Source organism: Bos indicus, chromosome 5 (assembly GCF_029378745.1).
Source record: "Bos indicus isolate NIAB-ARS_2022 breed Sahiwal x Tharparkar chromosome 5, NIAB-ARS_B.indTharparkar_mat_pri_1.0, whole genome shotgun sequence".
NCBI classification, from domain to species: domain Eukaryota; kingdom Metazoa; phylum Chordata; class Mammalia; order Artiodactyla; family Bovidae; genus Bos; species Bos indicus.
Genome location: NC_091764.1, coordinates 43,959,182 through 44,177,301, shown reverse-complemented (window position 1 = coordinate 44,177,301; position 218,120 = coordinate 43,959,182). Strand labels below are relative to the sequence as shown.

Sequence of the window (218,120 nt, the reverse complement as noted above, 5' to 3'; positions counted from 1 at the left end):
AAATTAAAAATGTGTCCCAAACTTTGCCACTGCTTCTCCTCCTTCACTCCTTGGTGATGTCACACAAAATCCCCAGTTCCCTGAGGTCTCCCTTCCAGAATGTCTGCTGGAGAGCTTGTTTCATGGGACTGGCCCCGTCCTGCTGGAAGGCAAAAATGTGTTCTCGAAGTGTACACACAGAGTCACTGATTTTTCTCCTTACAGTTTTGTTAGAGTCTTTTTACCAAACAGCTGGTTCATTCTTGATTCCAATGCAAAAGTTACACTGAAAGACAATCTAGGATAATTTCTGTCACCTTGCCAAGTCACAAAGTGCTTCTAAATTATAAATTACTATACACACATGTATATGTACATATACATATATACACATTTAAAAATATATATTTATATTATACATATATTTATAGATATATTTTATGTGTATTACACACACACATATATGTATGTCAATTATACTTCCTATGTATCTGGTATTGTACTAAGTGATTTGCATATTTCAACACATTTTATCCTTACAACAATTTCAGGCTGTATTAGTATTTAATAGTCCAGAAAATAAAAGCACAAAGAGGTTAAATAAGTTTCCCAGGCCCATACGGCTGGTACTAATGCTAGGACTTGACCCACACAGACTGGTTTCAGAGTTCACGCCCTTAACTACTATACTTTGTAGCCAAATTGATAAGCCATAGTCTCAGCTATAAGAAACTGCTAGTGTATTTATTGGGGCAAATGATGAGCAAGAGGCATAGGAAGATTGGAATCAGAAAATTATTTTAGGAAACACATCATTTTGAATGAACCATCTCTCAGCCTACTATTTCTATATAGACTCTGATGGCCATGTAGTAACTGCCAGTCCCAGAAGTAAACACAACTTGCCTTGGAATAAGATGATATCAGTGAAGGGCTCTGTGTGTTAACTTTATCTGTTTCTGGACAGTGGGCCATAAACCATCTGGTATATGTGGAGAGAGGCATAAAGTCTTTCTCATCACAGTCTGTGTGTCCTGAGTAAAAAGTTGGTTGCTCTAAAGTCTTATCCCCAGGGCAGAAAGGAAAGAAGATTGTGCTCCTTCCCATAGCTCATACTAATCAAGTGCCCCTGTGTGCTCCAACAAGAGGTTCTTCTTAGTTGGATGAATGGATGTGTAGAGAGGCAGGAGGCCAGGACTTATGGGCTCAAGAATGTGTAAGATTTATTGGAGCTGCTGGTTAGAACACTGCTGTTTTCGTGAACTGGACCAAAAATGCTCTCACACCAAGCTTTCACCAATAAAATAAATAGCCTCAGGTGTCTATCGACCTAAGAGGACCTGCTTGTAGTTGATATAATTGCCAAACCACTCTCTGGGAACTTGACAGATGAGTCCTTTAGCTTTCAATCCAGGATGAGAATTTGCACCAAAAAACAAGACTAATGTTTTTTTGAAAGAAATATAAATACCCATTTTCTTAATCTTTCATTCATTCATTCAGCAAATATTTATCGAATACCTACTGTGTGATAAGCACTGTTCTTGGAGATTGAAATACATCAGTGAGCAAAACAAAGATTCATGCCTGCATGGGACTTGTACTCTAGTGTGGGGAGATAGATGAAAGCAGTAGACTTATTTATTAATAAGTAAATAATATGGTGTGGATGAAGAGGCTTTCAGTGTTATAGAAAAAGAAAGAAGAGCAGAATAAGAAGGATTGAAAGTGCAGAGGGATGGTTGCAATCTTAAATAGAATGGTTAAGGTAGACCATCTTAAGAAGGTAACATTTGAGCAGACTTGAAGGACTTGAAAGGAGTAGCCTTATGGACATCTGGGGAAAGAGCATAGCAGGCAAAGGGAACAGCAAAGCAGGAGTGTGCCCAGTATGTTTGAAGAATAGTAGGAAGCTAGGATGGTAGAGCAGTTGGTGAGGGGTGGTGTGGAGCAGGGGGGATGGACTGTGGAAGATGGAGAAAAGTAACAAGGACCTGATCATGTGACGGTGTGTAGGCCACTGTCAGGATACTTTTACACTGTAGGATTTTACTCTGAATGAGATGGAACTCTATTAGAAGAGTTTTGAGCAAAGAAGTGACATGCTCTCTCTTATGTTATAACCAGATCACTTTGACTGCTATGTTGCAAGTTGATTGTAAGAGTAGAAATTGGAAAACCAGGTAGAATGCAATTCAGTTATCAAGAAGAAAGGATGCTGGCAGGGACCAGATTGTAAGAGTGGAGGTGGTGAGAAATAGTAATATTTGGGGTAGAATTTAAGGGTAGAGACAGTTGGAATTGCTATGGATTAGATGTGGTAGAATGAAAAAGTTGGCCTAAAGCTCAACATTCAGACAATGAAGATCATGGCATCCGGTCCCATCACTTCATGGGAAATAGATGGGGAAACAGTGGAAACAGTGTCAGACTTTATTTTTCTGGGCTCCAAAATCACTGCAGATGGTGACTGCAGCCATGAAATTAAAAGACGCTTACTCCTTGGAAGGAAAGTTATGACCAACCTAGATAGCATATTCAAAAGCAGAGACATTACTTTGCCAACAAAGGTTCGTCTAGTCAAGGCTATGGTTTTTCCTGTGGTCATGTATGGATGTGAGAGTTGGACTGTGAAGAAGGCTGAGCACCGAAGAATTGATGCTTTTGAACTGTGGTGTTGGAGAAGACTCTTGAGAGTCCCTTGGACTGCAAGGAGTTCCAACCAGTCCATTCTGAAGAAGATCAGCCCTGGGATTTCTTTGGAAGGAATGATGCTAAAACTGAAACTCCAGTACTTTGGCCACCTCATGTGAAGAGTTGACTCATTGGAAAAGACTCTGATGCTGGCGGGGGGATTAGGGGCAGGAGGAGAAGGGGACGACAGAGGATGAGATGGCTGGATGGCATCACTGAGTTGATGGACGTGAGTCTGGGTGAACTCTGGGAGTTGGTGATGGACAGGGAGGCCTGGTGTGCTGTGATTCATGGGGTCGCAAAGAGTCGGACATGACTGAGCAACTGAACTGAACTGAAGATGTGGTATGTAAGAAAGAAAGAAAAAGACAAGTCAGATGACTGCAACCATTAAGATGGAGAAGACTGCATATGGGGCAGGTTGTTGGATATATAATTGTGGAGGTCACAGGAAAAATGCTGGAGATAAATGGAAATAGATGTGGAGTTGCTAATCCACAGACATATTTAAAGTCAAAGGCTGGATTAGATCACAAAGGAAATGATATGTATAGAGAAGAGGTCCAAGGAGTAGGCCTTTACGCTTAATACTCCAACATTAAGGGATTGGGAGAAAAAGAGGGTTCAAAAAAGGAGAGCAAGATGGAATAACCAAGAGGTAGGAGGGTAACCTAAATGCGAAATTCTGGAAATCAAGTGAAGAAAGTATGTCATGGAGTTGTCATGACATGAAGTATGTATGTCATAGCTGACATCAACTGTGTCAAATGCTGTTGAAAAGTCAAGTAAGATGAGGACTGGGAATGATCACTGGATTTACCAATATGGAGATCATTGGTGATTTTGCTAACAAACGTTTTACTGGAGTGATGAGAAAAATCTGGATTGGAATATGTGTACAAATAAATGGGTACATTTTATTATGTATAAATTATACCTCGATAAATTTGATTTAAAAGCTCAAGAACAGCCACTTCTTTCAGTGGCTAAGACTCTGAGTTCCCAATGCAGGGTGCCAGGGTTCGATCCCTGATCAGTGAAACCAGATCCTACAGGCCACAACTAAGAGTTCAGATGCCACAACTAAAAGATCTGATGTGCAGCAACTAAGATCTGGTGCAACCAAATAAATAATAAATATTTTAATTAAAAAATAAAAGCATAAAAAAATTAAAAATAAAAGCACAAGAAGAGAGGAAGTATGAAATAGGATAACCAAAACTTGGAATTACCACAAACATCCATCAAGATTAGAATGAGTAGATAAATTACAGCATAGTCATCCAAGGGAATATTATAGACTAAGAAGGGGTCTGCAAGCTACAGCCTGAGAGTCAAATCCAGCACAGGGTTTTTCTTTTTTTTTTTTTAATCAAGTTGCACTGAGACAGAGACACAACCATTTGTTTACATAATATCCATGGCTGCTTCAGTGGGCTGCAGCAGCAGAGTTGAGTAGTTGTGCTAAAGCCCTATATCCACAAAGCCTCAAATATTTACTATCTTGTCCTTTACAGAAGATGTTTGCAAATCTCTGGTCTACAGCAGTCAGAATGAGTGGACTATTGCTATTCATAACACCATGGACTAATTTCACAAATAAAATGTAGAGGGGAAAGAAGCCAGATACAAAGGAGTATAACATCATTTGTATAAAGTTCAAGAATGGGAAAATCAGTCTAGGATGCTAGAAGTAAGAATAGTGGTTACTTGGGGTTGGTGACTGGGAAGGATCAGGAGGTGAGCTTCAGGGGTGCTGATGACCATCTTCCTTTTTAAAAAATGTCTTTTGGCTGCACCATCTGGCACATGGGATCTTAATTCCCCAACCAAGGTTCAAACCCATGCCTCCTGCCTTGGACCACCAGGGAAGTCATTGGTGCTTATGATCTTCTAATTCTTGATCTGGTGCTGGTTACCAGGATTGTTCACTTGGTGAAAATTAACTGAGCGCTTAGGATTTTCTGCACACTTCTGAATGTCTAAAATAAAGTTTATTAAAAATTAAAAATGGTAAGAGAGGAACTAGAGACAGGGATTATAGCAACTCCTTCATGAAGTTTTGCTGCAAAGGGGAGGAAAGTTGTGAGGGGTAGTTCACAGAGGGAGTAGGGTTAAATAAAGTTGTTTTTGTTTTGTTTTTTAAGCTGGGAGAAATAATAGCATGTTGATGGGAGGAGAAAATTGAGGACTTTCGAAGAGAAAGGGAAAAATGCTAGACTGATGTCCTTGACTAGATGAGAGGGGATGCAGTCTGGTATGTACTGGCTTTGAACAGGAGCACAGGGAATTCATCTATGCTAACAGCATATTTTGGATAACTTAAGACACCTATGACCTGGTGGTAAAAAATAAGAATAAGTCTTGGTTACCAAGGAATTCCTTTATGATTTTCCCAAAGCACTTCCCTATTAGCCACTTGGTAAACAACAACTTTACTAACAGTCAGTACTTCACAGGTCACACACACCTCATTCAACACTCACTTTCTATTGCATACAGTCGAATTCCTGTCTTTCTGATGAGATAGCATGTCCTAGCCCAGAATAGCTAAAGTGATAGCCTGGTTCCTATGACTAAGCCAGGAACATAACCAGTCTCTGCATTCATTTCCTAGGGGCTACCATGATAAAATGGGCTTCTCCCATGGCTCAGTGGTAAAGAATCTGCCTGTGATGCAGGAGATGTAGGTTCAATCCCTGGGTCAGGAAGATACACTGAAGGAACGCACAACAACCCACTTCAGTATTCTTGCTTGGAGAACCCCATCGACAGAGGATCCTAGTGGGCTATGGTCCTACGGTCACAAAGAGTTGGACACGAACAAAGTGATTGAGTACACACACACCATAATAACGTACCACAAACGAATGCCTCAACAACAGAAATCTATTGTCTTACAGTTCTGGAAGCTAGAAGAATGAGATCAAGATATTGGCAGGGAGAGAGAATGTCCCCTTCTGTCTCCTTCTCTCCTAGCATTTGGTGGCAATCATTGGCTTTCCCTGACTTATAGGTACATTGCCCTGATCTCACGTGGTTGTTTTCTCTGTGTGCTTTGTCTGTTTTCTAAATTTCCCTTTTTTATAAAGACACCAGCAATATAGTGTTGGAAACCCACCTTACTTTGATATGACCTCCTTTTAACCAACCACATCTATAAAGACCTTATTTTTAAGTAAGTTCACAGTTTGAGGTCCTGGAGTGTTAGGGCTTCAAGATATAAATTTAGGGTTGAGAGGGACACAATTCAACCCATGACAGTCTTGTAATGTCACATTTAGTGTCAACCTTAATGACTGTCGGAGAAGGCAATGGCACCCCACTCCAGTACTCTTGCCTGGAAAATCCCATGGACGGAGGAGCCTGGTAGGCTGCAGTCCATGGGGTTGCAGGGAGTCGGACACGACTGAGAGACTTCACTTTCACTTTTCACCTTCATGCACTGGAGAAGTCAATGGCAACCCACTCCAGTGTTCTTGCCTGGAGAATCCCATGGACGGAGGAGCCTGGTAGGCTGCAGTCCATGGGGTCGAGAAGAGTCGGACACAACTGAGCGACTTCACTTCACTTAATGACTGTAGGGTAGGCAACTGCAGACCAGATAGGACTGAGATTCCGTGGGATTGAAAAGACCTTCTTTGTGTGTCTCATGCCTGCCAATCCCATCATTTGAACCTGCTGTTTTTGAAATGACTCTGATATGACTGTTTGACATGTTATAGAGGCAGAACCTTGAAAAATAAGAGATAATGACTGGAAAGGTGAGAGGTGAAGGGAATTGCAGAGGGAGGCGTTCTAATGCAGTGACTATTTGTATTGAATAAATGTTTGTCTTTTACAAAATAAAAGCTGCTTTCCCAGGCTTTACTTCTGAGATTCTTTTTTTAAAAATATTTACTTGCTTACTTATTTATTTGGCTGCACTTAGAATCTTAGCTGTGGCACTTGGAATCTTTGTTCTTAGCTGTGGCACTTGGAATCTTCGTTCCCTGACTGGGGATCAAACTCTTTTCCCTTGCATTGCAAGGCAGATTGTTAAATACTGGCCCCCCAGAGAAGTCCCACCCCTGAGGTTCTGATTCTGTAGGCCTAGAGCCCAGGAATCTGCATTTTTAGCCTGTTTTAAAGTGATTTGGATGCCATAGTCTGACAAAGAGTTCCTTAAAGAGCCAGTGGGGAAATTGAAGCAACAAGACACTGGGCCTTGCCAACTAGAGAGTGGACAGAACCATAGAACCCCTGAGGTCAGAGCTCCAAGTGCCCGACAAGACAGTCAAGATCACCTCCTCAGTTTCCAGATGAGAAAATAGAGCCAAGAGATGATGAAATCAGGAAATTTTGAGCATTTAAGAACAAAGAGAGACACAAAAATAGGACTTAAATATAAAAAGAGGATTACAATGGATAAAATGAAAAGAGAGACAAGAAATGTGAGGAGCTGTCCCTTAAGCCCATGTCTAGACTAGATAATGTCTCCTTTCTCTTTGTCATGTTGTAGAAGGTGTCAGGCTTCAGAGTGGGCCACCGCCATTCTTTTGAGGTAGGCCTGGGCTCCTAAAGAAGGTTATTTACCCACAGGATAAAGAATAAGTCTGTTTGAATATTTATTTGTTGGAGTTCATTGCTTTTCATGGCACTGCCTCATCCTTAGCAGGCAAAGATAGAGTAAGAACCCAAGAAAAATACTTGGAGTGTGGAATTAATCAATAATTTTCAATTAACTGCGATTAGATTTTGACAGATAGACTTCTGAGTATAATAATTCTAAATTCCAAATTCTGAGTATAATAATCTATACCTGAAGAGCTTGTTTACTGGTCTTTCAGCTTCTTGACTTCTTCTTAATATTCACAGTCACCCTGTAGTAGGTATTACTCTTGCTGGGCAGATATTTTAAAGATGAAAATCTTATCATACCCTTTCACTGTTAATAATCTTTCAGTGATTCCTCATTCTTCGACAATTGACTCATTAATCCTTCCTTGGGGAACTGTGTTATAAGCTTAACCTAATAGAAAAAAGGAGGGGCAATTTGGACAAGGATGTACATAATAGCTTTACTCATGATATTAAAAACCTGGAAACAAACCAAAACCCAACAATAAATGGCAGGGCTAAGCAAACCCTGCTGTATCAACACACTGGAATACTCTGTACCTCCTGTAAATGATAAGAATCTGGTCTGTACTGAGGCAGGAGGTGTATCTAAAGGTGGGAAATGTGAAATAAACTTTTATACCCTGCTTTTGTCTCTGTAAAAATATACATGTTCACACTGACAAAGACTAGACAGTAATAAAATATTTGGTATTGTATGTGAATTAGATTTTCTGTTTAACTATGACATAAAATTTTTAATGGGAGAAATAATGCCCTTGGAATTTTCTGCTGGGGGCACTCACATAGGATTTTTATCCTATGAAGAAAAAACTAGATGTGGAACTTAAAAACCCAAGACCTCAGTACAGGGAGTTCCTTAGTTGCCCAGTGGTTAGTACTCTACACTGCTGAGGATGTGGGTTCAGTCATTGGTTGGAGAACTAGGATCCTTAAAGCCATGTGACATGGCCCAAAAAAATAGATAAAAATTTTTAAAAATAAATTAAAAGGAGACAAGAGGAATTAGATGGTTTAAAAAAACAGAGACCTCAGTACAACAGGTTGGGCTAAGGACACAGTGAGAGTTTTATGTTGGGATGTTAGTGGTTGAGTCAATTCAAGTCAGAATGGGGTCAGGACAGACAGCCCACAGCCCATGGGGCTTAGTGTGCTCACAGATGCACATGCACGCTTGGGCCATGGTCACGTCAGGTACTGCTGCCATAGCAGCTCAAAGCCACTGGGAAGTTACAGAGCAGCAAAAGAACTGCCCTCCTAACCAAGAGAAAAACTGGTCAGACTTGATCAAGCAGAACATTAGTCTGTGATGTCAAACTGACCTTAAGCACAGTTTCCAAGAGGCTCCAGGAACAGTTCACCAAGTTCTCTTCTCTTTATTGGTATTTATCACTTAAAAGCATAGTTTTGAAAGCCCACTATTAATGCACACAAATTTCTGAAGCATCTGAACTTCAGTATCTTTTCAAATGTGTTCCTTAGGTCTCTTCCTAGTTCTCATCCAGGGTTCTTCCCCTGACCCTAAATCTTACAGTATTTACTGTATCTTTCATTAAACAATGTGATTGCTAATTGAATCCTAGTGGGTTGATGGTCAGAGATGTTGTTCTTCTAGATTCTCTGGGTTTTTTGTCTTTGTGAATCTGGATCCTCAATCTTGGCTTATCCTGGGTTGGCTGGGACCTAAGAAAAACTGGGTCATGCATCCCAAATTCATGTGAGTCTGGTTTGTATCAGAAAATCAATGTAATCATTTACAATGAGAAATGATTGGTAGCAGCCAAGTGGGGTGATATTTATGTTGCTCAGTTTGCAAGTTCTCTTCCCACGAAGGAAACAAAGACCAGAAGTCTATTGCTGTGAGAGCATAAGTTTTTGGTACAAGGAAAGGGGTCTCAGAGAGATTTATTTATAAATTGATCTGCTTAGAGTTCCCTGATTCCCTTTAACAGTGTCTACTCCTCTAAAGGTCTAGCTCACACTTTACCTATTCTGTGAAACTTCTTCTACCCCTGGGTCCTTGGGAAAAATGAGTCACTCACCCAACCAGGTAACCATAACTTTTATACCTATTATAGCACCAATCGCTTGTATTCTACTAGTTCTTGATGTACCTGTCTCCCTTGCTGTTTCAATAGTTGAGACAGTGACAGAGTCCCTGTCCACTTCTGTTTTCTCAATGCCTTCAGTTCAGTTCAGTCTCAATGCCTAGCACTTAATTATTCAGTGTAGAGCTGCTTAATAAATGAAGGAAAGAGTGAACAAATGAGATTTTCTCCATCTACCCCAATGACCTTCTTAAGTCAATTTGTATTACTTGGGTGTAGATAGATATTAAGAGCAATCTGGTGACTTCCCTGGTGGTCCAGTTGTTAAGACTTCGCCATCCAATGCAGAGGGTGCTGGATTGATCCCTGGTTGGGGAGCTAAGATCCCATATGCCTTGTGGCCAAAGAAACAAATCAAACAAAAAACAGAACCAATATTGTAACAAATTCAATAGAGACTTTAAAAATGATCCACATTAAAAAAAAAAAAAGACCAATTTGTGTGTATGTGTGAGAGAGAGAGAATGAATACTATTCCCAAATGGGGAGAGACCTAGCCAAATATTATACCATGGGGAACCTATAAAAGCCAGTCTTAGGCAATACTTAATGCTTTACATTTTCTTGCAGGTTAATCTCATTTGATCCTTCTGTGTTTTTCTCTGGCTACATCTTAGGCCCTAGCTTATGTATGCCTTAGCCTGCTCCCTTGTTTTATTGAACAATTTGACCCCTTCCACAAGCATATTGATTTGGATTCTCCTAGTTCACCTTTTATCCCTCCTGCTCTCCTCCATACCCACTCCAGTGTTCTTGCCTGGAGAATCCCAGGGACGGGGGAGCCTGGTGGGCTGCCGTCTCTGGGGTCGCACAGAGTTGGACACGACTGAAGTGACTTAGCAGCAGCAGCAGCCCTCCTCCATTAATCTTTTAGATCCCTACTTCTCAAAGGACCCACAGCATTAATGTCACCTGTGAACTTGTTGGAACTATGGCCCCTCAGGCACCAGAACCACTGAATCAGAATCTGAATTTTAACAAGACCCTTACAAATGATTTGTGTGCACATTTGAGTTGGAGAAGCTCTGCTTTAAATCATTATGATGACTGCTGCTCCTGGCTCACGGTTTTCCTTTCTAACTTGTCTCCTGCTATTCTTAAGTCATCAATATCCATTATATTAGTTATCTGTGACTACGTCTAAAATCAACCTGACTTACTGGCTTAAAATAACAGACATTCACCATCTCACAATTTCTGTGCATCAGGAATCTGGGCAAGACTTCTTTGGATCTTCTAGCTCAGGGTTTCTCACAGGACTGCAGTTGAGGTGTCAGCTGGGGAGGAGTACTCCAAACTCACTCGTGTGATTGATGGTGGGCCTCGTGTCCTCATGGGTTGTTCCTTGTCTGGTTGATCTCTCGACTGGGCAACTCACGATATGGCTTCATAGAGCAAACGAGCGAAAAAGTAAGAAAGGAGACGTGAGATGGAAGCCAGAGTCTTTCCATAATCTCAGGAATGACAGTCCATTATTTTTGCCTTATTTTATTTGTTAAAAGTAAATCACTAAGTCCAATCTATGCTCAAGGGGAAGGGTTACACGGGGTATGAATAACAGGAGGTGGGGATTTTGGGGGAGCAGTCTTAGAGGCTGCCTTACTATATCCCAGTGTGTGCATGCATGTTCAGTCATGACCCCATGGACTGAAGCCCACCAGGCTCCTCTGTCCATGGAATTTCCCAGCAAGAATACTGGAGTGGGTTGCCATTTCTTCCTCCAAGGGACCTTCCAGACACAAGAGATCGAACCTGCAGCCCCTGGCTAAGCAGGCGGATTGGCAGGTGGAGTCTTTGCCACTGAGCCACTTGAGAAGCACATCCAAGTGCATTTTCCTCTAATAACTTGACTGACTAGTTTCTACTTCAGTCATAATCTGTATAACCACACCTGGAACCTCAACACCACTTGGAATTTTATCTTCTCCAAACATTTACCCTCCGTGCTTTCTGTCATGACTACAACTTGTCATTCCCTTTACTTGTCCCACACCTTCACTCACAACAGACTTGACTTCCTAGACTTTTCATTCTTTCTGCTGCTACTGCTGCTGCTGCTAAGTCACTTCAGTTGTGTCCGACTCTGTGCGACCCCATAGACGGCAGCCCACCAGGCTCCCCCTGTCCCTGGGATTCTTCAGGCAAGAACACTGGAGTGGGTTGCCATTTCCTTCTCCAACGCAGAAAAGTGAAAAGTGAAACTGAAGTCGCTCAGTTGTGTCCGACTCTTAGCAACCCCATGGACTGCAGCCTACCAGGCTCCTCCGTCCATGGGATTTTCCAGGCAAGAGTACTGGAGTGGGCTGCCGTTGCCTTCTCCGTTCATTCTTTCTAGTTCTAGTCTATTAACATCTTTCCTGTCTTACTCAAAGCTCCACACAGGGCATTTGCTACGAGTGGCTAGTTATCTATGGGCTTATTAAAAACCTAGGAACACCTACTCTCACCTATTTGATTTGTAGGACTGTCACCATTCCTTCCCCCACTTTAGGAAAGATCTAGCATTCTCTGGTTTTTCTTCCATTTCCAGGTTGATAAGCACACCTGAAGGAAATCATAAAGACGTGCTGATTGGTTGCATTTCTTCAAATTCCCAAATCTACATTCATTATTCTTAGTCTACCTTTAGCCTTCCTCCACTGGAAAGCCATTCCCCAGTTTGGCTATTTCCTCTTGAGAATGTTCTTATCTCTTCGTTCATTATTTTTTGTCCCTCTTGTCTCAGAAGACTAGGTGCTGATACTTCTTTCTGGGTCTAAACTCTTCAAGTGTACTTTCATTCCATCCTGTCTCACTTGTCTGGCTTTGCTCCATCAGTTCCTGGCTCTGTGTATTGCCTTCTGCCTTTCAGCTTGCAAGCATTTCAACAGTAAAGGCAACCTTGACCCAGTTATAGATTCAAGCTACTTCTTCCTTTTTACCACTAACTGTGTTTTAAAATTTATTATAATTTTCAAATATACGGAAAGGTAGAGTACCATAATAGAGTACCAAAATAGATATCTACATTCTTGCAACTAGTCTTAATAGTTGACATATTTTCTTCATCTTTCTTTTCCTGAAGTATTAAATCAAATTATAGACATCTTGACATTTTACCCCTAAATACTTTCAGTTCAGTTCAGTTCAGTTGCTCAGTCATGTCCGACTCTTTGCGACCCCGTGAATCGCAGTACGCCAGGCCTCCCTGTCCATCACCAACTGCCGGAGTTCACTCAGACTCACGTCCATCGAGTCAGTGATGCCATCCAGCCATCTCATCCTCTGTCATCCCCTTCTCCTCCTGCCCCCAATCCCTCCCAGCATCAGAGTCTTTTCCAATGAGTCAACTCTTCGCATGAGGTGGCCAAAGTACTGGAGTTTCAAACGCACCTATTTAAAATGTCATTATCATAATTAGCAAAATTAATAATAATGCCTTCATTTTATGTAACAGACCATGTTTAAATTTTCCCAGTGGTCTAAAAAATGTATTTTAATACTAGCTTTTTTTTTTCTTTTTTAATGCTAGCTTTTTAAAATAGAGTTCAATTAAAGACCATGCATTGCCTTGGCTGCTATATGGCTTCTCTTTTGATTTCAACAGTGCTTTCCACCCTCTTTTTATGTCACTGAGTTGTTGAAGAGACTGGGCCCATTGTCCCTATTGAATGTTCCACTTTCTGGGTTTGTCTAATTGTTTATTTTTTAGTGTCACTAGGGATGCATCTCGGAGAAGGCAATGGCACCCCACTCCAGTACTCTTGCCTGGAAAATCCCACGGGTGGAGGAGCCAGGTAGGCCGCAGTCCATGGGGTCTCGAAGAGTCGGATACAACAGAGCGACTTGACCTTCACTTTTCACTTTTCTGCATTGGAGAAGGAAATGGCAACCCACTCCAGTGTTCTTGCCTGGAGAATCCCAGGGACGAGGGAGCCTGGTGGGCTGCCGTCTACGGGGTCGCACAGAGTCGGACACGACTGAAGCGACTTAGCAGCAGCAGCAGCAGCAGGGATTCATCTACCCCTGTATTTTCTGAAATCTGGAGATGAGATATAAAGGCTGATTTCAATTCAACTTAAACATTTTTATTGGGAATATTGGTAGTTGGTGCTATGTGCTTTATATTGCATTACATCTTAGGCACATAACTTTTTTCTTTTTCTTTATTATTTATGGCTACATCAGGCTCCAGAGCACACAGGCTCAATAGGTGCAGTGCATGGGCTTAGTTGCCCCAAAGCACGTAAGATATTAGTTTCCCAACCAGGGATTTAACCCACATCCCCTGCATTGGAAGGTGGATTCTTAATCAGTGGACCACCAGGGAAGTCTCTATGCATATAACTTCCGACTTTCTCACTTTTAGTGATGCTAACGTTAATCACTGAGTTAAGGAGGCAACAGCCAGATCTTCCCGCTGTTAAGTTACATTTGTTTTTCATTGCAAGCAGTAAATAATCAGTCCATGGAGTGATACTTTGGCCCCATGTAATACCAAGAAGCTTTTAAGACTCTCATATTGCTGCCTTTTACCCCATTCCCTAATTCTTCTTCCCTTCCCTTTCCTCTTCTGTAAAGGTCACTACTGACTTCCTTACCAGGAAAACCAAGAGCCTTTGGCTTTTCATGAAGATGAAAGCAAAGACTTTGAAGGCAAGGAAGGCAGTGATGAAAGGCATCCACAGCCACAATAAAAGAGAAGAAAGGAATGTCATCCACCTTCCAATGGCCTAAAACACTGCAACTCAGAAAGCACCCCAAATATCCTCAGGTGAGCTAGGAAAAACAAGCTTGGTCACTATGCCATCATCAAGGTAACTCTGACCACTGAGTCAGCCATGAAGATAGAGGACAACACTTTTGTGTTCATTGTAGATATCAAGGTCAACAAGCACCAGATTAAACAGCCTATGAAGAAGCTCTATGACACTGGTGTGGCCAAGGTCAGTACTCTCATCAGGCTGGATGAAGAGAAGAAGGCATGTGTTCCACTGTTTCCTGACTGATAAATTGAGATCCTCTAAACTGAGTCCAGCTCAGCAGCAAACTGAGTCCAGCTGGCTAATTTTAACTTGTATTTTTTTTTCACCCATATTTAAAAAATAAAGAATAAAAAGTAAAACCAAAAGAAGAGATTTTGTTCATCTTCCTTGAACTTACAGATATATTTTATATTATTAAACCTTTTTAAATAATATCTTTCCTCTTTCTTCCATAAAGTTTTGTATTTCAAGTACCTCTCCCTCTAACTGCTTGTTTACATCTAGACATAAAGAGGATCATAGTTCTATTCTTGGTCTTTGATTTGGTCTCTATACTGTCTACTTTATTAATCTTACCCATGTTCACAGTTTAAGCACATTGCTAAAAAAAGAAAAAATGTGTATCTCTACCTTGACATTCTGTAGCTTTTTGACATTTACACCTGGAATCCCATCAGGTATAACTTAAACTCAACCAGCATAAAAGAAAACTCATCTTTCTCTGTACCTCTATCCTCCCAATATTGGAGCTTTGATTGTTTCAATGTTTATGTTTATATTGTTATGGTCATGTAAACACTGTTCACTGCTGAGACATATAGTATATTTTAATCACACTTGTATATAATAATAACTACAATAAAAATTACCTTATTTTTTCTCTTTGCTATTTATTCTTTTCCTCTCCCCAGACCTGTAAAATTCCTATGTATTTAAATACATCAGGTGATTGATTAGTTTCAGGGTTTCCCCACCCACACCCCCCTTACAAATAATCTTTTCCAGGAATTCCCTGGCAGTCTAGTAGTTATTAACTGTACTTCCACTGTCGGGGACATGGATTCAATCCCTGGTTGGGGAACTAAGATCCCACAAGGTGAGCAACTTGGCGGAAAAAAGAAATAAACAAATAGCCATCCGAGGCTCCCATCCTCCTGTTCCAATCTCTGACAGGCTGCTTTCTAGGCCTGTTGCTCAGCTGGCCACCTGGGACTTGTGGTAACTTCCTTCTCCTCTCTCCTGTGTACCATCTTCCTTTTCCTGCTTTCCACCTATCCCTGTTTACTGCTTTCTATCATTTGTTTTGGTGGAATACTTTCTCCAATAGCTTCCTGAAAAAGGGTTCCTGGAGGTATATTTTCTGAGGTCTTGTATATCTGAAATGTTTTTATTCTACCCTTATATACGCTTGGCAGTCTGTGCAGAATTCTAGACTGGAAATTTACTTTGCTGACAATTTTGAAGTCACTCATTCATTATGTTACAACTTCCAGTATTGCTGTGAGAAGTCTAATGCCATTCTGTTTCTCCCTCCTGCACAATCTGTTTTTATTTCTCTACAGTATTTTAGGATTCCATATCAATTATTAGGTTGGTGCAAAAGTAATTGTGGTTTTACATTCTTGAGCTTTGCTGTTTGATATTGGGATACTTCCTTAAATAAATGCAGTTTTGTTACACATCATTTTAATACACATTTCTTGCTCTATGTTTTTTGCTAGTGACTTATTATTTGCTGTTTATTTTATATTTACTTTAGACTAGGGAAGTGATGTTAGACAAAAAGCAGATTCGAGTGATTTTCTTATTTGAGTTCAAAATGGGTTGTAAAGCAGTGGAGACAACTTGCGACATCAATGACACATTTGGCCAGGAGCTGCTAATGAACATACAGTGCAGTGGTAGTTCAAGAAGTTGTGCAAAGAAGACAAGAGCTTTGAAGATGAGGAGCAGAGTGGCTGGCCATCACAAGATGACAATGACCGACTGAGAGGATCAATGAAGCTGATCCTCTTACAACTACATGAGAAGCTGCTGAACTCAGCGTTGACCATTCTAAGGTTATTAGGCTATTAGTAAGCCTTGGTCCTTGCTAGCTGTTGACCAGAGATATCAGTTCCTTGTCACGTGGATTTCTCAGTAGTGATGCTCATGACCCCACAGCTAAAGATCCAAAAGAAAGTATGAGTGAGCTCCCAGACAGAAACCATAGTCTCTTTTATAAGCTAATCTTGGAGGTGTCAGCCCATCACTTCTATATTCTCTATTCATTAGAAATGAGTCACTACACAGTGAGATAATGATATAAACAACTTAAGTGAAGTGAAGTCGCTCAGTCGTGTCCGACTCTTTGCGACCCTGTGGACTGGAGCCTGCCAGGCTCCTCTGTCCATGGGATTCTCCAGGCAAGAATACTGGAGGGGGTTACCATTTCCTTCTCCAGGGGATCTTCCTGACCCAGGGATCGAACCCAGGTCTCCTGCATTGGAGGCAAAGGCTTTAACCTCTGAGCCACCAAGGAAGCCCATAAACAACTTAAGACAATGTTAAAATGTGCTTTGGCTGAAATCATCTATTTCAACTGTCCCTGTAACTCTCAAGGCAAAAAATGACAGAAGTGCAGCTCTATTTGGACAAATTTTTTTCAACTATTTTTTAATGTTCAGTTCCCTGGTAGCTCAGATGGTAAAGCTTCTGCCTGCAATGCAGGAGACTCGGGTTCAATCCCTGGGTTGGGGAGATCCTCTGGAGAAGGAAATGGCAACCCACTCCAGTATTCTTGCCTGGAAAATTCCATGGATGGAAGAGCCTGGTAGGCTACAGTACATGGGGTCATAAAGAGTCGGACATGACTGAGTGACTTCACTTCACTTCAATTGCTCAGTCATGTCTGACTCTTTGTGACCCCATGAACCGCAGCACACCAGGCTTCCCTGTCCATCACCAACTCCTGGAGTTTACCCAGACTCATGGCCATTGAGTGGGTGATGCCATCCAGCCATCTCATCCTCTGTCATCCACCTCTCCTCCTGCCCCCAATCCCTCCCAGCATCAGGGTCTTTTCCAATGAATCAGCTTTTCACATCAGGTGGCCAAAGTATTGGAGTTTCAGCTTTAGCATCAATCCTTCCAATGAACACCCAGGACTGATCTCTTTTGGGATAGACTGGTTGGATCTCTTTGCAGTCCAAGGGACTCTCAAGAGTCCTCTCCAACACCACAGTTCAAAAGCATCAATTCTTCAGCATTCAGCTTTCTTCACAGTCCAACTCTCACATCCATACATGACCACTGGAAAAACCATAGCCTTGACTAGATGGACCTTTGTTGACAAAGTAATGTCTCTGCTTTTTAATATGCTGTCTAGGTTGATCATAGCTTTCCTTCCAAGGAGTAATCATCTTAATTTCATGGCTGTAATCACCATCTGCAGTGATTTTGGACCCCCCAAAAAATAAAGTCAGCCACTGTTTCCACTGTTTCCTCATCTATTTGCCATGAAGTGATGGGACAGGATGCCATGATCTTAGTTTTCTGAATGTTGAGCTTTAAGCCAACTTTTTCACTCTCCTCTTTCACTTTCATCAAGAGGCTCTTTAGTTCTTCCTCACTTTCTGCCATAAGGGTGGTGTCATCTGCATATCTAAGGTTATTGATATTTCTCCTGGAAATCTTGATTACAGCTTGTGCTTCATCCAGCCCAGCATTTCTCATCAGTGTTTTCTACATTTTTTAATGTAATGAGGGATGATCTAGGCTATATGATATGCAAACAATAAAGGTTATCTATTAAAGGAAAAAAAGAAAAAGAAATGAGTCACTAAATCCAGCCCATTCTCAACAGGAGGATATTACACAGGACATGAATACCTGGAAGCAGAGATCATTGGGAGGCCACCTTAGAGTTGTCTACCATATCCATGCGTCAGTACTTTCCTCTGGTTGGAAAATCACTTTTTTCAGTATTTGCTTTTGACCTTTCTGAAGTAATACTCCTTTCTGGTACCACCCTAGATCAGATATACACTATCTCTTCCTTGGAGATGGATAGGATCTAATTGGCAGTATTATAATAGAGACCATGTAGGAGAGAGTTAAAGTACAGTATTTGGAGTAAAAGAGACCTGAATCTGAGGAATGACATACCATCTGCCTACTGAATGACTCTATCATCTCTCTGCTGAATGAATGAATGGTATATTGCCTCTGAACTTCAGTTTTCTATCCTAAAAAAATTAAGATCATAAGATGGTCTCACAGAGTTATTGTAAGGATTAAATGAAATGATGCATAGGAAGTATGGGGTTTTTGTTTTTGTTTTTTTGGCTGTGCTGTGCAACTTGCAAGATCTTAGTTCCCTGACTAGGGATGGAACGGGCACCCTCACCAGAGAAAGCTCTGAGTCCTAACTACTGGACCACCAGGGAACTCCCATGAAGTAGTTAACACAATCTCTTTTTTGTAATAAACATATTTGCTTCCAGACACACTTTTCCAAGCTAATCTGCATTACTATTGCCAGTTTCTTTTTCCATAGCATTTTGACCAGGTTATTTCTGTATCAGAACCTATTCATTGAAGTTAAAACTCCTTAGCACCCCTTTCACATTCTTCCATTCACAATTTCAACCTTCCTTTTTACCCTTCTCTTCCTGCTCTTTTGCACCTACTCCTCTGTCCTGTCTTTCAACCCACCTTTGCTCGATACCCTCTTCTGAACCTCGCTTGTGTTCTCTGCCATCATGTGCTCAATCATTCGGTTGTGTCCAACTCTTTGTGACCCCATGGACTGTAGCCAGGCTCCTCTGTCCATGAGATTTCCCAGATAATACTGGAGAGGGCTGCCATTTCCTACTCCATCTCTATCATCATGAATTAGTATTATTCATGAGCTTTTCCCCATGTGTGCTCTCAGGAACCTTAGCCATTTTCTAAAATATATTTGAAATTCAACTTTCTCCTGGAAACCTCCCTGTCTCACTCAGTCAGAAGCAATCTCTTTCCAGCCTAAGTTCCCAAGATACTTAGTAGATTACCTTATGATAACATTTTTTTAAATGAGCAAATGAATGGCACACTTCAGCATCAATAAGAATTATCTTGAAAACTAGATTCTTTGGTATTCCCTGATGATCCATTGTTTAGGAGTCCTCATTTTCACTGCCAAGGGTGTGGGTCAGGGAACTAAGATCCCGCAAGACACGAGGTGTGGCCAGGAAAAAAAAAAACAAGTAGGGTCTTGCCTGGTCATCCAGTAGCTAAGACTCCATGCTCCTAATGCAGGAGGCCTGAGTTTGATCCCTGGTCAAAGAACTAGTTTCTGTATGTTGCAATCAAGAGTTCATACACTACGACTAAAGATCCTTCATGCCACACCTAAGACCTGATGCAGCCTAATTAATTAATTATTTGAAAAAAAATAAACCCTGGATTCTAAACTCCTGGGGGGACAGAGTTTACATCTTATACTTCCTTCCATTTTCTATAGCTAATACCTAATGTACTATCTGATAAATGAAGGAGTGACTGATGGGGAGGTGGTGAATAGAGGGGGTTAAGAGTGAACAGGGAGAGGTACACCAGAATGACAAACTGGATAAACCAAAAATGATTCCAGGAACTCATTCTGGATTGCCTGGAAATGGGCTGAACTACATGCCCTTCTGTCTCACCAAGAAGAGCTGCACTCAAACCCAACTTTGTACGGGTGCCTGTTAATTTCCTGCTTGCTTTCAGAACCATCTCCCACCCTTTCCCTACTCTGTGCTGTATCACAGGGAACTATACCATCCAAGATCCCTTACACTTTGACTTTTTGTTTGGTTATTTCACATAGTTTTCATATTGTTGTCTGGCTATAGTTCACTCATTTTCATTGTTGTAAAACATTCCATTGTATGAAGGCACCAAATGTATATATTTATTCTACAATAAATGGACAATTGAGTTTCTAGTTTGGGGCTATTATTAATAATGCTGACATGAACATTCCCTTTCATGTCTCTTGTAAAAATACATGTTAGCACTTATTTCTTGGGTTTAGATCCAGGACTGGGATTGTGGGGTGAAGGGCAAGTCTGTATTTAGTATTTACTAGATTATTTCAAATATCCAAAGTTGTTCCTGCAGTGTGTGAGATGTACTGTTGCTCTACTCCTTGCAAAGGGTTGGTAGACTTCAAAATTTTTGCAAATCTGATGACTATGAAAAGAGAGCTCTGGGACTTCCTTGGTGGGTCAGTGGTTAAGACTCTGCACTTCCAATGCAGGGATGCAGAGGGCACAGGTTCAATCCCTGGTCTGGGAGCTAAGATTCCACATGCTGCAAGGTACAGCCACAAAAAGAAAAAGAAAGCATTCATTCTGCTTAATTCACTGATTACTAGTGAGGTAAAATCCTTTGTTAGGTTTATCGGTTATGTGTTTCTTCTTTGAAGTTATTAGTCATATCCTTGGCTAGTTTTTCAGGTATTTTTTGTATTTCTTTTGAGATGTAGTAGCACTTTACATATTCTGTATATTATGGTTTGTTAGTTATACTGATTCTCTCAACAAATATTTTTTGAGCACTTACTATGCTCAAAGGATACAACAGTGAACAATACAGATCAAAAAACTCCTCTTAGATCATGAAGTTGGCATTCCTATATAAGGAGAAAAACAATAAGCATAATAAATAAACAAAACTGAAGATGTATTAAAATTTATGTACTCCATGATCAGTGCAATAGTGAGAAATAAAGCAGGGAAGGGGGTTAGGGAATTCTGAGGGAAGGCTGAAACTTAAAGCTGGTCAAGGGGATTCCTTGATGGTTGTGGGACTTAGCATTTCCACTTCAGAGAAACTAAGATTCTGCAAGCTGCATGGTGCAGCCAAGAAATAAAATCAAGTGATCAAGGGAGATAACTTTTTTAAAAAATTTGGCTGTGTCAGGTTGGATCTGAGTTGCCCCAGGCCGTGCTCTTCGTTTGCTGCTCACAGGGTCAGTAGTTGCAACACCCAGGCTTAGCTGCCCCAAGGCATGTGGGATCTTGGTTCCCTGACCAGGAGTTTAACCTGCATCCCCTTCCTAACCACTGGACCACCAGGAAAGTCCCAGGAAGGCAACTGTTGAGTATAACTCTGAAGGAGGTCAGGAAACAAGCCACAGAGAAGTTTGGGGGAAGAGCATCTTAGAATAAGAAATGCAAAGTCCCTGCAGGTGGAACATAAGTGGTATGTTCAGAGAACAGCAAAGGGTCCAGTGTGACTAAAGCTGAATGAGGAAACTGAGTCATAAGACATGAGACTTGGATTTTTGTTTTTAGAGGGAATGTTTTTGGTAAGAACACAGTTTAAAAAAATTTCTATTGGAGTATAATTGACTTATAATATTGTGTTAGTTTCAGGTGTATGGCCAAGGGAATCAGTTATACATATACATATATCCCCTGTTTTTTAAAAAATATTGATTTATTTGGCTGCACCGGGTCTTAGTTAAGGAATGCTGGATCTTTAGTTGCTGCATGTGGGAATCTAGTTTCCTGACCAGGGATCGAACCTCAGCATCTTGCATTGGGAAAATGAAGTCTTAGCCACTGGGCAACCAGGGAAGTACCCACTCTTTTTTTTTAAAGATTCTTTTCCCATATAGACCATTACAGAGTACTGGGAGGATAGGTTCTTATTAGTTATCTATTTTATGTATATAGTAATGTGGATATGTCAATCCCAAACTGCCGATTTATCCCTCCTCCCTTGTCTCCTGGAAACCATAAGTTTATTTTCTACATCTCTGACTCTACTTCTGTTCTGTAAATAAGTTCATCTTACCTTTTTTAAATAGAAATTCCACTTATAAGCAATATTATATGATATTTCTCTTTCTGTGTCTGACTTACTTCACTCAGTATGGCAGTCTCTGGATTTATCCATGTTACCGCAAATTGGCAGTATTTTGATCTTTTTTTTGCCATCCAAGTATTAACCAGGCCTGACTCTGCTTAGCTTCTGAGATTAGATGAGATTCAACACATTCAGGGTGGTATGGCTGTAAACTATTTTGATCTTTTTAATGGCTAATATTCCATTGTATATATGCACTAATTCTTCTTTATCCATTCCTCCATCAATGGACATTTAGGTTGCTTCCACGTTCTGGCTGTTGTAAATAGTGCTGCAATGAACATTGGGGTACATGTGTCTTTTTGAATTATGATTTTCTCTGGGAATATGCCCAGCAGTGGGATTGCTGGATCATACAGTAGTCCTAGTTTTAGTTTTTTAAGGAACCCCCATACTGATCTTCTAGACATGAGATTTGAACAGTAAGATGGAGAAGGTATATGTGCAGAATGTAAAGGATGTTTGTAGACTATTATAAGGACTTGACTTCTTTATTCTTGGTGAAGTGGGAAGCCATTTGAGAAAAGGAAAGATGTGAGCAAAAGAGAAATGCAATCTGACTTACTATTTTAAAAGGCCCATTCTGGGGACAAGGGCAGGAGTAAACTGAGTGACTTTCAAAATAATCCAGGTGAAACATAATGGTGAGAGATAACGGTGGCTTGTGCTAAGGTGATACTGAGGTGGTAAAAGAGTGATTAGAGAAAATTGGTAGATAATGAATGAGTAACTATGACCTAGTTGAGGTTGAATAGCATTTGTTAGGTATTGATTAATTTTTGTTTTCTTATGCTGCTGCTGCTAAGTCGCTTCAGTCGTGTCCGACTCTGTGCGACCCCATAGACGGCAGCCCACCAGGCTCCGCCATCCCTGGGATTCTCCAGGCAAGAACACTGGAGTGGGTTGCCATTTCCTTCTCCAATGCATGAAAGTGAAGAGTGAAAGTGAAGTTGCTCATTTGTGTCCGACTCTTAGCGACCCCATGGACTGCAGGCTACCAGGCTCCTCTGTCCATGGGATTTTCCAGGCAAGAGTACTGGAGTGGGTTGCCGTTGCCTCCTCCGTTTCTTATGCTAGAAGAACTTTAATATGCTTAGTAACTGAAACTTTGGATGGAGAAGGCAAAAATAACCAAGCCCTTGGTGGGGATTAGTATAATTATAACAATAAATTGGCAAAAATGATAATGGCTTGGGCTAAGGTGGTACTAGTAAAGTTTGCAGAATCTGAATTTATTTCAAGTATAACTAAAGTGATTTGTTGATAAATTAGGCATGGAATATAAGCAAAAGTGAGAAATTAGGAGTGACTTTAGGTTTTGTTTTTTTTTTTTGTCCTGATGGTTAGAGTTTCCATAAGTTGAAAGTGATAAAACTTCAAGACCAGATTTGGTAGAGAAGGTCAGGAGCTCATTTTTGGACTATTGAATTTGAGTTGCCTTTCAGATATTCTGGCAACTGGATGTGTGAGCTCGGCATTCAGTAGAATTTAAAGGGAGTTTTATTAGTCACCATTTTTGATGTAATAAAAAACTCCAAAATCTAGTGGATTACAGCAACAAACATTTATTTCTTGCTCTTGTGACATATGGGTAACAGGTTGATTACTTTTCTGCTCGAGGCTGTGGGCCAGCTATGTGTTTTTTTCAAGTCTATTCTAATTTTGGGCCTAAACTGAATAAACAGCCACTGTTCAGGACACGCCATGCTGCTGCTGCTGCTAAGTTGCGTCAGTCGTGTCTGACTCTGTGCGACCCCATAGACGGCAGCCCACCAGGCTCCCCCGTCCCTGGGATTCTCCAGTCAAGAACACTGGAGTGGGTTGCCATTTCCTTCTCCAATGCATGAAAGTGAAAAGTGAAAGTGAAGTCGCTCAGTCGTGTCTGACTCTTTGTGACCCTATGGACTGCAGCCCACCAGGCTCCTCTGTCCATGGATTTTCCAGGCAAGAGTACTGGAGTGGGGTGCCATTGCCTTCAGGCCATGAGAGGGGGCTAAACAATGAAATTCAATTTGAAGCTTCTCTTTGCATGTGGCATCTATCACTTGATTCCATTCCATTCCATTACCCAAAGAAAGTCGCATGGCCCAGCCCTGCATGGGGCAAAGATGTATATTGTGCACGGAAGAGGCATTTCAAGACAAAATAAAAGGGTAGAGATGTACAGTTCTCATAGAAAGAAAATAGTTGTAAACCATAATTCAATCTACCGCAAAATGAGTACATTGAAGAGAAGAAATCCAAAGACTGAGATTTTTCAGTGTTCAGAGGTTGGAAAAATAAGGAAAAACCAACAAAGGAGACTGAGAAGGAGCAAACAGTGAGGGAGAGAGAAAACCAGATTGGAAGTCAAGTAAAGAAATTGTCTCAAGAAGTTAGGAGGGATTAACTATGTCTCGTGTTGCTAGTAGGTAAGCAAGGTGAGGACTGATATTGACGATTAGATTTAGCCGTGTGGCAATCTTCGATCATCTTGACAAGAGAATTAATGACATGGTGGGGCAAAAACCTGACCGATGTGGATTCAAGAGAGTGAGAGGAGAGAGGTTAGAGATAAGAGATAATGGCTACAAGCAGACTACTGCCTATAGCCATCTCAAGGACTTTGGCTAAAAGGAGAAGGAAGGAAACAGAGGAATAACTGAAGGGAAAAGTGAGGTCAATGGTAGTTTCTTAAAAATTGTTTTAAGATGGGAGAAATAAAACCATGGTTTCATAATGATAGGAAGGATCCAGGAGGCCCAGGGGTTAGGACTGCACTTCCACCGCTGGGGTATAGGTTCAATCCCACAAGTTGTGTGGCACAGTCAAAAAAGTAAAAGGAGGGACTTCCCTTGTAGTCCAGTGGCTAAGACCCCACATTGCCAATGCAGGGGGCCCAGATTCTATACCTGGTCAGGGAACTAGATCCAACATGCTTCCGCTAAGAGTTCACATGCTGCAACTAAAGATGCCACACACCACAAATGCGTGCTGCAGGAAAGATCCAAGATCCTGAGTGCTTCAACTGGCATAGCCAAATAGGTAATTTCTTAAAAAAGGAAAGATCCAGTAGAGAGGGAAAAACTAACAATGCCAGAAAGAAAGCAGAGGATTACTGTACTGAGGCTCTGGCTAAAGGGGATGGGCTCTAGAGCACTGGTCTTCTTTAGAAGTATAGACAGTCCAGTGAGAGTAATAGGTGAGAAGGCAAAGCGTACGGGCACAAGTGCAGGCCAATGAGGAGATATGATGATGGGAACATAGGAAAGTTCTCTTTTTATTGCTTCTATTTTTCAGCTAAGTAAGACACATATCATCGGATGAGAGTGAGGATAAGAAGTTATGAAAGGTTTGAAAATTAGGAAAATGTAGGAGTCATCTAGTGGAATGGGAGATTGACTGCACTAGGAAATAATATTCATTGATAGTGGCATTAAAGGCCAATTTGAGGTTAGTGATGATTGTGTGTCTTTTTTATCCCATCACAATCAACTGCACAGGTGTGGGTGCAGACTTAAATGGAGAATTGGATGTGTCCAGGTGATAAACCCTTCAGTTTAGATGGTAAAGCATCTGCCTGCAATGCGGGAGACCTGGGTTCGATCCCTGGGTCGGGAAGATCCCCTGGAGAAGGAAATGGCACCCCACTCCAGTATTCTTGCCTGGAGAATCCCATGGGTGGAGGAGCCTGGAAGAGTCGGACATGACTGAGTGACTTCACTCACTCACTCAGGGGATAAACAGGTGGAAATTTAGATTTAATCAGAATTTGTCAAGGTGAAAAAAAAAAGCAAGAGAGACATGTGTATGCAGGGGAAATTTCATCACAATGGTTGATGATGTAAGTCAGATAATAATGGAAGTAGAGTAGAGATAGTAAAATGACAGAAGAATCATGAATTACAAGTGTAGGTATATTTGACAAAATTTTGGAGTCAGGAATAAGCTTAAAAAGTAGGAAGACTTGGTCAGAATGTTATGCTTAATACTGACATTATAGAGGAGTTGCAGGAGAAGGCAATGGCACCCCACTCCAGTACTCTTGCCTGGAAAATCCCATGGACGGAGGAGCCTGATGGGCTGCAGTCCACGGGGTCGCAAAGAGTCGGACACGACTGAGTGACTTCACTTTCACTTTTCACTTTCATGCATTGGAGAAGGAAATGGCAACCCACTCCAGTGTTCTTGCCTGGAGAATCCCAGAGATGACGGAGCATGGTGGGCTGCCGTTTATGGAGTCGCACAGAGTTGAACACGACTGAATCGACTTAGCAGCAGCAGCAGAGGAGTTACAGCATGGGTAATGACAAGATCTAGAGCAGCACTGTTTAATGGAACTTCCTGTGATGATGGGCATGTTCCATATCCACTGTCTAATATTCCATTTGTGGCTGTTGGTCATTGGAAATGAGCTGACTAAGGAAATGAAATTTAAATTTTATTTAAGTTTAATAAATTTAAAATTAAAAGCAGCACGAAGCTAGTAGCTACCATATAAGATAGTGCAATTCTAGATATTATGACCATGTTAGTGAGGGGCTAAGATGGAAAACAACCTTACTAGAAAAGAGGAAGCCCAAAACTTGTAAGCCCAAAACTTAGAAGCTAATCTATTTGAAAGGTCACATCAGTAAGTGGATATTGAAATCTCCAGAAATTACAGCAAGAATAGTACTAAAGTGATGGTGAACCACCAGCTACAATCTTCAAGGAAAGATGAGTATCTCAAGATGAAAGGATAAGTAAAGAGTAAAGACAGTGGTAGATCAGATGCCACATTAATCAAAACTGAGTGTTTTAGGGAGAAAGGAAGGAGTAAAGGTTAGAACCAGCAATGCAAGGAGGACCCCTACCTCTTACCTAGGTTTAACAGTATAATAATATGCTTTGAAACTTATATTTTCCCACTGCAAAGAGAAGTTTGTGGATTATCTTACCACTTACTTATGATGGCTTTTGTTGATTAAAAGTTTTTCTTCTTAAATTTGAAAAGCTATTCACCATTTTTATTATTCCCATTTTTATATCTTAATTAAGAAATTCTTTCCCAAGGTCATAAATATATCATTTTATGTTTTCTTTTAAAAGTCATGTTTACTTTCCATATTTAAAATTTTAATTCCTCTTAAGTTTATTTTTTTATGTATGATATGCAATAGAAAACAAATTTTATTTATTTCTTTATTTGGCCCACTACTTGGCTTGTGGGATCTCAGTTGTCTGACTAGGAATTGAACCTGGGCTGGGACCAAATTCTAACTTCAAGAGTCCAGTTTGGTGGCCTTTGCTACCCAAAAGCTGACTCCCCAGCCCCCACACCTGAGAATCAGTGGACAAGAGCTTATATAGGCTGAGGGAGGGGGCTACATGCAGAAACAGCACAGGTGGCTCTGATAGTCATCTTGAAATTGGTCGTCAGTAATCTGACCAGCATCACCTTGATTGTTTTAGGTACAGTTAATCTTCAGTTCCAGAGTCAGTTTGTTCCCATTTCTTTGAGGCCAATCCTTGGAATTGTGGAAGCTTATGCCATGGCTAACCCCACTCCAGTACTCTTGCCTGGAAAACCCCATGGACGGAGGAGCCTGGTAGGCTGCAGTCCATGGGGTCGCTGAGCCAGACACGACTGAGTGACTTCACTTTCACTTTTCACTTTCATGCACTGGAGAAGGAAATGGCAACCCACTCCATTGTTCTTGCCTGGAGAATCCCAGGGACATGGGAGCCTGGTGGGCTGCCGTCTATGGGGTCGCACAGAGTCGGACATGACTGAAGTGACTTAGCAGCAGCAGCAGCAGCATGCCATGGCTAAAGCCTGGTCATCATGTAGTTAACTTCTACACCTGGTGGGGGTTTCAATATCTGTAAGACAGCTTACAAGATGTGGCTCAGAATATTATCTATAGCCCTTGAGAAGGAACTAAAGGTCCTTCAGTTCAGTTCAGTTCAGTCACTCAGTCGTGTCCGACTCTTTGCGACCCCATGAATCGCAGCATGCCAGGCCTCCCTGTCCATCACCAACTCCCGGAGTTCACTCAGATTCACGTCCACCGAATCAGTGGTGCCATCCAGCCATCTCATCCTCTGTCGTCCCCTTCTCCTCTTGCCCCCAATCCCTCCCAGCATCAGAGTCTTTTCCAATGGGTCAACTCTTCGCATGAGGTGGCCAAAGTATTGGAGTTTCAGCTTTAGCATCAGTCCTTCCAATGAACACCCAGGACTGAGCTCCTTTAGAATGGACTGGTTGGATCTCCTTGCAGTCCAAGGGACTCTCAAGAGTCTTCTCCAACACCACGGTTCAAAAGCATCAATTCTTTGGCGCTCAGCTTTCTTCACAGTCCAACTCTCATATCCATACTGGACCACTGGAAAAACCATAGCCTTGACTAGACGAACCTTTGTTGGCAAAGTAATGTCTCTGCTTTTGAATATGCTATCTAGGTTGGTCATAACTTTCCTTCCATGGAGTAAGCGTCTTTTAATTTCATGGCTGCAGTCCCCATCTGCAGTGATTTTGGAGCCCAGAAAAATAAAGTCTGACACTGTTCCCACTGTTTCCCCATCTATTTCCCATGAAATGATGGGACCAGATGCCATGATCTTAGTTTTCTGAATGGTGAATTTTAAGCCAACTTTTCACTCTCCTCTCACTTTCATCAAGAGGCTCTTTAGTTCTTCCTCACTTTCTGCCATAAGGGTGGTGTCATCTGCATATCTGAGGTTATTGATATCTCTCCCGGCAATCTTGATTCCATCTAGTACTTCTTCCAGTAGGTCACTATCATCCTGCCAACTTCCACCTAGATTGTTTCCGTAACCTCCTGACTCTTGGTTTTCTATCCCTGCCATATACTGCAGTCAGAATGACCTCTGTGCAACACAAAACCGCTCATGTTACTCCCTGCAGAAAATCTTCCAGTGACCATCTCATTCCCTTAAGGTGAAGTACAAACCATTATATCAGCGTACTTCTGCAGTTTTCATCTCTCACCATTCATCCTCCTCAGCCTCATCTCTACTCTCCACCCTAAGACCCTAAGGCATTTAGTTCCCTGAATGCGTCATAATCTACTTCATTTTCAGGCACATGCTGTTCCTTGCCTCTGCTCTACTATATCTCTCATATCTCCCACTACACTATATCTCCCAATCTACTTCCATAACCAACCTTGTCTATACTGCAGGATTTGCTACCATGTCACATCTTCCAATAAGCCTTTTGTGATCTTCCTTGAGCCCAGATTAGGGGCTTCCCTCCATTGTAATTTCCTTGTTTTAGTACTAATCATGCAGAATTGTAGTCTCTTATTTACCTTCCTATTGATCACTCTTTTATATTATAAGCCATTTGAGGGAATTTTGTGTTCTTCTGAATCCCTAACACCTAAAATCCCTAACACCTTAAGTACATTACTACATATATTTTTAAAATTCATCAGCTGCATGGTAGATAGTGGATATGGATACTGTACTAGGGTATGCAAATACAAAAGAAAACAGGAAAGACAAGTTACTCCCCTCACATAACTTATACTCTAGTGAGAGAAATAGACAGTGAACCAAACAAATAAACAAAAATACTGCTGCTTGTGTTAGGAAGAAAATAAACAGTTGACAGCAGTGAGGAAGAATAGGCCAAGAAATTCTGCTTTGAGGAATTGACATTGAAGCTAAGAACTAAAGAATGAGAAGGAGCCAAGCATGTGAAAACTGAAAGAAGGACATTGTAAGCAGAAAGAAGAGCAAATGCAAAATTCCTGAAATGGAGAAAAGCTTGTTGTGTTGCAGGAACTCTGGCTGCAGAGGACACTTGGACTGGAGAGTTCTGACTGGTGGGATAAGGTACATGGTATGGAGTTGGAGGCCTTAGGGAGGTGGCCAGATCATGCAGGGTCTTTTTGGCCATAGCCAGGCACTTGGATTTGTTCCAACAGGTTGGAAAATAATAGACAGGTTTTAAGAAGGAGAGAGGCATGCTCCAATTACATTTTAAGAGTTCACACTGGCTGTGTTGATAATGGAATGCAAGAAGATTACCAAGGAAGTTGAGGGACCGGTTAGAAAGCCACTGCAGTAATCCAGGAGAGGGAGAATAGTGCCTTACACTAGGATAGTCACAAGGGAAGATGGGGACAAGTGAATGACTTCAAGATAAACTTTGGAGGTAGAACCATTTGGACTTGTTGATGGATTAGTGAGTATGAAGGATAGGGGAAAAGGAGGAGATTAGGATGACTCCTGGTTATTTGAGTCTAGTGACTGAGTGAATATTTATATTTATATATATATATTTATAGAAATAGGGAAAATGGGGAAGAATGGTTTAGGGAGAACACAGGGAAGTCAAACATTCTATTTTGATTATTTTAAGTTTGAAATGCTTATGAGGCAATAAAGTAGAGCTGTCAAATTAGCATCTTGAATATATTCATCTGGGGCTTAGACAAAAGGTTTGAATGCATGCTCAGTCACTAAGTCGTGTCTGACTCTTTGCAACCCCATGGACTGTAGCCCACTAGGCTCCTCCATCCATGGGATTTTCCAGGCAAGAATACTGGAGTGGGTTGCCATTTCCTTCTCCAGGGGATCTTCCTGATCTAGGGATTGAACCTGTGTCTCTTAGGTCTCCATCACTGGCAGGCGGATTCTTTTCTACTGAGCCATCTGAGATGAAAGGTTTAGTTTTGACATATTAATGTTGGTTTCATCATGAAGCCTTAGGAAATGGACAAGCCCTCTAAAGACTAAAGTCTAGGTGGTGAAGAAGGTGTTATTTAGAAACCAAGACCTAGAATTCCCTGGAAATCCAGTGGTTAGGACTCAGTTGTCTCACCGCCAGGGCCCAGGTTCAATCCCTGGTTGGGCAACTAAGATCCCATAAGCAGCACAGCTGAAAAATAGAAACTACGCACTAGATCAGTTATTAAGAGTGTCTTTTCTAGGGTTTTTTACTGGACTGAGCTAGGAATATGCATATATTCACACATACATTTACATCTGTGTTTATTTCTGTATCTGTATGCTTGCGTGCTTAGTCGCTTTAGTCGTCTTTGACTCTCTGCGACCCTATGGACCATGGCCTTCCAGGCTCCTCTGTCCATGGGATTCTCCAGGCAAGAACACTGGAGTGGGTTGCCATTTCCTTCTCCAATTTCTGTATCTACCTGTATTGAAAACCATGAATTCATACTGACATGTTCCATTTCCATCCATACTACAGAGTTCATTCTAGCTTTCCTCCTTCCGTATTTATACCGGAAGGTATAAATTTTCTCACACAGTGAAAAACATTACTGTCATCATCCTCAATATTCTACTAATCGGCTTGGTCACTGTGTGTAGCCAATTTCCTGACACCTTTAGGCTGCCACCTTGCCAGAACACTCTTCTAGCGTAGGCCTGGCCCTCACATGGCTCTCCTGGTCAGGAAGAAAGGGAAGTTCATTTCCTTTATTGAGGTTCTGCATGTGTTTTATTATGTATATTCTTTGGTATTTCATTCGCTTTATGGATATTTTTAAAAGGCACTTTTAAAAAATTGCGTTTTCTGTTTATTGCTTATATTTGAAAAGGCTATGATATAGAGTTCCATTTTTTTATATTTGCCAATCTGAGGTAAGAATGTTTTTATTTCATAACTTTTATTGGTTACTCCCACTCCAGTGTTCTTGCCTGGAGAATCCCAGGGACGGGGGAGCCTGGTGGGCTGCCGTCTATGGGGTCACACAGAGTCGGACATGACTGAAGCAACTTAGCAGCAGCAGCAGCAGTAACAGTGAACATTTTTCAGATACTTATTAGTCATCTTAATTTATATTTCTGTGACTTGTATGCATCTTTTGTTTTTTTCTCTGAGAATTTTAATGTTTTTTTAAAAAGCAACTTTCTTGAGTTCTTTATAGATTCAGAATAAGAGCCTGTTTACTGCAAGATCTTTCCAGTTAATTGATTGGTTTAAATTTTCTTTTTTTCACATTTACAGAATTGAAAATTTTCATATGGCCTAATATTTTTATCTTTTGTTAGTTATTTTTAACTTCCAGGGATCAGATATTCACCTACACTTTATTTTTGTTAAAGATTTTCAGAAACTTTACATTTTAAGAAATGTTACACATTTTTGTTACACATTTTTAGAAATATGTTAAACATTTCCAAGTTCCATTTGGAACTTACTTATATTTTTATGTAATCTGTAGAAAATTCTAATATTAACAGTATTAATCCTTTCCTCATCACAGTTGTCACCAATATTTTCCCCAGCATTTTATTTGCCATTTAAATCTTATTTTGATTTTTAACATGTAGAATTTTTCGTTTTTTGTAGTTAAATTTACTAATCTTTTTACTCTTCCTCTTTTTTCTAAGCTTAGAAAGAGACCTCCCCTATTTACTAAATATAAATTTATATTTTCTTTTTTCTCTACCTCTCCTTCCTTCTTCTTCTCCCTCTCCTCCTCTTTTCTTCTCCTTTTTTTTTTTTTTTTTTTAGGGTTTGCCTCAAGGCAAGCTTTAAGTAAAACAAGTCACTAAACAAGCCCCAATCACTTTGGTCTCTTGGGGTTCTTGTAGACAGCACCCCCCAAAAAACTTGTAGGATTGGAATGGATTTCTCTATAACACAGCTCCCTCCCTTCTCCTCCTACATGAAAAACAGCTCAGTGTCAAGCTTTCCAATAAATGTACGTACATCTGACAATCCATAACTGCTGAAGTAAAAAGTGGCCTTTAGATATTCTGTATATAAATTTAGCCATTTATACAGAGAGAATGAAAAAAAAATATGGCCTGATTCTGATCAGATGCTGCTTGTTTCTCCTTACACCATGGGTTTCTGTTCTATGTCATTTCCTTTGAAGTCAGTGGGAGCTCTGTGCAGGACGGCAACTCGAACACCGGCCTCTATACATGAAGGTGAGAACTGCCATTACGATAAACTACTCGGCAATGTGGTGGAGGGAACATTGGTTTAACACACTTGGTGGCTACCCTGCAGATCCCACTGTCTGTGAGAGCTTTGTTCCACCGGAGCAAACAAGAACGTTTTGAATCTTGACATACAAGGGCTCATTCAGCAGAGCATCCCCTGTTATGAGAGGAGGCACAGTGCTGGGCAGACATTGCAGTTTTTAGCCAGTACACTGAGGGCATTTCTCTCAGATTCTCTCCATCTGTAAAGAGACTGTTTTCAAGACCCCAAAATGGTTTTCTATAGATTGGAGAGATGTATAAATATTTTCACATGTTTGTATTCACAAATAATGGGGGGCAAACCACAGTCATATGAAAGTAGCCAGACTTTTTCAATATGGAAAGAAAAAAATTCTTTGCAGATTTTAGCTGAGTGTGTTATTTGGTGAAAAGCAGAATTCTCCTGCAATGCAGGAGACTCCAGAGACACGGTTCAATCCCTGGGTCTGGAAGATCCCCTGGAGGAGGAAATGGTAACCCACTCTAGTGTTCTTGTGGGAAATCCCAAGGGCAGAGAAGCCTGGCAGGCTACAGTCCATGGGGTCAGAGAGAGTCGGACAAGACTGAGCACACACATATGTAAGTATCATTAGTGCCAAGATTGAAGAAACTTGTTGTAGAGCTTGAAATAGGAACAATGAGAGAAACTTTGACATGGAGAAGGTATTGGAAATGAAGAACCAAGTACATTTGCTTTCTGTCTCAGGAGCATTATTCTGGTCATTAACCCACAGAAACTTTCTGCCTTTCACAATGAGTTATGTTATCATTTTTAGGACTCCAAATCAAATAATGGTTTCAGGTTGTTATTCAACAAACATTGAAATGAATAAAGGTCAAAGAGCAAATTGCCTAAATTGATGGGGGAATTTTCCTACCATCCCATGCCTTGACTTTGAAAAGTGATGCCCCCTTACTGATTCCTTCATCATATGCTTCTGCTTCTGTCTCCAGGCCCTTGATTAAGCTGTTGCATCCACCGGTTTCAAGGCCCTTGACTTCTAAGGACCCCTCTCAGAGCAGAATACCAGCATTTTGTATTTGTAATTTCTCCAAGTGGATAGCATTGGAGTGGAGGAGCTATTTTTTACTTAGAGTTTCGGATTCGTTTTCATAAAACTTGTATCTACTTCTGTATATAGAATACCCTTTCTTTCCACAGGTGATTAGCATGTAGACAGTATTTAAATCTTTGGGACTGGATGAGATCATCAAGGGAAGAGATGGAAATGGAGGAGAAGAGAAAGGACTGAGTTCTGGAGCACTCCAAATCTAAGAAACTGTGAGAAGAGAAAATATATCTGGGAGTTTATCCTGAAATAATACACATGGAGCAGCATCGTTCTTTGAAATAAGAGTTATGTTGTAATATGATAGTTATAAACGATTCTAGTTTGTGAACATGCCTTTTTTGAATAGGCAGTCCTCAACCAAAGCTTCCTGACTATTACTCCTGCTCACAATTCATCCTTCTTCCAATCTATTCAACATACTGCTTAGATTAACCTTGGATTAACTTTAGTTATTTGTACCTGGATGAAAATGAAAAATTGGGTAAGTATAATATATTATATTTATATGATGAAATATAGTGTAGTTACAATTTTTAATAAGAAAATATTTGCAGGATAATGTTAATGAATTAAGCATACTCTCAGTTTACACACACACATACACACACAAATATATATACCAGAAAAACTGCTGTTGGTTTATCCATGAAAAGTATACTGTGTTTCTGAATGGTGAGTTTCCAGGTGACTTTGATTTTTATGCTTTTCTGTGTTTTCCAAATTTCCTCTTGGCCACAAGGCATGGAGGATCTTCATTCCCCTAGAGGGATGGAATCCTTGGCCTCTTCAATGGAAGCGTGATTCTTAATCATTGGACTGCCAGGGAAGTTCTGGTTTGACTTTTTTTTTTAATTGAATATATTTGATGTGTGTAAGTTTAAGATGTACAGCATGTTACTTTGATCCATTTATATATTGTAATATGATTGCTGATGTAGTGGTGTTTATCACATTACCTAATTATATTGCAATGTTATTGTCTGTATTCATTATTCTGTGTGTTAGATCTCAGCGGCTCATTCACTACTCATTGCAAATTTGTACCTTTAAACACCACGACTCTTATCCATCCCCCAAACCCCCTACCCCCGCTGCCCTGGCTCCTGGTACACATGATTTCAGTCTGTTTTTTTTACAGGTTTAACTTTTTAAGATTCCATTTATAAGTGATACCGTACTTATCTCGCTTAGCATAATGTGCTCAAGGTTTGTCCGTGTTATTGCAAATAGAAGGATATACTCCTTTCTCTTGGCTGAATAATATCCTATTATGTATATGTACCTCATCTTTTTTTAACATATTCATCCATCAGTGGGCATTTGTGAAATGAAAAGTGAAGTATTAGTGGCTCAGTTGTGTCCAACTCTTTGTGACCCTGTGAACTGTAGCCCACCAGGCTCCTCTGTCCATGGCATTCTCCAGGCAAGAATATCGGAGTGGGTTACTATCTCCCTTCACCAGTTCACCAGGGGATCTTCCTGACCCAGGGACTGAACACAGGTCTCTTGCATTGCAGGCAGATTCTTTACTGTCTGAGCCACCAGGGAAGCCAATAGGTGTGACATCATTTTTAAAAAATCCATTCATACTTCTATGGGTATTTGGGTGGGTTTTCATGTCTTGGCTATTGTGAGTAATACTCTGATAAACATGGGAGTATATTTAACATGTTGGATTCCTGTTTTCATTTTCTGTAGGTCTATTCTTAGAAGTGGAATTGCAGCTTTGATTCTTTACTACCTACAAAGATAATATTCAAATGTCTTAATTTAGTAGTCAGACCCTTCAGACTACAGGCCCAAGCTCCTTATCCAGCATCTTTGTTTCAGTTAAAAGGATCTGCTCAAGGTCTCTGGATGTGCTCTGTATTTTCCTACCTCCATGTGTTTCTGAAAGCTGAAATCCTTTTTATTTCCTTCCTTACCCTATAATTTCTACAAGTCCTTTAAGATACTATTCAAGTTCCACCTCTTACTTGGTCCCAAGAACATTAATGATGGAAGAGGTTTTAGAGATTAGGGCTCTATTATTTATTCAGCATTTACCACAGGATGCTTGGCATTATCGTGTCTCTAATTTATCTCCCCAACTGGCATTTTGATTCTTAGAGTACAGATTCTGGGACTTAGAGTTCTTGGTATTCCCTGACATCCTTGTGTCTTGTTCACTATAAATGTGTAATAAATATTTGCAATAGGTTAGACCCAAGGTTATTTCAAATATATGCATACATATATACATTAATATGTATACAAATATATACATATACTGGAGAAGGAAATGGCAACCCACTCCAGTAGTCTTGCCTGGAGAATCCCATGGACAAAGGAGTCTGGCAGGCTACAGTCCATGGGGTCGCAAAGAGTCAGACACGACTGAGGGACTCACACACACACACACACACACACACACACACACACTTTAAAATTTGAAATAACTCTGAATCTTTTTACATCTATGTTTATAACCTCAGATATGCAGATGACACCACCCTTATGGCAGAAAGTGAAGAGGAACTAAAAAGCCTCCTGATGAAAGTGAAAGAGGAGAGTGAAAAAGTTGGCTTAAAGCTCAACATTCAGAAAACGAAGATCATGGCATCCGGTCCCATCACTTCATGGGAAATAGATGGGGAAACAGTGGAAACAGTGTCAGACTTTATTTTTTCTGGGCTCCAAAATCACTGCAGATGGTGATTGCAGCCATGAAATTAAAAGATGCTTACTCCTTGGAAGGAAAGTTATGACCAATCTAGATAGCATATTCAAAAGCAGAGACATTACATTGCCAACAAAGGTCCGTATAGTCAAAGCTATGGTTTTTCCAGTGGTCATGTATGGATGTGAGAGTTGGACTGTGAAGAAAGCTGTGTGCTGAAGAATTGATGCTTTTGAACTGTGGTGTTGGAGAAGACTCTTGAGAGTCCTTTGGACTGCAAAGAGATCCAGCCAGTCCATTCTGAAGGAGATCAGCCCTGGGATTTCTTTGGAGGGAATGATGCTGAAGCTGAAACTCCAGTACTTTGGCCACCTCATGCGAAGAGTTGACTCATTGGAAAAGACCCTGATGCTGGGAGGGATTGGGGGCAGGAGGAAAAGGGGACGACAGAGGATGAGATGGCTGGATGGCATCACTGATTCGATGGACGTGAATCTGAGTGAACTCCGGGAGCTGGTGACGGACAGGGAGGCCTGGCGTGCTGTGATTCATGGGGTCGAAAAGAGTAGGACTCCACTGATCGACTGAACTGAACTGAACTTGTATCTTCAAAATGCATTAAGCTTATTCCACAGTTAATTTACTCTAAGGGAAACGTTTTAAATACATGTAGTTATAAACCATTGCTGAAGCATTCTTTCTTCCCTCACAGAAGGTCATCCGTCTTCTCTTCAGGCAATGTTCTCCTCTGACCGCGTAGTGAAATACAATGTAGCTTTACTTTTCTTCTTTATTTCCTGATCCCAAATACAATCTCCACACATGCACTATCTTTGTAGGTGAAATACTTCCTGCTTCAGTGAAATCCAGCTCCCAAATGAATTTCTGTTGGTTTAGAGAGCAACTTGAGGATTCTGCATTTGGCATCATTCAGTTTCCTTGGCATCTCTCCACAGTCACCATTTAGAAAACTCCAGGTCGGCAGGATTTCAATCCATCATACACTCTGTGGAGATTAAAAAAGGATTGCATTACATTGGCTTGAAAATGTGATGGAAAATGAAATTTGCTTTACCAAGAAAGGAAGCTTTTGAAACTCAAATTGTTCTAATAGGACCTTTATACAGAGATAGTTCTTCGAGTAAAATGACATAGACGATGAAAGTTCTTTCTTATTTATATTGTCACTATATAAGTACCACAATATGATTATATTTATGGTCTTAATTATAAAGCAAGCTTGGATTAAGATCTTAAGAAAAGTCCTAAGCACTGAAGAGATTATAATGCATATGAAATAATATCCTATTATTTACTTTAAGATTAAAACCATCTTAAAGTTAAATAAGTGTGAGGAAGTCCCAACAAGGTGCAATTATTTTATATCTATGCATTTGTAAAAATAGCAAATTCTTTACGAAAAATTTTTCTGGGGTTCTGGTTTGCTGGTGCCTTAAGTACATACTTCATCTGCCTCTTGGATAATTCTGCTAATATAAATGTAAATGCATTTAAAAAGGTCTGGAAAGGAGCATGCCAAATCATTGACAGTGGTTACACCTGAGAAGTGGGCTGAGGAATGGGGAGCATTTTATTTTTCCATTTTATTCTATTTTTTCCCCTAATCACCTATAGTCATTTTATTTCATGCACAGTCGTTAAAAACTAACATGCCAGTAGAGTAAAATACCTCATCCTTTTTTTCTATCAAAATTTCATATTAAAGTGCTTATATTTGATACATGTGAATGTAATATAGAGGGCCGCTGAAATCATCCTTCAAATTGCATTGATTTTTCTTTCTCTTTCATCCAATAACATGGTTAGACAGCTACTCACTATTAGTTTTTTTCCCCTATGTTACTGCTAATAAGCATCACCACTAACATCCATTGAGCTCTTTCAGTCTGCCAGGCACTGGTACAGAGCTCTGCGTGTATTTTTTTTTTTTTTAATATTTTAAAATTTTATTTGGATTTGCTAAGTCTTATAATTTGGCTTTCCTGATGGCTCAGCAGGTAAAGAATCCTCCTGCACTGCAGGAGACACAGAAGACTTGGGTTTGGTCCCTGGGTTGGGAAGATCCCCTGGAAGAGGACATGGCAACCAACTCCAGTATTCTTGCCTGGAGAATCCCGTGGACAGACTGGTCTGGAGGACTACAATCCAAAGGGTTTCAAAGAGTTGGACAAGACTGAGCGACTAAGCACAGGGTCCTAATCATGGCACACAGGATCCTCATGGGAGCACTGGGCTTTCTAGTTATGGCCCGTGGACTTAGTTGTCTGGGGCATGTTCCCTGACCAGGGTTTGAACCTGTGTCTGCTGCATTGCAAGGCAAATTCTTAACCACTGGACTCCAGGGAAGTCGCTCCATGTATTAATTTGTTGAACTCTCACAGCAAACCCTGTGAAATGGGTATTATTGTCATTTTACAATTGAAGAAATAGAGGCTGGGGAGATTTAACTCAATGTTGTACAAGCAAGGCCACACAGCTAGCAAGTGATGGAACTGAGCTATGTCTCCGGCCTTCTGACTTCAGATTCCATATAGGAAAGAGGGAGGGAGTGGAACTAGTTTGTGGTTTAAAGTTTTTTCTTTATTTCATAGCTGGCATATACACTTTTGTCTAATTGGGAGGTGACTAAAGGCATCTGGGTCTGGTTGATGTGTTGGCTGAAAATTACTATGATTATGAGGATGATTATTATAGTATTTAGTAATTATGCAGTGCTTTATACTTCAAAGAGCTGTGCTTTATAATCATTTATTAGCTATGTCTCACATCTCTACAATATAAAGACGCACTTATCATGCATTTTTGTAGATGGAGAAACTGAGGCAGAGTAAGATGGGTTACATCCATCTTCATAAGGAAGTGTGAAAGTAGTATGCAACTTGCTGAAACTTGCTAAACAACTCATTTTGGACAATACCTTAATTTTTTACACCTTTTAAAGGAAAATGTAAGTTCCAAATTTTTTCTCCATTTTTAATTACAAATTAAATGTAAAATGCTGAAGACATATTTGAATGTTGATGAAGAATGTTGATGACCATTCCTCTATTTTTAAGCTTTTATTGCATTTGTGTCAATGTGACTTTTTTGCTCAAATTCAACCTTGCTATCTCCCATTTCTCTACACAAGCGTAATTTGACTACAGATACTGGTTTCCAGTGTCAATATTATATCGCTTCAAATTGCTTCCATTGTCTTTAAAAGATGCCTATTTTTCACCACATGCATAGGACTAATTTGCAATAAAAACAAACTGTGTAAGAATTATATTGGAATTAAAGGAAATCTTGGACATCTGCAGTTTGTACACTTCAAAACTGAAGATTATAAACGTGTCAGTATGACTTGGGATAAAAGGGGGAGAGAGATGAGAAGGATCTGTATGGGTTTAATATAGCACCCTATAAAAGGCCTGGAAGAGATACATGGACTCTTCAATAAATCTAGTAGTCTCTTTCAGTTGGGAGGCAGTCATGGCCATAGCACATGGGAAAGGCTCAATAAATGTTAATTTAGTGGTTAAGACCATGTCTCTGGAGACAGACTGCCTGGGTTCTAATCATGGCTCCATTACTTGCATGTTACCTGAACTAGCTGTGCTTTTGTTTCTTCATCCAGGAAAAAAAATCACAACCCATTAAGTTAGTTTATCACGAAGTTTATTCAAGTATTTGTTATTATTTGTCATTTCTGTTTCCAAGGCACTTGACAAATAACATCAGCTACAATGCCTGTAAAATGTTGGTGGTAATCGTATTTATAATCTGATGCCTGCGCTTGCTTGGCTAGTTTAGAAATGGTACAACATGGTACCCCACAATTTTCTACCCCAGAAAAACAATTTAAAATTACCTCAAAATACATATTATATAAGGCAGAATTCTATTTTTGTTTCTCTAAGATTCCCATATGATTCCACGCACCAGTGGCTCCAACCTCAGTGTGTGCCATGAAGATTTCATGTGTGAGTGAAGCCAACTCATTGTACTACTGAATAAAGAGCTGCTCATGAGCTAAAGGCATTGACACTTTGTGGGATGCATGCCCAGTTTGCCATAGTGTCTAAATTTTTAAGAGACGCCAGAAATTGGGATTGTTATTTTACATGACATTACTCAATTTAAGATTTTTGACTCAATTTGTTTCTTGGTACAGAACTCTGTGGGTCAAACAACACAGTTGAGGCCATTTGTCAAATCTCTGCCAAATATACTAGTACATAGATATGAGTACGCTGTGCTGTTATTCAAACCGGTTTTTAAAGCACTTGTGCCAAGACATGAATAAAAGGTAAAGAAGATGAAATATGACAAAGCCTTCATGAAACTCACAAGTCTAGTGGAGCGGTAGGCAATAATGTCACAGAACAGAGTGAAAAATGGCATAGCAGAGTGTGGAACCCAGGACTTAAGCCTGGTGATTTAAGTATTTGATCATGCCTACTTAAAACAAACAAAAACCACAAAGAACCCCATTATTTCAAAAGTTGGCAAACTGGTGGACACCCAAGTAGATGGCTCTTTTGTTTAACAAAACACCTTAATGGGTTTTTGGGGTGGGAGCTATGCATAGACGGGGCGACAGCCTTGCACAGTTCCAGGGGGACCATTCCTATTGTGCCCTGTGCAATTGGCACCCCCTTGAGCACCATTTAGGTTGTATTCTTTGTGAATGGTACCTCCTGGAATTGTGCAAGTTGGCAACTCTGTCAACAAAGATAGGCCTAGAGTCTGGTCTGAGAGGAGGATTGAGAGCTAAATCCTTCTACATAATAAAGTGGGAGGAATTTTAAGTCTTTGCCTAGGGGGTGGAGGCAGGAGGGTGGAGGGATGCTTGTAATGTGGAAAAGAAAAGGGTTTGGAGAAAAGATGTCTAAGATGAGGATGGGCCAGTAATGTGACCCATTCATAGGCTCAACCTGGAGCCTATGAACCTGAGATTTCTTGTAATTTTTAAGAGAGATACGTATACGCCTTTGTTATCCTCTTTAACCTCCAGTAGATACTGATAAATGAAGTCAATGCTTTTTCTGTGGCATCAGCTACAATCTTTGAACTTCTTATGTACGAATCGGGAGATAACCAGGAAAGAGTCAGTGCTCAGGCTCACATAGCAACACTTGGCTAAACATATTAGCACTATAATAACTTGTCTTTTTATTGCTTTTCTTCAAAAAAGTTCAGAGCACTTATGCTTTTATTTCCTCATTTGTTCTAACATTCCAGTGTGGGAGGGGCAGATTTATGATAACATTATTTAGAGATGGAGAAATTGAAATAGAGATTAAATCGCTTACTCAATGTTGCATAGTTGGGGTGGTGAAGCCCACAGTGGAATTTGGTTCCACAAGCTCCTGCCACGAAGTAGAGAGATCATGAGTTTTGGAATTAGAGGGATCTTTGTTTGAACAACGCTGATTTCTCCCCCTTAATAAGAATGTGGCCTTTAAGTCAATTACTTCATCTAAACCTCAGTTTTTCTCTTCTGTACAATTAAGGCCATAAAACCTCATAGTGGGGTAGTGAAGATCAATTTAGAAAATGCAGGTTAAGCCCTTGCACAGAGTAGTTTGCAAATGAGATTAGTTCCACCTCCAACCCAGTAGTATCTGGTTAAATTTCAGTACAAATTGACAGTAATCAAAAAAGAATCCTATTAATTTTTTTTCTAGCCTCCTCTCCTACTGAAAGCAAAACATAAATACATAAATCACTTAATTTACTGGGAAGAACTTTTGCTTCAGTAGAGTTATTTCTGTTGGGGATAATTAGAAAAAAAAGGTGCGGGTGGGGATTTGTGGAAGACAAGGTAGTAGAGTACAGAGGTTCTAAAGCTTGAGAATATATCAGAACCACTGAGAAGGCCTGTCAGAACACAGACGGCTGGGCCCCACACCAGTTACAAGGTCTGGAGTGAGGCCTAATAATTTGCATTTGTAACAAGTTCAAAGATGATGTTGATGATAGGAGTCCAGGGACTACACTTCAGAGAAGCACTAGCATGGTTAAGTGAAATTCTGGGGGTGAGGTCCAGCCCTCTGTGTTTTGACATGACCATTCGGAGATTTCTGACGCATTCACAAGACTGAGAACCTCTGGCATAGTGAAAAGCAGCTGAGGAGAAAGACTCACATTCAAATGCGGGCTGCACCATTTACTAGTTAGATGACCAGATTCAATGACAAACCTGTGGTGCCACTGCATCCTGCAGGGAGCCTGACAATGTCTGCGATTCAGGCTTCCTCTCGCTATCCCTCTAAGCCCTCGGTGGAAAGCAGTGAGTCCTGCCAGCCCAGGCTCTGTTTTTCACTTCTTCACACTCCAAGGCACGAAAGGCTGATAAATTTGGCCATTAGAGAAGTATTTACAAACATTTCTGTGATCACAGAAATAAAATAAGGCAGCGCTGTTAAAAAAAAAAAAAAGCCAAAAGCAAAGGCAGTGTTTGCATCTTTCAATTCGTAATAACAAGTTGTGAACTATTTTCATTTCCCCTGACTTTCTTAGTAGAAAATTAAAAAAATCTTCCTCTTCCTCCCCCACAGTTTTAAGAGATGCTTGTAAATTTGTTTGGCAGATAGTATGCATGCTAAGCACTCCCTGCCAGCCCCTGACCCAGAATCTAGCCTCAAATACAGAAACTACCTCAGATGTTTGGTGCCTTTCTGATTTTGTGGCTGAGGAATCCTTCTCTTTTCCGCCTCCTTCTCCTGCCTGTCCTCTGACTCTGGGTCCTCGAACTGTCTCAGCTCAGTGTCACAAGTACCCAGGCTGGCCCCAGGACATTGTCTGGCTCACCTACCTTCATTTTTCCCATTGCAAAAACCTGTTGTTTAGTCCCTAAGCCACCACCAACTCTTCCGTGACCTATGGACTGCAGCCTGCCAGGCTCCTCTGCCCATGGTATTTGCCAGGCAAGAATACTGAAGTGGGTTGCTATTTCCTTCTCCAGGGGATCTTCCTGATCCAGGGATTAAACCCATGTCTCTGGCATTGCAGGCGGATTCTTTACCACCGGTCCTCTTGGGAAGCCCTCTACTCTTTTATTTCCTTATTTCCTTCACTAACCTTTTCAATCACCTATGAGTAATCTGTAGTTATCCAAATTACCTCCTTCTAGAGTCATTCCACTGGAGGAAAATTTGTTCCTATTAGTGACAAGGTATGAGAATGGTTGATTTTTACCCAGACCAGGTGGTGCTAGTGGTAAAGAATCTGGCTGCCAATGCAGGAGACACCGGTTCCATCCCTGGGTTGGCAAGATCCCCTAGAAGAGGGCATGGCAACCCACTCCAGTATTCTTGCCTTAAGAATGCCATGGACAGAGGAGCCTGGTGGGCTACCGTCCATAGCGTTGCAGAGAGTCGGACACAACTGAAGCAACTTAGCACATAGCACTTTCATTTTGAGTTCCTCTAACAATCCAGAGATGATTATACATGTATGTGTGCGTGTGTGCACATGCAAACACACATACACAGCAACTATATTAAACATATCACAAAGGAGGAAAACAGGCCTAGAGAGGTAAAGCAACTTGCCCAGGATGAAAAAATACAAGTATAAAATAATAGGACCCAGGCAGTAAGCTTCCAGTTTCCCAGTTCTTGGCCTCAAGTGATGGAATAAAGGAATATAATTTGATTCCTGTCCTCAAAGAACTTAAAACTCGTGTTAGGGATGGGTGAAATTTATACACACAACATGAGTTAAAATCAAGAACTAATGTTTGCGGTATCGGGTTTGGTCTCTTTTGACCGGTTTCCTCCTCTGCCAGAAATAAAGGATAGCACCAACCTCAAGGGATTTGATTACGATTAACTGAGCTAAGTGCCAAAACGCTTAATACAGTGTCTATCACGCAATAGGCGGTCAATAAATGTTAACTATTATTATTTTTAAAGGAGGCAAACTGCAGTGCTAAGAATACTGGAGAGGGTCGGAAGGCGGGTGAAGGCGCTGGACCTTGCACCTAAATCTTCTGAGCCTCAGTTTTCTCCTCTGTAAAATTAGGTGGCCTGAGTAGAACACGTCGAAGAGCTGTAAACGATTCACCCGGAGTTTGGGGAAAGGCGGAGCCGCGGGGCAGAAAGGGTTAGCAAGGAGCCCGGGGGCGGCTTTGCGGGCGCCAGCGGCAGAGGCCCCGCCCCGCCCCGCTTGGGAGGCCCTGGCAGCTCCAGCCCGCGAGCAGTTCCGGTGCCAAAACCCTTCCCTCCCCCGCTCCCCCGGAAGTGCTTTTCTAGGGTTCGGGCCGTAGAGAGGCCTTGTAGGCACAGCCGCTGAGGCTTGGTCGGCTCTGAGGAGGGGCGCCTACCCGTGTGGGAGCCCGGGGTTTAGCGCCGGTCGACCCGCGCCCTGGCCCCTCTCACCTCCCGGGCAGCCGGTGAGTGGCCGGGGGAGTGAACTGCGACGGCCGCGGGCCGCGTCGGGGTTGGCGCTCTCGGGCCCCCGCTACCAGCTCTGGGCTCCAGGCTGCGGGCTGGGCTGTCGGGGTTCGAGAAAGGGGGTTGTCGACCGCCGCGGTTTTCGCCGAGCCCGGGGGACTGGAAGGAGCGGGCGGTGGGGGCCGTGGGGTGGGCGGGGCGGAGCCAGGGAGTGGGTTCCCGGAGCTGTTGTTGCTGTTTGGAGAGTTAAGAATGGGCTGGGCCTCGGTCCATCCAGCCCCCTCATTTCTGCTCCCCTATATCCTCGCGCTGTCTCTGGGATTTGGTTTTTCTGTGTCCGACCCGGGGCTGGGAATCTGGACGTCAGACTCAATCGTGGGCTGTAGTTCCTGACTTTGGCGACCTCTAGGTCTGTCGTCCGGCTCGGTAATTAGCTGGGGTCCCAGGAGTGTCGTCTCTTCGGTCCCAGGGCGGGGCGATACGTGTGTAGACGCCAGAGATCTTCTGCAAGGCTTTCCGTCTAGACTGGTGTAGGGGTTGCTCAGGATCGGTTTGGACTGCGCTTGGGACCGCTGTTGGAGGCGTAGGGCAGTGTGGCACCAGCATGCCTCCCATGATCTTTACTCACTGGGAAGTTTACTCAAGCTGTTGTTGAAGTCACTTCTTAAACAACAAACTTGCTTGAGGAAAATCAGGAGTTCAGGTAAGTTCCCTTATTTTCTCCGCCGACGTTAGGAGATGATGCTACTCTCTAATCTGCACTCCTAATTTCTGTGGCTATCTGAAGTCACAGTGGTTTGGTGAGTTCAGTCTGCGGTTGTTGTAAGAATTGACTGCGTAGGGCTGGAGAGTTATTATACCCTCCCTTTCTCAAAGCTTGTTTACCTTCATGTTTGGAATTGCCATTTTTCTTAACTTTTAAAGAAAAATTGTGCCCTGTAACTCCAAGGAGATTCCTTAGACTGTTACAGCTGTTTTTGCAATGCAGAGGTTCACACAGGTGGCCAGAGGTGTTTTTGTTGTTGTTTTGTTTTGTTTTTTGCTATTGTTTTATAGTATTAGGTGTTTACTTCAGATAAATTGAGTCTTTCGTAGAGGAGAAAGTGATGTAGGTAGTTGTTTTTAGCGAACAGGTTTTAGGTAATAAACTACTCCTGAAAGCTTTGTAGGAAATAGGATTTCCCACATGTACTAGAGATTTTAAATTTATGATCATAAAGGAATACAGTTACTGTTGATTTTGACTGCCATTAGATAACCATTACTTCTGCATTGTGAAGTATATGCATGCCACCTTTGTGAAACCAGTGACACTTTCCTGTACTTCTCATCTTTTGCTTGTGTTAGGACTTATGCTCTAGTTTTTTGGGAGTACTTATTTCATTCTCCTTCCACCACGGGAAGGGAGTAATCTCATGAATTAGGGAAAATTAGACTTAAGTGACGATTCAGGGAGCTGTCTTATGCACAAGAAAATTTATTTCACCATTGTTGATCTTCTACAGGTAAAGGGTGGATGATTTTTAAAGTCCCTGCAAAAGATTGTGGAGCGAAGACTAGTTGCCCAACTTTTAGATTTAGATAGAAACTAGATTCTTAGCTATTTGAGGTGCTTGGGATATTGAAATTGAGAGGATCTGGAAAAGGAGTCAGGTTAGATACGGTTATGAATTCGTACTGAAGGTGTGATAGTGTGTTTTGAAGGGAAAGATTTCAAGAATTGTAAGAATAGAAAAAGGAAAAATCAGATGCCCAAAGTAAATTTAATTATGCTCACATTTGTTAAGCAGATACTGAACATTTGCATTGGAAATTATATTATTCAAGTCAGTTCAACAGATATTGCCATGTTAGGCATCAAACTTTGTTAGGCAACCATGTAGGAGCAAGAAAAGATACAGCCATAACAACTAAGCTTCATGTTTTGGCAGTAATTTTCTAAGGTGTGTCAGAAGTCATGAAGAGCGTATTAAATATTTAGGCATATTAAATTTTTTTTCTAACTGGAGGTGAGTGCTTTGTGCTTCATGAAAACCACTGCTAGGCATTAGAGGATGCAAACATTAAGTCTTGGGTCTTCAGGAATTTGAAATCTAGGAGATGTCAGATATTTGTATAATACTTTACAGCATATAAAAATAAATACTTCCTATGTGAGTGGTTTGACCTAAATTTGGAGTTGTACGAAAGGAAAATGGGTTCATTTTTATCTAAAGTAAAATGGAAGGTGGTAGTAATACTTTTAAAGTTAGCTCTGAAGCTATTATTTATTGAGCATTTCATGCATAGCAGGCTCTATGCTAGTTGCTTTACATACCTTTTCTAAGCTTCACAACAATATCTGAGCGTATTTCTTAATAATGAGGTCACTGATACTTAAGTGACTTATCTGGACTCTGTAGTAGCAGGTAACTGAGCCCTAGTTTGAATACAAGTCTGTCTCGTGCCAAAACTTGTGTGTTTTTGCTACAACATGCTAATCCCAATAAACCAGCAGCCTGAGTTCAACATTACAGAGGGTAAGACTTTTCTAAGACAAAAATTTAGGGGCTGGAAGTAGGTGGATGAAGAAGGCTTTTTAAATAAAGGGAATGATGTGAGCACAAGTATGGAGGTGGGAAAGTTCATTATGTACTCAGAGGAAAGTAAGTGGACCAGATTACCCAGAATATAGGGTTCATTTTGAGGAATAAGAGATGAGGTTTGAAACATAAATTGGGGCTAGACTGTAGAACATGTTTAAATGCTGTATTTTGGAGTATTGGGGAGGTAATGAGAAACTACCAAGGTTTAATAGTGTAGCATGTAGAATGATTTGTTGTAGAAAGCCGGTTTTCAAGAGAATATAAATAATAGGAAAAGGCAGTGGTGGTATCATGATTTAGGTAGGTGGGCGGGAGGAGGGATTGTTGGGAAAGATTTGGAGGAAGTGGAGGTTGAAGATTCACTCATTTTAATTGTAGGTGACTTAATTGTAGGTGACGGCGCTGGTGGTATTATTACTAAAAGTATGGGCAAGGAGGTGCATAATGGGATCAGTTTTTAATATAGTGAGTTTTTTATATACTTAACAAACACTGAAAATAGAATTTTTTGAAAATATGGGTGTGGAGTTCATGAGAGAGGTCAGTGCCAGGCATATATTAAACATTGGTGTAGAGAATAATATAAATAAGATGTATTCGTTGAATCTTTAAGAAGATGAAAGAGTCAAGGGAGAGTCTAGACAGAAAAAAAAAAAGAAGAACCCTTTATTTTAGATGGCATCTGTTTAAAACAGAAGGAAAAGACACTAAATACATAGTTTTATTCAGTGAGTAAAAATTTTGGTAGTCTGTGTACTGCTCCCTCGCATTGTAGACTCAAATGGCATAGAAAGAATCTGATCATTGAAAATCTGATCGGGAAACAACTTTCTTGCTGTACTACCAAGAATACTGTGCTATCATTACTCTATCTCAGGGAGGAGGGACTGTTTCAGACTCATTTGGTTCAGTGTTAGTCTTTGGTTACTTTAGGTCGTTTCTTTTGGACATTTGTTGGCAAGTGATATGTGAGGATTTGGAAAATTCTCTGTCATTGTATTCTCTTTATATGTATGACTTTCAATTTTGGTTTCAATATCAAGAATTTCTGATTATTCAAAGACAAAGTGCCTTTCATAGAAAATGGTATTTAATTGCATATTTTTCTTCCAACTCCCTTTTATAAGGACTTTTGATTAACTTGAGTAGTTTTGTCTCTAACGTTTGGATTATTTTAGAGAGAATGATAAGACACTTACCATATAATGATACATATATTAAAAACTATACATTTTAATTTTGAAAGTATTTAAGAACTATATAGATTTATAGAATTTCATGTGGTTTCCTGTTTAAATATTTAAGGGAACCTGTATATCAGTGTGTAAAAAAATGGTAGTTATTTGCAGAATGGGGCTTAGAGTTGTAACTTTTTGAGGGCAAGTTGAATATTTTTAAATTATTATGGAAGTGTGTATTTCCTTCTTGAGAATTAATATATGCCTGTTGTTTTTAGGCGTATGTTTTCACTCTTGTCACAGGCACTTGGGAACATCCCGAGTCCTGTGTCAGTGTTGTTGGAGGCAGTGGGGTTTGTGTGTGCTTTGTCTGGGCTGGTTAGCGTCGTTGCAGTGAGTCTGGTATTAATAAGGCAAAGGTCAGGAGTTCCATTTAGCTTCAGTCTGAGCGATGACCAGGGAGTACACCTCTCACTCCTGCCAGCTGTCTTGGAAATTCCTCGGTTGTCACTGGTCATAAAGGTGACTGGATTAGGATGGATTTTTTTTTTTTTTTAAACCACTGGAAGAATATTAGAGGAAATTTAGCATAGTGATTAGGAACTCTGACTCTGGAATAAGACAGACCTATGTCAATATAAGACAGACCTATGGCATGAGTTTGCGTAAACTCCGGGAGTTGGTGATGGACAGGGAGGCCTGGCATGCTGCAGTCCATGGGGTCGCAAAGAGTCGGACACGACTGAGCGACTGAACTGAACTGAACTGATGTCAGAATTCTTGGTCTGTGATCTTGGGAGAGCCTCTAAACCCCTCCAGTGGAGAACGCCTCGATTTCCTCATTATTGAATAGGTTAATATTTGGTTTGGGCATGTCCTACTGTTGCTCTCTTTTTCCAAATGGAGGTTAACTGCTTAGACCTGTGGTTCCCAAGTGCTGGACTGTGGAGTGGTGTCAGTCCACGACAGAGTTGTCACTTGTCTGAAGTGAAATGAGAATGAATGAACTTCTCATAAAGCTACATTTATTGAATTTAGAAGATAATATGTTTTTCTAAAATTATCTTTTACCATTTTTGGTATCAGCATATTAATTTTTTAAATGAAATAATGGAGATAATAATTGGTAGTTATTTTCTTTTTAAATGTCTTTGGCAGAATAAAAGTTACCAGCCCCCCCCCCCTTTATTTTTTTTTAAGATTATGGCTCTGTGAAATCTAAAATCTTGGTTAAACAAAACCAGGAGATTAGGGAAGAGTACTCATTCAACATATTTATGCATATTCAAGGTTTGGCTTACATTCTACCCTTCGATTACCCTATAGGGGCTGTATTGTGATTCTCACCTCATTGAATTTGAATTTGTCAAGTTTTACATGAATACCTACAGCATATTTCAAGGAGCAATTCAAATTTGTTTTCAGTTGAGTTCAAACAACTTGCTCCAAATTATTTGTTTAAAGCTATGTTTCTCAACCAGAGTCCCAGGAGGAAACTGGTGAACTGTGGGGGCTGCCTGGGGGTGCTGGTGTCAGTCATTCCTCTGTTGATTAGCCAAGAAGATAAATAAGTCACTCGCCTTTGACATAGTGAAGTAGTAGAAACTGGCTTTCCTTTTCACCTCTTCTGTAGAATTGTTGAAGCTAGAGTTAGAAAAGCTTTATTTAATGTAGCAAGTAAGCCTTTATTTAATGTAGCAAGTAAACCTTGTATGCATATCAGTATTCAAAATGCTTTCTAGAGAAAGAGAATAATTCAGTGCTTTGCATAATTGGTTATGTAAGTGGAGCCTCAGAAGTCCTCCTGGGGACACAAAACAATTATTAGCATAAGTGGTTATTGAAATTGCATTCAGTTGTTTAGATGAGAAGCTTATTGACCCCCTGGTTCACTTAGAGTTTAGGAGAAAACTTAAGTTGCAAACCTAGCTTGTTAAATTAAGGCTTAGCATTTGCTTCCGTTGAGTGTTTTTGGTTAGGTAATTTAAAAAATTGGGAGTGCTGTAGAAATACTTAATTTGTGTTAGAATGCCTAAAGCAAAATGTTCAGGTTAAGCTGAAATAGCTTAGGACCTCTGTATTTTAATTTTAAAGAAAATTGGATGTTTGCTCCTTTAGATATTAAGGATGCTATTGTTTTATAGTTTTGTTATGTATCTTTGATTCTGGTTAATGAAAAAAAATCACGTATATTCATTTATTTAATAATGCTTGCAATTTTCCTCTAAAGTGCTTCTAATGGCAGAAATGAATGGTATGCTCAGAAGTCTGGAGCTGTAGCCCAGAGTGCCCAGAGTGAAAATTTCATGATGTCTGTAGCATTTAATTTTAAAAATTCTTATGAATTTTGCATTGCTATTTTATATGTATGTAAACAGTGTTTTAAAGTGCTGCCAGCTAAAATTGGTGCCCCCAAGAAAGGTCATATGTTCATCCTGTGGATTTTTGTATTCGTTTTGACATAGCTTGTATTACAATTTAGTAGCACTATGCTTGACTATTTAATTTTGGCTCTTGAAAACAAAAATCTTGTGTTCTGATGGTTTTGGTGGAACATGAGAGATAGTGAAAAGGTCTTCACACTTTCTGTATTTTTCTCAACAAAGAGCAAACTATTTTAAACTGCTGAGGAGCTGTAGTTTCATAGAAATAACATGACTTTGAAAGGAAATTGAATAATTATAAAAGTAAGAACATCTGAAAAATTGAACATTGCTCAGTCATCAGTGTATTTCTAATGTTATAAAAAATATAGCAGCATTGTCTAATAGAACTTACTGCAATGATGGAAGTGTTCTCTATCTGTACTATTTAATATAGTGGCCCTCATATGGGCCACTGAGCACTTAAAGTGTGTCTAGTGTTACAGATGAAGTGATTTTTAAATTTTATTTAATTTTAATGAGTTTAAATGTGAACAGCTACTTTTGACTACTATATTAGACAGTGCTGCTCTCTAGGGTTAGGAAGACAAGACAAAGAAGAGAGGTTAGTAATCTTCATGCCACCTCTCAGCTCAGTTATAGGCACTCCACAAATAGTTCTTAAAGAAGATAATGAGTCTTTTTATTGTTTCAGTTTTGAATACCAAACTCTGGGGCATATTCTAGGTTTTTAGGGAATGATTGCTAGCCTTGTTTTTTTTTTTTCGTGTTGATTTTTAAAATTTACTTTTATTACAGAAGCATATAGGATAATACATGTACAGCTTAAATTGGCTTAAACAGTAGAACACTGCCTCTTTGAAGCCCCTCTGTACTTATCACCACTTGTGTTCTCTGACATGCTTCCTCAATCACCATGATCCGAATTTTGTGTTAATCATTCCCTTGCTTTTCTTTTTAATTTTGGTTAATGTATTTTTTAAAAATCCATTTTCCTCTTTCTTCATGTTTGGAAGTTTGTAGTTTCCCTTTATTTTAGTTCTCCCTGAATTCCAACAAATTATACATTCTTTTTGTTTTAAGCACTGTTGCTTTGATTTCCCTGTGTAATACACACATACACATACATACATACATACATATATACATACAAATGTCTTTGCTCATTTTCATTTGTGTCTTGAACTTCCTATTGGGATCTGAGATCATTTTCTCTCTCCCTGAACATCCTTTACAGGGTCTGTTATCTGAAAAACTTCTTATTTGTTTGAAAGTCTTATTCCCGAAGGTGACTTTCTTGTGTGTGCATTCAATGCTAGCAATTATTATTATTTTTATTATAGATCTTGCTCCATTCTCTTCTAGCTTTTATTGTTTTTGAAAAATCAGTAATCCATGTGATTTGCCATTGCTTTAAAGATACAGTTGGCCTTCCATATCTGCAGGTTTTGCCTTGTTGGATTTAACCACCCATGAACTGAAATATTTGAAAAATTATGGGAAGTTTAAAAAGCAGAACTTGAATTTGTTGCATGTTGGCAACTGTTTATATAGCATTTCCATTGTATTAGGTGTTTTGAGTAATCTGGAGTATACCTGAGGACATACCTGCTGCTGCTGCTAAGTCGCTTCAGTCATGTCCAACTCTGTGCGACCCCATAGACAGCAGCCCACATTCTCCAGGCAAAAACACTGGAGTGGGTTGCCATTTCCTTCTCCAGTGCGTGAAAGTGAAAAGTGAAAGTGAAGTCGCTCAGTCGTCTCTGACTCTTAGCAACCCCATGGACTGCAGCCCACCAGGCTCCTCCGTCCATGGGATTTTCCAGGCAAGAGTACTGGAGTGGGGTGCCAGTGCCTTCTCCGAGGACATACCTGGGTTATATGCAAATACTGCACTGTCTTGTAGAAGGGACTTGAACTTTGGAGGGTGTCCTCTGGGGTCTTGGAATCATACATTCCCCTTTGGAAAACTGAGGGATGACTGTCTCTGTTGTTTCATGAGAGCTAGTTTTGACATTGTTTTTTTTTTTACCCTTGGTGTTCTGCACTTTTATTTTGATATGTCTGAAAGATGGTTTCTTCTGTTTATCATGTTTGGTATTCAGTAGGCTTTGGAATCTAAAGATTGATGTCAATTTTGGAGATCTGTTGGCTATTTTCTCCTCAAATTTTATCTTCTTTATTTCATGTCTGGAACTTGTGTTTTGAAGTATGTTAGATCTTTTTACTCTACCCATTGGGCCTTTTAATTGGTCTTTTATATTTTCTATTTCTGTATCTGTTTGTATTGTGTTCTCAACAATTAGTGCCTTTTCTTCCAGTTAGCTAATTCTCACCTCAGTTTTGCTCACCTGTTTCATTTAGTTTTTTTCACTTTATTTTATCAATTATATCTTTTTTAAAAATTGTGGTAAAATACACATAAATAGAATTTACCATTTTAAAGCATACAGGTCATGACATTGAATATATTCACCTTATTGTGCAGCTATCACCACTGTCCATCTCCAGGACTTTTTTCATCATCATGAAATTTGTACCCATTCAACAGTAAGCCCCTATTCCCCCTTCACTGAGCCCCTGGCAACAACTATTTTACTTCTGTGAATTTATTCTGTATGATCATATAAGTGGCTCATACAGTGTTTGTCATTTTGTCTAGTTTATTTCACTCAGCATAATGTCTTCATCTGTGTTACCATGTTTATTGAGTTTTTGAAAATTTCATTTACTATCTTTTTTGGTCATTTCTAGAAGTTGTATTCAGTTCCTTTTAAAGATTATTCTTTTTTTAAAAAAATAGTTATTCTTTTTTTAGTCATGTTCTCAGGTACTTTATTTCTTGAACATCTACTTCATATGCTTATTTTTTACTGTGTGTGATAACCCCAGTGTTTGAAGTCTGCGAATGTGAGTCTGTTGTCCTGCTTGCTCTTGCTCGTAGTGCTGTGCTTTCCTAACTCATTTTGTGTTCTGACTGTGAAGTTCCTTAGAACGTTCTCTGTATTAATTTTGCAGAGTGATTTTTAAAAAGTAGGATTAATGTATAGCTTAGAGCTTATAAGTAAGCCCCTGGAGATTAGTATCCTGTGTTCTTAAACTTTTTAATTTGAAATGATTTCTAACTTACAGTAAAGTTGCAAGAATGATATAGTAGACTCATATATCCTTTACCCATGTTTATCCATTTTTAAACATTTTGCCATATTTGATTTATGGCATAAAGACACATTATTATTTGTTTTTGTGAACCACTGAAGAGTTTGTTGCATACCTTTTTACTTCTTAATAGCTCAGTGTGTATTTCCTAAGAATAAGGATATTCTTTTAGGTAATCACAGTACCATTATCAAATTCCAAGAATTTAACATTGGCAAATACTTTAGTCTCCATATTGGTAAATACTTTAGTCTCCATATTGGTAAATACTTTAGTCTGTTAAATTCCAGTCCTGTAGATTTGATCATATCTTGTATTTAGTTGTCATTTCTTTTTAGTCTCCTGCAAAATGAGCTTGTCTTTGTCTTTTATGCAATTAAAGAATATAGATAAGTTGTTTTATAGAAAAATGTTCAACTTGGATTTGTCTCATGGTTTCAGGTTATTAATTTATCATCAGTCAGACTACTACAAAAGGTATGTGCCCCTCTCAGAATATTACATCTGGATATACATTAAGTCCATTTGCCCCTCATTAGTGATTTTACTTTTGGTCAGAGTGTTGACTGGTTTATTCACTGTGTAGTTACTATTTTTCTCCTTACATTTAATAAGCAATCTGCAGGGAGGTCCTAGTGTTTTGTTCTTCTTGAAAAAATAAGTACAGTGGGACTTCCCTGGCAACCCAGTGCAATGCAGGGGGTGTAGGTTCGATCCCTGGTCAGGGAGCTAAGATCTCACATGCCTTGAGGCCAAAACACCAAAACGTAAAACAGAAGCAATATTGTAACAAATTCAATAAAGATTTAAAAAATGGTCCTCACCAAAATAAAAAAAAAGATAAGTACAGTAATAATATATCTTTCATTGGTATGAAAGATTTCTAGTTTGCCAGGCATTTTTATATATACCTTGTTTTATTGCTCTTTAAAAAAATTGCTTTTATTGTACTTGGCTCTATTACATTTTTTTACAAATCAAAGGTTTGTGGCAACCCTGTGTTGAGCAAGTCTATTGGTACTATTTCTCCAATAGCATTTGCTAGCTTCATGTCTTTTTTGTTACATTTTGGTAATTCTCACAATATTTCAAACTTTTTCATTATTCTTATTATATTTGTTATGGTGATGTGTAATCAGTGATCTCTGATGTTAACTGCTGTGGCTTGCTGAAGGCTCATTTGATAGCATTTTTTAGCAATAAAGTTTTTAAGACAACTTTTTATTGAAATATAGTTGGTTTAAAGTATTTTTAAATTAAGGTATGCACATTTCTTTTAGATATGCTGTTGTACACTTAATAGACTACAGGATCACATAAAACATAACTTTTATATGCACTGGGCAATGAGAAAAATTTGTGTGACTCATTTTATTGTGATACTCACTTTATTGTTGTGGTCTGGAACTGAACTTGCAGTATCTCTTAGGTATGCCTGTATTTTATGACCTTATTTTAATCTTTATGGCAGTAGTACATATTTTATAGTTCTGGAAACTAAGTACATATTTTATAGTTCTGGAAACTAAGACTCGGAAACATAGCTAATAAGAGGCAGCATTGGAATTCAAACCCTTAAAGTTTTCTTAAGATTATTTTTTTAAACTAGCTACAGTTGCCTTCTAAGTTGGTAGATTGACTGTTAACTTAGGGCATGGTCTGTGTCTTGTCTCCTGTGTTGTCAGTACCTGGGATGGTTGAGTGAATAAATAACATACAGACAGGAGTTGCTGTCTGACGTAAGGGTCTTACATGGTAATAGTTCTAAAGTAATTGTATTTGTTCACATTTTATACTTATATATATATAAGTGTAGGCAGATGGATAATGTGTATGTATGTTGTTGCTCAGTCACTAAGCTGTCTCTGACTCTTCGCTACCCCATGGACTGCAGCACATCAGGGTCCTCTGTCTTCCACTGTTTCCCAGAGTTTGCTCAAATTCATGTCCACTGAGTCAGTGATGCTATTTAACTATCTATCCTCTGGCATCCCCTTCTCCTGTAAGTATTATTATGTAGTTGCTTAGAGCTTAAAGCTTGTGTGAAAGGTTTTTCTGAAGCTTTGCATAACTCTAGGTAAGATTTTTTTTTTTTTTTTAGATTAAAAAGTAAATGGATTTGCCATTAATGAAGAAAATTTGGAGCTTTCTTTTTCTTGGCTGCACCACATGGCTTGTGGGATCTTAGTTCCCTGACTAGGGATTGAACCATGGCCCTCAGCAATGAGAGTGTGGAGTCCTAAACCATTTGGACTGCTAGGAAATTCCCCCGCATTTGGCTTTCTTGAAGGCATTAGATGATAAAGATAAGTGAGGCAGATTTTCTGATATCAGTTCAATTCTTTTTTTAATTGTTAAGCAAATCTTTAAGATTTGGGTGATTGGAGGAATGTAGTATATTACTAGAATGTAGTATTGGTTAAGTAATCTCTTGACCTGGTTAATTGGTGGATGCTGGGCCCTATCCACATTCACCTTTTCTCCCGTTTTACCTCTGACTTTCCACCTTCCATTCTTGGTTAAAGCCGAAGGGACTTGGGCATAGAACCTTGATTAAGACACAAGTTCACCCCTTGGCTTCAATTATTGGGACCCTACTAGGTATCAAGAACCATGCTGGGTATTGAGGTGAAAATGGTGAATCTAGATAGATGCAGTTGTCATGGAGCACAATTCAGAGGTGATGAACTATTATATCCCTTTGTCTGTGTTAGTCATTTATATATTTAAATTGAATATTTCTAAGAAAATCTTACTTATATCGGCTGAAATTTTCCTGGCCAGAGAGAAAATTCTTGAGACCCTTAATGGATTGTGTTAGTATAGAATTTGAGACTGAAAACTACTCAGTAAGTGTGTTCTGAAAATTGATAACTTTAATTTCAGTTGAAGTCTTTTATTAAAGCCTAACCTAAGTAAATTACAGATGCTATAAAGACTGCTATTTGCCTCCTATGGGGTTTTATGAATAGTTACTAGAAGTAGTGTCTTGGAAGTTATGTCAATGTATTACATGGTTCTTTGACATTCCCTTGTCTCCCCCTCACTCAGACAAACTTTAATGTTACACAAGCAAATGCATGTATTTTTTTAAAAAACTCTTATTTTGAGGTAGAGCCTTACAGAAAGTTGCAGAAATAGTGGGGCCCTGAATAGTACTCTTCACTCAGTTTCCCCAATATTGACATCTTGGATAATTGTCATACAATAGGAATATGAGGAAATTGATATTGAGACATTACGGTTAACTAGAGTTTCCCATATGTAATGTTAACCATATGTTAACATTACTGATAACATAGACTTTCCCTGATGGCTCAGGAGGTAAAGAATCCACCTGTAATGCAAGGGACACAGAAGACATGGGTTTGATCCTTGGGTTGGGAAGATCCCCTGGAGAAGGAAGTGGCAACCACTCCAGTATTCTTGCCTGGAGAATCCCACAGACAGAGGAGCCTGGTGGGCTACAAACAGTCCAGTGGGTTGCAAAGAGTCAGACATGACTGAGCGACTAAGCACAAGTACTGTTAACTAGAATACAGACCATGTACAGATACGATCTACGTTTCTTTGTGTGTGTGTAGTTCTGCACAGTGCTAGCCCATCTCTATATTTAACCACCACTGCAGTCACGATACAAAACTGTTCCGTCACCACAGAACTCCCTAGTGCTACCTCTTTGTGTTCACAGCCCATCCCCTCATCCCTCGTTTTGTCATTTTGAGAACGTTGTATGAGTGAAAGTATAGTGTGTAACCTTTTGAAATGCATGCTTTAAAAATACAATTTGTTTTAATTCTCAATGTAAAATTAACTTTTCTGAAAGGTGGTTAGATGGTAGGAAAAACAGATTTTGAATCTACCACCCTAATACAGTCATCATTCTGATTTTTTTAATACCCCATTTTATATGATGTTTTACATATTTATAGTGTATGCTCAATTTTGTTTGCTTTTTAAACATTTTTTGGCTGTGCTGTGTAGCATGTGGTATATTAGTTCCCAGGAACGAACCCATGCCCTGTGCGGTGGAAACGTAAAGTCTTAACCACTGGATTGCCAGAGAATTCCCTTCTATGATTTTTTAAAATTTAACATTATTTCTGTGTCATCATCATATATAATTTTTGCTGTTATAAGGAATGTTGTAGAAAACACTTAAAAGCATGTATTTTTCTTCATGTTTTTAGTCATTTTCTTACAGCAGATTCCCAGATATGTGATATGGTGCCACAGGATATGAGGGTTTATTAATCCTGAGAATTTGGTCAAATTGCTTTTCAAAAGCATGGTAATACTAGTACTGTTTCACTATATCTTTGTTAGATTGGATACTAGGGTTAACTTTTACCCCTTAAGGTGAAAAAGGTACTTCTTTGTTCTAATTTTAGAGTGCATTTCTTTATGTAACAGTTTTTCTATGAAGAGTACAATTGATTGTAACATCAAAATGCCATGAACTTTTAAAAATGTGATTTTCGTTTTAAGTAATTTGGAAAAGCTTTTTAGTATCTATGCCAGTGTTCAACAGTTCTGTGCAGGAGGTTGAGTCACCAGCTCCTTCTCTTTACTCTGCCTGTAACCTCTTCAGTTTATAGGTTTGTTACCTACAGAATGATTACCAGTTTCTGCTTTGCTTCCTCTGGCCTCTGCCATGATCTGGCTGGTCTCTTCAGTCTGAATCTTTGTCCTTTCCATCTGTCTGTTAACTCTTCACAGAGCACTGCTCCCTCCACTGGCACCACACCAGCACCTCATTCACTTTACCTGCTTGCTTGTCAGCCTTAGGTGCTGGGTCACGCCGATACATTAATACATTCCTGGGATTACCATAATAGTATCCTTACAGTGTAACCCTGGAGCCTGCAGTCTCAGGACTACTGGACATCTTCACTTTTTCGATGGCCACCACAGAAGTTACATGGTTAATCATGTGTGGAGTATGTAAAATATACCCAAATACAAAAATAGCAGAATAATGAGGAAATTATGTACCTTTTACATTTCTCTTTTGAAAGAAAGCATTGCTATATTCTTTGAGTACCAGTCAGACCATCAGAGTACTAACAAAACCCTTAAAACAGAAGTTTTAAGTAGAATGTCATTAATGCCAACACTTTGCTTTATTTTAGTTGTCACAGTATTCCTACATATTTTTGAGGTAGCTACATGTGAAGATCTCATAAGTGTTGTTGAGTAGGAGATTGGACATGTTGGTTAGCAAGGGATCATAAAAAATGATATGTATTTTTAATTTTTAACTCGAATAGACATTCTTTCACCACTTTGTTCCCCATAGGGTCAGGGTTTTTCTTTATGGATGGATCTTTCATTCGAGTTCTGGATTGTCTTTTTAGAATAATCCATGCCCATGAGGCATTTATCTATGAAGTATCCCTTTCTAATAAAACAGAATTTAAAGGCAGTTTTAATGTTTTACATAAAATCCTTCTACAGTTTTATGCTTTTTCCACCATTCTTTTAAAGCTGTTTTTACATACATCCAAATCCATAATAACTTCAGAAAATAATTAGCCTTTGAATCTTTTTGAACTTTTCAACATAATTTTCAGAGAAACAACCCCTTTCACGCTCATAATTCATCAGTTTACATAATCTTAAATTACATAATTACAATAACAAGTACAGTTGGCTTACGTGAATTTGGGAACAAACAGCTGGCTCTTGTTAAGCATCCAGCTCATTTGGTGAGTAGAAGGTTGAGGACACTGTAAGAAAGCGGTTGACTTAGAGGACTGCCAGGTGCCGGTAGTCGGCCTGTGAGGAACATCAGGAAGTGATTTATGGAGGAGTTTAAGTTCTTTATTTCTCTAAGTTGATAAAGTAGAGGTCTGTTAAATGAGTTTCTACTGAATTATTATTCTGATTTCTGTTATTTTAAAATAATTTTTATCTATTTTATTTTTGGCTGTGCTGGGTCTTCATTGCTTTGTGTGGTCTTTCTCTAGTTGCGGTGAGCAGGGGCTGCTATTCACTGCGGTGCACAGGCTTCTCATTGTGGTGGCTTCTCTCGTTGCGGAGCACAGGCGCTAGGGCACAAAGGCTTCAGTAGTTGTGACACACAGGCTCAATAGTTGTGGCGTACGGGCTTAGTTGTTCTGCAGCAAGTGGGATTTTCCTGGACCAGGGACTGAACCCGTGTCCCCGGTATTAACAGGAGGATTCTTAACCACTGTGCCGCCAGGGAAATCCTCATTTCTGTTTTATAGAGGAAAGCAGTGAGGCTTCAGAAGGTTAAGTAAGATTCCCTCGATCAGGTAGGTATTAAGTGATGGAGCCGTAGGACTAAGGAACAAATTGGAGTTACGAACACACTCTCAAAATGGAAGTCATTCGTATGGAGGGGACTTACTGTACAGTAATAGGTTTATAACACTTTTTCACACAAATAATACATGAAAAATAAACATAGAAAATAAAGAAAACATTTTAAAATTTACAATATAGTACCTTGAAAAGTACAGTACAACAGCTGGCGTCCGGGGGCCAGCATCGAGGGAACAGGCAAGGAGGTACTACTGCACTCTGTACGGTATTATACAGGGAAGTACACAAAAGCACAGCCACTTGTAGCGGATGCACACACCCGACCATGTGTGCCAGACACACGAACTAACTTACATTGTTGGACGTGTGAACACACATTTGCATCTTTGAAAGCTCACAACGTGAAGGTCTGTACCTAGGGTGCTTACTACATACTAGGGCTGCATGAAGCTCAAATATAGCATGTCCTTTACCTCCTGTGCAGGTGCTAGATGCTTTTCAGGTCATCTTGTTTACCCAGTCATTAAATATTCTTGAGTGGTCTTTGGGTATGTTTGGGGTAGTGTTTCTACAGTTATTCCACATCTTGGGCCCTTCTTTCATTTTTCTGCTTAGTGTTTCTTTTGTACTAATTAAAAAATGAAGGTGCATCCCAACGTGAAAATTAGGCTTATAATTGTTTGTTTTTATCTTATATTGGCTCTGTGTATGTGAGAACAAGACTAAAATCTTGCAGTGTTGTAACTGCTGAAGTATCTGTGAAATAAGAGAATGTAAAAGGGAAAAATGAAGTGGCAGCAGACATAAACTTTGCTCTTTCTTCTGCTAAATTTCATTCTTAGTTTGGAATCTAAACACTCATCTTTATCCCTATCATTACTTATTATTTCATGGAGCATCAGTAGAGCCATTAGAATTTAAAGAAAAGGATATATGTACACATATACATATATAATTAGTATAAAAAATTATATATTTCTGACAGTATGTGATAGGCTATTTAAATCTTGAAAATAGCTTAAAGAACTTTCAGTTTTACTCTAGGTGTTACTCGACTCAGGATTGAAAACCATTGATATGAATTTAAATGTTTATTTGTGTAGTTGTTAACTTGTAACTTTCATATGATTATAACTAATACTATGATAAGTAGTACTGTTGAGTTGTTTATTAAGTGCTTGGGCACTCTTTAGCCATAGTAAATAGTTTACTAGTAAATACAAAGTAATACAGAACAAAGATGAAAATTATCAGTTGATAACATTCTTTTCCATTTTTTTTGTAAATGTCAGTTCAGTTCAGTTCAGTCGCTCAGTCGTGACCGACTCTTCTCGACCCCATGAATCACAGCACGCCAGGCCTCCCTGTCCATCACCAACTCCCAGAGTTCACTCAAACTCACATCCATCGAGTCAGTGATGCTGTCCAGCCATCTCATCCTCTCTTGTCCCCTTCTCCTCCTGCCCCCAATCCCTCCCAGCATCAGAGTCTTTTCCAATGAGTCAACTCTTCGCATGAGGTAGCCAAAGTACTGGAGTTTCAGCTTCAGCATCATTCCCTCCAAAGAAATCCCAGGGCTGATCTCCTTCAGAATGGACTGTTTGGAACTCCTTGCAGTCCAAGGGACTCTCAAGAGTCTTCTCCAACACCACAGTTCAAAAGCATCAATTCTTTGGCGCTCAGCCTTCTTCACAGTCCAACTCTCACATCCATACATGACCACAGGAAAAACCATAGCCTTGACTAGACGAACCTTTGTTGGCAAAGTAATGTCTCTGCTTTTGAATATGCTATCTAGATTGGTCATACTTTCCTTCCAAGGAGTAAGCATCTTTTAATTTCATGGCTGCAGTCCCCATCTGCAGTGATTTTGGAGCCCAGAAAAATAAAGTCTGACACTGTTTCCACTGTTTCCCCATCTATTTCCCATGAAGTGATGGGACTGGATGCCATGATCTTCGTTTTCTGAATGTTGAGCTTTAAGCCAACTTTTTCACTCTCCTCTTTCACTTTCATCAAGAGGTTTTTGAGTTCCTCTTCACTTTCTGCCATAAGGGTGGTGTCATCTGCATATCTGAGGTTATTGATATTTCTCCCGGCAATCTTGATTCCAGCTTGTGTTTCTTCCAGTCCAGCATTTCTCATGATGTACTCTGCATATAAGTTAAATAAGCAGGGTGATAATATACAGCCTTGACGTAATCCTTTTCCTATTTGGAACCAGTCTGTTGTTCCATGTCCAGTTCTAACTGTTGCTTCCTGACCTGCATACAGATTTCTCAAGAGGCAGGTCAGGTGGTCTGGTATTCCCATCTCTTTCAGAATTTTCCACAGTTTATTGTTATCCACACAGTCAAAGGCTTTGGCATAGTCAATAAAGCAGAAATAGATGTTTTTCTGAAACTCTTTTGCTTTTTCCATGATCCAGCGGATGTTGGCAATTTGATCTCTGGTTCCTCTGCCTTTTCTAAAACCAGCTTGAATATCAGGAAGTTCACGGTTCACGTATTGCTGAAGCCTGGCTTGGAGAATTTTGAGCATTGTAAATGTCAAGATATGTAAACTCTACATATTAATTCTAAGGCACTTTTCCCTCCTCCCTTCTTAAGTGTAACTCTATTTTGTGATTTTTTTTTTTCTTTTTTGGCATTAGTCCGAATGTTTGAATCTAGCAAAGGAATATACTGAATTTTTTGATATGCCAGCTAGCATCTTTCACTTACTGAGATAATATATTTTAGAGTTTAGAAGAATAATTGGTTATGACAGCAAACCTTTGGGCTATATTATTTGATTTAAAAATATATTTATTTATTGGTTGTGCTGGATCTTTGTTGCTGCGTGGGTTTTTCTCTAGTTGCAGTAAGCAGGCTTCTCTTTTGTTGCGATGCATGGACTTTTCATTGTGGTGGCTTCTCTGGTTGTGGAGCATAGGCTCTAGGGTGCTTGGGCTTCAGTAGTTGCAGCTCAAGGACTCAGTAGTTGCTGTGCCCAGTCTCTAGAGCACAGGCTCAATAGTTGTGGCACATGGGCTTAGTTGCTCTGCTGCATGTGGGATCCTCCCAGACCAGGGATCAATTCTGTGTCCCCTGCATTGACAGGTGGACTCTTCACCAATGAGCCACCAGTGAAAGTGAAGTTGCTTGGTCGTTCCAACTCTGCGACCCCATAGATTGTAGCCTACCAGCCTTCTCCCTCCATGGGGTTTTTCAGGCAAGAGTACTAGGGTGGGTCGCCATTTCTTTTTCCAGGGGATCTTTGCAACCCAGGGATCGAACCCAGGTCTCCCGCATTACGGGCAGGTGCTTTACCGTCTAAGCCACCAGGGAAGCCCTGATTTTTTTTAAGACAAGTTGTTAAGACTATAAAATTTAAATTGTACACAGTGATATAGTTGTGTGAAGAGATGGTCAAGTCATAAATTTCATAGTGTTGTTAATAAGAGACCCCCTAAATGATATTTTTTAACAAAAAATAAATAATCCTCTTTCTAAATGTTACTGTGTTATGTACTCCCTTTCAACATTTTTTCCCCTATTTTTCTGGTTTTATAATTGGAGGCTAAGATTATAATAAAGTTGAATCAAAGGAACCAGATTAGTATTAGTGGCTGTTACATTAATTGTTCTCTTTATCTAGTGGCAAAACCAAAAATCCTATGAAATAACAGCATTTTAAAAACAAGGTTGAAAAAGAATTTGAATTGTTTCTTTCAACTGCTTGAGTTTTAATTACTGACGCAATGCTATGTTCGATATTACTTGGAAATCGGAGATAAAGAGAAAAATTGTGTTAGAAAAATGGTATCTTAAACGTTCTTTTGACATCTGAAACATTGCCCATGACTTTGTCTTCCCCTTCTATCTTTTTTTCACTCCTTTTTGGATTTTAATGATTTTGGCACTTCTTAGGTTTACAGAATATTTCTGGTGCATGTAGCCATTTGAGATCTAGACCCTAATCAGAAATTTCAACTAGATAGGTTTTTTTTCCCCCCTTTGGCAAAGCAGTTTTAGAGTGCTGATGAATTACTGCATCCAATTTTATTTCTGTACTAAAGGTTGCCTTGGGTAAGATAAATTCTTCACCTATTTCTTTACCTGTTATACTTTGTTTTGATTGATGCAGAGTTGCCATAGTTGTACCCATTCTTATTAAAGAGGAAATGAGCTCTCGACCCTTGTGTATTGGCTGTTGGTAGCCTCTAGTAACTAGCCCTTGGGCTTCCCTTGTGGCTCAGCTGGTAGAGAATCTGCCTGCAATGTGGGAGACCTGGCTTCGATCCCTGTGTTGGGAAGATTCCCTGGAGAAGGGAAAGGCTACCCACTCCAGTATTCTGACCTGGAGAATTCCATGGGCTGTATAGTCCATGGGGTCACAAAGAGTCGGACACGACTGAGTGACTTTCACTTCACTAGTAACTAGCCCAGAGTCTCTGTCCTAATTAACGTTGCCTACAGATGGTTCAGAATTGGCAAGGGAGTATGTCAAGGCTGTATATTGTATAGCTTATATAATAAGCTTATTTAACTTTTAGGCAGAGTACACCATGTGGAGTGCTGGGATGGATGACTCACAAGCTGGAATCAAGATTGCCCGGAGAAATATCAATAACCTCAGATATGCAGGTGATACCACTCTAATGGCAGAAAATGAAGAGGAACTAGAGAGTCTCTTGATGAGGGTGAAAGAGGAGAGTGGAAGATCTGACTTATAACTCAGTATTCAAAAAACTAAAGTCATGGCATCCAGTCCCATTCTTTCATGGCAGATAGATGGGGAAAAAAGTGGAAACAGTGTCAGATTTTATTTTCTTGGGCTCCAAAATTACTGCAAATGTTGACTGCAGCCATGAAATTAAAAAACACTTGCTCCTCGGAAGAAAAGCTATGACAAACCTAGACAGTGAATTAAAAAGCAGAGACATCACTTTGCCAACAAAGGTCTGTCTAGTCAAAGCTTTGGTTTTTACAGTAGTCTTTTATGGATGTAAGAGTTGGGCCATAAGGAAGGCTGAGCACTGAAGAATTGACGCTTTTGAACTGTGGTGCTGGAGAAGACACTTGAGAATCCCTTGAACAGTAAGGAGATCAAACCAGTCAATCCTAAAAGAAATCAACCCTGAATATTCATTGGAAGGACTGATGCTGAAGCTGAAGCTCCTACTTTGGCCACCTGATTCGTAGAGCAGACTCATTGGAAAAGACCCTGATGCTGGGAAAGATTGAAGGCAGGAGGTGCAGAGGGTGGCAGAGAAATAGATGGTTAGATAACATTTTTGATTAAATGGACATGAATTTGAGCAAACTCCGGGAGATAGTGAAGGACAGGGGAGCCTGGTGTACTGCAGTTCCTGGGGTTGCAAAGAATGGGACATGACTTAGTAACGGAACAACAACAACAGATGAGGGAAGTCCAACTGTTTATGCATCAGAGGATCAGAGAGAATTGTCTGAATTCTTTAATAAAATTTTAACTCACTTATTTATTTTATTTTTGGCTGTGCTGGGTCTTCGAGGGGCTACTCTCAAATTGAAGTGTGAAGATTTCTCATCGCCTGGGCTTCTCGTTGCAGAGCACGGACTCTGGGCTCATGGGCTTCAGTAGTTGCAGCACATCGGCTTAGCTGCCTTGTGATGTGGGATCTTCCTGGAGCAGGGACTGAACCCGTGTCCCCTGAGCTGGCAGGTGGATTCTTAATCACTGAACCACCAGAGAGGCTCAACTTACTCATTTTTAATAAAAGGCAATATATGTACATGATTTAAAACTTAAAGCTGCAGAAGGGTTTACTGTGAAAGCAGGCCTCATTTCCTACCTTCCTGTCTACTAGGTGCCCCCCACCCGAGGCAACTACTGCTTGTAGCAAGTTTCTTCCTACATTTACAGCCATATCTGCTCTTTTTATTGGTTGCATGGTATTCATTGTTTTGAATATACTGTACATTCCCTTTTCGGTTGACATATAGGTTCTTTTGCTTTTATAAATAGTACAGCAGAGTATTGTATACATATATCACACCTGTATAAATAAATCAGTATTTTAAATTTTAGAAGTAAAATTTGTTTGCCAAATAAATCTGTGCATTAAAACTTTGATAGGTATTGCCAAATTATTCTTCATGGTAAATTGATCTCTGAAGTTAGAATATTGGTATTATCATACGTTCTTTGCAAAAGTATGATCACTAGTTGTTGCTGTGCTCTTTATAACCAGATTTATTTTCTTTCTTTTTATTAATTACCTGGTTGTAAGCATCATAAGTAGCCATCATAGTCAACAGAAGAGTCCGAAATGCAGTATTTGGATGCAATCTCAAAAACGACAGAATGATCTCGGTTCATTTCCAAGGCAAACCATTCAGTGTCGCAATAATCCAAGTCTATGCCCTGACCAGTAATGCTGAAGAAGTTGAACAGTTCTATGAAGACCTATAAGACCTTCTAGAACTAACACCCAAAAAAGATGTCCTTTTCATTCTAGGGGACTGGAATGCAAAAGTAGGGAGTCAAGAAATACCTGGAGTAACAGGCAAATTTGGCGTTGGAGTACACAATGAAGCAGGGCAAAGGCTAGTAAGCGTTTTGCCAAGAGAATGCACTGGTCATAGCAAACACCCTCTTCCAACAACATGAGAAGACTCTATGTGTGGACATCACCAGATGGTCAGTACCGAAATCAGATTGATTATATTCTCTGCAGCCAAAGATGGAGAAGTTCTATACAGTCAGCAAAAACAAGACTGGGAACTCCTTGTTGCCAAATTCAGACTGAAATTGAAGAAAGTAGGGAAAACCACCAGACCATTCAGGTATGACCTAAATCAAATCCCTTACAGTTGTACAGTGGAAGTGAGAAATAGATTCAAGGGATTAGTTCTGATAGACTGCCTGAAGAACTGTGGATGGATGTTCGTGACATTGTACAGGAGGCAGGGATCAAGACTATCCCCAAGGAAAAGAAATACAAAAAGGCAAAATGGTTGTCTGAGGAGACCTTACAAATAGCTCTGAATAGAAGAGAAGTGAAAGGCAAAGGAGAAAAGGAAAGATATACCCATTTGACGGAGAAGGCAATGGCACCCCACTCCAGTACTCTTGCCTGGAAAATCCCATGGACGGAGGAGCCTGGTAGGCTGCAGTCCATGGGGTCGCTAGGAGTGGGACACAACTGAGCAACTTCACTTTCACTTTTCACTTCATGCACTGGAGAAGGAAATGGCAACCCACTCCAGTGTTCTTGCCTGGAGAATCCCAGGGACGGGGGAGCCTGGTGGGCTGCCGTCTATGGGGTTGCACTGAGTCGGACACAACTGAAGTGACTTAGCATAGCATAGCATACCCATTTGAATGCAGAGTTCCAAAGAATAGCAAGGAGAGATAAGAAAGTCTTCCTCAGTAATCAATGTAAAGAAATAGAGGAAAACAATAGAGTGGGAAAGACTAGAGATCTCTTCAGGAAAATTAGAGATACCAAGGGAACATTTCATGCAAAGATGGGCACAATAAAGGAGAGAAATGGTATGGATCTAACAGAAGCAGAAGATATTAAGATGTGGCAAGAATACACAGAAGAACTATACCAAAAAAGATCTACGAGACCCAGATAACAACGATGGAGTGATTACTTACCTAGAGCCAGACATCCTGGAATGTGAAGTCAAGTGGGCCTTAGGAAGCATCACTACGAACAGAGCTAGTGGAGGTGATGGAATTCCAGTTGAGCTATTTCAAATCCTAAAAGATGATGCAATGAAAATGCTGCACTCAATATGCCAGCAAATCTGGAAAACTCAGCAGTGGCCACAGGACTGGAAAAGGTCAGTTTTCATTCCAATTCCAAAGAAAGGCAATGCCAAAGAATGCTCAAACTACAACACAATTGCACTCATCTCACATGCTAGTAAAGTAATGCTCAAAATTCTCCAAGCCAGACTTCAACAGTATGTGAACTGTGAAGTTCCACATGTTCAAGCTGGATTTAGAAAAGGCAGAGGAACCAGAGTTCAAATTTCCAACATCCATTGGATCATCAAAAAAGCAAGAGAGTTTCAGGAAAATACCTACTTCTGCTTTATTGACTATGCCAAAGACTTTGACTATGTGGATCACAACAAACTGTGGAAGATTCTTCAAGAGATGGGAATACCAGACCAACTGACCTGCTTCTTGAGAAATCTGTATGCAGGTCAGGAAGCAACAGTTAGAACTGGACATGGAACAACAGACCGGTTCCAAATAGGGAAAGGAGTATGTCAAGGTTGTATATTGTCACCCTGCTTATTTAACTTGTATGCAGGGTACCTCATGAGAAACGCTGGGCTGGATGAAGCACAAGCTGGAATCAAGATTGCTGGGAGAAATATCAATAACCACAGGTATGCAGATGATTCCACCCTTATGGCTGAAAGCAAAGAAGAACTAAAGAACCTCTTGAAGAGAGTAAAAGAGGAAAGTGGAAAAGTGGGCTTAAAAATCAACATTCAGAAAACTAAGATCATGGCATCTGGTCTCATCACTTCATGGCAAATAGATGGGGAAAAGGTGAAAACAGTGATAGACTTTATTTTTGGAAGGCTCCAAAATCACTGCAGATGGTGACTGCAGCCATGAAATTAAAGGATGCTTGCTCCTTGGAAGAAAAGTTTTGACCAACCTAGACAGCATATTAAAAAGTAGAGACGTTACTTTGTCAACAAAGGCCCGTCTCGTTAAGGCTATGGTTTTTCCAGTAGTCATGTATGGATGTAAGAGTTGGACTGTAAAGAAAGCTCAGCACGGAAGAATTGAACTGTGCTTTTGAACTGTGGTGTTGGAGATGACTGTTGAGAGTCCCTTGGTCTGCAAGGAGATCCAACCAGTCCATTGTAAAGGAAATCAGCCCTGAATATTTATTGGAAGGACTGATGCTGAAGCTGAGACTCCAATACTTTGGCCACCTGATGGGAAGAACTGACTCATTGGAAAAGACCCTGATGCTGGGAAAGATTGAGGGCTCGAGGAGAAGGGGATGACACAGGATGAGATGGTTGGATGGCATCACCGACTCAATGGACATGAATTTGAGTAAACTCTGGGAGTTGGCGATGGACAGGGGGGCCTGGCCTGCTGCCGTCTGTGGGGTTGCAAAGAGTCGGACATGTCTGAGCAACTAACTGAAGCATAGTACACTTACATTTCACAAACTGCTAGCTTTCACTTGTTTCATTTGTGAAAAGTGTATTGGTGTAAATTATTGGCAATCACTGACTTTTATATAGGTAGCCTCTATCTTGTAAATGAATTGTTTAAAAAAGACTGGCTAGAAGCTGGGGGTGGAGGAAATGGGGACTTAAAAAAAATAGGGAATTTGGGATTAGGAGCCTCCACATCACACCCCTACCCCCAGTAAATCATAAAAATGGGTGTTTAGCTTATTAGGTCTAGTAATAAAAAATGTTTGTAATCTGTTATATCACAATATACTGGAATCACCCTTTATAACACTGGAGATTCATTCATTCAATTGCTGTCCTCTCTTAGGGAACTAAGTCTACCCAAAATCTAGGCCTTTGTGAGTCCCATAACCTGGGACAGAAGAGTAGGAATTAGATAGGGTGATGCTTGGGGAGGAATGAATGAGTTCGGGCTTAAAAAAAAGAGAAACAGCAATAGAATGAACTTAAGGTGCTTTTATTCCTTCCATTTGTTTCTACTCTGCAGTACTGGGACAGGGTAAGAGAAGGAGCCAGGAAATGGGGTTTTCTTTCCCTTTCTTTCAAGTACTTTCTTCTTTTACTAGTCCCTTTCACAGGATCTTGATACCTGGGATTCAGGTGCGTTGAGATGAATTACAATCTGAAGATCCCCGAGAGGGCTGAGTATGAAAATACCTGTAATTGTCAGGAAGATTTATAGAATCTGAGACTAGCGATATAAAATGGAAAAGGTTTCCAGTGGTAAGATGGAGAACCATCTTTTTGTCAGGTTTTTATAGTTCTTTTTTTGAGGTGAGGGGGGCAGTGTTGAGGGCATTTTTAGCATTGTTTTGGGGGAGATTCTGGTCACACCTTGGCTCCATGTGTACCTTTTTAAAGAGTACTCTAACCATTCTTCCCTGAAGTGGAAACGTACGCTAAGGCTCTGATCTAAAGAGAATGTTCTGTGTAGTGTATCTCAGTTGGTTTAAAGGTATCTGTGCGGGTCTCACTTGAAGTGGTAGCAATAATTCTCTTCCTATTTGATTCCATGGTGGAGCAAACCAAAGTTGACTATAGAGCCGTTGTCCTTCAGACATGTCTAAATTTCTCAGTCTATTTATGAGCATCAACAAACACTTTGTGCATACTTCTGCCATGGGTTGAATGGATCTATTTTCCTTTAATTTAGTTTAAAACTAGTAATGGAATTCCTGAGGTTTTGAGAGGAATAGTGTTGGCAAACTTAGTTTTGAAACTAAAGGCAAATTAAGATACCAAGCAAAACAGAAGGAGACTATTACTTTAGAAAGGGATCTTAAAACTGCTGACATTTGCAAACTCAGTGTGTTATATTTGTATAAACTTTAGATAGGAACTACTATTTTTCTAAAATTGTTGGTTTAAAAAAATTGTTGCATTTGTGCATTTTAAAAGTTGCTTCTAACACACTTTGGGTATGCTTGAGCTCAGCTTTCTCAGCAGCATATTCAGACAGTTGAGCATCATCCTTTTTGGTCTTATTCTGTCTCAGAGCATTTAAAATAGTTAAAATGGATTGTGGATGTCAGGAATTTGGTAAACTTCTATTAAAATCTAATGTGTTTTTAAAAATTGCTTAAACTGACGTTTGAACCTGTTAAAATACACTACCATCATCTGAATTATGAAATTTGGCTGAGTACTGCTAAAATGACAAATGATATCACTTGTCGTTTTGATGTTATTTTAAGTGTATTGCACCATTGCCTTTTGGAAGATACTAGCAGCAGGTACTCTGAAGGATTATACTAATTAAACACAGGCCTTTCCCTGATTAAATCTGTTTAATTCTAATCTTTCATGCATCCCACTAATACTCGTTTGTGACTTCAGCTGTTCATGTGAATTTTACCCAGGTGCTTTTTTGAGTACCTGTTGTTAAATCTCTCTACATATTTTGTTTTGTTGTTAGATATCTCTTCCTATTTCAAAACTCCTTCATGACATGAGTTATGTTTTTTACATTCTTTGGTAATTTTCCACTGTGCAACACGATGACTGCTTTATTATGTTGGGTAGATAGCTTAGAGCTTATTTGCCCATTTGGCCATTTAAAAGATGATTACTCAGTGCTTACTTTGTTGTAGAGGCTGAGTATACTAGGTCCAATAAGTAAGAACTCTGGGGTCCACGGGGTCGCAGAGAATCGGACACAACTGAGCGACTGAACTGAACTGCCTTCAAGTTGCTTAGACTTTGATTGGAGATTCAGAAAATAAATCAGTTACTGTACCATGTGTCATTCATATTTTGAAGTAATCTTTGAGACGTCCAGGGCTCCAGTGTGATAGAGAAGATTTTTGTACTCACTCTGAAGAATGGAAACTAAACATTTGTAAAGTGTCTAAATGTTTCTATTTCAATTTATCCTCCTAAATCCTTCAACATGAGCATGTTATCCATTTTATACATGAGGAAACTTCGAGAAGTTACATAATTTGCTGAAAGTCATTTAGGTGATAAAGTATAAAGGTGGGATTCTAATTTAGCATTCTTCCTTTTATACCAAGATTTCTTAACTTTAGCACTATTAACATTTTGGGCCAGCGTAGTCTTTGTTGTGGGAAACTCTGCTCTGCACTGTAGGATGTTTAGCAGTATTCCTGGCTGAGCTCCGGGCCAGGAGTATATGTGAAGAAAGGAGGCACCAGGAGCACGAAATTTAAGGCATCACTTACTCTCAGGATCTTTTAAGTGCTAACCCAACTTTCAATCCTCACAACATCTGAGAAAGTTCTCCCACACCAGCCTATTGATTTTAGGTCTTCATGCAGTATTGCCTGATAACAGTATGAGGACTAAATCCCCTAGGCATTTAGGTGTTCCTTGGGAGCTGAAGAGCAGTAATGAGCAGGGGCTTTTTGCCTAATTTGTCTCTCATCTTAGAATATATACTCTTTGGCAAAGTGACTATTAAGAAATGGCATTCATAAGTGCTAAGTAAATACCTTCCATGTGGTACAGAGCTTAGAATCTTTAGGTGATACCTTACAAAACAAGGAAATCAGTTGCATTGAACTAGTGAAAACTTACAGCAGAAACGGTACATTGAATATCCTCAGTCTTAATTTGTCCTGGTGGTCTAGCACTTAACTGCTGGTATTGATCAGCTGGACTGTAGCTTGCATGCTAAACACAGTCTAGGTAGTTCTCTAGAATGGAGTCTTTACAAAATGAAGTATGTGATACAAACTTGAATTTTAGGAGTACTGAGCAATAGTGCCTAACAGAATTATTAATAATACGCTAGGTTTGGAGTCTTAAGTAGTTAAACTTATATTTAACTTTCTGATAAAGCATTACTATTTGACCTGCGATAATATAATTTTTTTCTTTTCTTTTTGTATTGGTTTGGGGCTAGGTTACCGAAGTCCCTAAAAAGCTGGTGGAGTAGGCAGCTCTTGCGATTATAGGCAGTAGAGATCCATTAAAAATTGTCTCTCATTTCTAGACCCAAATTTAAAGGGTTTATGTGGTTAGTTCAAGCTCACTTGGATAATTCCTCCTCATAAGTTAACTTTCTTAAAGTTAACCTAATCATGGGAGTGAAATCCCATTATATTTGCAGCCCCAAGGATTATACAGGGCAGTCAGTACACTAGGGAGCAGGGATGTTGGGCCTTAGTTTTCTGCCTGTGTAGGCAGTCCCCATTGTGTGGCTGACAATAAGTGTTGCAGTTGCCTCTGTTGTATTAGTCCTCCTCAGTACATTTATCAGTGGTCTACAAATCATGAGCTTTTGCAGCAATGGTAATAGATTTCCCTTTGGGCTCCTACGAGGAGTTTGGGCAGAAGTAGCTAGCAGGAAGTGGCCAAGTGGTGGAGCAGTATCTGCATTTTCCTCTTCAGTGCTAGGAGTGATATGGGTAATGGTGGTTCAGATGTGTTATATCAATGAGCAATGTATCCCATAAGTTCTTATTTATATTTTAAAATATACAGATCTCTGTTACATCTAAACAAGAATACCACTTAAAAGACATGTAGTGGAGCATAAAAGTTCTTATTAGACATGGAGCTATGTTTCTGCCAATAACTCAACATTTTGAGGACAGATAGCATCCCATTTCCAATTTGAGATTGGGTACAAAAATATCCCTAGGGCTGTGAATAGGCATAGTAAATTACACCAACAAAAACCTTTTGTTGATTTATAGTGAAGGAAAAGTCTTCATTGAGTGTGCATGGAAAAATGTGATATAAGCTCTTCATGCTTTAGTACAGTGGATGGGACCTCGTATTTATAGTAATTGCTCTATATGATTAATTTTCAATGAGATTCCAAAAATGTTTTTGCACATGAGTTACTTATCTTTTTTTTTTTCCTGTTATTTTCATCTTTGGTTAGTAAGAATCCTCTTCCCCCTTCTGTTCCAGTAGTGTTTCATCAGTTTTTTTCCTCTTATTTTTATCTTCATATTTACTTGGATTCATGTTTATACTTTAACCTTAAATTTTCTCCTAGTGCTTTAATAAAATTTTGAGACAGTAAAGTTATCTTCAGATGTCTTTTATTTTCACTTTAGCACTGTTTGAGTTGGCTTTTAAGACATACTTATTTTGCATAAATTTATCTTTTGGGAGAAGAGTCATTTCTGGTATTAACACTTCTAGGAATTGTTTCAGAATTTAGTTTATTGTCTTAGTGTTAATAAGAATTCCAGAAGTCTTATTTTTTTATTCTGTATCTCCAAAGAATATGTTTCATTTTGTTGTTTTACTTGAGTTCTCTAACATTTGGTTTGATCCCAGATATTTCAAGATACTATAATTAACTTTTAGTTTTCTTTCTAGTTTATCCAGTAATTTAGAATAGCACTTAGAATATAATTATGCTGATCAGTTGGGAAAATACTGATATGTATTCTTCAGTGGAAATAATTTTAATAATACATTAATACTGTTTATTAAATGTATTTAAGGAGGAGTTGTTATTCAGTCATTCAGTCATGTCTGACTTTTTGTGACCTCATGAACTGTAGCCTGCCAGACTCCTGTTCATAGCATTTCCCAGGCAGGAAAACTGGAGTAGATTTCTCCCCAGGATCTTCCTGACACAGGGATCAAACCTGAGTCTCCTCTCCATTATAGGCAGATTCTTTTGCTTGGTAAAAGTTAATACTGCTTTCAGCTCTTAGATAAAACTTTGTGGTGGAAGCAGTAAAACACTGTATGTGCTATGCTGTGCTTAGTTGCTCAGTCGTGTCCGACTCTTTGTGACCCCTTGGACTGTAGCCCGCCAGGCTCCTCTGTCCATGGGATTCTCCAGGTGAGAATCCTGGAGTGGGTTGCCATGCACTCCTCTAGGTGATCTTCCCAACCCAGGGATCGAACCCAGGTCTCCCACATTGTAGGCGGATTCTTTATCATCTGAGCCACCAGGGAAGCCCAGAACTTTGTATAATTTAATTTTTGGTAAGTTATAGAAATTTGTATAGCCTTTTTTACAGTTACTAGTGAAATGTAATTAAAATTAAATGGTGTCTAATCCCATTAGAATATACCAGTTTGTTGGTCAAATATTTGATTAGCATGATCTGTAGTCATTGAAATAGATTGGTAACAATACATAAAAGACCATGTTCTCTGTATGAACTGATAACATTTTCAGAGAATTAAAAATAATAAATTCGTGAATGGCTAATGAGGTACTTTTAGTGAGTGTTATTATTCATTATTGATTTTCTGAATATTACTGATAAAACACTGTTCCCAGTTTGTGTTTTGCTCTTGATATCCACGACAATTATTTCCTTGGTGATAGGCTCTTATATGAACCTATTAAATGATGAAGTCGCTCAGTCGTGTCCGACTCTTTGCAACCCCATGGACTGTAGCCTACCAGGCTCCTCTGTCCATGGGATTTTCCAGGCAATAGTCCTGGAGTGGATTGCCATTTCCTTCTCCAGGGGATCTTCCCAATCCAGGGATCGAACCTGGGTCTCCCGCATTGTAGACAGACGCTTTACCGTCTGAGCCACCCTATCCAAAGGTAAGTAGAAATAGTGATCCATTGAACATATCCACAAATACATGGCTGTTTAGTGGAGGTGTTTGAGAGCATTATCAAGGAGTCTGCTAGGCTGGACATGGCAGGGTGAGTTGCTAAGCGAAAGAACTCACTCACTAAGAAATGTTAAGTGGCAGAGCTGGGCTTACAACCCTTCCACTTCAGGTACATGGCTTCGTATTGTGCCGCAGCTGCCTTAGAGGGCTGAAGGTTGTTTGGCTCTTTTGTGCCTCCGTTTAGAACTCCTTTTCCCTACTCCTCTCCGTCACACGTGAAAACACAGGTAAAAATATTGAAAGAAAGCTTAGTTACACCCTTCTGTATTCTGAACAGGTAGTCAGTTAATTCAGTGGTGGATCCCCACGGAAGGGGGTGGGACCTGGCTGCTGCTCAGGGTTTTTAGGTAGGAGTGTAATGGAAGAGTGTGAGACTCTTCTGCCTTTAGATGTTGGAAAAGAGAAAGAAGTGAGAGAGAATGTGAGGGATCATGATTCTCAGGTGCTTGACCAATGAGTGTTTTTCAGTTTGTGATGAATATTAATTTAGGTTTGGGTACAAGGATAACCATTTAAATTAATATGATATTATCAACTTAAGGAAAATTTTAGTTTAGGTGTGCGTGCTTAGTCACTTTAGTCGTGTCTGACCCTCTGCGAACCCATGGACTGTAGCCTACCAGGCTCCTCCGTCCATGGGATTTTCCAGGCAAGAGTACTGGAGTGGGGTGCCATTTCCTTCTCCATAGTTTAGGTGTAAAAAGTAATATTAACTGTGATTCCTGAGAAACCTTGTAAGTTTGAAACTAATAACTGTATGGCATAGTAACTTGTACATTTCATTATTGTGTTTATTTTATAGTGTTTCATTTATATTTATTATTTTTCTTTGATTTTCAATCTCTAGGTAGCTGTCAGCGTACAGTCAAAATAATTTAGATAAACAAGAAGTTCTGTTTATGGGACTGTGACTGCAGCTCTGAAGTTTGTTGCTTGGGGAGTACCCTCTCCTTGTCTTCCCACTAGAGTGGCCTGTTGGCTAGAGGAATAGTTCTAGAATAGTAACATAGCAATTTACTGGAAAGGCCACCATTTTGGTTGTTAAAGTTTTTTGGTCTTAACTGAGACCCATTTGGCTCTTGTGTATTACAGCATACTTACTTTAAGATGGGCTGCTGCTGCTTTTTTTTTTTTTCAGTAGCATTCTAATGTTTTGGTTATAAGAAATTGAGGTTGGTCATGAAGTCAGTCCAGTGTAAAATACTTAACACATAAAATAGTGTGTAGTATTGTCATGGATACATGTAGGGCTGGGAGTCAGAAAATCTCAGTCAGAAAATCTCATATAGTTTTGTTGTTTAAACTTGTTTTGTCAGTCTCTTACTGTGGAAATGAGATTATAACAATTTCATTTTCCCTCTAATAATGGGTTCAGGCTAATCAAAATAATGCGAACATTTATTGATATACAACATGTATGGTTGTTAAGATTTTTCTTTTTTTCTTTGTGGATAATTTTCCCTCTGTTTACTACTTCATTTATTTTCTCTTTTCTGGGCCAATTCTCTTTCAGATTACTTTTTTGATTTTTGCATACATTTGTCTCTGGTATTTCATATGAAAAATTTTAAGTATATGGTAACATCTTGAGAGAGAGAACAAGAGAGACAGAGACAGAGATGTTGATCTTTCTTGTTTATTTTTTCAAATGCTTCTCTACTTCTTTGAGACCAGTTCAGTGCCTACTTTTTTTGTCAGGGCAACTGTTATCTTCCTTTTCTCTAAATTTACCCTTTATATTTTGTAGTTTAGTACTCAATCATTTAGTTTTTTATACTGTTCATGAGTCGTTTTCCTATCTTGGTCTTGGCACCTCTGCCACACTCACTTCTTATTCCCTTCTGCACTGCTGAATCCCAGACTCCTTGAGTGAAGGAGGCTTGTCTTATGGGCATTTCTCTCTGTCATGCTCTCTGACATGTGAGTATGATAATACTTGAGGTTTTCTTTGGTTGTTCTCTTTATTTCTTGTTTGAATATATGGATGCACAGTATAAACAGTATAACACATATGATTTTAATGCTCTTAAACCTTCGTGAGAGTTATTTAAGTATTTGTAAATTTGTTAGGTAGTTGACACATGAAGTTGAGCAGCTATATGCTGTAGATGAGCACAGTTCATTCAGTTCAGTTCAGTCGCTCATTCATGTCCGACTCTTTGCTACCGCATGGACTGCAGCACGCTGGGCCTCTCTGTCTATCACCAACTCTCGAAGCTTGCTCAGACTCAACGCCCATCGAGTCAGTAGTGCCATCCAACCATCTCATTTTCTCTTGTCCCCTTCAGTTCAGTTCAGTTCAGTCACTCAGTCATGTCTGACTCTTTGCGACGCCATGAACTACAGCACGCCACGCCTCCCTGTCCATCACCAACTCCCAGAGTTCACTCAAACTCACGTCCATCGAGTCGGTGATGCCATCCAGCCATCTCATCCTCTGTCATCCCCTTTTCCTCCTGCCCCCAGTCCCTCCCAGCATCAGAGTCTTTTCCATTGAGTCAACTCTTTGCATGAGGTGGCCAAAGTACTGGAGTTTCAGCTTTAGCATCATTCCTTGCAAAGAACACCCAGGGCTGATCTCCTTTAGAATGGACTGGTTGGATCTCCTTGCAGTCCAGGGGACTCTCAAGAGTCTTCTCCAACACCACAGTTCAAAAGCATCAATTCTTCAGCACTCAGCTTTCTCCACAGTCCAACTCTCACATCCATACATGACCACAGGAAAAACCATAGCCTTGACTAGACGGACCTTTGTTGGCAAAATAATGTCTCTGCTTTTCAATATGCTATCTAGGTTGCTCATAATTTTCCTTCGTACTGCTGAAAAGCAAACCAGGTCTCATAGTTTTTATCTTTATATGAAAAGAACTTTATTAATTAAAAAAAATTCAGTAGGTTCTGATGTAGTTGCTCATGGTTTTAATCTTGCGCTTTGAAGTATTTTCTTTTTCTGGAATGAAGTTCTTGTTTCAACTGTGTAGAAGGAATATGTTAATTAGATTATATTTAGTTGGTGAATTTGTGCCCACAAGAATGTGACTTTTAAAAAGCTGCAAGTTGTACAGTTCTTGTAGATAAGATTGTTTCCTGTTTTCTTTTGCATATTTAGTACTGTTATATATTTTTCCATGAGTAGCCTTTCAGTTTGTCTATTTGTATCATTTGACACCCGGACTTTATTTAAATTCAGCTCTACCATCACTGGTGCTTACAAATGTTAGTCATTCAAAATGTCAAAATTTGGATTTGATCCAAGAGTTACAAATAATATAAGCCTTTATATAAATATACCCAAATATATATTCTTAGGGGGAAATGAATAAATAAAATACTGTGTTTGTAGAGTGGTTAAACAGTTAGGCTTTAGAATTGCTACATGCCCAGAGTATTTCTCCAGTGAATTGCATACTGTATCAGCTCATGAATTGTGCTATAAGAAAGGTGTTTTTTAAAAAAGTAACAAGCAGATTTAATAAATTAATATACATTTTGTTTAAAGATGTACAAAGCGCATTCTGTTTAATCCAAGGTTTTAAAGTATCCAGGAAATTCTATTTACACATATATAGACCCCAGACAGCAGTGAGGTCAGAAGATGCAGGAAGGGCAGCAGAGCCTCATATTGCTGCTCTCTGAATGCTGAGAACACAAGTCAGATACATTCAACTTAAAAACAGTGCTGAGATGTCACTGGGAAAAATCTCTGAAAAGTCCACAAAAAAGGGCACATAAACACAAGGGGAAGGTCAGGGTAGTTAATACACTTTGTTCTTAGGACGACTGTGGAGGTGCCTTGTTTGCCAGATTTCCGTTCATACTCACAAGGTGTTGGCCTGCAAGGTACTTGTCATTTTAAATATGTTCATAAAGGCACGTAAGGGCTTCCCAGTGGGCTCAGTGGTAAAGAATCCGCCTGCCAGTAAAGGAGCTACAGGAGACGCGGGTTTGATCCCTGGGTTGGGAAGATTCCCTGGAGGAGGAAATGGCAACCCGCTCTGGTATTCTTGCCTGGAGAATCCCATGGACAGAGGAGCTTGGTGGGCTACAGTTCATAGGGTTTTAAAGAATTGGGCATGACTGAGCAACTGAGCATGCACACACATAAAGGGACTTAAACTGGCAGATCTGGAAGGACAAGATTCCTATCAATACCATGACCATCAGTAAAAATGGGTAAATTTGCCAGTAGACCAAGTTTTGCATTTCTGCAGTAACACCTAGTAAAGAAACAGTGCCAGATATAAGGTACACATATGGAAAGCAAGAACACAGAGATTGCTGGCACTGACAGGTATAGTGAAGGTCAAAATTCTGGATGCCATTTGCCTAAGCCTGCTCAATTAACAGTTTTCAAGTACCATCGAGGACCCCTCAATGTTACTGCTGCAGTGATTTTGGTATGCAGGATTCCAAGTGCCTGGTCCTGTGGTGGGAAAAAACGAGGAGTTTGAGCCAAGGGAACCCTTGGGTGAGCAACGATAGCCAGCTCAAACAGGAGCCCCGTAGAAGTGGGACAACTCCAGCCAGCAGCACTGCAGCTATCAAAGTCCTCAGCTACCCTTTACCCTTCTCAAGGTCACTGTATCTGTGTGGCATCTGTGCTGCCAGCACCATCACTGCCCTATGGTTAGCTGGGAAATGTAGAAATCATAAGAAGCTGTGCAGAGCTCATGGATTTTGGCAGTCTCCATCCAAAGTGACATTAACTGATGCCTAGCAAATACTGGTAGAGTAAGGCAGATGAGGCTGGTGATCAGTAAGGTTATTGTATATGAAGGCAATCAACAAAAATATCCGAGTGGAAAAACTGAAGGCCTATGCAACGCTGAAACCTAGCAGACCCACCCTGCTGAAGTATGGCTAGGTGGGCTGTATGCACACCTTCCCCCACCACAGGGGTAGTGTTGCTACTTCAGACACGCTGGTTATTGTTCACTGGTTGGCTTGCACAGTTCTCATTTTCCTCCTGGTTCCAACAAATTGGAATGGAGATCCAGCAAGCTTCCCACAGTAAGAGTCTCTGCTGGCACCGTCCCCTTCAGCCATTGCTGCATCCATCCCCATTCAAGTAACGCTGGTAAGGGGGCCTGAAGCAGAAGCAGCTCGTGGGACAGTACACTCACTGAGCATCACTGTAGAGCATGACACTGTGTGGACAAAAAATCAAGCAACAGACCAAGTATGCAAATAGGTAGCAAAAGCACCAGGCAGACAAGGACCCAAAGACAGTGACTGACCAAATAAATTTTGGAAGATATGTATACAGAGTCAAGTGAATCATTTCTTGTACTGGGGATTGAAATCTAGATCATTCAGATTCTTTAGAAACCAAAATACACCAGGTTGAAGTATCTGTCTTAGCCACAGAATGAAGGAGGCAAACCAGAAAAGACACCTCTCCCACTGCTGCTGCTGCTGCTAAGTCACTTCAGTCGTGTCCAACTCTGTGTGACCCCATAAATGGCAGCCCACCAGGCTCCCCCCGTCCCTGGGATTCTCCAGGCAAGAACACTGGAGTGGGTTGCCATTTCCTTCTCCAATGCAGGAAAGTGAAAAGTGAAAGTGAAGTCGCCCAGTCGTGTCCGACTCTTCGCGACCCCATGGACTGCAGCCTTCCAGGCTCCTCCGTCCATGGGATTTGCAAAAACATGAGTTTTCAGAGTAGCATCAGACATTTCCAGGGAACAGATACCCAGCCCCCAGCCACAGATGAGAGGGAACACTCTTTCTGCCATGGATAACAAAGAGACCTTAACAACAGCATAGCTAACTCATAGCAAGCGAGGAGACCTATGAAATCGAACAAGTGTTGCCAAGCCATGATAAAGTATCAGTTTTATCACTAAAAGTATATACCCAGTTATGGTTGTATCAGGCCTTCAAAATGAGATGCTTGGATGTGTTCTTCAAATCCCAAACGAACAATGGAGAAATGACCAGTGTGGTCAGGGCAAAATGCATAAACAAGAATGAACTGTGTATTTAAAGACACCACCCAGATGACATGTTCTAGAAACACTAGTGATCCTTCTACCGTTAGCATTCTTTCCCATGTAAAAACTCTTTGTAGCTCAGTCCCATTTTAAAGCATTTCAGTTCACGTGGTATCAGGTACGTCTTCCCCACCTATGTTGTCTTCCTCCTTGTTCTCCTCCTCCTCCTCTTCTGCCTGGTCACCCTGGCAACAGGATTTTCCCCCATCACTTTTTTCTTGCCTGGTGGGTTAGCATGCTGGTCAGGGGCAGCATCTTCAGCACTGTTTCCTCCTGCTGGAGCCTTATCTTGGTGAAGCCCAGCAGCATTGAAAGGCAGAGCAGCAAGTAGCATGGTTGACCTCAATATGACCGAAAATTCTAAAAATTACAGAAAGCTAACACAGTAGTTTGAAAAAAAAAAGAAAAGGTGTATAGTCAGTATAGACCATTTTAGATCTTTTTAATAACATCATTACAATTTTGTTTTGCCTCTCTAAACTTTTATTTTAAAATTAGAATGATATTTGTACATATATAGTTTTAAAAATTCAAGGCTTATAAAAATAGCAGGGCATCATCTCTTCTCATCTCACATCCAGTACCTAGCCTTTAGGGGCAGTCGATTTCAGTTCTTTCAGCTGTTCTGTTGTGCCTTCATTTTTCCAAGTCAGTTCTGCATTTTGTTGGCTTTTTATTTTAGACAGTAACTACTCACTTCCTTCTAAGAAAAATGAGGATTAGTCATCTTAATCTCTCTACCGCCTGCAAACGTTTATACATATTTCTTCTTCTCTATTCTTCCTTTTATAGGATATCAGGTTTGGGGGGGGTAAATTCTTTATTTAGTATTTAAATTTTTATGACTATGCAAATTTTTTTGCAGCTGTGTCACAAGATTCACTATGATCGTATTTCTTTTCTTATCCAACTTAATGTTTTCTCAAATAATTATCTGAGTTTGAAATTTTATGTACTTTGTGCCTATTCATTTGCAATTCTCTAACAAATATAAACTATAATATGGTTGGATACATCAGATAATCAGATAATCTCTTATTTCCTTTTTCTTCTTGGAGACAACCTTCTGCCTATGTAGAATACAGACCTTCAAATAATTCTCCTGTTTTTCAGTAATTGTTTTGTCCAGCTTTCAGTTTTGGCCTATGTTCCAAAGATCAGAGTCTGTGGTCCACCCTCTCCAGCGATGGTGAGAAGATCAGTTTTGGGGTGAGGCCACTTAAATGAACTTTCAACCAGTCATCTAGTTTCCAGCCGCACCCTGCATTTTTGTCTTCATCATGATTTTAATACCTGAATCTCTCCAGCATGAGTCATCTTGCTGCTGCTTTTTTTAAAAAAATTGTGGCAATGTGGTAAAATATACATAACAAAATTTATCATTTAAGTGTATAGTTCAGTGGCATTAAGTGTATTCACCTTATTGTGTAACCATTACCACTGTCCCTCATCTCTAGAGCTTTTATATCATCCCTAACTGAAACTCAGTACCTATTAACCCAGAAATACTCATTAACCACACCTACCCCCCCCGCCCCTCCCCCCCTCTAGCCCCTGGTGACCATTATTAAACTTTTTGTGTTTATCAGCTTGATGACTTCTTCCTTTCAGGTTTAGGCTTCACCTGTTTTGTTCTAGTTAGTTTAGTTACCTCTCTCCCATTGCCACATTTCTAGCATCCAGAATATTGTTGACTTCTCTTATTTTCTATTGTGTCCTTCCCCATTCTCATATCCTTATGAATTTTATGTTTCTAAAATGTCCTTTAACTTTTTAAGATGAGGTTTCAGGAAAGAGTCAAGGCCAGTCGTGCTTAACTGAAGGTCTGCTCCCCCCACACCGATTTCTTATTATTAGTTTTAAAATTTAGGTTTTTCTAAAATTAGGAATTTAAATACAAATATGTTAAATAAAGGCAGTTTTGTAGCTATGTTGGCTATAAAATTAAGCTTGATAGATAGGCTCCTTCTTATTGATGGTTCCCATAGTTGACAGGGGTTTGATCACTTGTACCTATTGCAATCCCATACTCTCCTCCAGCCAACATAAGATGGTTCTTTTGTGCTGAGACATGTTCTCTGCTACTGCAGCAGTTTTCATAGCAGTGAGAACCTGACCCTTCTGTGGGGAGTGATTTTGGGAGACAGACTATTACCTACAAATTCCCTTAGAAGTCTGTTACTCAAGGTGTAGTTGAGGTATTTCCTCCTCTCTACAACTTCTCTGAATGCCCTAGGCAGAACTAATTACTCCTTCTATGCCTTGACACTTGTGAATAATTCTGTTTTAATCTAACTAGGTTAGATCTGTCTAACTAGAAATCTACCTTACATTGATCTTTCTCCAACTTTTTTAGACCTAGTATTTCTTAAGGTTTGGAGAACGTTCCCACGTTTTGATACAGTTTTTGATCTATAATAAATAACTCTTTACCTAATGAATAAATAATTCATTTGGATTGGTTGAATTTCCTATTTTCTGGAAAGCATACTATCATCGTGCCCTGTACCACCAGTGTTCACGGAAAGCTATTCAGTGCTTTTTGCTTGATATTGAGAGTCAATTTTGTGTAGTGATTAGAAGTGAGGCCAGAATTTGTTGTTCAGTTGCTCAGTCGTGTCCGACTATGTGACCCTATGTACTGCAGCATGCCAGGCTTCCCTGTCCTTGACTATCTTCTGGAGCTTGCTCAAACTCATGTCCATTGAGTCAGTGATGCCATTCAACCATCTCATCCTCTGTTTTCCCCTTCTCCTCCTGCCTTCAGTCTCTCCCAGTATCAGGGTCTGATTTCTAATGAGTTGGCAAAGTATTGGAGCTTCCTTCAGCTTCAGCATCAGTCCTTCCAGTGAATATTCAGGACTGATTTCTTTAGGATTGACTGGTTGGATCTCCTTGCAGTCCAAGGGACTCTCAAGAGTCTTCTCCAGCACCACAGTTCAAAAGTATCAGTTCTTTGATGTTCAGCCTTCTTTCTGGTCCAACTCTCATGTCCATACTTGACTACTGGGAAAACCACAGCTTTGACTATATGGACCTTTGTTGGCAAAGTAATGGCCAGAATACCTAGGTTCAAAAAAAGTGGCCAGAATACCTAGATTCAGAAAAACAAGCAAGTTTATTTTTTTTCGGCCCTACTTGCATGGCATATGGGATCTTATATCCCAGCCAAGAAATAAGTGGAAGTAAGTGTGCCCCCTGCAGTGGAAACATAGAGTCTTAACCACTGGATCAGAAGTCCCCAGACAAGCAACTTCAGTCTTTCTCTGTTTGAGTTTACCTGTGAAATAGAGGTAATAGTAATAATAATATAATATAATGTTGTAAAGTTTAAATTAATGCATCTAAAGTGCTAGTTCAGTGCCTGCTGGCACATTGTTTTGTAGTCAGTCTTTTTCATTTTTCTGGGGACATTGCCTGCTATAATATCATTAGAACTTGATGAAAATCGACGATTTTTGACAGAAAATCAAAGTAAAAGAAATCTAGTTATTATTAAAATATACAGCTCTCTGAATTTTCTACATGTTCTGAAATTATTTCCATGGACAATAGTAGATTAAGACATATAGGTAAAGTGGAAGAAACAGTGTCTTCAGTATATGCCATATACCTACCAAAATACTGTATTTTAAAAATAAACTATAAATACCCAAAGTCTTTTAAACACATGGAAATATATTGAATAGCATTGTTAATGTTCATGTTCTTTTCTCACTAAAAAGAGTTTTATGCAGCCATAAGTTTGATGTTTGGCACAATTGTTGTCTTCTAATTTGAGAGCCTGCTCTGTTTATTTCTCTCTTCAGAGACTGTGTACTAAGGGGAGAGAAACCTCTATTCAGCAGTCATGAGAACACTTGCTCATGTGCTTAGGCATTGTGGATAACGGGAAAATAAGGCATAGCTGTTTTTCTTAAAGAACCATAATTTCTTTGTCAGTTCAGCAATATTAAAGTCAGATGTTCTGGCAGACTGTATTCCCACTATTTGACCCAGAATTCCATTTATAATGCTTTATAAATGTGGAATAAAACTGCACAAAGATTTATGTACAAGGTGTTCATTAAAATACTAATTATAAACGCAATAAAAAAAGATATGACTTTTGGTACATCCATTATATTTTCCAGACTTTCAGTTAGAGGCATGCTGTCACTTATATAATTAAAATTTTATTTTTTTAAAAAAAATCTGTTCTGGTGGATTTACATGGGAGGATGGATAGAGGGTTAGGTCAGTTGAATTGCTCAGTACATTAAAGGGAGTGATAAAGTGCTCAGGTCCACGTTAGAGCCCCTGTTCCACACTGATTGTAGGTATGTATGACTCTGGCAAGTTGGTTCTTTAAAATTCTGTAAACTTGTTTTTTGCAATGCAGGAGATCTGAGTTCGATCCCTGGGTTGGGAAGATACTCTGGAGAACGGAATGGCAACCCACTCTTGCCTGGGAAATGCCATGGATAGAGGAGCCTGGTGGGCCACAGCCCATGGGGTCACAGAGTTGGACACGACTGAGTGACTAACACACAAGTTTGTCACGAGGACTAAACAAAACTGTGCATACGTGCTCAGTTGCTTTGGTCCTGTCCGACTCTTTGTGACCCTATGGACTGTAGCCCGCCGTACTCCTCTGTCCATGGGATTCTCCAAGCAGGAATGCTGGAGTGGGTTGCCATGCCCTCCTCCAGAGGATCTTCCTGACCCAGGGATCGAACCTCCATCTCCTGTGACTCTTGCATTGAAGGCGGATTCTTTAGTGCTGAGCCACTGGGGAGGCCCAAATGAAACTGAATGTAACCTTTAAAAATAAAATAAATAGTATATCTTTGTGACTCTACTATTGTTTTCCCCTTCTTAATAGTTTTTCTCTGTAACCTGCCTCCTGTCAGTTTAAACCAGAAATGACAATATTTTGCTTGGTTTCATAACTCCCATTGCTTTGTAATAGCCATCTAGAGGTTTTTGTGGCTTTTGGCGACTTCTGCAGAGCTGTCACCTGTTACCTGTGTCAGCCAATTTTGAAAAAGGGGAAATAGCAGTACATGTGCCTTAGGTTTGCCATTTTGCTGTAAACCTTGTCTCTTTATACATATATTCTCTCTGTTCTCTTTTGGGTATCGGGTATTTTTTGTTCTTACCCCTTGTTTTGATGGGGAGTATCTTAGCTTCGTGATTAGCTGGGTTGTGAAGATCTTTTTTTGTACAGTTCTCCTGTGTATTCTTGCCACCTCTTTTTAATATCTTCTGCTTCTGTCAGGTCCGTACCATTTCTGTCCTTTATTGAGCCCATTTTTGCATGCTTTTGCCATGAAGTGATGGGACTGGATGCCATGATCTTAGTTTTCTGAATGTTGAGCTTTAAGCCAACTTTTTCACTCTCCTCTTTCACTTTTATCAAGAGGCTCTTCAGTTTTTCTTCGCTTTCTGTCATAAGGGTGGTGTCATTTGCATATCTGAGGTTGTTGATATTTCTCCCGGTAATCTTGATTCCAGTTTGTGCTTCTTCCAGCCCAGCATTTCTTGCGGATGTTGGCAATTTGATCTCTGCTACCTTTAATATGACCAAATACAAAGAAACTTTTCCATAAGGGATTATGGTGTCTTTTAGGGCAGGTAGATTATGACCAGAAAAAAACAACAGTTTTTTTGTTACTGTTAAATAGCATAAATTTAAATTCATGGTATTTAGTATAATTTATGTTCTAATAGCAGCCAGGAAATAACAACCAATAAATTATTACTGGTGATTAATGAAACATCCCTCAGCACATAGGCAAAACTGATTTTTACACTACTTGGGAGTTATGGACACTATGAAAAATTTTTACTTTTCTTGATGATTTTTTCTACACTGGTAAGTCCAGGGTATTTATCATAAAACAAAACTTTATATTAAAGAGTATTAAAAGTTGAGTTTTAAAATTGCTTGCCTTGGATTTAGTATTTTTTTGGTATTTTAAATCCAAGAATTAATACCATGTGGTGTGCAGTTAACTTTATTTTGACTGTTTGAAGGGCAAGCTGTTTCAATGACATCACTCAGCTAGGAATCAAAAGATCCGTTCCTTGAATAACTTAACTCTCAGGGTCACAACAGCTTCTGTCTTACAACATAGCTCTAACTATCATAAGCCCTAAAATTCTGTGGCCTTTTTTTTTTCTTTCACAAATCTCTTTCAAAATTCAGGTTTTTTTCTGCTGAGTTTTTAATATGGTAAGTATAGGTTAGATGTCAGTGTACATTTCTAAACGCTTGATTCTTTTTTCCAGATTTTAGTCCGAAAAGACTATCACTTTTTAAAGATTGCTCTTTTGTTTAGATTGCTCTTTTATTCATTAAAACATAGTTCTGGCTCTATATGGTAGCAGGTTTCTGGGATGGAAAAAAAAAATTTAGACCCCCATTTTCTTAATCCCCACAAACCTTACATTACATTTATTTTGACATATAATAAAATTAACAGATTTGAGCTTAACATTCTAAACAATGGAAAAAGCATTACTGAACTACAAAATGGCCAGGCAGAGAAATCTGGCAGAGGGAAAGGATTGTTTTATGTACTGAAAAATTAGCCTGTGGCAATCAGGCACTGACTGGCTCTGCACTGTTGCAACAGAGAGTTAGGTGGTTGTATCATACAAATATTTTGCTGAGTTATTTGATAAGATAGGAATATTTAAGGCCTTTTGATGATAATTTAAAAATTTGGTCTTTAAAATAACCCTTAAGAGGAGGAGGGACTCCCTTGATTATAGGACCCCAAGGAAAAATCTGCTGGCAAGAAAGCTGTTGGGAATACAGCAAGGGTGGTCTCAGGCAAGTTGGGATAATTTCTGTTTACCATGGTGGTACCTACTACTTTGCATATAGCTATTTTCCAGTGTCATTACTTCTCCTTGACTGTGTTCCTTAGAAGTAAATCTAAAATAGATTAGACATTTCTCATATTTGAAATTAGGGGAATTATCCAAAATTTATAAAACTAAGATTTTCAAGACCTCACAGGATAAATCCATTGGTTGAAAATGTACATTACTTTTGTATTTCTTTGGAGAGATTAAAAACAGTCTTTTTTTCCCCTGTGAGTTTGGGGCAGATAAGAATGGATTGTTTCAGTCAGAATTTTTGGTGGCAGTAAAAACCAATTAAAGCATATTGTGAATTTTAAAAGAATATTGGATAGAGCTCAGTGGCTCATCAAATTGTTTTGAGAGTTAGAGAACCAGATTCAGGACTAAGCAGCCAGAAACAATGCCCGAAATCACATTGCACAACAATTCCCATGAGGGTGCCTGTACCATCTAGAGACAGACTGACAGACGCCGCAGCCTGCCCCAGTGACACTGCCAGCGCTGGTTGACTCCAAGTGCTGCTACCTCTGCCCTAGACTTGACCTTCCTGTAGTTGCTCCACCATTAGTATCAGAGAGAGTTCCTTCTGGTCTCTTCTCCTGCCCGTTAGATGCCCATTTCTACTCTGGGCTGGGCTTTTTGTGTTTGGCAGAGCCTGTGTCCTGGCTATACAGGACATGTGGAAATGTGTCTCACCTTTTGAAATCATAAAATGGTGTGAGGTTCTTAAATTTAAGATGTGAGAAACTCTTTGACTTTCTAAAACCATAAGGTGGGGAAGTTCCCAAACTTAATAAGGGAATTCAGATGCTAGGCAGACAAAAAGAGTGAAAAGCGTTGACTGTAGCTAGTGTTTTACATGTAGTGTATGCTGAGCTCTCACTGTGTGCTAGGTACCATGCAAATTTGTCTTATAAGCATTATCACATTATTACAACATTAGAAATGAAGTGATAAGGGGAGACAGTAAGTAACCGGGCTAAGATCACACAGTTAGTCATTGTAGAGCTGGGACATGAACTCAAAGTTGATTCCAAAGCCTGTGCTCATAACTGCTGTACTAAACTAACTTTTTTTTTTTTAATATTTATTTATTTGGCTGCACCGTGTCTTAGTTCCATCATGAGAACTCAGCTGTGACATGTGGGATCTAGTTCCCTGCTGCTGCTAAGTCGCTTCAGTCATGTCTGACTCTGTGCGACCCCATAGACGGCAGCCCACCAGGCTCCCCCGTCCCTGGGATTCTCCAGTCAAGAACACTGGAGTGGGTTGCCATTTCCTTCTCCAATGCATGAAAGTGAAAAGTGAAAGTCAAGTCGCTCAGTCATGTCCGACTCTTCGTGACCCCATGGACTACAGCCTACCAGGCTCCTCCGTCCATGGGATTTTCTGGGCAAGAGTACTGGAGTGGGGTGCCATTGCCTTCCCTGACCAGGGATCAAACCTGAGCCCCCTGCATTGATTGGAAGCATGGAGTCTTAGTCACTGGACCACCAGGGAGGTCCTTAAATTAACTCTTTTTAATAACCCTTCTCCCAACATATTTCACTCAAACTCCCATAAATAAATCTGTTAGAGTAACTCTACTAAGTTTATTAAAGTAGTTTGTATTATATGTCTGTGTATTTAGGCATTTTAAAGGAATGAAAATTTATAGCTTTAATTTTATCTATTTTCAACTAATTGAATGATTTTTTTTCCATTTTTCACTTTGTGGCTATTTTTCTTATTTGCCACAGGCTACAATCTGATAAAATGTTTTCTTTCTGAGTATTGGTGCTTGCCCAGTAATTGAGTGTAAGAGCTGTTAGCAAGAAGGAGAGGGGACATAGCATGGCCAAGATGGAGGAGGGAGGAAATAGCACCTCTCCCCGCCTCATACTCTCATGGTTACCCTGGTGTCACCCAAGCTAGAGTATTTCTTCATGAACCGAAACCTCTTGTTAATTATTCCTTTAGTATGAGTCTGTCTGTTCTACAGACTTTTCTGTGCTACTAAAACAGCACTTTATAATAATGTTATTTTGTTCACTTGTACCTTTGGGACTAAATGGGAGGCTGTAATTTTTGTGAAATTGAGTAGACCAAGTTTCCTTTCACACACACAGTCTTGTAGAAGTCTAAATGTGAGTTGGTACTAGAGAAATACTTAATGTAAGGTAAATGTCCATGAAATTAAAAGTGACTTTTGTTCTCTTTAAGTATTATATTTTTAATATTGAATATAATATGCCTTTGTCCTTATCCTAATCTAATCTTTCCTAGAATATAAATCTAAATTTGAGAACTCATTTCTCTATGATTTTTTTTTTTTTTTTTTTGGTTCAGTGCAGGCTGTATACAATGGGTTTTTGTCTAAATGCAGTTGATGTTGTATATATAGTCTGCTGTTCCACTCCTTTACTTTGAGATTTACTCCTCTGTCATGAACAGGTTTAGTGGACCAGCAATCCTCAAATGGGCAGTAGTCCTTTTATGAAACTACCAAGTTGAAAACAGGATGTTGGCATATATACTCTTTCTTATCTTTATAAACATTAGCTAACGGTTCATTTAATTAGCCATCTAAGTGAAAAATGTCATACTGGGCCAGAGCAGTGATCCATCTGGCAGACTGTCCTAAAGAACTGTACCAAGGAATCAGGTTACTTACTGGAATTCTGTCATCCCTAAAGGATACATAGGCCATTTCTGACTTCCCTTAACTTGTGTTCTGTGTTCAGAATACATGCATTCATTTAAACTCTTAAACATCCTGATCTGTTCTGATTATATACATATATATAGTATGTGTGTATTAAGCTAAAGCACCTATTTTAGATTTGTTGGAATTGGTAATTCTAGGGTAAAATACTGTTTATAATATGAACTTCACATCTTTCCTTGCTTATTTGCTGCTTCATTTTCTTCACCTATAAAATATAAAATTATTTCACAGGTTTCTCCCCCCACCCCCCTTCTCAAAATCCGTTCTGTTATTTCTAATATGGCCAATTTATGAGGCTTGTCTTTCTCACCCTCCTCCTTACCATTTTTCCCCCTCTACATACCATTTAAATACAGAATTTTTAGGAAATTCTTTATGTATCAATATAGTGAAGAAGTACAAAGTTATAGAGGGTCACTGAATTCCTTTGAATTATCAGATGGCTGTAAGTGAAAGTTTTGTGGATTTTAGGAGAAACAATATTTCATAGCTGTAGTTCAGAGAAAACAGGTATAGCTTATTTGAGTCCCCTGGGTTATGGATTTACTGAAGGTTCTATCGTGAAACATGAATTCTGCTTTTCATTTTGTTGAAAACTGATTGAAGGCATTGGTTGTTCTTTCTTTCATTTTCCTTTGTGAAGTGCCCACCATGAGAAATTAATTAAGAGTTTGATTATGGGGAAAATTTGTGTCTATTGTGTTTGTTGAAAATATTTAGAGTCTACCAGAACTACTAAAGAATGGAAATAGTAGTCCTCCTAGCAGATAAAGAAGGAATTTCAGAAAAAAGTATAACTCTTCTTCTTCAATAGAAGGTTGACTTCTATTTTTGAATTACTGATTATCCCCTAGAAAATACAAGGGCCAAAGTGAGCTTTATAAAAATTGTTTCCATTTTTTAGGAAGTTAATGCAGTTGGGTAACAGTTTGTGGGACACATGCGTATTACAGCATCTTCAAGAAGAGACTATCAAATACTCTTGGTATTCAGAAAACTCAACCCCCTGGAATAAAGCCAAAGTAAATCTGCCTTCATACCAAACTATTCTCCATAGTGAGTATTTTTTTGTGTTACATTAAAAACTCATGAAAAACAGTAAAGCCACAGGCTCTGTGATACTTAGATTTGTATATATCTCTTCATTATATAGAATGTTGAAGACATAGAAGAAAACTAACTCAGGAGATACTTACCTTAATATTCTACATAGACTCATATGTTAAGATGTCTTTTTTATTTTTTTAACTAAGAAATATATTTTATTATCATGGCCTGAATGTGAGTAGCATGTTTGTATATAAAACAAGAGTTTTAACGGAATTCCTTGGCGGTCCAGTGGTTAAGACTTTGCCTTCCAATTTAGGGGGTGTGGGTTCGCTCCCACATGCCTCTGGGCTAAAAAACCAAAACATAAAACAGGAGCAATATTGTAACAACTTCAAGAAAGACTTTTAAAAAGTTCTTAAAAGTAACAATTATTTGTATTGTGTACCAGAGGAAGGAAGGGAAGGGGAGAGAGAAACACTAACTATAGGGAGAGGAGGTGTGTATGACAAAGCTTCAAGAAGCAATACATACTCTATATGCGATGCACTTCCATTTTGTTAAAATGCAAAACAAAACAGCAAACCCTGTAGGTGAAAGTTGTGTTATTTAAAATTAGTGCCCTGGAAGAGTGTGTCCTCCTCTTCCCTTCTTCATTCTTAACCATTAGTGCAATGATTTGAGATTGTGAGGGAGGTTTCTTTTTTTAAGTGTTAATTTATGCTGAAAATTCCCAGGACACAATCAAGTATTTAGAAGACACAATCAAGGTATTAGGGCTTTGGGAATTTTAAATCATGAATCTGTTGAGTCTCTGTTCTATGTAAAGCAGTAAGCTTATTTAAATGGCGTGTTTTTTAGTCAATGGGGATAATTTGTTCCAAGGAATCTTCATGTTCTCCAAATAACTGAGGACATTTCCTGGGTAATGTGTCTTGATAGTTAACTAATCACCTTGATTTTTATTTTATAACAGGTACGATGCTTTCATTGTTTGATAGGCAGTGTGTACATCTAGTAACAGATGTACAATTTAGAAAAAAGTATAATGACATGTTAAAAATTAGATTCTATTGAGTATAAAGAACTGAAGTCTTGAAAAAAGTGACCCTCCAGTTAAAAATAAAATTGCTTCTGGGTAAATAGCAACAACAATAAAAAGAACTGAAGTCAGTAAGTGTTATAGTGTCAGGAAGGTGTTCCACATGAGAGAATTTTCCAGAAAAGGAAAATTAGGAATCATAACTAACAATCTTGTTGTAAATTTTAAGAAGTTAATGAAAAGCTTTTAATGTATGTATGTGTATGTATATATCTATATAACAAGAGAGAAAGAGACAAGGATTTCAAACATCCAGAAAAGTACAGAAGCTATTTTGATCAGTATCTGTGTAACCTACTCTGTTAAATCTTAAGATTTCCCCCCTGACTTCTCAGAGAATATGGAATAGCTATCAGATACTTGGGTGATTCAGGTTAATCATTATGAATGAATACTAATTAGTGAGCTGTGCTTTTACTCAGTTCTTTTAGAGATAAATGTAACATATTCTTCTGGTTCATCCCTAATGCTACATGTTTCTTATTAATGTATAATAGTGGACCTTCCTCTTTTGTCTTATTAAAAGCAAATTTGGAAGAATAGATTTCTCAAATGAGCAGCCTGGAGTTACATGTTACTCCTATGGGGCAAATGTGGTATTTGTGACTAATCATTTTATTCTAGTTTAGTGCAGATTATAACAGTGAAAAAGGGAGACTGAGATTTTGCATTCTGAAGCTGTTTCTTTCTGGTTTGGACAAGTTATTTAACCACTCTGTTTTGTTAATCCCTTTCCTATAGGGAAGTTCTGAGAATTAAGCAAGCTAATATAAATATCTGGCACACAGAAGTTGCTCAGTAAAGGTTCCTTTAATATCACTAGCCTTTTTTTAAGTGGTTGAAGTCTGATTTCCAATGAGTGGGGGCATTGCTACACAACAGTATTGAAGAGTTCTCTTCACCTCCCTCCCCAAACAAAGCAGATTTTAACATTAGATTCATTATCCAACTCTTAGAACCCCAAATGATTGTTTTCATTATACTTTCGGTTTACTTTTGTATATGAGGTCTGATAGGCACATAACAAATGCTTTGTGAGCCTTAAACTAAGTGAAAATAGATTGTTCAGATGAAAGGTATGTGGATAAGTCAGTTTTGGGGCAATTCTGGAGAACTCTTGCCAGAACTGGTATCTTTTGTTTTGGTCTTCAGAGACTGTTAAATATGATCATTGAGTCATACTTGTTTTCTCTGTCCCCTGGCTATCTCTCTTAGGACCCTGAAGCTTGCCAGCCACACACAGGATGTTTAAAAGGCAGAGTAGGCCTTAGCCCACGGGGAGTTTGTTTATTTTTAAAAAATTATTCAGTTCAAACATCCCTACCATGTCATAGCTAGTCTAGTCATGTTGGAGTTATTGAGTTCCTTTGATTCTTTCTGGTGATCATGGTGCCTAAAGGTAACAGATAAATTTGAAAGAGTCAAAGTTTTCTTGAGTTTACTTGGAATTTTATAATGTATTCTCCAACAAATCCCTACAGGAGTGGGAGGAAAGGGAATGCCATTTATTTTGCTAGCTGCTTTTTAATGGGACTCATATACTGCAAATCTTTCACCACTTCTTTCTAGGGTTATGATACAGATGATTTAAAAACAAAATCAAACCTGAAAAAAAAAAGCCACCCACATTATGGTACTGTATTTCATTAATTCTTTGAAGTTGTTAACATAAGAATCTTTTAAAAGGGACAGTATAGCTTCATAGATGTTTAAAGAAAAAAAAGAAGAAGTGAAGTCGCTCAGTCGTGTCCGACTCTTTGCAACCCCATGGACTGTAGCCTACCAGGCTCCTCTGTCCATGGAATTTTCCAGGCAAGAGTACTGGAGTGGGTTGCCTTTCCTTCTTCAGGGGATCTTCCTGACCCAGGGATTGAACCCAGGTCTCCCATGTTGCAGGCAGACGTTTTACCGTCTGAGCCACCAGGGAAGCCCATAGATGTTTAGACACAAAGATATGAAAATGGACTACATTTGTGTTTCAACGATTGTTCTTGTTCAGTTGCTCAGCCGTGTCCGGCTCTTTGCAACCCCATGGACTGCAGCATGCCAGGCTTCCTTGTCCTTTACTGTCTCCTGAAGTTTGCTCAAATTCATGTCAGTTGAGTCGGTGATGCTATCTGCCCATCTAATCTCTGCCACCCTCTTCTCCTTTGGCCTTCAGTCTTTCCCAGCATCAGGGCCTTTTCCAGTGAGTCAGCTCTTTGCATCAGGTGGCCAGAGTTTTGGAGCTTTAGCATCAGTCCTTGCAGTGAATATTCAGGGTTGATTGCCTTTAGGATTGACTACGTTAATTTCCTTGCTGTCCAAGGGACTCTCAAGAGTCTTCTCCAGCACCACAATTCAAAAGCATTAATTCTTTGTCGCTCAACCTTCTTTATGGTCAGGCTCTTATATCTGTACATGACTATTGGAAAAACCATAGCTTTGACTACATGGACCTTTGTCGGCAGGGTGACGGCTTTGCTTTTTAATACACTGTCTAGGTTTGTCATAGCTTTCCTTCCAAGAAGCAAGCATCTTTCAGTTTCTTAGCTGGAGTCACTGTCTGCAGTGGTTTTGGAGCCCAAGAAGATAAGATCTGTCACTGCTTCACTGCCATGAAGTGATGGGACCAGATGCCATGATCTTAGTTTTTTGAATGTTGAGTTTTAAGCCAGCTTTTTCATTGATTCAGTGATTATCATCTTCAAAATTTATGACTGATTTATTCTTACATATTCTCTACCACATAATGAAATCCAAGGCAGATATTTCGGGTTTGCCTAGGGTACCAGGTGGAGAAGGAAATGGCAACCCACTCCAGTATTCTTGCCTGGAGAATCCCGTGGACAGAGGAGTCTGGTGGGCTGCTGTCCATGGGGTCGCATAGAGTTGGACACGACTGAAGCGACTTGGTAGCAGCAGCAGGGTACCAGGGTATATCTCTTTAATGAGATGATTTAAAAACCAAGTCTTAAGGGAAGTAAAGGAGTTAATTAGTACAACGCCTGAGCACTGAAGTGAGAATGTGCTTGATGAGTGTAAGAATAAAGAAGCCAGTGTAGCTAGAATGGAGTGAACAAGAGGGAGAGTAGTAGGAGGTGAGGTTAGGAAGATAGGGAAGGGAAGTATCAGATCATAGTCCTTATGGTCTTTGTAAGGATTTTTGCTTTTAGATTGGTGTGAAGTGAGTGAAAGTTACTCAGTTGTGTCTGACTCTTTGCGACCCCATAGCCCACCAGGCTCCTCTGTCCATGGAATTCTCCAGGCAAGAATACTGGAGTGGGTTGCCATTCCCTTCTCCAGGGGATCTTCCCGACCCAGGGATCGAAGCCAGGTCTCTTGCATTGCAGGCAGATTCTTTACCATCTGAACCACCAGGGAAGCTTCTTAGACTGGTGAGATGGACTCAATTAGAGGATTTGAGCAGAAGACTGACATGATCTGATTTTCTTTTGAAAAGAACTAATCTGACTATCTTGTTTAGGTGAGCAAGAGAAGCAGCTAGGAGAACAGATGGAGAACTATTAATGCAGATGAGAACTAAGGTGGCTTGGACCATTGTAAGAGTGGAGGTGGTGGAAGTGGTAATATTATGGATATTTTTTGAAATTGAAACTCCCAGGATAAATATTAGGTTTATTTTTTCATTAATGATTGTAAAATGGGTATTTTATAATTCTGCCATTCTTTCTACATTCATTATTTGGAATCCTATAAAAGATTGCTTTCACTTATTGATGATCTGGTTACTCTGGGGTACCTTTCATGTAAGAACAGCAGGATAAATACTTGATTCTTTTCCATTATTAGTTTTCAGGATAATTACTTCTTGCTCTAGTAACTGTGAAAGATGATGATGGAGTTTTTAAAATACATTTACTGTTTCAGTTGTAGTCATTATAATTTGGATGTTCAAAATGTCATTATCATTTGATGTTCATTTGACTTTAAAACATGTCTTCAGAGTAAAAACTGTGAGATATATTCTAAGAAGAATAACTTCCATCCCTGTCTTCTACACCTGCTTTCTCTTTCTCTATAGATAACCGTTTAAAAAGGATTTTGGTTTATCCTTCCACTGCTTTTTGAAAGGAAGAAAAGCAATTTTATAGTAATATTTGTATTTCCCCTCAGTTTTTTACTGAAAGAGCATCATTGTGTGGAATACTAATTCAGCTACAGGATGGGAAGTAGTGGATATTACTGGGTTCCTTGAAGGTTTTTCTTGAGATCAGTCAGGTTTTCACTCCCTATAAAAGATTTTTCTTATATTCCTAGCTGTCTCCACAACAGAGAACATGCGTATTAAGTCGCTTCAGTGGTGTCTGACACTTTGCGACCCCATGGAATATAATATAGCCCACCAGGCTCCTCCATCCATGGGCTTCTCCAGGCAAGAATACTGGGGTTGCCATTTCCTTTTCCAGTGGACCTTCCAGATCCAGGGATCAAAGCCGCATCTCTTAAATCTCCTGCATTGTCAGGCATGTTCTTTACCACCAGTGCTACTGGGGAAGTCCCACAACAGAGAGCATACATGTTTAAAAAGAAAAAGGCCCTCATCCACGCCATTTGGCAACATTTAGGAAAGTCACACATCCAGCAATTCTCTTCTAGGAGTCTTACCCAGAGGTTGCAGTAATAATATCACAAAATATATGGCTTTATTCTGTTCCTTGAAGCTTGGGGTCCATGTCTTGATTGTCTTTTAGTTATGGACTTTGTTTGTTGGAGAAAAGAAACAATACTAAAGATGTATTCAGTAGTCAGCACTAACATTAATGGTGTATGTGTGGAAGAAATGATGTTTTGAAACGTTGCTGCTTTGACATACTGTCAGGTTAAATATTTCATCAATTAACATTAAATAATTCATAGTTTTATTTATTCTTTCAGTGACTGTTTACTGAGCACTTAGGGCATGGCAGTCATTGTCTTAGATGCTCGAGAGATAGCAGTAAATAAGAGAAGAAAAATCTGCTCTGGAGCTTAGGTTTCTGTAGATGTGAGGGGGAAATAGACAAGCTTAATAAATAAGCAATTATTATATTATTTTCAAACATTCAATTTTAGGAATTCCCTGGCTATCCAGTGGTTAGGATTCGGCACTTTCACTGCCATGGGCCTAAGTTCCATACCTGGGCAGGAAACTAAGATCCCTTAAGCTGCAAGGCAAGGCCAAAAAAAAAAAAAAGGCCCAAAAGCCAAATGTGCAACTTCAGGATTCCTTTTCCACCTCTTCCTTTTCTCGTTTTCCTGTCGAAAGTGGCATCCTTAGGAATTGCACGATTGATGGGTGAAAGGGATTGAGGACTGAAGACATTGTTGATTTTTATACTCAGTATAAAAACAGTTAAACAGTATTAACTGTTTAATTCTGGGGCCCTCCCACCTCATCCTCAACACTGTTAATTTTTTTTAGAAGCTTGGTTAAGAACTCTTGACAGTTCCCTGTAGTCACTAATATTTAGATAATTGTCCTTAAAAATTTTATATTTTTGTTATAATATGTTCTTAATTACTACATCTTTATTTCAGAAATGACCTTTAAGAAGTAGATGCCCAGATGCAAAAGTGATGAAACAGTCAATTTGTCATAAAGATGCAGCTGTGGCTTTTCAACCAGATTAGTAAGTGTATAAATTTAAAATTCTTTTTTAGCTTTATATGTACTTTGTCTACTTTGAAAAACATTTAACAAAAAATGTAGTTGACTTAAAAAAGTGTCAACTTGTATTTTTGTTTTTCTTTTGGATTGCAGTACAAATTCTAGCATATAGCTCTAGAAAATGTATGTCTTAGCTGTACCTTTTTTAAGAGCTATATAAAGGTAATATAAAATTTTAGTTTTGAGGAAATATAAGAAAAAGAGTAACTGTAATACTGCTGTCCACATACAGCCACTCTTAGAATTTTTAGGTATTTGTTTCCCTGATCTTTGTTCTGCACATTAAAAAAAAAACAACAACAACTTATGACCGTAGTGTTGTAAAGAATATGCTTTTTGTATATATTTTAAAATTAAATTTGTTAAGATGTTTCTTCCTGGGAATAAAAATACCCTTCAGTACAGAGTTTCTTATTGGAGTGATGAAAATGTTCTAGAATTAGGTGGTGATGATGGTTGCATAACTTTGTGATTACAGTAAAAACTTGTGACTGTTACATATTAAAGAGATATATTTTATGACATGTATATTATAGCTAAAAAAAAGTACACTTCAGAATATCAAATCTCGGCAAGAGTAAAATCCGATTAAATACTGATGTCTTAGAATATGAGAACATGCCATTCATTATTATGTACATTATTATATACTTAGCAAAAATGATTTGTCAGTAGAATCATAAGTATTTTTATAATACAATAATCAATTTTATAATAAATGTTCTAATGAAGATAGTGAATGCTTTTATTATTTGAGACTTAATGTCTCTTAAGCTTTTTAATACCAGATGTTGTAATAATACAAACGTACTATGCCAGCATTTTGTAACTTCATTTTCAGAAGACTTTCTGGTTGAAACTAACATTTCAACTTTTCTCCCTGACATTTTTTTAGGGACAAAATTGTATCTGTTTTTCTCAGAAGAGAATTCCACAAGGTAAGACATTGTTAATAAAATAATAAAATAAATGTAGGCTTAATTGCTCTGGATTTTTTTTTTATCCTTTCCCCATACTTATTTCATGTCTTTTCTTAATTATTACAAGATTCTCACAGATTTATTAGCTATTCCTTTACTACCTCAGAATTTGTTAGCAGGACACAGGTCATCTTATTTAAAGTTAGGATTAAAAGGATCTGATTAAAATAGTCACCTTGAAATTCAAATACTGCTTTTCATAGTCAGGGCTCATTCCTAGCATCTTTAGGAGTAGGTTTGACCATTTTGAGGAAAAAATTCTTTTTTCCATTGAGGCCCACTTACCTTTTACCTCAGTGGATAGTGCTATTTAATGACTTCACTATAAAGTGGGTTCATAGGAACTCTCTTAGGGGTTGTAAGTTAAAGGAGATTGTTTGGCTAAGCTTCTATCTATGGAAAATGTATAACTCCTTTATTTAAAAAGTGGAATGCTTCCTACCAGGTAAGTAGTAAAAGATTGAACAACATCTAGTATTTAAAAAAAAAAATCCTGAATGATCACCTTTACAATGGAGTTTAAACCTTCATTGATGTACATTATTATTCTCTTTAGATTTATAAAGGATGACATGTTCAAGTGAATAGATAGTAAAATTTCATTATCAGTGTGCTTACCCTCTACCAGATAACTTAAAATCAATTGCTTGGCAGCATTAAGAATTTATTTGGTTAAGTTTTCTCAGAAACTTTTGGCATAGGTAGTAGTGATCACTACAGATTAATTCAATCTGTCAGATCAAATAACTTTCTCATTTTTTCTCCTTTTTCAGTATCCTCTGTCCTGAGGGGGACATGCACACTTAACACACATCTTTTCTACCTATTTTGTATCTGCCACAGATTTAGTTAATCAAGTCAGTTTTTATCCTGATAACTGAAAATAAAGGGGACCCATCAGCTGATAAGGAGGAAGGGAGGGCGAATTACCAAGCTTTCATTTCCAAGTTTCTTGTGAAACTCTTTCCCCCTATTTTTTCTTCTACTTATCGGGGGTTAAAGGAGGGGATCTTTGAACCTTTGAATAGCACTGTCTGATCTTCCAGGGCATTATTGAAAGGCAGTACTTCAGGAGAGATCCAGATCCTTTTTTTCCTGGACCACAATGCTTAAAAGTTAAAATGGAAATTTCAAAAAATTTAATCTTAGTGAACTGATCTGTTATATCTTTGACCCTGTTCTTTTGGCAAATAAAACTTAAATGTCAGACATCAATAAAAAGTATGATACGTTGATGATGTATATCTTGTCTGTATATATGTTGTCTGTGCCCATAGGATTCACCTATATGTATTGAGTAGATCTATATTTTTGTACACATCCAGATGTTTTCATAATTTTTTTAGAGTAAAAATAATCTTAAAAGGATTATTCACATTTATGTAGTATCACTCTGCTACACAGTTAAAGGTATTAAAAGGACATGACAAGTTAAATTATTGCTAACCCTACATTTAAAAATGATAAATTTTATGTTATGTGTATTTTGTCAGAATTTTAAAATTTGGGGCAACTTTTGTTTATTGTGAAAGAGGATGGCTTTGTCTGAAGTAGCAGTTTGTTGTTGTGGCCTCTGTCAAGAGGCCCTCTTCTGCCACTACTCTTCTAGGTCCTGGTCATGACACTTCCCTTTAGACTGAATTAACAGCTCTAGCCTCCAATGTTGCTAAGCCTGCGGAATTCCCCTTAACCCTGCCATAGTCTGTAACACAGGTTTAACTTCTGCTCTCCACTGAAGACAGAGGAGGAAAGGCAGACGATTTCATGTTGACTAGTCTAGAATTGTACATCAAAACATATGTTCCTGCTTGAGACACAACATAATTTAGGTGCATACAGAATTTAAAATGCTCAAAAATTTGCACCTTTTTTATACTAGCTATTGTACCTTATTTTGGAGTGCCATTTAAAAAGAAAAGTGTCAAGCTGAGAGTTGAAGAAAAAGTAATCCTTACAAAATATTACTATACTGAAATGGGAACATGTCCTGAAGTGTCAGGGTGATAAAAAGGACCCACAGACAACCATGGATTTAAATAAAGTGGTAATAATTCAGTAGTGATCACCAATGGGATGAATGATCGATGAATGATGAGAGAGAGGCCACGTATCTAAGCAGTCACATGATTATCTTATTCAGTACTAAGTACTAGTTTTTAACCTCACGATTAGGAATAATGAGTTAGCGATATTCCTCAGTTTGTGTCATATCCATTTATCATTGGTTAATTAAAGGATTGTTCTTCCATTTTCTAACTAGTCCCTATATAAGTGACCTTTAAATGTATTTGTTGTGTATCCTTTTGTTTTTATCTTATTAAAGGTTTTATTATTTTATATGCTTATATTTTAATTATACATTAGGTATTAATCTAATTCTTATAGTCCCCTCCACCTTCCTCTCTTATATTTTTTCTAAGATCTGGCTGAGTGGTCATCTAATTTGTTTTGTCCAGCTGGTATATTGTATTCCAGGTTGTTTGTTAAAATGAAGCTATTAGATGTAAAATTTCTTGAACGTATAAGGCATATAAAATGAGCATTTAAGTTTCATTTAAGTAAAGATCAATTTATGCTTATTTCTTTATATTAGAATTGAAGTTAAGAATTAGAACAGAAGTTATGATCCTGTGGAAGATTATAGGAAATATAAACATCTATTTAGAAGAGTGTCTATCTAGGAGTCTGTTAGAATTTTCAAAGAAAAGAATTGTAGGGCCTAAGAGAAACATACATTTTTTTTTTTTTTTCTAGAAACAGTATGTTAAAATGCTTAGGTCTCAATATTAGCTGGCAAAAGCCCAATAGTTGAAAGATAATACCAGTAATATTAGAGAATCTGTTCATTATTTATTGCTTGTTAATTAATTTCTGCATTAAATTATGTATGAACATTCATCTTCTTTTTTCTGTTACTTCATTGAAGCAGAATCATGTTCTTTGAATCCCCATCACTGAATCTTAACACAGAATAAGAACAGTACAAATGCAAGATTCTAAATTTGAGATGCAGAGAGACATTTTCATCTGTGGTAAGCACAGTGTCAGCAGAAGTAACTTCTCTTGGATCCCCTAACTAAATACTGTAAGTGGAGACTTAGGAATCTCCCAGTTTGTGGTGATGATATTCCTTGTAGCCTTGAAGAGGGGAGAGGGAGAAACTCCTAGGAGAGGATAAGATGGACCCGGACATTAAGGAGGATAATGACAGCACTGATCATATCAGAGAGGGGCTTCTATCAGATGGAAAAAGATAATGAGCTATTTGGGAGCAGTGTTCTTTTGGTGGGAGGAGGATCTTAGGGGACAGGAGGAAATGTGGAATTGATTCAGTAGTAGAATGGAAAAGGGTCAGGGAATTCACATCTGCTAAAAGCTAGAGTTGAGGCTTTTTGAAAGAAGTAGTTATTTGTATGTCAGCACTTAAATATTTGTAAAATCTTTGGTTGGAAGATTGGAACCTCTTGAAATTGATACTGATTTGGTATTCCATTCATTGTTGAATACTCCCTTGACTCTTTTTAAAAATAGCAATTCAGGGAATTAGACCTCACGTAATATAGTCCCTTTGTCTGGTCGCTTAAACTTTGGAGTTTTTTGTATGGCATAATAATTTCATTATTTTTACATTGTATTGATGATGGAAAAAGCAAGAGAGTTGCAGAAAAACATCTATTTCTGCTTTATTGACTATGCCAAAGCCTTTGACTGTGTGGATCACAATAAACTGTGGAAAATTCTTCAAGAGATGGGAATACCAGACCACCTGATCTGCCTCTTGAGAAATTTGTATGCAGGTCAGGAAGCAACAGTTAGAACTGGACATGGAACAACAGACTGGTTCCAAATAGGAAAAGGAGTTCATCAAGGCTGTATATTGTCATCCTGTTTATTTAACTTCTATGCAGAGTACATCATGAGAAACGCTGGATTGGAAGAAACACAAGCTGGAATCAAGATTGCCGGGAGAAATATCAATAACCTCAGATATGCAGATGACACCACCCTTATGGCAGAAAGTGAAGAGGAACTAAAAAGCCTCTTGATGAAAGTGAAAGTGCAGAGTGAAAAAGTTGGCTTAAAGCTCAACATTCAGAAAACAAAGATCATGGCATCCAGTCCCACCACTTCATGGGAAATAGATGGGGAAACAGTGGAAACAGTGTCAGACTTTATTTTTCTGGGCTCCACAATCACTACAGATGGTGACTGCAGCCGTGAAATTAAAAGACGCTTACTCCTTGGAAGGAAAGTTATGACCAACCTAGATAGCATATTCAAAAGCAGAGACATTACTTTGCCAACAAAGGTTCGTCTAGTCAAGGCTGTGGTTTTTCCTGTGGTCATGTATGGATGTGAGAGTTGGACTGTGAAGAAGGCTGTGTGCTGAAGAATTGATGCTTTTGAACTGTGGTGTTGGAGAAGACTCTTGAGGGTCCCTTGGACTGCAAGGAGATCCAACCAGTCCATTCTGAAGGAGATCAGCCCTGGGATTTCTTTGGAAGGAATGATGCTAAAGCTGAAACTCCAGTACTTTGGCCACCTCATGCGAAGAGTTGACTCATTGGAAAAGACTCTGATGCTGGGAGGGATTAGGGGCAGGAGGAAAAGGGGATGACAGAGGATGAGATGGCTGGATGGCATCACTGACTCGATGGACGTGAGTCTGAGTGAACTCTGGGAGTTGGTGATGGACAGGGAGGCCTGGCGTGCTGCGATTCATGGGGTCGCAAAGAGTCGGACACTGAGCGACTGATCTGATCTGATCTGATCTGATGTTAACACATGCCATCATTAGAACAAATAGTATTATCATTTTACAAATAAGGAAACCAGTCATAAAATCAGCTTTAGTTTATTTTTACCAATCTACATTGCCACCCTATCGATGGATATTTTGCTCTGTATAAAAGATGTAATTACAAAGATTGTTTTAATGTGGAAGAAATGTTTCTAACCAAAGGAACTGCATAGCCTGAGAAGTTTAAAAAACACAATATACACACGAAAATATAACCAATAAATGATATAGATGGTGTTCATTGAACTTAACATTCACTATGCTGCTGCTGCTAAGTTGCTTCAGTCGTGTCCAACTCTGTGTGACCCCATAGACGGCAGCCCACCAGGCCCCCCCGTCCCTGGGATTCTCCAGGCAAGAACACTGGAGTGGGTTGCCATTTCCTTCTCCAATGCATGAAAGTGAAAAGTGAAAGTGAAGTCGCTCAGTCGTGTCCGACTCTTAGTGACCCCATGGACTGCAGCCTACCAGGCTCCTTCACCCATGGGATTTTCCAGGCAAGAGTTCTGGAGTGGGGTGCCATTGAGTTCTCCGAACATTCACTATAATAGTACTTAATAAATTAATATGGATTTTGCCCATATTAAAATTATTTCAGCAATTTTCCAACTTAGAACAAATATAAAAATACTGTGAATTTTTTTAGTTTGAACATAGTTTTCCTCAAAAATAAAGTGTTTAATTTTGACCGGTAGGAATTAGATTCCTTTTGTGGGTATGGAACAAGCAATTTGATCTCACATATTTCAGAATGTGGTAGCCCCTCCCCTCCCCCAGTAATTTGCTTTTAGTATGAAAATCAGGCAAACTGTATTATAAACCTGTATCTTTAATCTGAGAGACTTACTTTGGTTCAGGCCTGGCTTTAGTGGTACACACACAGATCAAGGTTGGTTTTGAGTAATCCAGTGCTGTGCTAGGTCATTCCAGGTCTAGAGGGTCCTGGGATTATACTAGTCATTTGGTTCAGTATCTGGTTTACATTTGAGCCTGTGGAAAGATTTCACATGTAGGTAGTGGGATAAAGGGAAACAGATCGACTCATAGCCTATTAAATAGATTGGAGTTACAGCACTTTGAAGCTTAGCAATGTTGTTGTTCAAAAATAGGCTATGACAGGTCTTCCTGACTGACTTCTTATTGTATAATAAGGCTTCAGATGTTGTGGTTCAGATTAAGTAAATTTTAACTTTAAAAAATATAGATAGCTGTATCTTTTTATAAAATACAGTTATTTCAGATACCTTTTTGTTTCATGTTCCACTCTTTCTGAGAATTCCATTTTAGCTGCTTTGATTTTATTTTTTAGCCATTTGCTTTTAAATTAAAAAAAAAAAAAGCAAAACTCAAAGTAGGTTGAAACTCAACACAAATTGCTGCTGCAGAACAAAAGTGCTGATCAAGTTAAATCAACCCCTGCAATGTGTATTGAAAGGAAAACCTCTCCTCTCTCCCCCAATTTGAAGAACAAGCATTTTCCCTGCCAAGAAGGGCTGACTTTAAATGGAGCAGCTGTCCATATTAGGAGCATAGGGTTGCTAAGGTGACCATGGCTGTTTGGAGAAGAATGCAGCTGAGAGGGCAAGTTCTTGATGTGTGAGCTGAGGGAAGGAATGTGGTGTGATTGTGCATCATTCCTCCTAATCACATGCTCACCAAGTGCTGTGTGGGCAGCATGTAGAAACTGCAAGTCTGAGTGCGGGAGCTTGTGTGGTTAAATTAGTTTTGTTTTCATGTGAGCCAGAGGCTTACAGTTTAGGTTTAAAATGTTTACCTTGTGTATATATATGTGTGTGTTTTGGGTAAAGGGAAGGGTGTTTTGTGGTTGGTGAAATGGGAATGAGTTTATTTTGCTTGGTAGGCTTATACTTTGATGTTGATAAAAAAATTTATCTTGGGATACATGTTCTTTCTGACGTATCCCTTTCAGTCATGTATACTGTGGTAATAGTTTCCCAAGTGAATGAGGTGTTCCTGATAATTGTTTATTTTGTACTTTTAACTTTAGAATTATTTGGAAGTACTAAGAATATGTTGTCTACTTGGGAATCTTATTGACATAGGTCTTGGTAATGATTTTTTGTATCTGACTCTGAAAGCAAAAGCAACAAAAGCAAAAATAAGTGGGATTACATCAAACTAACAACTTCTAAGCAAAGGAAACCCATCAACAACAGCAAAAAAGGCAACCTCCTGAGTAGGAGAAAATACTTGCAAATCATATATCTGATAAGGGGTTGATATCCAAAATATATGGAGAACTCATATAATTCCATAGCAGAAAACAATCCAGTTTAAAAAATGGGCAGAAAATCCAAATGGACATTTTTTACCAGGAAGACATACAGATGGCCAGCAAGTACATGAAAAGATGCTTTATGTCATTAATCATCAGGAAAATGCAAATTCAAGCCACAATGAGATAGCACCTCACACCTGCTAGAATGACTCTAATCAGAAAGACTAGAATTAAGAGATGTTGGTGAGGATGTGGAGGAAGGGGAAACCCTTGTGTATGTTGGTGGGAATGTAAATTGTTGCAGCCACTACGGTAAACAGTATAGAGGTTCCTCACATCTAAAACTACCATGTGTGCATGCATGCTGAGTTGTCAGTCGTGTCTGATTCTTTGCAACCCTGTGGACTGTAGTTTGCCAGGCTCCTCTGTCCATGGGATTCTCCAGGCAAGAATACTGGAGTAGGTTGCTGTGCCCTTCTCCAAGAACTATCATATGATCTAGCAATTTCATTTTGGGGTATTTATCTGAAGAAGATAAAAGCACCAGCTCAAAAAGATATATGCACCTCCCCTGTTCATTGTAGCATGATTTGTAATAGCCAAGATATGGAAATAATGTAAGTATCCATGATGGATTAATAGATAATGAAGTGGTATTTATATGCAATGGAATATTATTCAGCCATAAAAAGAAAGAAATCTTGACGTTTGTAACATGGATTGACTTGGCATATGTTAAGTAAAATAAGTCAGTAAAAGACTTATCAGTAAAAGAACTTCTTATATGTGGAATCTAAAAACAAAGAAACCAATCACCCATACCTCACCATGCCCAGCTCTTAGAAGAGTGCAGTGGTTGCCAGAAGCGGTGGGTGGAGGGTGGGAGAAATGGACTGTTTTTTTGTTTTTGTTTTTTTTAGTTAAATTGAATTTTTTTAAAAAAGGAAGAACATTAGATAAGTCCATTAGGGGGACGTTCAACAATATAATTGACTCGTATTCCCCAAGTGTATTAGGGTCATCCAAAACAAGGAAAATCTGAGAAACTGTAGAGCCAAGAGGAGCCTCAAGCATGATGATTAAATGTAATGTGGTATCATGGGTAGAATCCTGATACAAAAAGACTTATGTAAAAACCAAGAAATTTGAATCAAATCCTAGAAGATGATGCTGTTAAAGTGCTGCGCTAGTATGCCAGCAGATATTGAAAACTCAGCCATGGCCACAGGACTGCAAAAGGTCAGTTTTCATCCCAACCCCAAAGAAGGGCAATGCCAAAGAATCTTACTGCACACACAATTGCACTCATTTCAGAAGGTAGCAAAGTAATGCACAAAATTCTCCAAGCTAGGCTTCAACAGTACTTCTTCACAGTGAACCAAGAACTTCTAGATGTTGAAGCTGGATTTAGAAAAGGCAGAGGAACCAGAGAACCAGAAATCAAATTGACAACATCCATTGGATCATAGAAAAAGCAAGAGAATTGCAGAAGAACATCTCCTGCTTCATTGATTTCACTAAAGCCTTTGTGTGGATCACAATAAATGGAAAGTTTTGCCTGCCTCTTGTGAAACCTGTATGCAGGTCAACAAGCAACAGTTAGAACCGGACATGGAACAACAGATTGGTTCCAAATTGGGAAAGGAGTACATCAAGGATGTATATTGTCACCCTGCTTATTTAACTTCTGTGCAGAGTACATCATGAGAAATGCTGGGCTGGAGGAAGCACAAGCTAGAATCAAGATTGCCAGGAGAAATATCAATCACCTCAGATATGCAGATGACACCACCCTTCTGGCAGAAAGTGAAGAAGAACTAAAGAGCCTCTTGATGAAAGGAAAGTGAAAAGTTGGGTTAAAATTCTACATTCAAAAAGCAAAGATCATAGCATCCATTCCCATCACTTCGTGGCAAATAGATGAGGAAACAACAGTGGCAGACTTTATTTTCTTGAGCTCCAGAATCACTGCAGATGGTGACTGCAGCCATGAAATTAAAAGACGCTTGCTCCTTGAAAGAAAAGCTATGACAAATGTAGGCAGCATATTAAAAAGCTGAGACATTACTTTGCCGACAAAGGTCCGTCTAGGTGAAACTATGATTTTTCCAGTAGTCATGTATGGATATGAGAGTTGGACCATAAAGAAGGCTTACTGAAGAATTGATGCTTTTGAACTGTGGTGTTGAAGAAGACTCTTGAGAGTCCCTTGGACTGCAAGGAGATCAAATCAGTCAATCCTAAAGGAAATCAATCCTGAATACTCATTAGAAGGACTGATACTGAAGCTCCAATACTTTGGCCACCTGATGCATAGAGCTGATTCATTAGAAAAAGACTCTGATCCTGGGAAAGATTGAAGGCAGGACAAGAAGGTGATGACAGAGGATGAGATGGTTGGATGGCATCACCAACTCAGTGGACATGAGTTTGAGCAAGCTCCAGGAGATAGTGAAGGACAGGATGCCTGGCATGCTGCAGTTAGTGGGGTTGCAAAGAGTCAGACAAGACTGAGGGATTGATTGAACAACAATTGTAACAAAGTTACGATACCAATATAAAATGTTAATAGATAACTTTGGGTGTGGAGCATATGGGAAATGTGTATTATCGTCTCAGTTTTTTTCTGAAATTGTTCTAAAAATAAAGTTTATTTTAAAAAATTTACTGAACCCTCAAATTTTTTTTAAACCCAGAAAGCATGTGCTTCACAACTTTTACCAGATTTTTGCTCATATTCCACTCTTAAATATATTTTACTCCTGGAGCAACAAAAGTTTTAAACAATCTAGTAAAAGAGTAATTTGCTTGAGGATATTGCATAACTGGTTCTTGCAAACAGGCCCAACATTTATTACGCTGCATTTGCTGCCAGCTGAAAGCCTACTCACAAATGTTAGAAAGTTGTGTTTATTATAATCTAAGTCCTTTACTATCATAAAAATTTTTGATCTTTAAATCAACCAAAATTCTTGTAAGAAATATTGACAATACCTTTGAATGAGTAATTTGTTGCCTAGAAGTTCTTTCTTAACTCTTTAATATAATCTTATTTTTAGTAATTTAAATAGAGATGTTGATTTCAAATAAGTAACTTATTTTTCTATTTTCAGAACAATTTTGCCTTGGAGACTTGAATGATTAATTGGTTATCTTTTTTATTACTACAGCAAGTGTTACTGGGTCCATACATTAGGAAAACAGCATTTGTTGCCTCCAATCCACATATTTCTTGGCTGGTGACAAGGAGGAGTAATATATTCTGAATATTTTCCCTTTCTATCAGCATACTTAGTTTTAACAAATAAACGATATTTTTTAGTAATTTAATTAAAGTGAAAATGTGCACGGTAGCTAACCCAATCTTAAACAAATTTCAGCATTATCATGATAGGAATTTACAGCCTTTTTTAGGTTTACTTTTGGCTTACTTGTAGATGAAGAGAAAAAAAGATGAGCCCTTTATTCTTTGAATGTTTAAACAGATTTTTGGATGAATTAATGCAGAGAAAAAATATTTGAAGAAATTAATATATTGTTAGTAGCTTAATCATTATTTCAGTAGCCTGTGATTTTCCAAACTTGTGCTTTCCACTTATGTAATTGCATTCCTTTTTTAGCTGAAGTAACTCCCAAGTAACTAAATCATAGAAATATCAAATAATTAGACCAAAGATACTGGTTTTGGAATTGCACATCACAGGTAGTTCAACTGCTATTAAGACAATACTAGTTAATATTAGGCACCTTTGAAGGTTAATACAAACAGTAGTCTCAGTCCTAGAGTATTCTTCAAGTAGGCGCATCCCAAGACTTCAGGAACTTCAAGGACTGACCTAGCTTGGAGGAATTGATACAGCTTGGATAATGACTCTTAGGCAATTAACTTACCCAGATAGACTCTTTAGGCATTGCATGTATAAAAACTGCAATCCAGATGGCAGTCTTTATGTAGTATGAAAAGAAAGACATCTGATACAATTTGAATCTTGTGTGTATACTTGCCCACTTTTAAACCACATGATAGCATTACTTCTAAGAGAAATTTTGTGGCATTATATACTAAAGTTCACAGCATTTTTTATGAAGTGACTGTTAGTGTTACACAAATCTAAGTGATAATTTTAAGCTCTATTTTAAAGAATGCAAGTAGCTGAAATGTATAAATTTTCAGTTAGAAGATAGATAAGTACTAGAGATGTAATGTACCATGTGATAAATATAATTAACACCTCTGAATGCTATCCATGAAAATTGTTAAGAGAGTAAGTCCTAAGAGTTCTCATGATAAGGAGAAAAAAATTATTTGTATCTGTGTGAGAAAGTGAATGTTCACTATATTGTGGTAATCATTTCATGTTATAAGTCAGATCATTATGCCATACATCTTAAACTTATACATGCTGTATGTCAGTTACATCTCAATACAACTGGTAGGAGAAAAACAAAAAAATATTAAGTAATATATTAACCAGTAGAAATATGAGATTATTTGTTTGTAGTTTTATCGATATGTTTTAATATTTGGAGAAATTCGGGGCAGCATTTATCATATGTGTGTTGCTAATATGAGACATTATTCAGTAATAGGGTATTTATTCATTCAAAGTAAAACTGAGCAATTAACATGTGTATGGCACTCTTAAGCCAGTGGGGATACAGCAGTGAAGACGAGTCTTTGCCCCCACGGAGTTTACATTTTGTTGTGGCTTTAGGGAAGAATCAAAGAAGAAATTAAAATATAGCATTGCTGCTGGTAATAGTCATTTGGCGAATAACATAGCAGTGTAATAGGGCTTCCCTGGTGGCTCAGTTGGTTAAGAATCTGCCTGCAATGCAGGAGACACTGGTTTTCCCTGGATGGGAAAGAGCCCCTGGAGAAGGAAATGACTGCCCACTCCAGTATTCTTGCCTGGAAAATCCCATGAACAGAAGAGTCTGGTGGGCTCCATAGAGTCACAAGAATCAGACACAACTTAATGACTAAACCACCAACCAAAGCAGTATAATAGGAATGGGGGTTGCTATTGTGGAGTAAAGATTTAGGTGTTTTCTGCAGAGTGCTCAGGAGAGTTCTCTAAGAATTGGTTTGTGAGCAAAGACCTGAGACAAGTAAGAGAACAGGCTATGTGGGTATTTGGCAGAAGAGTGTTCCAGATAGAACAATTACAGAAGCCTTGAGGTAGGAGCATACTTAGCGTATTCAGAAACAGCCAGGAGCCAGCCTGTGTGGCTGGAGCAGAGTGGAGGGGAGAGTTGTTTAAGCACCTGTGATCAGTACTGGAGTCAGAAGGGCAGAAAACCATACTAAAGTGTTTGAGACCTTGTAGGCCAGGCTGTTAATTTTTACTTTCAGGGGAATAGGGGGAGCCATGCAAGATTTTTGTCAGGCAAGACTGTAGACAACTTTTCATTGAAATGGGCAAAAAATGATGAACAGTTTTTCTATCTTGCTGTTCATTGGGGTTTTATCTCTGTCTCGTTTTCCTTCCTTTATCTTTTCTTTGCATTTTGCTTAGGATTAATTGAATACGGTTTTTTAAATTGCATAGAACCATTACTTTATATTTCTAAGTATTTAAAAGCTTTTTTCTTACATCTTTCCCTGTGTTCTTTTTAATGCAAAGTATTTTTTAGTTTAGTTTTTTAAATTTACTTCAGTTGTAAGAAACTCAAGTCATCTCATCCAAATTCTTAACCAGTAGCAGCATCTACTGCACTGGTAGTGATTGAGAAAGAACTCAACATTTAAAGTGAAATCAGTTCTTTGTTAGATTGATGGAAATCTATGTTATTCTCATAGATGCCTGTGGTTTTGTCTAAGTTCAGTCCATTATACCGTAAAACAAAAAGCTTAAAGACAGGTGACTTACTCCTCCTTATTGCTACATTCTATTTTCTCCAAACTAACTTACTATGGTTCCTGTAGTCTTACCTTACTGATTGATACTAGACTGTTCCCTGTATCCCATCTCACCTTGAATCATTGTCTTCTCTAGGCTCCTGTGATACCTTATTATTGGTGATTTTCTTCCTGCTGCTTAGTGCCTGTTCAATCTGTTTTGTGGGCTTCTCTTCCTCTATAGTTTCCTTAAATGCTGGTGTTTCTGAGTTTCTCTAGGTCTTACTTTTCTTTTCACTGGGGCAATCTCATTTTGTCCTCTGCCTTGCATCCATAAGCTGATGACTCTTAGATCCTTATCTCCAGTTCAGATCTTTCTTCTGCCTCTGTACTTGTATTTCTGTTTGTCTTTTGAGCATTTCCACTTGGATATACAGGCATTACAATATGTTCAAAATTGAGCTCTCTGCTTCTCTAAACCTTGTGTCATTCCTGTGTTTTCCTGTGTGGAAATGTAGGTATGCTCCTTGACTCCTGCTTTTCTTCCTAATCTACTTGGTTAGCAGGAATTGTTGATGCTTACTTCTGAGTATTGCTCTAATCCATCCATCTTTCTCCATCTTCATTGTTCACTACTCTAATTTAGACTCCAGATTTCTGCAGCAGCCTCTAAACCTGTAAAAATCATATCAGTTAGGCAGTGGTGGTGTTTTTAACTTGCCTATGGGGAAACATAGATTCAAAGATGGTAAGTAAGAACTCAGCTCTTTCTAGTTCTAAGGCTCATATTTGCACTATATCATAGCATTATCATAGATTGATACTGCCTTCTATTGGAGGAATTTAGAATGCTTAAAATGAAGCATTATTTTAGATCATAATGTGGTATTTCAAAATACATTCAGAAAGCAGACCTGGTGTAGGTCATTTATTCATTATATGAGGATTAAAATTCTTGCCTTAGAAACAGTCTACTTTCTTTTTTAGCAGGGTTAATAGTTTCAGAGAATTCAAATTTGGAATTTGCATGCAGAAAATTAAAAATTTTAAGGCTCTAACAAGAATGTTTTATGAGACATATTCTTTGTAGTTAACTGTTGAATTAACTAAGTTCTTGGTTTGTTTCTTAGGGTGAGGGTTTGGTTTCTTAGTGTTTTTTTTTTTAAGAGAATTTAAGGTAGATAACTTCAGCCAGTACTAGTGAAGAAGCATTTTGAAAGTGTGACAGAGGAAAACATCTTAGAAATTCTGACTGTTTTCCATAGAGATTTGTTTCTCCTCATTTGTCTTTTTTAAAAAAGAAAGGAGATGTTCTAGCCATTGCTTTCAAATTCTGTTTTATCGTAAGTTGTGCTCAGAGGGAATAGTCCCAGTGACCTTAGCTATAGTTTCGAATACAGCTCTTCAGAATTCTCTTTATCACAGATGATTGATATTCTGAGTTTAAGATCAAGATAAATCTGAAGCAAAAAAACCCCACCAAACCTTTAGGGAGAGAGTGCATATTGTCTTTGTTAAAGTTATAGACAGGGACAGTAAAAAATTCTAAATTTATCTTTCAGTAAAATCTTGATTGATTGATTTTTTTTTTTTTCCCTTAAGTTCCCCATTTGAAGATGAAGAAAATAGTTACCAACAGTCTGCAATACAAGATTGTTCTCTGGACAAATAGTTATCACGGCTCAAAAGAATATTGGGTCTTAGACACTGAAATCCTGTTGTGCATTCTAAATTGCTTCAGTCGTGTTCCATTCTTTACGACCACATGGACTGTAGCCCACCAGGCTTCTCTGTTAATGGGATTCTCTAGGCAAGAATACTGAAAAAAAAAAAAAAAAAGAATACTGGAGTGGGTTGCCATGCCCTCCTCCAGAAATCTTCCTGACCCAGGGATTGACCCACATCTCTTATGTCTCCTGCATTGGCAGCCCGGTTCTTTACCACTAGCGCCATCTTCAGTCCGTTCAGTTCAGTCGCTCAGTCGTGTCCAACTCTGTGACCCCATGAATCGCAGCACGCCAGGCCTCCCTGTCCATCACCAACTCCCAGAGTGCACTCAAACTCAACGTCCATTGAGTCGGTGATGACATCCAGCCATCTCACCCTCTGCCGTCCCCTTCTCCTCCTGCCCCCAGCCCCTCCCAGCATCAGGGGCTTTTCCAATGAGTCAACTCTTCGCATGAGGTGGCCAAAGTACTGGAGTTTCAGCTTTAACATCATTCCTTCCAAAGAACACCCAGGGCTGAAGCGCCATCTTGGAAGCCCCCAAAATCCTGTTACTTGATTGTAACTATTGTCTGGTGTATAGGAAGGCATAAAGAAAAAGATATTTTAAACATCATTTCATTAGTGTTAGTTGATAGTCTTCATTGATTGTGTGGTATTTCATTGATTCCAAGGGACATTTTCCAGTTTTATTCACTGAAATTTGGGTGTATCTTACAACCAGTGGCATGCTGTAGTTTGACACCTTCTGTTTCTTGGTGGGATACAAAATATCAGTCTTAAAATCAGTTGTGTCTCGGTTTTGATGAAAACGGTATATATCTTCATTGGTATTAGAAGTAATAACAGTGATAATATTTGCAGTCACCATTTCTGAACATCACTTTTTTGGTAACCTCTACTTTCTTAAACATGACCAAGAATTGGAAAATAAGCAGAAGAGTCTTCTGATGCTTAGAATTGCCATTAAGAAGCTTGTGAAGTGATGACTATGTTCTTGAACATAAAATGTGTGGTCTCTGAGTAGAGGGCTTTTTTTTAGCACCTGTTCCCAATAGGCACGGGTGTCTGATTGCAGAGTCTAGGATTTGAAAGAATAAACTTAACAAAGAAATGTGTATACGTGTTTATTAAGTGACAGCTCTAGGACATGCTAACTATCAACTGAGAGTGAAGGTGACCATAAATAAAGAATTAAAATCTGTTTTGAAAAAACAACCCCAAACCTAGACAGAAAGCCTGACACATACAAATTGCCCCGATTATAGCTTTAAAGAGGTTCTTTATCAAAATTCAGTCTGTTTGATTCCACTGGCACTTCCCTTTAAGGGACAGATGTATTTTACTTTGATTGTTGTTTAACATTTAAACAACATTTGTTGTTGATTAAAATTTCCCCTCTTATGGCTGAATGAGATTGTCAGAATATATTTTGCTCTGAAGATAACTGAAAACTTTTTGTGATACTCCCCTCTCAGACTTCCAGAATAGAATTTGATTCTGCTATCCTGATGGTCTCTGTCCATGTTGCTGAATAGCGTCAGAGTACCATTTTTAGATCTTTGGGCTAAAGACTGGGCATAAGTTGTAGGAAGGTCTTAGGAAAGAACAAGTAGAAAAATGTAGAGAACACACTGTCGTCCTGAAGTATTTCTAGAAGTTCTCATTGGGAAGTTGTGCATGTCCAACTGCATTTTTGTTTGGGATAAATCCAAGGTATGTATCCCATAAATTCCTGGTATTAGGGGGTCTTGTGTGACACTCCCCTGAGACATGAATTCTGAGCATAACATTGCTTACTGTGAGCACCTTTGGCCTAAGAGTAGATGTTAAGCTCTGTGGATTGGCAGGTTTCCAGCGTTTACTAGTTAGGTATTGCCTACTTAGATTCTCCTGGCAATCTTTCTTGCCACTGTTTCTTCACACTCTGCCCTAACCTGTTTCGTATGTCATCTGCCTTTGGGCTCTGCTTAGACATTTGTAGTTTTTCTTTCTGAAGGAGCCTTTAATAATGTATTGGTTTGTATATTCTTTAGTTAACTATTTATTGTTAATTATAAAAGCGGTTCACACACTATAGAAAATATGAAGAGAAAAATGCTTTTCATCTTACTACTGAGTGAGCCAGTGTTAACATTTTAATGTCTTTTAGTCTGATCTTCTTTTCCCTTTTGTTTAGGGGTGATGGAGAGAAAAGTAAGTGTAAGTGTTATTTTTAAAAATGAAAATCCTCTCAAACTTACTACTGAGCATGCAAGGTGATTTTTAGAATAAAGCTTTTTTTTTTTTTTTTTTTAATCTGGAACAATTTTAGAATCACAAAAAAGTTGCAAAGATAGTACAGTGATTCTCATATATCCTTTACTCAGTTTTCCCTAATGTTAATCTTATATAACTTGGGTACACTTGTCAAAACTAAGGAATTAACACTGGTATAAAACTAAACTACAGACTTTATTTGGATTTTTCCAGTTTTTCTACTAACGTCCTTCTCTGTTCCAAGATTCAGTCCAGAACACCATATTGCATTTTAAAAGAATGATTTTCTTTTTTATTTTTGAAGACATTGCTTTAAAAGTGTAAAATAAATTATCAAGCCTATTTCTTTAGATAATTTGTTTGGACTGAGACAGACCTATTCATGAAGCAGTTTGTTTTGAGGGTTTTCTTTCTTTCTTTTTTTTTTAAGAGTTGCTTGGCATTTGGTTTAATGTATTTTGAGTAAATTGAATATGTGTGTATGCTTTACATACATGTAATCAATATTTAGATTTTAATAAGTCTAGTAACTAGAATGATAACCACCTGGGTTTGAAAATACAGGTTTATGGTATATTCCTCTTATATACCTGTGTATTCAGTTTTGAAAACTTATCTTTTTATTTACTTTTCTGTTATTCTTTATTAATACTTATTTAGTTCTATGTAAAGCATATTATGGTTTCAGTGTGTCTGCCCTCTGATGCCCTCTTGCAACATCTACCGTCTCACTTGGGTTTCTCTTACCTTGGACGTGGTGTATCTCTTCATGGCTGCTCGAGCAAACGCAGCTGCTGCTCCTTACCTTGGACGAGGTCGCCCCTCCTGACCTCCTCTCAGCCACTCCTTCACCGTGGCAGCCTGGCACTCTTCGGTCACTGCCCCTGACCTTGGGCATGGGGTAGCTCCTCTCGGCTGTGCTTCTGCGAGGTCCGTCACAGCTGTCATAGCCAATGTGATCACACGGACCACAGCCTTGTCAAACTTAATGAAACTGAAACTAAGCCATGCCGTGTGGGGCCACCCAAGACAGATGGGTCATAGTGCAGAGGTCTGACAGAATGTGGTCCACTGGAGAAGGGAATGGCAAACCACTTCAGTATTCTTGCCTTGAGAACCCCATGAACAGTATGAAAAGGCAAAATGATAGGATACTGAAAGAGGAACTCCCCAGGTCAGTAGGTGCCCAGTATGCTACAGGAGATCAGTGGAGAAAAACTCCAGAAAGAATGAAGGGGTGCAGCCAAAGCAAAAACAATACCCAGTTGTGGATGTGACTAGTGATAGAAGCAAGGTCCAATGCTGTAAAGAGCAATATTGCATAGGAACCTGGAATGTCAGGTCCATGAATCAAGGCAGATTGGAAGTGGTCAAACAGGAAATGGCAAGAATGAACGTTGACATTCTAGGAATTAGCGAACTAAAATGGACTGGATGGGTGATTTTAACTCAGATGACCATTATATCTACTACTGTGGGCAGGAATCCCTCAGAAGAAATGGAGTAGCCATCATGGTCAACAAAAGAGTCCGAAATGCAGTACTTAGATGCAATCTCAAAAACGGACAGAATGATTTCTGTTTGTTTCCAAGGCAAACCGTTCAATATCACAATGATCCAAGCCTATGCCCCAACCAGTAACGCTGAAGAAGCTGAAGTTGAACAGTTCTGTGAAGACCTACAAGACCTTTTAGAACCAGCACCCCAAAAAGATGTCCTTTTCATTATAGGGGACTGGAATGCAAAAGTAGGAAGTCAAGAAACACCTGGAGTAACAGGCGAATTTGGCCTTGGAATACGGAATGAAGCAGGGCAAAGGCTAATAGAGTTTTGCCAAGAGAACGCACTGATCATAGCAAACACCCTCTTCCAACAACACAAGAAAAGACTCTACACATGGACATCACCAGATGGTCAACACTGAAATCAGACTGATTATATTCTTTGCAGCCAAAGATGGAGAAGCTCTATACAGTCAGCAAAAACAAGACCAGGAGCTGACTGTGGATCAGATGATGAACTCCTTATTGCCAAATTCAGACTGAAATTGAAGAAAGTAGGGAAATCCACTAGACCTAAATAAAATTCTGGTGTGACCTAAATAAAATCCCTTATGATTATACAGTGGAAATGAGAAATAGATTTAAGGGCCTAGATCTGATAGATAGAGTGCGTGATGAACTATAGACTGAGGTTTGTGACAGGAGACAGGGATCAAGACCATCCCCATGGAAAAGAGGTTCGTACAGGAGACAGGGATCAAGACCATCCCCATGGAAAAGAATGCCAAAAAGCAAAATGGCTGTCTAGGGAGGCCTTACAAATAGCTGTGAAAAGAAGAGAAGCAAAAAGCAAAGGAGAAAAGGAAAGATATAAGCATCTGAATGCAGAGTTCCAAGGAATAGCAAGGAGAGATAAGAAAGCCTTCCTCAGGGATCAGTGCAAAGAAATAGAGGAAAACAACAGAATGGGAAAGACTAGAGATCTCTTCAAGAAAATTAGAGATATCAAGGGAACATTTTATGCAAAGATGGGCTCAATAAAGGACAGAAATGGTATAGACCTAACAGAAGCAGAAGATATTAAGAAGAGGTGGCAAGAATACACAGAAAAACTGTACAAAAAAGATTTTCACGACCCAGATAATCACGATGGTCTGATCACTGACCTAGAGCCAGACATCCTGGAATGTGAAGTCAAATGGGCCTTGGAAAGCATCACTATGAACAAACCTAGTGGAGGTGATGGATTTCCAGTTGAACTATTCAAATCCTGAAAGATGATGCTGTGAAAGTGCTGCACTCAATGTGCCAGCCAATTTGGAAAACTCAGCAGTGGCCACAGGACTGGAAAAGGTCAGTTTTCATTCCAATCCCAAAGAAAGGCAATGCCAAAGAATGCTCAAACTACCACACACTGTACTCATCTCACAAGCTAGTAAAGTAATGCTCAAAATTCTCCAAGCCAGGCTTCAGCAGTACGTGAACTGTGAACTTCAGATGTTCAAGCTGGTTTTAGAAAAGGCAGAGGAACCAGAGAGCAAATTGCCAACATCTGCTGGATCATCAAAAAAGCAAGAGAGTTCCAGAAAAACGTCTATTTCTGCTTTATTGACTATGCCAAATCCTTTGACTGTGTGGATCACAATAAACTGGAAAATTCTGAAAGAGATGGGAATATCAGACAACCTGACCTGCCTCTTAAGAAACCTATATGCAGGTCAGGAAGCAACAGTTAGAACTGGACATGGAACAACAGACTGGTTCCAAATAGGAAAGGGAGTACGTCAAGCCTGTATATTGTCACCCTGCTTATTTAACTTACATGCAGAGTACATCAAGAAAAATGCTGGGCTGGAAGAAGCACAAGCTGGAATCAAGATTGCCGGGAGAAATATCAATAACCTCAGATATGCAGATGATACCACCCTTATTGCAGAAAGTGAAGAGGAACTCAAAAGCCTCTTGATGAAAGTGAAAGTGGAGAGTGAAAAAGTTGGCTTAAAGCTCAACATTCAGAAAAAGAAGATCATGGCATCCGGTCCCACCACTTCATGGGAAATAGATGGGGAAACAGTGGAAACAGTGTCAGACTTTATTTTTTGGGGCTCCAAAATCACTGCAGATGGTGATTGCACCATGAAATTAAAAGATGCTTACTCCTTAGAAGGAAAGTTATGACCAACCTAGATAGCATATTCAAAAGCAGAGACATTACTTTGCCAACAAAAGTCCGTCTAGTCAAGGCTATGGCTTTTCCCAGTGGTCATGTATGGATGTGAGAGTTGGACTGTGAAGAAAGCTGAGTGCTGAAGAATTGATGCTTTTGAACTGTGGTGTTGGAGAAGATTCTTGAGAGTCCCTTGGACTGCAATGAGATCCAACCAGTCCATCCTAAAGGAGACCAGTCCTGGGTGTTCATTGGAAGGACTGATGCTGAGGCTGAAATTCCAATACTTTGGCCACCTCATGCGAATAGTTGACTCATTGGATAAGACCCTTATGCTGGGAAGGATTGGGGGAAGGAGAAGAAGGGGACGACAGAGGATGAAATGGCTGGATGGCATCATCGACTCGATACACGTGAGTTTGGGTGAACTCTGGGAGTTGGTGATGGACAGGGAGGCTGGCGTGCTGCGATTCATGGGGTCGCAAAGAGTCAGACACAACTGAGCGACTGAACTGAACTGAACTGAAAGCATATTATATAAAAAGTGAAGATGCCTAGAGATTTTCTTGTATATCTATTATAATCTTACGTTGATATTTGTGAAAGTGAAAGTCGCTCAGTCATGTCCGACTCTTTGTTACCACATGGACTGTACATGTACAGTCCATGGAATTGTCCGGGTCAGAATACTGGAGTGGGTTGCTGCTGCTGCTGCTAAGTCACTTCAGTTGTGTCCAATTCTGTGTGACCCTGTAGACAGCCAGCCTACCAGGCTCCTCTGTCCTTGGGATTCTCCAGGAAAGAATGCTGGAGTGGGTTGCCATTTCCTTCTCCAATGCATGAAAGTGAAAAGTGAAAGTGAAGTCGCTCAGTCATGTCTGACTCTTCACGGCCCCATGGACTGCAGCCTACCAGGCTCCTCCGTCTGTGGGAGTTTCCAGGCAAGAGTGCTGGAGTGGGGTGCCATCGCCTTCTCCGACTGGAGTGGGTATCCGTTTCCTTCTCCAGGGGATCTTCCCAAACCAGGGGTCGAACCCAGGTCTCACATTGCAGACACATTCTTTACCGTGTGAGCCACCAGTTTGGATTGATATTGAGTAATTTGTATATTTCTTTATCATGAAATTGAAGTACAAGTTGCTTGTGTTTAGTGTTTTGTTGTTTTAAAGAATAAGCCATAAAGCCAAAAGCTTTTAAAGAACTATTAGTTGTGTCATAGTAGGGAAAAGATTATAAAGTTCATATTTGGACTTTACCTCTTATTGTTGGTCAGTTTAGTAAAACCTCCTAAGTTAAGTAGTTATTATATAGCATTCAGTCCCTGCTAGGGGGTTAGTATCTACTACTAAATTTATAAACTAGAGGTTTATTATAAGGATCAAGCAGTCATTGGTTAATTTGACACAGTTTTATGAATTGATATGTAGAAATAATCACTGAGTTGAAGAACACCAACACAGCATTCTGTTATAAATACAGAAAATTAAATGCACTGTCTCCGTGAGATCTGATATATGTAATCATCCCATTTTTCAGAGTTATGATAAATACTTTATGGAGAACACCTATACTCTTTTTGCTGCTACCTTTCAATCATGTATCTTCTTTCTGTTGTGCAGTCTGTGAATTTTTAGTGTAGAGAGCTACGTGATCTGTTGAACAGATTGTGCACCCCTTGATTGCTGGATATGATTTTCTGGTATATATTTTTATATTACAACAGAAGACTTAAACTAAGAGTTTCTTTGGGAGTTCCTGAGGCTGATAATAATTTTCTTGTGATTGAAGGTGCTGGGATTGTTGCCATTGGAACTAATTACAGTACTGGATTATCTAAGGCAGAGTGTGACTCATGTACTGGGTTTGCACATCTGTAGGTGTGTTTCTGTATCTTAGGGCAGAGATTATGGGCACGTAGATTTAATTGTGTAAATTTCATCACCAGTGTTTTTGAGTTTAAGTATGTTCCAAGATTATAGATGATTCCAGGGTTTAATTATGACTGGTGTTCTTAAAGGTAGAGGTTGTGTTTTGTATCTTAAGCCATTTTAGTACTTTTTTCTCAGTATTTGCTAAACACACAGACATACAATTCTTGACTGATAGTAATATGGATGGTAGATAAAGAGATGGGAATACCAGACCACCTGACCTGCCTCTTGAGAAACCTATATGCAGGTCAGGAAGCAACAGTTAGAATTGGACATGGAACAACAGACTGGTTCCAGATAGGAAAAGGAGTACATCAAGGCTGTATATTGTCACCCTGCTTATTTAACTTATATGCAGAGTACATCATAAGAAACGCTGGGCTGGAAGAAGCACAAGCTGGAATCAAGACTGCTGGGAGAAATATCAATAACCTCAGATATGCAGATGACACTATCCTTATGGCAGAAAGTGAAGAGGAACTAAAGAGCCTCTTGATGAAAGTGAAAGAGGAGAGTGAAAAAGATGGCCTAAAGCTCAACATTCAGAAGACGAAGATCATGGCATCTGGTCCCATCACTTCATGGGGAAACAGTGGAAACAGTGTCAGACTTTATTTTTTTGGGCTCCAGAATCACTGCAGATGGTGACTGCAGTCATGAAAGTAAACGACGCTTATTCCTTGGAAGAAAAGTTATGACCAACCTAGATAGCATATTGAAAAGCAGAGACATTACTTTGCCAACAAAGGTCTGTCTAGTCAAGGCTATGGTTTTTCGCAGTGGTCATGTATGGATGTGAGTTGGACTGTGAAGAAAGCTGAGTGCCGAAGAATTGATGCTTTTGAACGAACTGTGGTGCTGGAGAAGACTCTTGAGAGTCCCTTGGACTGCAAGGAGATCCAACCAGTCCATTCTAAAGGAGATTAGTCCTGGGATTTCTTTGGAGGGAATGATGCTGAATCTGAAATTCCAGTACTTTGGCCACCTCATGTGAAGAGTTGACTCATTGGAAAAGCCTCTGATGCTGGGAAGGACTGGGGGCAGGAGGAGAAGGGACAACAGAGGATGAGATGGCTGGATGGCATCACTGACTTGATGGACATGAGTCTGAGTGAACTCCGGGAGTTGGTGATGGACAGGAAGGCCTGGCATGCTGCAATTCTTGGGGTTGCAAATAGTCGGACACAACTGAGCGACTAAACTGAACTGAGATAAAGATATACATACAGATTCTTGGATTTCTATCCTAAATCCAAATGCATGATTGAAAGTGATATAGTCAAATTCAGTGTGTTAAAGTGGGTAACATTTTCCAGAAATGAAATGGGGAGAATCTGATGATCAGGTCATGATCTTACAGTGACATTCACTGCAGGTCTGGATACTGTTGGAAGTATGTTTCTGTTTAAAGACAGATGCTGTGACTTACTGGTTAGACCTCAGGCAATTTAGTAGAATTTAATTTTATTCTTAGGAATTAGATATTCTCATTGTATTTATTCTAGACTTTATTCTTCTATAGGAAAGTATTTTGGTAGAATTTACAATTTAAGATTGTAAGGGAAAATGTGAACTGTCCTCAGCAGTATAAACTGGCACTTCATGAAATGGCATGAGCCCACCTTCCTGACTGTCTCCTATTATTTTCCCATGCATACCCTACATTCCAACTAAAAGGACCTATTTGCTTTTGGAGGCTGTCATAGTTCTTTTAGGTTTCTGTGCTTTATTGGGCTGGTGCAAACGTAATTGCGGTTTCGGACCATGAATTTTAAATCATTATTACTACTCTCAAATACATCTTTATTAATCAAAATAGGAACCATTACAGTCAACACATTTTTGTCAATGAGAAATATGTTTGTTTATTCCTGTAGTGTAAAAATTTGGGATTCGGCAAACTCTTGGAAAACATTGTCTGCATCCTGCTTATTGTGGAAGCATTTTCCCTGCAAAAGTTGTCGAGATGCTTAAAGAAATGGTTGTCCGTTGGCAGGAAAGGTCAGGTGAATATGGTAGATGAGGCAAAACTTGGAAGCCCAATTTGTTCAACTTTTGAAGTGCTGGTTGTGCGATGTGCGATTGGGTGTTGTCGTGAAGAATTGGGCCCTTTCAGTCGACCATGAACTGCAGGCATTGCAGTTTTTACTTTTAAATGACGATTATTATTATTATTTTTAATCTCCTTTCAGCTCACGAGGCACTCACTTACTGAGCTTTTTCACTTTTCCAATTTGCTCCAAATGTCAGATGACCATAGAATGGTCAAAATTGAGTTCTTCAGCAGCTTCTCATTTAGTTGTAAGAGGATCAGCTTTGATGATGGCTCTCAATTGGTCGTTGTCAACTTCCGATGGCCGGCCACTACGCTTGTTTCCTTTGCAAAACTTCTTGAACCACCACTGCGCTGCATGTTTGTTAGCAGTTCCTGAGCCAAATGCATTGTTGATGTTGTGAGTTTTCCGCAGTGCTTTACAACCCATTTTGAACTCGAATAACAAAATCTCTCAAATTTGCTTTTTGTTTAACATCATTTCCATAGTCTAAAATAAATGTAAAATAAGTAGCATGTGATAAGTCACTAACAACAAAACATAAAGTGAGGAATGCACATTAGAATGATGTGTACCATAACCACATTTATTTAAGAATGTATTCTAATAGCAACTGGAAAATTTCAGCAATGCAAAACTGCAGTTACTTTTTACTAACCTAATAGTATGCACTCTTCTTAATTTGGATTGCCCTTGACCTAGCAAGCTCCCATCTCTCTTTTGGGACTTGACTTAGTGGCTCCATGATCACTTCTGCCTTTCCTTCTGCTCTGAGTTAAATGTTCACATTGCACTGTTGCATGGATCTGTAACTCTGCCCTGTATTCCTTTTCTTGTCTGCCTCCCTCACTAAACAGTATATTTCTTGGAATCAGGGAATGTGTACTCATCTTTATTTCTTTAACATTTAACTCGGTGCCTGGCAAAGAGAATTGGTGCTCAGAAAATACTTGTTTGATGCTTTATTGTATAGATGGAAAAATGAATTCATTTTTATTGATAGCTGTTTATAATCATTTTTATTTACTAAGTAACTTTTTGTTAGCTTAATTAAAAAACTATGTCTAAAGTAAGAAATAAATGTTTATTAGTATTTTAGATTTATCCTTAGTAAAATCAGTTCCTGGCTGTTCAAATATGTATAGGCATGTACTTCATCTTTTTTGACAGTCCGGGTTTTACTTGTCTCTTACAGAGAAGACTGAAATGAGAGGAATCTGGTTTAAGTTGCAATACAAGGAATTTAGATTAAACATAAGGAGTTTCCAGAAAATAAAGTACTAGATATTGAAGTGATTTTTAAGTAATGTAATTGACTTTTTTGAGAGTTAAAAAAGGGAATGGTTCACCAACATTTCCCTTAGTAGAATAAAAAACCTGAAGAAAATTTTAGAGTTATGCAGATACAACCATATTCATGGATAGATGCTTAAAAATACTTGAGTACTTTTTTGTTTTACTGTATACATGTGTATTTTAAAATTTCAGCTAAGCAAGGAAACTGTTGCATGTATCCTCACTTTTTACAGAATGGCTCTGGTTTAGTGACTAGCAGAATGTACCGAGAATCTCCTTCCTTAACTTTTTTAAAAATTTCTCTTCATTAGAGTAATGTAAATTAAAAAAAATCCTTAACAATGTTAAGAATAAACAGAAAACCAGGGTATATCAGTACAGAAAAAAAGAGGGACTTCCCTGGTGGTCCAGTGGCAGTCTTCGTGCTCCCAAATGCAGGGGGCAGGTTCAACTTGAACCACCTGTGACAAGTAAAAGATCCCGCCTGCTGCAACTAAGACCCAGCACAGCCAAATAAGTAAATAAACATTAAAAAAAATAAAAATGATAACTAGAAAAGACCTACCCAGTAGTTTAAAAACAGTCAACCAGACCACTGACACAAAGAATACGGTTTTTGAATGCTGTTCTCTTGATTGTCTTAATGTAATTATCAATAAATATGACAGCTGTGCCCAAAATATAGTTATATTGTTATGCTTCTAACTATAGATATTCTGTCATGGTTGTATTTGAACATAACTACTGTAGTAAAAGCCAAGTTCACCCTCCATGCTAGTGAACCTAAAGAGTAAATATATCTTGCTGAGCAATAAATGTATAATCATGCTCATGAATAGAGTTCAGTGTCCTCTTTGCCTGTCATTCTGCAAGAATTTATATTGAAATCATTTAAGACAGCTTTACTAAAGTTATTACTGTAACTTCTGTTACAAGGATGGTGCTTAAATTCTGGGCTTTTGTGTCTGCAATGCAAAAGGCTCCTTTGTGATATGAGACAGGATTTTACATATAGTGGTGATATAATAATGACTGTCTTTTTAAGCACTGTATATTTTCTAATGTCTTTATAGCCATAATTTATTTGGTTTTCAAAACAACTTTGTGAAATAGGTGTCCTAATCTTATGAATAAGAAATTTTAGGCATAGAAATTTTGACTGAGTGCCAAAGGCATACAATATTGTGTTATAATAAATTATTCTTATTATTTCAGAAGCTATCATTTACTACATGCTTACTATATGCTGAGCTCTATTTTAAGCTATTTACATATATTAATTAGAACCTGGACTTTGTAGTTAGATCTGGCTTCAGTTCTGGCCTTTCCTCTTATCAGTTGTTAACCTTGGCAAAGCTACCTAGCCTCTTCAAGCCTTGGTTTCCTTATTTGCTTCACAGAAATAATGGCAGTACGTACCTCACAGGGTGGTCCTGTGCATTGAGATAATCCAAGTGAATCTATGTCTGGTATAAAGTCCGTCAGTCAGTTCAGTCGCTCAGTTGTGTCTGACTCTTTGTGACCCCATGAATCACAGCATGCCAGGCCTCCCTGTCCATCACCAACTCCCGGAGTTTACTTAAACTCATGTCCATCAAGTCCATGATGCCATCCAGCCATCTCATCCTCTGTCGTCCCCTTTTCTTCCTGCCTCCTATCCCTCCCAGCATCAGGGTCTTTTCCAGTGAGTCAACTCTTCACATGAGGTGGCCAAAGTACTGGAATTTCAGCTTTAGCATCAGCCTTTCCAAAGAACACCCAGGACTGATCTCCTTCAGAATGGACTGGTTGGATCTTCCTGCAGTCCAAGGGACTCTCAAGAGTCTTCTCCAACACCACAGTTCAAAAGCATCAATTCTTCAGTGCTCAGCTTTCTTCACAGTCCAACTCTCACATCCATACATGACCACTGGAAAAACCATAGCCTTGACTAGACTGGCAAAGCAATGTCTCTGCTTTTGAATATGCTATCTAGGTTGGTCATAACTTTCCTTCCAAGGAGTAAGCGTCTTTTAATTTCATGGCTGCAGTCACCATCTGCAGTGATTTTGGAGGCCAAAAAAATAAAGTCTGACACCGTTTCCCAATCTATTTGCCATGAAGTAATGAGTCCATTCTGAAGGAGATCGGTCCTGGGTGTTCTTTGGAAGGACTGATGCTAAAGCTGAAACTCAAATACTTTGGCCACCTCATGCGAAGAGTTGACTCATTGGAAAAGACTCTGATGCTAGGAGGGATTGGGGGCAGGGGAGAAGGGGACAACAGAGGATGAGATGGCTGGATAGCATCACCGACTCAATGGACATGAGTTTGGGTGAACTCCGGGAGTTGGTGATGGACAGGGAGGCCTGGCATTCTGCAATTCATGGGGTCGCAGAGTGGGACACATGTGAGCGACTGAACTGAAGTGAATGGGACCAGATGCCATGATTTTACTTTTTGAATGTTGAGCTTTAGGCCAACTTTTTCACTCTCCACTTTCACTTTCATCAAGAGGCTTTTTAGTTCCTCTTCACTTTCTGCCATAAGGGTGGTGTCATCTGCATATCTGAGGTTATTGATATTTCTCCCGGCAATCTTGATTCCAGTTTGTGCTTCTTCCAGCCCAGCATTTCTCATGATGTACTCTGCATATAAGTTAAACAAGCAGGGCGACAATATACAGCCTTGACGTACTCCTTTTCCTATTTGGAACCAGTCTGTTGTTCCGTGTCCAATTCTAACTGTTGCTTCCTGACCTGCATATAGGTTTCTTAAGAGGCAGGTCAGGTTGTCTGATATTCCCATCTCTTTCAGAATTTTCCACAGTTTATTGTGATCCACACAGTCAAAGGCTTTGGCATAGTCAATAAAGCAGAAATAGATGTTTTTCTGGAACTCTCTTGCTTTTTTGATGATCCAGCAGATGTTGGCAATTTGATCTCTGGTTCCTCTTCACGTATTGCTGAAGCCTGGCTTGGAGAATTTTGAGCATTACTTTACTAGCGTGTGAGATGAGTGCAATTGTGTGGTAGTTTGAGCATTCTTTGGTGTTGCCTTTCTTTGGGATTGGAATGAAAATTGACCTTTTCCAGTCCTGTGGCCACTGCTGAGTTTTCCAAATTGGCTGGCATATTGAGTGCAGCATTTTCACAGCATCATCTTTTAGGATTTGAAATAGCTCAACTGGAATTCCATCACCTCCACTAGGTTTGTTCATAGTGATGCTTTCGAAGGTCCACTTGACTTCACATTCCAGGATGTCTGGCTCTAGGTGAGGTATAAAGTAGGGGCTTTAAAACCAATTTATTTAAAAAGCATGTTAGTTGACTGTATTTAGTGTAACTTTTAGCTCTTTGATAATTTTTCTGATAAAATCATTGTATTCCCCTTGAGTATAAACTCACAGTTCATTATGTGTGTGTGTTTGTGTGTGTATATAAACACATATATAACTGTTCTATAGAAAAACATCCATGTTACAAGATTATAGCTCTGTATAGTAGCTAAACTACTTCTTCCCTCTCACTACCTCCCCATCACTTTTCAGTTCCAAGCCTTCTGCTAGTCAGAAGAAACCAAAGAAGATATCTGTGGCATCCATGTTCCAAAGTCAAAGGCAAGATACCCTCTGTCTACCCAGGGTGTTCATTCCAGGAGTGCTGTGTTATATCACTTGTTTGGAACTCAGAATGTATTTTTTTTTTTAATAGGAAGTATCCTTTTAAATGGGCTTCCCAGGTGGCGCCCGTGGTAAAGAACCTGCCTGCAAATGCAGGAGACATAAGAGACATGGGTTTAATCCCTGAGTCAGGAAGATCCCCTGCAGGAGTGCATGGCAACCACTCCAGTATTCTTGCCTGGAGAATTCAACAGACAGCGGAGCCTGGCGGGCTACAGTAGTCCATAGGGTCGGGAAGGGTTGGACACGACTGAAGCAACTTAGCACCACGCACAGTGTAGCACATCCTTTTAAATAAGGCACATAAAGTCATTTAATTCCTGATACAACTGATATGCTGTATATTTGCACTGAAAAGCAGTAAAAAAGCAAGCAAAAAAGTCACAATATTTGGCACTTCTAGTAAAGTAATTTAAAACACTGAAGCTAAATAATATTGATCCCCAAGAAGAGCCCTAGAGAGGATTCTGGGAAGCTGGAGTAGGAAGCGTCAGGAATCTGTCTTCCCCACCTAGATAGCAGAATCTGATACAACTGTTTTAGAACTATGGAACTATTGAAGGCTGCCAGGAAGAGGCTCAGGTGTAAAATTGTAGCCATTCTCTTTTGCCACCTTTGTGCAGCTTTTCATACAGCTTTTGGAGACACAGTAGGCAAAAAGTACCCTCTTCTCCAAATATCAGCAATCTGTAATTGGGTCAGAGATTGCTGCTTCTAGTCACAGAGGTATAGACAAAGGTGAGCATCTACTGTTGTTGCACATACCTCATTGTTGCAAGCCCCTCCCCCACCTACTAAAGTGATATCCAGAAAATTTAAAGGAGTGGCACCCTTAAAAGATCTAGCAATCCCATTCCTTGGCATATCCAGAGAAAACTACATCCAAAAGATACATGCACCCCAATATTCATAGCAGCACTGTTTACTATAACCAAGATGTGGAAGCAGCCTAAATATCCATTGACAGATGAATGGATAAAGAAGATGTCATATGTTTATATACAGTGGAATACTGAACATAAAATTCCTTTTATGTTCAGCCATAAAAGGAATGAAATAATGCCATTTGCAGCATCATGAAATTCTGGAGCTGAAAAGTACAGTAACTAAAATGTAAAATTTAGTACAAAAATTCAAAGGCAGCATTGAGCAGGCAGAACAAAGAATCAGCAGACAAAGATTTAAGATTCCCAAGGAAAACATTAGAAAAAAACAAACAGCCTGAGGGACTTATGGGACACTGTCAGACATTCTGTGGAAGTCCTAAAAAGAAAGGAGCAGAGAGAACATTTGAGGAAATAATGATTGAAAACTTCCCAAAGTTGATAAAAGACATGAACATAAACATCCAAGGAGCTCATTTCCCTCCAAGAAAGATTAAGTCACAGAGACATAGAACAAGACACATTATAATAAACCTTCCAAAAGACAAAGGCCAGAAATCTTGAAAACAGCAGGAAGAAGACTTAATTGTCACATACTACAAGGGATTCTCAGTAAGATTAGTAGCAGATAGCTCATCAGAAACTGTGGAGGCCAAACGGGAGTGGGCTGATATATTCACAGTGCGCCAAAAGGAGAAAAAGTCTACCCATCAAAAATCCTGTTATCTAGCAAAACTGTCCTTCAGAAGTGAGTGAGAAATTAGGGTATTCCCAAGTAAACAAAAGCTGAGGGAATTCATTACCTCTAGACTTGCCTTGCAAGAAATGCACAAGAAAGTTCTGCAAGGTGAACAGTTCTATACAGCAACTTGCAGTTGTAAGGAGAGAGAGAAATCTCAATGAAGGTAAATACAGAGGGAAATATAAAAGCTAATTCTATTGTAACAAAGATTTATAACTATACTTTTTATTTTCTACATGATTTAAAAGTTAATACATTAAAAGGAAAAAATTATTAGCCTAAAAGCTCATATTGTTTTATCTTTGTAATTATTTTCTACGTAATTTAAGAGATTAGTGCATTTAATTATTAGTTTACATTTTGGGGCACATGGTGTATAAAGATACAATTTTGTGACATCAGAACTGAAAGGAGTGGGGATCAAGTTGTAAGGGAGTAGTTTTTGTATGTTGTTGAAGTTAAACTGGTATAAATTCAAGTAGAACTGCTATTCTTTTAGTATGTTAAATACAGTCCCCATGGTCACCACAAAGAAAATAACCATAGAATATACACAAAAGGATCTGAGAAAGGAATTTAAACATTTTACTACAGCTTAATACAAAGCAGCTTAAAGCATATAGAAAGCAAACAGTAATATGACAGAAGTAATACTTGGTGGCTCAGCAGTAAAGAATCCAGCAGCCAGTCCAGGAGCCACGAGTTTGATCCCTGGGTTGGGTAGAGCCCCTGGAAAAGAAAATGGTTACCCACTCTAGTATTCTTGCCTGGGAAACCTCATGGACAGAGGAGCATGGCAGGCTACAGTACACAGGGTCGCAAAAGAGTCGCGGACACAACGTAGTGACTAAACAGCAACAATAACAAAGCTCTCCTTATCAGTATTAAAAGACAGATTGGCCAAATGGATAAAAACATGATCTAACTATACTCTGCCTATAAGAGACTCATGTGAGATTCAAGGACAAAAAAAAATCGCAAAAATGGAAAAGATATACATGCATTTAGTAACCAAAAGGAGGGCGGGTGTGGCTGTATTAGTATGAAACAAACTAGACTTTAAATTTTAAAAGGTTATAAGAGACGAACATATTACATAGTGATAAAATGTTCAGTAGGGCAAGAATACATGGAACATTTTCCAGGGTAGACTGTGATGTTAGGCCACAAATTAAGTCTCAAAAGATTTTCAAAGATAAATATCATACAAAGTATCATCTTCAATTAGAAGAGGATGAAGTTAGAAATCAATGACAGAAAGAAAGCTGGAAAATTCACAAAATTGTAGGAATTAAACAGCATACTTTTAAACAACAAATAAAAGAAGAAATCACAAAGGGAATTAGAAAATACTTAGAGGCAAAAGAAGATGAAAACACAACATGCCAACACTTAACAGGACACAATGGATTTGGGTAGTTATAAATGCTTATGTTAAAATATAAAAAGATCTATAGCTTTATAGCTTAAGGAAATAGAAAAAGGGTAAACTAAAACCAAACTAGCAGAAGGAAGGAAATAGTAGAGATTAAAGGAGAGAGAAATGAGATAGAGAATAGAAAAACAAAGTCTGTGAACCAAAAGTGTGATTTTTGAAAACATCAACAAAATAGACAAGTTTTTGGCTGGATGGGCTAAGAAAAAAGGAGGAAAGACTCAGATTACTAAAACTGGAAGTGAAACTGGTGACATCATTACCAATTCTACTGAAATAAAAAGGATTATGAGAGAGTAATATGAACAGTTGTATGCCAACAAATTGAAGAAACTAGATGAACAGGACAAATTCCTGGAAATAGAAAACCTACCAAGGCTAAATCACAAAGAAATAGAAAATCTGAATAGACCTATAAGATAAGGAGATTGAATCAATAATAAAAAGTCTCTCACGTAGAAAAGCCCTAGCTTCACTAGTGAAGTCTACCAGTTAAAGAACTACTGTCTGTCCTCAAAACTTTTCCAAAATTTTGAAGAGGAGAGAACACTTTGCAATTCATTCTGTGAGGCCAGCATTACCCTGATAACAATTCCAGACAAAGATATTACAGGAAAACTACAGGCCAGTATCTCTTATAAACATTGAGAAATGTCCAAGATGCTAGGAAACTAAATTGAGTCACATAATAAAAGGATTATATACCATGTCAAAGTGGGATTTATTCTTGGAATGCAAGGATAGTACAACATAATGCACCACATTAAGAGAATGAAGGGAAAAAAAATATCTCAATTAATGCAAAGAAAGCACTTGACAAAATTCAACACCTTTTCATATAAAAGCATTCAAAAAACTAGGAATAGAAGGAAACCACCTCAACATAATGAAAGCTATATATGAAAAATCCACAGCGGACATCATTTTCAATAGTAAAAGACTGAAAACTTTTCCCTCAAGATCAGGAACTAGGCAATGATGCCCACTCTCATGACTTTTATTTAACATAGTATTGGAAGTTCTAGCCAGAGCAAAGTCATCCAAGTTGAGAGAAAAGAAGTAAAATAATCTTTGTTTGCAGCTGAGATGATCTTATATGTGGAAAACCCTAAAGATTCCACACAAAAAGTATTTTCAGAACTAATAAATGAATTCAGGGTAGAAAGTCAACATGTAAACATTAGTTGCGTTTCTATAAATTTGCAGTGAATAAAAAATTACAAAAACCGTTCTTTTTACAGTGGCATCAAAAGAAATAGGATACTCAGGAATTAACCAGGGAGGCAGAACACACAAAACTACAGAATACCACTTACAGAGGACATAAAAACACATCCCATATTCATGGATTAGAAGACACAATATTGTTAAAACATTAGTCCTATCCAAAGAGATTTACAGATTCAGTGCAATCCCTGTCAAAATTCCAATGATTTTTTCCCCCCAAAATAGGAAAGCCTATCCTGAAATTCATATGGAATCTTGGAACCCTGGATAACAAAAACAACCTTAAAACTGGATGACTCACACTTCTTGATTTCTAAACTTACTACAAAGCCACATAGTAAAAAGAGTGTGGTACTGGCATAAATACAGACATAGACCAGTGGAATAGAATAGAGAACCCAGAAATAAACCCTCACATGTCTCGTCAAATAAGTTTTGAAAAGCGTACTAAGACCATTCAGTGGGGAAGCGAGTCTTCAGCGAATGCTTCTGGGACAATTGGATATCCACATGCAAAAGAATGAACTTGGACCTTTACCTAACACCATATACAAACATTAAGTCAAACTGGATCAAAGACCTAAATGTAAGACATAAAACAATGAAATTCTTAGAAGACAACATAGGGCAAAAGCTTCACGACAGTGGTTTCAGCAGTGCTTTCCTGGATATGACACCAAAAGCATGGGCACCAAAGCAAAAGTAGACAAACTGGACTTACTGAGAAATAAATTTGTTACCTCAAACAGTATGTAACAGAGTGAAAAGGACAACCCAAAGAATGTGAGAAGATATTTGCAAATCATATATTTGATAAGGGATTAATATCCTGAATATATAGAGAACTTATACTAAAAGTCAACAAAAAGAATAGACAGCCTGTTTAAAAAATGTTCAAAGGACTTGAATAGACATTTCTCTAAAGAAGACATACTGTGGAGAGCAGTATGGAAGTTTCTCAAAAAATTAAAAATAGAATTACTATATGATCTAGCAGTACCACTTGTGGGTATGTATCCAAAATAATTGAAAGCAGGGTCTTGAAGAGAGATTTGTGCATCCATGTTCATAGCACCATTATTCACAATAGCCAGATGGTAGATAAATGTCCATCAGTGGATGAATTAGCAAGTTTTTATTCAGTGGAATATTATTCAGTCTTGGAAAGGAATTCTGGGCAGAAGATCTAAACAGACATTTCCCCAAAGAAGACATACAGATGACCAAGAGGCATGTGAAAAGATGTTCAATATTGCTCATTATTAAAGAAATGCAAATCAGAACTACAGTGAGATATCACTTCACACAAGCCAGAATGGCTGTCATCAAAAAATCCACGAACAATGAAGCTAGAGGTTGTGGAGGGAAGGGAACCCTCCTACACTGTTGGTAGGAATGTAAATTGGTGCAGCTGCTATGGAGAACAGTAAGGAGGTTCCTTAAAAAACTAAAAGTAGAACTACATGTGACCTAGCAGTCCCACTACTGGACACATACCATGAGAAAATAATTCAAAGACACATGCATCCCAGTGTTCATTGCAGCACTATTAACAATAGCCAGGACACAGAAGCAACCTAAATGTCCATCGACAGAGCAATGGATGAAGATGTGGCACATACACACAATGGAGTATTACTCAGCCATTAAAAAGAACGAAATGATGCCATTTGCAGCAACATGGGTGGACCTCGAGATTGTCTTACTGAGTGAAGTAAGACAAAGAGAAATCTTGCATGATATCCCTGATATATGTGATCCAAAAAGAAATGATATAAATGAACTTAGTTACAAAACAGAAACAGACTCACAGACTTAGAGAATGAACTTACGGTTGCTGGGAGGAAGGGATAGTTAAGGAGTTTGGGATGGACTTGTACACCCTGCTGTATTTAAAATGGGTAACCAATGAGGACATAACTGCATAGCACAAAGTACTCTGCTCAGTGGTATGTGGCAGCCTGGATGGGAGGGGAGTTTGGGGGAGCAAGAATGCATGTATATATATAGCTGAGTCCTTTTTCAGTTTACCTGAAACTATCATAGCATTGTTAATCGGCTGTACCTCAATGCAAAATAAAAAGTTTTTTTAAAAAAAGGAAAGGAACTCTGACACATAATTACAGCATGGATGAACCGTGAAGACATTATGCTAAGTGAGATAAGGCAGGCACAAAAAGATAATACTGTACAGTCTCATGTCATGTCAATGGATGTGAGTTTGAGCAAACTCCAGAGATAGTGAAGGACAGGTAAAGCCTGGCTTGCTGCACTCTGTGGGCTCACAAAGAGTCGGACATGACTGAGCGACTGAACTGAACTGTACAGTCTTACTTATATGATGTGTTTAGTCAAACTCATGAAAACAGAAGGTAGAATGGTGGTTGCTAGTGTTTGGGTGGAGGGGAAATGAGTTGTTTTTTAATGGGTGTAGAGTTTCAGAGTTCTTGAGATTGGTTGTACAGTAGTGAATATATTTAACACTACTAAACTGTACCCTTAAAAATGGGTAAGATGGTAAATTTTATGTGTATTTTCCCACAATTTAAAAAATCAGAATTAAAAAAGATCTGAAGGTGAGAATATAAATTTTCCAGAGTTTCTCACAGAGGATTTTTAATATTATCAAGAGCTTTGTAGATTTGCACACTGGTTCTTTTGTATGTTTAACTTCCTTTTAGAACTTATGACTTTTCCTTGGTATTGGAATACATCTCTTAATCATGTTTACTATGAATAAACTCTTTTCAGGATAGGGGTTGTGGGATGCTTATAAGTGGATCAAGTAAAAAGAAGAGAGATTTTTTTTTTCTTAGTTAATTGGCTAAAATCTCTTAGAGAGCTGGACAAACATCACGTAAGAGGAACGATTTATGGTAGAATTAGGTGGACAGTTTTATAAGCTAGAGGTAAAGCATGATGTATGTTAAACTTCTGGAGGGGAGAAAAAACTGCTAAGGAAAAAACAGTTGGTTGCTGCCCACTGTAATGTAGGGTGTAGCAGCAGCTCACAAGTGTGAGCAAACTCCTACCTGAATCGCCAGTTTTATGTATAGGTTAGAAGTCCAGCATGAAAAATTTTGTTTGTGTGTGGGTTCATGGTTTTAGAAATGTGTGTTTTGGGTATCAGTCATATTTGTTAATATATAGATTAAAATGAGGCTTTGTAAAAAACCCCCTAACATAATGCCTAATATAGTATAGCTATTTAGTAAATGCTAGTGCTCACCTTTGAATTTAATTTTTTTTCATGTGTTGTAAAAAGTGAATAAATTAACCAGAAGTTTTTCAAAAGTATATTGTAATCTCTTGAAACTCTAGATTGTAATTTATTGCTATAATTTATGTCATTATCCTGAGGCTCTATGGCATGCTTGTTGATACTGTTTTCTGATGACTGACTCTTCTGATTTTATTCTGGGGGCTCTTGTGGATTAGGAAGATACAGAGCGTGGATTCTAGAGTCAACTCTGGGAGGAGGAGTGACAGTGAGGTTTAAGAGAAGTGACTGGAGGTGGAGAATTAGCCTGCCATTGGCTAAAATGGGCTTTTAGAGCTATCGCATTTTTACTTTTCTTTCTAAAAGGCTGTGTTAATTGGTACCATGTAGACATTATATTAATTTTTAAAATACTACATTTTAATAAAAATTTAGACTTTTTATTTGTTTAAATAGATTAACAGAACTAACAGTGCTGCCAGAAGTCTCATAAGAAAAACTGTTTTTAAAGAAATAACAATTTCTTGACGTTTTCTTGTTAATTTTAGGTTAAGTCAGCAAACAAAGAAAACATGGTGTTTTGAAGTATGATTAAACTCCTGATGCTGCAGCAGAGGCTAAGAATATTAATGGCCAGATCTAGGTAAGTTGAAGTTTACTTTTTAAAAAATCATTAAGTCCACAAATTATAGTTTTTTGAACTGGAGATTTTAATAATGGTATTTTGAATGCAATTATTTTGCCTCCTGATACCACTTTGGGCTTCTCTGGTAGCTCAGATGGTAAAGAATCAGCCTGCAATGCAGAAGACCTGGGTTCAGTCCCTGGGTCAAGAAGATCCCCAGGAGAAAAGAATGGTAATTCACTCCCATTCTTCCCTGGAGAATGCCATGGGCAGAGGAGCCTGGTGGGCTACAATCCATGGGCTCGCAAAGAGTCAGACACAACTGAGTGATTAAAAAACTACGTTGTTACCTCCCAGACCTCAAAATAAGGACAGTTGACTTTAAGAAGACAGTATTTACTAATTTAAATGTCTGGCACAGTTGTTGCAATGTTGGTCTTCCCAAACAGAGGCTACCTTTAGAGGGAGTGTAGTACATCTATTTGTGTTTTTGCGGAGTTATAAACTTGAATGAGTTTATGAGATCATGTAGTTTCTCATCAAGTGTTTATAGTATTCATGCATATTAGTAGGTCTTAGGTAACTCAGATTGTCTCCAAGTATTTATGTGATTGTCATAGATGTAGACTGTCTAGTGTCTTGTTTTAACCCCTGCCTGGGAGTTTATGCTTCAGGAGGAGGAGTCAGAGACGTGGGTGAAAACTCTGCATTAAAAAAAAGTCTCCTTCTGTGTTGGAAGATTGACCAGAACGGCCTCAGACTCTCACTCATACTAAGCCTATTTTTCAACCATACTGAGGCCTCCTGTTCCTTTTTGCCTCCCTCTGTTTTCTCCTGTTTCATCAGCCCTCTTCTTTCTTTGCTTCTTTCCTGAGCAGACCTGTTGGCCCATCGCTTCAAACCCCTATATTGCCAATATCCTTTCATTTATTTGTCCTCTTGCCCTCTGACTCGGGTCAGTTGATCTGTCTACCCTCTGGACTGCTGAGCACAGCTAGAAAAATATATTATTTTTCTACTTATTCTCCAGCTTCTGCTCAGTCTCAGCATAGCCTGCTTAATAATCCTGCTGCTTTTCTTGTGTAGCTCCTCAGTGAAAAATCCTACCCTTCTCCTCAAGTCCCTCATTCTGCAAACTTGCCTTCTATTTTACAAAAGAAATGTAAGATGATGGATACTATCTGTTTCAGCTTCTCTGATATGTTCCACTCATCTTTCTTTTCTGCTATCTCTCCTCAGAGGGCTTCCTTGATGGCTCAGCTGGTAAAGAATCTGCCAGCAATGCAGGAGACCTGGGTTCAGTCCCTGAGTTGGGAAGATCCCCTGGAGGAGGGAACGGCTACCCACTCCAGTATTCTGGCCTGGGGAATTCCATGGACTGCGTAGTCCATGGGGTCATCAAGAGTTGGACATGACTGAGTGACTTTCATTTTCACATCTATTCAGATCACAAGGCATTTCTTCTCCTCTGGGCACGCTTTTGAGTCTGGGTCCCAGAACTCAGCTCTAGTCTCGTCTCCCTGCTTGTCTTGATCCGTCTTCTGGCTGTCTCTTTCCTTTGGTTTTTCCTATATTCTTTAAACTTTACTGACATACTGATTACAAATCTGCACAAACCTGTGTCATCTTAAAACAACAAATAACTCAAGAAGTGTATTTTCTTTTGAAACCATGTCCAACCACACCCTGTCACTTGAGGCTTTCCTTTCTCATTGTGTTCTTAAAAGAGCCTTTTCTGTTTTCTGGAGGACTACTCCTCATCTTCCATTTGCTCACGGCATAATGGCTTCTGCCTCTACCTAACACTCCATCATGGAGAGGACCCTCCTTCTTGACACTTTCTTTTCTTAGTTTGTACCATTCTGATTTTCTTCTCCTTCACTTGTTTTTCTCTAGTATTTACACATTTGTGTTCCCTAGAATTTCAGGTTCAGCAGACTGCTCTTCATCCTGTTCTTGAGCAGGATCTTCTGTTTTATAGTTTCAAATACCATGCGCCCCAATATTTTACCTCTTCCCTCAAGCCCATTCTGATGTACTTAACTCTATTACATGTCTCCTTTCGGTTGTTCTCTGGGAATCGCAGTTTAACATGTCTAAAACTGAACTAACCACCATCACTTCCTCTTGAAGCTCTGAAAAGATTTTTCCTATTTCAGGTAATGGAACCAGCACCGTTTATTTGCACTGAAAACTGCCTCTTACTTCCTGTATCCCTAGCTGGACACTCAGTGCTGCTGACTTGATTTCCTAAATATTTTTTAAATTCATCATTTTCATCTTTCCTACTGTTGCTGCTCCAGTTTTAAGTCTTTGGCATATTTCAGTTTTCAGTAGTCTCTAACTGGCTTACCCTTCCTCTGAGCCAAGGTAAAATTTTATCTAAAATGAAGTCCTGACCACCTCACTTTCTGCTTAAAATACTTAAGTGGCTTTCCATCTTGAGTAGGATGAAATTTTTACTCTTTGCAATGGCATATAAGGATTTCGTGTCACATGTTAGGCTTTTCATTAATTATGTTTGCATTGAACTGAAACACTCAATGTAGATAGAGTCCCCAAGTAGATTGTACCACCATTCATATATCCCTGACAGAATTAGAGGTGCTGCCTGAACAGGTAGCCTATGAAGATGTCAAGTGGAAGAATGGTTTTTCTACTCCTTTTTGGAAATAGTTGAAAACTATTCATTTGAGACTTTTTTATTTAAGCAAAAGCCACACTGTAGTAATCATTTAGCTCTTTGTTTTCTTGAGGAGTTAGTGGTGAGTATGGATAAGCAATTTCAAGAAGACTTTTGTATTTTTGTTTCTGTCATCTCTCTGCTTTAAAATTTTTTGAAAAATATTCTTTTGGCCTCCTCATAATTTATTAAACACTTACTAAATTTTTTTTTTTTTTTGTACTGTGCTGTCTGGCATGTGGGATCTTTGTTCTCTAACTAAGGATTGAACCCATGCCCCCTGCAGTGGAAGTATGGCTGCCAGGGAAGTCCCAAACACTTAGTGATTTGATTTTTAAAAATTAAACTTTTATGAAATAATTATCTGCTATGTCAAACAGTATGCTTAGTGCCCTAGAAAATTCAGAAGACAAGGTTCCTCTCTTAATGGAGAACACAGTGATGTGGCTGGTGAGACAGCTAAACATTACAGTAGAGTATGATAAGTGCCATGGTGGAGTCATGTCCATCTGACTGCAGGGGCGGTGGGGACAGGTGGGCTTCAGGTTAGTTAGCTGGCATCCCAGACCCCTAGGTTGTTGTTCAGGATGTGTACTTTGGCTTCTGCTTGTATTTCAGCCTGCCCTGCGCTCCAGTTGTACTGGATCCCTCACTTTATCCTGAGTATAGCACCACCTTTCAGGACGTTTATCTTTGCACCTACTTTTTTATCTAGTGCCTATTTCTGTGTTTTGCCTAGCACACTGTTTCTGCTCACCTTTTAAAGTACCAGCTCAAATGCTGCTTCCTTTCCTTCCTAATCCAGAAAGTTAGTTGCTTCTTTCTGTGTCCACAGAACTCTTCTTATAATCTAATATAAGGTTTATCATAATGCATTATCTGTTGACAGCTCTGTCTTTGCCTTTAGACTCATGACTCTTGAGAGGTACACGATTGACTGTCATCTTTACACCGTGATACTTAGCTGGCATATTAGTTACAAGATACCAAATATGAGTCTTTGTCTTTTTCCTTTATGTAACAAGATTTTTTATTTATGTCATCACACATTTTCCCTATATAAATTTATTAACTTTTAATTGAAGTATAGTTGATTTATAATGTTGTGTTAGTTTGTGGTGTACAGCAAAGTGACTCAGTTTATATATATGTAAATAGTATATAAATATTATTTATATATATATTCTTTTTCAGGTTCTTTTCTTTACTATAGGTTATTACAAGATAATGAATATAATTCTGTTCTATACAGTAGGACCTTGTTGTTGTTTTATCTATTAAACCTCCTCTAATTTATCCCTCCCTTCACCCGCTTTGCCCTTTGGTAACTGTAGGTTTCTTTTTCTATGTATGTGAGCCTGTTTCTGTTTTGTAAGTAAGTTCATTTGTGTCACATTTTAGTTTCCACATATAAGTGACATGTCACGTGTTATTTATCTTTCTCTGTCCGACTTACTTCACTTAGTAAGTAAGTGATCTCTAGGTCTATCCATGTTGCTGCAGATGGCCAGATTTCATTCTTTTTTATGGCTGAGTAGTATTCCATTGTACAATTCGGGAAACCTGGGTTTGATCCCTGGGTTGGGAACATTCCCTGGAGAAGGGAACGGCTACCCACTCAAGTATTCTGGCCTGGAGAATTCCATGGACTGTATAGTCCTTGGGGTCGCAGAGAGTTGGACACAACTGAGCACCTTTCACTTTAAGGTGTATATACCACATCTTGATCCATTCATCATTAAACAGACATTAAGCATGCTTCCATGTCTTGGCTGTTGTAAATAGTGCTGTTATGATTATTGGGGTGCATGTATCTTTTCAAATTGGAGTTTTCTCCATATATTTTTTCCCAGAAGTAGGATTGCTGGATCATATGGCAATTCTATTTTTCGTTTTGTGTGTGTGTGTGTGTGTGTTTTTTTAAAGAACTTCCATACTGTTTTTCATAGTGGCTTCTAACTTACATTCCCACCAACAGTGTAGTAGGATTCCCTTTTCTCCACACCGTCTTTTTAATGATGGCCATTCTGACTAGTGTGAGGACACCACAAAATATGAGTCTTAACTTTACTATTTTATTTATCACTTCTTTTGGTTTATACACTAGTTTACTTTTTTTAATTGGTTTAATCCTTATACCTGCCAACATTCTTTATCTTCCTTTAGTGCGTTCATTTAACTTACAAGAGACTTAGAGTGTCTACTGTGTGCTAGTTATTATGTAAGGCACAGGGATAGCAGGAATGAATAAATTCCATCCTTACTGGAAAGGAGCTCAAAGTGGAGGGAAGAAGATTGATAAGTGAACAGTCCATCACAATTTCTACTAAGTAAACTGTGAAAGAGGCTGTGATACTGGGAAGCTCAGGATGCTTTGGGGATATAAGGGACATAAGGAATATAACTTGCCCAGTTGATTGGAGTCAGAAAAGGTTTCCTGAAGGCACTGTCTTCTGAGTTGAATCTTGAGGAAGGAGCAGCATGGAAAGGTGTGAGGAAACAAGACGCTCTAGGGAAACTGTTTGGTATGACTGGGTGCGGCTTGAAGCAGAGAGGAGTGAGAGGTTAGACTGAATTTGTAGACAAGGACCATAAGGTAAACGACTTTTTGAGCTTTTGCATTTTTTTTTCCTGAAGGTAGTAAAGATCTGCTGAAGAATTCTAGACAAGCTTTAATCAGTTTTGTATTTTTAATGTTTAGTAACTTCTTATGCTTCCTTCCCTTCCCCTTTTTTCAAATACTTTCACATCCATTCTGATTCTTTCCCTTGTTTGTAAGTGAAGTTTCCTTTGTTCACTTGGAGTGTTCTTGAACACTTAATATAACTATAACCACTTATCTCTTACCCTCTGTGGGAAAGGATTAGATAGACACATTTAGAGTTTTGCCAATATTCTCTGTTACTGTTTTTCTTTCTCTCTTAATGAACTATTCCAGATTTGTTTTTGTGTCTTATTAACCACTTTTGTCTGGAGGGATCCATAAAAAATATGACAGTGCATAGTATGAATCAAAATACTTGCCAAGCCAGAAGTCTGTCATCTTTTTGGAAATTTATTAATGAAAATAGACATGAAATCCTAGTAAGCCATAAAGGGTTAATTCCGTGAATGACTTAAGTATAATAGTGTTATGTATGAAACCTTAAATTGGTTTCTTTTAGATAGTTTTAAAATAGGCAGACTTTTGCAAACTAAATATGAGGCTTCTATGAAGTCTGCCTAACAAACTTATTCTTGTTGATGCTGAGTAAAATTCTCCAGCTAGTTGTGTGAAGTCTAGCTCTAGCCATTTACCTTCCTGGGCTTAATTTTCCTCATTAAAATAATACAGGACTATTAGGTGATTTCTAGAGTCTTTTTCTGTGTTGTGATTTGCATATCTTATATCTAATAATTTTTTGCAAATTATCTTTCATGTAGTGCTCACATGGTCTTCTGAAGAAGCCATGGGTAGCTGTTGTAGCTGTCCAGATAAAGACACTGTCCCAGATAACCATCGGAACAAGTTTAAGGTCAGTAAAAACTGGATGAGTTGTAGCTCTTGCTGCCTACCTGGATGCTCTTCTTTTACTTCACTTAACACATCTTCTTATTTCCTCACTAGTATCTTCAGAGTCTCTTTATTTTCCTTTTTGTCCATTCTTCCTTTTCTTGTTTTAACCAACAAGGACAACATTTTTTTATTGACTGTGAAATCCTCTTTTCCTTTGGTCTTCTGTGTCCAATTAGAACCACACAATTCTGATAATACTTTCGTTTTTTTCCCCCAACTTAGAAGACATGTACATTTATTACCTTCCTATATCATCAGTTGTGGATATGAGTGGCTAAATCTTGTATCTCCGTCAGGAAAACAACAGCACTATTGAGTGACTGTTACACCCCCTGGAGAACTCAATCTTTGGTCACAGTGATAAGAGCCCCTGGATTTGGTCCCATCAGCCCTCTTTGAAATGACCTGATAATATTGTCTTTAAAATGCCATTTTATAGGTGCCTCTTCAGTCCTGTCGCTAGTTCTCAGTCATTGTTTAATGCCTGGATAATTTCGTAACTGAACTCTACCTCCAGTCACCTCTGTGATCCATCCTGCAGTTGACATCAGATTTATCTTCCTCTTGCGTTATTCTAAAACTTCAGTGGTGTTCTGCTACTTAGACACTAAGTGCTCCATTCCTTACTCATCCACAGCTATTAATGCCTCTCATATTCTGACCTCAGTCTGCTATAAATCAGCCTCTGGATCACATAAACCTTGGTGTAAATCACAACCTTCTTGCTTCATAGCTCTGTGACCTTTGACAAGTTACATTGTCACCAAGTCTTTGTTCATTTGTATGCAATGAAGACAATAGTATTACCTGCAGTTTAAGATTGGCATTAAATGACAAAATACAAGTAAAGCACTTGGCCCAACCCAGGAGTATAGTAAATTCTCCCTAAGTGTTATCTGTTCTTTAAAGTCTCTGGCCATTTTCTGAAACTCAGTAGTGTAAGGCCTTCCCTGACAAGAACTCAGTGCCAGTCCTGTCTTGATCTGTCTGAGATGTACCTTGTCTCTGCTATAGCACTGTATCTTCAGGGTTGCGCCCCCTAAGTCCTGACCCACCAACTCACCCTCTTTATTTCCTTCTTGCCTGGGAAATCCCATGAACAGAGGACCCTGGTGGGCTATTAGTACTATCCATGGGGCTGCAAAGCGTTAGACACAACTTAGTGACAGAACATGCATGCGTGCAAACTTACTTATACCCAAAACCCAGCTCAAGTCCCTTTTCTTCATATGTGAAGGCTTCTCTAACAACCCTTGGCTATAGTTCCTGCATTCTGCAGGGTCTGTTGTACTCAGTTGTTAGGTTAGTTAAGCATTTACAGTTCTGTGATGTTGACTTTGTGTATCTTACTTCCTCAGTGGGAATGTGAGTTCTTTGGAGTTATGAACCAGGTATTGCCCTGCTACATAATCCATGCCATACAAAAACATTGGTTGTTGAATGAAATAACAATAACTGAACCAGTCAGCAATAGTACATTTTCCTGAAATTAGTGAAATATGTGCATGACTGTCGAGAGGAGCATTAAGTTAGTACTAATTAAACTTTTTTTTTAGGTCATTAATGTGGATGATGATGGAAATGAGTTAGGTTCTGGCATAATGGAACTTACAGACACAGAACTGATTTTATACACTCGCAAACGTGACTCGGTAAAATGGCACTACCTCTGCCTCCGACGCTATGGTTATGATTCGAATCTCTTTTCTTTTGAAAGTGGTCGAAGGTGTCAAACTGGACAAGGTAGGTAGAGCCTTTATTTTTTCTCCAAACATCATCATATTTGAATATCATTCTGTAATTCAATTATTTTATATATGTTTAAATTACTGTTTTACTTTTATGCTGAATGAAAAAAAATCCTCAAGCGGATTATTTAAAAAGGAGATATAGTACACTATGTATTCACTTATCAAGCATTTATTAAGCATGTTTTCTATGTCTAGAATTTTGGCTCATATTAACTTTAAGATTTGAAGTAAGTAAATGAATTAGTCCCAGTAAATTGCTTCTGTCTGTCTTTACTGTTATAACACTTCTCTGGTGGCTCAGACGGTAAAGTTTCTGCTTATAATGTGGGAGATCTGGGTTCAATCCCTGGGTTGGGAAGTTCCTCTGGAGAAGGAAATGGCAACCCACTCCAGTATTCTTGCTTGGAAAATCCCATGGATTGATTTTCACATGGTAGGCTACAGTCCATGGGGTCACAAAGAGTTCGACACGACTGAACAACTTCACTTTCACTTCACTTTTACTGTTATAGGGCTTCCCTGGTGGCTCAGACAGGAAAGAATCTGCCTGCGATGCGGGAGACCTGAGTTTGATCCCTGGGTTGGGAAGATCCCCTGGAGGAGGGCATGGCAGCCCACTCCAGTATTCTTGCCTGGAAAATCCCATGGACCGAGGAGCCTGACAGCCTAGCCTAGTCCATGGGGTTGCAAAAGAGTCTGACATGACTGAGTGACTTTCACTTTTACTGTTACAACTTAGGGGAAAGAACTTAAACTTTGGAGTTAAGCAGAACATAGTTTTATTTTTTTGCTACCTACTTCTTGAAATTCCTTGGACAAGTTGGGGAACCTCTTGCATCAAATTCCTTCTGTATCAGAATGGAATGGTACCCAATAATTAAACAAGGTAACGATTGTAAACCACAGAGCAAGCGCCTATCAAATGGTGGATTCCTGTGGTAATGATAGGTTAGACTCCCCCTGCTGTTAGAAAGCAGACTAGAGCAAGTGTGCAAATCTTGTTTTTGCCTTCCTTATTTTGAGCCATCACCCATGGACAAATGAAAATTATTCTGTGAACTTTCTTTTGGGTTTGTGTTTTGAAACAGGGAATATAATTAATTTATCAAACATTTATTTGAAAGGCCTTTCTTGCTATTGGTACACAGAATGCTTCCTTTATAATTTTGTTCTTTGACAGGTGTTCCTTTGTCTTTTTTAGATGTCGTGACCATGTTTTTTTCTTCTGGTTTATATTTGTAGGAATCTTTGCCTTTAAGTGTGCTCGTGCAGAAGAATTATTTAATATGTTACAAGAGATTATGCAGAATAATAGTATAAATGTAGTGGAGGAACCCGTGGTTGAAAGGAATAACCATCAGACAGAATTGGAAGTCCCTAGGACACCTCGAACACCTACAAGTAAGTGTCATTTTCCCCTCTTCTATTATAAACTGTAGACTATGGATATTTAATCTATACCATGTTAGAAATTACCATTGGCTAACATAAATATAGTGGTTGTGAGTTTTGAAAAACTTTTAGCTATAATTGTAAACATTTTAAATATGAAAACACAAAGTGTTTCATATTATTTTAAATGTGAGTGGAAAGTTAAAAGTGGAGGGAGGTTCTGTTTTGCTCTAGTTTCTTATGTATCTTACCAGAAACACCTCCTTAAACCTCTCAGTTCTGATTGTATCCTCATTCATTTTTTTCTCTGTGCCCTACCCCTGCATTCTTTCTGAAACCAATAAACGCAAACTCAGCTCCAGGGTTTGCTGCTCAGAACTTACCCAATGGATATCCCCGATATCCCTCGTTCGGAGATGCTTCATCCCATCCTTCCAGCAGACATCCTTCCGTGGGAAGTGCCCGCCTGCCCTCAGTAGGTGAAGAATCTACGCATCCTTTGCTGGTGGCCGAGGAACAAGTAAGCATGTGCTGCTGTCCAGTGGCATTGTGTGGGGCTAGAGTATTATGCTAACACTTGAAGGTTTTAGTCAATTTGAATTTTAGTTGTCATTTTTGTATATGACCTTTGAAGTGAAGATTCAGAGGACAAAGCATATATTTGCTGACATATACCCAAATATGTATAGGTGTTGAAGGAAACTTAGCATTACAGTTAAGTTTGTGGGTCCACAGGAGAGGTGCATCTATAGATGAAGACGGACCAAACTAATGCTCAGTTCTCTTACAGTAACATCAAAGGAAAGCTTTTTATAGTACAGTTTTTGTAAATAGTGCACTACTAGCAGTAAGGCAGATTTTGTCAGTGTTTTTAACAGAGCACTTTAATATTCCCAACTAATCTGTTTTCATTTTAGGAATGATGTACCTGGTTGAACATTGTCTGTGTATTAATTAGCTGTACTTATCTTTTGTCAACAGTATAACTGTTTATCATTAAGAAATTTTCACTGTTTTAAAATACATTTCTTTGTATTTTTTACTTGTTAAATGAGTTCTTACTATAATTAAATATCCCTCTTTTTGAATTTTATTTTTTGTTTTTCAGATTTTATGTAAAGACTAATATATTATCTCCCCCAAATACCATGAGCTTTTCTAAATAGTGATAATTTCCTACTAGGTGGAACCTATTTTATATCTATGTATCTTATAGAACTCTTATTAATCTAATAAGGTTTATCTCTTTATATAGTCAGATGATCTATAAATAATGATAAATTTCTCTCTTCCTTTTTAATAGTTGTTATTTCCTATTTCTAAATCAGGTTTTAATGCACTGATGAGAATTTCTAGAACATCAAAGTAATAATCCCTGTTTGTTCCTGACTTTTTATAGAATGCTTATCATGTTTCACCATCACATCTATTTTAAAGTAGTTATTCTTTTATCCAGCTAGGAAGACATTTCTACATTTCTCCCACCTCCTCCCAACCTTTTTATTAGTAAAAAACAGGTACAAAAGCTTTGAAGAATATAGAGAGAAAGTTAATTAATTGATATAGTCAGGCAGATTTTTTGTTCTTTTTTCTTTTCTTTTAACCAAGCTACTCACTTTTCCTGTTTTGTTTTAGGTACATACCTATGTCAACACTACAGGTGTGCAAGAAGAACGGAAAAACCGCACAAGTGTGCATGTCCCATTGGAGGCAAGAGTTTCTAATGCTGAAAGCAACACACCAAAAGAAGAGTCAAGTAATATTGAGGACAGGGACCCTCAGATTCTTCTTGAACCCGAAGGAGTCAAATTTGTCTTAGGACCAACACCAGTTCAAAAGCAATTAATGGAAAAAGAGAAACTGGAACAACTTGGAAGAGATCAAATCAGTGGAAGTGGTGCAAATAACACAGAATGGGACACTGGCTATGACAGTGATGAGCGAAGAGATGTGCCCTCTGTTAACAAACTGGTGTATGAAAATCTAAATGGCCTATCTCTCCCCAGTGCTTCAGGGTTCAGGAGAGGTCGTCTGCCGTCCACCAGTACCTCAGATACCCAGAATATCAACAACTCAGCTCAGAGAAGAACTGCATTGTTAAACTACGAAAATCTACCATCTTTGCCTCCTGTTTGGGAAGCCCGCAAGCTAAGTAGGGATGAAGATGACAACTTAGGACCAAAGACCCCATCTCTGAATGGCTACCATAATAATCTAGATCCAATGCATAACTATGTAAATACAGAGAATGTAACAGTGCCGGCGAGTGCTCACAAAATAGAGTATTCAAGGCGTCGGGACTGTACGCCGACAGTCTTTAACTTTGATATCAGACGCCCAAGTTTAGAACACAGGCAGCTCAATTACATACAGGTTGACTTGGAAGGTGGCAGTGACTCTGACAACCCTCAGACTCCAAAAACGCCTACCACTCCCCTTCCACAGACCCCTACCAGGCGCACAGAGCTGTATGCTGTGATAGACATCGAGAGAACTGCTGCTATGTCCAATTTGCAGAAAGCACTGCCGCGAGATGATGGTACATCTAGGAAAACTAGACACAATAGTACTGATCTGCCGATGTGAGCCCTGGAAAGCATTTACATTATTTGCACCTTTGTGAAGTTTTTTTTTTAAAAAAATGAAGACGCAAGTGCTTCATTTTTATTTCTGAACACTAACTCCTTTTGTAGACTGATAGAAAAAATTTTTTCTGAATATTTCATGTGCTTCTTTAAAGGGAATTAATGTAGAGCAGGTACTCATAAAAGAACACTAATTTCATTATATACTACTCATTACTGTACAGCAGCATTCCCATTTTCACAGTGCCTATTTAAAATGAGAGTTGAAGTGAGTGACATGCTGGTCGATTTTTATCAAAATTCTGAACTCATGTATCATTCATGTGTAAGTCATGGTTGGCATTTAAAACAGAGCCTCTTGATAACATGCATTGCTAACAGATAACTGTAGCTTTGAAAGTACTATTTGTAGATTCACTATTCATGGTATGTGGCCTCCAGCATGTAACATCAGGAATCCTTTATTTCATTAATTGTAGGCTTTTTGACTTGAGCCAAAACATATGTAATGGAAATAGAAGTACCACACCTCCTACGTACCAGTCAGCTTTGCCTTCAGCATTTCTAGAAAGTTCTACATTCATGAACATGGTGTGCCGTTGATGTGTTGAAAGGCAAGAAAGAGATGAGATTTTCTGTTTCGTCATCTCATGATGTCATTTGAAGGGCATGCCCAAGTATCTTAATCAGAATTATAAACAGGCTCAAGAATCAGTCTCAGGTCACTTTATCCAAAAACATTTGAAAAATCTGAACCATGATCTCTTGAAAGTTTCTCTCCTACAGATTATTTACAGTAACATTGTCCTCTGGAGGCATTTGTGCCATTAGATTACCATTTACCTTCAGTTTTTCCTTTGGTGTTTGGGATGTCTAACTTTGTTGCTTCATGTCTTTTTCAATTTAAAATGTTTGAGTTTGTACATAGTTTTGAAATTGGTATATGTTCGTTGTTGTTTAGTTTGCATTTTTGCCCAATTGTGGTTTTGAAGGTTCATTTGGAACTTAACTGTTATTCTGTAACAGGGTTGCCCTTGTCCAGTATTTATTTATATGCTGTTTACTTTTCATGTTGATAAAAGCATTCTCTCAATTTTAAATTTCACTTGTGTCCATAGGTGATCTCTTAAGCAGCTGAGAAGAGAGGGGGAAAAAAAGGAAGTACTTTTAACATGCAAAGTTCCCTAAAGGTACTGTGTCTTCTCTGTGGGCACTCTCCAGCACTTTAGCAGTGATCCCCTCAGTCACAGGGCTGCAGTTACACTTCGCCCACTGATTGCTCCTCAGCTCTTCTGTCCTTTCACTCACAGCTGATCTTGGATTATCCCTTGATTTTAATAGAGTGTTAAGATTATTGCCAGCATAGCAGGTACAGTGGAAGTCTTATAGCAATGAGATTGTGTCATAATTTAGGATTGAAAATGAAGTTTATGTAAACTGATTATAGAGTCCATATGTCTAGCTCTTGGAAAGTCAAGAATTTTCCAGTTTCCCAAATCCTAGAGAAACAAGAGAAGGTAGAGTGGAAAGAAGGTTGGATAACCTTGCAAAATATGTCACTATTTCCTCTAAATATGAGGAAGTTTCTGAGATTATGATCTGGATTTATCAGATGTAATTAAGGTTAATTTAGCATAAAAAAGTTTCAGTCATATAGCATCCAACCTGTCCCGTAAATGACCTAATTATAGGACAGTGGGTGGTGGGACCATTATAAAGAAGATAAATTATGAAAGGTGTCTTTATCATTTTCAGTGCCATTGGTTTATGTGCATAGCAGAATTTTTTTTTTCCTGTGAATTTGGTGCTTATTAAAGTGTTCACTGTTCTCTAAAAAGAGTACAGTGGTATAGGTGTGCAGCTTCCATTTTCATGTATTGTTCCATTTATGCTTTCTTCTGAGTAGATTGCTAATTGTGCCAAATTTATGTGATGATCTTTGTAACGTGGAATAAGAATTACGACGGAACCAGTGCATATGGTTTTCTCGGAAACAAGCAGTCAAGACCGAACGTTAACCTCCAAACGAAAGGGCTGACCTATTTACTTATTTTGGAGGTTGGGTACTTTTTTTTTCTTTCTTTCTCTCAGCCTTTTCATTTTTCCTTCCAGATTCTGATTACTTTTTATATTTTTTAAGCAACTATAATATAACCATTGCAGTTTATGCTTTAAATACTGTGTGCTTTAAAATTGAAAATGGGACCAGTTTGTCTGTTAAGAATTTGATTTTTAGGTACTACGAGTATTAGGGAAGATGTATACAACTGGTATTAATTTCTAGATATCTCTGGAAATCCCGTGTCCCTATTTAATAAAAAGTAATGTAGAACACTACTTGTCCTTTGCTGTAGTCTAGTAATGGGCATTAAGCTCTGTCCTGGAAGAATGTACCAATTACTTGGTACATTTTAGAATGAGATATTTTATTGGGATATAATTGTGGCCATATGTTTCAGATTTTCTGAGACAGACCTAGTTTTAGATATTCTGTTCTGTTGATAGATCATGTGATCCCACTTTCTGGCTTTGGAAATATAATCATTGATCATGTGTTTTCTCCCTAATGGAATCCTCTTTTATCTGTATGGATCATAGCAGCTTTTATCCCAGACCAGGGTTGGAAACTGATATGGGTATTACATGTGTTTTTTTCTCAGTGTATTTTATTTCCCAGGTTCATCTTCCTTTAAAAATGAAAATATGGTGCCTTCCCTCCCTCCAGGAAGATTGGCAAATAGTTCCTTTAATTTACTGCTGCTGTGGAGTGATGAGACATGCACTTTACTTTTGAAGACTCAGCAAAAAGCTTTTCACTTCTCAGTATATCCAGAATAGATCACATTTGGGACTTAAGAAAATTTGCCAAGCAATCTTTGTTTTTATAGATATTAATGTTGACCCCACAGTTCAATGAGTCAAGCTAGTGTTTATCACACCCCCTCCCAAAATATCAGTGGCACAACATATAAAAATGTACCTCAATAATGTTCTATTAAAAATGGGACAGGGGCCTTATGTTTTCATAATTTCCCAATAATGTGCCACCATATTTTTGCCTCAAGGTAAAGGTTTTAGCAGGCTAAAAAATACATCCCATTTCCCCTTGTGCTGTTCCTAACCCATAATGTCCAAGTGTTTGTGCAATGTATAGTGTGTGTGTGTATAAATATATATGTATATTCACATATACATATATATATATATGTATATCTCCTTGAAACAGACATACCATCAGAGACAACATTCAGAAGTAACTAATGTATTGGCATCTTTTTCTTATCTCTGATATGTGAGGTATATGGTACTAAATTACCTTTTCCCTGATGTTTGCCAAATTTGAATAAAGGCATTGGTACGAAATCACAGAATGTATAGAAAATGTTTTTGGCTTGAAAAACTAACAAATATTTTATGACCATACCATAATATACTCTGCCCAAACCAGCACCCTGTCTTTGCTCTTCTTTACATCCCTCTTCCCCATCCCTACTTCCTCGTTTTTTTGGTATAAAAAGTCTTTTGTAGCATCATTACAATTGCAATTCTATGACAATTGGATAATAACAGCATGGAAACGGACTGGTATTAATAGTACAGTAGTCACCAGTGTGCCACATTTGCATTAGTAAATGCAAAATATACATTTTATAAAGGACAAATTTTGTGTTATGTTTTTATTTTCATTACATTGTATAATATTGTAAGATTATTGTATGTCCTAATTTGCATTATAAATGTTTTTTTCCTACGTAAAGGCATAAATATAGCAACTTTGTATAAAGGTAGCTTATTAGATTTTTGATTTTGTATTTTATAAAAAAAATTGTCTAACAGTGGGACTACCATTGCCAAATTGTACATGAAATATGAATTTTACCCCTTACGGTTAATTTCATTTCTAAACATTCCGTATTTCTCTAATAAGACATAAGTGATACTGTACTATGCATAAATGGTATTTTAATGCTGTTTCATATCAGCATTTTAAATTTTGGTTTGCATTTTTAATATTGGCAAAATTTACCACTGTTGATTAAACCTTGTTGTATATGTAACAACATCTTTTGCCCTCCCCACCCTTGTTCTCTATTTCTCCCTGTCAGTGCCAACTTCATACATTTTGTAGCATGGCAATAAAATATAACTTTTACACTGAGGCCAAGTGTGGCTTTTTGGAGGATATGGAGATGGGAGGATTGCCCTCTAGTTATGCTTTGTATATGACTTTCTGCCACATAAACCATGTTTCCAGGCATGAGGAAATTATCTCGTATATGATGTGAACATGCTTTTAAAGACAAGTGTGAATGTTGCTTTTAAGCTTAATTTTTGTCTTTAACTAATTTTTTATCTTTGGGAAAGTCAGAGTTCTGGAAGTACAATCAAGCCTTTATTAACTGGAGTACGTAAAGAATGAGCTAATAACTGAATTTAGTTCAACAAGGGCTAAGCAACACATTTTTTAAATCCTTATTTATTGTAGAGTATTAGTATACTGTCCTAAAAATTATATGTAAAATATGGTTTCATCTTAGATGATTTAGGATCTTGCAATGCCTTACTGTTGTCATTCTGGCATAAATTCCCATGACAAGGTACTCAAGTTGATACTGGAAGCTGAGCTTGACTATACAACTAACATTAAGCATTCATGAAAAACTGCTTTGTTTAATAAAATCTGATCAGAGTTCTTATGATTACTTTCCCCTTATTGCCGAAAGTAGATTGCAATAAAACCCCAATAAAAGTTTGGTTGGCTACCTGTTTAAAGTTTCACTGTATTTATACTTTACACGTTTCTTGAGACTTTATGATAAGAGGTTTTATTTCTTAGTCTCATATCACCACCTCCATTTTCAAAGTGAACATATCATGGGTCAAGGATTATGTTTCAGAGTGAAATGAAATTTTGAGTATTTGCCAGACTCTCAAGAACTTTTATCTTCTTGGTCATTCAAACTAGTAGTTAGTTCTTAGGCTGGGGTTCCAAACCTGTTGTCACCTAGTGGCACTGCAAAGCCTATTTGGGTACAACTCAAGATGTAGATCATTTAAATAGTAAAGGGAATAGACATGTCCACAAATGATCAGGTGCTTACTATGTACCAGACACTGTGGAACACATAGATCGGTTTAAGATGTGACAGAGACCACATCTTAGGTATCTTGGGTATTCTCAGAAATTAAAAACTTTTGGGGATTATTTCTGTATTTTTCCTTTGAGTTCCTTTGAAGATAATAACTATTCACATGTTCTTGTTTAATGAATAAGCACAAACTAGGCCCTCTGTTAGTAATGAAGATAGTTATTTCTTGTTCTCAAAAGAATCTGTAGTTTAGAACAGCCATTCTAACTGGAGGCAGTGCCCTTCCTCTCCCTAGAGAAATAAACCCTAAGATATAAATTATATATAAAAGATTACAATCTCTCTGATACGTCTAGAATAATACTAGCTATATACCTTAGGAGAATTGAAAAAAAATATTCCAATTCTTAATTTGTGATAAAGGCATGTACAAAGGAAAGGCATCTAACTCAGCCTGAGAATGAAGGTTTTTAATTTTTAAGAAAATTTTGAAGAAGGTAATCCCTGAGGTGTTTGATGAGAGATTTTACAAATTAGGGCAGGGTGGAGAGGATATCTTGTGTGTGCATTAGTCGCTCAGTCGTGTCCGACTCTTTGCGACCCCATGGACTGCACAGCCCACCAGGGTCTTCTGTTCATGGGATTCTTCAGGCAAGGATACTGAAGTGGGTTGCCATTTCCTTCCCCAAGGATATCTTAGGGAGAAGAAATACCCAGTACAAAGGCACAGAAGTATAGAAAGATCACAGTGTTCAGTGATGGCAAAGATTCCATTTGCTTGGAGCATAGAGCGCAAAGGCAGGTTTGTGGGCATAGAGAAGGGAGAAATTAGAGACATCCCATAGATTTAGAACGCAAGAGTTTTTGTTTTACTTTAAGTCAAGTGAGAGAATTTGAAGGATTTTAAACATTGGAGAAACAACATTTTATAAAAATGACTCTTGACATCAACATGGAGGATACAGTAGAGGACATGACATTTTAATAATGGAGGGAGACTAAAATGGAGGTAAAACTGGATAAATGCTTTTTCAAAGGTATTTTTAAAGGAGTTTTGAGGTTATTTGCTGCTCTGCCACAAGCCACCTTAAAACTGAGTGGCTTAAAGCAACAAATCATGTTATTCTCACATTGCTATAGATCAGAGTAGGCAGGCATATGGAACCCACCCCAAATTACAAAACTAATATATGGAAGGGTTGAAACCCAAACCTATGCAGCCTGGTTCCTGAAACTTGAGTGTTCAGCCCCTGGAGGTACAGGGTGACACCAAATAACACAGTAAAGGAGGAAAAGTAAAAAACACGTGCACAGGAGAAAGGACAAATTGCTGGAAGTCCCCATGTAGGGGGCTGCTTCTGGCTGTCTCTGGCCTCCACTCCACAGGTGGCAAAGCCTGCCTCCTAGTCCCCATCCAAAAGCCCTGACTAAGTTTCTCCTCCCCAGTGCCCCCTCCAGAGGCCAGCAGGCAAGGAGCCCTGGGTTCTCCATCACCCATAGTCTCATGCTTGCCTGCCAGAGGACATCATAATCTGTATTTCCACATAATGTGGTTTTGCCCATAATAAAAACAGCTGTTTTCAATACTGTGCAGCTATCTTACCTTCCTGTAATTCTTCTCATTCCAGTGTGAGATTTGAAATCTTCTGGTTGAGGTGCATTCCCTGAAAGAGCAAACTTTCAGACAAAGAACACAAACTCTTGGTTGATTTAAAATAATTTGTCCAATCTGAACATCCGTTTTCATGATGGACCTTGGAAAGAGTGTAAACTGGGGTAGCAGCCTTTTTCTGTAAAACATTACATAGTAAATGTTTTAGGCTTTATGGGCTACACAGTTTGTCACAACTACTCTTTCCATTGTATAACTGTTTTGTGTTGTTCAGTATAAAAATGAATTTGCTTGTGTTACAGCCAAGCTTTATGGACATCAAAATATAAATTTCATATAATTTTAATGCATCACAACAGTTTTTATGTTTCTAATAATTTAAAAATGTAAAAAACCATTCTTAACTCTGGTCATATAAAATCAGGTGGCAGGTTGGATCTGGCTCCCAATGGTTTCTCAATCCCTGGGGTAAACTAACCCTCTTAGCATGCATCTCAAAGGTACAAAAGATTAAAAATTGAAAGCAGCTATCAATGTTAACAATTACCAAAATACAAGAACTTGATAAGAGATCAGCCATAGGGAGAAAAAGGTATCAGATGCAAAGCCAAACATTATTTTTAAGCACAAAAACTTTGTTTTAAATATCCTAGGGGGTCAACTTAGAGAAAGTATAAAATTATTCTTAATAAATGGGAATATTTGGGATTGATTTTGCTCTCTACCAAGCCATTATGTAAAAGGATGTTAGTCATCTCTACAGCTGTGTGTTGTGTGGAGTGGGGAATGAGTGAAAGGCAAAACCTCCTGAAAGTGAGCAAGCAGGACAAAATAAATGTCTCCATCAGAGCTCACAAGACCTCGTCCCGGACCATCCAAATAAAAACAGCATTTGGACTTCCATGGTGATCCAGTGGTTAATCTGCCTGCCATTGCTGGGGACATGAGTTCGATTCCTAGTCCAGGAACATTTCACATGCTGGGGAGCAACTACTACTGAGCCAGTGAGTTCTATAGTCCATGCTCTGCAACAAGAGGAGCCATGGCAATGAGAAGCCTGTGTGCTGCAACTAGGGAGTAGTCCTTGCACACAGCAATGAAGACCCAGCGTGGCCAAAAGTAATTAGAAAAGAACAAACAGCATTTTATAAATTAATAAAAGAAATGTAGGTCTTCATCTTACTCAATAATGTTTAAAATAGCAATAAAATATTATTTAGAAAGATGATGGTAAATTTTTTAAAAACCTAAAGAAGTTGAAAGTGGTTGCTTCTGGGGAGAGGAATCAATGCTGATGATGAATTACATTTTTCCATTATTAGTTACAGAGCCTAAGCTTGCTCTGCTTGCAGGCCAGTGAATCTGGTAATGAGGCTGTTGGGGCAGGAATAATGACTTTAGTTGGAAAGCTAGCAGATCAAGAAGACAGACGAGTGTCTCAAAAAACCCATCTTCCCTGAGTCCAAATTCAGGCTTTTTTTAATACAGAGGAAGGGGAGGGGACGGTGTGTGCTGTGATGCCAGTGGCAGAGCAAGACCAGTTGCTCTAACAGCCCAGCCCCTGCCCTGCTCCGTTACAATTCCCTACTGTCAAATGTCCATTCCATAATCTTGTGTAGAAAAGGGGGCAATGATCTTTCTTGCTGCTTCCTGCCAAATGGGGGAGGTGAGGGGGTGATTGTGAAATGGAATTGATGAGTTTCAGGTTGGGAATATTCCTTAAAATTTTTAGTAAATGATACAATTCTTTTTCTGAAACTACAATTATTTGAATCTGATGAGATTCTTTCTACAATGAAAATTTTAAGTTCAGTCCTTACCCTTTTTGAAGAGCAACTTTAAATCTTCTAAGTGTTCACAAATCCACTGCTCTCAAGGTCTCTTAGGAGTTGGGTCATTTTCTGTTGACAGTGGGGCTGCTTTAACCTGAGTGTGATGAGTTCACAGCTTTACTGCCGCTAACTTGACAGATGAGTGCCTGGTAGGTAAGATCACTTGTATTCAGTGATCTTATACAGTGGTATTCAGGCCCCTGTACTCTCCAGGTTTTAAGGAGGACTCGGTCTCCAGCCTAGAAAGGATGTAAGGCTATCGCAGCTGGATAGGCAGACCTGCTGGAAGCAAACTTATGAACAGTAGTACAGTGCCCAGCGTTTTAACATAATTGGCAACTGCTAGATCTTTCAAAGCATTTATAGATTCTCATGCCTGGGCAGACACCTGAAATGGCCTACTATACAATATTTCAAAGGGGCTTAATTTAAGCCTGCTTCTGGGAGCCGTTCTGATCCATATAAGGGCAACTGGCAAGGCTATATCCCAAGTTAAGTTGGTCTCAACATATTTTAGCAATGTTCCTTTTTAATGTATAATTCATTTTCTTGGGTTTTCCTATAAATTGTGGTCTCCAGGGTGAATGTAACTTCTAGTTAACTTGCAGTTCTTCAGACATCTATTTCTGCTTTATTGACTATGCCAAAGCTTTTGACTGTGTGGATCACAATAAATTGTGGAAAACTGACCTGCCTCTTGAGAAACCTGCATGCAGGTCAGGAAGCAACAGTTAGAACATGGAACAACAGACTGGTTCCAAATAGGAAAAGGAGTATGTCAAGGCTGTATATTGTCACCCTGCTTATTTAACTTATATGCAGAGTACATCATGAGAAACGCTGGGCTGGAAGAAGCACAAGCTGGAATCAAGATTGCCAGGAGAAATATCAATCACCTCAGATATGCAGATGACACCACCCTTATGGGCAGAAAGTGAAGAGGAACTAAAAAGCCATAACCCTACTTACTGAAAGACTGCCCCCCCCCCCCCCCCACCATGTGACTGAACTTTTCCCTTCTGTCTTTGCCACTCACCATCCCTCTTGGGCAGATATTTACATTCCTGAATAAGATGCTTTCTGGGGATGAGAGGAGGATGGTCATTGACACTAGGGAGGAAGCACACCAGCATCATCTAGCAGATTCCCAGATGTAACTGCAGAAAAGCAAATCTGGCAGCTCCTATTGCCGAGCCTGACTAGGATCCTAATGATGGAGATATGCAACCACACCTGCAGCATTGTAGGAAGTGTACCTTAGCGGGTCTTTGAAAGGGAGTACCTAGGCAAAGGAGCTTAAACAAAATTCAGGAGATACACCAAAAATCCAGTGAGGATCCATCCATGTTTTTTAGAAAGAATTTATCAAGCTTATAGACACTGAGGCAGAACCCAAGGGCCCCAGAAATAAGAGAATGCTAGATATGACATTTGTTGGGCAAAGCACCCCCGATATAAGAAGAAAACTACTGAAGTTAGATGGTACATTGGAATGAACCCTTCTTAATTGGTAGATGTTGCTTTTAAAGTGTTCAACAATAGGGCACAACAGCAGAAGCAAGAGAATGCAGGATGGAACGCTACTTTTTTGACAGCAGCATTGGATTCCTGGAAGGCCAGTAACCCAAAGAGAGGTGAGCCACCATCAGGGAAGAAACAGTGCACTTACTGTAAGGAGGAATAACATTGGGGAAAAGATTGCACCAGGCTAATAAGCAGGAAAACAATAAAAGAAACTGTGGGCTGATGGCATCGGTTTTATACAGCAAGCAACTTACAACTTACTATATGGAGCTTGTGTGTGCTCAGTTGCTCAGTCGTGTCCGACTCTTCGCGACCCCATGGACTGCCAGGCTCCTATGTCCATGGGATTTTCCAGGCAAGAATACTGGAGTGGGATGCCATTTCCTTTTCCAGGATAGCTTCTCGACCCAGGGATCGAACCCGCGACTCTTAGGTCTGTGGTCATTAGCAGGTGGGTTCTTTACCACTAGTGCCACCTGAGAAGCCCTTTCCCAAATGTGGATTCTTTCCTCCAACTGCCAAGCGCAGGGGCAGCTGGTAATACTTCAGGGAATTTTGAAGGTAAGATCCTCAGGAAGAGTGGTTCAGGAAGCTGCTAGGGCTTAACCTAAAAATTCCCAAACTGGAGCCAGCTGACAACAACAAAGGTTCCTGACTGGCACTGCCAAAATTTACCAAGACCAGGTTTACTCTGTTTGCTGCTGCTGCTGCTGCTGCTAAGTCGCTTCAGTCGTGTCCGACTCTGTACGACCTCATAGATGGCAGCCCACCAGGCTCCCCCGTCCCTGGGATTCTCCAGGCAAGAACACTGGAGTGGCTGTTTGCTGCACAACAGGCCAATAAGTCAGGAGATGAGTTGTTCAGGCAAAGAATAATGAATTTAATTGGGAAGCTAGCAGACCAAGAAGATGACAGACTAGTGTCTCAAAAGACCATCTTCCCTCAGTCCTAATTCAGGTTCCATTTATACAGAGGATGAGGGGAGAGAGAGAGAGAGACCTATGGTAACAGCCACATGTCTGTCTGGCCCCTATTACATTAATATATATCGCTTTAAATTCTGTATATGCAGTACTTTAAGGCAACATTTTTTTAAAGGTTAAATTTAGAAGAAAACCTGCGAGAAAAAACTCCGTTGCTATGGCAACAGCCCACAGCGCAACTTCTTTTCTCTTTGCGGGTTCTACTCTCAAACCTCTGGGCCGCAGGCAAGATGTCCAGCCCTCCCCTTCCTGTTTTTCAGTAGGTGCCAAAGCAGAAAGCAAGGCCTTAGTCAAGGCCCCGCCTCTCCAGTGTGACGGGCAGGCTTTCCGACCCTCAAAATGCTGCCCCCTCCCATCCCCCGTGAGGGCGGTGCCCTGACGTGAAGCGCGGCTGTCGAGGCTCCGCCCCTTGCGGCAGAGCGTGTGGCGTCACTTCCGCCCTCTCGTCCCTCCGGTCGCGGGCGCGAGCTGTGAGGGGATAACGTGTGTGCCTAACTCCTCGGAACCATGGTGAGTCTCGCCCCATAGTCCCTGCCCGAGACCTCCCGTCCCCCGCCGCCCTCTGCTGTCCCCCGCCGCCCTCTGCTGTCCTCCGCCGTCCGCTGCCCCATCTGTATCCCAGCATCGCTGTGCCTGTACCCCGGGTCCGCTGCACATGGCGCAGGCCGCGGCGTGTGGTCTGCGCCGGGCCCGCGGGTGAGGCCCTCCCTGTGAGCCAGAAGGAAGGGTGGGCCTGAAGGCTGGCATTTGTTCTGACTCGGTCTCTGGATAGGCCCAGAACCTCGAAACCTAGGACTAACCCTAAGCTAAGAAATTTCTAGTGCACCGGGCGGGTCAGCGCGCTGGGCCCCTCCCTCCCTCTCAGGGCGGAGCCTGGAGCGGCCCGAAGGTGGTGATGGAAGCCAGGCTGTCGCGTTCCCTCCCCCTCCTGGCGGCATCCTTATTTTTAGTTTAAAATCATTTTTGCGGTCTTTGGTCCTGCCATACTTAGAGTCCGTGTCTTCGGTGTAGAATTTTTTTCGCGGAGCGCTTAAGATATCCAAAAAAGGAATGTCACCTAAGTCGCTCCCTTCGCTTTAAATAAATGACTGCCTAATCATGGAGTGCTTCATTTGTTTAAAAAGGAACATTTCTTCTTTAAATTCATGTTCTTTTAGGTATCTACTTCTAAGTCTAGTGAAACTCATCTAAGTATGTATGTTAAAGAATACTGGTATTCAGACTGATTCTTGGTTTTCAATTTTAGGCGTCCCTTTCCCTTGCACCTGTTAATATCTTCAAGGCTGGAGCTGATGAAGAGAGAGCAGAGACAGCTCGCCTGGTAAGCCTTTTCCTCGTTCTTACAAAGATAGAAGAGTGCTTTTTTGTTTGTTTTACGATTTTAAGACTGAAGTTTATTTTGGTCATCTCTGATTTTTATTCCAGTCTTCTTTTATTGGTGCCATTGCTATTGGAGACTTGGTAAAGAGCACGTTGGGACCCAAGGGCATGGTAAGAAAAACAGGGAATTTTAGTATTTTACTGTCGTTATAGAGCCCTTGGGAATACAAAAACTTGTGGGTGCTTTTTCATATTTAAAACTTAACTGTTAATTATAAAAATTCAGACATAGGTACATTCTCCTTACTGAAAATCAAGACCGTACCCCTAGGACTAAGGTCTCCTTCTGATCACTATCCCCAATACCACTCCCTTCCCCAGTGATAACCACTTATATCCTTTGGATATAAATCTAACGGCTGTCTTTATGTGGATGTACAGGTATCTTATGAATTATAAGACATTTGTTTATATATTCTTTTCATGACGATGTTTTGTCTCGTCAAAGATAGGATTGATGTGTACTTTTTCTGTAGCTTCTGTTTTTTTAGTTTTTTTTTTCAGTATAACTAGATATACTCCCTCTGCTCTGTCAAATACTTTTCTGCATCTTGCTTATTTTATCATTTGTATTTATTATTGTATTGTGAGGTACACTTAGTTTTTCTCTTACAGTATTCAAACAGCCTTGTTAATGTCTCGCTCTTCTAGTGTCTCTAGGACTGGAGAAGGGTAGGACATCAGGGTTTGCTTTGGGAGCGGATATATACAGTGAAACAGTTTGGAGTCTGCCATATAACCCTTCAGAGTATTTACACATTAGCAATCTGAGGTTACTGATTAATCCATGCATCATTCCAGATGTACTTCTGTCTTAACCTGAAGCAAATATGTTCCTTTCAGGACAAAATATTGTTAAGCAGTGGACGAGATGCATCTCTTATGGTAACCAATGATGGTGCAACTATTTTAAAAAACATTGGTGTGGACAACCCAGCTGCTAAAGTTCTAGTTGGTGAGTCTTAGGACAGCATTTGTTAGCATTTGGAAACAGTTTTTAAACAGACTGTGTTGACTGACTGTCCTTTTGATTAATCGATGTCTACTTTTTTACTGATAATTATCATTATTAAAATACAAACTCCTAGATGTGGTACATATACATGATGGAATATTACTCAACCGTAAAAAAGAATGAAATAATGCCATTTGCAGCAACATGGATGAACCTAGAGCTTATCAAACTATGTGAAGTAGGTTAGAGAAGGACAAATACCATATGATATCATTTATTTGTGGATTATGACAGAAATGAACATATTTATGAAATAAGAACAGACTTAGATACACAGACAAACTTGTGGTTGCCAGGAGAGAAGGGAGAGGTGAAAGAAGGAAGGATTGGGAGTTTGAGATTAGCAGATGCAAACTATATTGTATGTAGAATGGATAAACAACAAAGCCCTAATATATAGCCCAGGGAACTGTATTCAGTATCCTGTGATAAGCTGTAACTGAAAATAATATGAAAAAGAATATGTGTACAACTGAATCACTTTGTTGTATAATAAAAATTAACATTTTAAGTCAACTATACTTGAGCAAAATTTTTTAAATAGAGTCTTGGAGTGTGATGTACTTACTGATGGTGAAACTACTGTATTTCAGACTGAAGAGTTCCAAAGAATTTGTTAGGTGAGGACACCTAGATAAGTAAGATTTAGACTGGTAGTGAGTATGTTTGGAGAATTAGATGAGGTACCAAGAAGTATTAATAATTTCAAAAGCAGAATCACATATAAGTGAGTTATTAACTAGCTTTTTCCTGGTAGATATGTCAAGGGTTCAAGATGATGAAGTTGGTGATGGCACTACATCTGTTACTGTTCTCGCAGCAGAATTGCTAAGGGTAAGAATATCTGAGTAACTTCATCTCGCTGGATATTTTTTCCTACTCTGGTATTGAGTGTCATAAGTAATCAGATTCTTTCTTATTACAAATTTGCTATTGATGTGTGTTTCCACTATTTATTAATAGGAAGCAGAATCCTTAATTGCAAAAAAGATTCATCCACAGACCATTATTGCGGGTTGGAGAGAAGCCACAAAGGCAGCAAGACAGGCTCTATTGAATTCTGCAGTCGACCATGGGTTGGTATACCACAGTACTACTGTATTAAACATTTAATATTCTTTTCAAAATATACTTAGTTCAGGAAGTCTAGAGAGCAGTGGAAAGCACACAGGGACATGGTTCTGTTACCTCATCCTGCCTCAACAGCAACCAGAAAAGCCCCACATTACCTGCCAGAGGTAGTCCCTAAGTTAAAATTTGGGGTTCTGGCTTTTTGCATATATAATCACAATAAAGTAGTATTATATAGAAGATTTTTTAGCCTCTTTAACCTAGTTGAATAGCAAGCACAATTTTTAGGTGTTGGTGTACTTTATTAATTTTAGTAGAGGTATATGCATTTGATTATGTTACTGCTGTAATTCACTTATCTGTAATTGGAGATTTTGAGTTTTGACAATTTTTTATTTTATAATGTTGTGACAAAGTCGTTACTTAAAAAAGTAGTATAATTTCTGGGTCCTTTGTTTACCTTACAAGTAGTTCTCTAGAAAAAGATCGTTAATTTACAGATCCACTGGCTGTGTAACTGTCTCTTTCCCCGTGTTCTTGAAATTTTTGTTTGCTTGTGTCTCTGCTTTGGTAGCTTGCCAGCTTGGTGGGGAAAATAGTATTAGTTTGTTTGTATTTCTTGATTACTGATAAGGTTTAATTTTTTTCTATGACTAAAGAACCCTGACTGGTTGAGGTAACAGTATCTATTGGCAAACACTATTTGGATAAGTTTTGGAAACGTAAAGCAAAGTTGATAACTTTGGAGAAGCATTTTAAGACCTGACGTGAATTTTTTTGCTTGGTTTTTTTTTGGTTTGTATTTTAGTTCTGATGAAGTTAAGTTCCGTCAAGATTTAATGAACATTGCAGGAACAACACTTTCCTCAAAACTTCTTACTCATCATAAAGACCACTTTACTAAGTTAGCTGTGGAAGCTGTTCTCAGACTAAAAGGCTCTGGTAACCTGGAGGCAATTCATGTTATCAAAAAGCTAGGAGGAAGTCTGGCAGATTCCTATTTAGATGAAGGTATGTATATATTGTATATGGGAAAAGATGTGTTGACTAGATGTTGAAAGCTAAATACTGAGTGAATCCTTATTTATTTAGTCAGGACTAGTGACACTTTACAAAGCGAGAAAACTTGACTTTAAGGGAACAAATCATGTTGCAATGATTTTTGTCATCTTAATCCACTTGTTATATTGACAGTGTACTTGACCTACTCATACTATCCCAGCATTTCTTTGATAACCTCTAGGTTTTAGTTTATACTATGAAGTAAGTTACAGTTTCTAATAAAGAGACTTAGTTTTCTTCTACTTAAAGTCAGCTATTGTCAAATGGTATTTTTTATGGGATTGAAAGTGTTCTCTAGGAAGGGTCTGGGTAGGTCATGTTGGTTGACAGATGTTGAAGACACAGTTTCTGGTGTTCTTGAGGAGTGATAAATGTCTTAGTATTTTTATGCTATGTCCTTAATAATAGTATGTTTTCTTCTTACAGTATGTTCACAGTACATTTACTTCACAAAGGGACCTGTAGACAGTGTAGGCATTCTATAGAGAAGGGGGGAAAAAAGGAATAAATTATGTTTTATAGTTTCTGCTTTACTAGTCAGTGATTTGGAGTCGGGGTTAGTTGCAGAAATTCATGTTGTCTCTCTTTCACAGGTGTAACAATTCTGAAAATACTTTAGGTTGAATTTATAGGCAAGGGCTGTATAGCATTTCTAATCGAGTTTGGTGGTAGAGAAAGAATTAAGGCAAGAATAGTGACCATTGAATGTCTACTCTGTGCCAGGCATTCTACTGGAATTGTACTCAAAATCTCATTTCTTTATCATGATGTTGATCCATTGAATGAGAATTAAGTTCAGCTGAATATAGCAGAAAACCCAAGGTGTGATAAATGAGTTAAAAGATAAAAGATGTATCTAAAGGAAGCAGTTAAACACAAGTATTTTCAATTCGTATGAATACAGTTAACACAGTATTCAATTCGTATGATCATTTTGGGCCCCTTGGCTACTAATGACATCTCTGCTACTGTTGATATTCCTGTTTATAGATGAGTAGTTAGGGTTGGAAATTTGGTCCAAGCTTGTATACATAGCCCATAAGCAGCATGAGCATGAGGGGGACAGGTTTGTCTGACTGCTTTCCATGGTGTTTCATGTTAATCACAGCCTCAGTTTTTTAAAAAGTTCAGTAGTCTCTATCTGAATCTTAAGAGCTTGTTTTGTGTTGGTTTTAAGCTAATGAAAGTGGATTAATAAGTTTGCATTGCAACTCACACACCTGCAAACATAATATGTATCTGAGATAAAAGATTCAAAAATAACTTTTTTTTAATTAGCTCATTTTTATTGAAGTATATAAGTTGTACAAAAAAATGGTCTGTTTACTTTTCATATTTCTACTGTGCCTCATATTTTCTTTTTTGCATGTTATTTTTTAAATAATCTGCTAAGTTAATTTTTATGGTCACTGGTGTGGAATGCAATTTAGGTTCTAGGAGCTTGATGAATTAGACTAGAAATGGCGTTCTTTGAAAGAGTAATTTGATAAAGCATATTACTTTAAAAGATTCATTGATACAGCCTTGAAGTATTTAATAAAATTCTGTTTTAACAGGCTTTCTGTTGGATAAAAAAATTGGTGTAAATCAACCAAAACGAATTGAAAATGCTAAAATTCTTATTGCAAATACTGGTATGGATACAGACAAAATTAAGGTATATTAACTACATTTCCTGGATTTCTGATTGTTAGCTGCTGTAAACTTGGGTTGGGAATCAGTTGTACTTGACATATGTGTGTGTGTGTGTGTGTGTGTGTGTGTGTGTGTGTGTGTGTGTGAGAATATATATGAGTGTGTATTTATATTGTATGTGTGCGTTCACAGTGCACACAGTTTTGTTGTATTTACATTAAAAAGTTTTAAGTATGCTGTGAAACTTAAGGAAAGTGATGCTATTTTTTATGCTTTCCTTTGTTTTAGATATTTGGTTCCCGGGTGAGAGTTGATTCTACAGCAAAGGTTGCTGAAATAGAACACGCAGAAAAGGAAAAAATGAAGGAGAAAGTTGAACGTATTCTTAAGCATGGGATAAATTGCTTTATTAACAGGTCTGTTTGTATTTGCTAACAATATAATGATCCAAGAAAGGGCCTTGTTTTTCTGGAATGATTTAGAAAAATTCTTATAGAATTTAGTTGTTTATTATTTAGGAAGTGGTTTTTTCCCCAAAATATAAGTAAGATTGTACAGCAAGGCAGTTGCCTTACTAAATCATTTAATATGCTTTATGAAACCTTTTCTCTATCAATGATAGCAGTTTTCTGATTTGCATTTCTTTGATTGCTGGCAAGGTAAAAATGTTTTCATGTTTTTCTTAATCTGATGTATTTTATCTTGTGAAGTAACAATTTTGAACAATGTTTTTTCATATTTTTATTTATAGGCAACTAATTTATAATTATCCTGAACAACTCTTTGGTGCTGCTGGTGTTATGGCTATTGAGCATGCAGATTTTGTAGGCGTGGAACGCCTCGCTCTTGTCACAGGTATGGAAAAAAGACATTAACTTCTAACAAATAATCACTCTTGGATTTATTGAGAATTAGTGTATGTAACTCATTTCTAAAAGTAAAAAGAAAGTACTTCGTACCTGAAAAGGGTACCTTAAAGTGCCCTTATGGTCCCTAGAATCTAAACAGCTATTCACAATCTTTGATATCTTTAGTCACATTCATTTTTAACATATCAAATGCCAGCTTCACTGTAGGTTTAGATTTATTTTTGCTGTGTTGTTTTAAAGGTACTATATCTTTTTCTCACAAACACTCAGGACCGCTATTCTAAACATAGTCTAGATAAACTGAAGCTTAAAAAAAGGAGTCTTGAGTTTTAGTTTATTCATTTAATTCTAATGCTAAGTGAGTAGTATTCACTTTGTGCCTGGTGTGGTACTCCCTGTTCACTCTATGTGCCTGGTGAATAGTACTCTATTGAACATTTAACTATATGCCAGACAGTGGGTCAAATACTTAAACATTGTTTTTGTTAACTTTTTTAAATTTATGAAAGTAATAAATGTTGAATAAGTGTGAAACAGTCCAGGAGTGTATGATGAAAAGTTGGTTTACTCCAGTATCGTTCAATACGGGTATGGGTTTTATAGTCACAGTGTAGACTAAAAAGTGCATTTACAGATATATCTACATCAAAATGACATACAGTGCAGTTACTCACTTTTTTAGTGGTGGTAACTGCTAAGTAGCCCTTGAAAACTAAGTATAACAACATTTATCCTGTTTCAAGAGCTTGACAATGTATAGGTTGGAAAGTTGGTTTGTGATCTGGCAGTGAGAATTCCACGAATGGGGTTTAGATGTAAAGCCACAAGGAACACCACATTCAGTTTGGAACTGCTATTTGTATTAGACGAAATTATACTAAGTAGATGGTAGGATTGGACTTACTTCAAAATAACGTCTTAAGCCATTTTCAATAATTTGAGAAGCATAGTCTTCTGACCTAAGAAGAGACGTTTTACTTGGAGGTGGGTTTACTTCCTTTAGAAGTTATTGCATATTTGATACTTAGGTGATAAATCTTATGATGTTCATTTTATTTAATTACTTCCTTAATGCAGCAAAATTAAAGATATAAGAAATGTGAATGATAGCACATTCATGGTATAAGTTATTATCACAAGGACTTGATAATGTGAAATTGCCACATACATTCAGAAGATTTACTGCTTCAAGCACACCAGCTGTTTGGCTGTGAATTAGACTCCATGGTGGCTCCCATCCTTAGTAAACTCATCTGTTGTCAAGATGTGTGAAATTGGGTCTTGCAAATGGACTTTAAATATTTTGTAAGCAGGTGTACATGAGTGAGTGAGTGTAGGATCAGTGAAAATTCTCATAAGCCAAATTGGTCTCAGTTGGGGCATATGATATCCCAAACATCTATTGTGTCTCACGTTCCAGAACTGTCTCTGGAATTTGCCAACCAAAAATAAGAGCTTCAGCTATACAAGTGAGTATAAATTAGTAGAGTTGGGAAGACCAGAGTCCTTTTTATAAAGTTAATTGTACAGTAGAAATAAAGCATGAATTATTTAGCCAATTTATCGGTAAGGTGTAGGAAAAGGGGTTGGGTTGATGATTGAGGGTATCTTATTAAGAGAGAGAGTAAAGAGCTAGAGAAAAGGGTTTTGTTTGATTTATTTATTTTATTGGCTACCTCACGCAGCAAGTGAAATCTTAGTTCCCAGACCGTGAATCGAACCCATGCCCCCTCAAGTGGAAGCAGAGTCTTCATTACTGGATCACCAGGGAAGTCTGAGAAAAGGATTTTAAAATGGAAGCCTAACTTTGTCTTAATTAAGAACCAGGAAAGGAAATGTTTATAGCATGGAAGGTGGAGGGAAGATAGGAATAAAGGGAAGACCTAAGGAAGAAAATGAATTTGCTTTTTTGCCTTCTCATTAAGTTTGCTCTGGGAAATCCTCAGTATACATTTCCCCCTTCTCTAGGCCTTATATTACAGGAGCTTTCTGACACTTCAGTTATTGTAATAATTCACAGATACCAAGTGCTCACTATTTGAAGCAGTTCCTAATGTCAGTGCACCTGTTGATATAATAAGATTAGCCAAATATTTTCATGTTTGGTGATACTAGATCATAGAATACTAGTCTTCTAGACTGAATTCAGAAGAAAGTCTGAATTTGTTGATAAATTCAGCCTTAAAGGTAAATGTCAAAATCTCAGTTAAGGTGGAATTATATAACATGCATAGAGGAAGCCAGATTGCTTGTATTTGAATTTCAGTTTCATATTTGTTTGAACTATGTAACCTTAGATGAAAACGAAACATTTCCTTGCCTCAGTTTTACCATTTCTAAATGGAGTGATAAATGAAACCTGTCTTCTTATGGTTGTTGTGAAGATTAAATAATTTAGTTTGTATAAAGTGCTTCAGAGTGCTTGGCATATAGTAAGCAGTCAACTTAATATGTTTTCTGTTCATTTTTGCTTGTAAGAAAGCGGAAATTTCAAACCTGTTGTGCATTTAATTAATGAATATTTTTGTTCATAGGTGGTGAAATTGCCTCTACCTTTGACCATCCAGAACTAGTGAAGCTTGGAAGTTGCAAACTTATTGAGGAGGTCATGATTGGAGAAGACAAACTCATTCACTTTTCTGGGGTAGCCCTTGGTGAGTGCTTATGTAGATTCTGGTTTAGGTTCCTAAACCTTTTGTTTAGGCTCTGTTGTTTAGGTTCCTAAACCTTTTAGGCTCTGTTGGTTTAGGTTCCTAAACCTTTTGTTTAGGCTCTGTTGAAGTGAAAGAAAGTTACTACAGTTACTAGAATATATGTCTTAATTCTTAAAAAACATGGTGTATGCTAATTTCAGTGTCTTGAGGGCAGCCTGTTAACCTTGTCTTTGTGAGCAATGCATATTCAATGTAATTGTTTCAGATAATTTAGAACTGCTAGGAATGTGGATTGTTAGCAAAGAGAATGTGCAGCAATAAAAGACATATCAGCTTTCAAAACCACATAATATAACCTAAATAATAGAAGGCAAATTTTTATGTTTTACAGCTTGAGTTCGTTGTGACATGAGAACATTATTTTCTTTTTAATTTTAGGTGAGGCTTGCACCATTGTTCTGCGTGGTGCCACTCAGCAAATTTTAGATGAAGCAGAAAGATCTTTGCATGATGCTCTTTGTGTTCTTGCCCAGACTGTGAAAGATTCTAGAACAGTTTATGGAGGAGGTAAGCATTTGAAAAATATTGAAAATATTTTATTTATTGAAGTGTAGTAGTGGCTTTTGACTTTTAATGCTTCTTACTTCGTACTGCCTGTGCACTTAATTTTTAATAGATCTTGAAGTCTTATTTAGTGTCTTGGAGGCAACTGAGTGTAATGATTTATGTTCTTGGAATTTTAATCTGTAGGCTGTTCTGAGATGCTGATGGCTCATGCCGTGACACAGCTTGCCAGTAGAACACCAGGCAAAGAAGCTGTTGCAATGGAGTCTTACGCTAAAGCACTGAGAATGGTAAGTTAATGAAAAAGGGAGCCCTGAATTTATACATTCTTTTATCTTGGACAGAAAATGTTTCCTTTTTTGGCTTTAAGAAAAGAATGGTTTACACTGCTTAAATTCGATTTTGGAGTTTATAAACCTCTTCATGAGCAGTAATTAAGAGGAAACAGATTTTACATTATTTCTAAATGTACAGTTTTAGAAAGCTTTTCTTCTAGTTGGTAAATGAACTCTGTTGGTAGAGTAGATAGTTAACCATGTCCTCTTCACTTTGTAGTTGCCAACCATCATAGCTGACAATGCGGGCTATGACAGTGCAGACCTGGTGGCACAGCTCCGAGCTGCCCATAGTGAAGGCAAAACAACTGCTGGACTGGGTAAGAAAGTGATTGGCATCTTGTGGGAGTTCTTAAGAGTAGCTCTTTACCAAGTTCTTTTTTTTAATGTGAATTTTCGTAACAACCATGTAAAAGATTCCTATGACCCTTGCCTTCATAACCATTATGTTGTTATTTAGTTGCTATGTTGTATCTGACTCATTTTGACCCTATGGACTGTAGCTCATTAGGCTCCTCTGTCCATGGGATTTCCTAAGCAAGAAGACTGGAGTGGGTTGCCATTCTCTTCTTCAGGGGATCTTCCAACCCTTGGATCAAACCCATGTCTCCTGCATTGGCAGGCAAATTCTTTACTACTGAGCCACCAGGGGGAAAGTGGCCTAAAAAAGACTTACTTCAGATTGAAAATTTTCCCAATAAAATGGTCTAGGACGTAAAAGGAATATTTTTAAGGGTAGGTAATCCTGGCACTGGACAAAAGAGAGTTAATGAATAACGATCTTACAGAAGATGAAGGGGGAGTCTAATAAGAAAAATAGATGATTTAAATTCTCCTTCAGTTCTTTAGATTCCATGATGTAGTCGTGATGAACAAATTTTCTTCAGTTTTATAGGTGATGTGTTGCATATAAATTTTCTATTATTTGACATAGTTACCCTTCATTAATACAGATAATCAGTAGTTGATCTTTTAATTTTCTAAAAGGTTTTCCTTGAGTGATAATCTGATGAGAATACTCTAATTAAATTGAATAGTTGGCTTTGTAATTATATATTTTTTTATAAGTCAGGTTTAATTTTATTAATGTGTTCTGTTATTAGATATGTTTTGATACTTTAGTTAAGACTAGTTGTTTATCTAGTGAATATTTCTCAGATATGAAGGAAGGTACCATTGGAGATATGTCGGTACTGGGTATAACAGAAAGTTTCCAGGTGAAGCGACAAGTTCTTTTAAGTGCAGCTGAAGCAGCAGAGGTGATTCTGCGTGTGGACAACATCATCAAGGCAGCACCAAGGTATTGTAACACTTTAAAAACCATCTCTTAGGAAAAATTAACATGGAAACAACAGCTGTATTTTTGTTAATTGTAGTTGATGGGAAGTGGAGCCATTTTGTCTAGATAGCAGTATTTTGCCAGTTACTTAAAATACGTGGTCACAACTCTTAGATTTAAACCAGAAAAGCTTAGTGGGGAGAAGGATATGGGTAACACAGGGTAGCCCTCAAGATTGAAAGGGCACAAAAGAGTAGGCTTCGGAAAGTCTAAAACCAGAGAGCATATAGGTAGGGAGGTAGTAGTAAGAAATGATGTCTGTTTACCAGGATGAGTTGGCTCCAGTCATTTTATGTCTGGGTATACTTTTCTATATATATATAGAAAAGTATTTCTATATATTTCATATATTTCTATATATATGTATATATTCTTCAGCACATAATGTGCAGAGTTCCTTACATGTTCCTATTCCAATTCAGTCTGACTGGAATGTGTCCTATTCCAGTTCATGTCTGACTCTTTGCGACCCCATGGACTGCAGCATGCCAGGCTTCCCTGTCCCGGAGCTTGCTCAAACTTAGGTCTGTCGAGTTGGTGATGCCGTCCAACCATCTTTTCCTCTGTCGTCCCCTTCTCCTGGCTTCAGTCTTTCCCAGCATCAGGGTCTTTTTCAATGAGTCAGTTCTTCACGTCACGTGGCCAAAGTATTGGAGTTTTCAGCTTCAGCATCAGTCCTTCTGATGAATATTCAGGATTGATTTCCTTTAGGATTGACTGGTTTGATCTTGCAGTCCAAAGGACTCTGAAAAGTCATCTCCAATACCACAGTTCTATCATCAATTCTTCCGCACTCAGATTTCTTTAAAGTCCAACTCTCACATACATACATGACTACTGGAAAAACCGTAGCTTTGACTAGATGGACCTTTGTCAGCCAAGTAATGTCTCTTTTTTAAGATGCTGTCTAGATTGGTCATAGCTTTTCTTCCAAGGAGCAAGCATCTTAGCAAGCATCTTTTAATTTCATGGCTGCAGTCACCATCTGCAGTGATTTTGGAACCCAAGAAAATAAGTCTGTCACTGTTTCCATTATTTCCCCGTCCTATTCCAGTACCATTTTTTTGGCCGTTACTTACGAGATTGTAGTTCCCCAGTCGGGGATTGAACCCGAGCCTCCTGCAGTGGAAATGCAGAGTCTTAACCACTGGACTGCCAGGGAAATCCCTCCAGCAGCTTTTCTCAGATGAAACTCATTCACGCAAAAATGACTAGGTGGCCAGAAAAATCTTAGCATTTGAAGATTCAGTTAATAATTTTAATTAAATTAACTGCTTGTAGCTAGTTAGTTACCAAAACCATTAATTTTTATTAGTGGGAAGTTCAGGGATATGGGAGGGGATGGTGGCTTGGACCGGCAGATAGAGGTGAAGGTGGTAAGGAGGGATTGATAATAAATCTATTTTAGGTGGTAGAGTCAGCAGGATTTGATGATGGGTTGGATATAAGGTCTGTGAGAAAAGGGAATTGATAATTCAAGGGTGGGTTTTTGAGGGGGCAGTCTTAAAGATTTTTATTCAAAGCTCCTTAATAATTGCCACATTTCTCCAATACATTAAGCATATTCCCACTTCATGGGAAGTGGGGGGAAATTCTAAATTTTGTCAGAAATATCTCAGTTATGTTTTAACATGACAGTATTAAACATTTTTAGTTCAGAAATAAAACATGTAAATTCCCAGCAACTAAAATAACAGTAACAAAACAATACTGGGCCACGTCATTCAAGGTTTTTGTTGTGGAAAATAGAAGTTTCTCTTAACTGAGGTGGAGGAAGGCTTTGGGAGGAAAGATGGGGGTTGTCAGCTTTGGACATTTGAGATAGTAATCTTTGAGAAAGCGATTAGTTGGATCATTGAGCCTGTAATTTAGGGAAGAAATTCAACTATCGTTAAAGTTTTAGGAGTTGTCAGCCTGTATGTGGTAGTATAGAAGGTCACACTACTAATTGAGTTCCCAAAAGCGTGAATGTATCTAGAGAAGGGAAAGGGTTTTTTGTTTTTTTTTAAAGGACTGAATGCTTGAAATTCCAGTAATAAGTTTGAATTAGAACAGCCGTCAAGAGTCAGTAAGAAGGATTTTATTAAACTGGATAATGGATACATGAGGATTCATTGTACAGTCTCTACTTTTATATACTTTTGAAGTTTCCCATAATTCAAAAGTCTAAGGTTGGGTTGGGGGAGTGCCCCTGAGGTAGGAGGAATGTGTGTAGCAGCCAGGTAACGTATTTGGGGAGGAGGAGTGATCAGCTCCCAAGATGATGCAAATAGGTCAAGTAAGGACTGAAAATTGATCTTAAAAATTGGATTTAGCAACGAGGTTGTTGGTGTTCTTAATGGGCAGTTTCAGTGGAATAGAGAGGGCAAAAGCTTGAAGTAAATTCGATAGAGTCTGGGGAAAGAGGAATTGTATGTAGTCTGCTTTTTCAGGGAATGTTACTGTGAATGAGAGCAGAGAAGTGGGATGGTAGCTAGAGGAGGTGTGGTCATTTCTGTGAAAATTGAGTGTGTTCATCTGGGAGCAGTTTCATCAAGAGGAAGTGATGGATGCAGAAGAGGGGCGCAGTCCGCCAGCAGCTGCTGTTGGACCTAGGGAACAAGAGGAGGAACGGGAGGAAGTAGGAATGTTACTAGGAAATGATGTCCCACGTGGACGAAGTTCTTCGTGCCCCTGCAGCACTCCTTCCATTGGATTTCTCCTATGAATGGCAGCTGTCCTCTTTCTGTTAGAGGAAGGAAAGAGTAGAAAAGAGTGATTTGGATGTGGACAGAAAAGCTAAAATGATACTCAGATCTCCCACTGTGGTGAGTGGAAAGGACTGGGCTACAAAATCTAGATTCTCTCTTCTTCTAGCATTGGGAGAATAGGGTAATGAGGAGCACTCATTTTGAAATGGAAAGTTAACGAGGGAAGGAAAAGTTGACAAAATTTTCTTGGAAGCAGTGCCAACAAAGATGGGTAAATACTGCTACATTTTTTGTTGTCTTCAAGTAGAATGATAGCAAGGCAAAACAGTTATATAGGTAAAATTTTCTGACTTGGGGGCAAGGTCGCATAGCTGCCTCAGAAGTTTTTGTAATAACTTGGCTCCCTTAACCACATTTGAAATACAAACTATAGTACCTTGTTTGAGCTGGTATCACTGTTTTTGAAGTTCAAGTGTCTTAAAAATATTAGACAGTCTGAGTAATTTGCAGTAAAGAAATATGAATTTTTTAAAACTTGGTTGTGCTTCCCAAACATACTGGACTGTGGACTTCTCTTCATACTCATTATTAATCTCCAGGGAGTGTTTAGTGACAGATGCTTGACAACTTTTTCTTTATTGACATCCTTTGGTCATACTCCCATAAATTGGAAGGTTTATCTCTATATGATCCTAATATGTTTTAGTCTGGATCTGTTTTTATGCTTTTTCGCTTCTCTTAACTGTTGTGCTTGCCTCATGAAGTAGTGTTTCCACAGTCAGGAAGTAAGAAAATTTCACTAGTACCCCTACCATGCCCCCTTCCTGATTCACTGTATGGTTACCAGAGAATAAAAATTTAACATTAAAGATGTGGGAGGTACTGTTGACATACTTGAGTGAATTACCCAAGTCCATCACCAACTTTTTGTTTTCATTCATTTAGAATAGTGACCCAGAAGTTTTAATTTAGAAACCCCAAAGACTTGTCATTTTACAACTTCTGACTGAGAGAACCGTCTTTGACTCATTTCGTAAAATTAACTAGCATAAGCTAAAAACATGAACTAACCATTTTCTGGAAAGTATATATTTGGTAAGTAGGTTGTTTGGGTGAGAAGCTGAGAACTGCTGAGTACCTACCTGCAACCCGCACACTGCAGATTTTTCCTGTTCTCTTAACAATACAATAATTAAGGGATGTTAACTGTGAGATAGAAACATCCTTTTTACACATTTAAAATTGGTTTTAATAAAAGTAGTACTCTAGCTGCGTTTGTATTTAATATAGACCTTCGGTTACAGTCATGCTTTTCATTTTCACTATTGCCCTATTTTAATTCTTACAGGAAGCGTGTCCCTGATCACCACCCCTGTTAAGCATTCCCGTATGCTGTTGAGCTCTGGACCAGTTCATAGTAAAGTTGTGTTTGAAAGACTTTGACTTCCTGAAAGAAGAATATAGAATTGAAGTTTATCTGTGGCTGTTATGTCCTTAAATTTGGACATTTAACTGACCTTCTATTTTAACATGGGTCTAATTTATTTGCTGTTTCATTTCTATAAAATTCAGTTGATTTAAGAGTTCATTCCTCATACTGTGCATCAAAATAAAAATTTGAACAATTACTTAGTTCTTAACTGACTTAGTGATTTGTACCTGGTTTACTCTAAATGGGAGTGAATTATTATATTTGGAGTGTAGAGTTGTTCTAGTTTAATTAATGATTGATATTACATATTTATGAAAAAATTATTTTGATTAATGTAAGGCCAAGTGAGACATTATAAACTTTATCATTTGATTCTTAATCATACATTTTCCAGTTGACCATTTTGTTTTGTGAAAGAAACATATAGTACTCTTAATTTTGTGTAGTCTACATACTCTCTCAAACACAGGAAAAAATTTATGGTGGTTTCTGTTACTTCAAGTGTGAAAGAGTTACATTTTAAATGTTGGCTGCTGCAAGCTTCTTCAAATTACATCTGGTAATTTTATAGGGCGTGGATATGGCTAGCATGTCCATGTGTCCGCATTGTTGATTGTTTTGCTAGGGTTTCTTGGGTGGTTTTTTTTTTTTTGGTAAATGCATTCTAGATAGATTGTAAGTATGTGCTGAATTTGATGGTTTAAAGGTGAATTTAGATTTGGAGGTTAATTCAGCAAAGTGTGCAAGAAATTAAATAAGAGCCCAGTAGTGGTCTTACATTGGGTACCTCTGCTAGAATTCTGGAGAGATGTTTTACTCACATAGAGCATCAAAGGGTTTTCAGAGAAATACTGATAAACCAGCCTGTTTTGTTCTTGTCCAAAAGTTTATCTCAGCATTTTAGCACTACTTTGTAGAAGCTATTACAACTGGAAAATTTTGGTTTTTATTGTGATACTAGCTTATATCCTCCAAAATTCACATAAAGGAGACACTTCTGAGATCATCAAAGAGATTTATACAGGTTTTTACTTTTTCATTTTTAGAAACAATAGTACATTTGCTGTGTCATTTTTAAAATACATTGTCACACATCATAACATCATTTTTCATCCCACAACTCAGATAGGTGGAGCAGTTGAACATATCATGGCCTAGAAAATGTGCAGAGGTTTCCATGCGAGAGGTAGGTGGATAAACATTTATCCTGAGGCACCAGGTAGCTTGGAGTAGGATTTTAATCTACACTGTATTTTGGCTCATTTTTTCCAAAGGTCCTAAAAAGACAGTAAGTGTTAAGAGGTAGAAATATAAGAGCTTAATTGTATATTCAAGAATACACCCATGTTTCTTTCCCTCTTTGATTCATATCCTTTGAAGACCTTACAGATTTTTTCATCATTGGCCTAGAACATCCCAAGTTCATGAATTACGAAGTTTTTAAGTTTCAGAGGTAAAGTACCAATTTAGGCCCCTCTAATTCCTGTAAGAGTTTTAGGATAGAGTTTCTTTTAACTCAGAAACAATTATGGAAACAGTTTTTCAGTTTTCACAAGACTTTTGTGACATGGAGATTTTTGGAATGTATGTTAATACTAACTGCATAGAAATTAAGTGCTTAGGATTTTAAAGTCCATTTTAGTAGCCTTCTGTTTTTCTTTGAAGAAGAATACTATTTGTGCTGGGTATTTTACTCTTCTCAAGTCAGAATCCATTCTTTGCCTGCTTGGAGGCCATGGGGCTTATTACCCTTGCAGACTGCCTTACAACTCCCTGTAGTCTGGTCTTATATGGCTTAATTCAGGAGGCACTGGTGGGGAATGGGAGTTGGTATTTTCTTCCTGTTTTTGCTCTTTTTCTCTGGAATTGGTTGCAACCCTGGAGACCTGCCACTATATAGCTTACTGGGCAGCTCCTCTTTTCGTGGCTCTCAGCTCTTCCTGCATTTTGGTAACATATCTGTTCCCTGTTCATTGGGCCATATGGGTGGGGACAGCTGCTGCTGTTACTTAATGCTGAATACAATTACTTGTGTTACCCTAACATGCATTTTCTTGTCAGGACTCTGAGGCGTAAAAGTCAATAGAATACTTTGTATAAAATCCTTTACTGAAGTCTGCCTTGTTTTGTGCCTACTCTAGTGTTTTAGAACACCATTAAAACAGAAATGTAAAGAGCACTTCACCTTTTAATCATAGTATTATTATAGAACATTTTTTGATTATCAGTATGAATAAAGATTTCACATTTTAAAAATTTGAGCAGTACATATAACACCTTTCAAAGAAGTATTGACAAAACTAAGTGAATTAACTTACACAGGACCCTGAGGATAGTGCTTTGTAAGTGTCCGTGTGTTTCCCTGTCCTGTGGCCTAGGTGCGTGGTAAAATCTCCAAAATTCAGTGATAGAACTACTAAGCACTGGGTTCAAAGACAAGTATCACCTGCTTCGTGTTCTCAGAAGTGGATGGACCAGAAGGGAGGGGAAAGCACCCTTTAAAATAGCATTTTTAAATAGCATTAGTATTCTTTCTAAGGTAGTGAGATTACAGGGGGTGTGTGTGTGTATTTTTTTTTTTTTACAGTGATAAAAGACAGTAAATTGTCTAGCAGACACATACCCATGTCTTCAGTCTCATGTCTTTTGCTCTCATGATAGGAATGGGATTAGTGCGAAGGGAAAGTCTCACATTTTCATGTATTTTAATGATTTTGCAAATTATAGAATAACAGCAGGGTATATTCATTTAGAATCTTAAAAAAATGAATCCTTGGTAATTATACCTGTGTTTTCATATGTAGGTAAGGCAGAAGTGTTTGATCACATTGCAGTAGTATTTCGTATATTCAAGACCAGAGATACTGTTCGTTGAAAATTTACTGAGAAAGTTTTTTGTTGTTGTTTTGCTATTTATGGTTTATTCCTTTAAACACGGAGTTACACTGGTTGTAGGGTAAAAGTGTCGTGCGGCCACGATATGACAGTAAAACAGCATATTAAGTAAACATTAGCCATAACCTGCCACACACTGTTCAGTGTACTTCGCACACAGTAATTTGTTTAAACTTGACAGTGCCCCAAGAGGCAGAAACTTACCATTTTACTGACTAGAAAACAGGCCCACAGAGAAGTAAGTGACCAGTAAATGACCAAAGTAGGATTTGATCTCAGGTAGTTTGAAGGGACATGCTCTTAACCATATTACAACTTGTGGCTTCCTTATTAGGAGAGGGAGTGAGTGAGTGAGTGAAAGTCTCTCAGTCATGTCTGACTCTTTGCAACCCTATAGGCCATACAGTCCATGGAATTCTCCAGGTCAGAATACTGGAGTGGGTAGCCTTTCCCTTCTCCATGGGATCTTCCAACCCAGGGATTGAACCCAGGTCTTGCATTGCAGGCAGATTCTTGATGTCTGAGCCACCAGGGAAGCCCCTAGGAGGGGGTAGAGAAGGTCAAAAGAAAGTCATAGCTATTATTAAGGATGAGCTGTGATGCCGCTCAGAAGGCAGTCTTCCTGGCAGAACGTTTCTAGTATCAGCTGAGTATAGTTTAATTGCAGTCATTAGGAATGAGTAAATAGACTAAATTCTAGCTTTCTAGTAGAAATCTGGACTCATTGCTAAAGGGGTTAAGTATTTGACAGTTTAGTGATTAAAAGGATGCTTTGGCCATCTAATCAATGGGTTGCAGATACTCTACAGACTGGAAGGTGGTGATAGGAAGAGATTATGTGAAAACATGAAACTTCCTCAGGTTTAGCAAGAAAAATTTGTGGAAGGAAAACAGGAAAATAGTCTGTCTAATGTCGTTTTAGAACTGAACTTTGCTGGGTTAAGATGCTTTTATGGAGAGCGTACTTTTTAAAAGCTAACGTTTTCAATGTGTTTTAGTTAAGATGACACTTTCCTGAAAGAGTTCGAGGGCAAAAGGGATTGTGTTATTAAACTACCCATTGACAGCAGTTTCTGTAAAGTTGACATATTCATGGGGAGAAGAAAAGGTCATAATTAACATATTAATACTTCAAAGAAATAGCAGCTTGAATACCTAGGTTTATACATGGACCACCAAAAGATTCTATACAAAAACGAATCAGGGAAGGCAGAGATGCTGAGGCTGAAGACGCAGACATTTCCTATGTGTACACTACAACCTGCAATTCCAGTTTCCAAATGCTTTTTTCAAGCGAACAGATTTTTCGCAACTTTTTACCTAATATGATTCTGGAAATGCGGTCCCTGCATGCAAAGGGATTTAATTCAACCCTGGTTCTTTACTGTTAAGTAAACAGTAGGATTCTGTTCCACTGGGGCAACCAGTTACACCTTGGCTTGATTTTAATAAGACCACCCTGCCAAAGAGGTTCTATTTTCTAGATGACTTTCAGCATTGCCAATGACAGTAAACAGGTGGGAGTGGACCTTTGGTCAAATCTTTACAAGGAAAATGAGTGAAATCAGCATGAACCACAGTCAAGTTCAAAATGACAGCTGGGAAAAAGAAAAAGTTACAGCTGGACTCTACCAGGAGGCATTCTCCAGCAGGGGTGTCAGCAGCCACTGAATTGCAGGGGGAAAGCTTCATCTCCAGCCTTTGCAACAATAAAGAGTTTCTGTGAATCCGACTAGGTAGGCATGTCATAAGTAACCTGAATATTTTAACATGAATATTTTCATGCCATTTATGGTCATTCATAATATGAAAATACACCCGGCAGAGGACTGGAGACAGGCCACCTGAATTGTTAGATGAGTCCTGTAACTTACACCTGATTTGAGAAGCGCGTGAGCCTCATGACCAGCCAGTTCTAGAGACTCGGGGAGGCCATAGTGTCCCAGCCTTTCTTTCCAGTGTTTGAAAATACCTGTTTGGAGAGGCTGATTTTCTTGCAAAGAAGTTGTCATGCTACCTATAGCACACAGTTCCCTTTGGGAGAGATGTTCTTGGCCAAGAGTATTTTCTACTTATGGGTTAGGCATTCCATCTGATGCTGTTCCATTTGCCGCTGGCAGAGATTCCCCACATGGCCCAGAGCAATCCTCTGCACTCTAATGGAGCGATCTCCAGAAGATGCTGGAGTTGTCCTTGGCTTTGACCTGCAACTGAAGCTTCTCAGGAGTTGGTAGGAGGAAGTGGAGGCAAGGCAGGTAGCTGTGCCTCCTGGCTTTCCTCCCTGGCCAACGCATAGCGTCTGGCTTTTCTAGGGTCAGGCTCTGGAGTCTCCTCTGCCCATCTTCCCACTCGACGCACCCCTTTGGCCACCTTGGGTGCATTCCTGCAAGGATTGTGGTCATAGATGACCAGCTTCAGGCTTGACAGGTGGGCCAGGCTGGGGAAGTAGCGGATGCTGTTCCGATCCACATCGATTATCTCCAGGAAAGGCATGTGAAGCAGCACAGGGGGGAAGTCTGTCAGCAGGTTACCTGAGAGCCAGATGGTCCTCAGCTCCCGGAGGCGCTGGAGCTGGCCTGGCAGCAGACGCAGGGCGTTGGAGCCAGCGTGCAACGTCTTAAGGAGACTCAGCTCACAGACCACCTCCGGCAACTTGGTGAGATAATTGGCCTCAACCCACAGGGTCCGGAGGTTCTGGAGCAGGCTCAGCTCCCTGGGGAGGTCACAGAGTTTGTTGTTGCCCAGGTAGAGGATGCAGAGCTGTTTCAAGGTACACACCACCTGTGGCAGAGCCTTGAAGTTGTTGAAATCCAGGGCCAGAATCTGCAGGTTCTGCAGCTGGCCCAGCTCTGGAGGCAGGCTGTTGAGGCGGTTGTCGCTCAGGTAGAGCTTGACCAGCTCCTGGAAGGAGCACACATGCACTGGGAAGCGGCGGAGCTGGCTCCCACTCAGATCCACCATCCTGTCCAGCGGCATCTCCCGGAGGTCTCTGGCCACGTAGTTCTGGCAGCGGTCAGCAGGGATGAAGGCCACAAAGGCTCTGATGGTGTTCCCCATGGCAAGCCGCAGCCCACCAACCACGGGGCTGCTGCTTCTGCTCTGAGGCCTGCCCTCCCCCTCATTATAACCTGGGGATTGCATGACAAAAGCCAGTCACTTCAACAGAGAAAAGTGCTCCTGATAGCAACTTGAGTGTCCGGTGACAGCCAGGGTCCTGGAGGCGGGGTCTCACACACTTGCTTTCCGTTGTATAAACCCCAATCCTCTTTACGTTTGTTGTTTGTTTCAAACTGAAAATAGCTTCACTGTTTTTTCTAATGATAAAACATTGGGACATTACATAAAGGTGTAAAAGAAGAAAGTAAAAAACACGCAGTCACACCCACCAGAGATAAATACTGTAAACATTTTAGCAGATGTGCTCCAGCCTTCTTGCTATAAGTAATTTGTTTTAAAAAATTTCATATACTATTTAGGAGTCATTTTTTATCATAAAATATGGACATATTTTTATGTTTACAGGTATCCATGCAATTATTTTAAACACCTGTAAATCATTCCATTATGTGGATGCACTGTTATCAAAACAAGTTTCTTGTTGGGCATCTTGGTTGCTTACAACGTGTCACTATTATATATATATCCTTGTACATACAGTGCGAGCAGTTATCCACTAATTTCTTTAGGAAATGTCCTTAGAAGTGTCACTGGGTCAAAGATATGTATCCTTTAGAGGCTCTTCATTGGTGCATCTGGACTAGTGTATACACTCCACAGGTGTCCATTTTCTTACTCTTCTTTCTTTGTTGTCCAGTTGCTGTGTTGTGTCTGACTCTTCTGTTACTTTATGGACTATAGCACGTCAGGCTCCTCTGTCCATGGGATTTCCCAGGTAAGAATACTGGAGTGGGTTGCCATAGTTTTCCACACTTAAACAATTTATCTTTGACAAAAGACAAATAGAAAAACAGCAGAAAGAGAAGAACCAGGCTTCTAAAGCTTAAATAAATGAGGATGTATTCCAGCAGTGCACCTGTATCTGATGTGGCTCATCAAAGGTTTGAGCTTCCTTCCATCGAATGAAGTTGTGGAAAATAGTTGTCCACTTGGGACATTTCCTAGCACTAGTCTAGGGCAGTTAGGCTAATTTTGGCCAATGGAATGACCAGAAGTGATATATTTCTAGGCCTGGTTCATTTAAAACAAACCTCAACTTTCTCTGTACTCTTTCTGCATCTAACACCCAGGGTGACCCTAGAAGCCACCAAGTATGTGGGGTTCATACGTTAAAGTTCTGGGTGTCCTGGATCTCTGCCTCCCGCATACACTTCCACAGTGGATTTAGGTAAATGAGAAACTTTCAATTACGTTAGGGCATCAAGAGCTAGGGGCTTATCTCTTACATTATCCTAATGAATAGAGCAATCTATAAATCTATATATACTGATGTGCAAAGATATTTAGGATAAATAAAGGCAAAAAAACCTTCAGAAGTTTTTTTTTCACCATCCCATCTTGCCAAAAAATATGCATATATTCTTGTTTATGCACAAAAGTATCTGTAAGACATAACAGTGATTACCTCTAGGGAATCTGAAGCTTTGGGGTGATAGGAATGCTGACTCTTCCATTTACACCCTCTTGTACTGTTTGATTTTTTAAAAACTACATACATCTACTACTACCAAAAACTGTATTATTCCGAAAGAAATGGATTGCTTCCATTTCCAAGAGAAATGAGTTGTTTCCATTTATAAGAGCCTGCTTGCTCTCTATAGAGTGTTAGGGTTTGTGGGAAGACCTGACACACCATTTTACTTCCTCCATGGGCTTCCCAGCTGGCTCAGTGGTAAAGAATCCACCTGCCAATTCAGGAGACGTGGGTTCAATTCCTGGGTTGGGAAGATCTGCTGGAGAAGGAAATGGCTACCCACTCCAATATACTTGTCTGGGAAATCCCATAGACAGGAGCCTGATGAGCTACAGTCCATGGGGTTGCAAAAGAGTTGAACATGACTTCGTGACTAAACAACAGCAACAACAAATGCCTTTCCTGCTAAATTACTTATAACAGACTAAACTGAGCCATAGAGGAGCATCCCGTGGGAATGGCCATTCTACAGAGCTATTTGGTGATGTAGCATCACTACTCACCTTCTTTCTTCTCAGTCGTGACTAAAGCCAGTGTCCTTGGACTCTACACATTGAATGTCGAGAGCGATTATCTTAAGCCCTCTCCTTGCTTTGATGACTTGTCCTGTAATAACTAGACTCTCAACAGGTATTGTGCTTTGGCTCTATATTTAGCATGGTCAGTGGTGACCACAAATGGTCATAAAGCTGTTGCCCTTATATGATAGGGAAAATAATGATTGCTACCCACTATTATTTATAACTAAATGCTAAGCACCATGCTGGTTCTTCACATACATTATCTCTTCTCACAACCTCTGCCAGGTTAAGATTTTTTACCTCAATTTTCAGATGAGAAAACTGAGTCTCAGGTTTAAGAATAACAGTAAATAGTTATTGAGCACCTATTGTGTTTAGATGCAGGAAATCTAGTAGCAAATAGATAAGACCCTGATCTCACAGAGTGTACAGTTCTCTCAGAGTGGAGTTGTCACACCAGCTGACAAACTGCCCTTTCATACACTTCCACTCAGCACTTCAATGCCAGCCCCTAAATATGAGCAGGTAGCTAAGGATAACCACACACGAGATAAGCCTTCTACATGAAAGATGGAGGCTGAAATAAACAGAATAAAAGAAACCAAGAAACAAAAACAATGGCGAGAGCAGAAGAAAATCTTAACTAATTTTCTGCAGTGTTTTCAGAGACTTAGCTGTAACACTTGTGTGCTGGTTACAGTATTATTGGCTCATTTAATTCTTACAGCAACCCTAAAATGTAGGCAGTTGTAAGAGAACAGAAAATATATATATATATATATATATATATATATATATATTGGTTTCTACCCCTGCTTTCTGGTACAGAGGTCCTAAAGCCCTTATAAATTCCCTTCCTGTGTGATAAGACCACAAGGAGCATCTTTTATTTATGTATGTCTTTATTTTTGGCCGTGCTAGGTCTTCGTTTCTGCTCAGGGTTTTCTCCGGTTGTGGCAGGGGGTGGTACTCTAGTTGCACACTGCAAGCTGCTCATTGCGGTGGTTTCTCCTGTTGTGGAGCGCGGGCTTCAGTAGCAGCAGTATGAGGGCTCAGTAGTTGCAGCTCCTGGGCTCTAGAGCACAGACTCAATAGCTGTGACACACAGGCTTAGTTGCTCTGAGGCACATAGGATCTTCCCGGATCAAGGGTTGATCCTGCATTGGCAGTTGGATTCTTTACACTGAGCCACCAGGGGAGCCCACAAGGAGCGCCTGTTGTTCTAATATTGGTCTTTGAACCCATCCAGACACAGGGTTCCTAAAACTTGTGTGAATTCCTAAGTGATAAGAACACTAGGAACATAGTTGTTCTAACGAGGAACTCTGGGTGGGGTCCTGGGTGGCTGCTGGATAGGGGCTGGTCACTGGAAAAACTCAGTCATGATTGGAAGCTTAGAATGTTCATCCCCACTCCCTGACCCTCCAGAGAGAGCAGAGAAGCTGGAGATGGAGTTAATGATGGGTCATGCCTATGTGAGGAAATTGTCCATAAAATCCAGGTATTAGGGGGCTCCGGGGGCTTCCAGGTGGGTGAAAACGTCCAAACCAGTAGGATGACACACCCCAACTCCATGAGGATAGAAGATCCTGTGCTCAGGACCCTTCCAAACCTTTCCCTATGTCTGTCTTCATCTGATTATTCATTCTTTGTCATATTCTTTAACAAACTGGTAAACCTCAGTGTTTCCCAGAGTTCTGTGAGCTGCTGGCAGAAGGGTGCATTGCTGTGCCAGGGGAATGCAGTGTGGAGCGTCCTCAAAGAACCTCTGGGAAACGGCTAGCATTGAATATCTGCCATAACAGAAGGCAAGTTTCTGCCAAAGGAGAATTATTGGGCTGGCCAAAAACTTCGCTCGGGTCTTTCTGTACCATCTTCCGGAAAACCCCAGTGAAATTTTTGGCCAACCCAACAAAACTGTGTATCCAGAGTGAAGGAAATCACCTCTCCCTCCTGCTGGGCCCAACCCCTAGCAGGTCAAGGGGGGAGGAGAGGGGGAGGAAAAGGGGAAGTGGAGTCAGAGAAAGAAAAGACATGTACCTTCTACCTCCAATGCCAGCTCCTTTCTCTTTGGTGGTCCCCAAGCCACAGGCCAGGCCACAGATGGGCGGAAATAAGTGTTGAGCTGGATGAGATATTAAAGTGTTGATATAGACTTGGCTAAACATTTCAATATCTCAAAGTGTCAAGAAAGCTGTAGGATCTGCCCAAGATGCCGTCTGGAGGTTGGGATAGGAATGCGCACGGTGTGCGTGAAAGGAGAGGTAGGAAGAATGTGGCTAATCTTCACTACACTCTACTGGATTCAGCCCCTATGATAAACTGGTATGAAATGATCAAAGTGGCCCCTAGAAAAACAGCCTGAATCAAAAAGACAATGCATTCTTGGGCAAAAATATACACATCTTGAAGAAAAGACAATCCATGTTGCCAAAGACATGTAAACAACTCTTGAAAACAGAAAACAGAAATTGCTTTGTGTTCCAGTAACTAGTTTTGAGGTGCAGCTGGTATTTCCTTTGTTAGAACTCATGGGAACCATGGTGCTGGATGCTGAGAAGTCCACACCAGGGTCCTGGGCCTTCACGAAGAGTGGCCCAGAAGCAAGCTCATCCCTTTCAAGCCTGAAACCAAGTGCAAACTCCTGTCTAACCATGTGCACCTGTTGGCTTTCACTCCAGACTCCTCCACTGAGGTGTCTGCACAAAGATTTGGTCCAGAACTAACTGATGTTGGATCTTCAGATACTTCGAGTTTCAGTTCTAGTATGGGGGTTCTTAATTTCAATGCAGTAGAAACCGTCTTTGGATGATTCAGTGAACGGGAATTTACGACAAGGTGTTAGGATGTGCTCACAGGCTCCCTGAATATCCTGAGGGGCCTGGCTTGGATGCTGCAGCCGGAATCATGTCCTAACTCAGTGCAGAACTGGCACTCCTGGGCTCAACTCTGCTTCTCCCTTTGACGCCCTGGTGCTGAATGCTACCCCTAAACATGAATGTTGCCACCTCCCTCTCCCTCCCTACCCTGCCCTGGAAGGAATTTTTCATAGGCCCTGCTGCTTTGCATCACCGGCAGTTGAATCTGATGGAGAGATTTCATTGGCCACATGCCCACACTAACCTAAGGGAACTAACCTGAGGTTTTGGATTCTGTGATGGAGAGTGGCTTTTTTCCACCACCAAGATTCATAAGGTGAGAAATTCCCCAAACACAGGAAGGTGAGTTGTATGCTGTTTGTTGTTGTTCAGTCGCCCAGTTGTGTCCAACTCTGTGACCCCATGGACTGCAGCACGCCAGGCCTTCCTTTCCCTCACCATTCCCTGGAATTTGCCCAAGTTCATGTTCATTGCATCAGTGATGCTGTCCAGCCATCTCATCATCTGACGCCCTCTTCTTCCTCCCTCAATCTTTCCTAGCAACAGGGACTTTTCCAGTGAGTCCTCTGTTCCCATCAGATGACCAAAATATTGGAGCTTCAGCTTCAGCATCAGTCCTTCCAATGAATATTCAGGGTTGATCTCTCTTAAGATTGACTGGTTTGATTTTCTTGCTGTCCAAGAGACTTTCAGGAGTCTTCTCCAGCACCACAGTTTGAAGGCATCAATTCTTTGGCATTTGCCTTCTTTACAGTCCAGCTCTCAAAACCGTATGTGACCACTGGGAAGAGTTGTATACTGACAGCTGAAAGAAATCACAAATACCCATCACAACTAGCCTGTGGTCAGACACCCTTTAATGGCTGTTTGATTGTGTATAATTAATTTTTCTCCCTATATCTACATGACTATTTCTTCCTATATGATTAATTTTTCTTCCTGTATCTACACGAGCAGTTTCTTAAAGCAGACAATTAACATGGAATATATGTGGATTTCCCAGAGCTGGAACATGACTCATTTCCTAAACAATTGTGTAATGTTAGAAGAATTTGAATGGAAGGATTATAATCTTAAACCCTTCAAAAGAATCCAGAAACATTCAATGTGACAGCTGATCAGCAGATAACAATACTACTTACTCAGGAAAATGGATAAACGCTCTTTTCATCAGTTACTAATGAACATTTATTGAAATGAAAACAATCTACCAAAACAGGACTGCTACTAGGTAGTATTTGGTTAGCCTGGTTCTTTTAGGTACTTAAAAAAGAAAATTTTCATAGTACTATAACCTGTAATTTAGATTTATGATTCAGATTTCTATGGTCTTATTTTAGTGTATGAAATGGCAGAAGAGAGTGGAGTTTAGAATTAAAAGCAAATATTTCATCATTAAAGAGACCTTGTACAGTTTGAAGCTGGATTCTGTTTTTTTTTCATGAGTGTGTGTGCATGTGTGTGCATGTGCTGTGTTCAGTCGTGTCTGACTCTTTGCAACCCCATGGACTGCAGCCCAGCAGGCTCTTCTGTTCATGAAATTTTCTAGGCAAGAATACTGAAGTGGGTTGCCATTTCCTCCTCCAGGGGATCTTCCCGATCCAGGGATAGAACCTGTGTCTCCTGCATTGGCAGGTGGATTCTTATTTTTTTTTAAAAAATAATTGTATTTGTTTTATTTTTGGCTGGGCTGTGTCTTCCTTGCTGCACAGGCTTTTCTGTAGTTGCAGCAAGTGGGTACTACACTCTAGCTGTGGTGTGCAGGCTTCTCAGTGCTGCGCTTCTCTTGTTGCAGAACACAGGCTCTAGGCGCGAGGGCAACTTCAGTAGTTGTGACACACAGGCTCAGTAGCTGCAGCTCCGGGCTCCGGAGCACAGGCTCAGAAGTTGTTGCCCATGGGCTTAGTTGCTCCCCAGCATGTGGGATCTTCCTGGATCAAGGATTGAACCTACATCTTCTGCACTGGCAGGTAGATTCTTTACCACTGAGCCACCTGGGAAGCCCTCTGGCAATTATTTATTTCCAAAACCTTTCTTTACTTTTATTTGCCCCACAAGTCATGTGGGATCTTGGTTCTGTCACCAGAAATTGAACTGGCACCCCCTGCATTGGAAGCTCAGAGTCTTAATCACTGGACCGCCAGAGAAGTCCTTGGATTCTGTTATTTATTTGTTTGGAAGCTTGGACAAAGTTTTCTATGCCTTGGGCTCCTCATCTGTAAAACTGGAATCATCTCAGGCTCCACCTCATTGAGTTACTGTGTAATGTACTTGATATTATAGGCATATGCTATTTGCTGTATGCAGTCAAGTTCAAGGTAACCTGAGACCCCGTTTTGACTTGGTGTTGTATCAAAAAAAAGTCATAGAACATCCCCAAATAATGAATGAAATCCAATTTAGATCTTTATCACAGGCAATCAGGAAGCTGACAGAGGAGAGATCCCTTTCGTGAAGCCCAGTAAATTCTTTCTTCTTAAGACTCCCTCTGCCTATTTTTTCCTCCTACCCAGAATGGGGCCTCAAAAGCCCTCTCCTGAGCACTGCCTCTGTACCATCCCAGGGGACTCCTGGAGAATGGGGAGATGGTACAGCAGCCCTGCCCCAGCTTCCTGCCATTGTTTTCCTAGTCCTACCCCCTCACCAGCTGTCTTGTCTCCCTTCTTCTTGCTCTCTTTGTAGCCATTCTTTTTCTTGCCCCGGTAGGTATCAGCAGCCCTTGCGGGCTCTCTCCAGATTGCATTTTTCTCAACATGCACAATTAAGACCTAAAGCAGACAGGAAACCTCATGTGGGCACTTCCTGGGGGGCAGCCCAGATGGAGAAGACCAGGCAGGTCTGAACACCCCAGTGCTTGTGTGGCTCTTGTTGCTCTACGGAAGCCCCATTCACCCTCCCCTCTTCTTCCACTGGATTCCAGCACCAGGGTTCACCACTTTCCAGGGCAGAAAGGATCCCATCCTTCTTACTGGCAGAGCAGACAGGCAGGCCTCTCCTCTTCCCACTGTCCACCTCTGGGAGTTGAAACCATTTAACCCTTTCTGGTGAATTTCATCTGTCTTCCAGGTTTGTCCTGCACTTGTTATTGAACTGGACTCTGGTTGGCTTGCCCTCCACACAACAAAGCGAGTCTACCTACACTAGGGTGTGGTGAAGGAAAGTAAGTGCTGATCGCAGGGCCGAGCAAGGAGAATGGAGCCCATACTCACAAGACCCCAACTTCCTGATGGCTTTCAGGGAAGGGTTTTTAAAGATGGTGTTTGTGTTGAGGACTGCAGAGGTCATGGCTTTCTTTGGTTGGTTGGTGGTGAGGCAATAGGGTGATGTTTTGAGAATCTTAGTCATCAATCTTCTGGTTCTATGTTTGCACTCACCATGTATTCACTATCCTCCACGTGCATGGGGGGTCTTAGTTCTTGCTGCTGCTGCTAAGTCACTTCAGTCGTGTCCCATAGATGGCAGCCCACCAGGCTGCCCCATCCCTGGGATTCTCCAGGCAAGAACACTGGAGTGGGTTGCCATTTCCTTCTCCAATGCATGAAAGTGAAAAGTGAAAGTGAAGTTGCTCAGTCTTTTCCGACTTAGTGGCCCCATGGACTGCAGCCTACCAGTCTCCTCTGTCCATGGGATTTTCCAGGCAAGAGTACTGGAGTGGGGTGCCATTGCCTTCTCCTTTAGTTCTTGCAGAACAAGTCAAAGTACTCATCACATTGTTACGTATATCGGAGAGAAGGAACTAGGTCTTTGTTTAATCTTGGTTTCCCTCACTTCCCTGACAAGTAACTGTGTCTGCTCTTTGCCCCTGCTACTTCAGTCGTGTCCAACTCTGTGCGACCCTGGAAACGGCAGCCCACCAGGCTCCCGTGTCCCTGGGATTCTCCAGGCAAGAACACTGGAGTGGGTTGCCATCTCCTTCTCCAATGCATGAAAGTGAAAAGTGAAAGTGAAGTCACTCAGTTGTGTCATACTCCTAGTGACCCCATGGACTGCAGCCCACCAGGCTCCTCCATCCATGGGATTTTCCAGGCAAGAGTACTAGAGTGGGGTGCCATAAGACTAAAACATTTTTCCGTAAACAAGAAATAGGACATGGAAGTTCTGGCTTGATTTCAATCACCCCCTTTTTTTGATACCCCTTAATCCTCACAGAAACAGGTGTGAGACAAGAGAGGGGATAAAATTTTGAATAGAGAGGTTAGTCATAAACTCATTAGGGGAACTCAGTTTTGGGGGGGACTTTATGTCACTCTCATTTTTCATGCATTTGTATTAGGTTTAAAGTGGGTAAAATGTCCCTCAGGAAGCCATGTGGATTATGGATTAATTATTATTATTAATTATGGATTAATTATTACCATGGTTGGATTATTGACCCACCATATGTTGTTGATATGTTGACAAGCAGAGGGACAGCCTGCCGATTCAATGGCATTTCACAGATCCACAGCACACTTCCCAAAGTCACTGGGAGAACTGCAACCTCTGGCCACAGATGTCTGTGAATATCTAGAACAGGACATGTGACAATCACTGTTCGCCAATCACGCCAGAGGGCTTTGTGCAGGTTTATCTCCAAGAACTTGTGGATGTTCATGGCTCAGTTCAGCCAAGTTGATGATGAAAGTCAGAAAAAGAATGTCTGAAGTGTGGACTGAGTGTCAGAGGGCAAGTGAGAGATAGGGAGAGACATCTGCTCCCAGCTGTGCCCGTCTCCTGGGAGGTTCCCCAAGGCTCCATGCTCACATCTCCTCCATTGCTTCTGGGATTAAGAACTTGAGGCTTCCAGAAAATGGCACAGATCAATTCATCCCTGTTCTTCATCTGCTCCCCTTGTCTATTGGGCCCTCCCTGGTCCCGCCCCACCAATTTCCCACTTGTGTACAGTAGCCCGTCCTTGTGGGGTCATCCAAGTATCGCCACTCCCCACCGTCTTGCCTGGGCGCAGACTCCTCAGCCAGGATCTGGCCCCTGTGCGGTCTCTCCGGCCCCTCTGCATCTCTCCGGCCCCTCTGTGGGGCGTATCCTCCTGTTCGGACTCCAATGTGCCAGCATCTCCCTTCCCCACCCGCTCCCGCATCCCCTTGTGAGGGCCTCCCATGCGCAGCCCCCTGGGTTAGGAATGCTCTCCCCGACCCCACCCCTACCCCTCTCTTCTCTTGGTAATTCGTGCTGTCCCATCATATAGGACATTTCCTGACCTTTCAGACTGGGTTGGTGATTTTATAATGTGCTGCCAGCCCTTCAGTGTGTAAATATTTGTTGACTGCCCATTTCCCTGCACACACTGGACTTTAATCACCATGAGGGCAGAGATCTGGGACTCACTGCCTGGTGGATCCGGCTGTCTCTATCTCAGTGCCTGGCAACAGGAACATCCTCAGCTAGCAGAAATCAATGAGCTAATGATAACTGCCTAGTGAAGGAGGCATTGACTTGCACACAGAAAAAAAATTTTTAATGCTAAAGTGAAAGTGAAAGTCACTCAGTTGTGTCTGACTCTTTGCAACCCCATGGACTATACAGTCCATGGAATTCTCCAGGCCAGAATACTGGAGTGGGTAGCTGTTCCCTTCTCCAGGAGATCTTCCCAACCCAGGGTCTCCTGCATTGTAGGAAGATTCTTTACCAGTTGAGTTGCCAGGGAAGCCCCTAATGATAAAGATGGCACCAAAGATCAGAAAAGAGCACAGATTTAATTTACCTCGTTAGTGCTGCAATAGACAGTACCTTCTGTAAAAACCTGGAGTTTTGTATATATGATTGTACTTATAATGAATTAATAACGTGATATATAGTTTGTAAACATATAATTTCAGTATAAAAGTAATTGTTTTATTGAGAAAAGGAGAGTAGAGGTGGAGAGTTTCAGATATAGAATAATTAGCAATAATAAAATTACTTTTCTGGTTGGCATTTTAATCACGATTTTCCCTAAAAAATAATATAAATAATAAAAAATAAATAAAAAATACTTCTAAGCCCATAGTTATAAAATCTATATATCTGGGATTACATTCAGGGTTAAACCCAGGAATGAAGATCTTTCTTTTCCTATCTCATCCAGCACCATTACTAGTTCAGTGTCTTCTTATATATGCATCACCCTGTGTTATGATCAATACCATTATTGTGAGTAATAGTATCTTTTTACCTTCTTTTCAATGAGTAATATAGACAACCAAGTCTCAGGGCCTTTGTGCTAGTCTTTTCACTCAGCCCTGAAATATTCCCTTGAACCAAAGGGTGTGTGTATGTGTATGTGTATGTGCATGTCTGCATGTGTGTGTATTTATGTGGATACATATGTGTGTATGAATGTATTGCATATGTATGTGTGTATAGGTTGTGCATATGTGCATCTCTGCATGTGTGCATGTGTATTTGTGTGTATTTGTGCCTGTGGTTTGCATGTGTGTGCATATGTGTATGTGTGTGTCCCCTGAAAATCTTTTCAGGCCAGCTCCTCTTCTTCAGGTTTCAGCTTAATGGGCATTTCCACAAAGAGGATCTCCCTGACCACCCTATTTGTGCTGGCTGCTCCTGCTCCCGTTTCTGTCCACTTAGCTCTTACCACAATTTGTGATTGTTTTGTTTACTTCTTTGTTCTCTTGCTCTTCTTTGGCAGGAGAACTGCTTGAAGGCAGAGCTTGTACCAATCCTATTCATTGTTGAATTCTTAGCCCTAATGATAGCACCCCAAAGTGGACACTAATTTACTCAAATAATCAAAGAACCAACAACAGAATTCCTGGCCCTCCTGGAGCATTTGAATGAATGAATAATGTATTACTCTGTTTGATCATGTAAACTCAAATTGCTGTTAGCCAGTGACTAAATATATATTTATATTTATTTTTTCTACCATCAGTGATCATTGTGGTAAAAGAGAGTAACTCTGAGAAAGACTCAGAATTTATTGAGATAAGTTAACAAGATATACACAGAGTTGGAATAACCTGGACAAGAGCTCATATGTGCTTGGCAACTTTTTGGGTAAACTCCAATTTTGTGCTTTCCTAAAGCGCAATGCCGGGATGGAAGATGAGGGTTTCCCCTGAGATTTCAGCCTAGGATGACAAAACGTGCCCGCTTGGTGGACTTCTCCAAAGCTGGATTCCAGAGATGTCTCCCAGAGTACTCTGTGAAGCTGATTAGATCCTCACTCAATGCTGAACTGCTGGAATCTGTTCAGCAGCACTGCTGAGCTCAGACAACTGTGCTAAGAAAGGAAGCTTCAGAAGTGAGCAGTGAAATGAAACACGAGCCCCGAAGGAGCTCCATCTACGCCACTCTTGACTCCTGGGTGGAGGGCTGGGGTGGGGGGAAATGAACAGAAGTGGGGAAGGCAGCCTTTTTATAGCCCGAGTGTGAGTGAGAGGAACCAGGCCAGGAAGACGGGCCCTGAGGGGCCTCTGTCTCATTCGCCATCCCTGGGAACCAGCACCAGGGGATATGCTCTCTGAAGCTGTATTTCTCTACGGCCTGGGTAATGGACCTTCCTTGTGATTACAGCCAAGTGCTGTTTCAGTGACCCTCTGCTCCCTGCTTTATGGATAGGATTTGCTATCAGAACGCTCTGTCTTCTAGAAGGCTCAGTCCCTCTTACTTCATGGGCGTGTTTCCTGGCTCTATAAGGTTTAGTGTAGCCCTTTGAGTAAATAGAGGCTTCTAGTTTATTAGCCTTTGCCGGTGACTTTAAACTAGCGGTGGGCTTGCCCTTCGGTTGGTGATGTCTGAAGATAGTTCTGCTTGTCATAGCTGAGAGAGAAAGTGTTCCTGGCATCTGTAGGATAGAGGCCAGGGACCCTGCTAAACATTCTCCAGTGCACAGGACAGCCCTGCAACAAAGAATTATCTGGCCCAAAATGGCAACAGTGCCGAGGTTAACAAACCCTGGGCTGCCCTAATGGCGGAAGTCTTGCAGGAAATGAGGCACTGTAATTGGAAAATGCATGCAGTAGCAGTGTTTCATCTTCTTGACTAGAATACATTTCTTTTCAGTTATAGGGAAGATTGTCTTTCAATTTAATCAAGTGAAGTAAGATTGGATAGAAATACACCATATTTAAGTATGCTTTTTGGAATACCCTTTTGGTATTTTTGGTATTCCTAGATCTTTCTATAAGTGAAGTATTAGTTGCTCAGTCATGTCCAACTCTTTGTGATTCTTTGGACTGTAGCCCACCAGGCTCCTCTGTCCATGGAATTCTCCCAGGCAAGAATGGGTAGCCATTCCCTTCTCTAGGGGACCCTCCTGACCCAGGGATCGAACCCAGGTCTCCTGCATTGCAAGCAGATTCTTTACTGTCTGAGGCACCAGGGAAGCCCAAGAAAGGGCTAGTTAATTAGAAAGTAGCTTTGGGTTTGGACCTGTAAACTCTGAATTAATTTGAACCTTAAAAAGGAATCACAAACTCTCTTTTGTTTTTTGGGTGAGTGGGGGGGTACGGAATAGCAGGTGCATAGATCTTTTAATGCATTTTTCCAGAAATTATGCTGAAAATGGTGGTATCCCAGGTTAATCTGTAAGAGTTGGCTTACCCCATAGAACAGACGTGTGCTGAAAATTCAGTGATCTCTGTCTTACTGACTCTTGTGTGTAAGATGGTTTCTGAGGAAGTGAATTCTGAGCTGTCCTTCAAGCATCAGCCCAGTTGCCGGAGGTGATTTCAGAGGGTGGTAGATGCTACTAAACTCTGGGGCCACCTGAAGCTGGGCACACTGCTGCCTCAATGCAACCAGGAGCCTATCAACAAGAAAGAAAGGAGAGGTTAGGCAGGAAACCAGCATTGCCTGTCATGGGAATGTCTGGTGTGTGTGTGGGCTGGCAGTTAGGGGTGGAAGTTTAGTTCTACCATTTCCTGCCTTTCTGGCCTTGGGGACCTTGCTGAGCCTCTTTGAAAGTCTTTCTACCTTTATCAACTGGAGATGATATTAATCTCATGGTGGGGATTAAATGACAATAACAACCTGAAAGAAGCTTAATTCTTGTCAAATTTTCCCTCTACCACTGCAAACTTGCTTATCAATACTTGGCTGATACCACCTCACATCTTTAAGGAATGTCAGTATTTGCCGAAGTTTGTGGTCAGCTCCAGCCACATTGTTAAAACTACTGGTAACTTAGAACTTCTAGAACTTATGGAATAAACTCACAACTTTGGGAATCAATGAGCTATCAAAAAGTCTGGTGCATTGCAAGTGACCACTGAACAAGGACGATAAAGCTGGTCCTGGTGACTCTGGTGTCTTTTAGATTATCGTGGCATGGAAAGCTAAGGGGAGCTTGGCACAGCCTCTGCTGTGACATCGTCTCTCCTTGACTAACACCTACCATCCTCCACACACTGATGAGTTGAAACTGCAATGAGATGCATTGAAACAGGGTGGGACTGACACCACGAGCTCACTCATCGGTCTCTATTTTTCCAGGATTTCTTTGATCCAGGTGAAGTACAGCAGACATCATCTTGGAGAAGCAGGGACCCTGGAGTTGCTGTAGTTTCTGCTTGTAGATATCTATGATGATTCCTCAGGAAGTCTATTTATAGGAGAGAATGACAAAAGAGCAGTTATGTGATTACGAGACTAGATTATGTGAGCAGATTGGGAATCTGGAGATGTCTGGCTCTCTGAAAGACCACAAACCAACCTGGATTGCCCAGAGGCTGTGTTTTTCTCTTGTTGGAGAGTTTCTTCTATTCAGTTAAACAAATAAATTTTTAGTATTAAAAACATTTTTTTAATGTTTAAAAAAAATATTTTTTTGGCCTGAACAGGGGTCAAACCCAGGAAACCTAGGAAAAGCACGTAGTCTGAACCACTGGACACACAAAGATGTCCCGCTCCCATTTCCTTTTGGAAGGAGCAGTGGTGTGGGTTCAGTATTACTCCATCTCAGGTGTCTGGGACAGACAGGAGGGCTCGTTCTGGATCCTGGTCAGTTAGGGTCATGTTGATGGGGTGGGGCGGATTCTGTGGGAGGGACTCCAGACTTGGACTCTGCAGATCTGTGTTTACTTTTCTCCTCTTGCTGGCCAAGCTTGGGCAAGTTGTTGAACATCTGTCTCTCTCCTTTCTCTCATCTGGAGACAGGAGGGTTGGACCAGGTGGTCTCTAAGGTCCCCATCAAACTTGACAGCAGGGACTTCTCACTGCATCAGTTTGGGGTCATCAAATCACTCAGCTGCAAATGTAGAGTAGGGTGGGGTAAATGGGATGCAGACTGAGCTTGAGAAAACCCCTGTTGTTTTGCTTTAGTTTCAATTCGGGGACACTAAGTTACAATGGCAAAGAGCCTGACCCAATCTCCTTTGGTGTAACTCACTCCAACACCATTAGGGGGCCCAGTATGACAAATGGGAAGAGGATGCATAGAGTTTGGAGTCAGAAAAATCTGAGTTTGCATGTCAGCTCTGCCATTCACTAGGCAGAAGTTAAACAACTTCTCTGAGCCTTAGTTCCCTTACCTACAAAACTGGAATGATAACATCTACTTCAGGGGATTGCTTCCCAGGTCATGCAGTGGTAAAGAATCCACCTGCCAGTGCAGGAGACACAAGAGACGTGGGCTTGATCCCTGGGTTGGGTAGATCCCCTGGAGAAGGAAATGGAAACCCACTCCAGTATTCTTTCCTGGAAAATTCCATGGACAGAGGAACCTGGCGGGCTACAATCCATAGGGTGGCAAAGAGTCAGACACAACTGAATGATGGAGTACACACACACACACACACACACACACACACATGGGATTGTCCCAAGGTCAGTATGATAAGGTGTTTAAAATATTTTGCACACAGAGGGTGCTTGAGAAGGGTTAATATTGTTATCTTCTTGTTATTAGTGTTAATATTAGCTGTTGGGTTGCGATTATTCCAGGGAATTCTAATGGATGCAGAAGTGAGCTGAACCCTGAGCCAGCTCAGGGACTGTTTCTCTCCATTCCTGGGCCCTTTGTCAGAAGCACAGCCCTGGAAAGAATGCCTTTCTCTAAAAATAGGACAGTTGGAGGCATAGCTGCACCAGCAGATAGTCTTCTCAGAGGCTTTGGGACAGGCCAACTGATAAAGTTTTCTGCTCCTGGTGCCCCAGATTACGCACAGCTGTTTTCCAGACCAAAGGGCCCTGGGGAGGCTGGCCTCGCACCACGTCAGGTGCTCTTCATCACACACTACCCAAGAGGCACAGGCAGCTTCGGCAGCCTTGAAGCCTTGGCTGCCCTCTAGAAAGGACAAGGGAGGTCTGGCACCTGACCTGTAAGCACATTCCAAAACCCAGCAATCTCTTTGTTTTACTTTACATGTACGTATTTCTTTTCTTTTCTTTAATTTCTATCAAAAGTTGGTAGAAGCTGGGGAGGACTTCCCTGGCAGGTCGGTGGTTAGGACCCTGTGCTTCCACTACCGTGGGCCCAGGTTCAATCCCTGGTCAGAGAACTAAGATCCCACAAGCCTCCAGAAAAAAGAAAAAAAAAATTGTATAGTATGGTGGTTAAAGAGGTGCATTCTGGAGCCAGACTTTCTGGATGTGAAGCCTGTGTTTTGTTTGGGTTTTTTAGACTTCCCTGGTGGCTCAGATGGTAAAGCATCTGCCTACAATGCAGGAGACGTGGGTTCGATCCCTGGGTTGGGAAGATCCCCTGAAGAAGGAAATGGCAACCCACTCCAGTACTCTTGCCTGGAAAATCCCATGGACACAGTCCACAGGGTCACAAAGAGTCGGACACGACCAAGCGGCTTCACTTTCACTTTTTTTTTTTTTTTTCACCTTACAGGTGAATTTTCTTTTCTTTTCTTTTTATTTTTTTGTGTGTGCATTTTTTAAAATTTTATTTTTAAACTTTACAATATCGTATTGGTTCTGCCATATATCGAAATGAATCCGCCACAGGCATAAACGTGTTCCCCATCCTGAACCCTCCTCCCTCCTTCCTCCCCATACCATCCCTCTGGGTCGTCCCAGTGCACCAGCCCCAAGCATCCAGTATCATGCATCGAACCTGGACTGGCAACTCGTTTCATATATGATATTATACATATTTCAGTGCCATTCTCCCAAATCATCTCACCCTCTCCCTCTCCCACAGAGTCCAAAAGACTGTTCTATACATCAGTGTCTCTTTTGCTGTCTCGTACACAGGGTTATTGTTACCATCTTTCTAAATTCCATATATATGCGTTAGTATACTGTATTGGTATTTTTCTTTCTGGCTTACTTCACTCTGTATAATAGGCTCCAGTTTCATCCACCTCATTAGAACTGATTCAAATGTATTCTTTTTAATGGCTGAGTAATACTCCATTGTGTATATGTACCACAGCTTTCTTATCCATTCATCTGCTGAGGGACATCTAGGTTGCTTCCATGTCCTGGCTATTATAAACAGTGCTGCGATGAACATTGGGTACACGTGTCTTTTTCAATTCTGGTTTCTTCAGTGTGTATGCCCAGCAGTGGGATTGCAGGATCATAAGGCAGTTCTATTTCCAGTTTTTTAAGGAATCTCCACACTGTTCTCCATAGTGGCTGTACTAGTTTGCATTCCCACCAACAGTGTAAGAGGGTTCCCTTTTCTCCACATCCTCTCCAGCATTTATTACTTGTAGACTTTTGGATGGCAGCCATTCTGACTGGCATGAAATGGTACCTCATTGTGGTTTTGATTTGCATTTCTCTGATAATGAGTGATGTTGAGCATCTTTTCATGTGTTTGTTAGCCGTCTGTATGTCTTCTTTGGAGAAATGCCTATTTAGTTCTTTGGTCCATTTTTTTTTTTTTTGGTCCATTTTTTGATTGGGTCATTTATTTTTCTGGAGTTGAGCTGTAGGAGTTGCTTGTATATTTTTGAGATTAGTTGCCTGTCAGTTGCTTCATTTGCTATTATTTTCTCCCATTCTGAAGGCTGTCTTTTCACCTTGCTTATAGTTTGCTTTGTTGTGCAGAAGCTTTTAAGTTTAATTAGGTCCCATTTGTTTATTTTTGCTTTTATTTCCAATATTCTGGGAGGTGGGTCCTAGAGGATCCTGCTGTGATGTATGTCAGAGAGTGTTTTGCCTATGTTCTCCTCTAGGAGTTTTATAGTTTCTGGTCTTACGTTTAGATCTTTAATCCATTTTGAGTTTATTTTTGTGTATGGTGTTAGAAAGTGGCCTAGTTTCATTCTTTTACAAGTGGTTGACCAGTTTTCCCAGCACCACTTGTTAAAGAGATTGTCTTTAATCCATTGTATATTCTTGCCTCCTTTGTCAAAGATAAGGTGTCCATATGTGTGTGGATTTATCTCTGGGCTTTCTATTTTGTTCCAAACCCAAGGCGAAACACCCCAAGATACATATTGATCAAATTAACAAAGATCAAACACAAAGAACAAATATTAAAAGCAGCAAGGGAAAAACAACAAATAACACACAAGGGAATTCCCATAAGGATAATAGCTGATCTTTCAATAGAAACTCTCCAAGCCAGGAGGGAATGGCAAGACATACTTAAAGCGATGAAAGAAAATAACCTACAGCCCAGATTATTGTACCCAGCAAAGATCTCATTCAAATATGAAGGAGAAATCAAAAGCTTTACAGACAAGCAAAAGCTGAGAGAATTCAGCACCACCAAACCAGCTCTCCAACAAATACTAAAGGATATTCTCTAGACAGGAAATACAAAAACGGTGTATAAATTCAAACCCAAAACAATAAAGTAAATGGCAATGGGATCATACTTATCAATAATTACCTTAAACGTAAATGGGTTGAATGCTCCAACCAAAAGACAAAGACTGGCTGAATGGATACAAAAACAAGACCCCTACATATGCTATCTACAAGAGCCCCACCTCAAAACAGGGGACACATACAGACTGAAAGTGAAGGGCTGGAAAAAGATTTTCCATGCAAATAGGGACCAAAAGAAAGCAGGAGTAGCAATACTCATATCAGACAAAATAGACTTTAAAACAAAGGCTGTGAGAAGAGACAAAGACGGTCACTACATAATGATCAAAGGATCAATCCAAGAAGATATAACAATTATAAATATATATGCACCCAACACGGGAGCACCGCAATATGTAAGGCAAATGCTAACAAGTATGAAAGGAGAAATTAACAATAACACAATAATAGTGGGACACTTTAATACCCCACTCACACCTATGGATAGATCAACTAAACAGAAAATTAACAAGGAAACACAAACTTTAAATGATACAATAGACCAGTTAGACCTATATCTATAGGACATTTCATCCCAAAACAATGAATTTCACCTTTTTCTCAAGTGCACATGGAACCTTCTCCAGGATAGATCACATCCTGGGCCATAAGTCTAGCCTTGGTAAATTCAAAAAAATTGAAATCATTCCAAGCATCTTTTCTGACCACAATGCAGTAAGATTAGATCTCAATTACAGGAGAAAAACTATTAAAAATTCCAACATATGGAGGCTGAACAACACACTGCTGAATAACCAACAAATCTCAGAAGAAATAAAGAAGTCAGAATTTGCATAGAAACGAATGAAAATGAAAACACAACAACCCAAAACCTGTGGGACACTGTAAAAGCTGTCCTAAGGGGAAAGTTCATAGCAATACAGGCATACCTCAGGAAACAAGAAAAAAGTCAAATAAATAACCTAACTCTACACCTAAAGCAACTAGAAAAGGAAGAAATGAAGAACCCCAGGGTTAGTAGAAGGAAAGAAATCTTAAAAATTAGGGCAGAAATAAATGCAAGAGAAACAAAAGAGACCATAGCAAAAATCAACAAAGCCAAAAGCTGGTTCTTTGAAAGGATAAATAAAATTGACAAACCATTAGCCAGACTCATCAAGAAACAAAGGGAGAAAAATCAAATCAATAAAATTAGAAATGAAAATGGAGAGGTCACAACAGACAACACAGAAATACAAAGGATCATAAGAGACTGCTATCAGCAATTATATGCCAATAAAATGGACAACGTGGAAGAAACGGGCAAATTCTTAGAAAAGTACAACTTTCCAAAACTGAACCAGGAAGAAATAGAAAATCTTAACAGACCCCTCACAAGCACAGAAATTGAAACTGTAATCAAAAATCTTCCAGCAAACAAAAGCCCAGGTCCAGACAGCTTCACAGCTGAATTCTACCAAAAATTTAGAGAAGAGCTAACACCTATCCTACTCAAACTCTTCCAGAAAATTGCAGAGGAAGGTAAACTTCCAAACTCATTCTATGAGGCCACCATCACCCTAATACCAAAACCTGACAAAGATCCCACAAAAAAAGAAAACTACAGGCCAATATCACTGATGAACATAGATGCAAAAATCCTTAACAAAATTCTAGCAATCAGAATCCAACAACACGTTAAAAAGATCATACACCATGACCAAGTGGGCTTTATCCCAGGAATGCAAGGATTCTTCAATATCTGCAAATCAATCAATGTAATACACCACATTAACAAATTGAAAAATAAAAACCATATGATTATCTCAATAGATGCAGAGAAAGCCTTTGACAAAATTTAACATCCATTTATGATAAAAACTCTCCAGAAAGCAGGACTAGAAGGAACATACCTCAACATAATAAAAGCTATGTATGACAAACCCACAGCAAACATTATCCTCAATGGTGAAAAATGGAAAGCATTTCCTCTGAAGTCAGGAACAAGACAAGGGTGCCCACTTTCACCATTACTATTCAACATAGTTTTGGAAGTTTTGGCCACAGCAATCAGAGCTGAAAAAGAAATAAAAGGAATCCAAATTGGAAAAGGAGAAGTAAAACTCTCACTGTTTGCAGATGACATGATCCTCTACATAGAAAATCCTAAAGACTCCACCAGAAAATTACTAGAACTAATCAATGATTATAGTAAAGTTTCAGGATATAAAATCAACACACAGAAATCCCCTGCATTCCTATACACTAATAATGAGAAAACAGAAGAGAAATTAAGGAAACAATTCCATTCACCATTGCAATGAAAAGAATAAAATACTTAGGAATATATCTACCTAAAGAAACTAAAGACCTATATATAGAAAACTATAAAACACTGGTGAAAGAAATCAAAGAGGACACTAATAGAAGGAGAAATATACCATGTTCATGGATTGGAAGAATCAATATAGTGAAAATGAGTATACTATCCAAAGCAATTTATAGATTCAATGCAATCCCTATCAAGCTACCAACGGTATTCTTCACAGAGCTAGAACAAATAATTTCACAATTTGTATGAAAATACAAAAAACCTCGAATAGCCAAAGCTATCTTGAGAAAGAAGAATGGAACTTGAGGAATCAACCTGCCTGACTTCAGGCTCTACTACAAAACCACAGTCATCAAGACAGTATGGTACTGGCACACTTTCACTTTTTAAGAGGGCTTTAAGAGTAGTTTTACATTAACAGCGAAACTGAGCAATAAGTACAGAGAGTTCCTGTGTAGCCCTGTACTCACCCACTCCTGCCTCCCACACTATGGCTATCTCACACCACAGTGTACATCTGTTACAACCAATGAACCCACATTCACACATCATTCTCTCTTAAAGTCCATTGTCTAACTGGGGTTCACTTTTGGTGCTGGGTTCATTCTTTGGGTTTGGACAAATGTATTCCCTGTGTATTCCCGGTTGTGGTGTCCTACAGAATATAGTTTCACTGCCCTCCCCAATCCTGCGTTCTGCCTGTTCATCTCTCCCTCTCTTGTAATAGGCAACCACTGACCTGTTTACTGTCTCCATAGTTTTGCTGCTTATGTCATATAGTTTATGTCACACAATCATGCAGTGTGTCGTTTTTTCAGATTGTCTTCTTTCACTTAGTAATATGCTTTTAAGTTTCCTCCGTGCCTTTTCATGGCTTGATAACTCATTTCTCTTTAGCACCAACTAATAGTCTATTGTCTGGATATATCACAATTGACAAATTCACCTACTGAGGGATACCCTGGTTATTTTCAAGTTTGGCAATTATGTGTAAATATCTGTGTGCAGGTTTTTGTGTGGATATCGGTTTGAATAAATGCCAAGGAACATGATTGCTGGACCATATGGGAAGAAAATGCTTAGTTTTGTCAAAAACTACCAAACTGTCTTCTAAAGTGGCAATAACATTTTGCATTCCCACTAGCCATGAGTCAGAGTTCCTGTTTCTCCACATCCTTGCCAGCATTTAGTATTGTCAGTGTTCTGGATTTTTTCATCTTTCAATGATTTGAGGCAAGTTACTAAGCTTCTCTGCTTTGGTTTCCCAATTTGTGAAACCTGGAAAACAGTAGCACCTCCATTATTGGGTTTTCATGAGGATTAATTAAAGTAACCCATGTAAGGAGTGTAGGTCTGGGCAGGTCTATGTAAATTCTCAATAACTATTAGCTATGATGTTTGGATTAAGTTGGACTTCTAAAAAACACTTGGGATTATTGGGCACAAAATAATGTTTAAGTTAGAGTGGATTCCACAAAAGTATTTTTAATAATGAGAATCAACCCCATACCATTCATCATGCTGAAAACTTCATATACTATTTCGTTTGAACACTACCTACTACTGGGCTACAGAGTAGATACCAATGTTATTCTGCATTTTCGAATGAGAGAATTACTGCCTAGAGAGGGTGAATTAACTTAGCCAAGGTCAGGAGTAGAGTTAAGACTTGAGCCTGAGTTCATGTGATCCACAGTTCAGGACTTAGCCCCTTGTGACACTACCCCTTAACTTGGTGTCCCTACCAACCTGCACCTTTGACTTGGACATTTTGATTTATGGGCGTATAGTCTTTCCAACAGAGAAGGCAATGGCACCCCACTCCAGTACTCTTGCCTGGAAAATCCCATGGGCAGAGGAGCCTGGTGGGCTGCAGTCCATGGGGTCGCTAAGAGTCGGAGACGACTGAGTGACTTCCCTTTCACTTTTCACTTTCATGTGTTGGAGAAGGAAATGGCAACCCACTCCAGTGTTCTTGCCTGGAGAATCCCAGGGACAGGGGAGCCTGGTGGGCCGTCATCTATGGGGTCACACAGAATTGGACACCACCGAAGTGACTTAGCAGTAGCAGCAGCAGTCTTTCCAAGGGCTTCCCTGGTAGCTCAGATGGTAAAAAATCCACCTGCAATGCAGGAAACCAGAGTTTGATCCCTGGGTCAGGAAGAAGAACTACCCACTCCAGTATTCTTGCCTGGAGAATCCCATAGACAGAGAAACCTGACAGGCTACAGTCCATGAAATTGCAAAGAATCAGACATGACTTAGTGACTAAGCAGAAGTACACACACACAAGTCTTTCCAAGCCATTCTCTGGTTAAGCAAGAAGCTAGGACCACTTGTTAGAATTAATTACACCCCAAACTTGACACAACAACATGATTATATTCAAGTCCAGTTCAACTGTTTTCTTCTACTGATGGTTTAGCCAACCTCTGGTCTTTGCACATACTCTTCTATGCTTCCCCCACTTCTTCTTCTGGCTAGCTCCCATATCATCCTTAGGTCTTGGCTTAGACATTACTTCCCGAAGCAAGACTTCTGGGTTAGGTGCACTCCTTTGCTCCCTTAGCACCCTCTCTTTTCCCCATTGTATTACCCTGTGTTATAATTTTGTGTCTGGCTCCATGAGTACAGATACGCTGTGGGTCTTGCTCACTGTTGTAGTCCCAGCCCACAGGATAGCATCTGGCACTTAATGTAGACTTAATGAGTATTAGTGGAATGAAAGACTGAATGGGCCTAAGTGGCTGGTGTTGGGCTGCAGTTTTAGGTTTGGTATGTTCTTCCTATAGGCTCAGTCTCTGGGGTTGTCAGCACTGGTAACCCACTGCAGAAATTTGCAATGGTGTTTGACTTAGGATCATCCAACTTCTGGGTCCCTTCTTCCTACTGCATCAGCAAGGCATGACATGGATTGGGGAGTTTTAGCACTTGAGTAGTCTCTTGGGCAATGAGGTTCTTCTCCCCAACTCACTCTGCAACAGGGCATGGGCCCCAGATGGGTTTAACACAGTCTGTGGTCTCTATGTTCTTTAGGGGTTTCACCTGGGGATAAATCAGTTGGTACATGATAGTTTGGCCATATTGGTTGTTAAAATGTAAACTGATTATTTCCATATCAGTTGGTAAGGAACCCTTGCCCAGGGTCTGCTGAGTATTCTCTCCATTGCTCCAGCTTCCCAGGTGCCTCTCCTAGGACCCCTCCCTCGCCTGCCCACAATCCAGGAAGCAAGGTGGTAACACCTGGTGCAATAGGAAGCTCCAAAGACTCCATTTCAGCTCCTTGTGCTCAGTTGCTCATTTGTGTCTGACTCTTTGCGACCCCAAGGACTGTAGCCTGCCAGTTCCCTCTGTCCATGGGATTCTCCAGGCAAGAATACTGGAGTGGGTTGCCATTTCCACCTTCAGGGATCTTCCTGACCCAGGGATCAAACTGAAGTCTCCTTCGTCTCCTGCATTGGCAGGTGAATTTTTTTACCTCTGTGCCACCTGGGAAGCCCTTGGCTGGCACTATGTTGCTTCAGTCTAGGTCTTTACATAATCTGAGTATTACCCCTGGTATGGTCCTTCTGTATTCTTGGGAAATGGCCCAGGAAAGAGGGGGGAGGAGAGAGGGATCAGGAGAGGACTCAGGCAGTGTCTCTGCTCCTCTGGCACTTGCATAGAACTAGCAGAATCAGGAATTTGGACATTCCAGATAAATGACACATACTTACACGTGGTCTCCAGCTACCCACTGCAGACAGCTGCTCTTTGCCCCCCTTCACTAGCTGTCTGCAGAAGGTTTCTAGAACAACAGCCACCATATACTGAGCTCTTTCTGTGTACTCAGTACTCAGCTAAATGTCTATTCACTTCTCTTGGCAACTCTGTGAATATGAACAATTACTCTCTTCATTTTCCACATGAGGAAACTGTTCTGAGAGGTTAAAATAGCACCCAGTTCACACAGCTAGTAAGTGACAGAGTTGGGAGTCTGAGGCAAGGAGGCCCACAGGGACTGCATTTGTAGGGAGCATCTCTTTGTTCCCAGATGGAGGCACAGAGGCTTCTGGTGAGGGGAAGGTGCTTTTCAGAAAACAGTGCAGAAAAGTGAAACAAATTTATGGAGAGGGCTGCCACAGAGCCACATCCCTATGGCGGCCAGAGGAAAACTTCCCAAGAATCCTAGGTCCTGTGGATGGCTGCCCTATTGCTCTCCATGCTCAGAGCCTCTGTGCTGACAGAAGTGAGCCAGCTACAGAAGTGAGTCCCCAGAGTTCCCTTTGGGACACCTGCTCTGAGGGCAGTGCACACAGACGGTTGACATTATGACTTATCCTGAGGTTTCATGCTACACTCAGTCTCCATAGCAACCCTGGCTCTCTGGGTAGCACCCCAGGGCAGGCTGGGATATTACAGAGCTCCTATCTGGGAGAATCCAGATAGGATTTTCCAGAATCTCCAGAATTCTGAATTCTCCGGAATTCATCCAGAATCTTTGCTGGATGTACAAGGAAATCCCTATTGCTTTGAATAAAAAATGTGAAAATCACATCTAAGAACCAAAAATTCTTGGAGGAAAAAAAATCTTAAAGAATATCCTTCAGTGAAGAATTTATATTATACCTTGCTTATAATTAAGAAAAAAAAAAGATGGAAAGGAGAAAAAAGATAGAAAGGAAGCATTTTAAAAGCTGACATGGTTTTTATAATGGGCAATTTATTTTTCTTTCTATTTTTTCCAAAATATGTAATGTGTTTACTTTTTAAATGAAAAACATATATATTTAAATTCCCCCTTTCTTTCTAGGATGCCTTATGTCTTTCTTTAGGAGTTAGAAGGGGATAGATGACCAAGAGGAGACAAGTCAATCTTCTCTGCCTTTTATGACTTTGAGTAAATCATCTGATTGCTTTGATCATTTTCTCATTTTTAAAAATGGGGAAAATAGTAAAACAGTAGTACTTTATAAAGCTAGGATGAGCAGTGAATGGGTTAATCTGGATAAAATTTTTATTACAAGTCTCAGTTCAGTTCAGTCGCTCAGTTGTGTCCGACTCTTTGCGACCCCATGAATTGCAGCACACCAGGCCTCCCTGTTCATCACCAACTCCCGGAGTTCACCCAAACTCATGTCCATCGAGTCGGTCATGCCATCCAACCATCTCATCCTCTGTCGTCCCCTCTCCTCCTGCCCCCAATCCTTCCAGCATCAGAGTCTTTTCCAATGAGTCAACTCTTCGCATGAGGTGGCCAAAGTATTGCAGTTTCAGCCTCAGCATCAGTTCTTCCAATGAACACCCAGGACTGATCACCTTTAGGATGGACTGGTTGGACCTCCCTGCAGTCCAAGGGACTCTCAAGAGTGTTCTCCAGCACCACAGTTCAAAAGCATCAATTCTTCGGCTTTCAGCTTTCTTCACAGTCCAACTCTCACATGCATACGTGACCAGCTCAGAGTAAATGCTCCTGATAAGTGTTAGTTATCCTGTGTGTGTGCGTGCTAAGTCACTTTAGTCGTGTCTGACTCTTTTTGGCCCATTGGCTGTAGCCTGCCAGGCTCCTCTGTCCATGTGCTTCTCCAGGCAATGATTGACTAACTAGCTCATTGTGTTATTCTCATGATCGTCAGCATTATTATGACCACCAGAGGGCACTCCTGGCTCTGGAGTCCTCCATGGGGATCTGGTCTTTCTTGGGACACCAGGATTCCAATGTTGTGTGCCTGTTCTTGGTGGGTAGATGTGAGAGGAAGCACATGGATGCCCCTTGCTCACTTGCTGATCTCTAAGATACCAGCCATGTTCTGGGAGAGAAACTAGCTTTAGGTTGGAAGTGACTGACTCTCTAGCAATAGTGGTAGCTGACCACGTCACTCCCAGGAATGCACTTGCGACTCAGATCTTTCCTCTGGAGTTCCCATGGACAAGCAGGGATGATGTTCCCCGTTCAGTACTGAACAGGGACCTCCCAGCGATGGTGGGGATGGAGGAGGGGCAGGTGAGCAGGCCTGAGGTTTCTACTGCTTGGGTTGAGTGCAGGGCACAGAGGACAGGCCCGTATTCTCTGTTTTAATGGTCACTGGCTCTGGAAAGCCACATAGAAAGAGCATAGAATCCTGGATTAGTCGAATTCCTAGGCAACTTCATGCAGTGATGCAGCTTCATTTTCTGTCCAATCTGTCTCCAGGCCTCACCTCTCCTCTAAGCTCCATACTTGTCTGTGTATCCAGTGTCTACTTGATATGCCTGCTTGGATGGGGTTTAATAAACCCAAAATAAAACTGTTCCTCCTGACAATTAACAAGAAGCAACAACTATTAATATTACTACAACAAAAACAAAACAGAGAATGAGCCTGTATTCTCAAAGTGTCATTCATTTACTAAACAAGCACATCCTGAGTGTCCACCCAGTGCCAGACAGTGAACTTATCTCTGGGGTGGGAAGCAGGTACCACAGTGAACAGAAGGGGCACAATCCCCCCATCAGGGGTTTATGTGAAGAGAAACCGAGTGACTCTAACAAGGAAACTGGCAATGCTGCTCTGCTGTGCACTGGTGAAAAGCAAAGCACACAAAAATGTGAGGAGTGTTGTGCTCGCTTCTGGGTACATGTTTGAGTAGAGCCAGTGTGAAACTGACACAACTTGAGTAGAGAGAGAGCAGGTTGTAAAGGGGCTCAAGGCCATGAGATGTAAACAACAGTTTGGGTCTTGGTTTGGCAAGACTGGGCTTCCCTGATAGCTCAGTTGGTAAAGAATCTGCCTGCAATGCATGAGATCCCAGTTTGGTTCCTGGGTCAGGAGGATCCGCTGGAGAAGGGATAGGTCCCCTCCCCAGTATTCTTGGACTTCCCTTGTGACTCAGCTGGTAAAGAATCCGTCTGCAGTGTGGGAGACCTAGGTTTGATCTCTGGGTTGGGAATACCCCCTGGCGAAGGGAAAGGCTACCCACTCCATTATTCTGGTCTAGAGAATTCTATGAACTGTATAGTTCATGGGGTCGCAAAGAGTGGGACATGACTGAACAACTTTCACTTTCACTTGGCAAGATTTGGTCTCAAGAAAAGATGTGGGCAAGTGTGCACTGGGACCTTATATTGTGCTTGTGCTTAGTCGCTCAGTTGTGTCTGACTTTGCAACCCCATGGACTATAACCTGCCAGGCTCCTCTGTCCATGAGGATTCTCCAGGCAAGAATACTGCAGTGGGTTGCCATGCCCTCCTCCAGGGGATCTTCCCAACCCAGGGATTGAATCCAGGTTTCCCACATTGCAGGCGGATTCTTCACTGACTGAGCCATCAGGGAAGCCCAAGAATACTGGAGTGAGTGGGTAGCTTATCCCTTCTCCAAGGGATCTTCCCAACTTAGGAATTGAACCTGGGTCCCCTGCGTTGCAGTTGGATTCTTTACCAGTTGAGCAACCAGGGAAACCCTGGGACCTTAAATAGATGCAGCATAATGGCGTTCTTCAAATGTCTGATGCTGGTCCTGAGTGTGGAGAAAGATGGACTCATTAGCTGTGGATCCAGGGGTAGACTGAGAACCAGTGGGCTCTGGCTGCCAGAAGGCAGCTTTGCCCCCAGGCTGGAGAAGGCCGTCTCCTGAGTGTGGTGTTTCAGTGCACAGCGGGTCACCAGGTGGAGGTGAATTGTCCTTCACTCGAGGGATTCGGCCAGATGAATCTTGGCAGGAGTGTTATAAGGAGGATTCTATCAAAGGTAAGGCACTGCACGAGGCAACCCCGAAGTTCTCTTTCCACCCTGAGGTTCTGGGAGCAGGCAGATTAACAGCACAGAAATGCACTGTGAATGCATTTACTCTCACCTGGAGCTGGGGCACCATCAGCAACCTCTGACGACTGTTCCTTGGTGTCCTGCAGGTGAAGAGACTCTCCATCCCATAATGTCCCAGTAATTCCAAAAGGCAGAAGCAGCTGGATCTTGGGGGCCCAGAGGCATGATGAGGCTGAAGCCCCAGCTCTTCTCCAACTGGGGCCCTAGGCTGCTAGTGCTATAGCCTTGCCTCTCTGTCCCCATCCTGACCTGCCTCCTCCCCGTGACTAACACCCCCAGACACCAGCTGCCCGGGAGGGGAAGGGGCTCATTCATTACCTCCTTGATCTCAGATACACAATCATCTTTCTTGCATTTTCCCTGCTCATAAGACTCTTAGATACCAATTTCTTGGTTATTCTCTTTGGTAGACAACCTATTTGGAAGAGATTTTAAATGTTAATAGAAGTTTAAGAAATGAGTATGTATGAGTGGATTACATGTTAGCCCTTGGATTACCGAGGGTGTGATGCCTGGAAAGATTGAAGGCAAAAGGAGAAAGGGGTGGCAGAGGATAAGATGGTTAGATAGAATGGCCGACTCAATGGGCATGAATTCGAGCAAACTCTGGGAGGTAGTGAAGGACAGAGGAGCCTGGCATGCTGCAGTTCATGGGGTTCACAGAGTGGGATAGAACTCAGTGACTGAACACCAACAACAAGCGGGCCTCTGCCCAGAATGGAAGGAGAGCCAGGCCAGCCAGGCACTGGGGGTACTGAGCGGGCCCTGGGAGGCTGTGTGGAGCACCCCTTCACATTTCTGCCTTTCCCCCTTACCTCTCAACCTGCCCTGTGCTTCCTTCTTTTATTTTCCTTCTTATCACATTAGACTCAGGGACCTTTGCCCCTAGCAAACTTTGCTTCCCTGGATTACTGCCTTCTAAGGTTTCTCGTGTTCAAATCCATCCCGGGGGCTGGGACTGACAGGGCCAGCAATGCCCTCCAGGCAGGGCAGCCTAAAGCTTAGAGGGGTGTCCTCAGGTCGTGGTGCCAGGGGATTGTGCTTGGGATAGGTATTGCTGTTGTTGTTGTTTCCCTTATTTTTGCATGAATTGGGCCTTCCAAAAACACACGCTGATTTGAGGTGACTCAAGTAGTTTAAAGGCTTCCCAGGTGGCACTAGTGGTAAAGAATACACCTGCCAACGCAGGGGATACTAGAGACTCGGATTTGATCCCTGGGTGAAGAAAATCCAGTGGAGAAGGAAATGGCTATCTGCTCCAGGATTCTAGCCTGGAGAATTCCATAAACAGAGTAGCCCGGTGGGGGTGAGCTACAGGCCATGGGATCACAAAGAGTCGAAGGGCATGACTGAGCATCCCAACACACACACAGATAGTTTGAAGAGACTGGAGCCCTGAAACCACAGTCCTGATTATGTCCCAAACCTTCTCTGCTGGAGGCAATTTCAAGTGCATCTCGGATCCTCCGGCAGGATTCAACATCACTGTGACCCTCGGCTTTAGAGGGATGAACTGGAGACATGATCAGGGGCTTTCCCAAGCTCAACGTGTCAAATGCTGCCATCTGGAGGCAGGCCGAGGCCTCTCTTTGGTCTTGGACTTTCCAAGTGGAGTTTGCTAAATGCTGTTTTATCAGATGGGCTTAAAGCAGGGAATTTAAGAAATCATGTACCTAGATCTTTGACTCTGCAAAGGAGTCAGTTTTATACTTCAGGGGAGAAACATTAAACATTCTCATATCTTTCATTTATTTAAAATTTTTTTTTAGCCTTGCTTCAAGGTATGTGAAGGATCTTAGTTCCCTGACCAGGGATTGAACCTGTGGCCTCTGCATTGGAAGCATGGAGTCTTAAACACTGAACCACCAAAGAAGTTGAAACACTCTCAAATCTTACTTTTGTTATGAAGTCAAGCCTATTTCATTAAATAATAATAAAAATAGTTCACAAGTACTGGGCCATAACCTTGCGCAGACCCTACATTAATTGCTTTAAATCCACTATTTCATTTAATTGTTAAAATAACCCAGTGAAGAAGGTACTGGCATTAATGTCATTTCACAGTTGATGAAATTGAGGCTAAGACACATCAGGTAACTTGACCAGGTTGTGCAGCTACTAAGTGTCAGCCTGAATAGAATTGGGTGCCTTGGCTTTTAATCACAATACTATTTAATAACATGATGATATAATAATGAGAGCAAACATTCATTAAGTGCTTACTATGTGACAGGTAATGTACTATGACTTTTGTAGGTACTAACTCATTTAATACTCACAATAATAGTATTACTATTATCCCTATTTTATCTGTGAGGAAAGCAAGTCACAAAATGGTTAAGTAACTTCACAAGCAGTGATGGATGTGGGACTTGAACCCATGTAAACTGAGTCCAAAAGCTAACCTTCTTGCCCTTAATGTTCTCTTCTTAATGCGGGTTGATTAGACCACATTTGAAATTTGGTTTTATGGGTAGAACATAAAGTAAAAGCAAGTTCTTGCTCTGTTTTCTGTGTCCTTGGTATCGTGTGGACCACAAAAGACTATGGATTTGCCTTACATAACATTTTGCCACTGACCAACAGAAGTGTACCCTGTCTGCTGAAAACTACATCAGAGAAGTGTGAGCCTGGTACTCAGCCAGCACCAGGCCATGGATGCACGGTGGCTGTGATGCCCACATGATCCATGTCAGATCTTTTTTATTCCAGAGGCCCTGCGGCATGGGATTGTGTGTGTCAGCAGCTTTAAAGTTCTAGATGTCACTACCAACTCTGGACAGCTCTGGATCTCAGGAGCTGTGTTTGTGTTAGAACTGTACTACACGTCTGATGGGGTAACGACAGGGTGGAGTTTGCAAAAGCTGTGTGTGGGTGGTGGCCTTGGGTAATGGATGGGGTAGTCCTGGTGGCTGTGGGGAGAGGCCTCGTGGAAGTGATGGGACAGTGGGAGAGTTCATTTCTGTTTTTAACATTGTATTTCTTTATTTGGGCTGTGCCTGGTCTTTGCTGCTGTGCGGGCTTTTCTCTACCTGTGGGGAGTGAGAGTTACTCTCTAGGAGTGGTGCACGGGCTTCTCCCTGTGGTGGCTTCTTTGCGGCACACGGGCTCCAGGGCACATGGGCTCGGTAACCGCTGCTCCCTGGCTCTAGAGCACAGGCTCAGCCGGTGTAGTGCACGGGCTTCGTTGCTCTGTGGCATGTGGAATCTTCCCAGGCCAGGCATCGAATCCATGTCTCCTGCATTGGCAGGTGGATTCTTTATCACTGAGCCACCAGGGAAGCCCCTAGAAGTCAACTTCTAATCTGATGTTGGGCTTCCTACTCTTTGTTCTCAAACTCCCAGGGCCCTTCTCACAGGCTCTCTGAGTACCCCTGAGAAGGATTTTCTGAGGAAAGTACCCTTCTGGGAAAGCACTACACACAGGAGTGTTCGGCTCTCTTGTGTTCGGTGCTTCTCCTGACTTCCGGTCTTTCACCAGTTTCTTGTCCCTCCAAGCTTTTAGGGGTTTTATTTCCTAGGTAATGAGTGGGTTTGATCTTCTTCCCAGCCATCACTTGCCGCCACTCCAATAGGATTTACCAACTATGGCTTAGCTGTTTCTTCTTCCCCCACTTACTGACTTGCCCTTTACCTTAGGAGAGTGAAGTCGGCTTTTAAAATTTACACCTCCCTTATCTTCCCTCTGTGTGGAGCTGCCCCTGTTATTCAGTGCTCCAGTGCAAGGTGACAAAGAGCACTGACCTCAGACTGACCGATGGGTCTGGAGGCCAATGGCTGGAAATAGCGGGAGGGCTCTGGGCTGCCTCCCTCCATAGGCAGGCAGGCAGCCTGCCAGGGACTGTGACCAGCAGCTGTCGCGAGGTGAACCCAAGTGGAGAGGCTTGGGTTTCTCTGGTGGGAATGACACAGAAATGACATGCTGTTCTTGTGTCATCTGGGATGTGACAGCCCTGCACGGCCTGCTGCCAGCGGGACCTGTCAAAGTTAATGTCACGAGTCTCCGTGTCTCGAATGATCTGCACTGTTGTTGAGCCCAGGAGAAAATGGAGACTGTACAGTTCAACCAGAGATGCAGGTCAGAAAAGAAATGAATTGGCAACATAGGGCTGCTGGAGTCTCCAGCAGTAAGTAGAAACATGCTCTGAGATCATTAGCTTTACATCTTCTTATTCTTTCCCTCTTTGCACAGTTTGGGAACTCATAGTGGTTGAGGTCTCCATGGAGCTGGTGATGCTTAAGTAAAAGAATCTGAACTCCTGATACCCACTGGGGCCAAACAGGCAACACCTGATTGAAGCAGGTCTAGCAGAGGGCACAGTAGGACTGTAAAACTGAATAATCCTGGCTAAGCAAGATATGAGAAAATCAGATTCAGACCACCAACCACCACTTTCCCACTGCAGACTAAAGTTGTGTGTCTAACTTTGTCTTAGACTGCTAAGTAAAGGAACTTATTAGTTAACATTTTTCAATTAAGAGGCTTCCCTGGTGGCTCAGATGGTGAAGAATCTGCCTGTAATGCAGGAGACCAGGGTTCGATCCCTGAGTTGGGAAGAGCCTCTGGAGAAGGGAATGGCTACTCACTTCATTATTCTTGCCTGGTGAATCCTATGGACAGAGGAACCTGTCAGGCTACAGTCCATGCAGGCACAAAGAGTGGACACGACTGAGGGATGAATGCACACGCACACACACACGTTCCACTTAATGTAAAAAAAAAGGGACAAAATCAGATTCAGTAAAGTTGTTTTTAAGTGCTTCTACTGTTGCACTTTCTCTTCATGGAAATGGTTCTGGGATGCTCCAGTATAAACCTTTGGGTGATGAACAAGTCACAATGACCTTATACCGAGTTTAGGCCCTAAAGTCAGCACAGAGTGAGAACACTGGTAGAGTGAAAACTGCTACTGCAAATCTCTTAGGGAGGTTCCCTGTCAGGCATATTATTAATTATCTTTTTCAGGAAGTCCATATGGTCTGGATGTTAAAAATTGTTGGAAGTCTTTCATTTGAACAGCAGATGAAATGGTTGGCTAGTGTTTAGGAGCCAAGTTGTTTGGGAAATTCTAGTGCTGTGTCTTTAAGCACCAGAATCACTCTCAGCACATTCGAATTGGGACTAATTGAGTGGGCTTTGCATCTGGCATCTCCTAGTCACGCGGGGGTCTGTGTTCCCTGTAGGGAGGGTGGAAGTGAGGGGGAGGGGACCTTTCTTTTATGTACATACGCAATGCTTCTCTCTCCTTTTTTTAAAAAGCTCTTTTTGTTCTGTATTGGAGTTTAGCTGATTAACAGTGTTGTGATAGTTTAGGGTGAACAGCAAAGGGACTCAGCCATACATGTACATGTATCTCTTCTCCCTCAAACTCCCCTCCCATCCAGGCTGCCACATAACATTGAGCAGAGTTCCATTTTAAATATAGCAGTGTTCACATATCCATCCCCAAACTCCTAACCGAAACTTCCCCCCACCTGTCCTTCCCAGAAACCACAAGATCGTCCTCTAAGTGCACAGGGCTTCTCTTTCCTTTGCCGAGCTCACTTAGATGAATACATTCAATGCGATTCCAGCATTTGGAAGGATACACCTACACACTTCATATGTGTGCAGAGAAGGAATGAGTGGTCTTGTGCTGAATCCATACACTTGTTTCAAGCTTTGACTAGTGGCAAAGTACCATCCTAGGTTACAGCCAAGAGTTGAAGTTTGTTTTAGTGAAGACAGGGATCATGAGCAGAACAGGTTTAACTGCAGGGAAGGTGTTTACAGAGACATAGGCTCTGGGGTTGGGCTGTTCTTCACGGACACAATGCATTTCCTCATAGATTGTGTGCAAAACTGATTTTGTGTCCCTCCTCTGCCCGTTATTAGCTCTATGACATGAGTACACTATCTCACTTCCCTCCGTTTCCTTATCTGTAAGATGAATATAGTGATACCTCACAGTTCATTAAAAGAACTACACATGATAATATGTGTAACAGCATTTCAGCCATAGCATTTGATGCATAATAGGTGTTCTGAAAAGGTGGCTCCCAAGGTTCCCCACCAAATTCTGGAGCTATCGTGGAGCTGCTCCAGTGGTTATGGCAATTGATTGCTCATCTGCATACAGACATTTCTATCCTAACCTATTTCATTGTTGTTTTTTTTTTTGTATGTAGTATAGGGTGGTGGCTCAAATGGTAAAGAATCTGCCTGCAATGCAGGAGACCAGGGTTCGATTCCCAGGTTGGGAAGATTCCCTGTAGGAGGGCATGGCAACACACTTCAACATTCTTGCCTGGAGAATCCCCAGAGCAAGGAGGAGGCTGGTGGGCTACAACCCATGGGGTCGCAAAAGAGTGGGACACTACTGAGCAACTAAGCACATACAGCACGTACATAGAGTAGCAGAATCAGCAACGAGC

General features: G+C 39.7%; 3 protein-coding genes, 1 long non-coding RNA gene, 1 other non-coding gene and 1 pseudogene across 8 annotated transcripts; 2 read left to right on the top strand and 4 right to left on the bottom strand.

Annotated features, from left to right (window-relative positions):
• The first annotated feature begins 44,961 nt into the window (after positions 1 to 44,961).
• Positions 44,962 to 154,672, top strand: FRS2 (fibroblast growth factor receptor substrate 2). Of its 4 annotated transcripts, none has more exons than XM_070789311.1 (10): positions 44,962 to 45,119; positions 99,223 to 99,314; positions 100,248 to 100,290; positions 103,259 to 103,417; positions 137,866 to 137,960; positions 144,049 to 144,140; positions 145,738 to 145,924; positions 147,175 to 147,333; positions 147,681 to 147,844; positions 148,960 to 154,672. In XM_070789311.1, exons 6-10 carry the CDS (start codon positions 144,075 to 144,077, stop codon positions 149,908 to 149,910), a joined length of 1,527 nt encoding a protein of 508 aa, XP_070645412.1. In that variant the 5' UTR covers positions 44,962 to 45,119; positions 99,223 to 99,314; positions 100,248 to 100,290; positions 103,259 to 103,417; positions 137,866 to 137,960; positions 144,049 to 144,074; the 3' UTR covers positions 149,911 to 154,672. The 4 variants fall into 4 exon arrangements, with proteins under 4 accessions (XP_070645412.1, XP_019816389.2, XP_070645410.1 ...); XM_070789309.1 differs by lacking the exon at positions 103,259 to 103,417 and adding an exon at positions 92,458 to 92,609 and having other exon boundaries at positions 44,964 to 45,119; XM_019960830.2 differs by lacking the exon at positions 103,259 to 103,417.
• On the bottom strand, positions 79,796 to 82,374 carry LOC109558396 (E3 ubiquitin-protein ligase MARCHF6 pseudogene; annotated as a pseudogene).
• Positions 124,012 to 159,433, bottom strand: LOC139183120 (uncharacterized). The gene is made up of 3 exons (XR_011566605.1): positions 158,432 to 159,433; positions 156,603 to 156,663; positions 124,012 to 129,397 (listed from the first exon to the last, which is right to left on the bottom strand). It is a non-coding gene; the product is annotated as an uncharacterized lncRNA (long non-coding RNA).
• Positions 144,461 to 144,588, bottom strand: LOC139183350 (small nucleolar RNA SNORA25). The gene has a single exon (XR_011566945.1). It is a non-coding gene; the product is annotated as a small nucleolar RNA SNORA25 (small nucleolar RNA).
• Positions 159,434 to 161,310: 1,877 nt separating the features above from the next.
• On the top strand, positions 161,311 to 177,192 carry CCT2 (chaperonin containing TCP1 subunit 2). The gene is made up of 16 exons (XM_019960829.2): positions 161,311 to 161,460; positions 162,197 to 162,271; positions 162,376 to 162,441; positions 163,174 to 163,285; positions 164,103 to 164,179; positions 164,309 to 164,421; positions 165,225 to 165,427; positions 167,035 to 167,135; positions 167,402 to 167,529; positions 167,865 to 167,968; positions 170,517 to 170,636; positions 171,075 to 171,203; positions 171,387 to 171,490; positions 171,756 to 171,855; positions 172,694 to 172,835; positions 176,913 to 177,192. Exons 1-16 carry the CDS (start codon positions 161,458 to 161,460, stop codon positions 176,941 to 176,943), a joined length of 1,608 nt encoding a protein of 535 aa, XP_019816388.1. The 5' UTR covers positions 161,311 to 161,457; the 3' UTR covers positions 176,944 to 177,192.
• A 4,735-nt stretch (positions 177,193 to 181,927) lies between these two features.
• On the bottom strand, positions 181,928 to 182,948 carry LRRC10 (leucine rich repeat containing 10). Its single transcript, XM_070789312.1, has one exon. The coding sequence runs from the start codon at positions 182,946 to 182,948 to the stop codon at positions 182,112 to 182,114; it is 837 nt and encodes a 278-aa protein (XP_070645413.1). The 3' UTR covers positions 181,928 to 182,111.
• Between the last annotated feature and the right edge of the window lie 35,172 nt (positions 182,949 to 218,120).

Bases quoted from the DNA above. Each gene is read 5' to 3' on its own strand.
- CCT2 (XM_019960829.2), top strand. The intron at 164,422-165,224 runs GTTGGTATACCA...TTTGTATTTTAG, and splicing joins AATTCTGCAGTCGACCATGG to TTCTGATGAAGTTAAGTTCC. The intron at 172,836-176,912 runs GTATTGTAACAC...TAATTCTTACAG, and splicing joins ATCATCAAGGCAGCACCAAG to GAAGCGTGTCCCTGATCACC.
- LRRC10 (XM_070789312.1), bottom strand. From the start codon at position 182,948: ATGGGGAACACCATCAGAGCCTTTGTGGCCTTCATCCCTGCTGACCGC.
- FRS2 (XM_019960830.2), top strand. From the start codon at position 144,075: ATGGGTAGCTGTTGTAGCTGTCCAGATAAAGACACTGTCCCAGATAAC. The intron at 144,141-145,737 runs GTCAGTAAAAAC...CTTTTTTTTTAG, and splicing joins ACCATCGGAACAAGTTTAAG to GTCATTAATGTGGATGATGA. The intron at 147,334-147,680 runs GTAAGTGTCATT...ACGCAAACTCAG, and splicing joins GACACCTCGAACACCTACAA to CTCCAGGGTTTGCTGCTCAG.